General features: G+C 39.3%; 1 protein-coding gene and 1 non-coding gene across 4 annotated transcripts; both read right to left on the reverse strand.

Annotated features, from left to right (window-relative positions):
* Window positions 1-7,438: 7,438 nt before the first annotated feature.
* DDAH1 (dimethylarginine dimethylaminohydrolase 1) lies at window positions 7,439-171,712 on the reverse strand. 3 transcript variants are annotated; one of them, XM_066376696.1, is made up of 6 exons: window positions 171,689-171,712; window positions 50,979-51,078; window positions 40,969-41,042; window positions 40,081-40,200; window positions 11,441-11,584; window positions 7,439-9,146 (listed from the first exon to the last, which is right to left on the reverse strand). In XM_066376696.1, the coding sequence occupies exons 2-6, from the start codon at window positions 51,070-51,072 to the stop codon at window positions 9,030-9,032; spliced, it is 549 nt and encodes a 182-aa protein (XP_066232793.1). In that variant the 5' UTR covers window positions 51,073-51,078; window positions 171,689-171,712; the 3' UTR covers window positions 7,439-9,029. The 3 variants fall into 3 exon arrangements, with proteins under 3 accessions (XP_066232793.1, XP_066232791.1, XP_066232790.1); XM_066376694.1 differs by lacking the exon at window positions 171,689-171,712 and adding an exon at window positions 171,001-171,023; XM_066376693.1 differs by lacking the exon at window positions 171,689-171,712 and adding an exon at window positions 170,325-170,801.
* Window positions 149,249-149,324, reverse strand: TRNAI-GAU (transfer RNA isoleucine (anticodon GAU)). Its single transcript has one exon. It is a non-coding gene; the product is annotated as a tRNA-Ile (tRNA).
* Window positions 171,713-288,358: the final 116,646 nt, after the last annotated feature.

A 288,358-nucleotide genomic window follows, 5' to 3' on the forward strand; every position in this document is an offset into this window, starting at 1 on the left:
TACAAACGTCTAATCATAGAATTTCAGGGTGGTAGAGGATGTTAGATGTTACAGATTTTACTGGATAGAGCAATCTCTCTACAATTACTTTAAATGTGGCCCTTCAGTCTCTACTTGAACACTCCCAAGTATGAGTAACTCACTGCTATTAGTTTAGATTAAACATGATCTCCATGAACAATATAACTATCTAAAACCAAAACAGTATGTGCCTAACAAGGTCTGCTATATGTACAAACAAAAAGGAAAACAGAGAAAATAGGTTCTTTGGAATCCTGAACAACCTTATGTCACCAGCAGGTCATGGGCATGCTGTAAGAAGGCAACTCACTGTTTTTGGACATCAGGTGCCCAAGAGACTGCTCTAATTTTAGAATTAACATAGTGCTTACTAAAGAGGTCCAGGACTCATGGGTCTGGAATGTGATGTTCTTTCATCCTCAGGCTCATGGTCTATTGTTGATTCTGCTCCAACATGTTCAAATATCGAGAGGGAGAACCAGACCACATACTTAGGTACGTGCCTAAGGGGTTTACTAAAAGATATGACTTAAATGCCAACCTTGAAAGAAAGAGTTGGTGATGGCCACTCTTTGATGGGCTAAGAACTTGTTTTCATGGTGGCATTGTGCTGATGAGCCTCTACCCATTCCAGCTCCTTTCTCTGCCCTTCTCTGCCAGCTCTGGGACCCAGAAGGCTGAACCCAAAAGGGGACATCAGCTGGGCCCTGCCACTAACCAGCTCACAGTTGTGGTCGGTCAGTGGGGAGCATCAGCAGATCAGAGAGTAAGAAGAGAGAGGCTGAGGTACTGCTTCCTGGCTCTGGAACCTGGTCTCTGGCTGGAGCCGTGGCCCCCACTCTGTCCCAAATCTAGTAGCACAATTTCCTGTCCTTGTCTTGCTGGGCCTAGGAGTGCTGATGACAGCTGGTTTCTGCGTGTCTCACCATCTCTTAGTTTGTATCCTCAACACCCATACTTTTGAAACAGACCTTTACAGAAATCTCTATGTGATTCGAGTGGGGGTGAATTCTATTTCCTACCTGACAGATTCCTTGTTACCATCTTGCCGTGGTAATGATGTTCCTTCCATCTCCTCCATCTCTTCTAGCCTGGAAGGAAAGTAAGCCCCATGTTGCTCTCCTAGCGCTAACTCTAGGGGACCTCACGTGCTTATCTGGGTCTCAGGTAAACACAATAGATGACTGTTCATATCCCACTTTGGAATTTCAAGCCTCTGTGGATGCATGAATCTGTTTATTCCACAAAAGCTTCTTCCAAAGGTAGAAGAGCTAATGTTTCTATGTGGCTCAAATGTTACTTGGGCTCAGATCTTATTTGGTTCCCGAACTTTCCCTGCATTAGTGTAAAATATACATACAGTCTTAGTATCGTATGGAAGAGAGGGAAATTTCAACTCATAGCACATGGTATCCTAGTTTAATTTTGAGCAGTGTTCCTTGGAGTTCTGTCCCAAAATCTGACCTAATCAGTATGTGTCCTTATCCCTGAACAGGAACTTAAAATATTATTTTTAAAAAGTCTAAGCATAAGAAAAAGCAAACTGCTTGTAAGGGCTGTGTTAATTCACCCACGCTTGTTCTTTGTATTCTTAGCCAAATGACTAACCTTCTGATTATAAATAGAGGGGGCGTCCCAAGACCTAGGCACCCATCATATCACAAGTCAGCCCAGGCTATATTTTTACCAAGTGGTTCACTGGCATACTGGCTTGAATCTTTTATTTATTTATAGTGACAGTAGCATATTTGGTGCATACACAGTCTCCTAAAAGCCTGATAACCCTAGTTATCTTATGCTATAAGTGTCCCAGCTTTCGCTGTGTTAAAAATCAGTGTTTGGGGGTGAAGGGAGATGGGGCACATTCCGTTTTGCCAACAATTCCCTAGTGGAGAGTGTCTTCGGAGCAGCCCTGTCTGCTACCAAGGAAACCTGTGAATTCTCCGCGGAAGCTGTCAGGCCAGCTGAGAGGCATCAGGGATGAAAATCCTGAGTTATTTCTGGAGTAGGTGATTGATGTTTCAAATAGAAGCTGACATGTTGATGGGATCCAGGCTCGATGTGATAGGAGTTAATGAGGATAATGATGATGATAATGATATTTACATTATACCTTTCTTCCAAAGAACCTTTCAGTCCTTTTATCTCATTTGTGTTGAAAATGTCCTTTTGAAGGAGAGGAAGGTGTTATTGATCTGTTTTTCAGGTGAGAAAATATTGAGAGAGTTAATTGCCTCGCTTTTAGGTTTCATTTAGGTGGTAAGGAGAGATGTTTAAATGACACTTTAAACTTAGAGAAATTAAACTTAAGAAAAATGCCAGTCTCACTCCCCATTCATCCAATACAATGCTGTCATACTAAGCTCCAAGTAATACCCTTCCCTGATCCAAAAGTCTTCGGGGCATCCTCATGGACTGCCAAATTCAGTCTGCCTGAGCAGGCACGTCCCTGGACGTTCCCACCTACATGGTCTCATTGTACTCTTGTGCTTACCCAAGTTTCAGCCAAACAAATACACTTGCTTGCCCCTACCATCTGCTCTGAGTACCCTATTCTTCTTTCATAATGGTCATCACACTTGCAGTAACTTCATATATCTTCCAATTAGGATATAAATTCCAGGAAAGCAGGGATGTCACCATTGTATCCCCAGGGCCTAACAGACTTAACTGATACATAGTAGGGGCTTCTGAAGTGCACACCCACCCCTATGCCTTTGCTCATGCTGTTCCTTCAGCTTCCAATGCCCACACTCCCATCTCTGCCTGCTGAAGCCAGAGCTGCTGTTCCACACTCAAATCAAATCCAACTCCTCCTTGGAATCACCACAACACCACCGTTCTTTTTAGTTCTTACCTTACCTTTGGCTGTGTTATAATCTCTTTTTTTTTTCTTTTTCAAATGCAGGGAGGGGAGATAGAGAGACAGACTCCTGCATATATCCTGACCTGATCCACCGGGCAACCCTGGTCTGAGGCCATTCTCATAACTGAGCTATTTTTAGTGCCTGAGGTGGAGGTTCCATGGAGCCATCCTCAGCACCCAGGGCCGATATGCTTGAACCAATCAAACCATGGCTGTGGGAGGGGAAGAGAGAGAATGAGGGGAGGGGTGGAGAAGCAGATGGGTGCTTCTCCTGTGTGCCCTGACCGGGAACTGAGCCTGGGACATCCACACATCAGGCTGACACTCTACCACTGAGCCAAATGGCCAGGGTTTGTGTCATGCTCCTTCCCTGCCCCTCTTGGAGTGTCAGCTCTGGAAAGACAGGAGTTGTACCCAGAGCTTGGTACAGTGTGAGCATGTGAAACGTGTGCACTTATCTAAAGCTATTGCTGGTCAGCATTCTTCATTCAGAAAAAATTCCATTTCTAGAGTCTGTAGCTCGTCATAAAAGGTAATTTTTCTTGTCCTTATTTTCCTCCATACTTCCAGAAGGCTGGGAAGAAGGTCAGTTGGGAACCCTGCCAACTCTGCTTTAAAAAGGTGTCTCCATTCTCTTTGAGGAGCACCCTGACACTTAGGTAGATGGTGGCATTTTCTACAGGGGGCCCAGAGCAAGTTTGCAGGGGTAGCTGTTGGCACTTTTAAGTTTCATTGACCATTTCAATGACAACCTAAATATGGGAGAACTAACTAGTGCAACCTCTCCTGAGGAGGTGTGATGAAATCAGTGACTTCTCCAGGAATTTTAGTGCTGCTTCATGCTTCTGGGGGCCACTTGCACGTACTGTTCAGTTGTGATAAGAAGACACCAGATTGAATCAACTCTGGGCAATGTGAAACCTTATAAACAATACATTTTTTTTTTTGGCAGCTTGAAGACCCTCCCAGCTACCAGCAACATGGGCATACCAACACATCTGTGATGTAACACTCAATATAAATTAGAAATAGTTGCTTTAACAACCATATCATGGAATATGCAGGACTGTTAAAATTGATGATGTAGATCCATATTTATTGATATGGAAAGATGCCCACAACATATTGGTAAGTGAAAGAAGCAGTCTATAAAATAGCATAATTATGTAAAATTATTTCATATTTATATCCATATCTATTCATAGATGTGTGAATATTCTCCAAATGTTAATAGTAGCTATCTCTAGGTGATGAAATTTGGGTAGTTTTTTCTTTACTTTTGTTTTTATAGTTTGTTTGTATTATTTGAAATTTATTTTTACAGCGAGCAGTTATTTTTACAATCAGAAAAAGAAAACAAAGCTATTTTTAGCTAGAAAAAATTGTTGAAAATTAAAAAATCTTATTAAAAAAGTCTTCACATTTCCTTTTGATGTAGTCTCATTTGTTTATTTTTTCTCTTGTTTTTCTAGCCTGTGAAGATATATCAGAAAAAAATATTACTAAGAGAAATGTCAGAGATTTTACCACTTATGTTTTTTTCTCTGAGTTTTATGGTATTGATCTTACATATAAGTATTTAATTCATTTGAGTTTATTATTGTATATGGTGTAAGGTGAACTAGTTTTATTTTTTATCTATCTAGTTTTCCCAACATCATTTATTGAATAATCTTTTTTTTTTTTTTTTTTTTTTTTAGTGAGAGAGAGAGGGACAGCTAATGACAGACAGTCAGGAAGGGAGAGAGAAGAGAAGCGTCAATTCTCATGTGGTTCATTGATTGTTTTCTCATATGTGCCTTGACTGGGGAGGGGGAAGTGCTTCAGCTGAGCCAGCAACCTTGGGCTCAAGCCAGTGACCCTAGGCTTCAAACTAGCGACCATGGGGTCATGTCTATGATCCCACGCTCAGGCCAGTGACACCGCGCTCAAGCTGGTGAGCCCATGCTCAAGCCAGATGAGCCTGCACTCAAGCCAGTGACCTCAGGGTTTTGAACCTGGGTCCTCTGTGTTCTAGGCCAATGCTCTATCCCAGGGGTCCCCAAACTACGGCCCGCAGGCCACATGCGGCCCCCTGAGGCCATTTATCCGGCCCCCGCCGCACTTCCGGAAGGGGCACCTCTTTCATTGGTGGTCAGTGAGAGGAGCATAGTTCCCATTGAAATACTGGTCAGTTTGTTGATTTAAATTTACTTGTTCTTTATTTTAAATATTGTATTTGTTCCCGTTTTGTTTTTTTACTTTAAAATAAGATATGTGCAGTGTGCATAGGGATTTGTTCATAGTTTTTTTTTATAGTCTGGCCCTCCAACGGTCTGAAGGACAGTGAACTGGCCCCCTGTGTAAAAAGTTTGGGGACCCCTGTTCATCCACTGCACCATCATCTGATCAGGCAATTAGATAGTGTTTACCCTGTTGTATGTTCTTGCTTTCTTTGTCATTCCATCTAATTTTACTTATATGTGAAATATAAACAAAATAAATGAACAAACAAAATAGAAACAGACTCATAGACTCAGAGAACAGACTGATAGTTTGGGGGACTTGGTGAAAAAGATGAAGAGATTAAGTAGCAAAAATTGGTAGTTACAAAATTATCAAGAGAATGTAGAGTACAGCAGTGGAAATATAGCAAATAACACTGTATGTGTGCTAAGTGGGTACTGCAAATATCGGGGGGAAAACTTTGTAATATGATTGTCTAATTACTATGCTGTACTCCTGAAACTAATACAAAATAATGTTGAATGTAAACTATAACTGAAAAATAAAATTTAAATTAAAACAATTCAAATTTTCTAAAAAATGCTTACTGTAAATCAAACAAACAAAAACAAAAACCAAACTCTTCTATGAGAAAAGAAAAAATTGTTTAACTGCCTCAGAATAACTAAGTCATATTATGTGCTGACCACAGTGAGAAGTCAGGGAGGAGCACGTGTGAAACCAAGCTCTCCTGACCCAGCAGGGAGGAAACACACGCTTTCTAAGCACCTAAAGTATGCAGCATCTCTTCAAAAAGCATTGTAATTAAAGCTACTGATGGTGGTTGATTTACAGGTACAACATATATAATTCTGTACCTTATAATAGAAAATAGAAAATTTTCTATCTCTGATAGCAAAGAAGTGATGATTTAACTCAACAGAACTATTTCTGTTAAAAAAGGAGAGAGAGACATACGTTGTTGGTCACAATACAACTCACACTTTATTCCATTGTGATTGGTATATTGTAGGATCAGGACAGCAAGAGACTAAAATCAGTGCAGAACTTCTCTGGACTAAGGGGTCGTGAAAGGCGTCACTGGTTTTGGCACACGGAGTGGATAATCATATATTGGCTGGAACAAGATGGTCAGTAAAATAAAATGCACAGACCTAACGCCATGTAGGAAATTGTGTCTGAGTTCTACAGAATGTGAAAGAATAAATAATTACAAAGACTAACATGCAGCTCTACCTAAGTCACAGTATTCATCTACAGACTATTTTCTCCCCTTAGGGATGAAGAGATGACCTCAGTAATCTATCTGTTCACAGTAGCTTAAAAGAGGAATCAATACACATTAGTGAGATCTGCCTGTTGATTTCTATAGCAATCCATCATAATTGAAGAAATAATGCTAAATAACGTACTTTCTCTATATTGTCCTTACTAAACTGAATCTTACTGACCAAATAATTCAAACCTTGACTTACTTAAATATAAGTACTAATGTTAAAAAGCAGTTTTTGTGAGTTTTTCTATCCTTATAAATCACAATGGTCAAGAGGGGAAGCTATGCAACAGGTTACCTTTCTTCTTCAAAGGCAACATTATGCTGATGAGAACGTCAAAGGAGTAACACTACTGTGCTGCAAATGTTTTAGATTTTCACATCATCCTATCTCATGGGTAGTCCAAAGAAGCCAGCCTTGTTGGTGACATAGCTTTGCAGAAGAAGGTTCCGTAGAAGAGGCACACAGATCCTAAGTGATTTCTTGAGACCAAGTGAAGGAAAGAGGGAAAGAAGGAAAGGAAAGGAAAAGTGAAAACAGCCTTGGTTGGACAAAGTGTTAAAAAAATCATTCTGCTTAAAATGGACTGAACCCTAAAAGGACTAGTTCTTTCATTTGGAATGATATAGATAAAGATGTTGAAAATTATGTACCGGTTCGCTTTAATATTCAGCCTAAACCAGCTGATTGGGTTAGTTGTTCCATGATTGTTTTTGAGATGTTGACCTCTCCCAAGGGGATTTCTGCTTCTGTCAGCATAAGGCCATATTTAACCTCAAAGGGAACTGTAACTGCTGAGGATAATCTTTCTTTATTAACTTGGGCACAAGTTCATTCTCTCTTTGGTAAAAACATGTTATTCACTCATGATAAGACAGTTGGAAATATGACATTGACCAAGATAATTGTTTATCCATAGGATGTATATTATTAGATATTTGTATGTGAAATGAATTCTGAAGTTAAGCAACAAGGAGGTGGAGGAGGAGAAGGAATTTCTTGCAATTCTGGCAAAATAAATCATTAAATAAATGAAAAAGACACAGAGTGGTTAAAGATGTCTTGGTTATCTCAGAGGTTTATTACTGCCACTTACTAAGGGAAGATGAAATGAATGAAGGTAATTCTCTCTTGATCATCAAACATAAGAAATGTTTAATTACATACACAAAGGTAAGCAGAGCAAGACTTGAAGTCCTATTTCTTAATCTCCCTGATTCTTCCTGTTAAACAACAAGCCACAGGCAATTTAGGAAAGGTGGATATACTAGAAAACTCAAGAACGTGCCTGAGTCAGTCACCTTTCCTTGGAAAGTACCATTTCCCTGGCCTGCTGAAGGCTGATTCTTTCAGGTTTTAAGTAAAAGACAATAATCTCTCCCTTCTCTGTTGCATTGTTTTAGTAAGAAGTCCATGCCAGTTGAAGGTTGTATAATTTAAAGGCTAGAGAGGAAAGACATTTTAATGAAATTCCACAGTAAATATTCATGGATATTTCAAAGAAGTGCCCATTGTCAGCAGCTGGTTTCAGGCACCAAGCCAATCACTTTCTGAACATGCTTCATCTGGCTCAAGCTAGATCATTGATAACAGTTTGAGATGTGATGTCTCTTCTGAAAGAAATACCTCTGCCAGGCCAGGATAATTGCTGGGGGTAGAAGGCTGGTAATAGGGTGAGTCACAATGGGAGGAAATGGAAATGAACTGAAGAAAAAATAAGACTTTTTCCCAAGGTCTGTATATGGCCAGTAACAAAGCAAAAATTCATGGAATGTGACTTAAAGACTTTCTAGGATGTTGTACTCATGGAATGTGTCCAAGCTTCCTGATGTACGACTCCCTAGCAACCATCTGGTGCCAACCTGACCCTCCTAGGTGTGGTGCCCTGCTTCCTCTGGAATTCCGATTTCTGGGGAAACCCTGACAGGATGTACCTCGGTGCAGCTAACTGTCCCCTGAACAGCTGCTCTGCTTTTGTTCACAGTTCTGTGGAGGGACCCATTTGCCCTTCTGAGGGAGAGAGCGGGAGGTGGGAGATGTCGCCACGAGGCAGAGAAGACCGACGGCAGACAGGCTGACCTGGCAGGGAAGGATCTAGAAGGCAAGACCCCTGATCTCACCCAAGGTCAAAGTGACTGTGATAGAAGTGAGAAAAGCAAAAGAAAGTAACTGGAAAAAAGTTTTCAGAGTTTGCAAGAAAAAAAAAGAGGGAAAAAGGGAGAATCCATGGATCAGGGCATTTCGCAGGAAGCGAAGATGATGAATGACAAAGAAAACAAAGTTCCAGCTCATCTGACTGATCAAGAAGACATTCTTCAGCACATATTGTCAACTAAATAATTTTCTCACTAATAATTCAAACACTAACTGAGTGTTTCTTTACAATCATTAATCACACTTCAATAATTCATTAGCTCTATATTTTCTAGGCTGCTTACTTCATTTAGCAAATCCACAGTTTAGGTGCCACCATGAGGGGAGGGAGGGAAGGTGCAGAATGAGGCAATTAAACCTAAAATTAAACTTCTGTAAACCGGAGTTAGTAGCACAGTGGCACAGTAGATTGTCAATGGAAACGACAGGACTGGGGACAGTTGTCGGCCTTGTGGATGTGCATTGCGGCTGCAGGGAGGGACTGCCACTCAGGAGTCTACCTTCTTGTTAATAAAAACCGAGCAGCAGGTGAGCAGCCCATCCACCTTTTCCAGTTCCGAGAGGCCCACGGGGATCAGCATGTGGTCCTTCAGCTTTTCATACACCTACAGCAGGAACCAAGGAAAGGGAGAGAAGGGTTATGCTTCGGCTTCTGTCTCACCACCTGCTCTTCGCCTGGTGTAGAGAACTAATTTGGCTGTGAATTTGGGGTTTTCACCTATTTAACCCAAGATGTGCATGCAGTTTAGACCACACACATGCCCACAGCCGTACTCATAGAGCTAGGAGCACTGGTTAACCACTAGCTCTGGGCTTTAACCTCAAAGCCAGAGATGTGTCAGAATGTGGTTGGTACTGGAGATGTTGTCATTGCTAGAGTCAGTGATATAGGAAAGGCGGTGGCTGTGTTTTCAGTCTGAGTATTACTCTTTCCACACTTTAAAACCCTCCAAACTATACTTTACTCTTTCTTTCCTTACACCATTGGGAAAAACTGGAGAAAATATAATTTAAGTGAAGCATTTCAGGTCCAACTGCTTTTTAATTACAGGTGTGAATTTTATAACATGTTTTGACACTCATAGGAAGCATGTGTCAAAACTTCAAATTAACAGTCCATACGTTTTTCTCTGATGATCAAACAAAGCACATTTAAAAAAATCACTTGAAAACACACTACCGAAAAGCAATCTACCATGCTTGTTCAGGAAGCACTTTGTTTCTTAAAATTCCTTCAGTGGTTAAGAGCGCTGGAGCCAGATAGAGGTGGGTTCCAAATCCAGTTCTGTCAACCTACTGCCTAACCTGTGACTTCAGTCAGATGACATCCTCTCTGAGCCTTGGGTTACTTTCTGAAAGATTTGGATAAGAATAGCACCCTCATAGGACTATAAGTTAATGCAGGTAGCATGCCTGGCAATTGCCTGGCACAGGGGAAGCCCTCAGTAAATGTGGATGTTACCTTTTCTTGTGATGACAAAGGCTAAATTCAGAAGCAGTTAATAATGATCATCTGGCTGTCAGATGATCAACATGGCTGAAAAGGCACAAAGGATCCAGAGCTGCAAAATTCCAAGTGAATTATTGGATATGAGTGCTTGTTGATATCATAGATTGCAGGGTGGGGGTCTAGGAATCTGTTTTTAACAACCCTGCTGCACATTAAGCATGGGACCCATTATTCATCCAGAGCTGGTTAGGGCCAGTCTGGAGTCAGGAGTCGCACCTTTTTCTCAGGTTCACACTTCAGCCATGGAAATAGAGAAAAAATTGTTTATGATTCTCCCACCCTTATCTTTTTATCTGTTAAGAGGGGAGGGAGATGGATTATATATAAGCCTAGAAATTAAACAGTATTCATAGTTAAAAGGTGGCATAAAATTTCACCTAAAATTTGAAAGCTTAAGATATAAAAAAAAGTAAAATCAATGATTACTTAAGGTTCTTCTGCATGCTTAGTGTAACCAGCTTTTCTACTGGACAGACATGAAGATGCTGAATGCCTGAAAGATAGGGACACTTGACAGATCTGCAGATGAGCACTGTTTTATTCGCTTGGTAGGATTAAATGGAAATGACTAAAGTGTACAGCTGAGACTGGTGGTGTGCCCCCCAAACAAGGACGACCCCAGAATCCCCTACCCAGGTACCATTCCCTTGTTGGAACACACATGCACAGACTCTCAGAGGGGCAGTGGCTGGTTCCAAGTGCACTCTGCTCTGGCTTTCTGACAGAGTACTTTAATGCTCACTGGGCTACCTAGGACGAGTGGCCCCTTCTTTCTGCAGCCCTGACGATGAGCACCCACCTCTTTGGGTCATTCACACGCCTCTGCCTTTGAGAAACAAATGACCCTCTGATGAGGGCCAGCTCAGATTTGTCAGAAAACAGTGAGACAGTTGACCATCTATCTAATTGTAGGTCTCTCTGCTTACTGAGTATCTGAGTGTGGGGAAGTATATTTAGTATTTAGTCAGAGGGGAGCAGAGTGTCATAAATTTGTCATAATTAGGACAAATTTTAATATGAGAGTTTTTACAAAGTTTCTGTCTTTTCAAACGGACTGTTAGCTCCTTGAAGGAGGCTTAGGCATAGTGCAGTGAACAAAGCAGGGGCTTTGGAGTCAGAAAGGTCTGGGTCTGAAAAGCTCTGAATACCAGGCATGCTGATATCAATTACTGTGCGTCAGTTAGTGACTCATAACACGAATGAGAAGAGTGCATTTAATATACTTTCCTTGAGCCCTAAATTACATGATCCTTTCTGCTCTCCTATTAATACGGTATGTATAGAGGAAAAGGAAGATCCTGTTAATCTGTCACATGAAAAAAAATCCCCCCTAGGAAGATTGTCAGGGAAGCCTACCTAGCTGCAGTGGGCAGGAAGGATGGTTTTTACCTTCGCACTTTCTGGGTACTCTTCGGGGGTTCGGTGCAGCAAGACATGGCCTTTGCCAGGGATATTTAGGTATAAACAGTTTGCAGCCACGTCATCAGGCACGGTGAGTTTGTCATAGCGGTGGTCACTCATCTGTTGCATGATCTATAAAGAGAAACACAGCAGGCTTTAGCAGAGTGTCTCTCCACACTCTCAAGCAGAAGGAAGGCAGTGTAATGGGCGATAAGCTTGCAACAGAAGCCTGAGAACATTGCTCTGTGTGGAAGTTCCTGTCTACCACCTCCAGTCACTTAGAGCCGGGGGGAACCTGAGAAAGCTGTGCCTCTTTGCAGGGGTTCTTCTTCTTCTTGTTCTTTTAAAAGTGTGTGGTCTCTAATTTTTAAAAGGTTTTGTAACTGTCATAAGACCTATCAGTAAGACACAAAATGGCCACATGTATATGAGGCCCAGCTGGAGTTTTGATGTCATCCTTGGCTGAGTAAGCAGGGCTGACCTGGTCTGCAGGGGAAGAAGACTGCCACAGTCATCAGAATGGTCAGTGATCCGATTTAGCAGTAGCTACACACAGAGACACACAATTTGTCTCCTATGAACATTTAAATACACCTGTCTGTCAGCAGGTGTACGAAGGGCATACCTGCTAGTACAATTAGTATAAAAATCACCTGGGGAGAATGTGAAATTTGTATTCCTAGGCTTTATCTCCTGCCACCTGATTCTGGCTTAATAGACTTGATGTGAGCGTCAGAAATTTGCATTCTGAAAGCCCGCCAGGTAATTCTGAGACAGATCCAGGGACCACACTTGAATAAAAACTGTCATAACAGGTCTATTCATTGAATAATGGGTTTATTAGTATCTTAGTATAAAATAACTTTATAATAATTCAAAAAGAAGTCTGCACAAAATTTAAAATGTTAATACCCCATCATCACCTCCTCAACGCAATCAAAACAAGACTCCTCCAAACAACTCCCTCCCCAAACCACATACACAACAAAAATGTGCAAACATCAAAAGCAAAGCAAATATTACTTTGGGCCTTGCCACGTAGACTTTTTCCATTCTTTATCAATAACCTTATGTTTTAAGGAATCTGCCAAAATGTCATAATGAAGGTATTACCACGATCTTTTCCACAATCTTGCTCTAATATTTCTTACCAAACAGGCATCTTTCTACCCTTCAATATTTGTGTGAAAATGTGTTGCACGTTACTAGAGCCCAGAATCAGGCAGATTTGCCCCCGCGGTCATGGCAGCATTGGACGGTGAGGTTTATGGTACGGAAGTGTGGAAGAGACTGCATGTTCCCAGGAGAATGTGAGGAGCGGCATGTCGTAAGCCCTTCCTGACTCACCAATTAGGTGAACTATTCACTTCTCCTAGCGACATATGTCAAGAGCGAGAGAGGCCCGGAGTAATCTGATGATGGGACATCCTTTAGAGCAGGGGTCCCCAAACTTTTTACACAGGGGGCCAGTTCACCGTCCCTCAGACCGTTGGAGGGCCGGACTACAAAAAAAACTATGAACAAATCCCTATGCACACTGCACATATCTTATTTTAAAGTAAAAAAACAAAACGGGAAGAAATACAATATTTAAAATAACAAACAAGTAAATTTAAATCAACAAACTGACCAGTATTTCAATGGGAACTATGCTCCTCCACTGACCACCTATGAAAGAAGTGCCCCTTCCAGAAGTGCGGCGGGGGCCAGATAAATGGCCTCAGGGGGCCGCATGTGGCCTGCGGGCCGTAGTTTGGGGACCCCTGCTTTAGAGAGAAGGAAACATAAAGAATGGAATGAGCCTATGCACTATGTCAAAGGCTCAGACACAGAGATGAGCAGGACATAGACCCAGTCTTAGAAGATGTCACAGTCCAATGAAGGAGTCTGACAAATAGATAATTACATTACAGCGAGACCAAGCAGCGCACCATGCTAAATATTTTACATCTGTTATCTTTTTTTATTTTATTTTACTATTTTAACTTAATTTTTTAAAATTTATTTTTTATTTTTTCCGAAGTTAGAAGTAGGGAGGCAGTCAGACTCCCACATGCGCCCGACCAGGATCCACCTGGCATGCCCATCAGGGGGCGATTACATCTATTATCTTATTTCAAAATTCCTATTTTATTGATAAAGAAACTGGATTTTAAAAGCTTGAGGCCATCTAGGTGAAGTCAAGTCCAGATCTGTGCACCTCGAAGCCTTATTAATTAATTGTCTCACTCTGCTCTCCTTGACCTCCACAGCCGCTGCGATCTCTCTCTCCTACAGACTACCATCAACACCTGCATGTTTGTTGTTGTTACATTTGTTTAGTACTTATTATTTTTCTTGTGATACCATGCAATTCTTTTTCATATGCAATCCTATCTTTTATGGTACAGTACAGTTTGGTGTAGCTATAGAACTAGACTCAGCATCTCTCTTGCACTTTATAATTTAAACTGTTCTTTGAAACAACAGGTCCACAGAGTACACTAGTTGTAGGGTGGGCTCTTCTTTAGAGCATGGATTGAGAAATCTTAAATATATTCAAATATGTGGACAACTAAGAAGTTAACGACACTCTTAAAGATGAACTATTTTAAGCAAACTAATAACATTCAGTTTAGCCCTCTTTACAAAACAATATGCTCAAAAAAAATATGAAGTGGCTGGTATAAAAGAAAAAAAATCCAGACCTAAATAGTCCTCTTCTATTATGAACTGGCAGTTTTATGCAGATTTCCTTTTTGGCTACTTTCAAAACACAGTAATGGTGGTTTCCATTTATTATTGTGTGGAAGGGGTACATTAAAGCCCCAGCTGTGGAGTGAGAGCTGGGGTTGAGTCTCAGCTTTAACCTTCCTGAGCTATGTAAATTTAAGCTTTTTTTTTTTTTTTTTTTTACTTCTTGTTTCCTCACCTATAAAATTTGGATAATAACAGTCTTTTATACTTATTGTGAAAGTTAAGTAGAGATAATGTACATAATAAGACACAGTAACAAGCCCTTAAATAAGCCACTAGTATTTTATGACAGCATGACCAGTCAAAGTTCAAGTTTCTAGTCTGCAATCCCATCTCCTATTCTGGCAAGCTTTAACCTTTAACTTCACTCTTAAAATAGCTTGTTTTGGAGGTCTATCTTTATTCTTAAAACCCCATAGTACTATACCCGTCATATTCCTATGGTGTTTTCCCTAGTGTCCTGTGTTCTAAAGCCTACATAGGGAATCCAATGGTCTTGCGGGTTTAGTATCCCTTCTGCCTGGATCACCTAGAGAGAATTGCTGGAAAGTTCCCAGACTTTTCATAATTAGGACAAATTTTAATATGAAAGTTTTTACAAAGTTTGTTTTTTTTTCAAATGGACTGCTAGCTCCTTGAAGGAGGCTTAGGCATAGTGCAGTGAACAAAGCAGGGGCTTTGAAGTCAGAAAGGTCTGGGTCTGCAGTCTTGCTCTACAAAACACTAACTCTGTGACCCTGAGCAAGTTACTTAAACTCTCTGAGCTTCAATTCCTTCAGCTTTAAAATGGGATGGCAATGTCATACCCATTCCCCATTAGGCAACATTGAAGATTATTTTTTAAAACAGAACAGAACAAAACAGATCATGTATGTGGAGTGCGTAGCACAAGCCCCCAGCACATATTAGGTGTGTAATAAATGTGAGCATTCTTCCTTCTTTGTTGTTTACAAGTCACCTGTATATAGCAGATGATTGAAATATGTTTGTAGCTAATTGACTCATTTCTTCATTCCTTTCAAAGGATATAGGGGACCTCAGAAGCACACGAGAACGGACTGTGTGAGCAATTACATATGGGAACAACTGAATTTCCTCAGAAAAACAAGGCGTGATCTATGTCCAGAAATATAAATACAGTTCATTACATAAAGTAAACCAGGCTGAAATCAATGAGGCCAACGTTTGTCTTTTTCTTTCTGCTGTACAGAAGGACACAAGACTCTGTGATCCCAACCCAAATGACTCTGTGATCCCAACCCAAAGGACACAAGACAAGGACACCAGGAATGGTGGACCTGGGGTGAACTAGAGCATGCACAGCACCTAAAAGCATTAAAACAGAAGGAAAGAAAAACAATGTTGTGTATAGTGAAATGAACACAAATGCCTCTGTTGGTTTGTAACCCTTGGTTTAGTAAAATGGCTCCGGAACCAGAAGAGCAGATTGGTTTCTTCATGACATAAGTGGGGCTGTTTCTAATTGCAAGCTAGAACTTAGGCTTTGTGTGACTTTTCAGCAATTACTCTTGGTCTGTCTGACCAGCGTGCTTCTTTCCTGGTACAGGGAGTAGGATTACACTATGTCTGAATCTCTGCTTACTGTGTCCTGTTGAAGGAGGGCCAACATGGTCAGTCTGCTCATGTTTGCAGTTAGAACCAGACTGATCCTTCACAGGGTTTGGGCCTAACTGACCCCAGAAGTTCAGGATTTCTTCCAGACCAGTAAGGAGATAGTGCCCTGGGCCAGAGGTCTACTAAGTTGAACCCCAGTGATTCAAGGGTCTCACAAAGATCCTGAAAATGTGGTATGTACAGTCATTACCTGGTCAAGATTGGACACAAACTAACAGTCCCCCCACCCCCAAAATCTTGTATTTCCATTGATTTAATTTTCTAAGCAATTGGGAGGATTGTGGGTAGCATATTTTGGTCTATCACATTGAGCCTAGTTGGTCTCACCATTCACAAGCACTAGATAATTGCCAGTTGGTTTCCAGGTTAATTCATGGTCTATAGATGATTTGTTACACTCTTTGCTCATACACAAAGAAATAACCTATGTACAAGATGAGCTGGAAGAGAAATAAGCATGGCAAGACCACCCCTCACAGGCTGACTATACCTTCACTGGTCCTATAAGCAGCCTGGCCAAATTTCCTACCTCTCAGTCTGACTCATGCACATCCGGTGGTGGCTCTGAGGCAGAAACATGGAATGTTTTACATCCTAGAGGAAGTGTTACCAAGGATCCAAGGATTGTTATCAGGGCTGATTTCTTGTTTATCAGTAAGGGAGCAAACTAAAATTCCAAGGAGGTGCCCACCTCAGAGAGCGCCCAGTTTGTTTTGGAGTAACAGAGACTGTGCTTCCTTTCCCTGCTGTGCTTTATTAACTTGGGCTCCTGTGCTCTCCAAGCATGCCCCACTCCCACCCTCACCTCCTGAGTGAACAATCCTCCCATCTACCCAGTTCCTATGTGTTTGTCCTGTTCTTCAGTTAAAGACATTTATTTGACATTCTAATTGCTGCTTCTCCTCACTCTTTAGTGTTTCTCTGTTTTCTGGGTCTTATAATTTATAGCTTCTAGTGGGAGCATTCCTAAAATTATTGACATAATGGCCAGTAATCATTTAAAAAATCTGGTGTTGAAGAAGAGCTCGATGGATACCTGAACCATTAGAAAGATGAACAATTGGGTCCAAAAACAAATGAATCCGGAAACATCACTGGAGGCAAAAATGACAAAGCTGAAACTGTTTTACTTCAGGCACATCATGAGGAAGCAGGGTTCCTTGGGAAAGGAAAAATAGAAGGCAACAGGAAAATAGGAAGAACAAATCTGAGATGGGTTGATTCCATAGAAGAAGCCATAGGCGTGAGTCTACAAGCAGCCAGGCAGGGTGCTGGAGCCAGGACATTGCGCACATCACTCATCCATGGGGTTTCCAGGAGTTGGAACAAACTCAATAGCACATAACACACACACTTAACCTAGCACTGTGTCAGGATAGTTTAATTTTTTTCATTACTGTGAGGAATGATAATATCTTTAGTGAGGAAGTAATTTAATACTGGGAATATATAAAGTAATTCACTGCTAAGTTCTACTCAGAGTTACTCTTAAAATAAATGTCTTAAAACCACCAAAGTCACCTTAAAAAAAGTTTTTCAATTAATTTATCAAGGCCCCAGGGTTATCATTTTAAGACAGGTTAGAAAATGTGCCAAAAGAAGTGACTTTTAATAACAGAACAGGCCCCATTTGGAACAGTAAATGGTTCTGCTTAACTGTGGAAAGAAAATAACGGAAAAGCTATGTGAGGAATAGTCTTTCTAAATGAAAACGATTTAGGAAATGGTAACTATAGGTAATAAACAAAAAATATTTTTTAAATGTAAAAGCTAAAGGTGTTTATTTTATTTTACTTTTTTTGTTTTTAGTGAGAGAGACAGAGAGAGACAGAGAGAGGGACAGATAGGGACAGACAGACAGGAAGGGAGAGAGATGAGAAGCATCAATTCTTCATTGTGGCACCTTAATTGTTCATTGATTGCTTTCTTATGTGTGCCTTGAACAGGGGGCTCCAACTGAGCCAGTGACCCCTTGCTCAAGCCAGTGACCTTGGGCTCAAGTAAGTCAATGACCTTGAGCTTCAAGCCATTGACCTTTGGGCTTAAGCCAGAAACCCTGCACTCAAGCTGGTGAGCGCATGCTCAAGCCAGATGAGCCCGCGCTCAAGCTGGTGATCTCAGGGTTTCGAACCTTGGTCCTCTGCATCCTAGGTCAACACTCTATCCACTCTATCCATTGCCTGGTCATGCTATTTTACTTTATTTTTTATTAAATTTATTGGGGGTGACAGTGGTTAGTAAAATCGTATCGGTTTCAGGCGTAGAATTCTACAATATTTCATCTGTATATTGTATTGTGTGTTCACCACCCCAAGTCAAGTATCCTTCCATCACCATTTAAAGGTCTTTATTTTAAACACAAAGAATTTCTGTCTTTTTGGGACAAAGAACAGGTTTCTCTTTTCCTCTCACAGTGATTATTTTCCTTTCTCTTATGTTGTTATTGTCTGAATAAGACAGCTTGCCATTTATTTATAGCTGGGTTCAGGATATATATATATATATATATATATATATATATATATATATATATGCGCACACATGTGTGTGGTGTGTGTGTGTGTGTGTACACACATAATGCAGGGTGCTCGTCATTCAGAGGGGAACACACTCATAGAAACAGATTCAGGAGACTGTCTGTCTCTCTAACATCTTCCCCCGGTTGTGTTGAAATGGGCCCTGGAAGGAGGTACTTTCAGGCCCGCCTGGCAGGGCGGCACCTCTGAGAGCTCAGGCTCCTGAAGAGCCAGGGCGAAGGGGAGGAACAGGTTTTGTTTCTGCTTTGTGGATGCACAGAAGCCTTTTTCAGAGACGAGCATCATTTCAAATATCCCAAAAGGTGCTATAGCGCTGTTTAGTTCCATGTTTCAACATTTTTTCCCTAAAAATGGTGAAGGAGGTGTATTGCCCCAGACTCTATGGAAAATATTCTTTTAACCACAGGGACTGTTCTTCCGGCTTCACACGGTGACCCAAGACAGAACCGAAAGAAGAAAGTCCTAAACATTCCACAGCATTACAGATTCCCCAGAGCCCCCAGATTTTGGATAATACATAGGAGTTCTACAGGGCTATGGGGGGAGATTGGAGAAGTCAAGATGCCTTTAAACGCCTTTTCTGACTTTTGCCATTTCCCAAAGGAATTTTTCCATGTGCAAACGGAGTAATTATTATTGGGATTGGATATAATTGGTGTTTGGTTGATTTCAACAGTCTTTTGATAGGCACATAGTGGAGGGAGGTAGAAAAGGGAAAAAGATGCCAAGGTAATACAGTCACAGGCTCTGCCTTCTGGAGATGGTAATGTATAATTTAAGGTAGGACAGGCATATGCGAGCAGGAAATAGAAAGCCAACCTTACTTCTATCATAGGCTTCTCCTTAACAAAGAAGGCACACAATAGAGAGGAAATGGCTCTGAGCATCATCTTGGCCACATGTGGTCTGTTTCACAGCTGCTGGGTTGGAGGAATTGGCTGAGCTCCCCAGGGAGGAGCTGTCACAAAGCAGAGTGGGAAATGTCTGGCTTTCAGCCCAAGTGACTTTACATGGCTAGTGCATTAACAACTAGGCATTTCCGGCAGTTCCCAACATTTCTGGGAATTTTCTCATCCAAAGGACTGGAAGGCAGCTCTATTCTCCCACTTGTTTGTTACTCATGGTTTCTTTGTATTACATCAGTTATTTTAAAACAAATAATTCTTGGGCTATGTTGTGTCACAGAACAATTTAAGACTTATTGGTCAAATATGGAAGCAAAGGTGCATAGAGATAGAAGGTATTTAGAGATATTTAGGAAATCTTCAGAGCACATTTTTGGCTTGCTCTTGATTGATCTTTCTATGAAATATACATATACACCATCTCTCTCTCTCTTTTTAGAATATTTTAAAAAGATTTTATTTATTCAATTTAGAGAAAAGAGAGAGAACGGGTGGGGGGTGGGAGTAGGAAACATCAACTTCCATATGTGCCTTGACCAGTAAGCCCGGGGTTTCAAACTGACGACCTCAGGTCGATGCTTTATCCACTGCGCCACCACATGTCAGGCCCGTATACACCCACCTCAACATATCAAAACTGAGCCAATATTAAAAGCAGCTGATTATAGATTCTATTGAGATATACAATATATGATGCTCAATTATATTTTTCATTGTTATTAGATATCTAAAATCATTCATTCATTTATTCATGCATCAAGAATTAATTAGGAGTGACGTCACGGAAATGGCGCCATGAGCAGCACGTCCGACAGATCTCCCCAAAATCTCAACAAATTTATCAACTAGAAACAGAAAAATTTATCCTTGGAGCATTCCGGAGTTCCACACACACTCTGAAAGCGAAAGAACTGTTGCCGAGGAGGGAGTACGCCTGTGGTGAGTCAACCCACACGTGCAGCTGCCTGCCCACACTCGGGGAGCGGCAGCCGGTGTGCCCGGAGAAACCGCGCACGCGCGCGCCCCTTGCCACAGTCCGGAGAGTCCCGGCCACTGGCATGCACTGGGAAACCACGCGTGTGCCCCGTGCCGCGGTCCAGAGAGTCCTGGCCACCGGCGTGCACTGGGAAACCACGCGTGCGCCCCGTGCCGCGGTCCAGAGAGTCCCGGCCACCGGCGTGCACTGAGAAACCGCGTGCATGCCCCGCGCCGCGGTCCAGAGAATCCTGGCCACCGGCGCGCGCTATTCCGCGGTCCGGGAGGGGCGCCAAGCCTGTCTTTCCTAGTCAGGAGATTCTCTCCGTGGGCGGGGCACCTCACCCAGCCATTCAAGCTAACAATCAAGCGTTGGGGGGAGGGGCGCGCAGGCAGCCTGAAATACCTTCTGGAGCACAGCTGCAGATCCAATCACTGAAATTAGCTTAACCCACGAACTCTACGCACCCACGGGGCTCTTATTGATAAGATCTCTCCCAGTTCAGCGATCCAAGACAAGAGGCGTGATATTTTTCAGTGCCTTTCGCTAAAGGGGCGGGGGCAACTTCTGACTGACAGAGCCTCCATATTCAGGGATATACCTAACAAGAGGGACTTGGCAGATATTAAGATCTATACAGCAAGTAGCGACTAGTGCTTCTTCTTCCCAGCCAAAACAGGCTACAAAGTGTGGAAAGCCTGGGTTGAGTGGTCCAACTGAATGGTAGGCGCTGAACAGTCACCTTGACAACAATTGACTCCCAGCCCCACCTGATTACGCTGGAGGCTCTGACTGCCAGAGCCTTACCCAGAGCCTTGCGCTGAGTGAGGATAGAGTGGGGATTTCCCAGCTCTTTGAGCCTCTTACTCCCCAGACAGAGAAGCAGTGGCAGCCTCATAGCTGGATCACCAGGCTGCTAATTCAGGAAGGGGAGACTAGGAGAGAGACTCCAGGAAAGCAAACTCTCTCATTGTTGGATTCTGCAAACGCCAACAAGCCTTGACTACCAGCGAGACTAAAGCCAATTATATGACATTGCCATAGAATCCCATCAACTGCAAATCCCTACCTAAGCATGACACAGGGGCAGAACCTGGGGTACAGAGTCACCGACCAGGAAGAGTGAGAGAAAAGAAAAAGGAAGAAGTTAACCTCTCAAAATCAAGAAAAATCCACAGACTTTACAACTTGTTCCACTAACTCTTTGTTGTTGTTGTTTGTTTCTTCTTTCTTATTGCCTTTATTATTATTTGTATTTCCTCCACCTCGGTCCTTTTATTCTCTGCCCATCTTATGCTACCCTTTTCTTGAACTACACTACCCATGAGTGTTACATTTTATTTCTTTTCTTCATCCTTACTCTCCTTTAGGGTTACACTCCAAAACCCTTAACTCTCACTCTCTCCCCTTTTTTTTGTTTTGTTTTGTTTTTGTTTTTGTTTTTTTTCTTTCCTTTTTTTTCTTCCTTCGTTTCTCTCTTTTTCTTATTTTTTCCTTTCTATTTGTTTCTCCTTTTCTCCTTTTACTTTTCCTCCCATTCAATCCTCAATCATGAACAAATTATTTAATTTGGGACTCAAGTTTTTTTTTGTTGTTCTTTTTTTTTTTCCCCTGCTTTTGTTCTTTTGGCTTCTCTAAGACTGGTGGGGCCTTTGATTGTAGGAGAAATCAGAGAAGATTCTCCAGGTTGTGGAACAAGAAAATGTGTCAGGGCTTTGGGAGCTCTGTGTGTTTGCTCATCGGCTGGTGTGAGACTTTAATAAATGAAATGGCCTATCATTTTTTGGCTCCACTGTTTCTTTACTGTCTGCCTGAATCCAATGGGAACCTGCATGTGCATGGCCACACGGCCATGACTACTGGCCTTACAACATGCATATGTTTTTTAAAAGTTTGCATTTAGACAGAGAAGATCTTACCCCTGACGTCATCTGAGTTTGCTACTGGACTACACGGGTTGGTTTCCTCAAAGCTAACTATGATGTTCTTTTAAGTAGATGAGCAAAATCATTGGGAATGGAAAAAGACAGTGGGTGACAATGCATTATTTTTTCTTGAGCAGCAGAGGGGTAGGCTCCAAGGTGAGAGACAAGAAATGGGCAAACACACATACTTTACAGCCTTGTTCACTTTACAGCTCAGGACCAGCCCTGTTCACTCTGTCCTAACCAGTGGAAGCTCTCATAGATACAAGAGAAGATGATTGGGTTTCCCTTTTCACATTGACTGATTGGAAGTTTACCGTCTGAATGTCCTGTGGCTAAACATGGAAATGAGCAGATCAGATAGTTCTTTCCCCTTTACAACATCTTTTCCTTTCATTTCTGGTTGTTATTTTGCCATACTTGATGATTCTTTGTAAGTCACTATTACAACATCAAGTGAGGTATAATTATATCATTTCAAACAGTTCTTCTAAAAACATGCTTTTAAGTTATAAACAAAAATACAAATTATGAACAGAATCATAAGCATCATGTAAAAGATTCAAATATAAAAAGTTAAAGTTCTTACTGAACTTAATGCAACTCAGTGCTTTGGTCAAAATTCATTGAATCATAATTTAAAATTTGTAAATTTTATTATATAAAATTATATCTCAGTAAAGCTAATTTAAAAAAAGTTGAAGTTCTCTGTCTTCCCCACTCTGCCCCATTTCTCTCTTATCTCTTTCCCTTTCCCTATAGGTAGCAATAAGGAAAAAAAGAGTTTGATATGGGTTTTTCAGGTCTTTTTTATACATGTACACACCCAAGACAAAACTTGTTCACCCCTCCACTAAACTTGTTAGTGAAAGAGCCTGAACATCCCAATACAGAGTCCCCAAATTCCACCTCACTCAAAGGCTGGAACGAAAGCCTCTGGAGGCTTGCACCCCTGCGAGCAGTTACGTGTGGCTTTGTTACTCAATTTCTGTGCTTCTTTCCCAGTTATGAAAATTTTGCCCATGTATAAACTAAGTAGTTCTAATGTCTGAAAATAATGTTACACAAAAATCCAATAAATATTGGAACTGTATATAGATCTTGAATGCCCAGATAATGAAAAACACTCTTGATGGCCCAGGCTACTTGACTTTCTTTCTTTCTTTTTTTTTCCGGGCTACTTGATTTTCAAGAGCCATTGTTGTTTTTCAATGTATCAGGGAGAAGCACCTTACTCTAATATGCTCAGAAATAAAAATTTCTGTGAAACATGGTTGAGAGATCATTATATTTTTGGATAGGATTTCTTACCCTTAGCATTAATGACAGTTTGGGCTGATAAGTCTTTGTTTGGGGGGCTGTCCTGTGCATTGTAGTATATTTAGTAGCATCCCTGGTCTCTATCTACTACATATCAATAGCATCCATTCTTCCATCCCTCATGTTGTGACACTGACAAATGCCCCTGACAGACAAAGTTGAGAACCATTATTTTTAGGAGAAAGCCTACGAAATGTATTCATATTTTAAGAGAAGAGTAGATACTTATGGGAAATAGGAAGAAAAACAGAAAAAGAAAGAGAAAGAAATCAAACTTCCAAATAAGTATATTGTTTACTCTTCTTCCTCTGAATTAATAGATCCCTGAAAAAAAAGTAGATTGGTGATTAACAAAACAGCCGTTGTCCCCACATACTTTTTCACAAGAAACCCAAATCCCCTATAAATGACTGTCACTAAACCATGGTTAATGAAGAATGCAGCCATCCCCACCTTGCCTGCTCCTGTGTGCGAGTTCTGGAGCTCTGTGTGCTTCAGGTTTTATATTCCTGAAATAGGGAAGAGAAATCTTGGTTTCCGTCTGGATATCATCCTTGTTACTGTCATACATTTAACGTTGGTAAAGTACTCTGAGCACCAGGAAAATGATGCCATTTTATAGAAAATTAAGAATAACACATTTGAGAACTAGGCAGGAATTTGGAAATTATCAAGCCCACTTCTCTTTTACAGAAGCTCAGAGATGAAAAATTAAGTGAGTTACCTAAAATCACAGAAAGGCAGTGAAGTGCATAGTGAGGACTCATTCTACATCTCTTGACTCAGTCCGGGCCTTTTCATATTCTTTTATTTTTTTCTTTCTTCTTTTCCAAGTGAGAGGGGAGAGATAGAGAGACAGACTCTTACATGGGGCCGGACTGGGATCCACCTGGCAACCCCATCTGGAGCCGATTCTCTCCCCATCTGGGGCCATACTTCTAATCATGCTATTTTAGCACTTCAGGTGGAGGCTCCAAAGAGCCATTCTCAGTGCCCAAGGCCGATGTGCTTGAACCAATCAAGCCATGACTGTGGGAGGAAAAGAGAGAGCGAGAAACACAGAAGGTGGGAGGGGAAAGGGTACAGAGGCAGATGGTCACTTCTCCTGTGTGCCCTGACTGGGAATAAAACCTGGGACATCCACATGCCAGGCCTATGCTCTACCGCTGTGCCAAACAACCAAGGTGTCCAGGCCTTTTCTATTGGTCTCAGTTTGGAGGAAAGAATTTAAGGAATTTCTCTTCTAAAGATCAAATAAGACTGTCTTATACCTCTATTCCTTGATTTATGGAATGTCCTAGGCCAGTGGCTGTCAATCCTATTTACAAATTAGAATCATCTGGGGAGTTTTTAAAAATATATATAGATTTTTGAGCCACAACCATAGAGATTTTTGTATTTACTTGGTCCAGAGTAGGCCAAACATTAGTATTTCTTTTTAAATGTTCCCCTGAAATTATTTTAATATGTAGACAGGATTGAGAAGCACTATTCTGTGCCCTCTCCATAATTTCCACCAGTTTCCAGTACAGAAGGAAGAAGGAAAGCAGTTTATATTCTCATGTTATTGCTGGCATCAGCTTCCACTGAATTAGATCCATTTGGAGACAATTATTTTCCAGGTGCTATCTCTCCTTTAAATCATGTCAACATAAGTAGGGACCTCAGTCATTCTTTGATTGCTTCAAAAAAACAAGAAAACAAAAACAAAACCTATTCACACAGGGTAACAGACTTTTCTCATGTTTGGAAAATTGGAGTATTGCAGTTACATAAACACTTAGAATGCTAAACGCTGGTGTATTCAAAGACTTGACAACTCTGTTTCGTGGTCCAGACCTCTCCCCACTCCTATTTCTCCCCTCCTTCCCTATCTCCACATTCCTATTGCTTCTAACTAAGGATATTTTCTTTCTCTTCTGCTGTACTGTCCCCTGCTGACCCCAAGCCTTCAAGGGTCTTGCCTTAATCCTAAAGGACCTGTCTTTTCTTAGACAACAATACTTCTCCTAAGGGGAATTGAGGGTTTAGCTCTTCCAAGGATCTGGAGGACATTGTGGCTGCTTTCCCCACATTAAAGCCCTGCTTTCTCAATAACTACCCTGATTTTCATTTGTAAACCTACACCTCCCTGCGCAGCCCACATAACAGGAGAAGCTAAGTTTATCCCTAACTCCAGGATGGAGGATCTAGGACAGAGGTTCATTTCTTGATTCATAGCACCTGTGGTATCTCAGTAATATAGCCATGATGCCTCTAGGCCAAAGAATATCACCCTCAAAACAAAATAAACACCACAAGCCCCTCAAATCTAACACTTTTATTTATTAAGCAGTTAACTCCAAATGACTTAATAGCAGAATTGTGTGTAATATCTGACAGGTGTATATATAAATTTAACATACGTCATAGTGGTCCTGTGGGTTTGCTACAATGACCCAGCAGGCCTTAGTGCAGTCAGGGAACTGGAGCCCCTGGGTTAGAGTTAGTGGTTCAGGAATGGGCAGATGACCAATTTGGACTAAGAATGAATAAGATCTGAAAGAGGCTTCCTCACTTTTTGGAAGGACTGATGTCCCTTCCCCGAGTGTGGGTGAGGAAGCAGGGAGCCAGAATTGGCTAGCAGGCACTGTGCTCCCTGGACAGGAGCCAGCATTATAATGCAGCTCATCTGTGAAAGGAGGAGGCAAGAGATAAAAGGATCTAGTTCTTTGATGACATCATTGGGCAGATGGATCAACCTTAAGGTCTGCATTACCTCAGAACTATGTGGACCAATAAATCTCCTTTATTCTTTATGTTAGCTTGATTTGGGTTTTCTGTTAATGGCTAATTAAGACAGACAGCCTTTATCAAGCAGGGCTAAGTTGGGCTGTAACATAAATTCCCTGCCTCCCAAAGCGACTTATAAAAGATTGTTTTTCTCTCATGTGGATGTTTTGAGGTCATAGTGTAATGTAGTGGCCTGACAGTCATCAGGAGTCCAGGGTCCTTCTAGCTTTTTGCTCTGCCATACCCCCTGGATATAGCCCTTGCCCTCATAATGTAGAGTAGCTGTTGGTGTTCCAACCATCACATACTTTTTTCTCAGGCAGCAGGACTCAGGAAGGAGAGAAGGCACTATCTCTTTCAAATCCAGGCTTCCTGGATTTCATACCCAGTGCTTCTGCTTTCATTTCACTGAGCAATACTTAGCCTTACTCTCAGACCTAGTCCAAAGGAAGGGAGAAATGTGGACTTTATTCCAAGTGGCGATGTGCTCATTTAAAACTCAAGGTTCAAGTCATAAGGAAGGAATGGCAGAATGCAAGCTAGAGCAGTTCAGAGAGTAATAATATATACATATATATTTCTACATCACCACTATACATATTTTGACCTTTTCCCCTTTAGGCAATTATCATACTGTTTGCTTTCAACTGAGTCAAGGTATCCAAGTCATCCCAGAAGGACTGATAGTTACTGAAAAGCTTCCAGGGAGGCAGAGTCACATTGCTGGCCCTTTGTACAGTGCTTGGCAAGTGGTAGGCGCTCAATACATCTTTGTTGAATGTTAAATGAATGGATGATCTCTTAGCAGTGCATTTCAGCATTTTAATAACTCTTAAAATCGTCCTAAAACCTCCTGATGCAGTTTCCTGTAAGATTCACTCACTCAGAGCTCAACCTTCTTCAGTGAAGAGCAAAGAGGAGCTGTCACTCAGCACTGGTGGCACATCCTTCTGTGCCATCAACACCAGTCACTCGGCCTTGGACTTCAGCCGGCTCTGGTTGCTCTCAGGAGGCCCTTCTCAAATTCTCCCTAATGAGCTCCGGGATGAGACCAGACAAACTTCTTATCCAAAGAGAGATCTAGGGTTCTTTTCTCCTTCCACTATTCCTACTTGAAGAATTTGTTATCATGTTTGTTTTCAAGCCACAGGACTTCACAGCTGGGAAGGAATGCAAACTTTTCTGTGCAAATCTGGGGGCCTATGTGCCACAGGAGAATTAGGGCAATAAGCACTCACTGCAGATACATGGTATTTTCATATACAAATGCTATCAGCACAGAGTACTCTGTAAGCATTTCCCTAACAAGACACAGGGTTTTTGAGAAAAATGAGCTCTTCATGCGTATTTGTAGTTCAATAATCTAGAGGAGTCCTGTTTAGTTTTCTTCCACATGAGAACTATTTCTCTGAAGTGCTATTTTACTCAATATATTATGCTGAATGATATTAGGTTGCATTTTCTGTTCAAGGATATGACAATTTACTTTGGAAATGAATTTAATTCCCCTGATCTCGAAAGCTAGTGTAGGAATTGATGCCTTGTGAATTCCAGACAGAGCTAGTGTTTCTCACGGTGCGGTCTATGGGTTACTTGCTGCTGAATCATGCAGCACTTCCTGGGCTTTTCCCCAGTCTTGCTGATCAGAATTTCTCATGGTGAACCCAAGGAACATAATGTGCATTTCTTTTTTTTTTAATTCAGTGAGGGGAGGAAGCAGAGACAGACTCTCAGACTCCCCGCATACACCACGACTGGGATCCACCCGGCAGGCCCACGAGGGGGTGATGCTCTGCCCATATGGGCCATTGCTACATTGCTCAGCAACCAAGCTCTTCTTAGTGCCTGAGGCGGAGGCCATGGAGCCATCCTCTGTGCCCAAGGCCAACTCGCTCCAATTGAGCCATGGCTGCAGGAGGGGAGGAGAGAGACAGAGAGTGAGAGAAGCAAGAGGGGGAGGGGTGGAGAAACAGATGGGCACTTCTCCTGTGTGCCCTGACTGGGAATTGAACCCAGGACATCCTCATGCTGGACCAATTCTCTACCACTGAGCCAACCAGCCAGGGTGTCATGTGCATTTCAAATATGCACTCCATGCCATTCTTGAACACACTCAAGTTTGAATATCACTAACTCAGACTTTTCAAGTTAAATTAACATGATCTTTATACCTATAAGGTACCATTAATGCTATTGATTTTACAACTACTAGTAGCAAACCTATATCGAGTGCATCACTTGCCAAGGTGTGGATGAAAAGAAAGGAATGACTAGAAAATGCACAAAATGTAATTGATTTAACAACTTTTATCTAACTTCTAAATGTTTTTTTAAAAACTCTGTATCATGAGTCACCTCCAGATATGTGGTCACGGCTTTGAACTTGGTCCCACTTCAGAAAAAGATAAAAGGGAATGGCTGCTGTAATCTATCTTCGAAGCTGACTTTTACATTTGTAGACAGATAATGTTTGAGTAACACTGGGCACCAACCACAGTATCCAGTGACCACACAAAAATAATAGATTTGGAAATATTCTTAAAGGTTGCTGGACCCATATGACATTCTGAAAGATAAAAACAAGAAGAAAGAGTGAGTGTTTATTAAAATCATGGCCATATTAGTGGGATGGTTTTGCAGCAAAGTGGTGGCAAATTAACTTGTGTTTCTCTCGGATGTCATTATTTCTAAGGATGGCCCATATCCCAGATTGTATCAGGTAGTGCAGATGTTTTCCCTAGAGGCTGGAGAATAATTCATAGTTAAAATGTCACTCCTTATTTTGTGTCTATGTTTTACCATATGCTTTATTAACCTTCATCCAAGCAATTGGATACACATCGACACCTCAGGCATTTAATACATGTGATTTCCACAGAGAAACAGTAACCCAAACCTCAATCATCCTCCCTCCAGCTCAACTGACACATTTCCTAATCCCTTCAACATCATGGGTACTGGAGCTGGCACGGCTAAGAGTGTCACACAGGTCATCCTGCGATGTACAATTGCAGCTCATGAGGCAGAAATTATCTTGGCTTTTTTTCTTTTTGGTGGTTTTTAGTCAACTCAGTTCAGCCCAGAAACAGCGGGACACTGCTGGAGATGAAGGGCACACAAATGTTGCAGTGATTTTCTTTGGTGGGAGTAGATAAAGATAATAAAAAGTAAATGAAAAGGGGGAAAGGACAGAGACTCCAAATTCGGATGAGCCACGCTCCGCTGCCAATGGAAACTGAAATGGGAGCCAGCCTCATTAGTGTCGCACAGGCTTAGACATCGGATGTCTACCAGAGCTGCTGTCAGTTGGATGTGTCTGAGTACAGATCAGTTCCCAAAATGTGAATTGAGGTCAGTAAAATCCAGCTACATATGTGGGCCCATCAATTTTCTACGATGTAGTCTTGGGCAGATGAGGTGAAAGGGAGAGTTTGAACTCTTTTCCAAAAATTCCATCAATTGCACCACCTCTGGTAGTCATTTCTGAAGTCATTCTGTTCATCATTGTCCCCCAGGGCCTAGTACAGTGCCTGGTATACATGAGCTCTAGAAATATCTGTCAAAGTGTGTCTCTGCTCCATTTTTCTCCCTTGTGGCCTCACATCCATCAGTCACAGTGTTCTGTTACTTCTCCCATCAGACCTCACCTTCAGTGTGGCCTTTCCATTTTCACGGCTACCTTCCCAGTCCAGACCCCCCCTTGCGTTTATTTGTGAACTGTGTGATCTTTCTGAAGGACCATCAGCTTTTACACTTCTGCTAAAAACTCTGAGTGGTTCCCTGTGGCCTGCAAAGAAGACAACCCCAATTCCTTGGCCTTTGGACCAGGACCAACTTAAATCTTGGACCTTAACTCTCCTTATTTCCCCGCATACACCCTTTGTTTTAGCCATTGTTTTTTGATTATGGAATAGATAGATATTCTCCCAGTTGTCTTGTTTGTCATGATCTCTCCTACTCTGTGCCTCTCAGACTTTGATTCATGTCTCCTATGATCAATCCCTCCTCAGAACTCCCATCACCTTTACTAGGACCCTATATCTGTATTAGTCATTTACACTGTAACAGTATTTATCCTTCAATGTCCCATCCTGTTCATCCAGGTAAGCTGGATGGGCACTGAGGACAGAAACTGTTTCTCATCCATCTCCGTGTCCTCTGTGCTTAAAAACAGTATGTATTATTAACAGAGCTGTTGTTCAGTAAATACTGCTGTATTGTGCTGAGAAGGCCAAGCCTCAAGCTCAACTGGGATCTCTTTTAAATTGCCTTTTTTATTTATATATTTTTTTATTCAGTGAGACAGAAAGATAGACTCCCATAGGTGCCTGGACCAGGATCCACCTGGCAAGCCCAGTAGGGGGCAATGCTCTGCCCACCTGGGGTGTTGCTCCATTGCTCAGCAACTGAGCTCTTCTTAGCACCTGAGGCAGAGGCCAGGGAGCCATCCTCAGCATCCAGGAGCAACTTGCTCCAATTGAGCCATGGCTGCAGGAGGGAAGAGAAGCAGATGGTGCTTCTCCCGTGTGTCCTGACCGGGAATCGAACCCAGGACATCCACATATCAGGTCAATGGGACCACTGAGCCACCTGACCAGGGTCTTAAATTGCCTTTTTCAAAGTTTTTTTGCTGAAGAGACAGAAATAAAAGGTTTTGGAAACCTTACCTCTTCTTTTTTTTTAATGTATGAATTAGAAAATGATGTCATCTGTAAAATATTCAATTTAAGAGAGATATCTGTCCCTGAAGCCTCCTCAAAGAAAAATGGAACTACCTAGGTTGGAATCTTCTGTGAGTTTTTACCCTCAAACAGGCATGAAGATGCTCAGCTAAGTGCAAGTCTCCCATCACCCACAGCCACTGAGAGGATGATATTACAGTGGTCAAGATGCTACAGTGAACCCACTTTGGAACTGTCCTTACCATTGGTGCTTTACAATTAAATGGCTGCTATTTTTGCCAAGTGCTCACACACTCTCTCCTCCAAGTTCAAAACAGTCTTTTCACTTTGACTGCACGTCATGAAACTTCCAATGGGCAGAAATGAAACTCTCATTCCCTAGTCAGGCTAATTCAACTTTGTTTTTTCCTGACGAGTCTGAGAACAGGATAGAGGTGTCACACTGGAAGAACTGGAGGCCGAGCCAGAAAGGCAGCCTAGGAAGTTCTCAGCTTTGCTCTTTTAGCCATTTTGGCTCTGCTTTTTTTTTTTTTAAATTTTATTTATTCATTTTAGAAAGGAGAGAGAGAGGGAGAGAGAGAGAGAGAGAGAGAGAGAGAGAGAGAGAAGAGAGAGAGAGAGAGAGAGAAGGAGGAGGAGCAGGAAGCATCAACTCCCATATGTGCCTTGACCAGGCAAACCCAGGGTTTCGAACCGGCGACCTCAGCATTTCCAGGTCGACGCTTTATCCACTGTGCCACCACAGGTCAGGCATGCTTCTTTAGTAGAATCATCATATGACTACTTTTTAAAAATGAGTTCTTCTCTAGTATTAGTAATGGAATGCAGCTGAACCATTTCACCCTCTTGCACCAATATGCACACATTCAGATCAGGTCCTGTTAGATTTTTCTTTGCATGTGTGTGTGTTTGTGTTGGGGGAGGGGCATATGGAAACCCGAGTTAAAGACAAATTTCCTGTTCTCAGAAAATGAGACCTTAGCAATTTTTGGTAACTCAGAATATTTTAATAAGGGATTAGAGCATACCAAATTATTGAATGATGGCATCCAAGTTATTGCCCAGTTAGGTGTTATATTTTAAGTTTATACAATGTTGAATTCTAGGCAGCAAAAAGGTAAGGAGTATCTAGCTTTCTATGGCTTAATTTGGGTACTTCCTCTACTTTTACTACTACTCTGAATATGTTATTTTGTACCTGTGGATGAAAAAGGGTCCCCAATCTTAAATTTAACAAGCTCAGGAGAGGCCTCCATGGTGGGCCCTACAAACTCAGAGACATAAAGGAACCACATAGGATGGCCCGAACATAAAAATTCCTAACTAAAAGCGGGTCATGGCAGGTAGTCACATCCTAGGCCTGTAGCTTTTTTGACAAAGGTTCATCTTTACCGTAAGTGAGCCTGTCTGTTGTTTTTTTAAAGATAACATACCTTTGAAATATAACAATCTTTTCCAGACCCCTCAGCGCACACCTACACACCAGGGCACAAAACCATGGGACCTCCCATTGCTATCTTGCTCACAACATACCATCTCTGTGTGCTCCAAATGTCAATCAAGGACAATGTAAAAGAAGTACCATATTTCCCCATGTACAAGATGCACCCCTTTTTAAAAAATTTGGGGTCTAAAAACTGGGTGCGTCTTATATAGTGGTTGTGGCATTTCAAATGCCAGAGATGGAATTGAGGGCCAGGCAGTATATGAAGAGGATGCGTCATCAGACACAGATGAGGACAAGCTAATGGATGGGAGTTTTGACAGTGATGAGAAGTTGTATGAATTTTATGATGAATAAAACTTGAGTTCAATAACTTTATGTAATACATTTTTTTTTTTCAAATTTCAGGCCCCCAAATTAAGGTGTATCTTATACAGAGGAGCGTCTTATACACAGGGAAATACGGTATGTGCCTCTCTTTTTACCTTTTATCCTATCCCAGAGATTTCCCCACTTTGCTTTCTCCTGCTTCCTAATCTATCACCAAAGGAGTTCATGTAACCTTCCTTACATCTTCTGCTTTAGCTCGAATGTATAAAATAAGCTGCAAAACTGCCCCTCTCCAGGGCATTTTCTTAATCTGTTGAGATTTTGCTTCTGGGCAATTATTGTCAGTTTGGCTCAAATAAACTCATAAAAATACTCTTTAGGTTTGGACATTTCCCACGACACAACTATAGTACACAGTGGTTGGCTCCTCAAGATTATAAGCCAGGTAATTTCGGAAGTTGCAGGAATCCTTGAAGGCATTGCAGAAATCCTAGGTGGCTCTCAACTTAGCCTGTGCGCAGAGTCACCTGCGGAGCTTTTGCAAAATGAGAATGCCGGGACTCAACCCCAGACTCAGAACCTCAGAATTTTCTGAGACGGGCCCAGGGCAGTGTGTTTGCAGAAGTTCCTCATTGGAAACCACAAATTGAAGGTCACTTAGAGACTTTTCTTTCCTTTTGCAAGCAAGAGTCTTGGATCAAAAGGCTCCATAAAAAGCCATTTGCTCAACCATCCAACAGGGGCTTGAATTCCCCCTTCAACATCACATAAACCCTGTTGAATACTTTTTGAAGTCCCATCACATAATGGACAAAATAAACAGTACTTTAAAAATAAATAATTTCATCTTTTCTTTTTCTTCTGACATCTTTTCTTGTAAGCTCAAGGGAGAAAAAACAACAATAACATTATTATTTCCTTTCTCCTACTTGGCCAATTTTGCCTTCTTTCTGCCTTCAGACTAGAGCTGAAATTCAGCGTGGCTGTTTTGATCTCACCGCTTCGGATTATTTATTGCCCTCTTATGCCAACGCATTTTATTCTGGCCTCCTCGGTCTCGCTGGCACAGCTCTGGGAATAGTGTCAGATAAGGCTACGGCTGCCAGGAAAAGGAGCAGAGACAGTTGTTACAAGCTCAAAGGCTGTTTAGTTTTATGTTAATTTTTAAATTCAGACATGGGAGTTTTTTTCAAAATCACTGTTCTGAGGATCTGGCGAATACATCTGAAACAGACAGCCAGATAGTAAGACTGAAGTGAACCTGCAATGGGACAGTCAGTGTGCCTTTCATAACAGAGACCCAACGTGGGAAATCTTGTGGCTACACAGTATGATTCCCTGTGACAACAACTAAAAATTCAAAGTCTTTATTTTTCCACTTCATTCACCCTGTTGATACTAGTTAACTCACATTCCATCATTTGATTTTTGCTATTGCTGGGCCAGTAGTCATTAAATGAAATTCCAGGCAATAAAAAAACATACAAAATCAAAACACATTGAGGGTTTTTCCATTTTCATTTTTATATGACCATCTATAAAATAACATGGACATTTCTGGACATAAAACCAATGCTGAAGCTGAGTCAAAACGAGAGGAAATACTGTGTGAGTGACCTCTGTTATGTAGTCATTCAAAAGAAAAACACTCTGCGTGCTATGCAATTTAATAGTTGCAAGGCAGACCATGTCCTCATTTAAGGAATCTTGCAAATACAATTAATTATTTCAGGAAGTAGATAAGAAACCTAGAAGACATTTCCATCAGGATGCATTATGAGCATTTTAATTTAAAATTACAAGTCTGCTGGAATTCAACTTACTATATTTCAGCTCCATTTACATGACAAAGACAAAAAAAAATGGAGTGGTGATCCCATAATTTTTTTCTTGCCACATCCTTTTAAGTATTTCTATGAAAAGTATTTTAAAATAATCACTACTTGTGATACAAAAGAATAGGATTACTAATAAAACAGAGGCCCTTAAACAAAACTGCCAATGCCAAGAGGAGAAAAAAACTGGTCTCTTGCGTGGGGTTAGGAAGGTTAGGATGCACTTCTTGCTGCCTGGCCAGCAGAGGGCACAGCCCCCCAACTGGTCAGTACCACAGGCCCCGGAACTCCAACTCAGAGCTCTGGTAAATGGGCAGCCGTCTCATCTGATTAGCTTCAGGGCAGTTTTAGCTAAGGGTCGCTCTCCTCCTCGCTGACTTCCTTGTCTCCCTCCTTTTGTCCTTCCTTTCTCCCCTCTACCCCCATCAACTTACTGGAGGACTGAATACTATGAAAAAGATTGAGTTAAAAATCATTACTGTGTCCCTTTCAAGGGCAGGAATTACAATCGGTCCTCCTATGACAGAGAGCATGTAATTAATCCAGGTTCATGGACAGGAAGCCGACGTTGGAATGCATCTAGAAAAAGAACAGGTGAGATGTGGTGCAAATCTACTCCTTATTTACCATGTCAATTTTTTTTCTCTGACTTTATTGATGTATAAGTAACAATAAAAAACCGTATATATCTAAGGTGTACAAGGGCTGGGGGAGGGGAATGAGGGAGATGTTGGTCTAGGGATACAAAGTTTCAGTCTTTTTTATCTTAGATAAAAATAACAGGCTAGTCTGGAAAAGACAGGCATCCTGTAAAAGGTAAAGCAGAGGTTTGAGTTAGGACTTAGCTATTGAAACATTATTTCTGTAAGTTAATCATAACTCACTTCTAACAATATAATATATGTATTTTTTTCAATGGTTTAAAAATGAAAGGAGAACGTACAAAGGGGCCCTTCGAATCACGGCTCCCTCCATTCTTCTCGAAGTAACCACTATTCTGACTGCTAACAGCGTAGAATAGTTCTGTCTCTTACTTGAATTAAATGAATGAAATAATAGAATATGTGTTTTATTGAAGATTGACTTTTTTTGCTCAAATTATCTTTGTGAACAGCAGTTCCAGCTGTGCAGCAACTGGAGTTCTCATGTCTTTGGGAAGGCAAGCATTCCTTCTGCAAATACAAGCATGTCTATTGCTTGTGCATGAATTAATCTTAAGCTACACTTCTCACAAAAATAAGGGGGTATTTTATAGCTTTATATTAGTTTTGAAATACCCCTAATTTTTGTGGGCAGTATATTTTCTTTTAGAGCCAGAGATGCAGGATGAAAGTGGTAGTTTCCCAGGCACATAAAGGGAATGATGGAAAGTCTGGGAGAAAAACTAGAGAAAGGACAGATGCCTTTAAAGACTAATTTTGCTTAGATAATAGTATTTCTTTTCTTCTTCTTCTTCTTCTTCTTCTTCTTCTTCTTCATCATCATCATCATCATCATAATAGACCCCCACATATATCCCAACTGAGATCTGCCCAGTGACCCCCATCTGCCCATCTGGGGCCATGCTCGCAACAAGCTATTTTTAGCAGCTGAGGCTGAGGCTCCACAGAGCCATCTTCAGTGCCCAGGGCCAATGTGCTTGAATCAATTGAACTATGGCTGCAGGAGGGGAAGAGAGACAGAGAGAGAGAGAGAGAGAGAGAGAGAGAGAGAAGGGAGATAGGGAGGGGTGGAGAAGCAGATGGTCACTTTTTCTGTGTGCCCTGGCTGGGAATTGAATCTGGGACATCCACATGCCAGGCTGATGCTCTATCATTGAGCCAATTGGCCAGGGCCAGATCATAGTATTTCTAAGATAAGACCTGATGTCAAGTATCTTTAGGAATTTGTTCAATCAACCTATCCTCCAGTACCCTGGCTATATCAACAGTGAAAAACAGTAATAATATGTTCTCCTTTTTTCCTTCTTTGTCTTAAGTATAGTTTATGTTAAATGGCCATTAAATGTACCCTGTATTAAATGTGTTCTAGTTTTTTTTTTGTTGTTTTTTTTTTTAGCAAAGAGTTGCTAAAGTCTTCCTAGATAGATGATTTCATTGAAATATCCAGTGCATTTGCTATTAAATCTAGTACAACCTTAGACAGGTATGATGACTATCTCCGTAAAAACCTAGTTCATTAACCAAGAATAGATGGTAAAAATAGATTACAAAGTGTTTTAAATGCAGTAAGAAGTCCTTGGGCTCTCAACTTTGCATAAATATGTAAGAAGTGGTTTTTAGACTTTAGGAAGCAAGTACTCTGCACGCAGTGACAGCGTGGGAGCAGTCAAGCTTTCAGTGTGTGGTGCAAGAAGGCACAGTCACTTCTATTTAAATGCCTTGCCCTTCAGAGAGCTGCCCAAGTGGCCAGAGGCTTCTCTATAGAGGCAAGACAGAGATATCAAGACTTGCAAGGGAAACACAGATATCTGGGACCAAACACATCTTTCTTGAGACAGGTCAGACCCTGGATACAAGCAAAAAATGGGATGAGGGGACAGCTGGAAAGAGGGGAGGAGAAAGGGGAAGCTCAGCTAGAACAAATCTATGGGAAAATAACAGGAAAGGTTTTGAATAGAAAAAGAATGAGTGTTGTGTGGGGTGAGTAACTGGGGAGAGGAGAATCAGGATACAGGAAATTTGATTCTGAAACTGTTAAGTTCCTATTCAAGATGCTTTATTTCATCAGATCTCAGTATTTTCACTTGTGAAATGGAAAAATGCTTTCATTACTTGCAGATGATATCTGTCTGTATTCAACTGTCTTCTCACCTAACTACATAAGTTTTTCTATCTCTGGGTTAGTAGTAAGATTTAACCTACTATCAATTCCATTTGGTTGTTTTTATATAGGAGCCAAACTGTTCTCAAATAAATAAGCAGCTCAGTTCACCAAATCTGAATTTCGCCAACCCACCTCGTTCTGACCTGAGAACACACCCTCACACACATCTCGTTGTGAGTCTCCAGTTCGTTTTTCCTCCTGCTTTCATTACGAGGTAAGAGGATGGGTTTTGATGGTAGGAACATGGCAGGTGGGCATTGGCCAACCCCACAGGCCCATGGTTCAGGAAGCACATTTGCTGATAGAAAATATGATCTTCAAAGAATGCCTTTGTAGTCAGTGAGGATTATTTCTAGCTTTTGACACAGTAGGTTTCAAGTACAGAGCAAACATCATTAATTGAATGAATGTTACAGGAAAGAGAACAGGAAAGGTTTCGCTGTTTTTTTCTAGTTCTCCTTTCTGACCACAGGGTCTTTCTTTCTTTCTTTCTCTCTCTCTCTCTCTCTCTCTCTCTCTCTCTCTCTCTCTCTCTTCCCTCCCTCCCTCCCTCCCTCCCTCCCTCCCTCCCTCCCTCCCTCCCTCCCTCCTTCCTTCCTTCCTTTTTATTTCTTTTCTTTTTTTGCAAAAGAATGATTGTCCAACATCTCTTAAGCAATGCAGACCCTACTTCTCAGAGCCTGTGGGTCCCCAGACTCCTGCTTCATGGAGATAAACTTCTTCTTTCCCATACTTTTCGGTCCCTATCTCTTCAGACTTGCCCTGCCCCATCCAGCCATGTCTCCGGGAGCCCACTAGAAAGCACTGTATTAGTTGGACGGGTTTGCTTACATCTCATGTATGTACTTCGCTCAGGCTTTGTTTATACCATGTCCCCACCTGGGACAGCCTCTCACTGAACCCTACCCTGCCAATCCTCTAAGACACACAGCTACCCGTATTTCTCCATGAAGCTTTCTCTGAATATCTAGCCCTCAAGGTGCTCCCTTCTTTCCTCTGACTAGGACTATTTTATACCCTGTAGTGCTGGTTAATCACATTGCATTATCTCTTCATTTGTTATGTGTTATTTTTACCATACTATTTGGGTTAGAAACCTATTAAGTTAGAAACCTATTGAGTTAGGGACAAGCCTATTTGAATTAGGGACCAAGTCTACCCAGTATGGCAGATGGGGCTACTTTTTCTTATTTGTCTCCCAGAGAAGGTTCTTTCTGCTAATCTGCACAAAGGCACAATATAGGCCAGCTTTGTCCCTTTCCTTCCCTTGTAATCAATTTCAGACATGTGAAGATCAAACCAGCTGCTACGGATAGATAGCACAGATAGTCCCCAAAGAAAAAACTAATCTTCCTAGAGCCCTTTGAGTGATACTATTCACCAAATTCTCTCTTTCCAGACACTATCTTTTCTCTTATACCGAAAATTGACAAAGTCTTCCAGCTGAAACAGAACAAAAGGAAGCAAAGAAAAAGCCACCAAATTCAAATTCTGAGTCAGATGGTTTAGCAACAATTGTTAAAAAGTCCTAGAAATACAGTCAAAGGTACAGTTTGAGAAAAGGAAGGCAGAAAGGCCAGGTGAGCCGGCTGAAGAAACTGCAGATAACGCAGAGAGGAAACTCAGCAGCTGGGAGGCAACGACCGCTTCCCACACACACTGTCGTGAGCCCAGCACTGCCCTGCACGCTAGAAGAGAGAAGACCGGAAAGGGCAAAATAAAATAAAATGAAATAAAAAAAAATAAAATAAATTGTGTACCTTGGGGCACACAGATTTCTACTCTTTGCCTAAGAGGAGCTTCTGTCTTTGATCCTTTGTAAATCACGTTTGTTGTTGTGCAGGACCACCTGAGAGGAAGGGGTGGGAGTCCCAATCCACCATTTAGTATTAGCCTTGTTATCTGGGGTGAGTCACTGAATCTAGCTCTTCTTGCAAAATGGAGATACTAACACATCTCTCATTTATTTATTCATCCATTCATTCATCTATTCACCAAGTGTTCGTTATGGGCAAAGCACAAAGGACCACAATGGTGAGTAAAACGGACGTGGTCTTTGCCCTTAGGCAGAGTCCAGACAATCTCACCGGGTTGTTTCTGACAGAGAAGGGCAGTGTCTTTGAACTCGAAGGCACTGGGATGTGGAATGTCTTCATTATCAATGACTTCCAATAATCTATCTGTGTGATGTGGGCAGGTCATATTTTCCCTGGGCTTTCCTATTCTCAACTGAAATGCGAAAGTTCCTGTCCTAAAAGTTAAGTATTCCAAATGCCTATGAAGAAGTTCAGATTTTTAGGTACTTCTGAATTATGGGTCTCTAAAAGACTGTTATGAAACAGTTTAGATATACAGAAGGATAAGAATAATATAACGACCTCTTGTGTACTAAATTAAGAGAGAGCTCTGCTAGTGGCACCCTCCTTTCCCCCAGAGGAGATAAGTGTGATGTGTTTGATGTTTATTCTTCTGACTCGTAGCCTTTCTAGGAAACCTGGTATGTGAATAAGAATGGTTCATCACTTAGGTGATTCCTGGTTCCTGATGAATGAGAAGTCATGACAGTGTATGTCTGAAAATGCTCAAGTGCCAGCCTATTCTCTCCCTGCCACCCCTGCTTACAACCCACCCAGCAGACAGAATTAGAAAACCCATGAGGCTGGCATTACCTGATGCACTCAGAAGGTACCGAGTTTTGTATTTACCTTGAGGGCCTTCTGCGCAGGTTCACTGGATCCAATTGCTATTAGGTTAGGCCCAGCCATGCTGCAGAAACTCTTCAAATGCAAAGTATCACCCACTGGGACTGTAGAAACTGCATAGTCCTAGGCAAATAATAGAAACAAGCAGTTTGGAGTTGCAGAATCATTCTAAAATCTACGTAAATCTGCCTGAATCATGCTCACTCCTCTGGAGGCTACCAGGGGCCTGAATATCCGGAAGGAAAACTGGGGCCCACAGGTTTGTTACATGAAGACTGCTTCTGAGAAGATGTGTGTATCCCCAACTTCACTTGCTGATTTATGGAGTGGGCCACTCTGAAAGGATGTGCCTAAATATCCTGTGTGAACTAGAGCCTCATGTCTTCATGGGGAACAGAGCTTCATGGGAGTGCTCTCCCTTCCTAAGTAGTCTGTGAGTCAACCTATTAGTGATCAACAGAGTAAAAAGAAGCTGCGAGGATGTATGTGCAACACCTAGCACGGTTTTCAGCGCAGTAGCAGGTGCCCCCGTACAGGGGATCCTTGATTCCAATCTGAAAAACCCACATTTCAGGTTAGAGACAATTGGGTGTCCAGATTTCTTTTTAAGTCATTGATTGTGCGATAAACATTTGTGGTTGTAGGATTATATACTGGGAGAAAACAGATGTCTGTGATAACTGTATAGCTGCTGTGGTAGCTCAGTAAAGCCTATTTATTGAGAAATCTAAAATTGACAGCTTCTAAAACTTCTAACAAACATAACAATATTAGGAATTAGTTTGCAAAGCCATTGACATACAAATACCATTCTTCATGACCTTTTGATTCAGCCGGTCTATGAATATTTATTAATTACTCTGTGCCAGGTGTAAGTGATCTTTTACCTACCTTAAAAGTATCAGCCAAGATTTCAGCACCTCGTTGATTTGTCCTTTTGGAAAGACCCACAAAAAATTCTCTGCCTATAATAGATGTCATGGAAAATAATGAGTAGGTGGCACCAGTGACAGCACACAATTTTTTAAAATCTATAAATAATGACCTTAAAGTATCACATGGTTCTTTCTTACCACAGAGGCAGGTGTACTTATACTCTGACCTCTGCTCTTTTTACACAAATCTGATTTCAAATTATTGCCCTTAGAAATGAATGTTTTCTTGTTCATAGAGATGGAAAGTAGAATAGTGGTTACCAGAGAGTGGAGGAAAGGGGATCTGGGGCGTCAGTGTTCAATGGAATAAAGTTTCAGTTTGGGGAAGGGAAGAAATGCTGGAGGCAGATGGTGGTAATGGTTGCACAACCACATGAATGTACTTAATGTCTCTGAACTGTGCACTTAAAAATAGTGAAATGGTAAATTTTGTGTTACACATATTTTATCAAAATGAAAGAATTAAGATTTGCTTTATTTTGAATTAAACACATCAATAATCTGTAATCAGAAATTAAGTAACAGCAATGGCAATTTAGCCAATTTTTTCACAGAAAGAACAATTCTAGACATTCTTGATGAAGTTGGATTCCTTTTGTTTGTTTGTTTATTTTTTTTAGGTGAGAGGAAGGGAGATAGTGGCATGCATCCAAACTGGGATTCACCCAGCAACCCCATCTGGGGTCAATGCTCAAGTACTGAGCTATTTTTAGCACCTGAGGCAGATGTGCTTTCAGGGAGCTATCCTCAGTACCCCAGGCCACACTCGAACCAATGGAGCCACTGGCTGCTGGAGAAGAAGAGGGAAAGAAGGAGGGGTGGGGGAGAAGCAGATGGTCATTTTTCCTATATGTCCTCACTGGAAATTGAACCCAAGACTTCCATACGCCAGGCTGACACTCTATTCACTGAGCCACCAGCCAAGGCCTGGATTACTTTTCTTATAACAGTGAAGTAAGGGCTGAAGAAACCATCTGGGTATAACATGAGTTTAGTGTTGACCAATCTTCAGGTCTGACTCTAAGAGCTGTCTTTAAAACTATACAACTACTTATTTCAATACAAAATATCAAAGAACAAATACTAAAATTTAGGAGGCTAGAACTTCTTATTTGGCTTTTCTGAAATTTTCCAATTTTTTTCTCAGAAAACAAAACACTAAATTAAAATGGTCTCCTAGTTCTAGGCAAACAAACAATTACAGTAGATATAGTTAGGCAAATCATAAAAGTGGGGATTCTCATCCTCCCTTAATTCTTTGAAAAAATAATTCTACATGAAATGAGGAAAAAATATTCAAAGAGAAATCAGTATATTTTTGCCACAGGGCAAAGTATAAGAAGAGTAGCCATGTAGAAAAAACTACTTGATAGATTTCACAAATGTTATAACTTTAACCTTCATGATATCTTTATAAAAGGGGTAAATAATACAGGGCAAAGATGTTATGATAAATTTCAATGGCTTGTGCTTTGGCATGCACTTTTGGCAGAATTTTTAGTGGCCAATTGACATTTTTTGGGTAATGGCACGATTGTGTTTTTCCTTAAGAAAATTCACTACATACAAATCAAAACTTAAGTTAGGGAAAGGTGTTTTATGTGACAAAAGTATGACTCTATTAAAAAAAAGTTAGCTAAAATAAAAACAACATTACATTTCCTTAATTAAGATAAAGGTGATTTATAAATAAGACTTACATATAACTATTAAGAAAAACATTTAATGCATTGAACAAATTCAAACAAATTTATAAGAGGACTTGCACACTACTTCCATTTTCAAAGACTAAGGCAAGATAGAAAAGTACAAAGAAAAACAAACTGCTTATCTCTTTAAAAAGTAAGCTGGACTTCTGTTGCTTGCAGTATGGGAACTAGACCCCCTAAATGGTCTTCCTAGTAAAAAAGAACTGATAAAAAGTGCTGGAATTGAAATATTGAAAAAAATCTGTGTTGGTTGTATCCTTCTTATGTCATTTTCTTTTACACCAATTTACCCTCTTTTTCCCGGTTTTATAGGAGAAACCAGGTCATTTTTCCTATTGATTAGCCTACATTCTAGGTTGGCTGATTGCTTCCTTGTGTATATATCACCTAACATTAAATTGTTACTTTATGTTTTGTATTTTTGGTTAACTAATAGTTTCATGGAGATGCTTACTTAGGTTCTTATTCAATTTTTATTTATTTTTTTGGATAGAACTACTTCAGAGGTGGGACTGTGTTTTTACTGCATCACATCATGAAGCACATGACCGACTCGCACGTTTTCAGTGCTACTAGAATCATCGGGGTTGAGGTGGTATCAATCTGATTGTTTCATCAGGAAGCTCCCCATCAAGCTTTCACAGAAAGGTTTTAATATCCTCTGATGATCGCTGAACAGATCCATTATTTTATTAGGGATTTACATGTACTGGAAAGAAAAACTTTCCTCAGTCAAGTATTGGGTCTACTTAAAATAGAATTTATAAAGGAAAAATAGGCTACATGTTTGAGTCCGTCCCACAATTTAAATAACAACTAATATATTTTAAAAAACCCATTTTTAAAAAGTTGTTTTTAATTTATTTATTCATTTTAGAGAAGAGAGAGAGAGAGAGAGAGAAGGGGGGAGGAGCAGGAAGCATCAACTCCCATATGTGCCTTGACCAAGCAAACCCAGGGTTTTGAACCAGCAACCTCAACATTCCAGGTCAAGGCTTGATCCACTGCACCACCACAGGTCAGGCACTAAAAAACCCATTTTTATCCACTATGAGTCAAAGAATAAATCATAATATAAATTAAAAAAACCACTTAGAAGTAATGATAACAAAAACATTAATCTCAAAACATGAAGAATTTAGCTAAAGCAGCATTTGGAGAATGCTAAAGTTATATAGCTTTAAATGTTTTTTTATTAAAGAAAGGTTTAAATTACAGATAAAATTCCAACTTGAAATGTAAGAAAAAAAGAATAAAAAAAGAAATCTGAAGGAAGGAACTAAAGGTAAAAACAGGAAAAAGAAAGGAAACACACATGAGAGAGGGTTCAACAAAGCCAAAAGTTGGGTCTTTGAAATGATTTAAAGAATTGACATGGCCCTGGCCGGTTGGCTCAGTGGTAGAGCGTCGGCCTAGCGTGCGGAGGACCTGGGTTCGATTCCCGGCCAGGGCACACAGGAGAAGCGCCCATTTGCTTCTCCACCCCTCCGCCGCACCTTCCTCTCTGTCTCTCTCTTCCCCTCCCGCAGCCAAGGCTCCGTTGGAGCAAAGATGGCCCGGGTGCTGGGGATGGCTCTGTGGCCTCTGCCTCAGGCTCTAGAGTGGCTCTGGTCGCAACATGGCGACGCCCAGGATGGGCAGAGCATCGCCCCCTGGTGGGCAGAGCGTCGCCCCATGGTGGGCGTGCCGGGTGGATCCCGGTCGGGCGCATGCGGGAGTCTGTCTGACTGTCTTTCCCTGTTTCCAGCTTCAGAAAAATGCAAAAAAAAAAAAAAAAAAAAAAAGAATTGACAGGATTTAATTTTTTATCTCACAAGAAAAAAAGAGAAGGCATAAATAAAATAAACATGAATGAAAAGGAGACATGGCTATAGTTGTTCTGAAGCTTAAAACAGATATTTGGATTATATAAATAACTTTATACCCAACATTTGAAGTCTTAGATAAAAGAGATAAAGTCTTAGAAAACAGAATTCACCAAAACTTATTCAGAAAAACTTCAATAATCATGCAATCATTAAAGAAAAAAATAGGAGTTCAAAATTTCCCACAAAGAAAGCACTAAATCACAAGGCCTGTTTATAAGTAAGTTTGATCACAGTTTAAGGAATGCACAATTCAAGTAGTACTTAACTTTACAGAATAGAAACATAGGAAATATTAACTAATACATTTTATGAGGTTAACCAAAGACAGACAAGGATAACAAGAAAGAAAAATTATAGACCACAGAAACAAAAGTCTTAAATTAAATACTTGCAAACAAAATACACTAGTTAAAAATATCATGACCAGGCTTGTTTTCATCTCAGCGATGCAAGACTGGCCAAATATCAGAAAATCAATAGACTAAAGAAGAATATCATATAATCATCTCACTGAGGCAAAAAAAATAAAAAGTTTTCACCTGAAATTCCATTTCTAGCTTTTTAGTTTATTTAAAAATAAAAACATTTTTAATCATTTTTACTTTTCAATTAGTTGATATACATTATTATATTAGTGTTATGTGTACATCTTAGTGACTAATTATATAACTTAATAAGTGATCAACCTAATAAATCTCATACCCTCTGACCCCATACATAGTTATTAGAATATTATTGACTGTATTCTCTAGTCTGTACTTTCCATCCCCATGACTGTTCTGTAACAACCAATTTGTACTTCCTACTCCCTTCACCTTCTTCACCCATCCCCTAACCTCTCTCCCATCTGGCAACTGTCGAAATGTTCTCTGTATCTATGAGTTGTTTGTTCATTTATTTTTTTAGATTCAATTGCTGCTAGATCTGTATTTTTATTGTCATTTTATCACTCATATTTTAAATCCTTTTTTTCTCCTTCTTAAAGAAGACTCTTTAATATTTCATATAATACTGGGCTGGTGATGAACTCCTTTAGCTTTTTCTTGTCTGGGAAGCTCTTTATCTGGGAGCTCCCTTGTAGTCAACTAACTGCTTTTCTCTTGCTGCTTTTAAGACTCTCTCTTTGTCTTTAACCTTTTACATTTTAGTTATGATGTGACTTGGTGTGGGACTCTTTGGGTTCATCTTGTTTGGGCCTCTCTGTGCTTCCTGGACTTACTTGTATGACTATTTCCCTCATCAGATTAGAGAAGTTTTCTGTCATTTTTTCAAATACGTTTTCAACTTTTTGCTCACTTTCTTCTCCTTCTGACAGACTCCTGATGCAAATCTTGGTCTCCCTGAAGTTGTCCCAGAGGCTCCTTACACTATCCTCATTTTTTTTTGGATTTTTTTTTTCTTTTTGCTATTCTGATTGGGTGACTTTTACTTCCTTATATTCCAAATTGCTGACTTGATTCTTGGTTTTATCTACTCTACCATTGGTTATTCTTCTATACTATAAATTATTCTTCATTTCCGTTAGTGTATCTTTTATTTGTGACTAATCCTTTTTTATGCTGTTGAGGTTCTCACTAAGTTCATTGAGCATCCTTGTAACCAGTGCTTTGAACTCTGCATCTAGTAGGTTGCTTGTCTCCATTTTGTTTACTTCTTTTTCTGGAGTTTTGTTCTGTTTTTTCATTTGGGACATTTTTGTATGCTCAGTTTGGCACCCTCCCTTTATTTGTTTCTGTGTGTTAGGTAGAGCTGCTATGTCTCCCAGGCATGGTAGTGCCCTAATGCAGTGGGTGTTCTTTCCAGAGGCACAGCTTCCTGAATTGCCCAAGCAGGGCACTCGAGGCATGCATCCCCGGCCCCACTGTGCACCCTCCTGTTGTAGTTGAGCCTTGATTGACACTGGCGCATCAATGGGAAAGATTTATCCCAAGACTGATCAGCTATGCAGCGGCCCACCCCACAGAGCAGGAGTTATTTCAGCGGGGCTCTGGTGTCCCTTGAGTCTGCCCCTAAAATGTGTTGCTTGTGGAGGTAGTTAGGTGGTGATGCTTCAATAGCGTCTGAAGCTGTCCACTGGGTACACTGGTTCTGGGGCCTCCTGGGAGGTGCAGGACAAGATCAGTTGCCCCCTGTGCCCTGCCTGGGGCCACCCTGCACAAGCTACAAAGCTATCTGCAGGTGGCCACTATTTGTGCTGGGCTTGGAGGTATTCAGGAGAGGCCAAGCTGCAAACCAAAGCCAGCTGCTGCTAGTGCTGGGCCTGGGTCACTTAGCAAGAGGTACAAGGCACGCTGAGGCCAGATGCTACTTGTTTGAGAGATTTTAGGAAAACTTGAAGCATGAGCCAAGATAGGCGATTCATATGGCAAAGCCACTGGAAACAGCTTGGGTGGGCCAAAAGTTGGGTGGGGCAGGGTCTCAAGGAATCACCAAGGCAGAGTGAACAGTGTGAGCCAGGCTGATGGAATCTCAGATATGGGGCCCCTGCCAGCTGTGTAGGGGAAGGGCTTAACAAAGGAACAATGGCCTCTGCCAGCACTTCTGTCTGGAGAAAGCTGCCCCTCTGCCCCTTGCCGTGATTCTGGACAACTCAGTTGATCACTATATGTCCCTGGTGCCTTTCAAGCTGCTGTCCCAGCACTGGAGCTCAGAGGGAGTGAGTCTGACAAGTCTGCGCATGGGCCCTTTAAGAGGGCTGCTTGAGACTCCAGCTGCCTTTCCTTTCCCTCGGTCTCAATCCCTGCTGGTTTTTACAGCCAGAAGTTATGGGGACTTCTCTTCCTGGTACTGTAACCCTGGGCTGGGGCCTGGTGTGGACCTGGTACCCCTCTCGTCTCGGGGAGACCTCTGCAGCCGAGATAGCCCTCCCAATTTTTATCTGCCACATGTGATCACTGGGCTAGCCCATTCGCTAGTCCATTTCATGTTTCTGCCCCTCCTACCAGTCTCAACGAGGCTTTTTCTTTAAGACCCTAATGTAGAACTTCCATTCAGCGAGATCTCAGGTGGTTCTGAATGATGGTTGTTCTGCAGTTTAGTTGTAATTTGATGTGGTTGTGGGAGGAGGCGCGTACCGCATTTACTTACACCACCATCTTAAATGAACACGTATCACATTGGCTCGAAAACAGAAAAATCACACACGACTTCATACAGTATGATCCTAATCATCTAAAGCTATAAGACACACAAAACTAAACAACATACAGTTTAGGAATACACGTACTGAGGTGAGACTCAAAGAAAGACAGGTAACGCTTAATACAAAATTTAGGACAGTGGTTACCTCCGGCTGGGAGAAGAAAGAGGTTGGGACTGGGGCTCCCATGGTCCTGATAATGTTTGGTTTCTTAAGCCAGGTGGCAGGCACCCAGGTGTTCATTTTATTATTGGTCTTTAAATGGCACATAAAGATTTTATAACTCTTTTTATACGCTACTTATTTCACAAAAGTAAATAAAGGAAAGCAAAGGTAAATTGATGTTGTCTATTTAAGAGAAATAGGATTGAAACAGTTTCTGCCAGTAGCAGTCGGCCCGACTGGCAGAACTCCCCGTGGAACTGGGGTTGGAAAGTGGCTTTCCTTCTCTCAATGTTCTGATCAATTATTAATGCACTTCTGAGTTACAGAAGGAAGGGACGGAGAGCACATGGAAGTACCAAGCCTTTGCTTCTTATCCAACTCCATCTGATTCAAAAATGGCGTGGAAATGGTTGTACAATATTATGAATATAATTAATGCCACTTGAACTGTACACTTAAACATGGTTAAAATGGCAAATTTTATGTGATATATACTTTATCACAATTGAGAAGTAGGAATTGTGAATGAGGGGCCAAACAGATAAGGATTTTAATATCTCCTGCAATCTCAGTTTTGAATAATAAAATACCTGTTAAAATATTACGTACTGGCCCTGGCCGGTTGGCTCAGTGGTAGAGTGTCGGCCTGGTGTGCAGAAGTCCCAGGTTCGATTCCCGGCCAGGGCACCCAGGAGAGGCGCCCATCTGCTTCTCCACCCCTCCCCCTCTCCTTCCTCTCTGTCTCTCTCTTCCCCTCCCGCAGCCGAGGCTCCATTGGAGCAAAGATGGCCCAGGCGCTGGGGATGGCTCCTTGGCCTCTGCCCCGGGCGCTAGAGTGGCTCTGGTCGCAGCGGAGCGACGCCCCAGAGGGGCAGGGCGTCCCCCCTTGTGGGCGTGCCAGGTGGATCCCGGTGGGGCGCATGCGGGAGTCTGTCTGACTGTCTCTCCCCGTTTCCAGCTTCGGGAAAAATACAAAAATATATATATATTACGTACTGAATATTACAAAAATAATATACAGTTAGTGTCAATGGCAAGGCTCAATGCTTAGTACTTAATTAGAAATTGGGGCAAAAACATGAGGCTTGAGCTGCCGTGGAAAGCCCTGGGAGCGGAGGAGGTTTCTGGTCTGAGTTGTACCCTTACACTGATGAGCTTTCAGGGATTCGGTTTAGCCTAGCTGTTAAGATAACTAAATGGCTGTAAACACAGCGTGTGTTAAACTGTATTTCAAATATTATCAGTACCTGCTTACAAATTATGTATGATATTATATGTCTATGTTCCAGTAAAAAAAAAAAAGTTTTATGGTAAGGAAGTGTGATTTACATATCTCTTTTTCCACAAAAGCTTATTTTCTAAGAGAAACAGGCTGTTTGTTCTGTGCTGCCAAAAGGAATGAAAGTGCCATCAATGGGAGGCACAGAGAATGTGAGGGGAACTTACTAGGCAGAGTCAAAGAACGCCTGCGTCTGCTGGGACACATCCGGAGAGGAATGCAGCCTAGGCCTCCGACACAGGCCTCACGGACTCCTTGGTCAGCGGTCTTCTGGCTCAGTGGTTATGTACACCAAACCCAGGGGCAGGGCCACTGCCCATGACAGTGGTAGCACAGATTGTGCAGTGCACAGCACCAGGGATACTGTTCACAAACCTATGCTAAGAATGACGCCCCGTGGAGCTCGGCAACACAGTGATCTCACCTATCGGTATGTGATACCCAGCAAGGAACTACTCAAATGCACAGGATAAATATTCCTCCTCCTCCTCCTGGAACATTAATTATATCAAAACATAAGTAATACAAGATACTTTTATATTGAAATGAAGATGGCTATATTTTGTCTATATACGTGGGATTCAATATAAGATTGGTATCAGCTAAAATATTAGACTTCAAAAAGCTTCATGGTTTCAGTGGGCCACTTGGAGCTACATCCCAGATCTCTGAGAATCAGCTGCTGCTGCTAAAGCTACATCTGTGAAACATATAGAGGACAATAAACTCTCACTATAAATTAAAAATTACTCTGATTGTCATGTTTACCAGTATAGCTAGAATGAATCTGGGTATCCAAAGTTTATCACATGACTTTACAAAACTATATATAATATGATCATAAAGAGTTGCAAAGATTGAATGCTAAAATTACTTTCTTTAGTAGCTATTTTAAATTTACTGTAAAAACTGTTTCCAGTTAGATCAATAATAATATTAGGTATCTATATTTTGTTGAGCTCTGCTATTATGTATTTGGCATTATGCCAAGTCAATTTGCATTGATAATAATTTAAATTCATCTTGCTAACTGGGGAGAAAAGTATTTGTAAATAACACATCTTAAGAATCTTTTAAATACAAACCAGATATATTGTCATACAATGCAAAACCACAGAACCCATAAGCTCACGTTGTAGAACAACATAATAGCCAAAACTTACAAAATGATATGTATATACTGATAACAGTCTTGTAAAAAATGTGCAAACAGGCCCTGGCTGGTGGCTCAGTGAATAGAGCATTGGCCTGGTGTATGGAGGTCCTGGGTTCGATTACTGGTCAGGGCACACAGGAGAAGTGACCATCTGCTTCTCCCTCTTCCCCTTCTCTCCCCCTTCTCTCCCCCTTCCCCTCCCACAGCCAGTGGCTTGATTTGTTTGAGCATGGCCCTGGGTGCTGAAGATAACTTGGTTGGTCGAAGTGCATCAGCCTCAGGTGCTAAAAATAGCTCATTACTCTAGCATTGGCCCAAGACAGGGTGGGGGGAGGGTTTCTGGGTGGATACTGGTCGAGGCACATGCAGGAGTCTGCATCACTATCTCCCTTTCTGTCACCTTAAAAAATGCAAATACATGCATAAAAATGTACTAAAAGGACATATATCCAAGTATTGAAATGTTTATCTTTGAATGAAAGTTTATTTTTGTTTTTTTTTTCTCTTTTGTGTTTTTCTGTATTTTCCAAATTTCTTGCATTTAGCATGTTTTACTTTGGTAACTAAACAAACTATAATTAAACAAGTGAATATGAGCTAGGTATTAGAAATATTTTTGGATAGGAAAAAGTAAATATATATAATTATACCTGTGAATAAGACATCTCCACCATCTAAGGTTGCATTTTCATCTTTCATCTCTACTATATTCAGCTGAAGTTTTTCTAATGCTTCTTTCATCATGTCAACCTGTTGAAAATGATTTAGATTAATATCTTAACATTTTCTAAAAAGAAAACCCATCATTTAAAACTTCTGAACACTGAATCATCCTTCCATGTGCAAATACACACACACATGCATGTGTGCCCACACACACCCTTGTGAATATATGAATATAGGTAGTACAGTTTGGACCAGCCATGGTCATTTGCAAAGGAAGAAATTAACTATTAGAAACTGTCCATTTTGAGCCCTGGCCGGTTGGCTCAGCGGTAGAGCATCGGCCTGGCGTGTGGGGGACTCGGGTTCGATTCCCCGCCAGGGCACATAGGAGAAGCGCCCATTTGCCTCTCCACCCCCTCCCCCTCCTTCCTCTCTGTCTCTCTCTTCCCCTCCCGCAGCCAAGGCTCCATTGGAGCAAAGATGGCCCAGGCGCTGGGGATGGCTCCTTGGCCTCTGCCCCAGGCGCTAGAGTGGCTCTGGTCGCGGCAGAGCGACACCCCAGAGGGGCAGAGCATCGGCCCCTGGTGGGCAGAGCGTCGCCCCTGGTGGGCGTGCCGGGTGGATCCCGGTGGGGCACATGCGGGAGTCTGACTGTCTCTCCCCGTTTCCAGCTTCAGAAAATTACAAAAAAAAAAAAGAAGAAAGAAACTGTCCATTTTGGCCCCTTCTAGATTCAGCTCAAGTGACTATTATAGTCCCTTCTGTTGGAAGGTTAACTAGTTAGGACACTATTGCAATAGTGACTAGTTAGGATACATCAGCCATGAAAGGTGGGAGGAAGAACAGCCAAACCTACCCTTACCAGAAAGCCAAGATTTAATTTTAAATGTTAAGAAAGTCAGTAAAATTTGCACAGACATACAGAGTAGTGTGTGGAAAGACTAAAAACAACAATAACCAGTACCTTGAAATCTTGGCTCATAGGACAGTTAATATTTTCTATTCAATTATTTTCTAACAATGTCAGAACATCTGAGGCTTCTTTGTAAATCTGAACTGTTATTTAAATTTAACCTACGTTGCTAGAGGTAATTAAATATAATAATTGCAATCAAACCAAAGAATCCTTGAAAATAAATTTTAGGAACTTCTGTAATCCCAGACTGTATGTAGACTCAAGTGCAGAGATACCCTGGGCTAAATTAGGGAATACTTTTAGTCAGGTTTACTTTAGTACAAGAAGGCATTTTAAGACATAAGAAATGCCTTTTGAAGTTCACAATTTAATTCAAGTCCTAGTGGCTCAACAAAGAAAATTTAAAAATATTTCTGAAGGTCTGTATAACCTTTAACATAGTAAAGACATACATGGAGAAGACATGAATAAGGGAAAAACAAGAGATCATGTGACATTGGGAAAAGCAGGTAGTTCTGCCAATACACATGACCGATTCACATAGTGAACTGTCAATGAAGAGTTTAGGTGACATAAATGTAGCAGAGCAACCTCTAAAGTAATAAAAATATGGAAATACTTTGAGAACAAGCTTGACATTCATGCAGTTAAAAAAAATGAAAAAGGATACAAAATAAAATAAATATATCATCTCATCCTTGTCTTGGAACTCATGTAAAAATTCCACAAACCAGAGTGACTCAGAACAATAAAAAATTATTTCCATGGATGAAATGGTCTTAACGTTGTAATAAATACATCTAGTGATCTCTTTCAACAGAGGAATAGGTTTTGCTATGTAACAGGAAGTGGAAATCATTGCTATAGCATAAAAAAGCAATATTTACCATGGCTTATTGGGCTGCAGTGAACCCAGAAAAACACTAAACTGTTTCCTCCTGGCATCTGCCTCTGTGTCTAAGGAAAATTCATTCAGCTTAGAGAGATCATGAGAACTGAGCTACTGTTACCTTTTGTTTTTACTATGAATGCTACTGCTTCTGTTATAACTTAACATTTCAAAGATTACTAGGAATTCAGCAGTAACATATTTTGGTGTGAAAAGTTTACATGTAACATTTCAACTCAGGAACTATTCAACTCTAAGAATTTAAAGAGAACAGAAGAATGGTATCTAATATACCAGTTTCAGAAACATTTTATCTCTTTAAAAGTCCTATGTCTTTCACATTAAAGTTTAGAGGATAAAATGCTTGTGGTTTCTTAAAAGTTAAAACAGCTGCACTGACATTAAAAAACTGGCTTTTGTGCAAGGGCAGTACTGGTTGTTGTTTTTTTTGTTGTTGTTTTTTAATATTCAGTAAAATCTATATAAACAAAGTCACCAGCATAGCTATACCACAAACACTGATGATACTGTTGTATATCACTTTCAGAGTTAAATTGTAAAGGGTCAAGAAAACAGTTTTGAGATCTGCAGGACCATATGGCATCAAACCAGCAATGCTAACTCCCGGGAGAACTCTGGAGAAGAAACGAGAAGCCGAACCAGAGGCTCTCCATTGAGAATGCAGGCTCTTGGCACAGGAATTCCATGAAGCAGACAAGCTCGGCTGCAAACAAAGCCCAGCACTGCCCTGACACAGGGACCCATAGCAGGCCAGCTACCCTGGCAGTTAAAACAGTAAATATAACTATAGAAAAGGGAATTTTTGCAGGAAAAGATCCAAAGCATGAGCCTTCAAGAAACTGCCCATTCTGTGGTTACTTAGCCATGGTTAATGTTGACTTAACTTTCAAGAGAAAAAAAGAAGACCAAATAACACACCCACCTTTCACTGAGACACTAACCTTACAGAGTAAAATTCAGCGTTACTCAGGGTGGGGAAAATTGTCAGAACAAACAGTATTAATCCCAGCGGCTGGGTTGAATGGGTCAGTTTAGCCCATGAAATTAGAAATAAAAAGGGTAATTTACAGAAATGACCAAAATTAACTAAAAAATTAGCCCTATGATTTTCATATTATTCTAAAGATTTAAGACATTTCTTCCTTCCCTTTTCACTGGATATGCCTTATTTCATATTTTTACTTTATATTTTGTATCCCCCCCCATCTTTTCTCCTCCCATCCTTTGCTCCAGATTCCTTTCCTGGCCACAGGGGGTTCAGACCAATCTGCTACTTCCATTCACCCAACTCACACATCTTCCAAGAGCTGATACTAGTTTTGAGGTAATTGTCTTTACCTGTTCTTTTTTCCTGTCTCCCACCTTTTTTTTTTTTCTGGAGTACTAATGTTAAAAAATGTAGAGTTATTGGTTACACGCTCAGTCCTTCCACTGGGAATACATGTATGGTGCAGTGTTATGATCAAGGGCCTGGGACTCAAGTCACAGCTCAGTTACATACTAACCAAGTGACCTTAGGCTGTTGAAATTTCTGAAACTCAGTTTTCTTGTTAAAATGGGTTGGTACCATTTCATAATGGTACCAACTCCTAGGCTCCTCATGACCATCAAATACTTGTGAAGCATTTACATAGTAATTACTCAGTAAACATTAGATATGACCTGAACAGGCGGTGGCACAGTGGATAGAGCATCGACCTGGGACACTGAGGACCCAGGTTCAAAACCCCAAGGTTGCAGGCTTGAGTGTAGGCTCACCAGCTTGGGCACAGGATCACCAGCTTGAGTGTGGGATCACAGACATGATCCCATGGTCACTGGTTTGAGCCCCACTGGTCAAGGCACAAATGAGAAAGCAATCAATGAACAGCTAAGGTGACTCAACTATGAGTTGATGCTTCTCATCTCTCTTCTTCCTGTCTGTCTCTCTCTAAATGAACAAACAAAAAACCCTCAGTATATATACTGCTCACAAAAATTAGGGATGTTTCATTGCTTCATATTCATTTTGAAATATCCCCTAATTTTGTGAGTAGCATATATCTTTTATTATTTTGATGAATACTAGCTTGTGTGCACCCAGTGACAAATACTTGTACTATGAGACTGACCCACAAGAGAAAACTGTTTTTTTTTGTTTGTTTGTTTGTTTTACATTTGGACAAGTTTCTTATGTTTTACCACCCCATGATAGACCCCATCTGCTTTCCAGTGAATTAAAATTACAGTCTTTTCTGCAAAGCCAATGTAAAGTTAGAGCACAAATGCTGCGGACACATTTAAATTTAAATCATTCCAATTTGATTTCCTTCTAGCACTCGGAAGCCGTCAGGCTAGATGGTTGATTTCTTGTATATCTCTGCTTTGAAATAGCCGCCAGAGGTACTCCATAAGGTGGGAAGTGGGCCCATCTGGTAAGATGTCCCATAGGGCTCCAAAGAGCCTAGGCCAAGATGATATGCAATGATTATAGAGACTGCAGCAGGCATTACCACTCTAAAGGACTTGGTCCGAAGAATCCCCCCTCTTTCCTAATGCCTCGCCTCCATCTCTTATCTTCTCTGTTCTACTCTCTTCTTACCTTCTTTATGGCTTTCACTTTTGTTCCTTATTTGTCTTCTCATGCTTACATCACCATCCTGTCTTCTCATTTCACCTCTTTGGGTTCTCATGGTGAGCAGAAAGAACTGGGATTTGAATACAGGTTCTATTATTTATTAGGTATGTGACTTGGGATTAGTTAACCTCTTTGTGCCTCGTTTTCCTAATCCCAAAATGGGATAATGTTTTCTTTCTAACAGAGGTTATGTGAGAAGCAAATATGCTAATACATGAAAAGGACCTAGTTTAGTACCTGGCACATTACGATCAAAACCAATAGTTGTTAAAAACAAACAAACGAACAAAACAGTAGTTGCTGGTATCATTATTATTTTGCCCTAAATTAACTCAGTGCTTTGTTTGGATGAATGTTTAAAAATAAATAAAAGATAAAAACATACCATTTGCAGCATTAAATGAAACATCTTTTGATCCCAACACCCCTGTTCTTATTTCAAAATATACCCCCAAAACAAAGTACCAAAACAAATATAAAACCTTATACACTTAACTGACTAGTAGTGGTACAGCCGGTAGACTGTCGGCCTGGGACGCTGAGGTCCCAGGTTCAAAGTCCCTAGGTGGCTGGCTTGAGTGCGGGCTCATCAGTTTGACAATGGGATCACTGGCTTGAGTGTGGGATTATCAGCATAATTCCATGGTCACTGGTTTGAGCCCAAGGTCTCTGGCTTGAGCAAGGGGTCACTGGCACAGCTTGAGCCCCCCGGTCAAGGCATGTATGAGAAGCAATCAGTGAACAACTAAGGTGCTACAACTATAAGTTTATGCTTCTCATCTCTCTCTTCTCTTTCTCTAAAAAAAATTAAATTAAATTAATAAAATTAAAAAAAAGAAGACAAATAACCCTTATATACTTTTTATAATAGCTTATAATAGCCCCATAATTAGTTTAATACACCATTTAGATGCCAGCAGTGTCCAGTTGGCCCTGTCCACAGTTGACTTTGCTGCATTTTGTAAACAATGTCCATTCTGAATGTTTCACAGCTTCATTTTGGACGTTCTCATGAGGCCTATGGAACAGTTTGTGCTGAGGTTGCATTAAGAACCTGCACCAACCTGTTTGTCAAGTTGCTTTCCTTTAGCTGATTTTGCTCAATTAGCTGCCAGATGTTATGATTCCAGATGAGGCCCTGGGCATTGGCCTGTCTGCTGCTGATGTGTCTCCAGTCACCTGCAGTTCTGCCGGTGCTGGGAGCTATGCTATCACCATCACACTAGGTTGTCAATGCTATTTAAATGTTTTGAGTCCCTCTTCAACCATCATATTATAAGAGCTTTAGAATTACACTGTCATCTTATTTCTATTCTTATTTAGCTCTGAAGACATGAACAGCAGCAACACTGCTTTGTTGGTAGTGAGGTGGTTTCATTTTCTCAGCTGTTGATTTTGTTCTGCCTTTAGTGTCCAGTGTGACATGTAGATAACACTGAGGGTGCCACTTGAGAAGCTGGGGTGATATCTCCAGAATGTCAAAGGGAAGCTGGCATGGAACTTGGTGCATCAAAGTTACACTGTGTTGTCCTGGTCATACTCCAAAGGCCACGTGTCATCTGTTTATGCCACCTTCATGTTCTTTGTTAACCAGCAGCACATCTTTGCTCCTCTGGCCACTTAGTCTAGTGCATTTGGCTTTGGCTGATTTTATAATAATACCTAATGCCCATATCATGCTTCCATATCTATTTTCTCATTTGATTAACAGTTAAGTTCAACAAACATTTAGTGGATGCCAACATTTTTTTTAACCAGGCTACAAAGATACACATACAGACACATACACATACACATACACACACCTTCCTGACCAGTGGTAGCTCAGCAAAGTGAGCTCACCCAGATCACTGAGGTGGCTGGTTGGAAGCCCCGAGGTCGCTGGTTCTGAGCTTGGGGCTTGTCAGTGCAGGGTCACTGGCTTTCGCAGGGGGATCATTGACATGATTCCAAAACCCCAGAAGACACGTATGAGAAGCAATCAATGCACAACTAAAGCGAAAGTAACCACTCACCCTCTCTCTCCCTTTCTGTCTCCTTCTCTCTCAAAGAAACAAACAATCACCAAAACTAACAAATCTATAAAACCATAGTTCCTGTCCCTGGGAAGTTAACAATCTAGCAGGGTAGAAAAACCTTATGAACATATAATGGCCATCAAATGAAATATTTGTTGTAATGCTCACAATAACTTCCAAAGGTAGGAAGGGTAGGCATTAGCACAACCATTTTACATGGGTGAACTGAGACTAAGGGAGGTTGACTGACTTGCCGAGTCAAGTCCCCTGAGCCCACACCCATGTTCATTTTCACTGCACTTATGATTCTCCGGAGGCCTCAGCACAATTGGAGCTCATGTCTTCTGTTTTCCAACTCTGTATATTTAAATCCACTGGGTATTGCAAGATGCTATGCCAATTCTGGATTCCATGATATTGCCATACAGAGATGGATGACATTGCTGTATATGAGGATCTTAGGATGCTAAGGTACAGTGTGACTAAAATGCTAAGTAATATGAACAGAATGTACAAATCACATTAGGAATGTTCACTACGGACGGTCTGCGTATTAATCACCAGCCTTCAACTGTGGGATGCTTTAGGTTCATGTTCAAGGAATATTCAGTGGTTCATTCCTAATTTCCCCTCATGTGCTAATTAAGTTACTAAAACTAACCAAAACCACCACCACAAAAAAAAAAAAGGATCAAAAAGAGGTTTAATATAGTAAATGACTCAGTCTTAAAAATTCCTAATTAAAAACATATTGGAATCCTCTTCTAAGCTCTAATTTTAGGACAAAGCTTGGGAAGAATTTAGTTAGCGATATTACAGCAAGCATTAAGATAATCTTCCTATATTCCAGACACTCTACTAAGAACTCATATTTAACTTATCTAATCTTCATAACCTTATGAAATAAATACAAACATTTTTGTTTTACAGCTAGGCAAACTGGCAGGGTAGTTGACTTGCTCAAGTTTTATAGTAGCAGAGCTGAGATTTGAACTTAGAGAGTTGTGCTCTGAAGTTTGTTCTTCTGTTCTGTTACAATTTGTCACTACCAAAAAGGCAGTTTAGATGACCACTATGCAGTCAAATGAAAATGAATGTTAAAATGATGACTGTGAGGATCTACAATATCTCTTAATTTATTTGTTTGAACAAAATGTGGACTCAAACATTCTGGAGGAATGAAGGGATGGGGCTGCAAGTCTCTGCCTTGTGAACTTAGGTTTGTTCCTAAAGATTCTCAGTTTTGTTTTCCCAAGAATACACACACTAAGGTTAATGAATTTGGGGGAGCCACTACTTCATCTTTCCAATATTTGGATCAGATTATAAGATGGAATTCTTTATGGAAAACTCTGCAAACAGTTTGGCAATATATTTTAATTACAGTGAGATTACAAGAGCATATGGACGTGTAGCACACTTCAAACCAAGACACCACACACACCGCAAACCAGTCCAATTCACCTGAAAAGATGAGGAAGTTCGTTACCACATTGTTGTGTGCAAATCTCTCCCTTTGAGTGTAGGAAAACCTGTAAATATGATATCACTCCTGTAATTAGGTTACATTTCATGGCACAAGTGAGATATTTTGCAGATGTAATTAAGGTTTCTAGATGGCTGACGAATTCATCAAAAGGGAGGTTATCTTGGGTGGGCCTGACCTAATCAGTAGAGCCTTTTAAAGAGTGTTTAATGGTCAGAGGTGGAGAAAGAGAAATGTTCTACTGCTATAAAGAAAAGTAAGCAATCATGTTAGGAACTGACTATGGAGGGGACTACAGAGCAGCCTCTAGGCACTGAGAGTAACTCCCTATTGATAGCCAGCAAAACAAACAAACAACAACAAACCCCTGATGTTAGTCCTACATTCATAAGAAACTGAATTCTGTCAACAACGTGAATGAGCTTGGAAGAGGACCTAAATTCCAGATGAAAACACGACCCAGGTAACAACCATTTACACAGCCCAGGTAAAAATAAATGGGTGTTTTTTAGAAGTTGTGCTTATGGTAAGTTGTTACATTGCAACAGAAAACCAATACAGAAAGCCCAAATTTAAACAAAAAAATTTTAAAGCGTATTTATAAAGGTCTTTTGTCAGAAGCAAAAAAGTTGCACTAAACACTCATTTCCAAGTTATTTGTTCAAAATACTGCTCAACGATTCTTAGAATGTTCCTAAGAAACTACCAAAAATACAGTTTTAAATAAGTTTGGGATACCAGGCCGACAACTTCCTTGATCTGTTAGTTATTAAAATGTTGTACAGTTATATTTTAAAATGCCAAAAACAAGTTGCAATATTTTTTTCAATATTTTTGGGCTACAAATCCAATACATGCTCATAAAAATTAAGATGACAAAAATGTATATGTAAATAGTAATACAAAGCAAAAATGGCCTTGGGTCATCTCTATCTTATTCTTATCTTTATTCATTTGGTAAATATTGAATGTCTGCTGAGAGCTACGCAACATGGTAGACAGAGGTCAGGGACCATAAAAAAGTAGGCCTCTGCTGTACCGTGTCCTTAGGATGACAGACATCAAAAAGTCACACAAGTCAATGCACAGTTATACAGTATGAGAAGGGCTTTGAAGGAAAACAATAGTGTGCTTTGAGAAATAAGGGGTACATTTTTCAGGGGGTCAAAGAAGGTCACTTTGAGGAAGTAACATCTAAGCTAAGAATCAAAATGTTAATAGTAGTTATCTATTCCTGTTGGTGGGTCATTTGGAATACTCAAATCATAAATGACTCACCTTAGCTTATTAGAAAATGCAGTGAAGAGCTTCTCTATTAGAAAAATGGTCACTAGAACTGAAAATTATTTAATACATTAAAATCTTCAAAAGTGATCAGAGTCAAGTAAATGTCATGAATTCTGTAATCATTCTGGGAACTCACAATATTTATAGGATGATTAACATGTATGAAAGTTTTATAACTGCCCACCCCATTTTCCTCGTTTTGAACTTTTGTGAATAATAACTGTTACATGAATAAGATCTCTTGAAACACTTCCCATAGACTATTAAATATCCATTGCATTTTTTCCTATTGATTTCTTGGATTTCTAAACTTACTAGTTTATTTCTAGTGACAAGTTCTAAAAATTAAGCAAGATATTTAGCATCTTGGTTTTTGTATTTGTACAATGAGGGGGCAGAGCTTAAAATGAGGTCATTTCCAGCTCTCAATTTCCGAGAGTTGTAGTCCCAAAACAGTTTTGGCATTCATAAATGTGAATCTAACTGTAATTCTATCTCTCTCCCATAGTTTACTTAAAACATCTGAGATGATTATTTATGAGTAAAGTGTTCTGGTGTTCAACCAGATTCAATCAGAAGCAATGAGGCTGGGTGGGTGAATGGGGGGGGGGTGGATAGGGGAAACCCAAAAGTGGATCAAAAATAAATCTGAGAAGGATGGAAATTCTCAGAGGTGAACACAAGGATTCTGCTGCAGTTGGGAAAAACTGCATCTAGAAAACAAAGGGTGTGAGTGTCAACTTAATGCTAATTTATGATACTTGTGTTTTATTTTTATTTTTTTAAGTAGCCCAAGATGCTTCTAATTACCTGCCAACAGTGGCAATAATTGTATTATACAGAGCTCCCAAAATGCCTATCATATGAGAAGACAGATGTCAGTCCTTGCTTTGTTGCTAACCTCTGCATACTTTCTCATATCCATATACAGTATAGTGGGGTTCATAAACTTTGGGCTCATCCTTACCAGTTCTCCACATCAACTGTGACCTGGAAGAGGGATCTAACAAGCTCCAGGCTGATGCTCTAGGATTCAATTCTAAGTCATTCTTTATGCTTTGCCCTAGGCACTACTATGGTTGTTTTCACTGGAGTCCTGTTCTTATCATTCATCCCAGTATCTTTCTATGAGGAGGGTGCTTCTCTGTGCTCTCCCTAAGGATTTGAGCATTGTTCCTACGACCCGGATCCCACACTGTAGAAGAGCTTTCCAGGTGCCTACTATATGCAATGACCCTAGTCGTCTCTGTCCATCTCCTCAACACAGAATCAGTATCACCAAGATCTGATAATCTACCTCTTAACATCATAACTCTGGCCCTCTTTTACAATTTTAATTACATAGACTTAACTTATCATTAATATTAAGTAAAATGTAGTAAGTTCTTCCTAAAATCCACACATTGTGCTGAGTAATTTTGCACTGATTATCCCTTCAGGTACCTCCTAGGCTAAATCAGCCATGGCATGTCTATCCTTCTTACAAGGAACTGGTGCAAATGACAAAATTTTGGCCACTGACAGGAAGTCTGTTGAGAGGTTTCTGAAAGGCACAGAAGTTCTTTTGGACATTGTCCAGTCTAAATATGGTGCTTGGAACTGGGTCTGGTCTGAGAACACAGCCATCATCAAAGATGGCAGGGCAGAGAGATGGGAAAAAACCTGGGATCTTGATGACATTGTTGACCTGATGAATCAACCAATCCCCGAGCCTTGGAGCTCCTAACATAGGGCGAGGCTAAAGTAGGTTTACAGTTGTGAGTATATGTGAAACAGAGTTTATTCTTGTATTATTATTTATTATTGTATTATTCTTCATACAAACAACTACAAACCTACTTTTGCCCCACGCTGCATATGAAAATTTTATTTCCTTAACTATCTTTAGCTGAGTTTTCTGTTAGTTGCAGCTAAAAGCAACTCATTTACTTATATAACCGAATTGATAAGCAATATCCAAAGAGTCCATAACAATAGACTATATTACTAAAACTTATTAAATTCTGATGTGGAAACAACTATTCAAAGAGGATTTTTATTTCTTTAGCAACACACTATGACTTATCATTTCACAAACTATATAATATGTTAGATGTGATTTAAAAAGAAATTTTTTTAAGTGAGAATTGGGGAGGCATATAGGCTCCTACATGCACTCTGATTGGGATCCACCTGGCAAGTCCCCTACTGGGCAATGCTCTATTCATCTGGGGCCATTGCTAATTGCTTGGCAACCAAGCTATTTTAACGCCTAAGGTGAGACCATGGAGCCATTCTCAGCATCCAGGTCCGACTTGCTCCAAATTAGTCATGGCTATGGGAAGGCAAGAGAGAGACAAAAAGAGATAAGGGAAAGGGGGAGGAATGGAGAAGCAGATGAGCACGTCTCCTGTGTGCCCTGACTGGGAATTGAACCTGGTACTTCCACATGCCAGGCCAATGCTCTACTATTGAGCAAACCATTCAGGGCCTGTAAGATATGATTTTAACTATAATACCTCCTATCTTGGCTGATAAGAATGTTGCTCAAATGCCACTTATAACACTAAGACAACCCTGCTTACAGAAAACAGCAGATTATAACTAATAATTTATAAAGTCAAATGTACCCCGAGAAGTATCATATTCCCCAATTCTGTAGATCAAACACAATTTTGGTAGCTTCACATGTCAGAGTTGGAAGTTGACATCGCCAACACTCATCTCTGAACCAGGGCTCAGATCTGGAGGACATGTGATTAGAAAAGTTAGACAGAAATGCAACAGGGAAACCAATGCGACTAGAGTACAAGGAGAAATACAAACAGTTCTGAAAGAAACTGGGAAAGATCCCTCTCACCCGAGGGGACCCAACAACAAAGTTCTAGATGTTCCAAGGCCCCTCCATACGGATATGGCAGCAAGACAGTTTCCTGGAGGAAGGCTGAAAGCCATGCTGAGCTTTTTAAATGAAAAACAAGGCAGGACCTCTGCTGGTCCATTTCCTCATTGATGATAATGATACGACACTTCCATTGAGTGTCTAAGAGCAACGAACATTCTGTCTCCAGAGAACAAATAAAAATATGATTTATCACCAAATACCAAATGAAAATAAGTGTCAGCTGCCAAAAGGCCTGCAAAACTTAATATGTTGAGAACCAGTGACAAATTTTAAACTAATTTTCCCGAAAGTCAAAAAGTATAAAAATTTGCTGTGTGTGTCATCCAACATAAGCACCAGAGAGCTGGAAGTGCCCATAATTTCCTGTGAATTTGGAGAAGTTGCATGCTGCCATTTATGAAGGTGAACAGCCTTAAAGTATGAGCAACATTTTGTATGTTCAGTACGCGATTAATACATTGTAGGCATTCAGCGGCCCCAGAAGCCTTCCAACACACCTGTCTCCACTCCAACTCCAGACCCTGACTGGGTTAGATATATCTTTTCTGTGCTCCCATGGCTCCCAGGGTATTCAACTAACTAAAATTCTGACCCCAGTAGATTCTTTATGTGTACTGAATGAACAGCTGGACAACTTTGCAAGTTAAACATAATTTCTAGAAATGTAATAACATACTTATGCATAAGGCAAAACTATCCACTTTGCTTAGCCAAAGCATAGTAACTAAATGGGATGACCTCTTCTAGACAAATCTTATGATATTCCAAGGGTGAGATGGCTCATCTTTATTTCTAAAGACCTCCAAGTGAGAAAACCACCCTGTGTCTGTTCATCACAATAATCACTAACTGCTTTTCTTTTCTTCACCTTCTCTAATAATTGCATACATTTACCTAGTCCAGTGGTTCTCAAAGTGTGCGCCAGGACACACTGGTGCGCCCTAGTAGATTTCCAGGTGCACCCTATAGTATTCCAGAGAAATATGTGCCTGTTGTGGACCAAAAAACCAACAGGGTTTGGAGTTTAGATTTTTGGGGGACAGAGGTGTGGGGAATTGGCTGTAAGATCACAGTCTGCCCAACCCCCCACCTCATTTGCCTGATAGGTTGCAAAAGGCTGTTAAGCTGTGGTGCTGGACTGTTTACACTACCCCCCCCCCCCACCATGTTTCCTGGAAAGACTGGAGGCAAGTTTCTTCTATTCTTTGTTTGGTGTAAAGTTAATATGATATGTATGGTGGGAGTTTTCTGCACTCAACACAATTAAGAGTAAAAAGAGAGGAATTCTTCAATGTATTGATGAGGAAATGAGAGTTTGCCTTTCAAATATATGCCCAAACATTGAAGAAATCGCTAGGACACATCAGGCTCATGTTTTTCATAAACACAAAAATGAAAAAACTTAACACATTTGCGCTGGGACCTGCCGAATTTACTAAATCTTATTAAGAATGTATCTATATATATAAAAAAATAACTTTAAAAAAATTTTTAACCCCTCTTTTTTATGAATTCTAAAAAAGCATAACTAAAAAATGTAACATAAAAATGTTTTTTAATGTCAGAATAAATTTAATTTTGTAGTATTTATTTCATTTAATTACCATAAAAGCATGCTTGGACTTTAGATTTTTTTCTTTAATATTTGACTTAATTATTATAACATATTTCTCAGAAATTTGTATATAGTGCACCTACAATTATTTGTAGGATTTTAAATGTGCCCCAACTTCAAAAAGTTTGAGAACCACTGACCTAGTCATTTGACAAACATCTATTCAGTATTTTTTTTTTTTTTTTTTTACAGGGATAGAGAGAGAGTCAGATAGAGGGATAGACAGGGACAGACAAGAACAAAGAGAGATGAGAAGCATCAATCATCAGTTTTTCGTTGCAAGACCTTAGTTGTTCATTGATTGCTTTCTCATATGTGCCTTGACCATGGGCCTTCAGCAGACTGAGTAACCCCTTGCTCAAGCCAGCGACCTTGGGTCAAAGTGAGTTTTTGCTCAAACCAGATGAGCCCACGCTTAAGCTGGTAACCTCGGGGTCTCGAACCCAGGTCCTCTGCATCCCAGTCCGATGCTCTATCCACTGCACCACCGCCTGGTCAGGCTATTCAGTATTTTTAATGTATCTGGCACTACTCTAGGCCATGGGAATACATCAGAGAAGAGAAGATTCCTTTTTGTATGCTGGTGGGGATATAGACAAGAAATAATAAACAGAAAATGTATTTGGTATATTAGATAGCTATATTAGATGGTAGGTCCTATGCAGAGATTTAATTCAGGGTATGTGATATAAAAGGAGGGAGTGGTTACCATAGATGAGGGAGTCAGGAAGAGCCTTTCTGAAAATGTAACATTTGTCCTGAGACTAAAGGTTCCAACAAGAGCCAGTGCAACAGTTCTAAGGTGGGAATAAGTTTATTTAGCCCTTATGGGTCTTAAATAAAGAGGGCAAGTGCTCTGGGCTGAAATAATCCCCTCCCCACCCCAATTTATATGTTAAAGCCCTAACCTCCTTTACTTCAGAATGTGACTGTATTTGAAGATAAGGCCAGTAAAGAGGTAATTAGGTTAAAATGAGGTGACTAGCATGGGCCCTAATCCAATCTAACTGGTGTCCTTATAAGAAGAGGAGATTAAGAAACAGACAGACACAGAGGGAAGAGCATGTGAAGACACAGGGAGGAGGCAGCCATTTACAAGCCAAGGAGAGAGGTCTCAGGAGAAACTAACACTATCAACACCTTGGTCTCGGACTTCTACCCTCTGGAATTGTGGAAAAAGAAATTTCTATTGTTTAAGCCACCCAGTCTGGGTACTTTGTTATGTCTGGTCTAGAATACTAACACAACAAAGTATCAGACAAAGCTGGTGATTTAGGAGAGGACAAATCACACAGAATTTATTAAGCTAGCATAAGGGATTGGAATTTTAAGTGTTATCAAAGCCTCTGGACGTTTGAAGGAGGGGAGTGACACAGTCTAATTTACAAAGACAATTCTGGCTAGCTGCATGGTGACAATGGACTGGAAGGCAAGAATGGAAGCAGGGAAATTAGTTAAGAGGCAGTTGCAGCAGTCCAAATGAAAGATAATGGTGGCTTGGACAAGAGCGGTGACAATGGAGACAAAAAATAGTGGCTGTACTTGGGATGTGTTTTGAAGGAGAGCTGACAGCTCTTGGTGATGGATTAGATATGGAGATGAAGAAAAGAAAGGAATCAAGAATGACTCCCATTTTTGTCTTGAACAATTGGGTGGATGGTGGACCAGTCTCTGATATAGATGAGGCAGAGGAAAGGAGCAAATCTGGGGAGAAAATTCAAGAGTTCTGTTTTGACCATGTTGAGTTTAAAATGCCTCCTAGATATTCAAATGGAGAGGTCAACCCATTTGAATATATTAATCTAGACTTCTGGAGAGTAGTCAAGACTGGAAATAAGATCTGGGAGTCAATGACATAAGAGCCATATATAAAACTTAGGGACATTTAATAGAACTATCTCAAACTGTGGCCCACAGGAAGTGATGTGAAAAATCTGGCCTTGACAATTCCTCTTAACAGTATTCCAAGAAAGAGACACAAGAATACATTTTTGGTCCACTGTTATTGCAAGGTATGGGAGCTGCTTGAAGCAATGAATGGAAAAATCCCCCTTTGACAGGAAAGAACTGCTTAATCCACATTCACTGTGGCTGTACAGATAAAGGCCAGGAAACACAGAAATGAACTGTAAGACATTTTCCAGGTTTTTTTTTTTGTATTTTTCTGAAGCTGGAAACGGGAGAGACAGTCAGACAGACTCCCGCATGCGCCCAACCGGGATCTACCCGGCACGCCCACCAGGGGCAACGCTCTGCCCACCAGGGGGCGATGCTCTGCCCCTCCGGGGCATCGCTCTACCGCGACCAGAGCCACTCTAGCGGCTGGGGCAGAGGCCAAGGAGCCATCCCCAGCTCCCGGGCCATCCCCGCTCCAATGGAGCCTCGGCTGCGGGAGGGGAAGAGAGAGACAGAGGAAGGAGGGTGGGGGGTGGAGAAGCAAATGGGCTTCTCCTATGTGCCCTGGCCGGGAATCGAACCCGGGTCCCCCGCACGCCAAGCTGACGCTCTACCACTGAGCCAACCGGCCAGGGCCCATTTTCCAGTTTTAATAGGCATGTGAATGGTTCAGGTGCCACCTCTTGCCTTTATCCGTACATTTTCATCCTACATTTTGTTTTGTGGAAGTTATCAAACATATCAGTAGTATAAGATTTTATTCTTTCAGAAACCATTAACTTTGAAATTGTGATCACTTGCATAGGAGACAAGGTGAAGTTCATTAAGTGATTAAATAGAGTAAGAAAGGCTAGAGTAAGAACAACTATGAAACACCTTTTAGATCAGTCAGTCCAGAAATACATTCATACTCAGCACTGTAGGACTGAATGAATGATTGCTGTGCTAATTAAAACACAATCTTTTTCCTTATGCCAAGAGGTCCCCTAAAGATCCTGGCTTAGACATCCTTCAATAGTTTATCCTCAATATCTGCTGTACATGCTAAACATGAGTCAGGCTGTGCTTCTTTTTAAAAAAGTATACTTATTAATTTTTTACCAATTGAAACATGCTTTCTTCATAACTGATGCAAGCTGGTTTTTTGACTGCACCACAGTGCCCAGTGTTTCAACACAATACTCAGAATGGTTTTTAGAATGCTGAGATTATTTTTTTTGGAATCCTGGTTTTTATTTTTTCCTTTCTTGTCCTGGGTTTGTTGTGTGTTGTGATTAAAGACTTCTTTAGGGATGGTTGTGACAGGCTCCAGTCAGGGTTAGCAGAGCACATTGTAATTCACTCTGAGAGGCTGCCTTCTGATGCCAGGCTGAAACATGGTGAATGATTTTGTAAATATTCATCCTTTGTCATATGTGCAAATATTTGCTTCTCTTTGAGCTCATTTTTAAACAGTTAATGAAAAACCACCAGTTGAATATTTGTATGTTTATGGATATTAAGTAAAGGCTTATTTCCAACCCTAGTTATACAAAGTGGTTAGTTTTAAAAAACTGTTCTTGTTTTGACAGTTGTCCACATTCTAACATGGCAGTAACAAAAATAGTGAGTAATTTCTCTTGTCTGTTATCAAATCTGAGCCTGCTCAGCTGGGCTGAGCCTGGAACAGTTTGGTCATATTTTCCTAATAGAAACAATTCAACGTTTTACCAAGGAAAACTAATTATCATCTAACTAATGAGTTTTGCCTTTCCCAAATTACTTTAGAAAAATAACAGTAACCTTCTTGCCCATATGGTTTTTCCTCCTTAAAAAAAAACATTTCCAATTATCACTAAGTAGTAACTAATTTATAAATGAAACATTCATGTGAACAATAGCTATCAGAGATATAACACGGAAGGGACTTCATAACTGGTTTTGAGTAATTGTCAAAGTAAAATAACCTTAATGGCATCTAGATTCTCTTCTTATGAGGCAGAGCATGATGAAATTAGATTCTCATAAATGTCATTGGCCCTATTTATTGTCTTTTTCCTTGAACCAGGCTGAGCTGGCTAAGATCCATTGTCTCTCAACCAGATTTATTATGGATCAGATGCATTCTATTTCATAACAGGAATGTGTTCACTATAAAACGTACAAAGCTTAGAGTACAGCAAAGCACACAATCTGTTGGCAAAAGACCCGCTCTGTTTAATAGTGAGTATAGTTTGAAAGTTTTCAGATGTATCTGAACTAACTTTAATATCACAAAAGTTGACACTCAAATATTGAAATAAATCCCTGATGAACACAGTAATGTTTATGCTGTCAAAACTAAAAGAAATTTAGTATTATGCAAATACACTCTGGAAGTATTTCTTACTGACATTATATTCTTAGCCAGATTTTCTTGTTTCTTCGGTTTTATAACTCTGGAATTGAAGAATAGATGAACTCTTTCAGGCCTTCAGAATACAATGTAACATACTACCTCTTTAGAGATTATTGTCATTTTGTATTTGTGCCACAAACTGAAGAGTATCTTTACAAACACCAGGGAGAAACTAAGAGATATCTCTAAGAGCAAGAAGAATGTGGATAAATTTAGTAGTAAGCCTATGCAAAAAACAAACAAAAAACCCCCCAAAACAAAACAAAAAAAACTAAATAATAACAAGTTTTAAAAGCATGACTGTAAATAAAAGAGAAATGTGCAAAAATGAATAACACTGGGTTAGTTGGTAGATAATGGTGGTTGTGTCACTGGTGGGAAGAAGTTGAGAAATACCTGAACACATAAAACTTCACCTACTACCTACACTAACTACAGTAACTACTGGGCAGTAGTTACTTCTGCCTTCCAAGGTGGATCTATGCACACAGGATGTGGCTTGTCTATGCGTCCTTTCTATTATTCTAAACATCCACATATTAATGTGACTCTAGGGAAAGAAGAATGGATCACTTATAGCTGTGTTGCAGATCTTTTTCACTTGGGCTATCAGCCTCTGGTTCATCTATGTTTCACTCTTACTATTGGGGCCCCCTGGCCTCGCTGGGCTCTCACTTGTACTGGACTTGAAACAGACCCAGCCCACATTTTGCTCCTGCATGACCTATTTCTAGCCCATGCAAACACTTCTAAAAACTCTGGCAGTGCAGTCACACTCTTTGGCTCCCATCTAAATAGTCATTCAGTTTCTTGCCCTCAGAATCTCCTAGACTCCTCATGGTGTTTTCCAACTGCAGAAAATATATATCAACTTTTTGGGGGGCTCCTTTTAAAGCCCAATCTCTCCTGACATCTTATCCCACACAATGTAGTAAAATTTGAAACTACTGATAAGTAAAAATAAAACCATTAAAAATATCTATAATCCCAAGGCAAGGGAAGTAAAGGCAAAGATAAAGGAATGGGACTACATCAGAATAAGAAGCTTCTGCACAGCAAAAGAAACTGACAATAAAATAAACAGACAGTCAACTAAATGGGAGATGATATTTTCAAACAACAGCTCAGATAAGGGCCTAATATCCAAAATATTCAAAGAATTTACAAAACTCAACAACAAACAAGCAAACAATCCAATAAAAAAAATGGGAAAAGGACATGAACAGATACTTCTCCCAAGAAGAAATACAAATGACCAACAGATATATGAAAAGATGCTCATCTTCACTAGCTATTAGAGAAATGCAAATCAAAACTACAATGAGATACCACCTCACACCTGTTAGATTAACTGTTATCAACATGAAAGGTAATAGCAAGTGTTGGAGAGGCTGTGGAGAAAAAGGAACTCTCATTCACTATTGGTGGGAATGTGTAGTAGTACAACCATTATGGAAGAAAGTATGGTGGTTCCTCAAAAAATTAAGAATAGAACTACCATATGACCCAGCAATCCCTCTACTGAGTTTATACCCCCAAAACTCGAAAACATGGCTATGTAAAGACACATGCACCTCCATGTTCATCGCAGTATTGTTCATGGTGGCCAAGACATGAAAACAATCAAAAAGCCCTTCAATAGAGGATTGGATAAAGAAGATATGGTATATATATATAATGGAATACTACTCAGCCATAAGAAATGATGACATAGGATCATTTACAACAACATGGATGGACCTTGATAACATTATACTGAGTTAAATAAGTAAATCAGAAAAAACTAAGAACTGTATGATTCCATACATAGGTGAGATACAAAATTGAGACTCATGGACATAGATAAGAGTGCAGTGTTACCAGGGGATGGAAGGGAGAAGAAGGGAGGCATGGGGGGAGGGGAGGGGCATAAAGAAAACCAAATAAAAGTTGATGGAGGATGATTTGGCTTTGGGTGATGGGTATACAACATAATCGAATGTCAAAATGATCTGGAGATGTTTTCTCTAGATCTATGTATTGCAGTTGACCAATGTCACTCTGTTAAAATTAATTGTCTAAATAAAATTTAAAAAAACCTTTTTAATCCCAACACCATGTATAGATAGATACTGCTACTAATGATCAGTTACATATGCTTCCAAAATTTTCTATTAATTATCTTTATGAAAACATTTTTTGCTTATACTATTATAAAATTATACTGTAAGTCCACACATTCCATATCTAATAAAACATGGGACATTATTATGTGGTAATGTAAAAATAAATTCCTATGTTAAATTGAGATAGATTTAAAGTGGGCTTCCTGAAAAATTATCTTCTGAAATAGTCTTTCATTGTTAGTTAATTCCAAACACAGGTAAGTGAAGCTCTTTGTGTTGAATTTCAGAATACTTTAAGATTTCACCCTAAACACAGATTCAGATTTTCATGGTGGTAAGAGAATATTGGAACAACTTTTTAAAACATTGAAATAATTGAAGAAATATGTTAAGATCAATTTGGGACATGTGTTAAATTTTGAGTATACAAATCTATGTCATAATTCATGGAGGGCTTTCTTCTCTGAATATACATGAATCAGATAAGAGAAAGAAGAAAATAGAAATATTTAGCTATCAAAAATAATTTTTTTCTGAGACATTAGTAAAGATTTTTTTCTGTGATGACATAAAGTTGAAATCTTGAACCAAATGCTGGGAAAGTAAGTTTATGACTGCAAAATGATTGATTATTAAATGGTGGGCAGAGAGAGGCCCTCTGTTCTTGTGGATTTGCAGAGCAAGCCAAGAATGCACCTGGTGCATCCAGGTCCTCATTACTTTGAAGATACCTGATAGCCCATTACACCCGGCGAGGCTGCCAATTCCTTGTCCACAATGACTACATGCCATGTACCCCATTTTCTGACTAAAAAGGATTTAAAATTCATGAAGCTTGTTGAAAGATCAACTGTCACATTTGACTCATTCCAAAGTGTATGGGAACAAGAGCAGAGCAGACATTTCAACTGAAGCTATTATTGTGCTTGAATAACTATATTCCATTAAATTGCTAATAACCTACTAGACGATGTTGATCACATCAGCTATACAGTTGCATTCCTTTCCTTTATACCAACTTGCCCAGTCTCATTCTATGCGTATACTCTTTCTGTGCCCTTTATTCCAAGGTTTCCCAGAATTCAAAGCACTTATTCAGTAAGTTTTAATTCAATTTAGTATGCTATTAACAGAATTCTTTAGAGAAGATCATGGAAAAAGAAAATCAAACTTATTTTGGGTCAATGACCAATTTTAAAGGAAACACATACTAAACCAGTTTCAAGGGAAAGGTCAGAATCCATGAGATACTAAAGGAAAAAAAAGAAAAAACATTAATTTCCACAATTTTCCAACACTCCTTAAAAATAAAAACAAGCTTAAGTATGGAATGGCAAGGTCCTGGTTGCCCTGTGCTAATGGTGGTGAACAATACTGCCATTCATAGGAAGTTAGAAAGCGAGGGTTTTTCCTCAACACCAGGAAAGTTTTGGCTTCCTTTCCCTTCATTTATTTTGGGGTTCAAAAATTGAACATTATAAATCTTGAGTTAGTCTCTCAGAACAAATAATAATATACAATGAATTAAATGCTTTAAAGTTTGCTTTTCCCTAGCACAACTGTCTTTTCATTATACATGGTATATTAAGTCTCGTTGTGTGAGAGTGTTAAATACTGAAAGTACATAAAACTTAATACATACCCTATGGAATTGGGCATTTTAAAAAAGAAGTAATATGCTACATACACTGTCTACCTGATAACTAATTTAGTGAGTTTACCTCTCATTAAAAATAATTAATTGAAAATGTATGATGAAAATGATACATTAAAGTTAAGGAAACAAATGTTTTAATTCAATTTTTTTTTTTTATCACATAGAAAGCAATTATTTTTCTATCATTTTTTTCTATTTGGTATATCCATTGAAGAGCCATAGAAGAATGGATAGGGCTCCACAAGCTCAAGGCACCAAGTGTTTGTCTCTTTCCAGACTGTTTTCCAGTGGGTAGAGTTGGGGTAGCATTTCTTTCCATAGAGCAACTGGTTTGGTTTGGAATAACCTGCCAATGCAGTCAAGTTTTTCTTTCCACCAGCAAAGTCAAGCTGAATAAAAGTAAAATTCATTTTCTGGATTATTTTATGATTATGAAAATATTTGTGTCTATCTTTTTAGAGTGACCAAGATTAGGTGTAGTGAAAGAATTTTTCCTCTTTGAAACACCTTAGTGAGAACACATAAAAACCAACTCTAAATCATGCACAAAGTCATCGTAGAGAGAGAGCAAATGTTAAAGCAACAATAACATGATTCAACAAAAATAAAAATGAGTAATAGCCCAATATAAAATGCTGGGAAATTACACTAATTTCACAATCCATCAGAAACAGCAAAACACACCACTACTTTAACAAATATTTATTGATCACCTAATAGATGTCAAAGGTAGATGAAGATATATGTGTGGTAAATTTTTGGACTGAAGAATTAAGTGAAAAGAAATTAGCACAGGGTATATAACTCACAAATTCATGAAACATTAAAACCAGAAGAAATCTTAGTAGTCATACAGAGCAGGGGACCAAGTGCCATCAGGTTTAAGACTCTCCCCAGTCATGGGAGCAGAAGCAGGACTAGAACTAAGTCCCCTTACTAAAAGTATAATAAGATTCCTGGCTCAGTAGAAATGTTTTGAGACAAAAATTCAAGGTTAAGTCTACTTAAAAAGTTTGAGATGAACATATTATTAATTATATACATATAAATTTAAATTGTCTTCTTAAACTGAAGTATAAATGACCAGGTTTTACTTAAGGTTTTCATATTGGCTGGGATTTCACCTTTCATGGCATCAAATAAGGAAGCTTCTGCCATCGGACAAAACCAAAGACCTCAGAACGCATGTGGCTTGGCATTGGAGGACAAGAGTGAGGATTCCTCTTCTGTGACATTTTTAGAGGTTTCCATACAATGCAGTTAATGGTTCAATGTTTTTCATCTGTTAACTTTTTTTAAAAATTGAAGCTATTTATAATATCCTCCAGATTTTCCTTAACAAGTTAATTTCTTAAAAATAAATAAATAAATAAATAAATAAATAAATAAATAAATAAATTTATTTTTAGGTGAGAGTAGGGGAGACAGTGAGGCAGATTCTTGCATGCATCTTACTGGTATCCACCCACCAACCCCCATCTTAAGCTGATGCTCGTGTACCAAGCTATTTTTAGTGCTTGACACTGATGAGCTCAGACCAACTGACCCGTCCTCAGCATCTGCAGCCATGCTCAAATTAATTGAGCCCCTGGCTGTGGGAGGGGAAGAAAGAGAGAAGTGTGAGAAAAACAGATGGTCACTTCTCCTTCTTCTGTGTGCCCTAACCAGAAATTGAACCTGGGATGTCCATATGCCAGGGAAATGCTCTACCCACTGAGAAAACAGCCAGGGCCCCTGACATGTTCTTTCATGAAACAAAAATCTGTCTCTGTTTCTCTCTTTTACACACACACACACACACACACACACACACACACACACACACCACACACACACTATACACCAGCGGTTCTCAACCTGTGGGTTGCGACCTCGGCGGGGTCGCCTAAAGCCATCGGAAAATACATAATGCATATCAGGTATTTACATTCCGAATCATAACTGTAGCAAAATTACAGTTATGAAGTAGCTACCAAAATTATTTTTTGGTTTGGGGTCACCGCAACATGAAGAACTGTATTGCGGGGTCACGGCATTAGAAAAGTTGAGAACCACTGCTATACACACACATTCAGTAAGACTTTTGAATGATCTGAGGTTTAAAGATTTGGCTTCTCAAGTAAATTGACAACCTCTCCTCTTCTTCATTAATATTTGAAGCCTGCCTACATGAAAAATCAGAAAATATGTAGTATAAACTGTGACACAGTTTTTGTGTTTGGTTTCTAATTTCTGATAGCCAAACATTTTGAAAATATATCTAAAGTGAATACAAATATGTCATATGAAAGAAGTTGTCAGCATGAATCTGAGGCAATCAAGTAATTAGATTTTTATAGGCGATTTACTGGATTCCATTTGATTATTTCTTTTCTTTTCTTTTCTTTCTTTTTTTTTTTTTTTTTTGTATTTTTCAGAAGCTGGAAACGGGGAGAGACAGTCAGACAGACTCCCGCATGCGCCCGACCGGGATCCACCCGGCATGCCCACCAGGGGCGATGCTCTGCCCACCAGGGGGCGATGCTCTGCCCCTCCGGGGCGTCGCTCTGCCGCGACCAGAGCCACTCCAGCGCCTGGGGCAGAGGCCAAGGAGCCATCCCCAGGGCCCGGGCCATCTTTGCTCCAATGGAGCCTTGGCTGCGGGAGGGGAAGAGAGAGACAGAGAGGAAGGAGGGGGCGGAGGTGGAGAAGCAAATGGGCGCCTCTCCTATGTGCCCTGGCCGGGAATTGAACCCGGGTCCCCCGCACGCCAGGCCGACGCTCTACCGCTGAGCCAACCGGCCAGGGCCATTTGATTATTTCAGCTGCATTCTGCATATTCCAATTTCCAAAGTAAAGAATAGTCTTGTTTTATATATATGAGTGGGCGATTTTTTTTTTTTTTTTGGATTTTTCTGAAGCTGGAAACCGGGAGAGACGGTCAGACAGACTCCCGCATGCCCACCAGGGGCGACGCTTTGCCCACCAGGGGGCGATGCTCTGCCCCTCCGGGGCGTCGCTCTGCCGCGACCAGAGCCACTATGAGTGGGCGATTTTAATAGTCAAAATTTGATAACCAGAAGGGATAAAAGGCATTAATGAGAGTGAATCAAATCTCCCCTATTAAAGGCAAAGTGACAGAGCAGGTGTAAACCATTAAGAAGGAGTGCCTTTGTACTTTCTCCTTCAAAGCCGTTTCCTCATAAGCTTTCCCCCAAGCATAACAAATGCATATAAACTTTGTTTATGGGCTTAGCAGCTTCCTATTAATAAAAACTTCTAGAAACCCAATGGGAAGAAGGTTGCACTCTACTTGCAAAAGTTTATCAAAAAATAGTAAATTAGTACTCTTTGGAACCTGGAATTCTTTTTAACAAGTGAAAATTCTGGCAAGTGAAATACCCTATTCTTGCAAATGAAATAAACATTCAGACAGATGTTTTGTGACATCACTAAGCCAAGTACAACAGAAGTCTTCCACCATTTATCAGAACCCTGCAGAAAATTTATAGTGACAGGTAGACAGAAAGAACAACTAGAATATGGCACAGTTGAAATTATAAATTTAAAAAATCTCCAGAGGTGAATTTCAAAAATCGTTTTTACCTTTACCATGTATAAATTTCTTAGTGTGTTTTAAATGAAAAAATGTGTCTTAGGCTAGACACAGGTACTAAAATGTATTGAATGTCATTGATTGCTCCACTATCTGTAAATAAAATTTTTTTCCATAATGGCTTAACTATAGCAAAGTTTTCTTTTAGCCTCAACACAATCAAACCATGGTATAAGAGCTCTAAAGGACCTCACAGACAATCACCTAACCCCTTGTTTTCACAGATGATCAAACTGAGGTCCAGCTGAATCTCTCATTCCAAGTCACCAGCTATTGTAGTTCAGAGCTGTATCTTCTGTCGCCCAGAGCATTGACCAGTTTTCTTTCCATCATTCCTTAGGACCATCTTCTCACCACCAACAATAGCTGAATCACTACATAGAGTGACGGTGCCTTTCTATGCACTCCATCTGAATGACTTTCTATTCAAGTTTCATAAAAATCCATGGAATATATACTGTTTTCACCACCATTCTACAGAAAGGAAACTGAGGCACTGAGAGCTTAAGTAACTTTTGGGAGCATCTGCCTCCAGAGCTACACCATGCCCTCACTCTGAACTATTATACTTCTGCGGACTTTTCTTCTTCTTCTTTGTACCTGATATTCAATGTGCTCTAATGAACTCATCTTTCCCACAAACCTGCTGGCACCCTTAATTTCCAGTTAATGTCATCAATGTTCTTAGTCACCAAACTTGGAACCTTAGAGTCGTCTCTGACTCCTCCTGGATTCCTCACCCTGCTTCACATATCCAGCACCAGAGGGGCTCTTCAAACCATGTGCACTGCAATTTCCTAAATATGACCTCATTTCCCATTGGCTGAACAACTAAAAAGCCTCCTGGAAACTGATCTCTTCCTAACAGCCTTCCCTTCTCCAATTCATTATATACACTGTAGCCAGAGTAACACTAAAATTTAGTTATAAAACTTAGTAATTTTAGTAATAATAAAAGTTAGTAATTTTCTAAAACAACAGAAATCTCATTGGTTGAAAAAACCTAAGCTTAATTAACATTCACTCACATTTGAAACTTTCTTATAAATGTATAAAGTATTTTCTTCCACAAATTACTCCTTGAAATCTTATATAATTGTAAAGTTGGTCTTATTTTCCCTATTTCAAAGGTGATGAATCAGGCTCCATGACATTAAGTACTACATATATGTAGTAGATAATTTTAAAAACCACAATTCTGTTAAATAAAAGTGTAACTTTATTTTCTTTAAACCAATTCTATTGACAGAAAACAATCCAGGTAAATGCAGTCAAATCCAGTAATTTCATTATCATTTAAAACAAACTCAGTCAAACTTAGGACCTTCCCCTTCCTTCCTATTTCTTTTTTTCTAGGTGACATTCATACAGAGCATGTATACAGAATCTTGTGCTAGTATCTTCCAGGATATATACCCATCCCACCATCATCCTAGGTTCTTGCTTACTGTCTTAGCTGAAACAAATGGTCATATTCTCATTGGTTTCTGGCTACATTGTCTGTGCTGCCTTCTCTAGCCAAATGTGCTGGCCCCATCTCTAAGATCCCTTTCCATTACTGGCTCTCTTTCTCTCTTTCTCCATGACACACACACAGTCTTATTTGTTTACTCATGGTGAAGGAAAAGTAGGCTAGTGATGGTTATATGAACATCAAGACTACAAGAGTGTGTGTCACAATGCTGCAACACCAAGTCCAGGATAGTATACGAATTATTTCTACTCTACAAAAGACTTCCTGTGTCAGCCTCTGGATTCTGTAAAGTTTGAAGTCTCTCTGGGCTTTGCAAAATGGAGCCCTTGGGTTACATGATGGCACTGAATGGTGTTTTGATAAGAGGAGGCTAGAGGATCCTGACGGTTTTCTCAGTCATCTAAAAAAGTGGGCAGGGGTTCCTCATGCTTAGAAATGATTCAATCACTTACTTAATCTCAGCTTCCACTTGGGTAAAACTTAGAGAAAAAGCAGGTACAACACCTAGAAAAGTGACTAGCACAAAAATCTCTTATCTGCAATTATGAAATACCAAACTTATAAAAATCAAGAGTCTTATTGTTTATTTGGTAGTAAAATCTGACCTCAACTGATAAAAAGGTCTTTATAGACTTATTTATCTCATGCATATTCTGGTTTCAGGGGTTTCAAAGAAGGAATTATGGACCTGAAAGATAGTTCTTTAGATATAGAATTTTAGGTTGACATTTTTCTTTTTTACTAACTTAAAGATTGTTATATTATCTTTGTTCCTCCATATGTGATGCACTTTTCTTTCCCTCTGACTGCTTTTAAGATTTTCTCACTGGTTTTCAGCAATTTGAATATAATGTGTCTTAGTAGGCTTTCTTTGTTTCTTCTGCTTGGGATTAATTCAGCATTTTTTCAGTGGGCTTATTGTATTTATCATCTTTGAAAAATGCTCAGCCATTATTTCTCCAAGTTATTTTGCTATGCTATCCCCACTTCCAATTGTTCATTTTTTTCTTGTCTTTTTTTCTTTCTGTGTTTCATTCTGAAAAGAAGTTTCTATAACAGTGTCTTTAAGCTCACTGATCTTTTCTTCTATAGTGTCTAACCTGTTGTTAATTCCATCTTGCATTTTTCCATTTAAGATACTTTTTTTAACTTCTGGAAATTTCATTTGAGTCTTTAAAAATGTATCTTGAATGTCTTACTGAGTTTTTTTTCCCCCATCCTTAAGTATATTTATGAGATTTTATTATAGCTGTTTTCAGGTTTTTCCTTGCCACTTCCATCATTTATATCATTTTTAGGCCTCTTTCTATTGAATTGATTTTTTCTCTTGAGTATGAGATTTTTTCTCTTTGTATAACTGTTAGTTTTTTTATTAGATTCTGTACATTGTAAACTATTACATTATTGTATGATTTCTTTAAAGAGTGTTAGCTTTCATCTTGACATATAATTAAACAACTTTCAAATCTGTTTAATCCTTTTGAGGATTACTTTTATGCTTTGTTACAGTGCCTTCAGAGCAATCTTTACTTGAATATTGATTTTCCCTCACTACAAAGGCATTACTCTTCTGAGGCTCTATGTAGTGCCTTTATATTTTGAAATCTCTCCATTGTGACTGGTAGGAAGTTCATATTTCCATCTGTGTGAAAGTTCTATACATTATGTGCCTATTCTTTGTTCTTTCTCCAGTTTTAGGTAGTTCCTCTTACATATACATAAACCAGTGCTCAGCCAAAGACTGAAGGAACAATTTTGCAGATCTTTAGAATGCTCTCTCTATGAATCTCCAGTACTCTGTCCTGATAATTCTACCATATTGGTCTCTCTAAATTGTGATCTTTGTCCTCTCAACTCATCAAGACCACCAGGCTCTATTCTGATCACCCACCCTCTTCTGTGGCTGGAAACTGCCTCCGGACAGTAAGTTGGGACAACTGTAGATATCACTTCATTTGTTCTTCTTTCATCAGGGATCACAGTCTTATACTTCTTGTCATACAGTATCTAAAGACCATTATTTTATATAAGCAGTTCAGCTTCCTAATTATTTACAGCAAAAAAGGAAATTTCTATTGGCTTACATAGATAGGAGTGGAAGGTACAAATTTGTACACTTGAATAGTGTTACTTTGCTTCCCTGACAACTTCTGCGCCAACATTATATCAGTTCTTATATCTCAAATGACTTCTTTCTCATTAAAATAATGAGGACCAACATTTCCCCCTTTAATAAATAAATATGTAGTCTAGAAATTTCTTCTGTAAGAACAAGTATAGTAAGTCTTGATGACATTGGTGATGTTGGCCTGAGAGAGAATGGACAGTGTATTTATTTAAATGTTACTTAAAGTGCTTTGTTCTAATATAACTGCCAACACTAACAGAGTTTGGTAACTAATTAAGGAGGCCATTTGTACCTATACAGCAGTCTGGGCCTATAGCAAAGTGACTAATAAGGAAACTTAACCAATGTATTAAAATTAACAGAGACCCAGAGCACAGTTAATAACTGCTGCTGACTCCTTTCCTCTTCTCCTCTGTAACATCTACTCAAGCTCCTGAATAAGACAGCCCTGGCAACCAGAATACCTTTGCTGAAGGAGTCAACTCACTGACACAGAGCAAAGCAGCTGGAAACACGGAACTGTAGCTATACCCAGGGAGCTTTTCTAACTTAAAGCAAAGACAAACTCAGAATGACTTGGTAAAAAAAAGACACAACACATTCAATTTTAGTCTTGGTGAAGAAAACCAGGAGCATCTTAGAAGAAAATAAAGGATTAGTAAAATAGGTACTAAATGTTATCTTTTTTTTTTTAATGTTATCTTAATGACTGTGTTCTTTAATAATGTATTTTCAGGAGAGCCATCTCATTTCAAAACACACTTTAAAAGAATATGATCAAATTGGAAAATGTACCAGTCTCTTCCTCAAATCATTTTGCCACTAGGAAACCTGTATTTTTGGACCACAAGACCCTACATAATTGCAGTTTAGTTTCAGTCAGACCAGCCTTGCACAGGGGCCATCTTGGAGAGTAACTGAGTTCATGGACAATGGAATCAGCCAGACTGCACTTTGAGTAGTTGTGTGAACTTGCAATATTAGTCTACCCCTCCAACTTCTAGCTCCTTGACCTGGAGCTATTCTCCAACTTTTGAGTGCTTGTTTTAAAAGTGGAAATTATAATAGTGAGTATTTTTGTGAGTATTAAATGAAGTAATGCATGTAAAAGCCTTAGAATAATGCCTGCCACATAGAAAACTCAATTTTGGCTACTGTTACTATTACTGCTATTGTTAAGGGAAAAAATACTGACCCCTGAACACTAACTTCATAAATTCAAGTTATATAAATAGACAGTAAACATTATAAACTATGAGATTATAGAAATAATGTAAGTGGTTGAAAGAAATGTACTTATATAAAAATAATTTAACCATGTCCATTGTTTTCCTTTAGAAAAGCTGGAAGCAACATATTTCACTTGCCTCAGTTTCTTGCCACTACCCCCCAACACTTGTTCCATTTATAAATGCATTGTACAGAATCATTAGGTCCCTTAGTAAAGTATAATTATAACATATTTAAAAATATTTATATTTAAAAATTCATAACAATTTCATTATCAGAATCCATTGGCATCTGTTCTTTAACTTATCCAGATGTAACACCCAGGAAAATCCCAGGAGGTACTACCATTCTAGGACAATCAGTGGCTCTCTGAAAAAATGACAAAAGGAATCACCTTCACTGCATTCCTGATGAAGATATTTTTATCTACTTTCAATATAGAATATTTGGTTTCCTGATTGATGGATAGCTTCTTTGTTAAGGTCCTACTGGCCCAGGATTCACTAAAAGGAATTCAAATAGACAACTCCCGGAGTCTGTGCAGCAAAGTGCTTACATTCACAAGCCTTGGAATTGAACAACTTGGTTCAAATACTTGTTCTGATAGTTGCTCATTGATTGGGCAAGTTACTTATACTCTGAGCTTCAGTTTCCACATCTGTAAAATGGACATTAAGAGCTGTATTTACCTAAGAGGGTTGTTGTAATATGTAAAGTGGTGTATATAAAGCAGTAGTTGTGGTGCCCTACCCAGGGCAAATATTCATTAACTGTTATTTACTTACTATCTATTAAATTTTAGTCTGGGAATCCACACACTCCACATGAAAAACTTAGAACACCATCTATGTGCAGCCTCCATCACTGCTGATTTATTCACCCTTCGAACAGATGTGTGTGGAGTAGCTGATGCTATCAGGCCCATGCTCAATGCTTTAGTTACTCAGTTTAGATCCTTACTCATGAGGTCTTCACCCTAGACTATGAGCCCTGTGAAGATAGTACCTCTGCTCTCAAGCTGATGGTTGCATCACCATGGGCCTGACATGGTGCCTACTGGACAACATATGGTAACAAAATAATGGTGTTTTTAGAATGGATAAATAAGTGAGGAGTGAATGACTGATATGATACAAGGATGACTAAGATGAACTTCTTGACCTCAGGGAAAACATGTTCTAGCTGGAGTTGGAATTAGGCCCCCAAAAGGGGAATGGAAGCAGGGAAGATAAGAAGCGAATTTCAGGCAGTGGGATCACCATGAGTAAGACACCAAAACTTTCTATTACCATTATGCTAATACAGTACAGTGAAGATAGGAAAAGAATGTGTGATTGAACTTTGACATTTTTAACAACAACAATAACAACAACAACCCAGAGATATCTTTATTACTTACCACAGAAAAAAGCAACTTTAGTCAATTTTATACCTGAAATCAGAGGACAGAAAGGAATATACTGTCTTCTATGCCAAGTCATATTCAATCCTGCCCAGTGGCCCTAGTCCCCTAGTCCCCAATCACCACCACCTTCCTCTTCGCTACCCTATGACTATTTAGAAAATGATACAGGAAAATGGGGATCAGGTATGGGCTCTATTCAGGGTCCACTGCTAACGACCCAACTGGCAAACTGGCAAGGTCTCCTACTTTCCAGTCAGAACTGAACAGCCTGATCGGCCAGCAGGGTGAATCTGATTTAAAAACCCAACTGAACCACCCTCCACCCCACCCAGCTGTCCCAAGACATTCCACAAGGAAATAGGAAACAGAGGTACAGGGCATGCTTTGCTGAGCAAGGAGAAAAAGGCTGTTTCCTACTATTGAAGCAAAGAGACCTGCAAATCCACTCAAAAATTTGGCTGATCGAGGGGATTAACCACTTCCTGGTATGGGTCAAAGGACCCAAATGGTTTGCTACAGTGGTTTTCTTTAAGGAAACACGAGGAAAAGAAATAAAAGTCCCTGCCTCTTGTACTCCACTCCACTTTTTATTTAGGAGAGAGAAGATCCTATATTGTTTTTAGATAAAAGAGATGCTCGTTCTTCTGCTATAGATAGCAGAAAGCCATGCATTCTGATTTGATTTATTCTACCCCCTAACCAAGAATAGCCTGATAAGACAAACTTACTACTAACAAAGTAATAATCAAAACAAGGGGCCACAACTCAAATATTCTAAAACTGAAGTCACTTTATTGTATATCTGCCTTATAAATAGCAATCTGGGAGAGATGAAATTATTTAGTTGCCTGGCTATGCATTCTCAAATAGCTCACCTCAAAGACAACACAAGGAGACAATATTGTCCGCATTCTATGCATGTTTTATTGATATTTTATCTTGGTCAGGAGGAGTCCAGATATAGAACCTTCCAGCATTCTGAGACTGTGTCTATGTCAGCCTTGTGAAAGAAACAGAACTGTGGGGTCATGAAAGCCTCCCCACATTTTTTTTTGGTCTATGTACCTGAGTAGACCCAAAGATTTTTCTTTCTCTTTGGAAAAATCTTGGCCTTGTTCTGCTGTAACGCAGCCACTTTTTTATAATAAAATTTTGGGCTCATTGGCACTATGTACCAAAAACAATCAGGGAGGATTGACTGAAGAAAACAACCTACTCCCAGAAATTTCTAAAAGGTACATTTGAATTCAGTTTTATGTGGATTCTAATGAATAAAAGAAACTAACAAACAAAATAGAAACAGACTCATAGACAGGGAGAACAGACTGACAGTTCTCAGAGGGGAGAAGGGTGTGGGGAGCTAGGTGAAAAAGGTGAAGAAATTAAGCAAAATAAAAACAAAAACAAAAAAACCCTCATAGGCATAGACAACAGTCTGGTGATTACCAGAGGGACATGGGAGGTGGGGGAGATAGAAGAGGGTAAAAGGGGGATAAATAGTGACAAAGGGAGACTTGATTGGGGTGTTAAACACATAATATGCTACACAGATGGTGTGTTATAGAATTGTATACCTGAAACTTACATAACTGTTAACCAATGCCACCCCAATAAATTCAATAAAAAGAGTTCACCTACTGTAATACTGCATTCAGTGAGATGCATGTACTCTAGAATTATGATAGATGATGCTATTTATTTCATCACACACTGCCTGCATGGAGTCCCCAAAAGTGAGTTCCTTTCTGAGAATACTTTCATTTCTCCTCAGTAATGGATTCTTCTCTGTCCTTGGGTCTCTGCAACCTGAAATACCTACCAGGCCCACCTCTTAATGCAAGTGGTTAGAAAGTTTAGAGTGGAATTTATGACCCATCTGTAACAGTGTGTAGATCACGCATATCATTAAATGCATTCTTGGCTCTACCTGATGGTAATTATTCTTATTTTCTCCTTTATCCATATTTTGATTAATTCTACCTTGTATTTTACATACCCTTTTAAACTGTTTTATATCTGTGCAGCATGGTGATACATAAATGAAAAACATGAAGATATAAGCAGAGAGCTGATTCACACCCACAATATGATTACGCTTTTCAAAGTTGTGGTAGGCAGATGCCTGGGGTTCCTAAAGCTTCTTTTTTTTTTTTTTTTTTTTTCCATTTTTCTGAAGCTGGAAACAGGGAGAGACAGTCAGACAGACTCCCGCATGCGCCTGACCGGGATCCACCCGGCACGCCCACCATGGGGCGACGCTCTGCCCACCAGGGGGCGATGCTCTGCCCATCCTGGGCATCGCCATGTTGCGACCAGAGCCACTCTAGCGCCTGGGGCAGAGGCCAAGGAGCCATCCCCAGCGCCTGGGCCAACTTTGCTCCAATGGAGCCTTGGCTGCAGGAGGGGAAGAGAGAGACAGAGAGGAAAGCGCGGCGGAGGGGTGGAGAAGCAAATGGGCGCTTCTCCTGTGTGCCCTGGCCGGGAATCGAACCCAGGTCCTCCGCATGCTAGGCCGATGCTCTACCGCTGAGCCAACCGGCCAGGGCTCCTAAAGCTTCTTTTATACAATGTTAGAACACTGGGCTGAAAAGTGTATGCTTCCGCGTACACTAAACTGATGCACCCTTTCATCAGTAAATTTTGGTGCTGTGTGGAAACTGCCTTTGAGTATTTAAAAATAACTATGATAATATACTGTGTTGACATAGTCTAACAATAAAATGATGACAGAAATATTTCCTTTTTCCAAGAGCCTAGAGATCCAAAGAGAGAAGGGAGACTACTATGCAAACCTGAAAAAAATGAAGTCTTTGATTATTGACACCTACTTAACTGGATTTACTTACTTTCTGGGACCACAAGTGAATTACTAAATAAACCAGAAATACTAAAGACAGTTCTAATAGCATATACAGAATAGCATGGTTGATGTGTACTTTGAGGAAAAAAGGTTGTGATGGGGCTACAATATAATTTTACTTTGAATTTTAAGGGAAGCAGTTTTCGAGCTATTTTGAAATTTCTATCATTGAACTGTACAATGAGATATTGCTATCCGTGAGTTTTAACAACAAAATACTATTACATACTATCTTATTTAAAAGAAACCATTTTCATAAACTGTTCCGCATTTAGTTCTTTTTCAATGTTGTCAGTCTAGTCTTTTAAAAGTTTACCTCTTATTTCTCTCTTCCAGAATCTAAATGTAAAAAAAATTCCATAATCAGCCTTACCCAATAACAAATGAGACTACTTCCCAAATTGTTTTATTGACAAAATATTTTTGAAAGACAGTAGCCACAAATTTCCCTCAATATTTTAGGCTCAGATTAATGTGATAATTTCTTTTGAAATCTATAATATCAATAACAAATACTAAGTGCTTCGTAGATTTTCTGGTAACTACAGGTTGCCTAAAGTTTCATTTCTAGAAAGCACAGTTAACCAATAAAAAAATCTTCTCAGAATTCTTGTTTTTGTTCCATAAATATTAGTTTAACCTCCACAGATACCTGCTCTCTAGAGAGCTGTGTGTGTGTCCATGAAGGAGTGTGTTTCGCGTGATAAGAAGGGACCTGTGTGTGTTGGCAGTGGGCTGGGGCCCCCCGAGGGTTTGATCTGGAGACTAATGATATTATGTTTGAGGGAATTTTCCCCTTGCACATGTAAAATTCCAGGTTTATCAAACAGAATTATGGAAAAGAAGTAAAAACAAAATAGAAAAGTTACATCCAAGGAAAATCTGAGAAGAACCAGTCAAAACGTGCGAGGCACACTATACTTCAAATGCACTTGAAGTTCATTTCTGTTAGGGCAGTCTAACCATCCCCTAGCTCTTCTACTTTGGAATCTTATTTCCAGGCACAGCATCCTGGAGCATTTGCAATTTTTCAATTGGAACTCTCAGCGTTTTTCTTTAAAAATAGCCTAAGTCAGAAACCAAAATACTGATCTATTTTTCAACCCCCAAGTTGCTCCTTAGTCAACCCAATATTGAACATTTCTGAACAAAGGGATTCTTAAGCCTGACTATGGTTCAGGCACGTCCTAAACTTACTAAAGGTAAAATAAGTTATTCACAAAATAAGAATATTATGCCTCTCCTCAGTTGGAAGAAGATGTATTTCCCCCCCTAATGCTGACTTGTCTATTAAATCAGCTCAAATTTTATTTTGCATCATTGATCTGTCATTTAACATAATTGTTAAAAAATAGAAGTTTTGCTCTATTTTATGTCAACTTGTTTATTAGAAAAATAATGCAAAGGGTAGCACCATAAAATATAGTCCCCTCTGTGTGATCGCGTGCCAGTGGAACATGTACTCTTGGCAAAATTCACATACACTACATTTGAACAATGTAATTGCTGACAATAAAACACTTGAGTCAATACAAAACAATTTCAATATCTTAAATCATAACTATACCCCTCCTGCTACTTTAATAAGATTTAAAAAACCTTTCTATAACTAGTTTTAACAGTAAATTTCTAGAACATTTTAAAGCCCACATGAGAGAAAAAAAAGGTTTATGGAATTTTCCTTTAAGAACTGCCTATTGTTTTTCACAAATAAAGCTAATCAAAAAATGCAGAGCAAAGTTACAGTTCATAAGTATTAAGAATTCAATGACCTCCATTTCTAGGACCCCTTCTTAGAAGATGCCACTGGGACATAAAGACACATTATACATGAAACTTCTACCTATAGGATTGCAGGTGACAAACCCCGCAAGTCCACATTCTAGAAGGCACTTCTAAGCTTCATTTGTCCTTACCATAGCTGACTGCCATCAAACTGCCATCCAAAATTGCTTTAGGGAAGCAGTTCCTCCGCAATCTTTTCAACAGATTCCCTGTTTTACCATCCACCTGTCTGACTGCAGAACAGTCTGACCCGGATTGAGCCACAGAGCAAATAATAACACTAACTGCAACTCCAGACAGAAAAAAATAGAAGTTAATTTTCCAGACTCTTGTGGGAATACGGAGCATGTCTGCTGAAACTGACTCCAAGAGTTCAATGATACTGTAGACTCAAGTATTTCTTTATATTCCACATAATGGCTTTTCCGTTCTTGGTGTTTTATAACACAGCACTGGGCCGTGATTTAGAAAGTGAAGCCAGTTCTCTTTCTCCCTCCCTCTCGCTCTCTCAAGTTGAAATATACATAATTTTTCATTTGCAAAGAGAAATTTTAACAGAAAGTCGCAAGAGTTGCTCCATTTAGTGCTCTTATTGAACACCGTCACTGAAATGTAAGCCGGTTTATGCCAGTTTTCTTCATTTGGGGGGAACATCATTTTTTTCAGCATCAAGACTCTGTTTCTTTTCTTTGGGTTTTGTTTTGCTTCATTTTTTCCAAAGAATGAGTGGCTCTGCAGCCTTGCTCCGGACAGCCGATACCGCATGCTCGCTGTCATTTTCAGCTGTTTTATCTCCTGTTGACGAGGACACACATGTTCTTTTTTGCTGGTGCCACTGTTGAGCTACACGGGCCGCTTTCTTTTTTATGCTGGTGCTACCAGATTATCTATCAGCTTCATACAGCTGCCACTTCAGGTTTTTCTGAGAGCAGAGATTTTGGCAATTCTCTTCAGTTTAGTTCAGTGGCGAGGCCAAATGGGTTTGCTTCCATGTGGTCTGCAATCTAGCATAACAAAGCTTACTTAAAAGAAATGGGGTTTAAACTATATCTAAGATTACAGAGGGAAATAGTCAAACATCTGAGGAATAGACGCTGTTTTTCCCTGACATTACACGTCTTACTGTGAAAACAATGTTCTGGGTTCTAAAATGGGAGTATGTCATCTAACTATTAGTACAGACATGGAAGTATTTCCTCTAAACAAACACAGGTGTCAGGAAGCTTAATCATATAAACAGGGTCACTCCTTTTCAGTAAGTTTGCTTTACAGTCTTAACAAGTAATGTACTGGATCAACTGAACAGGGCTGATACTGAGGTGTGGTTCATTCTCTGACGCACCCTTGGCTGGGGAAATACCTGATCTTTGGCTGAAATGAACATGACCTCAATGCAGTCCTACTTTTTGGCAGTGAATACTAAACTGGAGCTGGCATATTGGAATAGAGGTCTTAAAGGAAGCTGGGGTCCATGACAAGAAAGAGAAGAGCTCATTGAGAAATGAAGCAAGAAGCCAAGGATCACAAATGTTTGTTTCTCTTCAAGGAAGAAGGCTAGGACACAAGACTCTTCCATGTGCTCTGATCCCAAGTTCCCCAACATGAGAGGAATGATCTCCACCATGTACCTAAATTCATTTATGTTGAAATAAGAAGTAAAACAAACAATCATGTTGCCAACTTAAAAACAAAAAGGGTTTGTTGTGAGCATTTAAGAGCATACTGATATTAGCCTCCAACAGTTTTAAAGAAGCTGAGCACTGACATTTACCCAGGACCCACTGTGGGCCAGGGCTACCATGTTCCCTCATACTAATCCCACAGCAACCTAGTGTGGTGTGCCTTATTATGTCATGGATGTGGAAGCTGGGGCCCAAAGACAGTGAGTAACTTGCTCAAGTTTATACCATCTAGAACAGGCATATGGCCCGTGGGCCAGCCCGTGTAATGAGTTTATGCGGCTTGCAATTAAATTTTTAATATTTTCCACTACTTTAAAATCTCAGCTACTTAGAAGTGGAAGCATCTTTGATTATTGGAAATCGAGGTATTTAAGAAGATAGTGATACATGGAAAAAAATTCCACATGTGACTAATCTAGGGTTAACTTCCAATAATTGGTTGAATGGATTCACGATACTTCTTTTTTTAAAAAATTCCATTATAAAGATGTGAAGCCAGTATACAAGGCCACCATCATAGCAGCCTTGCCCATGCAGGTTCGCATTGGATTTGGACAGTTGGTAAAGAAACAACGGAGCCAAAAACTGGTGGGCCATCATCTTTAATCTTAGCTTGCACTGGGCGGGCAAGTAAAAACACACACTGGGCTCCAAAACCCACTCACATTCAGTGCTCACAAAGCTACTGACTTATCCGAGTTTCCTAGAATCAAAGGTTTCTAGCTCACCAGACTTATTCACCTCTGTTCCCCATCTCCTTCCTTCTCCCTGTACAAATTCTGCAGAAACTGGCTTCTCACTCAACACTCCGCCATCTTGGCTGCTTCTCCTGGCCTCCTCCACGTGGCCTTTCTCTGCTCTCCTCTTTGCTCTCTCCTCTAATGATAATCTCAGGAACCAAGAACAAGCTTCCATTCTGCCCCCATTTTATAGTGTAGAAATCAAAACCTTTAATCCAATATACAAAATAGGGAAATCTCTAATACAAAGTCACTTATCTGAGGCATGATGGGATTGCACCACCTCACATCAAAAAGAGTGGGAAAGGCTTAGTCCTAAAACCAAGCCCCAGGCTACAAGGGTCCTGCCTGCCCATAGCCCACCCCCAACACACATTAATATCACCTGGGCAATAGGCTTCCATGTGGGCAATGCCATCTTTAACAAAGTGAGCATAATATATTTTATCTGCCCAACAAAAGATTTACAACTTTTGTACTCATCTATACTCAAAATGAACTGTTTGACGTTTAATGGCGATGTGAAACCCACATTCTTTTAGGCGGAGTTTGCCAGTGCGCACCCAAGGTCCAAGCTGTTTGTAAAATGAAATAATTATTTTATTTGCGATAAAACCCCTTCAAGCTCATTCTATTAATTAAATATTGTTTTGATTTATTGCAATACAGTTTGGATATTTATATGGTATGTAATTATATTTTTATTAAAACATATTTTTATTAAAATAATATTGCATAATAAATTTTTTCACTCACATTTATTCATAAACAAATTACATAATGAAATTTTGTTTACTTAAACAAATCGTTTTTGTATTTAACATATTTTAATTTTAACATTTCGTCCGGCCCATGAAAAAAGTTTTCTTTCTAATCTGGCCCGGGGGCAAAAACTGTTGGCCACGCCTGATCTAGAACATGAAACAGCCAGGATCTTAACTCAGGCAGGCCTCTCAAATGTCAAAACCCACATCCTATCACAAAAGCTTCATCTTTATGAAAGAGTTATGGAATAAATTTTATCCTGGGAAACTATGAAATAGACCTAAGTCCAATAAAACATCTTAACAAGTCTTTTTTAAAAACTTGTTAAGATATATTATGCTCTCTTTTTCTTTTTAATATTTATAGTCTAATTAGCCCTTTCCTTTCATCAAAATGAAAGATTAACCTCTATAATAAATTAGGGGATACCCAGTAATGTGAAATTATCACCAAGTCAAAAAAGAACAAAAATAAAAAACACTATTATATATTTTGAAATATTCAGGAATGCTGTACAGGGGGTCGTTGGGTTACGACAGTCTCAACATATAACACTTAAGAAAATTGAAATGTGAGTGGTTTGGCTTATGCCGTTGGCGTTGTACTTACGAACTATGTGGACAAACTAGTTTGAAGAGAAGTCCTCAACCTTCCAGACTATCCTGGAACAATTCTTTAAGAGGTAGAGAGGCCTGCAAGAGATCCTGTACCCTCTACATCAGCTGCTTTTCGAGATGAAACACCTGCAGTACAGGTAGAATCATCTCCAGCATTTCCTGCATGTTCCTTAGCCAGTCTTGATTCACCTGACTCAGTATCTCCAGCATCTTCCGCAGGTTCTCCTGCCTCTCCAGCTTCCTCCTCCCGACAGGTCACTCTCTCCCAACAGCCATGACCCTTCCAGTGTGCAAGCCAACCACAGGAATAAAGATAAGGGTTTTTTTACACTCCTTTTTTGACATTTTTTATGTTACTACAGTACAGTGTACAGTACAATATATTTATGTCCTTTTTCTTTTTCTGTGGCTTAGTTATGTTTTTATGTTTTAGATTATGTTTTTACAACTGTGTTAGGATAGGTAAGTGACCTTAGGCTAGGGTGTGTTTTGACTTACACCAAAATTCATGTTACATCACTTTCATAGGAACAGAACAGTGTCATAACCTGAGAACCCCTGTATATAGAACATAATATACACATTCATAAATTACAAGCTAAAAGTTACATTCCATTCTTTTAGATTAGTTTTTATTTTTATATTTAAAAAACTATGTCAGAGTTTTAAAATAACACGTTAAATTACAAAGAAAGTCTTTATGACTCAAAGAGAAATGATGAAAATTAGAATGTACTTTATAAAAATTAAAGAAAACTTTGATTTGAAGAACACATTATATTTCTCTAAGAGTTTAACCCTTCCTAGTTGAGCTTTTGTTTTTGGTATCTGTGTCCACTTTTTAAATGTTTCTATTTCCTCTGCAAACACATATTTCTTAACAGTTATGAACAGAAAGTTTCCTCTGTAGTTTCTCAAGTAGAAAGTCTTCCCACTGCCCCAATATTAAAGATTTGGGCAAAGTTTTAATTACTAATTTAGGGAAGAATAGACATTTTAAAATTTAATACATTTTGTCCTTTTCATAGACCATGTAGAACGAAGCCTCAGTAGGCTTGAAAAATCTCTTAGCAACTGAGATTGCAGCTGGCCAACACTGCATGATTCATTGATTTAGCTTGAGTGTGCAGAAATGTCTGCCAAAGGTCTGAAAAAACTCACATTGCTAGATACTATGGTAAAATGTACCTTGACCTCTTTTAAAACTATCAGAGCAGAAAGTCAAACTTACAGCTTTCCAGAAATTCACTGGGATCTGGAAATACACTTGAATTATAATATCTAGCTTTTAAAATTATCGATAGACTTTCTTAGATTATCATTTTCACCTAATTAGATAATAGATGCTACTAATTGAGGACTTCCAAGTGGACAATGCCACTGTGTTTTTAAGCACTAAAAAATAATGGTTGCCCATTCAATTTAAATCTGAAAGGAGGCTTTTAGAAATCTAAACTGAAAGAACTGATTGTAAGTTTTTGCAATATTAACTCAAGAATTCTGCAAGATTACTCTAAAAAACAATTTGCACATTTAAAATGGATAAATATTATGCAACTGATAACACCCAGTGTCTGTTAGCTGATGCTTATATGTAGAGTTTGTACCAGAACATCCTAGCTTATGTTTACATAAAATTAACAAGAGTTCAGTTCTTTTGCTTACATCTGTCATTTGTCTCAACATCCTTTTTAGGAGTAAGTATGATTTCTCCTGATTTAAAGCTGGATGACAATGCACATGAAATTTATATTGTTTGCTTGAGCTCCCAAGTATTCAAAGGCAGGTCCAGTTTACAACAAAGATTTTCTATTTAAGATTAGGAAATAAATCCATTGCACTACGTCTCCAACCACAACTTCAGCAGCAATATTAAAAATAATCAATGAAACCAAATCCTTTCTTCTCAGTGTTGGACAAAGACATACTTTCTTTTGCTCTTAATAAACATCCATTATCCTCCCTTTTTCCTCCTCCTCACCCTCCTTTTGTTCTTTCTCTCTGTCTTTTTTTTTTACATTGTATTTTGGTAAAATATTCAAACAGTAAAGATTAACCGAAAGACCCCCTTCCATTTCTGGTCTTTTCCTCAGAGGTAACCACTGTTACCAATTTGGAGTGTTCTCTTTCCTACATAATTCTAGAAATAGGTGTAAAATATATCATTTAGACTTTTTCCTCTAATACATTGTCACATATTGTCCTACAAATTAGTTTTTTCAAAAAATATTGTTTGGAAATCTTTCCATATTTATACATATAAATCTACTTCACTTAAAAAATGCTTAAAAATATTTCATAGTATGTACCTTATTTTCTGAAAATGGGGCAAATTACACACATCCACTAAAAATGTAGCTTTTCTTTCAGCATAAGCTAGATGGACAAGCAGAATAAAACAGAAATGTATGAAGAAGTATAGATGAGTAAGGATATTTAGTTTTTACCTCCTTCACTGATAACAATTCTATGCATCTGACAGCAGTAGATCTATAAATAAAAATTACAGCGAATGATTTGGACCAACCAAACTGAGTATTATTAAAAAAATATTTAGTTTTTAGAGAGCTAGGAAGGGAGAGAGAGACAGGAACATCGATCTGTTCCTGTATGTGCCCTGACCAGGGATCAAATCCACAACTTTTACATGTCAGGATGACACTCTAACCAACTGAGCTATCCAGCCAGAACTAAACTGAGTATTAAAGTAATAAGAATGGGAACCTTGCAAGAAAGGGGACATGTAAACTGGGGGATCACAACAGGTATAGAGTGCTTTGTGCAACAAAGCTGAATAAATCATGATGGTCCCTGCCACCATGGAGCTGACAGCCCAGCTCTAAACCCGCTTCATCTTCATCTCTCCCTCTTTACTCCACAGTCACTGTTAGTCCAGACTGTCCGTGTTTCTAGCATAGATTATTGCAGGAACTCCTAAGTCTTTTTCCTGAGTCTAGTATTTGACCTTCTAATCCATGGCAGAGATATTCCCGAACAGCAAGTTTTCTGATCATGTCCTACGACTAACAAAACAAAACACCTTCATTATTTTCCCTTAAACTAAAATACAGGACAAAGCTTAACTATCTCAGAATGGCATTCATAGTCAAATCTCTCAATTATTCTCTTGTTGCTTTAAGTTCTAGTCACCTCAAACTTCCTCCTGCTCTATAGAGATTCTCTGTCACACACCTGCCAAAAATAGCCTTCACCTTTCTCCACCTGGAACTCTTACTCGTCATCCTAGATCAAGCTCCAACACAGCCTCTTCCATGAGGGACCTGAACTCCCACAGCAGATGTTTAGCAGTCTGCCTGGCATTTCATGGCATTTCGGTATTATTTGCAATGCATATATGAGTTTTCAATGCTGCATACAGGAAATGCTACTTATTTGTTAAAACCAATTTTGAGGGTCCTATGCTAAAGTTTTCATCAAAACTTACGCTACCGAACACAACTCCTTATTCCGCTAGTCTTCATTTCTAATTCAGATGTTGGGTTAAAAGTTAACTGGGCAGATCCAATGCCTATTGTAATCATAAAAATTCTCTCATAGGGTTGCACTCCAAAACCCTTAACTCTCTCTCTCCTTTCTTTTTTCTTCTTTTAGTGGTTCCCTCTTTTTTTCTCTCTCTCTCTTTCTTTTCTCCTTCTATATTAGTTTCTTCCTTTCTCCTTTACATCTTCTCTCATTCAAACCTCAATAACAAACAAATTATCTTATCTGGGACTCAAACTTATGTTTGTGGCATTTTGGGGGGTTTTTACTTCACCTTTTTAACTCACTAGCAGTGCTCCCATCCCTGGCTCTCCATTTTATCTAGTTCTTGTTCCACTAAATACAATAGTAATTTTTTAATTTGTCCCCCCATTTTTCCGTTTTCCTCATATTCCTCTCATCATAACTCTTAGACAACCAACACCTAAAAGCAAATCATTTTATTCTTGACCCAAATTTTTTCCTTATTTGCTTTTTGTGGGTCCATACGCTCTTTTTTTTTTTCTTTTTTCTTTTTTTTTCCTTTTTTTTTTTTTTTTTTTTTGCCCCTTTATTACTTTTCCCCAATTCAGGCCCTCCATCACAGGCATTGTTTGTTATAATTCACAGTTCACCACAAGATTTTCTCAAGAAAGAGGGGAGAGGAGAGGAGAGGAAAAAAGGAGGGGGGGAATAATTTCCTTTTTTAAAAATTTTTATTTTATTTTATTTTTCTTTATTTCATTATTAATTTTTTTTTAAAAAAAACTCTTCGATTTTTTATTTTTTTTATTATTTTTTTAACTTTTTATTCTTTATTAAATCTCATTAATACTATCAACAAAACCACCCTCAGATGCCATTAAGGAAGAGAAAATCGAATATCATGGATACAAAAGAAAGAGAGGTAACACAGCTAGATGAGGAAAAATCTATGGAGAAAAAATTTAATATATTGGAAACCTTGGAGCTAAATGACAGAGAATTCGAGATAGAAATCCTAAAAATCCTCCGAGATATACAAGAAAACACAGAAAGGCAATTTAGGGAGCTCAGAAAACAACTCAATGAACACAAAGAATATATGTCCAAGGAAATTGAAACTATAAAAACAAATCAAACAGAGATGAAAAACTCAATTCACGAGCTGAAAAACGAAGTAACAAGCTTAGCTAATAGAACAGGTCAGATAGAAGAGAGGATTAGTGAAATAGAAGACAAGCAACTTGAGGCACAACAGAGAGAAGAAGAAAGAGACTCAAAAATTAAAAAAAAATGAGATAGCCCTACAAGAATTATCTGACTCCATCAAAAAGAATAACATAAGAATAATAGGTATATCAGAGGGAGAAGAGAGAGAAAATGGAATGGAGAACATACTCAAACAAATAATAGATGAGAACTTCCCAAGCCTGTGGAAAGAACTAAAGCCTCAAGTTCAAGAAGCAAACAGAACTCCGAGTTTTCTTAACCCCAACAAACCTACTCCAAGGCATATCATAATGAAATTGACACAAACCAACAGCAAAGAAAAAATTCTCAAGGCAGCCAGGGAAAAGAAGAATACAACATATAAAGGAAAGCTCATTAGATTATCATCAGATTTCTCAGCAGAAACTCTACAAGCTAGAAGAGAGTGGACCCCAATATTTAAAGTCCTGAAAGAGAGGAACTTTCAACCACGAATACTATACCCATCAAAGCTATCCTTCAAATATGAAGGAGAAATAAAAACATTCACAGATACAGAAAAGATGAGGGATTTATCATCAGAAAACCCCCACTCCAGGAATTACTAAAGGGGGTTCTCCAATCAGATGCAAAAAACAAAAAAAAAACAGAGCCACAAGTAAAAGCTCCAAGAAGAACACAATAAAACCAAATTTAAACTGTGACAACAACAAAAAGAAAGAGGGGGAGAAGATGGAGATTAACAGTAGCAAAGGACGATGGAGTGCAAAAGTACTCTCAAAACAGTTCGCTACAATGAACAGGGTAGGGACCCTTTTCATTACTCAAAGGTAACCACCATTGAAAAAACCACCACAGAAGCACATGAGATAAAAAAGATAGCAACAGAGGAAAGATGTATGGAATACAACCAAATAAAAACAAAAGATAGAAAAACGAAAGAGAAGGATCAAACAAGACACAAAACTAACAGAAAGCAAGATATAAAATGGCAATAGGGAACTCACAAGTATCAATAATTACACTAAATGTAAACGGATTAAACTCACCAATAAAAAGGAACAGAGTAGCAGAATGGATTAAAAAAGAAAATCCAACTGTATGCTGCCTACAGGAAACTCATCTAAGTAACAAGGATAAAAACAAATTCAAAGTGAAAGGCTGGAAAACAATACTCCAAGCAAATAACATCCAAAAAAAAGCAGGTGTAGCAATACTCATATCGGATAATGCTGACTACAAGACAGGAAAAGTACTCAGAGACAAAAATGGCCATTTCATAATGGCTAAGGGGACACTGAATCAAGAAGACATAACAATTCTTAATATATATGCACCAAACCAAGGAGCACCAAAATATATAAGACAGCTACTTATTGATCTTAAAACAAAAACTGACAAAAACACAATCATACTTGGAGACCTCAATACACCGCTGACAGCTCTAGATCGGTCATCCAAACAGAGAATCAACAAAGACATAGTGGCCTTAAACAAAACACTAGAGCACCTGGATATGATAGACATCTACAGGACTTTCATCCCAAAGTGACTGAGTATACATTTTTCTCCAGTGTACATGGATCATTCTCAAGAATTGACCATATGTTGGGCCACAAAAACAACATCAGCAAATTCAGAAAAATTGAAGTTGTACCAAGCATATTTTCTGATCATAAAGCCTTGAAACTAGAATTCAACTGCAAAAAAGAGGAAAAAAAATCCCACAAAAATGTGGAAACTAAACAACATACTTTTAAAAAATGAATGGGTCAGAGAAGAAATAAGTGCAGAGATCAAAAGATATATACAGACTAATGAAAATGACAATACGACATATCAGAATCTATGGGATGCAGCAAAAGCAGTGATAAGAGGGAAGTTCATATCACTTCAGGCATATATGAACAAACAAGAGAGAGCCCAAGTGAACCACTTAACTTCCCACCTTAAGGAACTAGAAAAAGAAGAAAAAAGACAACCCAAAACCAGCCGAAGAAAGGAGATAATAAAAATCAGAGCAGAAATAAATGAATTAGAGAACAGAAAAACTATAGAAAAAATTAATAGAACAAGGAGCTGGTTCTTTGAAAAGATCCACAAAATTGACAAACCCTTGGCAAGACTTACCAAGGAAAAAAAAGAAAGAACTCATATAAACAAAATCCAAAATGAAAGAGGAGAAATCACCACGGACACCGTAGATATACAAAGAATTATTGTAGAATACTATGAAAAACTTTATGCCACTAAATTCAACAACCTAGAAGAAATGGATAAATTCCTAGAACAATACAACCTTCCTAGACTGAGTCAAGAAGAAGCAGAAAGCCTAAACAGACCTATCAGTAAAGAAGAAATAGAAAAAACCATTAAAAACCTCCCCAAAAATAAAAGTCCAGGCCCTGACGGCTATACCAGCGAATTTTATCAAACATTCAAAGAAGACTTGGTTCCTATTCTACTCAAAGTCTTCCAAAAAATTGAAGAAGAAGCAATACTTCCAAACATATTTTATGAGGCCAACATAACCCTCATACCAAAACCAGGCAAGGATGGCACAAAAAAAGAAAACTACAGACCAATATCTCTAATGAATACAGATGCTAAAATACTAAACAAAATACTAGCAAATCGAATACAACAACATATTAAAAAAATAATACATCATGATCAAGTGGGATTCATCCCAGAATCTCAAGGATGGTTCAACATACGTAAAACGGTTAACGTAATACACCATATCAACAAAACAAAGAACAAAAACCACATGATCTTATCAATAGACGCAGAAAAGGCTTTCGATAAAATACAACACAATTTTATGTTTAAGACTCTCAACAAAATGGGTATACAAGGAAAATATCTCAACATGATAAAAGCCATATATGATAAACCATCAGCTAACATCATATTAAATGGCACTAAACTGAAGGCTTTCCCCCTTAAATCAGGAACAAGACAGGGTTGTCCACTCTCTCCACTCTTATTTAATGTGGTACTAGAGGTTCTAGCCAGAGCAATCAGACAAGACAAAGAAATAAAAGGCATCCATATCGGAAAAGAAGAAGTAAAGGTATCACTTTTTGCAGATGATATGATCCTATACATCGAAAACCCCAAAGAATCCACAAAAAGACTACTAGAAACAATAAGCCAATACAGTAAGGTTGCAGGATACAAAATTAACATACAGAAGTCAATAGCCTTTCTATATGCCAACAATGAAACAACTGAGAAGGAACTCAAAAGAATAATCCCCTTCACGATTGCAACAAAAAAAATAAAATACTTAGTAATAAACATAACAAAGAATGTAAAGGTCTTATATAATGAAAACTATAAACCATTGTTAAGGGAAATCGAAAAAGATATAATGAGATGGAAGAATATACCTTGTTCTTGGCTAGGAAGAATAAATATAATCAAGATGGCTATATTACCCAAAGCAATATACAAATTTAATGCAATTCCCATCAAACTTCCAATGACGTTTTTTAAAGAAATAGAGCAAAAAATCATCAGATTTATATGGAACTATAAAAAACCCCGAATAGCCAAAGCAATCCTAAAGAAAAAGAATGAAGCTGGGGGCATTACAATACCTGACTTCAAACTATATTATAGGGCCACGACAATCAAAACAGCATGGTATTGGCAGAAAAATAGACACTCAGACCAATGGAACAGAATAGAAAGTCCAGAAATAAAACCACATATATATAGTCAAATAATTTTTGATAAAGGGGCCAACAACACACAATGGAGAAAAGAAAGCCTCTTCAATAAATGGTGCTGGGAAAACTGGAAAGCCACATGCAAAAGAATGAAACTGGACTACAGTCTCTCCCCCTGTACAAAAATTAACTCAAAATGGATCAAAGATCTAAACATAAGACCTGAAACAATTAAGTACATAGAAGAAGACATAGGTACTCAACTCATGGACCTGGGTTTTAAAGAGCATTTTATGAATTTGACTCCAATGGCAAGAGAAATGAAGGCAAAAATTAATGAATGGGACTACATCAGACTAAGAAGTTTTTGCTCAGCAAGAGAAACTGATAACAAAATAAACAGACAGCCAACTAAATGGGAAATGATATTTTCAAACAACAGCTCAGATAAGGGCCTAATATCCAAAATATACAAAGAACTCATAAAACTCAACAACAAACAAACAAACAATCCAATAAAAAAATGGGAAGAGGATATGAATAGACACTTCTCCCAGGAAGAAATACAAATGGCCAACAGATATATGAAAAGATGCTCATCTTCTTTAGCTATTAGAGAAATGCAAATCAAAACGGCAATGAGATACCACCTCACACCTGTTCGATTAGCTGTTATTAGCAAGACAAATGTTGGAGAGGCTGTGGAGAAAAAGGAACCCTCATACACTGTTGGTGGGAATGTAAAGTAGTACAACCATTATGGAAGAAAGTATGGTGGTTCCTCAAAAAACTGAAAATAGAACTACCTTATGACCCAGCAATCCCTCTACTGGTCATATATCCCCAAAACTCAGAAACATTGATACGTAAAGACACATGCAGCCCCATGTTTATTGCAGCATTGTTCACAGTGGCCAGGACATGGAAACAACCAAAAAGCCCATCAATAGATGACTGGATAAAGAAGATGTGGCACATATACACTATGGAATACTACTCAGCCATAAGAAATGATGACATCGGAACATTTACAGCAAAATGGTGGGATCTTGATAACATGATACGAAGCGAAATAAGTAAATCAGAAAAAAACAGGAACTGTATTATTCCATACGTAGGTGGGACATAATAGTGAAACTAAGAGACATTGATAAGAGTGTGGTGGTTATGGGGGGGGGGGATGGGAGAGGGAAAGGGGGTGGGGAGAGGCACAAAGAAAACAAGATAGAAGGTGACAGAGGACAATCTGACTTTGGGTGGTGGGTATGCAACATAATTGAACGACAAGATAACCTGGACTTGTTATCTTTGAATATATGTATCCTGATTTATTGATGTCACCCCATTAAAAAAATAAAATTATTAAAAAAAAAATTCTCTCATATATCTACCAACAGAAAGTATAAAAAATAAATCTAAATAAATTCTTTGAAATTAATGTTTGTCTCCTCTTGAGAAAGGGGAAAATGAGATTAATGTGGAATATTTTTAGGTCTAGGTACTACTGACTGTGATTTAGCTTAGAATGTTTAATTTGAATACATTTTAAAAGAAAATTTTGCCTAGTCACAGGAATATTTTGATCCTCAATTTTACTTAACTTTACCACATAAATTATTTATTCTTTGCTCCTCTCATGGAACACCAAAGCAAATTAAGCAATGAGAAAAAACAACTACCTTACTTCTGATATAACAACCTTGGGGAATATGGACCAACAAGGCTCTGACGAGGGAGAGAACGGATAACCATAGTCACCATCAAAGAGGGGCTGGGCTGGGTAGACAGTATTGTTCATCCACGGGGCTGAGATGATGTCTTAAGACCCAATTCTATCCAACTATAGTCTCCAGAGTTCCTCTAACTGAGTACCTGGCAATTCTGGTCTAGCCCACAAATAATCACAGCATCACAAAAACCACTGTGGAGCATGTGAAAATATTCAGTGACTGTCATCCATGAAACAGATCGGTAACAGTCTGACAGAGAGGCAGGAGTCTAAGACATAGCAATAGATTGTTATGAATTGCCCAAATGAAATGTTCACACAGCTTTTTAGAAAATAATAAATACCCTAAGAAAGTAGGCTTGAGGGTGTTTTGTTTTTGCATGGTTTTAAAACTAATTACCTTCATAAAGTAGTTAGAGGAGCTAGAACAACGAATTATAAATCAAACATCTGAAACAATTGCAATAAGCAGCTTTGAGTAAGATTTTTATAGCAAATTGCAAGTGTTAATGCCAAGTAGGGCAAAAAGAAGACTTCATATATCAATAGCTGGAAAAACAATTAAAAGGATAAGGGACCTGCCTGAAGCAGGACGCTCCTTTGCCTGACAAAATCAGTGTCGACCCTGATTGGGGAACTTGAAGCTGTGCTGATCATCACACTGTGCTGTCATGGCGTCCGTCTTTCATTTCTGGGTCCCAGCCCTTATCACAATGACTGCTGAGTGTGCATCTGTCTGATGCTGGGACAGCGGATGATTACTTCTAGAAGGCCCTAAATATAAAGACTGTGGAAAAGGCACCTGTAGTTTCTGATAGCTGCCATGATGACAACTGCTGAGCCATCTGAGGATAAACTGCGGGGCTCACTATCATTCTGAGGCTCCCCATGAAGACTGCTGCTGAGGAATCCTTAGAAGTGTCCTGGTTGTGCTGGCTTCAGCTCTGAAAGGGATGAATCTTAAAGAACCAGAGAAAGATTGCTGACACATCTGCTTCAGCACTGGGGAGGCCACTCTGTAGCTGGAAAAGGAATCTGAGGAGATGAAAGCTGAGTCTTGATCCACCCAGGCCTGGAGGAATGTTCTGCACTGACCTCATCAGGGCTTCCTTCTCAATTATCCTGCCAATGTAAAATGTGCTTGTAGAATTTAGAAAGAGGCATCGGACTGGTTCTTTCATGTACCAAATCCCAGGAATACTATTAGTGGTGGGAAAATGAACTTCCTAGAAATTAATTTTAAAACATTTTGTTTTAAGGCCTGGAATAGTCTCTCATTTACTATAAATTGTCTTTATCATTCAACTCTATCTGACAACAAGAATTTATTGAGTGTGCGTGCTACCATCCGTGCTGGATGTTCTAATGCTATTTTTTAAATGACATAAATGAGCAGAAAAATAGTCTGCTGTTGGAACACACTGAATTTCACCTTTTAGGATCTTCTACCAGTTGTTCTCCTCTTGACAAACCTCAATGTCCCCTTCACTTAAGGGAAGACTGCCTTCCTATGATGACAGTCTCTTAGTCATTATTTCCTCTTTGCATTTTGCTTAGTCACCCCCTATCTAAAGGTCTTCCCTTCCTCTTCACTATTAATGGATAAGATGTAACCTAAAGTCCCCTTCTGGTCCTTTCCTTATCCATTCTCTTCCCACTTTCATCATTTGGAGGGCATCTGTTGATGATCCCTCTGCCATCAGCTGGAGGGAGATGAGTGGATGGGTAGAACATTCTCCCTCTTCTTAGAAAAGTACAAAATCGATTCCCTAGGAAATCATGAAGCCTCTCAAGAAAAACAGAAATAGTAAATATATAAAAAATAATTTGAGGAAAAGTTACTTTGTTGACATATTCTGAAATGTACATCTGGAGTAAAATGTAAAATAATTTCAACACTGTGTATACATGTGAAGAATTAATAAAATTAAAGAATTTGTTAAAAGTCTATATTACTTAGAACCTATATATCACCTTGCTACATGACTACTACCATTATCAAGCTATAATTAATTCTGATGGAATCAAGAAAATTCAGTGCCTGATAATCAGGAAGTAAATGCAGTTTACTTATTGTTTTACCATATAAGGACACACTGGATCCCAATCCTGTGAACCTGTGCCTTCACACATACTTTTTGCAGCTGCTGACATGCTTCAGAGCCAAAGTTGAGCTTTGAAAGTTTGGATTCCTGCATGTTGTGATAATCAGCTGGGGTTTGGAAATGCCTTCAAAAATCTAATGCTCTGGCACTTTAACAAGGCTTCTGAAAAAACTAACATCTGGAATCAAGTATTTTGTGGAAGTCCAAGACCAACAGAGTAAAGAACATTTCTTTCAGTAGTAGTTAAACTATGGCACTTCCCTCTCCTTCATCAAATGAATGGGTTTATTTTAGAAAGATTCCGAGGTGGTATATAATAAGTAAAATAAAATGAAAGCATAGTGTAGAAAACTGGATGCTCCAGATATTTACCACTGAAAGTCTTTTCTGAAGATACTTCTTTATTCTTTCATGTAATGCAGTGGTAGTCAACCTGGTCCCTACCGCTTACTAGTGGGCGTTCCAGCTTTCATGGTGGGCAGTAGCAGAGCAACCAAAGTATAAATAAAAAGATAGATTTAACTATAGTAAGTTGTTTTATAAAGATTTATTCTGCCAAACTTAGCAAAAATCTGGCATAAAGTACTTGGTAAGTAATTATTATTATATGCTTTAACTTGCTGTAACTCTGCTTTGTAAATTTTATAAAGTAAAGTTACTTCCCTACTTTATAAATGACCATTACTGTGGAACCAGTGGGCGGTTAGAAAATTGTACTACTAACAGAGATACAAAAGTGGGCGGTAGGTATAAAAAGGTTGACTACCCCTGATGTAATGTCTCTTCCAAAACTCAATTCTGAAAAAGAAACAAACTACCAAAGTCAAGTCCCCTTCATTCAGCTTTTCTTAGATACTGCAGATTGAGGATGAGCAAAGAAGCTATAGAGTTCACCCTCCACTTTTTCTACATGCTTCAGAAAAAGCAAAGACAATGACTGTGCATGTATATTTCTTAAGTCTGATCAGATCAAATGCAAAAAGAAGTGGTTATTTCTACTGACTGCTCACTATTCTCTATAGAGTTTTAGATATTATTTAAAACAACATATTAAAATGTGTTCCCTACTAAAAAAATAATAAATGACATCCATAGAGTGCTTAACATGTATCTGGCACTGTGCATTTAACTTCCAAAATAGTTATCTTTTTCTTTGTATGATGAGTGATTAATGCAGTGGTGCAGTGGAACTGTCATACAGAAGCACAAATAGAACAATGAGATAGAAGGGAGTTCCCAGAAACAGATCCTCACATACATATAGGGACATGACTCATGGCAAAAAGATCATTGTAGATTAGTGGGTAAAGGACAGACCATCCAATAATGATGCCAGAAAAGTTCTCCGTATGAGGAAAAAAGAAAGAAATTGGATCCTTTTCTCATATGATATATAAGAATACATTTCAGCCTGACCGGTGGTGGTGCAGTGGACAGAGCATCAAGCTAGGATGCTGAGGTCCCATGTTCAAAACTCTGAGGTCATTAGCTTGAGTGTGGGAGTATTGACATGACCTCATGGTTGCTGGCTTGAGCCCAAAGATCGCTAGCTTGAAGCCAAGGTTGTTGGCTTGAGCCTAAGATTGCTGGCTTGATCGAGGGGTCACTGGCTCAGCTGGAAGCCACCCCCACCACCAGCCCTGTCAAGGCACGTATGAGAAGCAATCAATGAAATAACATGCCGCAACTACGAGTTGATGCTTCTCATCTCCCTCCCTCTCTCTCTTTCTCTCTCTCTCTCTCCTGTGCAAGCACAAAAAAAAAAAAAATGACAAAAAAAAGACACTTCAAGTGGAAGTAAAGTCTTAAATTGAAAAGTAAAATTCTAAAGCTTTTAAAAGACAATATAAATAAGAAAAAGAATCTAACTACGTTTAAAATTAGGAGCTTCTGTTCATCAAAAAATCCCAGGGAGTAAGAGGCAAGCCAAAAACTTGGAAAGAATATTTGCAAAACATATAACCAACAAAGGATGCTTCCAGAACATATAAAGAAGTCCTTTGAAAAAGGAAAACAATCCAATAGAAAAAATGGTAATCAATATGCACCGATTAAAGAAGTGGAAAAGCTCCAAACAGTGCCTGGCACATGAGAGGTACTCAAACAGTAATTATTGAATGAATGAAAACACAAATGGCCCACAAACATATGAAAATATATCCAACCTTACTAGTAATCAGAGAAATAAAAATGAAAATCACAATGGGATACCATTTCGTATGCACTACACTGGAAAAAGCTAAAATGAAATAATATCAAATGTTGGAGGGGATGTGATGCAATGGACACTTTCATCCATTGCTTGTGGGAACATAAATAGGGCCAATCATGTTGGAAAATATTTTGAGATTACTTAGTCTAGCTGAAAATATATATACTTTATAACCTAGAAGATGCAGTCCTAGGTATCAATTTGAGAGAATTCTTGCATATGTGGCTAGGAGACATGTTTAAGACTATTAACTGCAGTACTGCTTATAATAGCAAGCTGGAAAGAGCTCAAATGTTAATCAGCAGTAAATTGGATGAATACATTGTATATATTCAAACACTGGAATAAAATAAACAGTAATGTTAAGTTAAAGAAGTCAAACAAAAAATATAAAGTATGATTCTTTTTATGTAAATAAAGGTCATAAACAGACAAAACTAAACACTACCATATTTGGGAGGAAAATACAAAGGTGATTAAATTATAAAGAATAAAAAAGGACTAGGTTAACATAAAATTCAGATGAGTAGTTACTTCTGTGGGGAAGATTGTCATTGAGAAGGGACATACAAGGGTCTTCTCCCATCCAAGTATTAACCAGGCTCGACCCTGCTTAGCTTCCGAGATCAGACAAGATCGGGCGCATTCAGGGTGGTATGGCCGTAGACTACAAAGATCTAAGTTTTGATTTCTTAATCTGTATAATAAATATGCAATTGTTCATTTTACTATTTTTCTTCAAGCTGTTCAGTTATATTTTATAACACTTCAGAATGTACAATGTATTTTTCTTTTTTTTAACAAAATTTTTTTAATTCAAAAACTTTTTTCAATTAAACTTTATATTCAATATTGTGTTAGTATCAGGTGTACAGCATAGTGGTTAGAAAATCTTACTCTTTATAAAATGTTCCCCCCGATATTTGCATACCCAAATGGCACTATACACAGTTATCACAACATTACTGACTATATTCCCCATGCTGTACTTTCCATCCCCATGACTGTTCTGTAACTGCCAACCTGTACTCCTCAATCCCTTCACCTTCCTCACCCAGCCCCCAATCTGCCTCCCATCTGCCAGTCATCATACAGTCTGCTCACCGTGTCTATGAATCTGTTCCATTTTGTTTGTTCCTTTATATTGTTTTATATTCCACATATAAGTAAAATCATATGACTTATTCTCTGAATGACTTATTTCACTTAGCCTATTTTAATAATTAAAAAATGATATGTGAGTTTCTTTTAAAAATAAATTCTACCTGAATCATTACTAGCTAGAAGCAGCGGTCATTGGGACTTGGACATGAGCTGCAAAGTGTAGAATGGTGACAACAATTCCAGTGCCATGAGGACTTTTCCTGGATGTGGACTTTTCCTGGACTCCTGCTCCCTGTGACAGCTCCTAACAGACTGAACTGTGGTTGGGTTGCATTTTTCAGGAATTTGGCATGGTGATGGGGCCAACTTGGACTTGGTGAACATGTTAAGGACACTACTCTTTTATGGATTCTTGCTATATTGGCCAAGAGTTTGCTTAAAGGCTTTTAATCACTGTAAAAAAAAATAGAAGACTGGATAAAGAAGATGGGGCACATATACACCAGGGTATACTATTCAGCCATAAGAAAGGATGACATAGGATCACTTACAGCAGAATGGTGGAATCTTGATAACATTATGCGGAATGAAATAAGTGAATCAGAAAAAAACAAGAACTGCAGGATTCCATACATTGGTGGGACATAAAAATGAGACTAAGAGACATGGACAGGCGTGGGGTGGTTACGGGGGTGGGGGGAGGGAAGGAGGGAGAGGGAGAGGGGGAGGGGTACAAAGAAAACTGGATAGAGGGTGACGGAGGACGATCTCTCTTTGGGTGATGGGTATGCAACAGAACTAAATGACAAGATAACCTGGAAATGTTTTCTTTGAATATATGTACCCTGATTTATTGATGTCACCTCATTAAAATAAAAATTTATTTATAAAAAATAAATAAATTCTACATGAATCCTAGCATAGGAATGACCTATTTCCATAAATTATATCATGATAGTCTCAGTAAAGCAAATAAAATAATTTTATGATTTATCTATGTTGATGTTCATACTTTTGAGTTTGCTTATACATAGGGCATATTTACATAAAATTTACTTCAAGGAATTGAAAAAAAACAATAGATCTTTTTTTGAAATTTTTTTACTTTAAGAAAGTCACTCATGTTATAGTTTTTGTTTTGGGATTAGTTCGATTATCTGCAGGGAAATGCTCACAAAGTTCATAATACGTTCCTGCATGTTATTTTTTTAAAAACCATTATCTCTAATTTCTAAAAGAAAGCATTTAGAATGGTGTGGTTAGATCTGGAGTGGATCAGACAATTGAACTGGTGTTTTCAACAACGGTTTGTTCTCTCAGTAGCTATTACTGGGTAATATCCCAACATGTAACACCATGCAAGATAATATTGGATTATATTTTATTTTCTAGAAGACAATTTTTGTGGCTGAAACTCGCCAATTGAGAAATAATCAAGTTATCAGATGAAAAATATCTGAGTTTAGTGAAGGGACTCTAGTACTTGGAGATGAAATCTGAGGCCTCCATGGCCAAGTGGGCTGGGCTGGAAGGCTGCGAGGAGCACAGCGTGCAGCCAGCTGCTGGCCCGGGCCAAGGACAGCTGCCTCCTGGCAGGGCCGGCACAGCCCTCTGCTGGGTGAGTGGGAGGGGAGAGGAGGGAAGCCAGGGCCGTGGTCAAGAGCCCCGTTCACAGGGAGGCAGTGGGTTCAACATGCTTGCCTTCTAGGAATTTTGGTCTCCATCCCTCCAGTCAGGCCAGTCTCATTCCCATCATCACCGCCCCCAGACCCTCCCATTGTTGACAGGTCCTCTCCTAAGGGCTGGGCTCCTGACTGTTCTTAGAATTTAGTAAACTGAAAAGTCTACTCATATTTTCTGAGAATTTAAGCAAAGAGGGAGAGTCCTTTGAAGAAAACCAAGGTTAAACTGAATTCTATTGCATTCCAGGGAAATCTCAAAGCCTTACAAATATTCCTCTTCATCAATCCCTCATATACACAACTCTTGCTATAATTTGTAGCATCTTCTTGCAGAATTATCCAACGCAAAAAATAAAACCATCTCAACTATCATCTATATCCCCCCAAATGGCATCCATTTAACTTATTTGCACTATAAAAGCCATATTGCTACTGAATTAAAAGCAAATTTAGGAAGTCAACTGCAAAATAACTGAGAAAAACTCTGATTTGATAACTAGAAATAAAAAACTCATGTCAAGCTGAGATTTTTAAAAAGATAGTCTTGAACAATGTCTTAGAAATGTAACTATTAACTATATTTATACACCACATACCATTCTACTAATGATTACAAATAACGGGCACTTCGTGGAAGGGCTGTAGGAAATGGTGGCCCAAGATAAGCTTTCAAAGAGTTTGATTAGGATGGGCAGACTGAGCCAATCTGCGGAGGCCTTTGAAAACAGCAGGGTAAGAAACCGAAACAGCGGCTTCGTCTCTTTGAACCTCATTTGTTATTAAGCTTGCTGCTGCTGCAGGCAGATAAGATCCAGGACAAAATACAAAAACATACATTTGATTCAGCAAGAGGCTTATCTCAGCAACTGGACCTAGTCTGTTAAAAAAAAAATTGGCCCGCGGAAAGCATTTTTCCTTTTGAGTCCTGACAATTCAGGATCCCCCTTCAGTGTGAAAAAAAGTGAAAACATGAAAGGTTCCATTTTTCTTCAGTCCCATTAAAATAAAACCAATAAAGCTCCATAAAACAAAAAATTTATGAAGTTCCTTCAAAAACAAATTCCTTTTTATATGGTTTTCATTACATAATTTGACACATCTGGAGTTTATAATTTACAGGAACAAAAAGTGAAAGAGCATTAGTTTGGTCTGGAATGAGGGAACTTTATGATCTCAAATCTACTGGAACATAATTTATGGACCAAATATCAGGAGGAGGTCTCGCATTTCATGGGGATTTAATATTTCATTTACAAGTTTCAGTTAAATGCCCACATTTTCAGAGTGGTCAACAGAAGTTCTTATCTTTCAGGTTCTCACTCAAGCAGGCTAGAAAATGTATTTCTTCAGATGTTGGAAATGTCCTGCTCCGTGTTCCAAAATGTCGCTGCTGACACTTTCAGTTCCCACATTCTCTGGGCTTTCTCGGTCCATTTGATTTGGTTCCTGGTTCAGAAGTTTGAAGCACCAGGATTGCCTTTGTGCCACACTGTGATTCCTACCCTGTGACTGAGGTCGGGGGAGTGGGTAGAGGTCGGGAGTACAGATTGTGGGGAGGCCTGGGCAGGTCAGATCTCCCTAACTCGGCTCCAGGCTCCAACTTTGGTCTCTGCACATATATAGTTGGGTTGCTGATGCCTGTTTGACAAGAGGAAGAGTGTACTTCCTACCTCTTTCTGAAAAGAGTTAGTCACTGATCCAGCCCAGCCTTCCCTCCTGAGGAAACCAGTGAAGTAGGATCTAACTCAACTGATGAAAAGTTACACTGGGAAGACATTAACTGTCGCATGGCAAATGCCATCACTGCTCTTAGGAAAAAGCCACAGAAGTTGGAGAAGTACTGCATGCAGCCTTGAACAACTCCAGGAGATACCATTCACACTGGATTTTGTAAGCCTGATGCTTCCTGGAGGTGTGTAGTGCGGCGATCCTTAGGACAGCAGCCACAGTTAAATTTGGGTACCATTTTAAAAAAAGAAATTGTGTAGGTCAGTTTTAGATTTATAGAAAAACTGTGAAGCTAATACACAGTCCCCATATATCTCTGCCATTAGTTTCTTCTGTAATTAACATGCTAAGTGAGCATGGTACATTTGTTATCATACATCAATACATTGTTAATGAACTGATAGAGTGTTATTAACTGAAGTGCGTACTTTAGTCAGATTGCATTAGTTTTAACCTAATGTCAGGATCCCATACAGGACACTACATTGCATTTAGTCATCATGTCTTCTAGGCTCTTCTTGGCTGTAACAATTTTTCAGACTTTCCTGTTTTTGATGACAGTTTTGAGGCTGGCTAGTCAGATATTTTGTAGAGTGTCCCTCATTTTGGATTTGCTTGATGTTTTTCTCATGATTAGACTGGGTTTGTGGTTTTGCGGGACAAAGACCACAGAAGTAAAGTGCCATTTTTATCACATTATATCAAGAGCACCTACTGTCAACATGACTTATCATTATTGATGTTGACCTTGATCACCTGGACATGACAGTGTTTGTCAGGTTTCTCCCCTGTAAGGTTACTTTCTGTGACCCTGTTCTATACTGTACCTTTGGGAAGAAGTTACTAAGTGCAAGATCACACTTAAGGTGTGGGGACTTTTTGCTCTATCTCCTTGAAGGCAGAGTATTCACATAAATTATGTACTGTTCTCCTGCATGGGGGATTTGTCTTTATGCCCACATGTATTTATTTATGCAGTCATTTATTTATACCAGTCTGGAGTCAAGTATATTTACTTTATACTTTGGGTTATAATCCAATAGTACTTTATTGACTTTATTGCTCAGATTGTTCCATCAGTAGCTATTGGGAACTCTCTTAATTGGCTCCTGTCTCTCTTTGACATATACCATCACTGTGTGAGTTCTATTTTAATTTAAATTTAATTTTTTGTGCCTCCATATCCTGTATTCCTTAAACTAAGAGTCAGATTAGAGGTTTGATTAGATTTGCATTTTCCCTCTGGGAGTCATGGTAAAGATGGTGACCATCTGACCTCTCTCTTATAAACTTACTTGTTTCCCATTTCACTTAGGCCATGAATGTCCTATTCCTCAAAATCCTTTTATCTAGTAGCTTTAGTACCCACTGATCATACTCACTGGAATCCATTACAACATTGGGGACTATAAAATGGTGATTTTAAAATTTGATCATTTTTTTCACATTTTATTAGTTGACATTTTTCCCTGAAAAAGAATCTTAAACCCTGGCTGGATAGCTCAGTTGGTTAGAGCATCGTCCAGATGCTCAGAGGTTGCTGGTTCATTCCCTGGTCAGGGCGTATACAGGAACAGATCAGTATTCCTGACTCTCTCTCTCTCTCTCTCTCTCTCATCCTTCTTTTCTCTCGCTAACATCAATAAATAAAAAATTTTTAAAAAGAATCTTGCTCTGTTTGTTTTGTTTCTCCTTCCTCTATAACTTGATGATTATTTTAAATTTAATCCTCATATCTTCTCTAATGTAAATAATATCATCTCTATTTTATAAGTGAAAACTAAAACACAAAAGATTTTCATAACTTGCTCAGTGTGGCTAGTCAGTGGCAGAAACAGACATGGAATTCAGATCACTGACTCATATTTCTGCATAGTAGCCAACATATTATACACATAATATACAGCCTGAGCTGATATGAAGCATCTGTATGACCCCTCGCTCACCGATGGTCATTCTCCTGAAGCACCTCCACTGTGAAACTGTGACTAAGCCTCCCCTTAGAAAATTCCAAGAACCAGTATCTAAATGTTCCCAGTATAAGCTGTACGGTTGAGGCTATTATAAATGAAAAATAGAAAATGGGTAATATGTCAGCCAGGAATTGGGATGACATTTCTCACTGCACACTGCAGTAACTAAAAACCACACTAAAAAAAATCTAGGAAGCTCTTAGGGAGGGGAAAATGGGCTGTTGACTCATCCACAGTTTTTAGATCAAGTCCCCTGCAATCAGCAGTTACACAATTTCTAGATAATTCTCTTATTGGTATTGACCTTCTCAACGTTTGGCTGGGGAAAAGACAATTTTTCCACATAAAGCTAATTTTGTTCTATTGTAATGAAAACTACAAATGTTAGATATGCTTGCACCTGGGAAACCTGTACAGTCTCTATCTACCTATTTCCTCCCCCTCCTTTTCTCTGCCTATTATTTTTCATCTGTAAGATCATTATTAATAAGAGCATGAAAGGTTATATAAGATAGTACAGACAATAGTTTCCACATAGCATGCTGGCACTGTTCCTCTTGACTTCAATTTCTTTTCTTATTTTCTCTTCTTTCTCACCCGATTGCTACTATTCCTTCCTAGAAAGAAGCAAAAACTTTGGCCACTTAACTTACAAAGAAAAAAAGTGATTTAATTTATTCTTTAATAAAAAAGCATTTCATACTAACTCTGTATGATTAGATAGGTATGGTGCAAGATCTCTTAGAGACAAATAGTAAAAATTTCCCTAGAAAGTGCCAGAGGAAGCACTGTGTGTGCTTTTAAAGGTACTTCCTAACTTCCTGGCACTAGAAGTTGCTCTAGACCAGCGATTTTCAATCGGTGTGCCATGGCATACTGGTGTGCCACAAGAATTTTTAAAACATGCAATCAATACCTGACTATTTAGTCAGGGGCACGGACCTCTTCTCTCTTAGATTATCAAATAAAAAGATGACAACAGCCAACACAACAATAGTCATCTGGTGTGAATGAATAAAATTATACCTATTTTTTTTGTCAGATTAGCAAAGAATATATTTTTTGGTGTGCTGCAGAATTTTAATAATTACTTTATGTGTCTGTGAGATGAAAAGGGTTGAGAATCGCTGTTCTAGGCTCCTCTTGTATATTTCCTGATCTAGTCCTAGAATCAGCTATTTTTCCAAGAATTCCTGGTTCCTTTTACTTGAGAATGGTATAAGAAACCAAGATCTGAGTGTTAGGTATGATCATCACAGCCAGGGTGCTTTTACTCTAGGTCCTCTCAGCTGATAGAGAAAGAAATACATTTGCATTTTTTTTTTTTTTTTTTTTTTTTTTAGAGAGGGGAGAAAGAGAGAGAGAGAGAGGAAGGGAGGAGCAGGAAGCATCAACTCCCATATGTGCCTTGACCAGACAAGTGCAGGGTTTTGAACCGGCGACCTCAGTGTTCCCAGGTCGACGCTTTATCCACTGCGCCACCAGAGGTCAGGCCATTTGCATTTATTAACCCAGGTATATACACATATCTATAACTATTTCCCTATATAACCATCTGTATTTATTTTAAGCTAAACATGAATTCATACTGATATCTCTAACTCTATCATCATAGGAATCATTCTAACTTGCTTATCGGCAGACTCTTACTCCAAAAGTGAAAAACCTAGCTTCCACCACCTGTCATCTATTTACTTAATTGTTCAGTTCCAGTATTTATGTATGGAAATATCAGAATTGTTAACCTGTATTTCCAAAGGCAACAATTTTGTCAACTACAGTGCTTATGCACTGTTTCTTTTGCTTCTAATCTTACAGATTCCTTTTACTTCTAAAGTTACTTAGGTCATCAGCTCTCTCTCCCACCCCCTTCAGTGAGGTGGTTTCATACCTTGTAATAGTTAGATTAAAAAAAACAACAACACATTTTGCTTTCCATGCTGGGACTCCCAACCTCCTAAATGTTTTTTTTTAAGCTTATATACATTGGAATTTACTATTTATATTGCAATGTACTACGGGTTTTGACAAACTCATGGTGTCCTGTATCTATAATTACAGTATCATACAGAGCAGTTCTCCTGCCCCACAAGACCCCCTGTGCTTCATGTATTCCTTCTCTCTCCCTGTACCCTGGGCGACCAATAATCTTCACTATCACCAGACTTTTGTTTAATTCAGAATGTCATGTAATTGGAATAAAATAATCTGTAGCCTTTTCAGACCGGCTTCTTTCACTTAACCAATATGCATTTAAGAGTCATCCATGTCTTTTCATGACTTTATAGTTCATTTTTTCTTATTGTTGATTAATATTCCCTTATGTGAATGTACCATATAAAGAGGTCCATTCACCTACAGAAGCATATCCTTGATGCTTCCAGTTTGGGTAATTATGAATTAAGGTGCTATAAATAATCATGCCAGGGTTCTGAGAGAAAGTTTTAAAGTCAGCTGGGTAAATACGTTTTTTTGCTGGATTGTTATGTTTAGCTTCGAAAGAAAGTGCAAAGAAGCTGTGCCATTTTTAACACCTATTAGCATTGACTGAGAGTTGCTATTGTTCTATAACCCTGTCAACACTTGGTACTGTCATTTTTTTCATCTTCACCACTATAATAGGTGGATAGTGTTATTGCATTTTAATTTGCAAGTCAATAACAAATGCTATTGAGCATCTTTTCATACTTCTTTGCCAACTGTATATCTTCTTTGGTGAAAAGTCTGTTCTGACCATTTGTCCACTATTTAATACAGTTGTTTTCTTATTGTTGAATATTAAGAGTTCTTTGTATATTTGAACATTCTTTATCAGATATGCATTTTGAAAATATTTTCTCCCATCTGTACTTGTCTTTCATTCTCTTAACAGAGTATTTCACAGAGCAAAAGTTTCTAATTGTAATAAAATGCATTTATCACACTTTTTTCATGGATCATGCATTTGGTATTGTATCAAAAAACTTGTTGCCAACCCTGAGGTCACCTATATTTTCTCCTATGTTCTCTCCAAGAAGTTTTATAGTTTTGCATTTTACATTAGGGTCTACGATTCATGCACATGGATTGCTATAGCTTTATATAGTAAGTTTTTAAATCAGGAGTTGTGAGTCCTCCAACTTTTTTTTCTTATTCAATATTGTGTTGGATATTCTACGTTTCTTGCCTTTCATATATTTCATAGAATTAGTTTTTTGATATCTACAAAATAACTTGGTGGAATTTTGATTGGGAATGCATTAAATATACAGCTCAATTAGAGAATAATTAATATTTTAATACTGAGTCTTTCAATCCATGAACATAAAATCTCTCATTTAGGTCTTTTTAAATTTCTTTCACCAGAATTTTGTAGTTTTCCACATATAAATCCTGTACATATTTTGTTAGATTTATATCAAGGTTTGTCTTCCTGTCTTTCTTTCTTCCTTTCATTTTTTAAAAATTTCAAATTAAAATTGTTCATTGCTTGTATATAGGTAATTTACTTTGTGTATTAACATTGTGCCCTGAGATTTGTTTTTTATTTTTGGTCAATTCTTTGGGATTTTTCCTGTGTAGACAATTATGTCATTTGCAAACAAAGGATAGTCTTATTTTTTCCTTTCCTTTCTGTATATCTTTTATTTCCTTTTCTCATCTTATTACATTAGCTAGAACTTGAGGATAATGTTGAATTGCAGTGATAAGAGAGAACACCTTTTTGTTCCTGAACTTAGGGGAAAACATCTAGTTTGTCACTGTTAAGTAGGTGTTTGCTGTAGGTATTTTGTAGATCTTTATTAAGTTGAGAAAGTTCCTTTGTATTCTTAGTTGGTTAGATTTTTTTTTTTTTTTTCTTTTCATTTTTCTGAAGCTGGAAACAGGGAGAGACAGTCAGACAGACTCCCGCATGTGCCCGACCGGGATCCACCCGGCACGCCCACCAGGGGCGACGCTCTGCCCATCCTGGGCGTCGCCATGTTGCGACCAGAGCCACTCTAGCGCCTGGGGCAGAGGCCAAGGAGCCATCCCCAGCGCCTGGGCCATCCTTGCTCCAATGGAGCCTCGGCTGCGGGAGGGGAAGAGAGAGACAGAGAGGAAAGCGCGGCGGAGGGGTGGAGAAGCAAATGGGCGCCTCTCCCGTGTGCCCTGGCCGGGAATTGAACCCGGGTCCTCCGCATGCTAGGCCGACGCTCTACCGCTGAGCCAACCAGCCAGGGCCGATTTTTTTTTATTATAAACTAGTGTTGGATTTTTTCAAATGTTTCGTTTTGTGTCTATTGATATGATTATGTGATATTTCTTCCTTAGCCTGCTCATGTGGTAGATTACACTAACTAACTTTCAAATGATGTATCAGCCTTCCACACTTGAAATAAATACTACTTGGTCAAAGTGTGTAATTTTTTTACACATTGTTGAATTCAATTTTCTAATATTTTATCAAATTTTTGAAATCTACACTCATGAGAGATATTGGCCTTTAGTTTTCTTGTAGTGTCTTTACCTGGTTTTATTTTCATGGTATTATTGGTTTCATTCTATGGAAGTTAGGAATGAGTTTTTGGAAGAGATTATGGAGAACTGGTGTCATTTCTTCCTTAAATGTTGGAGAGAATTAACCAATGAAACCAGCTGGGCCTGGTGCTTTTCTTTTGAAGGTTATTAATTACATTGGGACCATCTTTATTTTGCATTTTTTCTAATTATAAAACTAATAAACTCATACTCATTAGAGAAAATATGAAAAATATAGAAAAATGAGTCTAATCTTTGGCTTTTCTTTCTGGTTTATCAATGTAAAACAAGAAGTATAAACATATAGAAAGGAGGTAAGAATTGAATTGGTTACACAAACAACAAGGAAAATTATTCAGGTCACAGGCTGTTTGTCAGAGAGTGCATACTTTTTACTGAGACATTTACTTATGTTTTGCTAAGAAGCCTTCAATGTTTCAATTATTGAAGTTATGTAATATCATTTTAAGTTACTCATTTCTTTACAGTTCATTTCCAGGTGAGCTGTCATGTCATATTAACTACTGGCTGATTAGGTGCTACATTTCACAACATTCTTTTATGTTGAAACCAAAATCTCACTTTGAGATGGTATGTTTTAGATTTGTACTTTTCAAAGGCAATCTATCATTTCCTTTCTTGTTTTATTTTTCTTTCTAGATTTTCACTGGTTCAACTTTCGAAATGAGCAACTTTCAGATGACTCAGTTTTTCTTGAGTATTTTATTTTGACTGACCTGCATTTGCATTCATCTCTCTCCATCCCCACCTCCAGCTTCTATGGCTAGTCACACCATCCTCAGACATTTATATTTCTATCATGGATAAATTAGAGCTAGACTTTCCTAGTTTGTGATAAGCATGTGAGCCAACATAAGCATAAAACATCAGATACTTAATCAGAGCATACATTTTTAAGCAAAAATACCAGAATACTCTTAAACAACTGTTTTCCAAGCCTGATCTTTATCAATACATAAGGATTCTATACCACATCTGGAATTTTACATTAATTAGATGTTTCCTTGCAAGAACCTAAATCTAAAGAACAGTTATGATTTTCCAAGGTAGTTTAAAACTTCTTGTAAAACCACACTTAGTTTGGTTCCTGACTTGTTTTGTTTTAATATAAAGGTAGTTAAAAGAATTCTGGATTAAACTGTCTAAATTCAAATTTTGCATCCACTTTATATTAGCTAGGTGATCTTAGGCAAGAACAGTAACTTAATTATCCTGTACCTTAGTTTCTCTATCTGAAAAACAGATATTCATTAACTCAAAAAATGTTTACGGAGCACCTATTTTGTGTTAGGCATTATTATAACTGCTGAGGATGAAGCAGTGAATAAGACAGGTAAAAAATGCTGCTCCAGTGGAGCTTACATCACTCTCATCTCTAGTAAGGGTAATATGAGTGCCTCCCTCACAGGACTGTTGTGAGAATTACATTAGTTCATACATATGAAACACTTAGAACAGGGCCTGGTTCTAATGAGAGTCATGAGAACACAATGAGAGTCATGAAACATTAGCCGGCATTGTCATCATCTTCATCATCAGAGGATGTTTAATTTTCATAAAAAGTTTTCCTGTCATGTTTTCCCCAGCCCTTGTCTCCTTGGAACCCAGAAATAATGGATTGAAAGTAGTGTTCTATATACATCTCTGAGTCTCAATGCCCTCATCTGTGAAATGGAGATACAGTAATACCTGCCCTCTCTACTCCACCATGTTAATACAAAAATCAAATGACATGCTGGAGTGGGCAAAAGCAGGTTTGCAGTTGTACTGTGACATTCTTTTGAGTTAATAATGCAATTGTAATAGTCATAACCTGCATGTTTTTTTCCATTTGAACTATAAGCCTACTTTTGCCCTCCCCTGTAACTCATATCAGTAAGTGATATATAAACTATGAAGTGCTACACAGATTAAAGATGTCATTATGCAGCACCTGGCATAAATCTTTGACTCAGTAAGTCTCTCAATACATGTTTACTGAGTGGAATGTTTATTTACTGCCTAAGCAATTACATAGCCACTGTTCAAGCAGTCCCAACAATACTTAAGACCCAACATACCATCTTATAAGTATATAATAAGCTACCAGGTTACTCAAAAAATTTTTGCTAATTTAATATTGGCTAACAATAAATTACCTGAGATCTCAAAGGTGTTGAAAAATCATTACTTTTTTTGGTACAACCACTTGGTCTAAAGCTTCTAAGCCTCCTTCTATCTTCTGGATGCTCTTAGCCAAGTGCCTTATATACAGCTGAGGCAAATAAGGCTCAGAGGATTTAAGTAACTGCCTCAGGATCACAGCCAGTCAGTGCCAGTTTCCATTTAATACTTGACCGAGGATAAGTATATACTGGATGCATTCACATATAAAATTGAATATGTGTTTCCAATTCTCGTTTAAACCCTAATCAGTGTGGAAATAGCTCACTATTCTTGTTGTGGTCTAAGTTTTATCACCCCCCCACCCCTTAAAAAAAAGAGGCAATGGAAAATGAGCTAGAGAGAGTTGTCTATATTATGACATGTCAAAAAAGCTGTTCATTTTCTGAAATTTTTTAATGTGAAGCTTCAGATTTCTAGCTGTCAAGAAGTCTACTCAGAAGGAACAAACTAGTTATGGAACTTTGTTTGGGTTTTTTATTCCAACTGGTTCATATGGTAACTTGGATATAAGCAAGACTTTTACAGCTGTGAGACCTCTATATAGAAATGGCATGTGCAGAATGCTTGAGTCATGTCAGTCCATGCAGAGCCAGCTAGAACAGACAGACCAGAATAGTCATCTATCTTCTTACATGATCGTTAAACTGGTTGTGTTTACCTGTCTGTTGTCAACTGCTCTTGGAAAACAAACAGATAAACACGGTGTAAATATTATGACAGAAGACAGAAAAAGTGGAAGAAAGGTCACAACAGGGGCCCCTGATATTTGAGCACATTTTTTTCTCTTTGCACCCTTCCCATTTCATATGATGTGTTTTCTAATGCACTGTGCCCCAAATATACTAGGTGAGGGAGGGTGGAGGAAGGGCTGTGGTCCTTCAAGGGCAAATGTCTCCTCCAGCACTGATATCTGAATACGGAGGCCGAACTCTATTCATGGCACCATCCCACAACCCAGTTTTCCTGGTTACGGAAGATTACAGACTGCTGTGGCAGTCAGGTGTTAGCCGGCCCAGTCCCCACTAACTGCTACAAAGTTGTCTATCCGTGTTAAGAACCTGAGTAGTTTGTGTCACCCAGATCCTTCAAATTATCCATCTGCTTTCCAGACTTCTTAGAATCAAGGATCAGAAAAGGGATTTTATTGCATGTGCAGAGGTTTGCCTGGATACAAATGCTACTCAAGAAGGGCGAGGCTGTCACCAGGTCAGTGTCCAGATACCTGAGAAGGCAGTGGGAACAGTCTGTTCCTCACCAACTTCCTGTAGCAAACTCAAGACAAGTAACGCCAGACAACACCAACAGCCAGCAGCTTGCCTGTTCACTCCTGCTTGCCTGGACAGCCAAGAAAGAGTGCTTTACTCAGCATGATCAAGCATTTCAATCTCAGTGTGGCAGGGCCCTGTTGGGCCACAATTTTCTAGTGAAAGCTTCTCCTACTGATTATGTGTGATAAAGGATGAGAATTTGTGGCCATGTGGCTAGAGAGAGAAACATGAAGAAGCGAAATAGGCAAGGAAGACAACTGCTGAGATAGGGAGCTATAAACAAGAAGGCTGGGAAACAGGGGTGGGGGAGAGATAAAAAATTTCTGAATTCTGCTCAGGATACTTAGGAAACCTATTCAAAGCAGAGCCCAGAGCAAATGCCTCGCCTTCCTCGTGTGACAGCGAGAAGACAGAAGTTCTTGAGACTGAATTGGCTGAGGTTATTCCTTAGGCTAGAATCCTCCTCCTGTGGCTACTAAGCAGGAAAACTTTCCTCCCTCCTTCCCTCCTTTTTTTTTTTTTTTTGTTAAAATTCTGTGACAGTGTTTAAGAACACTTCTGAATGTCTTCCCTTGTACAGAACATATATTACCCTCTTAGGCATCTCTAGATCTGTTACTGGGTGAGCGGCACCTCCATCTTGCCAAAGCTGATGCTTGGAGGCATAAGCAATCTTCCCTACTTGATCCATTTGCAGCCTCATAAAAGAGCAGAAAAGTCAAACTAGGTGAGGTAAATGGTCTCAAAGTGCGCCTTCATTTCTCACCCAGGAGGTTGCTTTTGGAATCAATATAAGAGGCAGGGCCCTCAGAGGATGATACACTTTCCCACAACCTCAGGCGCTTGATTTGAGCTGATATCCCCGGTGGGTACTATCTGGGTAACTCAAACGTTGTAAGTTTTGTAGTCCAATATTTTGTTCAGCCCTGAGTACAATAAAAGGTAGTTCTGAAAGAGCCTCAAGAAGTGTGAGGTGACTTTGCAGAGTTAGAAAATTTTGAAAGGACGGCTATATTCCCATGGTTTAGTTTCATGTCTTTTACAACCTCTCCTAGATGGTGAGCTCCTTGAGGGCAGGGGTCTAACTAACCCTGTTTGGTAGTCCTGGAGTGGAATAAATAAGGCTCAAGATAGCTAGGCATGGGCTAACACAATATATGGTATTAAGTAAACACACAGAGAACCTATGCAAAATCAGTGAAAGGATTTCCCTATGTCCCTCCCAAGGCTATGATTCTGAGATGTCCATGCAACACTACTACACAGAGATAATGCAAATTCCGTTGCTACTGATGCTTCTGAATACAGATAAATCTACTTTACTTTTTTATGAATTATTCATGGACAATTTTTATTCCCACTGGATTCCATCTTGCCCGGAATGATGAAAGAACATCACATCCTTTAATGTCACAATTGAATTGTACTCAGGAAATGTGGTTATTTTAATATTATTGTAAACCAAACATAATTAAGAATGTGACTCTTCCCAGGAAAATATCACATGACATACTCCAGAAACAAATATAAATGAATTATAGTTTACTTGATGATTTGGTTTATCTAATCCATGTCTTATCAGTTAATTCAAATATTAGTATTTAAGGCATCTACAAAACCGACAGAAATTTTCACTTTTAATTCTGGTGTTTTAGTATCTTGAAGGCATAGTGTGGTGAAAGCAAATTAGGGGCATGAGCTGATCAAGACTTGGAGTGACTTGTATAAACCCAAACCAACAAAACATAACAATACTCTAGATCAGTGGTTCTCAAACTTTTTGAAGTCGGGGCGCATTTAAAATCCTACAAATAATTGTAGGCGCACTACACTGGGGAACAATTCTTTTTCCATTTTCTGTTGCATGAGGTTTTAGAACTATTTCTATATATTTCTGCATCACTGATTCTAAATCTGAAATCTGTTTTTTGGTGCATGATCTAGTTTTTATGTAATTTTAATTTCTTTTTGTTACAGTTAATGGCATGCATTGGTTTTTAAATTGGAGTAAAAGGGCAACGACTCTTGGATTGAACATAACCACAAGGCAATTAATGTTTTACAAACATCACTTTTACATAATTGTAGTTGTTTTTAAATGTAAAAAATTATTATCTGATAAAAACACCCTCTTATTTTGTTTTAAGATTGAATCATGGCTTCTTCGAGTAGGCATAAATGTAAGAATAGTCCTGACACCTTCTGTTATATATGTGGCTGTTACACACTTCAATGTCAAAGGCGCAATATTTCATCATTTGTGACACGTGCATATATTACCTATTTCCAAGTTCCCCTTGGTGATCAAGACAAGAATTGGGCTTCTCATATTGTGTGTCATAATTGTGAGAAAATGCTTCGTGACTAGACAAAAGGAAAATGCAAAGGAATGCCTTTTGGTATTTCCATGGTTTGGCGTGAACCTAAGGACCACAGCAGTGACTGTTATTTCTGCCTGATCCATACAAAGGGCATCCGCAAGAAAAAACGGCATATGATCGCACATTCTAATATTCCTTCAGCAATATGACCTATCCCATACTTTGAGACACTCCTGGTTCCAGTTTTCAAAGGTTTTATTTCTAAGGATGAAGAAAGTGAACATGGTGATCAAGTGTATTTTGATAAGATGCAGGAGGAAATGGTTGTAGAATCTGAAGGGTCTTCTTCTGATGCCAAGCAGTCATTAACCCCTCAGCAGTTTAGCCAACCCGAATTGAATGACTTAGTAAGAATGACATAAAAATTGTCCTCAACTTTCTGAAGTATGAGGAGCATAACTGGATCATTTGTGTGGATCTTAAAATGGTAAATTTCCTGCTACGACAACAGAGAGGTTTCATGAAGTATCCTTGCTTTCTGTGTTTGTGGGACAGCCGAGCTCGGGAGAAACACTGGACACAGAAGGAGTGGCTGAAACGTGAAGCTCTGGAAGTAGGGATGCAAAATATTGTGAATGAACCTCTATTCAATTGAGACAGGATCATTTTCCCCCCGCTTCACATCAAACTTGGCTTAATGAAGCAGTTTGTTCAGGCTTTGAATAGAGAAAGTGAATGCTTTCAACATATTATTTCTGCTTTTCCTGCCTTGTCTTTCAAGAAGATAAAAGCAGGTGTTTCAATGGACCTCAAATTCGAATCCTAATACCTGATGAAGAATTTGCCAGGAAGATGAATAAAGAGGAGAAAGCAGCATGGCAGTCTTTTGTGGCAGTTACAAAGAACTTCCTTGGATATAAAAAAGCAGAAAACTATGAACTTCTGGTTCAAAGGATGCTGTTGGCTTTCCAGGACATTGGATGTAACATGAGCGTTAAGATTCACTTCCTGAACAGTCACCTTGATAAGTTTCCTAAAAATCTTGGAGCTGTTAGTGATGAGCAGACTACTGCTGGAGCATCAAACAAGATTGTCCTCAACAAGTACACAAACACAAGAGCTACAAATGCAAATTTTTGCCTGAATAGAATTTAAATAAGTTTTGCACAAATTTTATGATTAAAATAAGTGTTTTAATATGTTCTGTTTCAAATTGTAGACAAATTCTGATGCAATCATATCTTTTAGTGTATTAGTGTATTTACTGCATTATATAAATTATTATATTTTCACAAAGATTATGCCCAAGAAGACATTCTACTTCATTATGTTAAACTAAATGTTGAAAATTTTACAATAAGATGAAAATATAAAATCTTGAATTGCAAAAAAAATTGTAGCTTACAGAGAAAAACTAATGTCAGATTTAAGATTAGCACACTCGAATTAGGTAAGAACAAGTGTTTTTGTGGATGCAACAAAAATTTTGTTCCTCAGTGATATACAAATTTTTAAGAAATATGTTATAATAAGTCAAATATTAAAGAAAAAATATAAAGTCCAAATGTGCTTTTATGATAATTAAATGAAATAAATACAACAAAATTAAATTTATCTGACACTAAAAAACATTTTTATGTTACATTTTTTGAGTTATGCTTTTTAGAATTCATAAAAAAGAGGGGTTAAAAATAAGAAAATGACAAAAAGTGATCTTTTTATATATATAGATACATTCTTAGTAAGATTTAGTAAATTCGGCAGGTCCCAGTGCAAATGTGTTAAGTTTTTTTATTCTTATGTTTATGAGAAACATGAGCCCGATGTGTCCTAGAGATATCTTCAATGTTTGGGCATATATTTGAAAGGCAAACTCTCATTTCCTCATCAATACATTGAAGAATTTCTCTCTTTTATTCTTAATTGTGTTGAGGGTAGAAAATCCTAATTCACATAAATAGGATGTTGAAAATTGTAGTGAAATGTTTTTTAGATATTACCACATATTCTTGTTTCATAGAAATTCAATAGGCTTCAAGAGACAATTCCTTATGTTTAATCATCAATCAGTGGATATAGCTGCCAGTTCTTCTTCTGTTAATGTTAAACCAAAATCACTTGAAGCTTCCATGAATGGATTTCTAATCCAATCGTATTGTTCAGTGTTAAGTGATGAAAAATGTTATAAATTAAATTCTGCCCGTCTGCCTTCAAGTCTTATTTTATTTACACTTAACTTTTGCTCACTTCCAGAATCGGATTCTTCAATATCATGCTTCTTTTTGAGAAATCTATCCATTTTATTTGGGTGTATTTATCTAAAAATAATATAATGATGTGTTAATAATAAATATAATAATGATGTATTAACAAAAACAGCGGTATTTCTGTAACTTTACACCAAACAAAGGATAGAAGACCTTGCCTCCAGTCTTTCCAGGGAACATGGGGGGTAGTGTAAACAATCCAGCACCACAGCTTAACAGCCATTTGCAACCTAATCGGGCAAGTGAGGTGGGGGGTTGGGTAGACTGTCAGCTTACAGCCAATTCCCCACAACTCTGTTTTCCAAAAATCTAAACTCCAAAAACCCTTTTGGTTTTTTGGTCCCAAACAGGCACATATTTCTCTGGAATACCATAAGGAGCACCTGGAAATCTTCTAGGGCACACCAGTGTGCCCTGGCACACACTTTGAGAACCACTGTTCTAGACCTTATAATTCTCCATTTAATTTTGGCTTAAACTTACTGGTTCAGAGAAGATGACTCCATCTATGGAATCCACTCTATGACACAGATATTTATACTGTGTGATACCAATCCATATAAAAAAACTGGTTTTGGGCAAGGATGTTCACACACATATTATTCTTTTCTTTTTTCCTGCTTTTAAGGTCCTATATATGCCACTTAGTGATTTTTTATGGAAAGGCTGAGGTGCCAAGAAGAATTATAATTATGAGGTGGAACATCAAGGACATGGCAAGGGACCTGAGTTGGCAGACCCGAGGAAGGGAGCAGCTGGACAGTATTGTGGGTTTGAGCTTGGCTGGGAGCAGGGTTGGGGTGGTGGTGAGGGGGATTTTCTGTTTTGCCTCTGCATATAACATCTATTTCCCCTCAATGACTTCTAGAAAATGCATCATGTATTTGTAGACATTTGTAGAGATTTCTGTCCTTAATTTCACATAACAATACAAGTGCAAAAATATACATCTACCACAGAGTCTGAGAACATCATTGGAATTTTCTGGAGAAGGCTAATTAATACACAAAATTGTAAGGAATTTCACAGGTATTACTGTTAATCTGACAATGAGGCAAAAAAGTATTATACATAAAATTTTTACTGAATTCTTAAGCTGAAAAAAAAACTGAGCAAATTTTTTAAATCTCATGCTTCCAAATTTAATACCACTCTTTCATAAAAATATCATTAAAAGTATCCATGTTCTTTCATAAAAATAACCACGTCAACAAGCTAACAACCACGCAGTGCAACCTAGGTGTATTATTTGTAGCCTAAGCTACATTAATTATGGAGGGAAGTACTAGGGAAACTTTAAATTAAAGATAAAAATATTTTTTTATTTCTGATTTATTTAATATGAAATCCATATGTCAGATGTTTTTGGTATTTGATTTTGTAGAAAGTAAAACACATATAAACCCCAAATATTTATTTCAGATGTTTAAAGTAAATGTAGGGCTAAAATATAACAATTCAACATTTTAATATACCATATGTGTTAATTAAAAACCTTTTTTTTTTTTTTTTTTTTTTCATTTTTCTGAAGCTGGAAACAGGGAGAGACAGTCAGACAGACTCCCGCATGCGCCCGACCGGGATCCACCCGGCACGCCCACCAGGGGCGAAGCTCTGCCCACCAGGGGGCGATGCTCTGCCCATCCTGGGCGTCGCCATGTTGCGACCAGAGCCACTCCAGCGCCTGAGGCAGAGGCCACAGAGCCATCCCCAGCTCCCGGGCTATCTTTGCTCCAATGGAGCCTTGGCTGCGGGAGGGGAAGAAAGAGACAGAGAGGAAAGTGCGGCGGAGGGGTGGAGAGGCAAATGGGCGCCTCTCCTATGTGCCCTGGCCGGGAATCGAACCCGGGTCCTCCGCACGCTAGGCCGACGCTCTACCGCTGAGCCAACCGGCCAGGGCTAAAAACCATTTTAAGAGATGCTAGGGTGTAAAATGTAGTCAAGATGATTGATTTTTTTTGTGATACTTTCCTTGTTATACATTTACCTGGTTCCCTCCACCCCATTCTGATAGCACATAAACATGACTTCTTTTTTTTTGTATTTTTCTGAAGTGAGAAGCAGGCAGGCAGAGAGACAGACTCCCACATGCGCCGACCAGGATCCACTTGGCAAGCCCACTAGGGGGTGATGCTCTGCTCATCTGGGTTGTTGCGCCATTGCAACCAGAGCCATTCGAGTGCCTGAGGCGGAGGCCATGGAGCTATCCTCAGCGCCCGGGGCCAACTTTGCTCCTGTGGAGCCTTGGCTGGGGGAGGGGAAGAGAGAGATAGAGAGAAAGAAGAGGGGGAAGGGTGGAGAAGCAGATAGGCACTTCTCCTGTGTGCCCTGGCCAGAAATCGAACCTGGAACTTACACATGCCAGGCTGACACTCTATCACTGAGCCAATCTCTTTTTCCTTACTGGATTACTTTTTAGGTTTGACATTTAATATACTGCTCACAAAAATTAGGGGATATTTCAAAATCAATATGAAGTGATAAAAAAAGCATTTGATTTTTTTATTAAACAAAAACATCAGAAAAGTAAACAACGAGTCAAAGGTGTTTGATTATGCAAATGAGATGCAAAACCAACTTTTATTTCACTGGTGAAAATGTACTATACAAAAAGCTGAAAGTATTGGAGTATCTGCATATTCTCTGGCCCCCTAATTTTTGTGAGCAGTGTATTTTGAACCATATAGAATTTACTTTGTGTCACATGATAACCAATTTAAAAAGATGATCAGTTGCCTAGCCCACTGATTTGTGATGCTTTTTATCAATCATATTTGTTCATTTTCTTTTTTTATTAAGTGAGAGGCAGGGAGGCAGAGAGACAGACTTCCGTATATGTGAAATCCACCCAGCAAGCCCCCCACAGTGTGATGATGCTCTGCCCATCTGGGGGGCCACTGCTCTGTTGCTTGGCAACCAAACTATTTCAGCACCAGAGGCAAGGCCATGGAGCCATCTTCAGCGCTGGGGCCAAACTGCTGGAACCTTTTGAGCCATGGCTGTGGGAGGGGAGGAGAGAGAAAAAGAAGGGAAGAGGATGGGGTGCAGAAGCAGATGGTCGCTTCTCTTGGGTACCCTGACTGGGAATCAAACCTAGGACTTCTACCATTGAGCCAACCAGCCAGAGCCTATTAATTCCTATGTACATTTGAGTCTGGTTCTTGACTATCTAGTATGTTTCATTAGTTTTTATGTCTGTTCTTGCACCAGTACCACTTGAAGAATTACTGTATAACATTACGCTTTAATATCTTTTTAAAATTAATTTTGAATTTATTGTGTTTACATGGATTCAAGTGTCCCACTGAATATAACTCCTTACCCCCCAACCCTGTGTCCTTTTTTATACTCCCTTTGCCCCCTTCCCCCTAACTTCATACCCCCTTCCCTCTAGGATTTGCTGTCCTGTTATCTATATCTCTGTGTTATGTATACATAGTTTTACTAATCCCTTTACTTTCTCTGATCCCATCCCCTCATCCCCCTTCCCTCTGACAGCTGTTTCTCTGCTCCCTATGACCCCACTTCTGCCTCTATTCTGTTTTTCAGTTCACTTTGTTCATTAGATTCCACATATATGTGAGATCATATGATATTTTTCTTTCTCTGCCTGGCTTATTTCACTTAGCATAATAATCTCCAAGTCCATCCATGCTGTCACAAAAGGTAAGATCTCCTTCTTTTTCACAGCCACGTAGTATTCCATTGTGTATATGTACCACTGCTTTTTAATCCACTCATCCACTGACGGACACGTGGGCTGTTTCCAGATCTTGGCTATTGTAAACAATGCTGCCATATACATGGGGGTGCATATCTTCTTTTGAATCAGTGATTTGGTATTCTTAGGATATATTACTAATAGTGGGATAGTTGGGTCAAAAGGCAGTTCCATTTTTAATTTTTTGAGGAAACTCCATACTGTTTTCCACAGTGGCTGCACAAGTCTGCATTCCTACCAGGAGTGCAGGAAGGTTCCCTTTTCTTCACACCCTCATCAGCACTTACTGTGTGTTGATTTGTTAATAAGCACCATTCTGACAGGTGGTATCTCATTGTGGTTTTAATTTGCATTTCTATGATGATTAGTGACATTAACCATTTGCCTGTTGACCATTTGTATGCCCTCTTTGGAGTAGTGTCTTTTGAGTTCTTTTGCCCATTATTTAATTGGATTGTTTACCTTACTGGTGTTGAGTTTTAGAAGTTCTTTATAAATTTTGATTATTAACCCCTTAGCAGATGCATTGGAAAATATGTTCTCTCATTTTGTAGGTTGTCTTTTTATTTTGTTCATGGTGTCTTTTGCTAAGCAAAAGCTTTTCAGTTTGATATAGTTCCATTTGTTCATCCTGTCCTTTATTTCACTTGCCTGTGGAGAAAAATAAGCAAAAATATTGCTATGAGGGATATTGGAGAGTTTACTGCCTGTTTTCTTCTAAGGTGTTTATGGTTTTCATGACTTACATTTAAGTCTTTTATCCATTTAGTTTATTTTTGTGAACGGTGTAAGTTGGTGATCTAGTTTTATTTTTTTGCATGTATCTGTCCAATTATCCCAACACCATTTATTAAAGAGACTATTTTTACTCCATTGTATGCTCTTACCTCCTTTGTCAAATATCAATTGACCATAAAGGTGTGGGTTTATTTCTGGGTTCTCTGTTCTGTTCCATTGATCTATATGCCTATTCTTATGCCAGTACCAAGCTGTTTTGAGTACAATGGCCTTGTAGTATATAACTTGACATCAGGAAGTGTGATACCTCCCACTTTATTCTTCATTTTCAAGATTGCTGAGGCTATTTATGTTCTTTTTTGGTTTCATATAAATTTTTGGAACATTTGTTCTATATCTTTGAAGTATGCCATTGGTATTTTAATAGGAATTGCATTGAATTTATAGATTGCTTTGGGTAATATCAACATTTTAATGATGTTTATTCATCCTATCCATGAACACAGTATATGCTTCCACTATTTGTATCTTCTTTGATTTCTCTTATCAATGTTTTATAATTTTCTGAGTACGAGTACTTTACTTCCTTCATTAAATTTACTCCTAGGTACTTTAATTTTTTTTGTTGCAATAGTGAAGGGGATTGTTTCCTTAATTTCTCTTTTAGACAGTTTATTGTTGGTGTATAAAACTGCCACTGATTTCTGAATATTAATTTTATATCCTGCCACCTTGCTGAATTCATTTATCAGGTCTAGTGGTTTTCTGACTGAGACTTTAGGGTTTTCTATGTACAGTATCATGTCATCAGCAAATAACGACAGTTTTACTTCTTCTTTTCCAATTTGGATGCCTTTTATTTCTTCTTCTTGTCTGATTGCGGTGGCTAGGACTTCCAGGACTATGTTGAATAAGAGTGGTGAAAGGGGGCACCCCTGTCTTGTTTCTGATCTTAAGGGGATTGCTTTTCATTTTTGCCCATTGAGTATGATATTGGGTTGTGTGTTTGTCATAGATGGCCTTTATCATGTTGAGGTAAGTTCTCTGTATTCTCACTGTGCTGAGAGTTTTGATCATAAATGGGTGCTGGATTTTATCAAATGCTTTTTCTGTATCTACTGATATTATCATGTGATTTTTATTCTTCCTTTTGGTTATGTAATGAATCACATTGATTGATTTGCAAATATTGTATCAGCCTTGCCTCCCCAGAATAAATCCCACTTGATCCTGATGTATGATTTTTTTTATGTATTGCTGGATCTAGTTTGCTATTTTTTGTTCAGAATTTTAGCATATAAATTCATCACGGATATTGGCCTGTAGTTTTCTTTCTTTGTAGTGTCTTTACCTGATTTTGGAATGAAGACTATGCTTGCCTCATAAAAAAAGCTTGGAAGTCTTCCCTCCTCTTGAATTTTTTGAACTAGCTCAAGAAGGATAGGTGTTAGTTCTTCTTTGAATATTTGGTAAAATTTGCCTGTGAAGCCATCAGGCCCAGGACTCTTGTTTACTGGGAGTTTTTTTGATAACTGTTTCAATTTCATTTGTTGTAGTCAGTCTATTTAGGTTTTCTGATTCTTCCAGATTGAGTTTTGGAAGATTATATGTTTCTAGGATTTATCCATTTCACCTAGGTTGTTCAATTTTTTGGCATACAGATCTTCATAGTATTTTCTTACAATCCTTTGTATTTCTGTGGTGTCAGTTGTTACTTCAATAGTTTCATTTCTAATTCTTTTGAGTTCTCTCTCTTTTTTTCTTGATGAGTCTGGTTAAAGGTTCATCAATCTTGTTTACCTTTTCAAAAAACCAGCTCTTAGTTTCATCGATCTTCTGTATCATTTTTTTAGCCTCTATGTCATTTATTTCCACTCTGATCTTTATTGTTTCCTTCCTTCTACTTCCTCTGGGCTTTATTTGTTGTTCTTTTTCTAGTTCTTTTAGATACAGGGTTATGTTGTTTATTTGAGCTTTTTCTTGCTTCTTAAGCTATGCTTGTAATGCTATGAACTTCCCTATCAGAACAGCTTTTGTTGTGTCCCATAAATTTTGAGTTGTTGTATGTTCATTTTCATTTGTTTCGAGGAAAATTTTGATTTCTTCCTTAATCTCGTTGTTAACCCAATTGTTACTTAATAACATGTTATTTAATCTCCAAGTGTTTGAATGTTTTTCAGTTTTGCTATTGTAGTTGATTTCTAGTTTCATGCCATTGTGATCAGAGAAAATGCTTGATATGATTTCAATATTCTTAAATTTATTGAGACTTGTTTTGTATACTAACATGTGGTCTATCCTAGAGAATGTACCATGCACACTTGAAAAGATATATTCTGCTGCGTTGGGGTGAAAGGTTCTGAAGATATCTATTAAATCCAGTTGATCTAGAGTGTCATTTAAGGCTGCTGTTTCTTTGTTAATTTTCACAGGGACCCACACTTTAAATGTCCATGCTCCAAGCCTCTCTTCCTTCCCCCTGTGGAATCTAGCCTAGCTGGACAGAATATCCAGTGTCCAGGTTGGCTGACTGTGAAGCTCCACCCTATCTAATGCACATGAGTCGCTGTGCCAGTGCTGAGCACAGAAAGTGGAACTTGCCTCAGCTGGCCCGGTGTGAGGAGCTTTTCCTTAGGATATCACTCTAATAAGGGTTGTTAGGTCCTGAGCCAATGCTTTCTGCAGCTGGCCCCTGGATGTGCCTGCCCTCGGCCTCCCAAGCAGGAACCCGGCACAGACCAGTGGGAGACACTGCCTGTGACTGGCCCTCAGCAACCATTTGGAGCTACAAGCAATCTAGAGTTTGTTGCTGCCTCTGCTGGGCCCAGGTGTACATGGAAATACCAAGCTGCACTCCTAGGCTGGCTTTTACCCACTCTGGTGCTGGGGGAAAGTCCGCTCAAATGGCCAATTTACCTGAGTCTTGCCTCCTACAGCCTGTCTGCTGGCTGCTTGTTGGGCTCAGCTGCTGAAAAAACCTCTGCTAGAGTCTAGAGCCTGAAGCAATTCAGCATTAGGAAGGGTGGTGGGTGTGGCTCTGCCCCTTGGCCCCAGGTGTCAGTCTGTCCAGACTTTTTTCACAGACCTCAGGATGGTGGCCCCATGAGTCCAGGCAGTGTGGCCTCTGAGACCCAGAGGTGTGGTCTGCCCATGCACAATTTCAACTGAGTTTCTTGCGAGGTGGAAGAACCAGTCATAAACTCAGGAGAGTGTGTGTGGAGGGGGAGCTCTGATCTCAACACCAGAAAACTGAGTCACTGACCCTCTGCTTCCTGGTGTCGCCATGACTGGGGTATGAGGACTCCCAAGGACGGAGCAGCTGCTTTTCCCCAGGCTGATGCCACTCAGAGGGGATTGCTCCTCCCAAGAAAGATGGTGACTGCAGTACTGGAGAATGGACTCAGCACAGGGGTTCCGGTGGCCATCCCCCAGTGTCTCTCCTTGGGTCTCCAGCTTTACACTCTCCTTCTATAATCCCAGTCCTCTCAACGCTCCCCCTCCAGAGCTCCGGGCACGTGGCTGTGAAGAAGGATTTTTGCGATGGCGGAAACCCAGCTCTTTTCACAGGTAAATGCTGTCTGGGCACCTCTTCTAGGCTCTATAGCTCTAGGCTGGGGCTCTGAGCCTGGGGCTGAGGACCCACACCTCTCAGGGCCACCCACTCTGCCATGAGAGTCCCTCTGGGCCGCCACTGGCTCCTGGGAGCGTGGCAGCCCTTCCCATGTCTCTGCCCTTCCTACCAGTCTCAGCGTGGCTTCTTTGGTGATCCTTGGTTATAGACGCCTCTTAGTTTAGTCCAAAGTTGCTTATTCAAGATGATTGTTCTTAAATTAAGTTGTAATCCAATTTGGTCCTGGGAGGGGACAGTTGGAATGTCTGTCTACTCCATTGCCATCTTTCTTCCCATGATTGTGAAGATGGGCAATTTCAAATTAGCCATGCTTAATATCTTATAATAATAAGAATTCTCTGATTAAACACCATTTTTCCTTCTTTAAAAGTGTTCTTGGTTATTTTTACCCACTTATTCTTAAATTTAGACTTTTAAACTTTAACTCATCTGTGAAGACAAAAAAAATCCTGTTGGGATTTGACTGAAATAATATTAGATATATAATATTAAATAACAGCCCTGGCCGGTTGGCTCAGCGGTAGAGCGTCGGCCTAGCGTGCGGAGGACCCGGGTTCGATTCCCGGCCAGGGCACACAGGAGAAGCGCCCATTTGCTTCTCCACCCCTCCGCCGCACTTTCCTCTCTGTCTCTCTCTTCCCCTCTCGCAGCCGAGGCTCCATTGGAGCAAAGATAGCCCGGGCGCTGGGCATGGCTCTGTGGCCTCTGCCTCAGGCGCTAGAGTGGCTCTGGTCGCAACATGGCGACGCCCAGGATGGGCAGAGCATCACCCCCTGGTGGGCAGAGCATCGCCCTTGGTGGGCGTGCCGGGTGGATCCCGGTCGGGCGCATGCGGGAGTCTGTCTGACTGTCTCTCCCTGTTTCCAGCTTCAGGAAAATGAAAAAGAAAAAAATAAAATAAAATAAAAATAAAATAAAAAAATAAATAAATAACAAACATTAAAGATTATTAAATAGTAAATAATTTAGAAAAATAGAAATCCTCACACTATTTTAGTGAGCATCCAAAAATACATCCTTTTATCTTGTTCTTGTTTTATGTCTCTAAGTAAAGTTTTGCAATTTCCTTATGTGGGTCCTATAAACTTTTTAATAAAAATTTTCCCAGGCAGTCTGACTAGGTGGTGGTGCAATGGGTAGAGCGTTGGACTGGGATGTGGAAGATCTAGGTTCAAAACCCCATGTCACTGGCTTGAGCACGGGCTCATCTGGTTTGAGCCAGGCTCAACAGCTTGAGCGTAAGGTAGTTGGCTTGAGCGTGGGATAATAGACATGACCTCATGGTTGCTGGCTTGAGCCCAAAGGCCACTGGCTTGAAGCCCTAGATCCCTGGCTTGAGCCCAAGGTTGCTGGCTTGACAAGGGGTCAGTCACTCTGTTGTAGCCCCCCTAGTCAAGGTACATATGAGAAGCAGTCGATGAACAATTAAGGTGCCACAACAAAGAATTGATGCTTCTCATCTCTCTCCCTTCCTGTCTGTCTGTCCCTATCTATCCCTCTCTCTGCCACACACACACCAAAAAAACATCCCAGGCATTTTATTTTACAGAAGATTTAAAAAAATATTTCTTAATAGATTATTGATACTGTATGAATAATAACTGGTCTTTCTACCTAATTTGTTTATTAGTTTTAATAGCTCTCTACGCGATTGCTTTGGAATTTCTAACTAGACAATTTAGCCAGGTAAATAATCATTTGGTCTCTTCCTTTCCAATGACTATGCATTCATTCAATACACATTTACTGAGCAAAGACTATACTATGCATAATACTAGGCAATGGGAACACATGTGTGAGTAATATATAGAAAAAGCCCTACCCTAGTAGGGCTTACGTTCTAGTGGGGGATAAAAGCAATAAATAAACACAATAAATTAATATAGAATGTGAGGTGATAAATTTTCTGGAAAACCAGAGCAGGGTAAGGGAGACAAGAAAAATGCAAGAGGTGGAATGAGTTGCAATTTTAAATAAGTGGTCTGAGCAGACTTCCCTGAGCAGCTCAATGAAGTGAGGGAGGGAGCCATACCTACATATGAGAGAGAAGTATTCAAGGCAGACAGAACAAGCTGTGAAAAGCCCTAAGGATGAAGTGTTTCCTGGGCAGTGGCCAGATGGGACTGACTATAGGACATAAAAGTAAGTGAAGTAATGACATGTCTGATGGTGCTGGGCCTCTGATTATTGTTTTCTATTTTATAGATTAGTTAGAAATTTAAGAAAAATATTAAATAAAGGTGAAAATAGGTCTCTATAACTTGTAATAATTTTACTAGGAATACTTTTATGCTTTATGTTGCTCATTGATTTAAAGTAATTTATTATATATATTTTAAAAATTATGTCAATTCACCATATTAATAGAATAAAGAAAACCAGATGATTAATTCAATGGCTGTGGAAAAGCCAGATGAAAACATTTAATACCTAATCATGATATCATAAAAACTCTCAATAAACTAGAAATAGAAGGACTCCTTCTCAATCTGACAAAGAGCATCTGTGAAAAACTTACAGTTAACATCATACTTAATGGTGAAAAACTGAATGCTTTTCCCCTAAGTGTGGAACTAGGCGAGCATGTTCACCCTCACAACTTCTTTCAACGCTGTATTAAAGGTCCTAGTTAAAGCAATAAGTCAGAGGGGGGAGAGAGAGAGAGAAGAAAGAAAGAAGAGAGAGAGGGGAATAAGAAGAAGAAGGAGGAAGAGGGGGTTGGGAGGAGGAGGAAAAGAAAAGGAGGGGAAAAAAGAAAGGAGTAAAGGTGTATTATTCAAAGAAGGAGTAAAATTGATTTTTTTTCATACGACATGATCACGCACATAGAAAATCTTACAAAGTCCACACACACACAAAATACCAGAACTATTGAATAATAAGTGAATTTAGCAAGGTTGCAGATACTTTAAAAGTGCTCTTGGCTATTTTTACCCACTTATTCTTAAATTTAGACTTTAACTTTTAAACTTTAACTCATCTATGAAGGCAAAAAAATCCTGTTGGGATTTGACTGAAATAATATTAGATATATAATATTAAGTTAAAAATATTAAAGACACACAATTTAATCAATTTCATTTCTATACACTAGTAAAGAACAACTGAAAGAGAAAGTAAATTTAAAGAAATTAATAAAATTTATAATAGCTCCAAAAATATCAATTAGATAAGGAAGTTACAAAAGTACAAAACATTGTAGGGAAACATTAAATATTTGAGTCTCCTCTGTATGATTCCATATTGTTAAGATGTCATTTCTCTCAAAATTGATCTACAAATTCAATATAATAAGTAAACATATGGGTAAAGGGTGAATGAAAAAAGTTGTGGAATTTTTTTTATAGGTACTTAGGAATACTATGCTTCTAAGGGATTGTTACTTAGAAATAAAAAACAAACAACCTACTGATACTGGCAATGACATAAAGGAATTTTCAAAAAGTTATGTTGAGAAAAAGAAGCCAGATACAAACACACCTCACCTGGCAGAATGAAGCAGTGCCCTTATCTCTCCCTTGCCAGAATCATGTCAAAGGGAGCCAGCTAAAACAGAAGGTTTAAATAAGATTCACTGTCTCATGATATAATACCTAAAATGTTCAATTTTCAATGGAAAACCATGCATCATCTCAAGAACCAGGAAAACCACAATTAAAATAAAAAAAAAGACAACAGATACTAACACTGAGATGACAGAAATGTTAAAATTATATAACCAAGATTTTAAAGCAGCATTATAGAAAATACTTCAATGAGCAATTACAGACATACTTGAAACTAATGAAAAAATAGAAAGTTGCAGCAAGGAAATAGAAGATATAAAGAAGCAAATGAACTTAGGGCCTATAACACAAGTTCTAATATTCATGTCATTAGAATCCTAGAAGTGGAGATGAAAAAAGGTGAGGCTGAAGAAGTACTCAAAGATATAATGGTTGAAAACTTCCCAAAGTTGGCAAAAGGCACAAAGCTATAGAATCAAATGGTTGAACAAATTTCAAACAGGATAAACTAAAAAAAAAAAAAAAAAATCCTCATCAAGACACATCATGGTCAAACTTCTGAAAACTAAAGATCCCCCCCCCCCAAAAAAAAAAAACTACTTTGCAAGTAGCAAGAGAGAAATGACAACTTATCTCTATAGAGGAAAAACAATTCAAATAAAAGTGGATTTTTAATTGGAAGTTATGGAGGCTAGAAAAAAATGACACATTTTTCAAATACTTAAAAAATTTTGTCAGTCACATCCTATATACATGAAAATGCCCCCCATTAAAGAAAGGAAAATAAGACATTCTCAGATGAATGAAAACTAAGAGAATTATTATCAGCAGGCCTACTGGAAAAAAAGTCTAAAGGAACTTCTTTAAACAGAAAGGGAATAATAAAAGAAGGAATCTTGGAACATTAGAAAAGAAAAAGTAGCATTAGAAAATATAAATATGAGTAAATTCAATAATGACATCTGATGTGATTCCAAATGTATGTAGAAGAAACATTTAAGACAATTATATTATAAATGAAGAAAGGTAAAAGGAAGTAGAGGAAGGAAAGGTTTTGATACTTCACTCAAACTGATAATATGTCAAAACCAGTAGACTGTTATGTATATGTAATATAATACCTACAGCAATCACTAAGAAAGCTATGCAAAATGATACACCCCAAAACAGTATAAATATAAATGGCATTCTATAAATTGTTTAACCCACAGGAAGGCAGGGAAAGTGCAGAGATATAAAAAAAGGAACAAACAGAAAACAAAAAATAAAATGGCTGACCTAGCTCTAAAATATCAATGCAAATAGTCTGAATGTAGCAAAAGTCCACTGACAAAGTGGATTTAAAAACCTAACACAGCTATATACTGTTCACAAAAAGTCACTTCAAACATAAGGATGTAGGAAGGTTGAAAACAAAAGAATGAGATAAAGATATATCATGCAAACCTTACTCAAAAGATAGCAGAATAAAGTAGATCTCAGAGTAAAGAAAAACTACCAGAGACAAAGACATTGCAAAATGCTAAAAGAATTCAATCCATCAAGAAGACAGCAATTCTAAATGGTTATGCAGCAAACCATAGAGATGCAAAATATGTGATGCAAAACGAATAGAACAGAAAAGGGAAATTGACAAATCAAAAATTATAGTTGGAGACTTCAACACTCCTCTCTCAGTAATTAGTAGAACTAGACATAAATCAGGAAGGATACAGAAGAACTCAACAACAGCAACCAAAAAGAATCTAACTGACATTTATAGAACACCCAACTACAGGAGAATACACATTCTTTTCAAGATATGTCTAACTTAGTATATCCTGGGCCATAAGACAAACCTCATCAAATTAAAAAAAATTGATATTATACAGTGTGCTCTGTAACCCCAATGAAATCAAACCTGAAATAACATGAAGATAACAATTTCAATACTTGAAACAAACAACACACTTCTAAACAGTCAGTGGGTCAAAAAGGAAGACTTAGGGGAGATTAAGGAACATATTGAAATGAGTGACAATGAAAATACTAAGTATCAATATTTGTGAGACAGAGCTAAAGCAGTGCTAAGAAGAAAAATTGTAGCACTAATGGCTTAGATTGTAAAAGAAGAAAAGTCTCAAGTCAATAATTCAAACTTTCACCTCAAGAAGATAGAATAAGAGTAGCAAAAACCCCCTGAGATAGAAGCCAGCAGGAAAAAAATACTAAACATAAGAATAGTAATCAATGACATTGAAGAAAGAAAAATAGAGAAAAACAACGTCACAAAAAGTTGGTTCTTTAAAACAAAATCAGTAAAGTTAACAATCCTCTAGCAAGACTGACAAAGAAAAAGAAGACACAAATGACCAATATCAATATTACCAGAGAGAAAATGGGGGGAGGTAGAAGAGGAGAAAGGGAGGATAAATGGTGATGGAAGGAGACTTGACTTTAGGTGGTAAACACAATATACAGATGATGTGTTATAGAATTATACACCTGAAACCTATACAATTTTTTTTTTTTTGTATTTTTCCGAAGCTGGAAATGGGGAGGCAGTCAGACAGACTCCCGCATGCGCCCGACCAGGATCCACCCAGTATGCCCACCAGGGGGGGATGCTCTGCCCATCTGGTGCATTACTCTGCTGAAACCAGAGCCACTCTAGCACCTGAGGCAGAGGCCACGGAGTCATCCTCAGCGTCCGGGCCAACCTTGCTCCAATGGAGCCCTGGCTGCGGGAGAGGAAGAGAAAGACAGGGAGGAAGGGGGGGTGGGGGGTGGAGAAGCAGATGGGCGCCTCTCCTGTGTGCCCTGGCCGGGAAGCGAACCCGCGACTCCTGCACGCCAGGCCGACGCTCTACCACTGAGCCAACCGGCCAGGGCTCTGAAACCTATAGAATTTTATTAACCATTGTCACCACAATAAATTCAATAAAAATTAAATTAAAAAGGAAATAGGGTATATTGCTACAATTCTGAAGACATAAAGAAAAATAAGGGAATACTACAAAGAACTCTATACCTATAAATTCAACAACTTAGATAAAATGAACCAATCCTTAAAAAACATGAACTACTACAACTCAATCAAGATGAAATCAATCATTTGAATAGTACTACACTATTAGGGAAATTTAATTGATAATTTTAAAACTTCAAAAAAGAACTCTCCCAGCCCAGTTGGTTTCATTGAAGAATTCTGTCAAATGTTTAAAGATTTTACATCAATTTTATCTAATTTCTTCCAGAAAACAGAAGAAACATTTTCCAATTTATTTTATAAAGCTTGTATTATCTTTATACCAAAACGAGACAAAGACAGCACTCACACAGAGAGATACACACAACTACAGACCAATATCCCTCATAGGCCCTGGCGGCTTGTCTCAGTGGTAGAGCATCGGCCTGGCGTGTGGGGGACCCGGGTTCGATTCCCGGCCAGGGCACATAGGAGAAGCGCCCATTTGCTTCTCCACCCCCGCCCCCTCCTTCCTCTCTGTCTCTCTCTTCCCCTCCCGCAGCCAAGGCTCCATTGGAGCAAAGATGGCTCGGGCGCTGGGGATGGCTCCTTGGCCTCTGCCCCAGGCGCTAGAGTGGCTCTGGTCACGGCAGAGCGACACCCCGGAGGGGCAGAGCATCGCCCCCTGGTGGGCAGAGCATCACCCCCTGGTGGGCAGAGCATCGCCCCTGGTGGGCGTGCTGGGTGGATCCCGGTCGGGCGCATGCGGGAGTCTGTCTGACTGTCGCTCCCCGTTTCCAGCTTCAGAAAAATACAAAAAAAAATATATATCCCTCATAAACATAGACATAAAAATTCCATAATGAAATATTAGCAAATAGAATTCAGAAATATAAAAAAAGAATTATATACCATAACCAAGTTGGCTGATTCAATATCCCAATAATAAATCAACATAATCTACCATATTAACAAATTAAAGAAGAAAAATCATATGACCATATAAATAGATGCAGAAAAGCATTTTAAAAAATTGAACATTCACTCATGATAACAACACTCAAAAACATAAGAATCATAATAGAGGTGAACTCCCTCAACTTGATAAGATTTTAGAAATCTGTAACAGTTGTCTGGTTATTTTTCTTCCTACCCCAATAGACTATGGTTTAGTTGCCTAGCACAGTGATCTCATGCAGGTCTTTTATTGTAAAAACTGGCTGCACGACACAAGCTAAAGTCTAAAGGCAATTGCCATCAGAACTTTTGTGAAGCAAACTCATCACATTGCCACTGCCGTTGGAGTTAGCTGACTAGGCTTTGAATCCTGATCTTTGCTGCCTCTATGTGGGTACCAATCTGGGAGTCTCTGCTCTCTCCTTTCTTTCTTCAGCCTTTGGGTGAGGTGGAAGAAGCACCTTTCACTGACCAAGCTCTTAAGTTGCAAAGGCAATTCAGTGTTATTCATTTTACTAGAGTTGCTCTTTCAGTTTCTCCTAGTTTATTATCTCACTGAACTTTGCACAAGTCTCCCACAGGCTCACTCATAAAATTGTCCAATTAACACAGAGCAGTGGTAAGCAGCTTGGGTCCTTCCTTCTTCTTTCACAGTCTCATGCAGGGCTAACTACCAATTTCAAAGCTTCCCATGAGTTCAAGTCAATTATAAAAACATTCATTATGTGGCAACACAGTGTCACTGAGCCCTCTGAGGTTTGTTTGGCCATCAAGCAAACAGAAAATCTTCAGTCTCTCAGACTTCTGTTTGGATTCTCTTCTGACCCTACATATGACCTCAGGGTGCATGAAAGAAAGAATTTATCTCACAGCAATACCACTGCAAAGAAAGAGCATCATCTAGCAACTGGAAGTTTTTTGCATTATGATGAGGTAGTGGGAAGGAAGTAAAAGGATGAAGAACTAGTAATCACTCTACTAGTGGTTATTATAGAGTATTAGGCTAAAAACAATGGGTAGGGAGTCAAAAATCCCCATTTTGAATAAAGTTTTCACCATGAAGTAGTGGGCAATCTTTGGCAATTCATTTAATCTCCCTGGACCTTGGTTTTGCTGCTTGTAAAATATAGATATTAACACCTATCTCAGAAGATTAAATAAGATAAAACATTTCAAGTCCCTGACACACAATAATCACTCCCTAAGTGGCCACTAGTGATGGTCATAGTCAGTTGAGTCTGAACTTAGCCTTATCACCTAGCATTAAGGTAACACATGAAACAGTAGTCCCTATTATTTCTCAAAGCCCTAAGATGGTTTAGTATTTAATTTTTTTTCCTAAAAATGTATCTTCACAACCTTGAAAACAACATATAGCAAGATTTATGAAAGTACTGAGGTGCTGTATTTTATTTTCTAGCACACTGAAATTATCAGGGGAGCCAAAGAATAAAAATTCTGCTTTGTCCCTGCAACCACAGTATACTTCCTAGAGATGCTAACCCACTCTTTTCTATGCCATCGAACAGGTGTTTGCTAGACTAGGGTTAATACCTTCTATCAATGCCAATCATGTTGACGTAATATTTCAGGGAACATGAGAGGGTAGTGAACTAAAGTGGACAGTGATGGTTTTGGTAGAAACTTCCTTGGAAAGCTGTGGATTATCATTAATACAAATGAAGAGAAAGCAATAGTGTTGATGAAAACGTCTGCTGTCGGGGAGGCTCAGGCACCAGGTGGTGCTGATGCGGCAGGAGTCTGCTGACTGCACTGGTAATGGCGCCTAGCATCTCTCTGGGCTTCACTGTCTCGAGTGAGTTAATCATCTGGAAAGTATTATGGTGAAGATGAGGAGAGGTGTGGGGTGAGTGAGCTGGAAAGTTCTGAGCTTGGGAGAGCAGAGAAGCTCTATGGCCACACAGGACCATTACTGGTGGAAAGAGACATCCTAAAAGGAGGTGAGGGCCATACTATGCAGCGATGGATGCTTTTGACAATATGCATTTCTTCCACATCACCCAAAGTTGAGGTGAGAGGAACTACTCAGGCAAGGTTCATGGTACCACAGTGGTTTTAAAACAAGTTCACAAGTTCTTTGGCATTCTTCCAGCAAAATATAAGGACTAATTTCCTTTCCCTTGAACATGGGTTGGCCTTTGTGGCTTGCTACTAATGAAAACAAAACAAAACTGTGATGGTGAATAATTTCTGAGACTAGGTTAGAAAAAGCAATATACAGCATCCACCTGTCTGTCTCCCCCTACTCTGTCCCTTGGATGTCCTGAGCCACACATAGGAAGCCCGGCAACTCTGATGCCACCAATCTGGAGAGAACACATGGCAAATTCACACAAAGATGGAGAGGCTGGCAGAGCCTCAGCTGCCGTGCCAGCCTCCAGCTGTTTTGAGTCTTTCCATTATCAACAGCCAGAAACATAAACAATTATTCTTTTTCTCTTTGAGCCATCTTGCTGACATCAAGCAAAGCAGAAACAAGCTGTCCCCACTAAGTCCTGCCCAAATTTTAGATTCATGAGCCAATTAAATTCTGTCATTGCTTTAAGCCACTAACTTTAGGATAATTTCTTATGCAGTATTAAATAACCAGAACAAGGATCAAGATGATGATGGGGGCAGGTCTATTTTCAAAGGGCCCTTAGCTTTTGAGATAAGATACACAGATACCCGGAGAGCTCTGCTGAGCAGTCTAGGGTAGGCCAAAATATAACTTCTTATGAGAAACTCATGGGGAAGGTGAGTAAGAGTTTCTATAACAGGATGATAATTAAGAGGATGGTTTTGGACCCAAGACAAACCAATTTGAATCTGAATAACTTCAGTCTTTATTAAGTTTGTGATCCTAGTCAAAGAACTTAACTTCTTTGAACTTCAATTTGCATATCTGGAAAACTGTGATCATAATACCAGATTTATAGAGGTGCTGGAAGGCTTAAGTGAGCTGATAGTGCTTAATTAATGACTGTTATTACCCTTAATTAGTGGTGGCTTTTTATTGTTACTTCTGTAGTTTTCCCATTGTTGCATTCTACCATAATTAGCAGCGGTGGAATACTAATGGTCTAGCTCATGCCGGTTTCCAAAGCATTCTTTTATACAGACAATTCACCAATGAATCAAAAATTTCCCACTGTATCTTCTACAATTCTTGGCATTGTGCTAGAACTGCAGAAACTACAGAAGAATGTAGGCTGTCACCCTGGGAAGCCAGCAATCTAAACATCCCAAACTGAGGTGGCATGTTGAGCAAATGAATTCAGCTTCCCAAGTGTTTGGTGCAATTCTAATCTCCAAGTCTTCCTGCCAAAGGGCTACAACTCTGTGGAAAAGGCTTTCACCACAATCCTTGCCTGCTATGAACAGTTCTGCATATTACACACATCATGAGTATTTAGCAATCAATACATTAGACATTATACTTTTCTCTATTTTCTAATACCTAAAGTCAAATATTTCTGAAACTATCTGGTTTTTAAAACAAATTTTAATTGTCTAGCTACTACACATTTTAAGTGCTTTCTGGAACTCTCTCTCTCTCTCTCTCTCTCTCTCTCTCTGGAGCACGCCAGCACCTTCCCTCTCTTCTCCTTTCAGGGCATATACTTTTTGCTCTCTCTCTCTCTCCTACACTCCAAGGGCAAGGGCCCTTCTTAAAATAAAAAATAAAAATAAAAGTCCCTTCCACATCAGATTAGAAGCAACTTAACATAAAGTTTAACTCATACCCGAGTGCCTAGTAGGACCAAAGTATAATTTGGTGAAAACTATTAAACTGCAATGTAAGTCTAGTAGAATAACTTAGGATCTGATAAGAAAAGCAAGACAATTCCTTGGTAATGAATGAAGTTGGATGATTAATTTTCCTATTTTAAGAGATATTAATAAAATGTTTTAAAAAGAATAACAGAACAGTAAAGTTTAATTCATAATACTATAAGATCACAGCACTTTAAATGCTCAGATAGCAGCCTTTGACATGTCTCATAGAGGTTTTTTTTTAATTGATTTTAATAGAACACCTGGATAATTAACACAAGTCAAAACAAAAGCTATCATGTGCTTTAAAAACCTTTAGATCCACATAAATTTTGCTTAGCTTATTAAGATTTTTATTTTTTCATCATTAGCCACAATAACTTTTGTGTCTCTGATGTTTATGAGCATTAACCTAAAAAGAAACTCAAAATACTGTGGTATAATTGAGGCATTTAAAATAGTTTATTATACTTTTTTCTAAGCAAGAGCACACTTTTTTATTTAAGACAAAGTCTGATTTTTTTTTATTCCTGAGTAAAATCTTCAATCTTCTCTACAGTTCTAAACAATTTCATCTTTTTCAGCTATTAGCCTCTCTCCTCTCCAACTTTCCAATATCCCCTTGAAACTGATGTGTAATAGCCAAATTACATTGTGAGTTTATAGGGTCTAATCAGTGGTGAGTAGCCAGGAAGGATCACTATATAGTTCTATGAACTGGTTCTTGAAACTTGGAAGTTTATTTCTCATCTCTGGCCCTTCACAGTAATACTCTCAATAATTCTTGTCTTTGAAGGAGCTGGAGAATGTTATGTAAAAGTATTCAAACTCTAACTTTTTACAGGTCAGAAATACCCAGGGGCTTTGGTTTTTAATGTAACTTCCTTAGATAAAAACCAGTTTCCGTTTTCCAATCCGGGAAGTGGATGTCTGTAATACAACATAAATTACAGTTTCTGATTTTACTGTCTAGACACCATCAACCCCCTTAACACTACCTTCTCTGTCGAAAGTCTGGGCATAGCCCAAAAATAACTGATGTCCAGCTAAACTCGGAAATATATTCCTTCCAACTAAAACTGGCAGGACTCTGGTGAGCACATATGAAGCCAACAAAAAGCAGGATTGGAAAATTAAGCATGGTTTAAAAAAAAAAAAAGAAAGATAGAGTACAAAACCCTTTGACAAATTAACAGGGCTCAATGGCACCAAGTACTTGAAAGGTTGGTATCTCCACCTCAATTTCTAAATAAAGTAGCTTATCAGCCTTGCAGATAAATACAGAGATTTTTACAGCCTCACCATTTTCAGTAGAGGGCCCTCTGTCCAGCAGACACAGATAAGAAGAGAATTAGGTGCATTTTTGAGAAAATAGCAGCACTCTCCTGGACTTCCACATCTGCCCCCTCTGCACTCAGTCATCCTCACCGCACACAAGCGGAGATTCAAGATGGAGAAAGAAGACAAGACAATGGCTTGTTCAGGAATAGAGGGTTACAGAACTATAAAAGGGTTGAAGATTTGCTACTCTTATAAGATCACCCAACTGACTTCCTTGGAGTCAGCTGAGAAAATGCAACATTACCTGAATGATAATGGTGACTGACAACAGCAGTGGCAGCTCTCACTCATTGAAAGCCTATGCATCTGCCAGGCATTGTACCAATGTTTTGTTTTTATTGTTCTCACAAGAGCATAGCTTTCAACCCTATGATATACTTGCTATGGAGCAGGATTCGGCAAAAAGAAAGGTCTGTCTTGAATCACACATCTAAGGAAGATTATTTTCTGAAATTCTAAAAGAATGATTTTGATGCTTCCTTGCTTATATATAGCACTTTAACATTTCACAGACTTTTCACAATTTTTCTTCCTTATCATCTTCACAGAAGCCTTGAACAGCAGGAATCATCATTCCTATTTTACATATGAGAAAACTGAAGCTAAGGGAGACTGTGAACAAAGCCACACATATTTATGAGGAACAAGGCCCAGTCTGGAACACAGGTGTCCTGACTCCAACTCTTTGCTCTTCCCACTACACCAAAGTTACCACCTACAAGAATGGGCCCTGAGAACACTGTGAATGCCAAACATTATTGAATAAACATAGTGCATTCAATTCAACTAACAGTCATCAACTGCCGAGTGTTTACCGTTCACTGTGCTCAGTGTGGGAGGCTCAGAAGTGAACAAGTCATAGGTGATGCAGGAAAGAAGTTCATGGATTACTGAGAGAGACTGCCATGCAAATAAATAACTATAATACAGAACGGCATGTGCTCACCAAAGGACAGGGACACAAGAACTCTAGCAATCTGTGAAAACATCAAGGAGGTTGGACGTCTAAGCTAGGTTTAATAGAATGAATTCAGGAGTTCAGCAAGCAGACTCTGTTTTACTTGTCAGGAAAGAAGGATGAAAGACTAGTGATTTGTGCAACATAAGCTCCGTGCCCAAGACCAAATATTTAGGAACCTGACATATGTGGCTTTGCACACCAGACCCTGGATATCAAATTGGAAGAAATGGCTGTTAGAAGCAAGTAAAAATAAAAGAATAAAGTGATCCTTCTCTCCTCTCCTTCCTAAAGGGTATATGCTCAGTGAAAATATCATGCTATGTTTTAAGCCAAATGAACTTATCCCAACAGTTAAATGCCATCTGCAGCTCTGACCATTCATTAAAAGGGCAAACCAAAATATTACAGCCCAGTACAGATGTCTGAAATATCCAAATGCTTTGTTTTCGGGTGTATCTCTAAGTGGGGCTGGTTAGAAGTTGAGACGCTTATGCCCCAAAGATTGCTGCTCATGAACTTGTCTACAGGAATGAATGCTTTCGGGAAGAGGGAAAGCTAAAAGCCAGACCAGCTCTTGTCCATCTCCCTTTCAAGTCTGCCTTTGGTCCTATCCTTTGGCAATGTTATTTCAAAGGCATCAGGTGAAATTCCCACCTTCTGAGGTCCACTATCCCAAATCTTCTCCTTCATGTTCTTTCCCCCTGGTTTTAGCCCCCTCCCTCTTGCTCTCCTCAGTCCTCCTATTACCACCCTCAATCATCTAATCTATGACTTAGCATCATGGAGATGTATCAAGTTTCTGGGTGGAAATTGAGGATCTTATTTTCAGTCAGTTCGCCACCATTCTTCTTCTCTCTTCCCACTTGTCCTTTTTCTTCTCAGCCTCCACTCTCCTTGCAGCCTTTTATATTATGTCTTAATTTTCACTTGGAAAGAAGTGTCTTCACTAAAAGGATAGAAGACAGGCAGGGCCCTTTAAACAGGAGAGAAAAAAGGTCATCATCACTAAATTTCAAAACTCAAAGGGAAGCCGATAAGACTGTGTTATCCAGGGCATATTTTCTTTCACTGGGGTTCAGTGTTCAGATTCAGTGAATGGCAGGAGGAAGCCAGCTATACATGAGACACCACCACTGCCTGTCTATATGCAGGAACCTGCCCCGCTGTCCACAGACTCTGTTGCTCTAAGCCAGCGGTTTAAAATATGTATTTCCGATGGCTTTAGGCGACCCCTGTGTTTTGGTCGTTCGACCCCCGCCGGGGTCGCGACCCACAGGTTGAGAACCGCTGCTCTAAGCAATCTTACTCTGGCCCTTGACCATGAAGCACAGATGACTGAACACTGGGTTCCTGACACAAATCCAGTTTGTTCTTTAGGCTGGCCAACTACCTATGACTTGGTTGCCTGGCTCAAAAAATTAGCATGGGCCCATGAGACTCTGGATTTGGGAATCTGAAGTGAAGAAACTGGAAGTCTTGAGTCAGACTTATATGAAAGCTAAGTTAAAGGGAAATTAGGTAAATTCTGGACCACAAAGAAGACGAAGTTATGAGGAAACAGAACAGAATGAAGCAGATCCACAGAGAGAAGGGAGAGCGTGAGAAAAAAGAGAAACTCCATGTTCCTAATGATTTTGTGGTTTCAATTTGAGTATATCCTTGCATTTTTCCTCCTTTTTATTGAAGTAGATGTGGATGGGTTTCTGTTCATTGCTATAACCCTAAAAAAAATGACTAGAATATAAAATCATTGACCCAATAATATGATTGCTAGTTTTAGCTTGGAGGTAGATCTGATAACTCCTTATCATGTTAGTTTCAAAGCTTGCTAAAGATTCAAATTGAGTTACTAGAAATTGTAGGTTTAGTCAGTCTGAATTATGCAAAATGTTTACCAAAGGTTACACTGGCCTTTGCTCTCTGAATTTTCTCATCAACAGGCTAATTCTCAATGGAAACACTAGAAAGATTTCTCCTTTGCAATATTACCTTCTTTCTTCACACTCAGTCATTAAAATAAGCTGGCTGTGCCCCTGTATTCATCACTAATAATCACCCTGAGGAAGATATGGAGACCTAGTACAGTGCTATGTACTCAGCAGTAAATATTAACCAATTATGACCAGGAGCCAGAATTTTCAACATCCTTTTGTGTGAGAACATCAAGGTCTATTAGTCTGAAGTTGCTATCCTTAAACACCTATCACAGTGCATATTTTTATTATTGCTAATCCTGCCCTTTAATCACCTCTGTTCTAGAAGACAAAGAATGGCAGGCATTGAGTGAGAGGTTCTGAGAATCGGGTTATTTTAGCATTCTATGAAGGATTCATTTCCTCTTCACACCACCTGCCTTTGTTTATAAGTGAATGTCTCTCTATTGCTCTCCTTCAGTGCAAAGATTCATATGCAAAACATCTGCATAAACGAGTAGTGACAAAATCTGAAGAAATGTGCTGTGCAACAACAGCAGCTCTAAGTCCCACAATGGTGCAGGACGCTCTAATGACTCAAATGACCTTTCTGCTAACCGATTTGCATCACTTCCTTTGTTCTAGTTTTGAACTATATGGAATTACAATAATGTGAATAATTTTTCTTCTACAAAATAAACAACACAAAACACAGGAAATCTATAAAGAGTTTTGACAATTGAAACACTTTTTAATTTGTTTAAACACAGTAAGATTACTTTTCTACGAGCAAATGCAAATTTACTAAACTGTTAGTTTAGTGAGAATTCCAAGAATAAATTTATGAAAGTGAGTCAGAAAAGTAGTATTTAGTTGATAGCTAATTATTACAGGAGGTGGGGGAGAAGAAGAAAATTAAAGGGTATGTGGTCAAGTCACCTTACCCCAAACTTTCTTTTTTTTTTATTTTTATTTTTTTCTGTATTTTTCTGAAGCCGGAAACGGGGAGAGACAGTCAGACAGACTCCCGCATGCGCCCGACCGGGATCCACCCAGCACGCCCACCAGGGGGCGACGCTCTGCCCACCAGGGGGAGATACTCTGCCCCTCCAGGGCGTCGCTCTGTTGCGACCAGAGCCACTCTAGCGCCTGGGGCAGAGGCCGAGGAGCCATCCCCAGCGCCCGGGCCATCTTTGCTCCAGTGGAGCCTTGGCTGTGGGAGGGGAAGAGAGAGACAGAGAGGAAGGAGAGGGGGAGGGGTGGAGAAGCAGATGGGTGCTTCTCCTGTGTGTCCTGGCCGGGAATCGAACCCGGGACTTCTGCACATCAGGCCGACGCTCTATCACTGAGCCAACTGGCCAGGGCCACCCCAAACTTTCTAATAGGTTGCACCTAACAAATACTTTAAAACGTATGAGCATGTGTTGGATCTGAGTTCTAGTCTGACTGGTCCTCCAGGGCAAGGCCAGTGACCAGGGATGGTTCCAAGTGCAGGCAGAAGGAAGAAGAGTCAGAGTGCCAATGGCATCAAAGGCCTCTAAAAAAGGGGCCAGACTGCTAAAGCAGGCTAGCAGTTAGCCTGACACATTTACCAAGCAGATAAATGAAGGGCTGGCACAACATGGCAGCAGACATCTTGGCAGTAAGTTTCAGGGATTCTCTCACACAAGGACTAGAGATCATCATTGAGGTCTTTTGTGGGGGGATTTAGGCAAATATCAGCAAAGGGGGTCAAGACATAAACCAGTTAACAGGACCAACTTTAAGATATAAAATGAACAAGGGTTCTATCACAGCAAAGCCAACAGCAGAAATTATCAGGCTAACTAATGACCAAGGGGTCCTTTAATTTCCTCTGCTAATAGGCTGCTCCAAGAGTATGGAACAGGACCAAGACAACAGGTGAGAAAGATGGATTTAAAGTGCTGATGCACAATAAATACATGATAAATGAAATTATTAGTTATTGTGGGTGAAATAACTGAGAGAAAGTGGTCCTGAAGGTGAAATCTAGACCTAGGCACACAGAGAAACATGGTTGGTGGGCAGAAGTCCAAGCAGGTGGGGCAGGCTCCGGAACTCAAAGCTATCCAGTGGCAGGTCCCCATGGGGCTGGAGTACCAGGGCAGGACTCTAGTCCTCTACAGAGGGGAGAGAGAATATTCATAAGAACAAAACCATAGCTGCACAAACAGGAACAATGGCATGGGTAGTGCATTGATTTCTCTTCAATATGGGTAACATTGACCCCCAGAGCAAGATTGAAGAGAGAAGCAGGGTAAGAAGCTAGGGCTTATCCAACCATCACCACTTAGTTGTGGGTTTAAGGGATGCTGGGAACCAAAGCTAGGCTTGCTCTCCTATCTTCCCTGCTCTGAGATACAGGGAGAACATCTGGGTGTATATCTGTGCATCCCCAACCCAAATGCAGGTGAATAGGAATTAGACAAGTTGCAGCTTGCCTGTGCTTTTTCGTAGTACTGTGACTTGTATTATTGTTTGTCTTGTTCACTTGGGGGTCTATGTTACCAACTGAGAAACACACAGAGTTAGGGTAACATCTGTTTCCAGAATAGTGACAATATGTGTCATATCTCTTGTATTTTTCATGTAATTTTCCCTTTGATTCTACTATGGAGAGATTGAGCAAGACTTGGTGTAAGTGTACAGACAGAATTCTTGTTTTTTACTCTAAAAAGCCAGAGAGCAATGGCATGTTGAGCTGGGGCCATTCCCAGGATTCCTGTTCAGACTTACTCAGCATGCTCTCTGGAGTATACAAGTTAAGGTCAAGGTTCTACACCGGTTGCTTAATTATTTGGCAAGGAACCCTGCCAACAAATATCAAGCCCAGACTAAGCACATTGCTGAGGACACTGGCCAGCCCTTCTGGGGTTCTCTGGGGTGGGAAAGGTTTCTAGTCTTGCCTCATGGATGAGAGGTAGAGAGATGAGTAGTTGCTGAGCTGAAACCCTATCTGGAGAAAGAAAAGCCTTTGTCTCCCATTCTTCTTGTTGTCTTCACTTATAGGATAGCTGTCCCTTGATGGCATCAAGCCTGTGGCTGTGGTATTCATATCACTAACCCAAATTCTCTAATGATTGTCATGGCAGTTCGTGCCTTCTCTGTGGTATCGTGGTGAATGTCTGGGTTTTGGGAGCAGAAAGACCTGGCTCACCATCTCAGCTTCACTACTTCACAACTATATGACCGTAAGTCATGTCCCCTCTCCTCAGTATCCCCGTCTATGAAATTGGGGTGGGGGAATTATACAGAAGTTGGGTAAACAAAGCAGTATGCATAGCACACAGTTAGGTGGTCATCATGTGTGTTCTTGGAGCCAACCTAGCTCCCAGACTCTACTTCTAGAGTGCATATTCTGATATGAATAGTCTCCTATGTCTCACAGAGCTACTGGTCTTTCTCCCAGGAGTCCTATAAACTAGCTAATCCCTCGACATGGGAAAAAAGCCAGGCATACTCTGTGCCACTTCTGTAGGTCCTGCTGTCAAAGTTCTGAGAGCCATCTGAGGCAGGCTGGGGGTCTCTGAGGCCCAGTTTTAAGGCTTCTACAGAGAACTGTGGGTCCAAGGACCCATCTTTAGGTGTTGTGGCAGGATGGTCTGTGGCCCAGTTCCTATGGGTGCTGAGTTTATTGGTCAGAGGCAGCCACTACATAATACCCACAACCATGATTCTTATTGAGGAGCCACTGCATCACCTCACCTGCAGGTGTTGTAAGGTACCAAAAGCTACAGAATCAATATTAATGTTTTAAGAGGCTTAAAGAACATTTTATTAATTTGGGTTAAGGTGTGCAGAGAAATTGTGAGAAATAGTCTCTGTATTGTGTGATTGGCATAACCAGGATGGCCCTTGGCATTGTATTGTAAATGCAAAGGGGAGGAAAACATGGATTCCCAGACATTCCACCACCCCTGTGGGGAAAGGGGTGAATGGCTAGCCAGGTGCAGGGAGAAAAAAGCCAAAATAAACCTTTTCTTATAGTAATGAGCCATTTGCGGGCATTTGTCCCCATGAAACTACCTCTCCTATGTAAATGCATATGGTTAATACATGTGACTCTGGACAGAGAGATGGCGGATAAACACTAGAAAATATAGGAATGCCTTTTAATATGTAAAGAGACATCTTTCTACCATTGTGTTGACTTGTAAATTTTGTTTTCTCCAAAATGATGTATGGCTTGCAAATTGAACATGGTCCTATCATGTTAAGGACATATGACTATAACCAATAGTGGTAAAGGGCTCCTAATTACAAATTTTGCTTCTGTACTTCCCATTTACAATACTATAAAAACTAGGTAGAACAAAGGGCCAGCGTGCTCTTCCTCAGATTTCTGTCGGAGTTGCCGCCGCTTGGCCAAGTTAAGACAATAAAGTTTTGATGTGTAATCGATGGACTTTGTTCGTGTCTTCCATGTTTTGGGTCCCTCCGGATTAGGTTTAACACTTATAGGGTGCTTTCACCTTTGTTTTTTCATTTAAACATCATCATAACAGAGGCTGAATGAAAGCTGCATTATTCCCACTTTATAGATGGGAACCCTGAAGCACACAGCAATCACCTACTAGCCCTCAGCTACACAGCTTTTAAGTAGAGGTTTTAAGATGTCTAGTCCAGGCCTTGCTCAATGCCAACCTACCTCTTCACTGCCGGAGGAAGGCTCTCTGTTGGCACCATATTAGGTAAGTTATTTATCATTTGACCAACAAACATTTATTGCTTACTGGTTAATAAGAGTTCTTATTTAAGAACTGATACTCAGGCCCTTTCTAGCTAAGATCTCATTAACTTTTTACAATCTTCTGAGGTAAGTCATCTTTTCCCTTTGCAGCACTTACCACTGGTTTTATGTATACATATATTTGTGATTATTTTCTGTTTTTCTTCCCAATTACACGAGAGGTTCCATTAGGGCAGGTAGCATATTTGTTTATTTTATTGGTTTTAAATGTAGCAGATACTCAACAATAACTACTTGTTGAATGAATAAAAGTCATGTTATCCTTTCTTTCAGATGACAAAACTGTACCCAAAGGTTATTTGCCCAAGTTCTCCTTCAGAAGTAACTGAAACTTTCTAAGATTAGCCTCATTCTACCAGGGTCCCTCTCAAAGGGATTTTAGAGTTTAGCAATCATGGTGTCAGCAACCCTGGTCAAACCTAGTCAGTCAAAAATATCAAGAATAAGCTGGTTACCGCCAGTCCATAAATAACAATGTTATGACTCTATTATGTACTATCTACCATTTATCATAATAATGTTATTGGTGTGATTATATTTGTATAGGGCATCAAGACATAGAAACAACCAAAAAGCCCGTCAATAGATGACTGGATAAAGAAGATGTGGCACATATACACTATGGAATACTACTCAGCCATAAGAAATGATGACATCGGATCATTTACAGCAAAATGGTGGGATCTTGATAACATGATACGAAGTGAAATAAGTAAATCAGAAAAAACCAGGAACTGCATTATTCCATACGTAGGTGGGACATAAAAGTGAAACTAAGAGACATTGATAAGAGTGTGGTGGTTACGGGGGGAGGGGGGAAAGGGAGAGGGAAAGGGGGAGGGGGGGCACAAAGAAAACTAGATAGAAGGTGACAGAGGACAATCTGACTTTGGGTGATGGGTATGCAACATAAGTGAACGACAAGATAACCTGGAGTTGTTATCTTTGAATATATGTATCCTGATTTATTGATGTCGCCCCATTAAAAATAAAATTGTATTTGTATAGGGCATCACAGTATTCAGAACATTTTGACCTTCAACATCCTGAGGGAACAGAGGGAAAGATATTTTACTGGGAACTGAGACCTGAGAATTACCCAAGATGATGTAACTGAGAAGTGGAACCAAGACACAACACCAGATGGAATTTCAATGTAAGGAGAAATTTTAAAGTTCTTAAACATGGAAAGCATATGAAATGGGTAAAGAATTTGGAAATGTGAATTCAAATCTATACACTCATATACAACCTGTTCAAGATCAAATGGTGGTCCTGGCTCAGTCATAGAGCGTCAGCCCAGTGTATAGATATCCTGGGTTTGAGTTCTGATCGGGCACACAGGGGAAGTGGTCATCTGCTTCTCGAGCCCTCCCCCTCCCCCTTCTCGCTTTCTCTTCTTCTCTTCCTGCAGCCATGGCTCCACTGGTTTGAGTGCAATGGCCCCTGGCATTGAGGATGGCTCTGAGAATCTTCCGCTTCAGGTGCTAAAAACAAAGCTCATTTGCGAGCATTGCCCAGATGGGCAGAGGCCTAGATGGGATTTGCCTGGTGGATCCTGATCTGGGTGTATGCGGGAGTCTGTCTCTATTTCCCCTCCTCTCACTTGGAAAAAGAAAGGAAAAAAAGATCAAATGGTAAGTTTAAAGGCAGAGATTCTTTAAGTATTCATTCACTTAGAAAACTGGAAGCATGAAGAGAAATTATAGAAAATGTAGCATCTTTTTTTTTTAATAGGTATGTAATTATTGTCATTTTATTTATATATATATTTTTGTAATTCTTTTTTTTTAATTATAATTTTATTTTTTTAATGGGGCGACATCAATAAATCAGGTTACATATATTCAAAGATCAACAAGTCCAGGTTATCTTGTCTTTCAATTATGTTGCATACCCATCACCCAAAGTCAGATTGTCCTCTGTCACCTTCTATCTAGTTTTCTTTGTGCCCCTCCCCCTCCCCCCTTTCCCTCTCCTTTTCCCCCCTCCCCCCGTAACCACCACATTCTTATCAATGTCTCTTAGTTTCACTTTTATGTCCCACCTACGTATGGAATAATGCAGTTCCTGGTTTTTTCTGATTTACTTATTTCACTTCGTATCATGTTATCAAGATCCCACCATTTTGCTGTAAATGATCCGATGTCATCATTTCTTATGACTGAGTAGTATTCCATAGTGTATATGTGCCACATCTTCTTTATCCAGTCGTCTATTGATGGGCTTTTTGGTTGTTTCCATGTCCTGGCCACTGTGAACAATGTGTAGCATCTTTTGATTCAGTTTAGTATGATGACTTACTCCTAAAAAGATGAGGTAGAGAGAGGGCACTGCCCACATTAGATCTGCCTTTAGGGCAGCACAGATGCTGGGGGACTGGCCCAGCTGCCCACTGAGGATCAAGCGGATTGTTTGAATGGTCTTCCCAAGCTCCTAGCACGTTTCTCATAGAGTCAGCACAGGAGCCCAGAATATAAGAGCCTCCCCAACTGCTAGGCAGAGTATCAATGTCTGAGCAGGCCACAAGCAGCAAGGCCACAAGCAAAGGTAAAGAGATCTCCAGTTTCCAGAGAGAAGTGCAAGAAAAAAGCACAACCTCAATCCTTAAAGATTTGAATGATTACTCTCTAGAAAAACAGAAAGCAGGTACTAGTAGAATGAGGAGGGCTGACCACCAATAGAAGAGCTACTCTTGCATGGAATGTAACATATTTAATGCATCCAATAACCATAATAAAGGAATAGGGTAGTCAGAACCACATCAATTTTTACAGATGATGAAACTGAAGCTCAAGACCACACAGGTAATAAGCAGTGGAACCACAACTTGAATCCACAGTTGTCCTCTTCCATCCTTTAGTCACATAGAGGAGGAGAAAGTACAGCTCAAGGGGTGTAAGAACAGGAGTTGGCCTGACCTGTGGTGGCGCAGTGGATAAAGCGTCGACCTGGACTGCTGAGGTCGCCGGTTCGAAGCCCTGGGCTTGCCCGGTCAAGGCACATTCGGGAGTTGATGCTTCCTGCTCCTCCCCCCGTCTCTCTCTCTCTCTCTCTCTCTCTCTCTTTCTCTCTCTCTCCTCTAAAATGAATAAATAAATAAAATAATTTAAACCTATAAATAAAAAAATTAAAAAACAAAACAAAACAGGAGTTGGTCTGCTTCCTGAGTCAGTCTAGACTAGAGGCATGTGTCTCTAGATACCAGGCTCTGTGAGAGAGGTAGGCATGCTGGGGATGATGATGGTTGAAATACCCAATATAATGGGGTACCTCCAGTGACTGTGGATTTGGAAAATGCAGCAAGCTGAATTGGATGCAGGTTGGTAGACAATGGGGAGCAGCGGAAAGCAGAATCAATAGAAATGAGGCTGGGGTCAACAAAACATGAAAATGTTCTAGGCTCTTTTAATAAGAAAAAAATGAAAATGTGGCCCTTTTAATAAGAGGTGTGCTTTCTGAACACCTGTCATCCTGGGCTGTAATAATACATCATAATTTGATTTACAAAGGAAGATACCACTTCTATGTAACATAACTACTCTATAGCATTTATGTGAGGGTGTCCTTGATATTTGAAAATGCCTATTCACTGAGAAGAGCCTAAGACTTTCCACTTATTTTTCACTACCTTTGCACTGTTTGCTTTTCTTCTCTTCCTCTCCACTTCCTGAATTTTGCTGCATTTATTTGAGAGGCTTTACCTTCCTACTAGGTAAGAAGAGGAGTGCCTGAGACCGAAATGTCCATTTGCTCAATGAAAGTCAAGTGCCTCTGACACACACCAAAATTGAACTGTTGCTGCAAACAGCCATGATTGTAAACAAAAGCTAAAATAATAGCATTTATTTAAGTTTTGTCTTTGTCTCCTAGATAAGAAGATTTCAAAGGTAGTGACCCACTTTGCATTAGAATCTACAATACACAAGGGAATATGAATATGCATGCATGTGTATAAATAAGACAGAGGTTACATGAAAATAAAACCTGGCTGTCTTATAGGTAATGCATGCATTCTTCAATTTGATTCTAGTTCATCTACAAAACAACAAAAAGTGGAATGACCCACCAGGCTGACTTTATGATTCACTATTGAGCTGAAAGATATAATTTGACTGTCACAATCCAGACCCAGAATATGAGGACAAATTCACAGTGTTACAGAAACACTGGACAAGAGAGAAGTCAAGCTCCAGCAACTGCATATGCTCTCTCTCCTTCATTGTCAATTCCAGAGAAAGCTGAAAGGAAAAGGGAGGGAGGGCTGCATGGAGGTGATCACAGACTGAAGGAGCCAGTGAATAAGGAGAATTCCCTTAGAAATATATTTCTCCTGGCTAGCGGTCCACCAAAATAATGTAACTCAAAAATCCCTCTAACCATTTTTGATGACCATGTTATTTACAAGGAAGGTTTTGTGAGAAAACTGATTTTATCCAAACCTGAATGAGTATAAATTCTGTGTGTGTGTGTGTGTGTGTGTGTGTGTGTGTGTGTGTGGTGTGTAAAACAGGCCAAGGGATACTAGCTGTTACATTTGCAGAACTCCAGTCATTAGGCTGATCCAGGGCAGGAGAGTGTTTCAGGGAGCATATACCGAATTGTAATGGAGTGTTCAGCCACGCAGAGGCCAGTGAGCTATATTTTGTATGTTTCCCTGCATTTACTTTCAAGAAAATATTCCAGTTCAAATCCCTACTCCTCTTCCCCCTCCTCAAGGAGCTTCTCTCCAGAGTCCAGTTCAGAAGCAACACTAATCCTCACTTTTCTGGCAGGCCATTCAGAGGCTTCAGGTATCCAGCTCAGTGCTCACAAAGAAAATGCAGACATAAACATGACCACAGCACTACCCATTCTTTCCTCCAAGATGTACAATTCCAAGCCCTTTTCCTACAAACACACAATTTCTCCAGGCACAGCCACACGTCTGCCTCTATAATTATTGTCTCTTATCAAGCACTCCTTTAGCGGGGGGACAAAAAAGCATGTGTGAGGGAGTACACTCCCCTCTCAGTAGTGGGCTGCTCAGCTGAGAGAGGGAGGGTTTACCATTGAAAGTCGGATGCTCTGTTTCCCTGTCGTCACAGACCCACTCATTACTAACCAGTGTCAGAATGAGCCACAACTTGTGCATCAGTCCAAATGCCTCTAGTTAGTGAGCACCATCACCATCAAACATTTGCTGAAATAGGTTACCTGGGGAAGAAAATGAAATTGCCTTTGGACATTCTTTCATAAAGGCTTAAAGGTGGGTTTTCACCTATTTAGTTTTCACCTATTGGAGAAGTGTGAAGCAAAATTGGTAAAAACAGTGTTTTCAAAGTCTCTTCCTTTAGGCAGTGGTCGTAAAATGACATGAACGTTATAATTGTGTTAGCACATTCTGTGTTTTGGCACATGCTGGGATTCTTTGGACAACAACAAAAAACATGTTCTGCGTTTCCATCCCTATTCCAAGAGTGTTCACAGCCAAATTCTGACTTCGGATCTTGAGCTGCTGGTAGGAAGATATGAGCACAATCCCTCCTAACACTAGGGATTTAGGGTGTGCTGCCACCACTGGATCTACTCACAAACAAACAAGATACAAGTTCAGATGAAAACCATGCTTTCCTGTTTTAACCAATGTAACTTTCCTTTAACTGGTCTAGAATGTCATCAAAGAAGAAGAGGTAGAATCTTCTAGCAAATGGTGAAGTCCACAATCTTCCTTCTCATTTATTTATTTATTTATTTATTTATTTTTGCTGGATGGACAAGGGTCTAAACAGCCAGGACATCATCACTGTAAGAGTAGAATTCAAGTGTGAGTTGATATGCATAAAGAAACATTTGCAATTCTGGCCAAGATTCCCAGAATGCCCTGGGAAACAGGCATGGCACCCTAGAATTTCTACAAAGAGTCTGAGTGACAATCTGTTTAAAAGGAGATACAGTGGATTTTCACAGTTCTTTTTCTTTCTTTTTTTCTTCTCTTGAGAGAAAGAGACAAGAAAGGAGAGAGACGAGAAGCATCAATTTACACTTGCGTCACTTTAGTTGTTCACTGGTTGCTTCTCATATGTACCTTAACCGGGGGGCTCCAGCTGAGTCAGTGGCCCCTTGCTCAAGCTGGCAACCTTGGGCTTAAGCCAGTGACCTTGGGAACATGTTGATGATCCTGTGCTCAAGCTGGTGACCTTGTGCTCAAGCTGGCAAATCCATGCCCAAGCCGGAGGAGCCCATTCCCAAACCAGCAACCTCGGGGTTTTGAATCTGGGACCTCAGCACATCTCAGGGCAACACTCCATCCACTATGCCACCACCAATAAGGCCAGTTATTTTCTTAACCAGGAGTAAGAAACATTTTTATATACCTAATCAGTACATATACAAACTCAAGTTGTACAATTAAAAAAAAATTTTATGAAACAATACTGACCCAACTATGTTGCCTTATATTCAGACATTTTCTATTGATTCTATTACAATAAATGAAGCGGTAGAGCGTCGGCCTGGCGTGCGGGGGACCCGGGTTCGATTCCCGGCCAGGGCACATAGGAGAAGCGCCCATTTGCTTCTCCACCCCCCACTCCCCCCTCCTTCCTCTCTGTCTCTCTCTTCCCCTCCCGCAGCCAAGGCTCCATTGGAGCAAAGACGGCCCGGGCGCTGGGAATGGCTCCTTGGCCTCTGCCCCAGGCGCTAGAGTGGCTCTGGTCGCAATAGAGCGACGCCCCCGGAGGGGCAGAGCATCGCCCCTGGTGGGCGTGCCGGGTGGATCCCGGTCGGGCGCATGCGGGAGTCTGTCTGACTGTCTCTCCCCGTTTCCAGCTTCAGAAAAATACAAAAAAAAAAAAAAAAAAGTAAATGAGCCCCTGGCCGGTTGGCTCAGCGGTAGAGCATCAGCCTGGCGTGCAGGAGTCCCAAGTTCGATTCCCGGCCAGGGCACACAGGAGAAGCGCCCATCTGCTTCTCCACCCCTCCCCCTCTCCTTCCTCTCTGTCTCTCTCTTCCCCTCCCGCAGCCGAGGCTCCATTGGAGCAAAGATGGCCTGGGCGCTGGGGATGGCTCTGTGGCCTCTGCCTCAGGCGCTAGAATGGCTTTGGATGCAGCAGATAGATGCCCCAGAGGGGCAGAACATCGCCTCCTGGTGGGCGTGCCGGGTAGATCCCGGTGGGGCACATGCGGGAGTCTGTCTGCCTGCCTCCCCGTTTCCAGCTTCGGAAAAATGAAAAAAAAAAAAAAGTAAATGAGCTAGTGAGCCACTATATTGATATTGTGACCTCATTATAGTGGACAACCTGAAAACACACAGAGACACACAACTGTACAAAAAGCTTTGTCTTAAAGCTGTGCTCTATCTAGTTACACTGCTTACATATTTGGGACGGCTTGCGAAGCTTGGAGATTAGTGGAGATTTAATTTGAGAGTAATATGGGAAACAAAAAAATTTTTAAATCAGTACTTTTTTTAGAGTAGGGCCCCTCTTTCTCTCACCACTTTTTCAGAAAAAGGGAAGCTGGAAAGTCAGGACCCCTGAGGAAAGTGAAGATGGCACACAGAAAGTTACAAGAATACCAAAAGCAAGAGCAAAAATGGCTTGAGTATCTCAAAATAAAGCACTAGGTTTAAATTTCTCCACAAAAACTCTTGAAATGGAAAATATGTTTATATCACAAATGGCTTAAAATATGACCCAAAGCCAAATTATAGTTGTATTATTCTTTCTTCATAAAATGATGGTTACTTTATGACTAAAAGACATAACTAAGAGAATAAAATGGATGTGTTTTTTTCCCTATTATTATCTTGGTATTGTACCAAGATTATTTAATTAACTAATTCCAGGTTTTCTTAATCATTTCAGGCTAAAATGTCTATGTTTACCACAAGCATATCTTCAAGTTTTTTTTTTGTTGTTTGGTTTTTTTTGCATTTTTCTGAAGCGGGAAACAGGGAGAGACAGTCAGACAGACTCCCGCATGCGCCCGACCGGGATCCACCCGGCTCGCCCACCAGGGGCGATGCTCTGCCCACCAGGGGGCGATGCTCTGCCCGTCGCCATGTTGCGACCAGAGCCACTCTAGCGCCTGAGGCAGAGGCCACAGAGCCATCCCCAGCGCCAGGCCGTCTTTGCTCCAATGGAGCCTTGGCTGCGGGAGGGGAAGAGAGAGACAGAGAGGAAGGCGCGGCGGAGGGGTGGAGAAGCAAATGGGCGCTTCTCCTGTGTGCCCTGGCCGGGAACCGAACCCCGGGTCCTCTGCACGCTAGGCCGACGCTCTACCGCTGAGCCAACCGGCCAGGGCCGCATATCTTCAAGTTTTAAAAGGTAATTACAGTATATCAAAATCTTACAGTGTTCACAGTCTTAATCTGTACACAGCTTAGTATAGAAAGGTTACATTTAAATAGGTGTCTTTTAATTTTGTGTGTTTATTCAGAAACACAACTTTATGGAGTTTTGGAAGACTAAAGTCAAAGTATTTGACCTTTGAAAATAAAACTCAATTTTAGCAACAGGAATTGAAATCAGCAGATATGTATGGAAACTTCATAAGAAAGTACAGCCTGGGCAAGTCAAGACTTTTAGTTAGAACAGAAAACACAACTTACAGCACATATCTCGTATGCACTTGCTCAGTTTCTCCGAGCCATTGATTCACATTTACCACAGAAACATCAAATAGTAGACACTGATGAAAGTGATGGATGATGGTAGAAATTATGTGAGTCTAGGAATAATGCTTTATCAATAGCTTTTATTTAAAGTTTTCTATTGGAAAAATTATTTATCAAATGTTCTATAATTGGTTGAGTAAGTAGAGCTTTTGACACAAAGTTAGCAAATTCAACTTCATTTCATAATGGATTATCATTAGCAAAGCACAGTTTATATGACTAGTTAATGAAGTAGAACAAGTATAATATCTTAGGTTGAATAAAATTCAATATTTTTTATTCACTAAATCATAATCCCACATCATGAATGTGTGTTATCATTTCCCCTTCTATTAACCCCCATTTCTTATTTTTCTTCCCCATCCTCCACACCCACCGCAACACACTCTGAATTCCAAAAAGAAAGTACAGCATCGCCAAGCTGGAAAGGATGTCATGTCACATCACATCAGTACAAGAATCAAAACCAGTGTTCCCTAAGTCCCAGAACAGTGTTGTATCCCTACCACGCTGCCTTCTGCAGCATGTATAGAATGCAACCCACCAATACAGATTCACACTCAGTGTAGGCTGCACTTGATTTATACAGATGTGAGATTCAATAGTGTCTACTGACAAAATGGAGATTTGTGAAGAAAAACACATTTCAACATCAAATACAATAGAAAATAGTTTTCCCTTACTTGCCATTGAGAGGCCATTGACAAGATAATGTTATATAGAGTTGACTCTTGAACAACATGGGTTTGAACTGTGCAGGCCAATTTATATGTGGATATTTTTCCCCAATAAATATAGAGTTGGCACTCTGTATTCCCAGGTTTCTCATCCATCGAATTCAACCAACCACAGACCAATATTTTCCACCCATGGTTTGGAATATGCACTTGTGGAGGGCCAATTATATGCATTGTTCTATGCCTTTTATATAAGGACTGAAGGATCTGTGGATTTTGGTACCCATGGGTTCCCTAGAACCAACCTCTTGCAGATACTGAGGGATGACTGGGTTTGGGGAGAGTCCAGAATTACACGTGGATTTTAGACCACTCAGGAGTCAGTTCCCCTAACCCCCATGTAGTTTACAGGTCAACTGTATACCTACATATTATAGATGCCAGATATATCTGACACAAATTTTAAGTGAAGGGAAAATATTATTGCCCAGTCAAATGACATTCTACAATCTTAAGAAATGAGTCTTGAACTTGGAGTCCACTCCAGGGTTGGTCACACAGTTCCCAAACTGTGCTAGTGAAGAATCCTGGAAGGTGTTCCAGACCCTTATGGAGCATGTGATAGGAGGAAAGATGGGATACAGTCAGAAATGGGGTGTGCTAGGCCCCAAATCCCTCTGGGTCCAGAACAAGAAACACCGTTAAGGATGTGGTTCTCTTGGTGAACTTGGAACTGGGAACCAATACTCTGAGAGACCTGAGAGGGTACAGGAGGACTTTCTTCAATCCTACATCCTTCCTACCATAATGAAACTAATTCTTCATCCTTTCTCATAACACTATCTTTAAAGGCTGCCCCTCTCTGCCTTCCCTTCTGAGAAGTTCTGGTGTGGGTCAGACACACCTCCTAGAGTTTCCACAGCAGCAGACAGAACTCTGTCATAAAACCAGTCCCCTTGCTCTGTGTCTACCACCAGTCTGCCTCCCTGACTGTGAGTCCTTGTGGGCAACAGTGCAATCTAATTCATTTACATCTCCCCGGCACCAAACACTGCGTCTGGCAGGTAGTAGACAGTTGCTGAATGCACTAACATGTATGAGTGATATAACTATTACTCCTTCACCTTCAAAAAGCACATCCAAATTTAATGCAATCATGGCACTCACAGAAAATTAGAAAACAGTAATATTTCTTAAACAAAATAAGAACAAAGGAATCAAGGCAAAGTCTTTTTAATGAAAGCAAAGGTTTAATTACTGACACATATTCAAATCAAGCAAATATTGATATATTCATCTTCACTGGAATGACAACTTATCGCTATATGCCTGCTCATCCAGCTGCAAAACAAAGTATGCTTGAAAGTTAGTTGTATTCCTTTAATTTGTTAAGCCAAACTAAGTCATGTTTGCCCACATGAATTTGCTGGCAACCTTATAAACCCACCTTGTAATAGTTTGTACTTATATCTTCATACTCTGCTGTGCTGATTTCTCTGGTCATATTTGCTTGGTGATCTAGACATTTAGAAACAGGAGTCTAAAGTCTGGTGATTTACTCAGCACTCAGCTTCAGGAAGACAATGTACCTCTTCAAATATTAAATTATTTGACAAAGACAAAATGAAGTAGGATGGCATTACATGCATGCATTTTCTAATGAAATTTGTTGTTTGAGATTACTGCTGCTTATCCATTTCAATGAAAAGTGCCTGCTTATGAAATGAGCCTAAGGACTCTGACAGATATAATACCTAATACTAGTTTGGGAAAGTAATGAAAGCCAACTTCAAAGGTCAAGGGAGCATTTTGATGGAACACCAGGGATTTAGTTATGGTAAATAAATATTTATTGACTACTTGGAGTGAACAATGAATGCACTGTGACTGCGTTCTGTATAAGAATATATGTGAAACCTTTGTCTCTGCTTTTAGACTTGTTATTTTATCTTTCATTATGATACCTCTTGATTAGGGGAACCAACTCTAACACATATCTAGCTCTCCAATCAGAAAACTAGGCTTTCTGAAGTGGTCACAGATTTTAATATCAAATGCCATAAAGTAAATAATAACCAGCACTCACTTTTTAAACATGCATCTTCAAATTCATAATGAGGTTCATAAGAGGCCATGAATAATTTACTTATGATGCAAAGACAGTGGAAAATAAATCTGTTTGTTCAAAAATCTTAAGTAGATTTTTTGGTGTTGTGGTTTATATTCCTGGATGAATACCTACCATTACAATAAAACTAATTTTGAAGAAATCAGAGCATATTAAGAATTCAAAAACACACAAAAGCAGTTTTCTAGCATATCTGACTTATAAGGGATCCGTCCCTGCCTTCTTAGTCTTATAATGATTCTCTAATGATTCTAGGAATCTCTGCAGAAAGCTCATTTTCACTAATAGTATCTAATAGAAGTCACTCCCTACTCATCATGTTCTTTATTTCAAGGCTTTTAAGATCAACTGCATGAGAATAGATTACATTACTGGATGCATCCCAGTTTCTAAAACACATCAATTTCCAAATGGTTATCGCCAAGGCCATGTAGAAGAGCTGAAAAAGAAATCGAAAGGGAGCAGTTGTTCTAACCAGTTGGAGGTGACAATTTATCAAGAACCGTTAATCTGCTGCCACAAGAAGTGCCTCCAGCACATTCACTTTCCATCCTGGTGAGAAAGTAATTCCTAATTATGGTTTACAGTGGTTTTCTCACCTTCAGTAAAACAGAAGTTTGAAGAAATATGTGCATTTTTTAAAGCAGCCATCCAGTCTGCTAGTAAGACACAACTATGCACAACTGTGCCTACACAATTGGGGGCATTCATGTAAATGACTGAATTATTATTTCTAACTAAAATGAATACAACTTACTCTAGTTTATGAGAGAAGGGAAATAAAATAATTCACTTAGTTAATATCCAAGTTAGATGACGTATTCTTAGTGTGTGAAATGGGATTCAGTTAGTTACTATGTATTGACTTAGCATTCTGTTATGATTAACCACAACTGGGAACAAGCACTTGAAGCAAAAATGACCTTGACATTCTCCTGAAAACCTCAGTTTTGCCACTTATTAACTATGTGTGACCTTGGAAAAGTTACTTAACTTTAGTTACCTGACTCTCAGTTTCCGTATCTTTTAAATAGATCTAATAATAATACTACCTTTTGGGATTCACACACACACACACACACACACACACACACACACACACAATGTGGTACATGTTAATTAGTCAATAAACATGATCTTGATGCTTACCTTGCTCCTGGGATCAGCATAATTATGCTTTCTAACCGAAGAACAAACCCAGGACTAAAATATGTAGGTCTGAATAGTTAAGTGCCCCAATAGGAGAATTTTTTATGTAAATATGTGTTACTCACCCCTTCCATTTATCCCCTCTGCATCCCTCCATGTCTAATTCTACTTTGAGGATTAATTACCTACTACTAAGCATTGCTTTCTTCTTAAAGTGGGCCCTAACAATGCAAATGCTCTGGGAAAGAATAATTAAACCCACTACCACTTTGTGAGAATGAGTTTGTATAATATTTTCCTAGACATACTATCCGACACTCTAACTTTTGGTATGTGGGAGTGGATAAGAGGGTTGCGAAAGAAGGGCGAAGGGGCATGGGATATATTTCACAATTTTGCTTGAGTAAGCTTTGTGAGCTAATCATTTATTAGGCACTAAAAACCTTTTAGAAGGAAAAAAAGTGGTATTAGTAGTTGCCTCTACAGAAGGGCACTGGGTAGTCAGGTACAAGAGCAGAATTAGGAGGGCGAGATACACTTTCAATGCATAGCCTCACTTTTTGGATGTCGTGCTTCAGGCTGGTACGATCAATCCCAATTCTTAGTTAAAAGATAACCCAATCCTCACATCCTGTCACTTACCTTACTTCAGCATTTACATATTTGTTTACAGGACTTCAACATTTAGAAGTTGACTTTTTTTCCCTCTAAAATGTTGAATTCATTTAAAATATGATTGCCTTATCAAGGCAAATGTGTTTGTTTCCAAGTACTAAACATACTAAAATATTCATATTTCTGAAGATACAGTTATTAGACAATGAACACTTGCTGACTTTCTGTATAGATAGTTTCTTCACTAAGATTTAAGCTTCCTGCAGACAGGGTCTGTGTTTCATTAAGCACAAGAGGCCTCACTGGGGCAAGCACAGAGCTTTTACAGGAGGATTACTTTCTTGAGTTCTGTTCGCAGTCCTCTCTTCCAAGGAAGACAAGTCATTAAATATAACATGTTTTGATTAAGAAGGGACTTTTCAGGAATTTTATAAAAACAAACAAAAACAACAACAAGAGTCAGAGACAGGGAAAGGGAGAGAAAATCCTATACTTGTAATGAAATTTTTGGGACCCTACTGACTGGGGATGTTTGCAAAGCACCAATAGGTCATAATATGGTGAGCGAAAAAAGTAAACCAGAAAAAACTAAGAACTATATGATTCCATACATAGGTGGGACATAAAAATGAGACTCAGAGACATGGACAAGAGTGTGGGGGTTACGGGGTGGGGGGAGGAGTGGGAGGGGGTTGGGGGAGGGGAGGGGCACAAAGAAAACCAGTTAGAAGGTGACGGAAGACAATTGGACTTTGAGTGATGGGAATGCAGCATAATCAAATGTTAAAATAACCTAGAGATGTCTTTTCTGAACATATGTACCCTGATTTATCAATGTCACCCCATTAAAATTAATAAAAAATAAAAATAAAATAAAATCATAAACACTTTTGTTCAAAAACATATTTGTTGCACAACTAGTGTGTGCAAGGCTTTGTGGATAAAATGTTGAACAATACAGATATGACCCCTGCCCTAAAAATTTTCATAATAGTGGGGGGATATAGAAAGGTAAACAGTCAATTACCATGTGGTATAATAAGTACCACAAAAGGGAGAACAGAGGGTTATAGTTGCCCATAAAAGGAGAGCAAATCCTATCTTTGGGAAAGTGATGTCTAATATTACAGTGGTTGGGACTAGAGCTTTTAGAGTCCTGCAAACCTGATTCAAATCCTAGTTTCAATCTATAACCTTGGCCAATTTATTAAATCTCTTTAACCCTCAGTTTCATCAACTTTAAAATAGGGATACTGCTACATTGAGCTTAAAGGGTTGATGTGAGCATTCATTGAAATACATGTCATAAATCTGGCAGGATGTCTGGCAAATGGCAAGCATCCAGTAAAGATTAGTTAATAATATTAAAGGTAAAGTAAGCTGAGACCTGAAGCATGAGTACAACCAGGTAAACTGGAGGACAGGAAGGAGGAAGAGAGTCCCAGGCAAAGGAGAAATGCATACCCAGGAAAGCAATACCGTGGTGAGCTTGAGGATCCTGGGGTGGGGTCAGAGGAGCAGCTGGAGCTAGAAAGCTTAATGAGTTTGTCAAGTTCATTCCAGGCCCTCAAGACTTTTAATCATAGGAGGGACAGGATCACATTTGAGTTCTAGAAAGACCAGCTTGGCCACATTGTGGAGAATGGAATGGACAGTGAGGAGACATGAAGCAAGGGGATCCATGATAATAATTTTAAAATAATATCTTGGCTGTGGAACTTCATGTTTAGGGAGGCTGGTCACATGCACACACATACAAACACACACAAAACAATTCAAGACAGACCTTAAAGTAATTATTATCAGTTTGTTGGTATAAACTAATTAGTTTTTCATTCATTCGTTTATTCATTCACTCAACAAGCATTTATTAACATCAACTAGGACAGAGACTGGTGCTCTGAGAGATTTCAGAGAGCTAGTTGCTCTGTATGGTTTGCTTTCCAGAAGCACCCCACCCAAAATGACCTGGCTAGAGGTCTGTTACTCTGGTGATCCAGAGCCTGTGCAATCGCAAATGCATTGTAGGGAGAGACTTCACACCAGCAGGAAACTCAGCTGGGTGGCAGTGCTACATAGCAGATTTCGATGGAACCTAAGGCATGAAAATGACTCCCCTTCACCCTGGGGAGGGGAAATGTCACAAAATTACATCAGTGTAACTTAGACATCTTACTGCTCAAGAAGGAGTAAAATCTTCCATGACCCCCTATCTGAATAATAACCAACATTCATGAAATGTCCTGTTTTATAAATTTCAGGTGGATTAATAAATTCGTTACAACAACTTTATGAAATGGGTACTATTATGTCCACTTACAGGTGAGAAAACTGAGACAGGAGACACTCCCCCAAGGTAAAAAAATTAGATACAGCCTGATTTTCTGACCCACTACACTATGTGGCCTCTTGAAGTGGACCACCAGGCTGATACAAGAGTAAACTCAGCCTGACCAGGAGGTGGCGCAGTGGATAGAGCATCGGACTAGGATGCGGAAGACCCAGGTTCGAGACCCCGAGGTTGCCAAGCTTGAGTGCGGACTCATCTGGCTTAAGCAGAAGCCCACCAGCTTGAGCCCAAGGTTGCTGGCTCCAACAAGGGGTTAGTCAGTCTGCTGAAGGCCCGCGGTCAAGGCACATATGAGAAAAGCAGTCAATGAACAACTAAGGTGTTGCAACATGCAATGAAAAACTAATGATTGATGCTTCTCATCTCTCCGTTCCTGTCTGTCTGTCCCTGTTTATCCCTCTCTCTGACTCACTGTCTCTGTAAAAAATAAATAAAATTTTTTTAAAAAAGAGTAAACTCAATTTAAAATGTGTGCCTCAGAAATGTGACAGGGAAGAAAGATTACTGCCCACTTTTGTATCAGGAAGCCAACAATTTGGAAGGTTTTATTATAGGTATAAAATGAAATGAATGGTTAAATATGTGACAGTCTCTTAATAAGAAACTGGACCACTATGCTACTACACTCACCATTTTGGAAGGGTTTTTGAAATCTATTGTATTTTACTCTTTTAAGTATAAATGACAGCTCTTCCATATGGGTTAGGACACGTTAGAAAGTATTCAAATAGAGTTCCATGCTTATCACGTTAAAATAGAGTGGGTCCATCTCACAGACTCAAAGATGGAGGGGTGTGGCAGAGGTGGTAAATGAGCTAAGAGAATGAGATCTGTTACTCCTTCGGTTTTCTGCTAAGGTAGAGTGAAAAAAAAGCTGATTATCTCATTGGGAAATAAATGGAATATGCTTATTCTCTCAGAACATGTAAGGTTCTAATGACCAAGTAGGGGAGCACGTGTAGAATAAGCTCTATGAGGCATTTGCAAGATGAATTGAATAAAGATAAAATAGAAAAAAAATCCTTAAACCTCCAGATACGAAAGAAACTACCAGCTTTGTGCAATGCCACTTGATGCCAACAGCAACACAGTCTTGAGCCTGGGCTCTCAGAGGGAAACGAGAAGAATCCCAGGCCAGATGGCATTTAAAAATCCAATTTCACTCTGTTTATCTCTTCCTACAAGACTACCTTGTGTTTAAAGCAATCACAGCCATTTTCTCTAGCTGCAGTATTTTAAAGTAGTCCCTATCCCTTGAGAATGCAAAAAGCTCTAATTGTTACAAATTCAAAAATATTGAGAATAAATTTATGGAATATGTGAAACAACCATTTCTAATTAAACACACACAGAGACCTGCACACACATCGAAAGCTAGGTACAGCTTTTCAACCTACCAATTTCAATCTCACATTTGACCCCAGCTCACCAACAAACCCCTCTCCTTTCATTCATGCACTTGCCAGACGCTTTCTGCGGACCCCTCTTCACCACTGAAAAGTAACTTGGGACGCCCGAGGTCTGTGGGCACCGACACCAGGTTAGTTGATCTGGCCCGCGCTATTCCCAGCTCCAGGCAGGACTTGGAGGGTCCGGTGTCACCCACCCGCACCGCCCCCCGGAGTCGTCGCCCAGCCTCCACCCGCCCGCCGGGAGAAGCATCCCTGCCCTCGCTTGCTGAGAAACACTTTGAGTTGTATTGTCTTTGCTGCTTTGTAATCTTTACAAATAAAAATGCTTGTGAAATGGATTCCCCAGCCCACCCACCTGCCCCAGTCCGCACACCACGCTCATTCGGGTCCCCTCCAAGGCACCGAAGCCGCGCCGACAGCAGGGAGGCGTGAACAATGAACTTCCCTCTCTCTGACTCGCTCACACACACCCTCGCCCCCAATGAGAAGTTGTGAACTATCCCGGGGGCCGATGCCGCGCTGCCCCGGGCAACTCCGGCTCCGGCGGCGGGGGAGGGCCCCGCGCCCCCGGCCGCGCCCCTCGCGTCGCCCGGCTGGCAGTTACCTCCTTCCTCCGGCTCGGCGCCCCGGGTCGAGTGATGAGGGCCGTCTCCTCGCACACCACGGCCACGTCCTCCACGAACACGCAGTCCGGGAGGCTCTCGTCGGCCGGCAGCGTCACCACCTGCAGCCCCAGCTTACTGCCCAGCACGCCCACGTAGAGCTGGTGCTGCCGCTCCGCGCGGGCGAAATCCACCTCGTCGCCCTTGGCGCGCCGGAGCGCGTGCTGGCAGAGGGACTCGGGCAGCGCCCGCACCACGGCGTGGCTGGCCCGGCCGAAGGCGGCGGGGTGGCCGAGCGCGGCCATGGCTCCGAGCGGGGGCGAGGCGGCGGCCGGCGGGGGCGGCGGGGGCGGCGGCAGGTCCTCCGGCGGCCGGGGCGCTCCGAGCTGCTAGCGCCCGGCGGCTCCCTTGGCAGCCGATGAATGTGGTGCGGGAGCCCGCTCGCGCCCGGAGCCCTGCCCGCGCGACTGAGCATGCCCAGAGCTCCGGGCGCCGGCCCGCGCGGCCCGCGCGCCCACCCGGCACTCCCGGGGTTGCGGCGGCGAGGGGCTGCGGGGGCGGCGAGCGCCGCACGGGACGCGGGGCCGGGGGAGGCGACCGTGGGAGCGCTACGCGTGAGAGGGGGCCGCAGGGAGGGGCACCGCGGCGAACAGTCCACGGAGCCGGTCCTGACGTTACCTGTATTCCGCCGCAGGTGCACACCTCACATCTCTAGGCGAACTTGGAGAGGGCAGTGATCTTGCCAAAGCAACCGGAGGGCTTCCTGGTGGTCAGGCGGCAAATGGTGGAATCATTCTCTTGGGGATAAATACTTTGAAACTACTTGGAACTCTACTGTTTTCGGGTTGCCCAGCTCGTGGTCACCCCTCCCTACCACGTTCTTAGGGTGAGAATCTGTCTTTTCACTTAAGTCCACATTACTTTGAATTTCATTGCAAATGACCCTTTACCCCACTTGAGAATCAAGATTTTTTTTTTAAGATTTTATTTATTCATTATAGAGAGGGGGAGGAGAGAGAGAGAGAGAAGGGGGGAGGAGTAGGAAGCATCAACTCCCATATGTGCCTTGACCAGGCAAGCCCAGGGTTTTGAACCGGCAACCTCAGCGTTTCCAGGTTGACGCTTTATCCACTGCGCCACCACAGGTCAGGCGAGAATCGAGATTTTTAAAAATTGTATTTCTTCACATCCTTGAGAAAGAAGAGTCCAAGAAACACAAAGAGAAAAAGAGACATAGAAACGCAACAGTATTTCAAGGACAATCACCTCTCACAAACAGTATGATCCTGGCATGTTTGTCTGCCGGGCCACCGAGGCAGCAAGGCGAAGACCAACTGTGCTTTCCCCACAAAAGGCATGTACTCACCTTGTGCAGTGTCAGACACGTAGCATCACAATTCCTTGTTACTGAGTGAGAGCGTTTCCTTCCCCTTCCCTAACCTTCCCCTCACACCTGTGCAACTCTAGAATTCCTGTGGTGTCTGCTGAACATTTTTTTTTTTTTTTACCATACCCCACAGGGAGTGCCTTTCCCTTCCTCTTTTTTTTTTTGTTATTAAATTTTTGGCAGAGACAGAGAGAGAGTCAGAGAGAGGGACAGATAGGGACAGACAGAAAGGGAGAGAGATGAGAAGCATCAATTCTTCTTTTCGGCACCTTGTTACTCACTGATTGCTTTCTCATATGTGCCTTGACCAGGGGGCTACAGCAGAATGAGTGACCTCTTGCTCAAGCCAGCGACCTTGGGCTCAAGCTAGCGACCATGGGGTCATGTCTGTGATCCCACGCTCAAGCTGGTGAGCCCGTGCTCAACCGGGATGACCTCGCACTCAAGCCAACAATCTCAGGGTTTCGAACCTGGGTCCTCCTCATCCTAGTCCAACGCTCTATCCTCTGCGCCACCACCTGGTCAGGCTCCTTTCTTAATGGTACTAAACTTCTATTTACCCCTCTCATATATTGCAGATTAAATAACCCATGGGTTCTGCATTTTGGGGGGTGAGGGGGAGGGATACCACTTCAAAAACCAGGTTGTAACTACAAAATACACTCAGTTAATAAGCTTTCCTTACACTTTGCAGTACATTTCTAATTTAAAGAGTAATTAGATCATAGAACATTAGATTTGAATGAGACCTCAGAAACCCTCTCATCTCACTTCCCACACAATGTTCTTGGAGTAGAACTAAAGCATCTTTGACAGTTATTGGATTCTTACTTAAACATTTAAAATCTTACTTAGAAAATATATTACACTTGTGAAGAGCAATATGGTTAAAAACGTCTTCATTTTGAGCTTATACCGCACTGGTTCGGGTTCTGCCTCCTGTCGTTACCTAACAGACTAGTAGTCTTTCACAAGCTAACATTCACATGTCTGAAGACAGGTCTGATATCCTGCCTGATACTCTCCTCCCACCCACCATCCTGACACCTTCCAGGACTTGAGCCTGAGCCACCAAGAAGTAACTAGTGATTTGGGTTCTAAGTCCCTTCAATATTCTGGTCATCTTCCCTTTGAAACATACGAGTAAAGTTTTTAATTCATGGTATCCAGAAAAGAAACAATTCTTCCTGTATGGTCTGACTCTGCACAGACTACAGCAGAACTTTTGTTCCGGATGCTAGGCTTCTGTTAACACTGACAAATATTGTATTTGCTTTCTTCGTGGTCTGGTGCCAAGGACCAGGTCATAGAATTCTTGCTAGAACTCTGATCACAGTTTTGGGGAAATAAGGGCTTCTAGGAACAGATGTATCCAAGGACAGTGGAACAGTTGTCCCAGCTGAGCCCAGAGAAGATATGATTTGCTTTCTCTCTCCTCTTTCAGCAGTAAAACTTAAATTTACCCAGATAATGTGGCATTTCTCACCTTCAAAAATTACAGATCTTAAGTGAAGGACAGCTCTGATCCTGACACTGGAGAATGGGACCAAAAGGAAAATAACAAACCTTTCTACTGAAACAAAACTTAAGGGCACCTGGGCTGCCCTATTTGCACCAGCTTATCGTCAGAAGTCACTGCGTGGGATCATCAGACAATGCATTCCGATCAATGCTGCAGGTTGAAGTTGACCTATGTGCTAAACTTGTCCAGATTAAAATATGGAACATTATTGATTTTTTTTACCCAAAATTGAGGCTCTATCCAACTTCATTTGGCCTCTACCTAGCAACCTTAATTCATGCCTGTGCTTGTTAGAGCCTGAATGCTTTGCCTGACACCCACTGCCCTGAGCCTAACTATGAACAGAGTCCACAGAGAAAGAATAAATAACTTACATTATTTTCGTTTTATTTATATTTAAGTCTGAACAATGTTTTATTTTTTAAAAATGACCAGATTCTTTCTGTTACATCCATCTAAGACTCACTCTTGATGCTTGTCTCATAAGTTCGACAATTATATTTAAAAATACCACAGTTTCTATGTCGGTCACATAATTTTATTTTGTGCATTTATCTGTCCCACCCTAAAGGCCGGTCCATGAAAATATTTTCTGACATTAAACCGGTCCGTGGCCCAAAAAAGGTTGGGGACCACTGCTGTATACCATTTTGGGCTCATGTCAGCCTTGTAACCAATTAAAATCTGAATTTTTTTCCTAAAAATTGATGTTAACCATATTAAATTGGGCTGCTAATAAAGTCTAAATTTGTACTTATTCCTACTAAATATTATCTGCTTCATTTCAACTTGTCTAGGTTTGATTCTGTCATCTTGTGCATTATTTATTCTCTCATTCTGTGTCATCTGAAATATGATAACCATGCCTTCTGTCTCCTCTAAGCAGTTGTCAGAAAGTGTTAGAATATGTACATTGGTGAATAGAATAATAAAAGCACCAACTTCAGCAAATTATAGTTTATATGCCTTCCTGTTTGAGCAATGAAGGACTGTTTAGGAAAATGAATTTTACTGAGTTTAATATACTTATAAATTCACTTTCCCCACAATTATTTATTGAAAATTCCTAACACATAATACCATGTTATGCTCTTTAGAATCATACAAAAAGCATAAAAACATGATCCTTGACCTTAAAGAACTCACAATCTACTGGGAAAATGAGACATCCAAAATTGGAGCTATGATAGAGTACAATAAGAGGTAGAAGCAACAAAATGCTACAGGAAGTTGAGGGAAAGAGATATCACTGTGGCTGATGGGAACAGAAGCACGCTGCTTAAAGGCAGTTTTACCAGCCCTGGCCGGTAAAGCGTTGGCCTGGCGTGCAGGAGTCCCGGGTTCGATTCCCGGCCAGGGTACACAGGAGAAGCACCCATCTGCTTCTCCACCCCTCCCCCTCTCCTTCCTCTCTGTCTCTCTCTTCCCCTCCCGCAGCTGAGGCTCCACTGGAGCAAAATTGGCCTGGGCGCTGAGGATGGCTCCAAGGCCGCTGCCTCAGGTGCTAGAATGGCTCTGGTTGTAACAGAGCAACACCCCAGATGGGCAGAGTATCGCTCCCTGGTGGGTATGCCGGGTGGATCCCGGTCGGGCGCATGCGGGAGTCTGTCTGACTGCCTCCCTGTTTCCAACTTCAAAAAAATACCAAAAAAAAGAAAAAATAAATAAAATTCTTATCTTTCAAAAAAAAAAGGCAGTTTTACTTTATTTAGGTATCAAATAATTTTTAGGGTGTGAATAATTGATAATTCTGATGAAAAGTGTGTGCTAAAGCCAGACACATTGCTCAAGGAACAATAGATAGAACAGTTCAACTCACATATGTATCAGTTAAGGTAACTCTAGCTACTATAACAAAATATCTCTAACATATATAATGGTGCAAACTTGATAAAAATATATCTCTTGTTCACTTAAAGTTTAATATACATGTTCCTGATTGGTTCCCGACTATTCTCCAATCATCATTTGGGAATCCAGCCTTCTATTCTGTTGCTCCAACTCTTCAAAACTTGGCATCAAGTTCACCATGCTCACTTTCTTCAAGCTGAAAGAATGGGAAAAAAGAGCACCATGTGTGAGACTTAATGGGCCGGGCCAGGAAGTGATGCACATCACCTCTGCTCACAGTCCTCTGGCTAGAACTCGGTGATATATCTACAACCACCACCGGGAAATTCTGGAAAATATATCCTCTGTGGGCCCAGAAAGATGAAAGAGGTTGGGGAAATTGTTAGCTAGTTTCTTCCCCAGAGTACAATGGGGAAAATGGGAAATAAAAGTAGATAGGTGGGCTTAGCTTTCATTACTTGAGCGATGGAGAGACATTTGGTATAGAGAATGAGTGTAGCTTCTGGGGCCAGACTTTGTGGATAGAAGCTTGGCTTTCCTAGTTTATTATTGTATTACCTTAGAATGTTACTTAAAAGCTCTGCCTCAGTTTCATCTTCATCTATTAAATGGGAAACAATAAACCCATTATATAGTTTAAATCAGTAATTCCAAATGCTTATAAAAGTGTTTATAATAGTACCTAGCACCTAGTAGGTGCTCAATAAGTATTATCCCATTACAGGTTGTTGTTTTTTAAAATAGCTTCTTTTTTTCTTTTTAAGATTTTATTTATTCATTTTAGAGAGGAGAGAGAGAGAGAGAGAGAGAGAGAGAGAGAGAGAGAGAGATGAGAGAGAAGCAGGACGCATCAGCTCCCATATGTGCCTTGACCAGGCAAGCCCAGGGTTTTGAACCAGTGACCTCAGCATTCCAGGTCGATACTTTAGTCATTGTACCACCACAGGGTAGACCCCATTACAGATTTGATCAGATTTCCCACCAAAGGGCAAAAACACATTCCACATCTATTGAATTATAAGAATCATACAGGTATCTGAATGCTTTCCAAATAGAACCAATGGTCCTCCTAGATTGATAGACTAAATCTCACCCATATATTTAATCACAGATTCAAGACATATTTTTTGAATCCTTGCTACATACAAGGTACTGTCCCTAGGCACGGGATGTAATTGTGAATGATAATATGAGGCTTGTGGTCAAATTGCTCCTTTTTCTCTTGCACACAGTTTCAGATCTTTGTTACTAATTCCCTGTTTAAATTCTCTCTCTATGAAATAACTAGATCTAATTGATAGGTACTTTTTTTTCCATTAAAAGTATTGCTGGTGCCTGCATTTGAAGTCAATTTTAGATAACAATTATTTTAGGATTTAGCATAAATTCCTGCCTTATTCTTTTCTTATTACATTTCTAGCAAATACAAGATTTACTTTTACTGGTGATGGGTGTTTTGATGGGAATTCTGAAAGAAATGGACTCCTCAAGGGTGTCCTCATCCATCCCAAAGGATAGAAGTACTGGATCAAGTGAGCACAGTAAGTCTGCAATCTGACACTAAGTCCTGAGTCCTGAGTGTTCTCACATGACAGTCATTAAATTTGGCACAAAAACTTTTACTTTGACAGAAACCCATTGCTGCAGACTTCCTTTGACATCCAAGAAGTGAGTGGCATTTCGTTTAATGGGTAAGTATTGGGTTACAGACTAGGAGGTGGTTGGTTTCAAGGTAGCCAGGGCTCTGGTTCCTAAAGTCAAGAACTAACTTCAGTTTCTTTAACTTTCATCTGGGAACTTATTTATTAAACAAATAATTACCAAGCATTTAAAATGCGTATGGTATATAAATACATAAAGGCAGTGAATAGGGCGCCATGTACCTGACTTTGACTCCTGGCCTCCCTGCATTCTAGCTGTGTAAACTTAGTGTGCCCCCGGCCCATGCTTCACCATTTTCTGTCTTGCTGACCTTCATGGACTTTATCACCTGGGATCCCATTATTGTTGGTTTTAGCCAATGAGAGACTTTTACAAAAGACTGGAGGGCAAAAGCAGAGCAAGGTCAACATATTAATTCCTCTCATTTTCTTTTTGCTTTTTCATGAGTGTAACAACTGCATCCTTCAGTAACCACAGCTTCTATTTGATGGCCCCTGTTTGGTGATTCCAGCTCCTGCTGTGTTCTGACAACCCCATGTAACTACCAAGGAATCAGTAGCATATATCTCAAAGCTCACTTTTTTGTTTGTTTGTTTGTTTTCTTTTTTTTTTTAATAATTTTATTTTTTTAATGGGGTGACATCAATAAATCAGGATACATATATTCAAAGATAACAAGTCCAGGTTATCTTGTCGTTCAATTATGTTGCATACCCATTACCCAAAGTCATATTGTCCTCTGTCACCTTCTATCTAGTTTTCTTTGTGCCCCTCCCCCTCCCCCTTTCCCTCTCCCTTTCCCCCCTCCCCCCCATAACCACCACACTTTATCAATGTCTCTTAGTTTCACTTTCATGTCCCACCTATGTATGGAATAATGCAGTTCCTGGTTTTTTCTGATTTACTTATTTCACTTTGTATCATGTTATCAAGATCCCACCATTTTGCTGTAAATGATCCGATGTCATCATTTCTTATGGCTGAGTAGTATTCCATAGTGTATATGTGCCACATCTTCTTTATCCAGTCATCTATTGATGGGCTTTTTGGTTGTTTCCATGTCCTGGCCACTGTGAACAATGCTGCAATAAACATGGGGCTGCATGTGTCTTTACATATCAATGTTTCTGAGTTTTGGGGGTATATACGCAGTAGAGGGATTACTGGGTCATAAGGTAGTTCTATTTTCAGTTTTTTGAGGAACCACCATACTTTCTTCCATAATGGTTGTACTACTGTACATTCCCATCAACAGTGGATGAGGGTTCCTTTTTCTCCACAGCCTCTCCAACATTGCTATTACCTGTCTTGCTAATAATAGCTAATCGAACAGGTGTGAGGTGGTATCTCATTGCAGTTTTGATTTGCATTTCTCTAATAGCTAAAGAAGATGAGCATCTTTTCATATGTCTGTTGGCCATTTGTATTTCTTCCTGGGAGAAGTGTCTGTTCATGTCCTCTTCCCATTTTTTTATTGGATTGTTTGTTTGTTTGTTGTTGAATTTTATGAGTTCTTTGTATATTTTGGATATTAGGCCCTTATCTGAGCTGTTGTTTGAAAATATCATTTCCCATTTAGTTGGCTTTCTGTTTATTTTGTTATCAGTTTCTCTTGCTGAGCAAAAACTTCTTAGTCTGATGTAGTCCCATTCATTAATTTTTGCCTTCACTTCTCTTGCCTGTGGAGTCAAATTCATTAAATGCTCTTTAAAACCCAGGTCCATGAGTTGAGTACCTATGTCTTCTTCTATGTACTTAATTGTTTCAGGTCTTATGTTTAGATCTTTGATCCATTTTGAGTTAATTTTAGTACAGGGGGACAAACTGTAGTCCAGTTTCATTCTTTTGCATGTGGCTTTCCAGTTTTCCCAGTACCATTTATTGAAGAGGCTTTCTTTTCTCCATTGTGTGTTGTTGGCCCCTTTATCAAAAATTATTTGACTATATATATGTGGTTTTATTTCTGGATTTCTATCCTGTTCCATTGATCTGAGTGTCTATTTTTCTGCCAATACCATGCTGTTTTGATTGTCGTGGCCCTATAATAGAGTTTGAAGTCAGGTATTGTAATGCCCCAAGCTTCATTCTTTTTCTTTAGGATTGCTTTAGCTATTCGGGGTTTTTTATAGTTCCATATAAATCTGATGATCTTTTGCTCTATTTCTTTAAAAAACGTCATTGGAAGTTTGATGGGAATTGCATTAAATTTGTATATTGCTTTGGGTAATATAGCCATCTTGATAATATTTATTCATCCTAGCCAAGAACAAGGTATATTCTTCCATCTCATTATTCTTTTTCGATTTCCCTTAACAATGGTTTATAGTTTTCATTATATAAGTCCTTTACATTCTTTGTTATGTTTATTCCTAAGTATTTTTTTTGTTGCAATCGTGAAGGGGATTATTCTTTTGAGTTCATTCTCAATTGTTTCATTGTTGGCATATAGAAAGGCTATTGACTTCTGTATGTTAATTTTGTATCCTGCGACCTTACTGTATTGGCTTATTGTTTCTAGTAGTCTTTTTGTGGATTCTTTGGGGTTTTCGATGTATAGGATCATATCATCTGCAAAAAGTGATACCTTTACTTCTTCTTTTCCGATATGGATGCTTTTTATTTCTTTGTCTTGTCTGATTGCTCTGGCTAGAACTTCTAGTACCACATTAAATAAGAGTGGAGAGAGTGGACAACCCTGTCTTGTTCCTGATTTAAGGGGGAAAGCCTTCAGTTTAGTGCCATTTAATATGATGTTAGCTGATGGTTTATCATATATGGCCTTTATCATGTTGAGATATTTTCCTTGTATACCCATTTTGTTGAGAGTCTTAAACATAAAATTGTGTTGTATTTTATCGAAAGCCTTTTCTGCATCTATTGATAAGATCATGTGGTTTTTGTTCTTTGTTTTGTTGATATGGTGTATTACGTTAACCGTTTTACGTATGTTGAACCATCCTTGAGATTCTGGGATGAATCCCACTTGATCATGATGTATTATTTTTTTAATATATTGTTGTATTCGATTTGCTAGTATTTTGTTTAGTATTTTAGCATCTGTATTCATTAGAGATATTGGTCTGTAGTTTTCTTTTTTTGTGCCATCCTTGCCAGGTTTTGGTATGAGGGTTATGTTGGCCTCATAAAATGTGTTTGGAAGTATTGCATCTTCTTCAATTTTTTGGAAGACTTTGAGTAGAATAGGAACCAAGTCTTCTTTGAATGTTTGATAAAATTCGCTGGTATAGCCGTCAGGGCCTGGAGTTTTATTTTTGGGGAGGTTTTTAATGTTTTTTTCTATTTCTTCTCTACTAATAGGTCTGTTTAGGCTTTCTGCTTCTTCTTGACTCAGTCTAGGAAAGTTGTATTGTTCTAGGAATTTATCCATTTCTTCTAGGTTGTTGAATTTAGTGGCATAAAGTTTTTCATAGTATTCTACAATAATTCTTTGTATATTTATGATGTCTGTGGTGATTTCTCCTCTTTCATTTTGGATTTTGTTTATATGAGTTTTTTCTCTTTTTTCCTTGATGAGTCTTGCCAAGGGTTTGTCAATTTTGTTGATCTTTTCAAAGAACCAGCTCCTTGTTCTATTAATTTTTTCTATAGTTTTTCGGTTCTCTATTTCATTTATTTCTGCTCTGATTTTTATTATATCCTTTCTTCGGCTGGTTTTGGGTTGTCTTTGTTCTTCTTTTTCTAGTTCCTTAAGGTGTGAAGTTAAGTGGTTCACTTGGGCTCTCTCTTGTTTGTTCATATAGGCCTGAAGTGATATGAACTTCCCTCTTATTACTGCTTTTGCTGCATCTCATAGATTCTGATATGTCGTATTGTCATTTTCATTAGTCTGTATATATCTTTTGATCTCTGCACTTATTTCTTCTTTGACCCATTCATTTTTTAAAAGTATGTTGTTTAGTTTCCACATTTTTGTGGGATTTTTTTCCTCTTTTTTGCAGTTGAATTCTAGTTTCAAGGCTTTATGATCAGAAAATATGCTTGGTACAACTTCGATTTTTCTGAATTTGCTGATGTTGTTTTTGTGGCCCAACATATGGTCAATTCTTGAGGATGATCCATGTACACTGGAGAAAAATGCATACTCAGTCACTTTGAGATGAAATGTCCTGTAGATGTCTATCATATCCAGGTGCTCTAGTGTTTTGTTTAAGGCCACTATGTCTTTGTTGATTCTCTGTTTGGATGACCGATCTAGAGCCGTCAGCGGTGTATTGAGGTCTCCAAGTATGATTGTATTTTTGTCAGTTTTTGTTTTAAGGTCAATAAGTAGCTGTCTTATATATTTTGGTGCTCCTTGGTTTGGTGCATATATATTAAGAATTGTTATGTCTTCTTGATTCAGTGTCCCCTTAGCCATTATGAAATGGCCATTTTTGTCTCTGAGTACTTTTGCTGTCTTGCAGTCAGCATTATCAGATATGAGTATTGCTACGCCTGCTTTTTTGGGGGTGTTATTTGCTTGGAGTGTTGTTTTCCAGCCTTTCACTTTGAATTTGTTTTTATCCTTGTTACTTAGATGAGGTTCCTGTAGGCAGCATACAGTTGGATTTTCTTTTTTAATCCATTCTGCTACTCTGTGCCTTTTTATTGGTGAGTTTAATCCGTTTACATTTAGTGTAATTATTGACACTTGTGAGTTCCCTATTGCCATTTTGTATCTTGCTTTCTGTTAGTTTTGTGTCTTGTTTGATCCTTCTCTTTCGTTTTTCTATCTTTTGTTTTTATTTGGTTGTATTCCATACATCTTTCCTCTGTTGCTATCTTTTTTATCTCATGTGCTTCTGTGGTGGTTTTTTCAATGGTGGTTACCTTTGAGTAATGAAAAGGGTTCCTACCCTGTTCATTGTAGCGAACTATTTTGTGAGTATTTTTGCACTCCATTGTCCTTTGCTACTGTTAATCTCCATCTTCTCCCCGTCTTTCTTTTTGTTGTTGTCACAGTTTAAATTTGGTTTTATTGTGTTCTTCTTGGAGCTTTTACTTGTGGCTCTGTTTTTTTTTGTTGTTGTTGTTCTTTGTATCTAATTGGAGAACCCCCTTTAGTAATTCCTGGAGTGGGCATTTTCTGATGATAAATTCCCTCATCTTTTTTGTATCTGTGAATGTTTTTATTTCTCCTTCATATTTGAAGGATAGCTTTGATGGGTATAGTATTTGTGGCTGAAAGTTCCTCTCTTTCAGGACTTTAAATATTGGGGTTCACTCTTTCTAGCTTGTAGAGTTTCTGCTGAGAAATCTGATGATAATCTAATGGGCCTTCCTTTATATGTTGTATTCTTCTTTTCCCTGGCTGCCTTGAGAATTTTTTCTTTGCTGTTGGTTTGTGCCAATTTCATTATGATATGCCTTGGAGTAGGTTTGTTGGGGTTAAGAAAACTCGGAGTTCTGTTTGCTTCTTGAACTTGAGGCTTTAGTTCTTTCCACAGGCTTGGGAAGTTCTCATCTATTATTTGTTTGAGTATGTTCTCCATTCCATTTTCTCTCTCTTCTCCCTCTGTTATACCTATTATTCTTATGTTATTCTTTTTGATGGAGTCAGATAATTCTCGTAGGGCTATCTCATTTTTTTTTAATTTTTGAGTCTCTTTCTTCTTCTCTCTGTTGTGCCTCAAGTTGCTTGTCTTCTATCTCACTAATCCTCTCTTCTATCTGACCTGTTCTATTAGCTAAGCTTGTTACTTCGTTTTTCAGCTCATGAATTGAGTTTTTCATCTCTGTTTGATTTGTTTTTATAGTTTCAATTTCCTTGGACATATATTCTTTGTGTTCATTGAGTTGTTTTCTGAGCTCCCTAAATTGCCTTTCTGTGTTTTCTTGTATATCTCGGAGGATTTTTAGGATTTCTATCTTGAATTCTCTGTCATTTAGCTCCAAGGTTTCCAATATATTAAATTTTTTCTCCATAGATTTTTCCTCATCTAGCTGTGTTACCTCTCTTTCTTTTGTATCCATGATATTCGATTTTCTCTTCCTTAATGGCATCTGAGGGTGGTTTTGTTGATAGTATTAATGAGATTTAATAAAGAATAAAAAGTTAAAAAAGAAAAAATCAAAGAGTTTTTTTTAAAAAAATTAATAATGAAATAAAGAAAAATAAAATAAAATAAAAATTTAAAAAAAAGGAAATTATTCCCCCCCTCCTTTTTTTCTCTCCTCTCCTCTCCCCTCTTTCTTGAGAAAATCTTGTGGTGAACTGTGAATTATAACAAACAATGCTTGTAATGGAGGGCCTGAATTTGGGAAAAGTAATAAAAGGGCAAAAAAAAAAAAAAAAAAAAAAAAGAAGGGGGTATGGACCCACAAAAAGCAAATAAGGAAAAAATTTGGGTCAAGAATAAAATGATTTGCTTTTAGGTGTTGGTTGACTAAGAGTTATGATGAGTGGAATAAGAGGGAAACAGAAAAATGGGGGGACAAATTAAAAAATTACTATTGTATTTAGTGGAACAAGAACTAGATAAAATGGAGAGCCAGGGATGGGAGCACTGCTAGTGAGTTAAAAAGGTGAAGTAAAAACCCCCCAAAATGCCACAAACATAAGTTTGAGTCCCAGATAAGATAATTTGTTTGTTATTGAGGTTTGAATGAGAGGAGATGTAAAGGAGAAAGGAAGAAACTAATATAGAGGGAGAAAAGAGAGAGAGAGAAAAAAAGAGGGAACCACTAAAAGAAGAAAAAAGAAAGGAGAGAGAGAGAGAGAGTTAAGGGTTTTGGAGTGCAACCCTCATAGAGAGAAAGGAAGAGGAAAGAAAAGATAATGGGAGATGTAACACTTATGAGTAGTGTAGTTCAAGGAGAGAAGAGAATAAGACCGGCAGAGAGTTAATCGGCCAAATTGGAGGAGGAAAAAAAATATCAAGAATGAAGATAAGAGAAACAAACGAACAAATATAATAAAATGGGATAGGTTATAAAGTCTGCAGATTATTCTTGATTTTGAGAGGTTATCTTCTTGCTTTTTCTTTTCTCTCCCTCTTCCTGGTCGGTGACTCTGTACCCCGGGTTCTGCCCCTTTGGCACGCTCAGGTAGAGGTTTGCAGTTGATAAGTCTCTATGGCGATGCCATGTATTGTGCTTTAGTCTCGTTGGCAGTTGAGGCTCATTAGCATTTATAGGCTTCGACAGTGAGAGAGTCCGTGTTCCTGGAGCCTTTCTCCTAGTCTTTCCTTCCTCAATTAGTAGCCTGATAATCCAGCTATGGGGTTGCTGCTGCCTCTGCCTGGATAGTAAGAGGCTCAAAGAGCTGGCAACTCCCCACTCTATTTCCACTCAGCACAGGGCTCTGGGTAAGGCTCAGTCAGTCAGAGCTGCTAGCATAATCGGGCGAGGTTTCCGCCCACTCAAAGACCTCTGGCTCTGTCTGCCACTCTGTCCGGTAACACAGGCGGGCGCCCACTTCCGGGGCGCTTGGAGGAAACTCTCACTCACTGGCTGCACGCTCAGACCAGGATATCCGGCCAGCAGTCTCACGCTCTGAGTGAAACCCCCAACCGCATGGAAAAGTTCCAGCGTTGGAATTGGCTCTCGCTCCGTCCCTATGTGCGGCTTTTGCAAGGCGCTGTGGCGGCCTGAGATTCCGCTTTGCCCTACACAAAGGCCCCTGATTCTGCCCCTCTGTGCGATAACACGGGCGCGCACTTCTGAGGCACTCGGAGGAATCTCTCGCTATCTGCGTGCGCAGACCAGGATATCAGGCTGGCCGCATTTCCCTCTGAGTGAATCCCCTACCAGCACGGAAAAGTTCCACCGTTGGAATTAGTTCTTGCTCCCTCCCGTGCGCGGTTTTCCCAGGGCACTGGGGCTGCCCAGAGATTCTGCTTTCGGCCCACACAAAGGCCTCTGACTCTGCCTCTCTGTGGGGTAACACGGGCACCCACTCCCGGGGCTTTGGAAGAAATTCTCGCCCACTATCTGCGCGCGCCGACCAGGAGATCGGGTAAAATGGCTGCCCCGCTTGTCTTTCTTTGTCTGGGTTTGGCGCGAGTGTTAGCTTGTATTGCCCGGGTTGCCACAGGATCAGTTTTTCCTCGGCTTGGATCTCCGTGCCACAGCCTGGTTCGGCCGTTTGTGCCGTGGCCTGGATCTATTCACGCCCTTTGCCTGCCTCAGTTTCTATATTCACAGTTCCCAGAGAAAGCCGCCCTGTTTAGGTTAATGAGGAAGGCGGAGCATTTCTTACTCCCTATTTCCTTCGAGGTTTGGTTATATATTTAGCCAATTTTTCACTCGACCATACCTTCGGGTGTATTGTGAAACATCTGGAGGCTCCAAGGATAGGTTTTTCTGTTTCTGGTTGAAGATCTTGTTGAGTTTTGGGGGAGATTTATCGGTATCGCTTCCTACCCCGCCATTACTCTGACATCATCCTTCAAAGCTCACTTTTAAACACATAGCATACATGAATATATTTTAAAAGATGCAAAAAAGGCAACTCAGCATTTTTAGATAAAAATATTTGGCAATATTTAGTTCATAAGGACACCGTGCATTGGGCCATCCACTCTCTCTATCTTCTGCAAATGCTGCCATTCCTAATGTTGATCAGAGTAGCTGCAGAAGTGATCAATGGATCTGGCATAACCATCAAGGACATGTTCGATGGAAAGATGTTGGTAAAAGCAGCGATGTTAGAATTCCCAAATTCCATGCTCAGGAAAGAAGCGGCCAATTTATTACATCTTGGCTTGAACTGTGGGATGGCGTTCCTTGAATTATTTACATCTAAGGGTGATAATGGCTTCCTGTTTTTGCTAGTCCCTGGGTGTCTCAGCATCCCTTGTTTGTTTTCTTTATCCTGTCTATACCTCTAAAATCATATCCTTTCTTAAACATTCTCTTCCAAATTCTCAGCTGAGCATGCTATTTGTATTTTACCAGGTGAGTCACTGGTAATTTATGTGTAAAATAGGTGTGACAATACCTTGCTCTCTGAGTTGTTTTGAGGCTGAAATGTGACAGCTTGTAAAAAAGGTCTTGGCATTGCAATCAGCACCAAGAAGTATTCAATTAATGATAACATGACTATTAATAGCTATTGTGTGTTTAGTGCCAGGCACTATGATGAATACCAGCTGCCTCTGTGTAAAATGCCCCTTTCTATCACTTGAAGCATACCCTGAGTTTTTCAAATGAGAAAACATATAGGTGCCTTCCTTAGTAACGGGCACACTGTAATAATAAGCACTCAATTAGTACTCTCAGCTCTTCAAAGCTCAGCCTTCTCTACTCCCTACACCTCCCACAGAAGCAACATTTCTCTCTTCTGAATTTCTGTAGCCCTTTCTATCCTCTTCCTCTCATATGCTGCTTGCTACTTTCTGTTAGCAGTAATAACCCATTGATGCCAGTCATCTATTTCATTACAACCATATTAGGGACTAATGAGATCATCAAAGTATTCTGGAAAGTACAAAGTACTTTTTAAATGTAATTCAGTTTGAATGACAAGTTTGTGATTATGCTACTATGCAGTGGTTAGTGTAGCCCTGAACTTTTAGAATTCTTTTCATTTTTTTTTTTTTTTTTTGCATTTTCTCAGAGCTTTTTGCAACATTACTTTCCGGAAGTACTTTTAAATGATTTACTTTTTCCAGAAGTACTTTTGAATGTTTGTGGGGGAAGAAATAGGTTAAGGAAAAAACCCTTTCAAATTTTAAGTATGAAGAAAAACATTCTTTATAGTTGAAACTGGCACACGCACGCGCGCACACACACACACACAAACTGCACACATTCCAGGGCTCTGATTAACCCCTTTCATTTTCTTATGAAATAAAGTTGCCTCATTTCCTTATGAAACACAATGAAATGTCAGGTTTGCGATACCAGGGAACTGTCATGTTTGCTCTTGTGGTGTCAACCCACAGCTATTTTAACATAGCGTTAGAACACACGTACCGGGCATTCTCCCTCCTGCCTTCCTCTTTCGCATCAGTGACACTGCTCTCTCTTGCCTTCTTCCATTCTCTCTCTCTCCTTCTGTTCCATTGCTTTTATTTTATTTTATTTTTATTTATTTTAGTGAAGAGAGAGAGAGAGACAAAGAGAGATAAAGAGGGAGGAGCAGGAAGCATCAACACCCATATGTGCCTTGACCAGGCAAGCCCAGGGTTTTGAACCAGCTACCTCAGAGTTCCAGGTCAATGCTTTATTGACTGTGCTACCACAGGTCAGGCTCTATTGCTTTTGAATGTTGGTGTTTTCCAGAATTCCCTGGCTTCATTTTCCCTTCTTCCAGCATTGCATGCTCCCTCCTTTGGGTGAATTGATCTAGGCCCACAACATCAAATACCACGTCAGTCCTAACAATGCTCAAATCATTTCTGGCCCTGTGTTCTTTCCAGAGTTTCAGGACAGCCTAGAAGACATTCCTGTTTCACTGTCCCACAGGAACTTCAAAGTCAACATGCACAAAGCTGAATTCATTGTGTTCTGCCCAGAACTGCTTCTTCTCCTTTTCTATTCTCTCTTCTAGTCACAGGGAGAATTGCTCAAGCCAGGAATCTGAGTGGTATCCTTAATTTCATTTTCTCCTTTGCCTCCACATTTAATCAATTATCACGTTCTGACAGATTAATTTCCTTAAAATGACTCAAATCCCTGCATGTACCTTCACCTACTCTTCTACCACGGAGTCTGGAGTATAATTATTGGTCTCCTGGATTATCGCAACAGTCCTCCTATTGAGACTATTTTATTTTTTTAAGATTTTATTTTTATTGATTTTAAAGTGAAGAGAGAGAGAGATAGAGAGAGAAAGGGGAAGGGAAAGCAGGAAGCATCAATTCATAGTAGTTGCTTAGTTCCTTGACTGAACAAGCCCAGGGTTTTGAACCAGAAACCTCAGCATTGTGGGTTGATGCTCTGTCCACTGCACCACCACAAGTCAGGTGCCAGACTGGTCTTTTTAAACTGCAAATATGACCATGTCACTTTCTTGCTAAATCCTCCAATGGCTCCCCAGTACCTTCAGAATGAAGTCCAAATAACTTACCACGGCCTATAAGACTTCCTTCCCATCCTCATTCTCATCACTTGCCCATTCTTTCTCTTACCTGGGCCTCTGCACATGCTGTCCTATCACCTGGAATGTGGTTGACCCATCCCTGCATAGGTAACTCCTAATCTTCTTTTAAGACTCAGTGAAGGCATCATTTCTTCCAAGAAGCCTTCCCCGGACCCCTCAGCATGGATGTGATACGCCTGTATCCCTGTTTATCTCCCATCACACAGTACTATATTATTTGCTAGTCTGAAGGGCAGATAAACACATCTTTTTATTGCTGAATCTTCAGTCCAGGTATTTGGAGAATGGCTTAAAGCAATGGATGGCATTCACCTTTCCCTAATTTCATCAGTTCACCTTCATAAGAATGGATTTCAGTTCTTACAAAATAAGAGAATTATACCAAGCTCCCTTCCAGCTCTAAGAATCTATAATGTGCTTTTTCCAAATGTCTGCTAATTGCCCTAGGGTAGCAGAGAGTTCACAGCCTGGACTTGAACCCTAGCCCTGCCACAGCTGTGTGACAGTCAATTTGCATAACCTTTCTGAGCCTTGGGTCTTTGTATGTAAAACAGGAATAATAATACCAATCTTAAATGAATATGAAGAGGATAAAATAAAACTAAAATTAAACAGCATATAAAACATGATTTCTCTATCCTTCTCACTGGTTAAGATAGTCAGTATTCAGATATACTTTTGTTCAAATGCTGGCACCATCACTTATTCCTATATAAGCCTGGTCCATCAGTTTGGTACACAGAGCTTTGAATTTCTTCATTTGTAAAATAAAGATGACACCTACCTTATGGTGTTACAAAGATGAATGAGATGATCCGTGTAAAACTCTGCAGCATGTGAATAGAACAAGCACTCAACTAATGGTATTGGATTCTGTGATGGTGATAATGAACAAAGAGCAGAGGAAGAAAATATGCAAAGTTAGACAATAATTGGCTCTCAATGAAAGTGACTCCTTTTTCTCTTTCCCATTTCACTCATGGTTGTGTACAGCTTCATTTATCCATTCTCAAGTCAAATCTCATTACAATAAAATTGTTGCCCAACATCCCCTGATGAATGGGAACTTTCTTGTATTGCATACTGGTGAAAATTTACCAAACTTTAAATAATTTAGGTTATTTATATGCCATCTAGTTGACAAAAAATAGATGTAATTCTTAGAAATATAGGTCATGTAAAAAATGATGTCAGATTATTTCCCATAATTTTTTTTTCTTGCCAGCTCTATTACAAAATTATAGCAGGGGTCTTAAAATTAGGACCTGAATCGTGCATAAAAAGGGAATTTACAAGTTTTTAGTGGTTTTATGGAAGGAGCCTTATCATTCTCATGAAGTGATTGTCACACATTATTCTATTTCACTCTTCACCTATTTTCTCTGCTGAATTTTCTTTCCTCATTATGAATTTACTTTTCTCACTCTTTGTTCCAGTTACCTATTGTTGCATAATAAACTATCTCAAAACTTAGTGGCTTAAATCAACCATTTTATTTTGTTGATGATTTGTGGGTCAGGAATTAGGGAAGGGCTTGTCTAGAGGGTTCATCTCTGATCCGTAGAAACTTGGTTGGGGCAGCTGAAGCTGGACTACTCATTCCCATGATGGCTTCCTCATCACATCCCTTCTGCCTCAGTATTCCCTGGCCTCTCTCTCTCCACATAAGTCTCTTCTTCCAGGGCCTCTCATAACATGTTGGTCTCAGAGTAGTTACACTTTGTGATTGGTGGTTGGTTTCCTAGAGATGAGGTGTGGAAGCTGGCGGGACATTTAAGGGTTACACACTCACTAGCATGGCTTCGTTGCTGCCATCCTGCATTGGTGAAAGCAGTCCTTGGCCTGTCCACATGCAAAGAGAGAGGAAACAGAAAACATCTCATGATGAAAGAAGTGCCCTTCATTAGTTAGCCACATTCTTCCTCTCCACATTCTGTTATGATTCCAGTACAGCAGTTATATAAATCCTTCAGAGAATTTGCTTTCCATTTCCTGAGGTTTTGCTAACATTTTATGAGTTAAATCAGGATCCATTCATACAGATTTATTTACACAACTAGCCCTATTTACTGACCAGTGTTGGACACTAGTATTGTCTAGCAGGGAAGAGAGCTATAAAATGATCATGTAATTAAATACTTCTAAATGAAGTGCTGTAGAGGAAAAGAACTGGGTACCCTGAGCATGTATAATCACAAAAATTCCATCAATTTGGTAGATCATGAAGGCTTTCCCAAGGAGGTAACTTTTGAGCTGAGGCTTAAAGAATAAGTAACTATTAACTAAAATTGGAGAGAATATTCCAAACTGAGAGAACATATAAGCAAAGGTAAAGGGTAAGAGGGAGCTCAACATGTATGAGGAAATAAAAGACAAATTCATATGCTACAGCTGAATCTGGGTGATATTGTTAACCTTGTTTTAAAAGTGAGGAAACTGAGGGTCAGAGCCCAGCCAAGAGCCTGGTGCAAGGTCAGGGTTCCAACAGCCTTGCTTCCCCAATGATGAGGGGTTTGCTCATGATGAGCAACCACCCTCGGGCCTCTTCCACAGCTTTTCACAATAGAACAGCACCCACTACAAACCTAATGCCTGATGTGAGAGTTATCTAGACTTAGAGAAATCACCCTAAAGAATCATTATCTGAAATAAGATGTGGTACATATATACAATGGAATGCTACTCAGCCATAAGAAATGATGACATAGTGCCATTTATGACAACATGGATGGATATTGAGAACATTATACTCAGTGAAATAAGTAGATCAGAAAAAGCTAAGAACTGTATGATTTCACACATAGGTGGGATATACAGCTGAGACTCATGGACACAGATAAAATTGAAGTGGTTACCAGGGGGAGGGGAATGTGGGAGAGAGAGACAGATATAAGGTGACAAAATGATTTGACTTTGAGTGACAGGTATACAACTAATTAACAGTTCAAATGATACAGAAACGTTTACCTGAATCCTATGTACTCTTATTGATCAATGTCACCCTGTCAAATTTAATTGTCTAGATAAAATTTAAAAAGTCATTATCTGCAGAAAATATAACACAGTATGGTGGTATTATAGATAAACATGTAGTTTAAATGTAAATCAAAATTATCTCATGCCAAGATATGGAACTCTTTAAAAATGACATATGATTCACACTACTATTTCCATTATATATATTGCAACTTTTGTATGACAACTACAGGAAATGATCATTTATGTTCATGTAGATCACATAAGAGCTACTTACTAAATTTTTCAGAATTTATTTAATGGCCCTGGCTGGTTGGCTTAGTGGTAAAGTGTCAGCCTGTTGTGTGGAAGTCCAGGGTTCAATTCCTGGTCAGGGCACACAGAAGAAGCAACCATCTGCTTCTCCATCCCTCCCCTTTCCCCTTTTCTTTCTCTCTCTTTTCCCCTCCTGCAGCCATGGTTTGAATGGTTGGAGCAAAGTTGACCCCAGGCACTGAAGATGGCTCCACAGCCTCGCCTCAGACATTAAAATAGCTTGGTTGCTGTGCAATGGAGCAGCACCCCAACTGGGCAGAACACCACCTGGTTGGGGCTTGCCAGATGAATCCTCATTGGGGTGCATGTGGAAGTCTGTCTCACTGCCTCTTGCCTCACACTTAAAAAAAAAAGAATTTATTTAATCACCCAGCAAATCAGTATATATATTAATGTAAAATGCTGCATTATTTATCATTTATGTATAGATTATCTATCATTTACTGGTCTAGGATATTTTATGCTTTTAAACCTAATAGTATATGGACTTAGTTTCTGCTCAGTTCTTAGGTTATTTTTAATGTACTTATTATAATTGAAAAAAATTAATTAGCTATGCCATCTGCCAACTCAAAAGTGAAAAAAAAGTAGGCCTGACCTGTGGTGGCGCAGTGGATAAAGCATCGACCTGGAAATGCTGAGGTCGCCGGTTCGAAACCCTGGGCTTGCCTGGTCAAGGCACATATGGGAGTTGATGCTTCCAGCTCCTCCCCCCTTCTTTCTCTCTGTCTCTCCTCTCTCTCTCTCTCTCTCTCTCTCTCTCTCTGTCTCTCCCTCTCCTCTCTAAAATGAATAAAAAAAAAAAAGTGAAAAAAAAGTAAAAATTTTTAAAGAAAGACTTTTTAAAACTATAGAAATTAAAAAAAAAGATTGTTTGACAAACAATTTTTTTCCTGTGGGAATGCTGTGATAGATATATCATTTTAGAAGGAAGAGGACATGAGTATTATAAAGTAGGTCTCCCTTGCCCATATCCTCAATTTCACTTTCCATGGTTTTAGTTAACAGAGGTCAACAACAGTCCAACAAGTTAAATGAAAATTAAATAAAATTCATGAGTTGTAAATTGTTAGTTGTTCTGAGTAGTGTGAAAGCTTGCACCACCCAGGTTTGTCCTGCCCAGGATGTGAACCGTCCCTTTGCCTAGTGTATCCACACTGCATATAGGCTACCACGTGTTAGTCATTTAGTAGCCATCTTGATTATCAGAGAGAGAGAGAGAGAAACTACATTCACATAACTATTATTACAGTATATTGTTATAATTGTTGCATTGTATTATTGTTGGTTGTTCATCTATTACTATGCCTACTCTGTAAATAAAACTTTTTCATGAGTATATTTTGTATAAGGAAAAACAGTATATGTAGAGCTCAGTATTATCCACAATTTCATGCATCCCCTGGGGGTCTTAGAACGTACCCCCCACATATAAAAAGGGACTACTCTATAGAAAAATCAGAATTTCACTTTTATGAAAAACCCGAGTTCCCACAAAAAACCATATGATGCATCTTTAAGAAAAAAGAAAAGAGGTTTCTACTTTAATTTGCTTTTTGTCTAGAACTCTTCTTGACATCTAATTAAAATTAAAGATTACCCTTTTGAGTGCATCCTTACTTTTGTGACTTAATTAATATTCTTGAGCTTTTACAAAATTGTCTGCTTCATGGCAATATCATCTGATCCTAATCAGAACTTGTCATTGACTGGTATGATGGAGATCAGGGAAGAAGCTGTGGATTTTTGGGGAAGACTGATGAATGTCCATTGATGAAGAACGGGCTATTGGCATTTTGGGGAATAGTTGTCAGGACCTCATCTGACTCTATAATATTGCATTTTATATCATTTTATATGACTTTATTATATTTAGTCTAAAAAAAATGGTGAAACTAATATACCCTGTAAAAGGAATTGTTTTTATTGTTTTTTGAAAGTTTAAAAATAATTTTTGTTTACTTTAATTTGCATTTTGCTTTTAAAAGATCTATGGTTTGCTATATCCCGAGAGGCAGTGACTGAAAAACTTAAAGTAGTTAGTAACCTGAGATTATTTTTATCCCCTCATTTCTCTTTTATAAAAAAACACCATAAGGAAATTAAATGCTTAATTATATTAAATTAGCTAAATACTAATATAACCATGACCAGTGTTTGCATTACTAATTATTTTGAGTATTATTATAATGTTCACACAGTCTAAAAGTAGAGTAAGTTTGGCCACAACTCAAAACAGGCAGTGTTAGTGCCTTGGCTGGGTTGCTCAATGCATAGAACGTCCTCCTAGTGCACCGAGATTACAGGTTCCATCTCCAATCAGGGCACGTATGAGAACCAACCAATGAGTGCACAACTAAATGGAACAACTAAGTGAAATAATTTGCTTCGCTCTCTCCTTCCCCTCTGTCAAATCAATGGGAAAAAAATAAACAACAAAAAGCAAACAACAAAAGAACCAGGCAATGTTAGCTCCACATGGAATGGGAACAGGCGTTCTGGAGGTGGTGTCCATGTGAGTATCAGCGAAATGCCAGACAATGAAATATTGCTGGTTCAGTTTGCTGAGTCTTGTCTTAATCCCTTGGGGGTGAAAATAGTTCTTCCAGCTTCCATCTGGTTGGGGGAGAGTCCTGTTGGTTAGGCCTAATCACATTTCCTGGAAGAGTTCACATAGATCTAATTTGGGAATTTCCAGAAACAAATATACTCATCTTAACACATACTGGAATCTTGAGAAGATAATATTTTTTTGTCACATTGTTCTAATGCAGACATTCAACTAAATTCAAAGAGCACATGTCTGCAAACAGAAAAGAGAGAGAAAACAGAACACGTGACAAAACAGCTACTTCAGAAGAGTGAAGAAAGCATGAAACTATTGTGTAGTTCAACACTTCTATCAGTAGGTCAAACAGTGGCACAGTCAAAATTCATATTAGAACTTCTTCAATGCCCCCTTCCCAACCCTCACAGTGTAAGCAACTCCCATCCCTGCGTTGCCCCTACCAGCCTTGGCTTAAACTGCTTTCTTGTATAACCAAGATGTACTGCTCTGGGGTTCGTTCTTTCAGATTCCTGCTAAGTGTCTAATTAAACCTAATAAACCTATTTGGGCTAGGATCTTAGTGGATGAAAATAACTTTAATCACTTCAATACATTTTATTGAGTGGCTAAGTACACTTGGCACTGTGGTTAATGATCTGCTTAGAAACAGTTTCTCTAGTTAATAAATTGAGAACAACTAGGAAGCCCCACAACAAGGGAGTAGTTAAATAAGTCATGGTACATCCAAACCTGCGGGACACTGGAGCCACTAAAATAACGCTTTTGAAAATAATGTTTCCATCCATTATGGATATTAACTAAACTTATGGCGGTAATCATTTCTTTTTATTTTATTATTTTTTTTATAATAATTTTATTTTTTTAATGGGGTGACATCAATAAATCAGGATACATATATTCAAAGATAACAAGTCCAGGTTATCTTGTCGTTCAATTATGTTGCATACCCACCACCCAAAGTCAGATTGTCCTCTGTCACCTTCTATCTTGTTTTCTTTGTGCCCCTCCCCACCCCCTTTCCCTCTCCCATTCCCCCCTCCCCCCCGTAACCACCACACTCTTATCAATGTCTCTTAGTTTCACTATTATGTCCCACCTACGTATGGAATAATACAGGTCCTGTTTTTTTCTGATTTACTTATTTCGCTTCGTATCATGTTATCAAGATCCCACCATTTTGCTGTAAATGTTCCGATGTCATCATTTCTTATGGCTGAGTAGTATTCCATAGTGTATATGTGCCACATCTTCTTTATCCAGTCATCTATTGATGGGCTTTTTGGTTGTTTCCATGTCCTGGCCACTGTGAACAATGCTGCAATAAACATGGGGCTGCATGTGTCTTTACGTATCAATGTTTCTGAGTTTTTGGGATATATACCCAGTAGAGGGATTGCTGGGTCATAAGGTAATTCTATTTTCAGTTTTTTGAGGAACCACCATACTTTCTTCCATAATGGTTGTACTACTTTACATTCCCACCAACAGTGTATGAGGGTTCCTTTTTCTCCACAGCCTCTCCAACATTTGCTATTACCTGTCTTGCTAATAACAGCTAATCGAACAGGTGTGAGGTGATATCTCATTGCCGTTTTGATTTGCATTTCTCTAATAGCTAAAGAAGATGAGCATCTTTTCATATATCTGTTGGCCATTTGTATTTCTTCCTGGGAGAAGTGTCTATTCATATCCTCTTCCCATTTTTTTATTGGATTGTTTGTTTGTTGTTGAGTTTTATGAGTTCTTTGTATATTTTGGATATTAGGCCCTTATCTGAGCTGTTGTTTGAAAATATCATTTCCCATTTAGTTGGCTTTCTGTTTATTTTGTTAACAGTTTCTCTTGCTGAGCAAAAACTTCTTAGTCTGATGTAGTCCCATTCATTAATTTTTGCCTTCACTTCTCTTGCCATTGGAGTCAAATTCATAAAATGCTCTTTAAAACCCAGGTCCATGAGTTGAGTACCTATGTCTTCTTCTATGTACTTAATTGTTTCAGGTCTTATGTTTAGATCTTTGATCCATTTTGAGTTAATTTTTGTACAGGGGGAGAGACTGTAGTCCAGTTTCATTCTTTTGCATGTGGCTTTCCAGTTTTCCCAGCACCATTTATTGAAGAGGCTTTCTTTTCTCCATTGTGTGTTGTTGGCCCCTTTATCAAAAATTATTTGACTATATATATGTGGTTTTATTTCTGGACTTTCTATTCTGTTCCATTGGTCTGAGTGTCTATTTTTCTGCCAATACCATGCTGTTTTGATTGTCGTGGCCCTATAATATAGTTTGAAGTCAGGTATTGTAATGCCCCCAGCTTCATTCTTTTTCTTTAGGATTGCTTTGGCTATTCGGGGTTTTTTATAGTTCCATATAAATCTGATGATTTTTTGCTCTATTTCTTTAAAAAACGTCATTGGAAGTTTGATGGGAATTGCATTAAATTTGTATATTGCTTTGGGTAATATAGCCATCTTGATTATATTTATTCTTCCTAGCCAAGAACAAGGTATATTCTTCCATCTCATTATATCTTTTTCGATTTCCCTTAACAATGGTTTATAGTTTTCATTATATAAGTCCTTTACATTCTTTGTTATGTTTATTCCTAAGTATTTTATTTTTTTTGTTGCAATCGTGAAGGGGATTATTCTTTTGAGTTCCTTCTCAGTTGTTTCATTGTTGGCATATAGAAAGGCTATTGACTTCTGTATGTTAATTTTGTATCCTGCGACCTTACTGTATTGGCTTATTGTTTCTAGTAGTCTTTTTGTGGATTCTTTGGGGTTTTCGATGTATAGGATCATATCATCTGCAAAAAGTGATACCTTTACTTCTTCTTTTCCGATATGGATGCCTTTTATTTCTTTGTCTTGTCTGATTGCTCTGGCTAGAACTTCTAGTACCACATTAAATAAGAGTGGAGAGAGTGGACAACCCTGTCTTGTTCCTGATTTAAGGGGGAAAGCCTTCAGTTTAGTGCCATTTAATATGATGTTAGCTGATGGTTTATCATATATGGCCTTTATCATGTTGAGATATTTTCCTTGTATACCCATTTTGTTGAGAGTCTTAAACATAAAATTGTGTTGTATTTTATCGAAAGCCTTTTCTGCATCTATTGATAAGATCATGTGGTTTTTGTTCTTTGTTTTGTTGATATGGTGTATTACGTTAACCGTTTTACGTATGTTGAACCATCCTTGAGATTCTGGGATGAATCCCACTTGATCATGATGTATTATTTTTTTAATATGTTGTTGTATTCGATTTGCTAGTATTTTGTTTAGTATTTTAGCATCTGTATTCATTAGAGATATTGGTCTGTAGTTTTCTTTTTTTGTGCCATCCTTGCCAGGTTTTGGTATGAGGGTTATGTTGGCCTCATAAAATGTGTTTGGAAGTATTGCTTCTTCTTCAATTTTTTGGAAGACTTTGAGTAGAATAGGAACCAAGTCTTCTTTGAATGTTTGATAAAATTCGCTTGTATAGCCGTCAGGGCCTGGACTTTTATTTTTGGGGAGGTTTTTAATGGTTTTTTCTATTTCTTCTTTACTGATAGGTCTGTTTAGGTTTTCTGCTTCTTCTTGACTCAGTCTAGGAAGGTTGTATTGTTCTAGGAATTTATCCATTTCTTCTAGGTTGTTGAATTTAGTGGCATAAAGTTTTTCATAGTATTCTACAATAATTCTTTGTATATCTACGGTGTCCGTGGTGATTTCTCCTCTTTCATTTTGGATTTTGTTTATATGAGTTCTTTCTCTTTTTTCCTTGGTAAGTCTTGCCAAGGGTTTGTCAATTTTGTTGATCTTTTCAAAGAACCAGCTCCTTGTTCTATTAATTTTTTCTATAGTTTTTCTGTTCTCTAATTCATTTATTTCTGCTCTGATTTTTATTATCTCCTTTCTTCGGCTGATTTTGGGTTGTCTTTGTTCTTCTTTTTCTAGTTCCTTAAGGTGGGAAGTTAAGTGGTTCACTTGGGCTCTCTCTTGTTTGTTCATATACGCCTGAAGTGATATGAACTTCCCTCTTATTACTGCTTTTGCTGCATCCCATAGATTCTGATATGTCGTATTGTCATTTTCATTAGTCTGTATATATCTTTTGATCTCTGCACTTATTTCTTCTTTGACCCATTCATTTTTTAAAAGTATGTTGTTTAGTTTCCACATTTTTGTGGGATATTTGTCCTTTTTTTTGCAGTTGAATTCTAGTTTCAAGGCTTTCTGATCAGAAAATATGCTTGGTACAACTTCAATTTTTCTGAATTTGCTGATGTTGTTTTTGTGGCCCAACATATGGTCAATTCTTGAGGATGATCCATGTACACTGGAGAAAAATGTATACTCATTCACTTTGGGATGAAATGTCCTGTAGATGTCTATCATATCCAGGTGCTCTAGTGTTTTGTTTAAGGCCACTATGTCTTTGTTGATTCTCTGTTTGGATGACCGATCTAGAGCCGTCAGCGGTGTATTGAGGTCTCCAAGTATGATTGTGTTTTTGTCAGTTTTTGTTTTAAGATCAATAAGTAGCTGTCTTATATATTTTGGTGCTCCTTGGTTTGGTGCATATATATTAAGAATTGTTATGTCTTCTTGATTCAGTGTCCCCTTAGCCATTATGAAATGGCCATTTTTGTCTCTGATACTTTTCCTGTCTTGTAGTCAGCATTATCCGATATGAGTATTGCTACACCTGCTTTTTTTTGGATGTTATTTGCTTGGAGTATTGTTTTCCAGCCTTTCACTTTGAATTTGTTTTTATCCTTGTTACTTAGATGAGTTTCCTGTAGGCAGCATACAGTTGGATTTTCTTTTTTAATCCATTCTGCTACTCTGTGCCTTTTTATTGGTGAGTTTAATCCATTTACATTTAGTGTAATTATTGATACTTGTGAGTTCCCTATTGCCATTTTATATCTTGCTTTCTGTTAGTTTTGTGTCTTGTTTGATCCTTCTCTTTCGTTTTTCTATCTTTTGTTTTTATTTGGTTGTATTCCATACATCTTTCCTCTGTTGCTATCTTTTTTATCTCATGTGCTTCTGTGGTGGTTTTTTCAATGGTGGTTACCTTTGAGTAATGAAAAGGGTCCCTACCCTGTTGATTGTAGCGAACTATTTTGTGAGTACTTTTGCACTCCATCGTCCTTTGCTACTGTTAATCTCCATCTTCTCCCCGTCTTTCTTTTTGTTGTTGTCACAGTTTAAATTTGGTTTTATTGTGTTCTTCTTGGAGCTTTTACTTGTGGCTCTGTTTTTTTTTGTTCTTTGTATCTGATTGGAGAACCCCCTTTAGTAATTCCTGGAGTGGGGGTTTTCTGATGATAAATTCCCTCATCTTTTCTGTATCTGTGAATGTTTTTATTTCTCCTTCATATTTAAAGGATAGCTTTGATGGGTATAGTATTCGTGGCTGAAAGTTCCTCTCTTTCAGGACTTTAAATATTGGGGTCCACTCTCTTCTAGCTTGTAGAGTTTCTGCTGAGAAATCTGATGATAATCTAATGGGCCTTCCTTTATATGTTGTATTCTTCTTTTCCCTGGCTGCCTTGAGAATTTTTTCTTTGCTGTTGGTTTGTGTCAATTTCATTATGATATGCCTTGGAGTAGGTTTGTTGGGGTTAAGAAAACTCGGAGTTCTGTTTGCTTCTTGAACTTGAGGCTTTAGTTCTTTCCACAGGCTTGGGAAGTTCTCATCTATTATTTGTTTGAGTATGTTCTCCATTCCATTTTCTCTCTCTTCTCCCTCTGTTATACCTATTATTCTTATGTTATTCTTTTTGATGGAGTCAGATAATTCTTGTAGGGCTATCTCATTTTTTTTAATTTTTGAGTCTCTTTCTTCTTCTCTCTGCTGTGCCTCAAGTTGCTTGTCTTCTATTTCACTAATCCTCTCTTCTATCTGACCTGTTCTATTAGCTAAGCTTGTTACTTCGTTTTTCAGCTCGTGAATTGAGTTTTTCATCTCTGTTTGATTTGTTTTTATAGTTTCAATTTCCTTGGACATATATTCTTTGTGTTCATTGAGTTGTTTTCTGAGCTCCCTAAATTGTCTTTCTGTGTTTTCTTGTATATCTCGGAGGATTTTTAGGATTTCTATCTTGAATTCTCTGTCATTTAGCTGCAAGGTTTCCAATATATTAAATTTTTTCTCCATTGATTTTTCCTCATCTAGCTGTGTTACCTCTCTTTCTTTTGTATCCATGATATTCGATTTTCTCTTCCTTAATGGCATCTGAGGGTGGTTTTGTTGATAGTATTAATGAGATTTAATAAAGAATAAAAAGTTAAAAAAAATAATAAAAAAAAATAAAAAATCGAAAATAGTTTTTTTTTTAAAAAAAAATTAATAATGAAATAAAGAAAAATAAAATAAAATAAAAATTTTTTAAAAAAGAAAATTATTCCCCCCCTCCTTTTTTCCTCTCCTCTCCTCTCCCTTCTTTCTTGAGAAAATCTTGTGGTGAACTGTGAATTATAACAAACAATGCCTGTGATGGAGGGCCTGAATTGGGGAAAAGTAATAAAAGGGAAAAAAAAAAAAAAGAAAGAAAAATGAGAAAAAGAAAAAAAAGAAAAAAAAAGAAAAAAAAAAGAGCGTATGGACCCACAAAAAGCAAATAAGGAAAAAATTTGGGTCAAGAATAAATGATTTGCTTTTAGGTGTTGGTTGTCTAAGAGTTATGATGAGATGAATAAGAGGAAAACGGAAAAATGGGGAGACAAATTAAAAAATTACTATTGTATTTAGTGGAACAAGAACTAGATAAAATGGAGAGCCAGGGATGGGAGCACTGCTAGTGAGTTAAAAAGGTGAAGTAAAAATCCCCCAAAATGCCACAAACATAAGTTTGAGTCCCAGATAAGATAATTTGTTTGTTATTGAGGTTTGAATGAGAGGAGATGTAAAGGAGAAAGGAAGAAACTAATATAGAGGGAGAAAAGAAAGAGAGAGAGAGAAAAAAAGAGGGAACCACTAAAAGAAGAAAAAAGAAAGGAGAGAGAGAGAGAGTTAAGGGTTTTGGAGTGCAACCCTCATAGAGAGAAAGGAAGAGAAGAGAAAGGATAATGGGAGATGTAACACTTATGGTTAGTGTAGTTCAAGGAGAGGAGAGAGTAAGACCGGCAGAGAGTTAATCGGCCAAATTGGAGGAGGAAAAAAAGTATCAAGAATGAAGATAAGAGAAACAAACGAACAAATATAATAAAATGGGATAGGTTATAAAGTCTGTGGATTATTCTTGATTTTGAGAGATTATCTTCTTGCTTTTTCTTTTCTCTCCTTCTTCCTGGTCGGTGACTGTGTACCCCGGGTTCTGCCCCTTTGGCACGCTCAGGTAGAGGTTTGCAGTTGATAAGTCTCTATGGCGATGTCATGTATTGTGCTTTAGTCTCATTGGCAGTCGAGGCTATTAGCATTTATAGGCTCCGACAGTGAGAGAGTCCGTGTTCCTGGAGCCTTTCTCCTAGTCTTTCCTTCCTCAATTAGTAGCCTGATAATCCAGCTATGGGGTTGCTGCTGCCTCTGCCTGGATAGTAAGAGGCTCAAAGAGCTGGCAACTCCCCACTCTATTTCCACTCAGCACAGGGCTCTGGGTAAGGCTCAGTCAGTTAGAGCTGCTAGCTTAATCAGGCGGGTTTTCCGCCCACTCAAAGACCTCTGGCTCTGTCTGCCACTCTTTCCGGTAACACAGGCGGGCGCCCACTTCCGGGGCGCTTGGAGGAAACTCTCACTCACTGGCTGCTTGCGCAGACCAGGATATCCGGCCAGCAGTCTCACGCTCTGAGTGAAACCCCCAACCGCTGGGAAAAGTTGCAGCGTTGGAATTGAGTCTCGCTCCGTCCCCGTGTGCGGCTTTTGCAAGGCGCTGGGGCGGCCCGAGATTCCGCTTTGGCCCACACAAAGGCCCCTGACTCTGCCCCTCTGTGCGATAACACAGGCGCGCACTGCCGAGGCACTCAGAGGAATCTCTCATTCACTATCTGCGCGCGCAAACCCGGATATGAGGCCGGCCGCGTTTCCCTCTGAGTGAAACCCCCAGCAGCACGGAAAATTTCCACCATTGGAATTAGTTCTCACTCCCTCCCATGCGTGGCTTTCCCAGGGCGCTGGGGCTGCCCAGAGACTCTGCCCTCGGCCCACAGAAAGGCCTCTGACCCTGCCTCTCTGTGGGGCAACACGGGCACCCACTCTCGGGGCCTAGGAAGAAATCTCTCGCCCACTAACTGCGCACCAACCAGGAGACCGGGTAAAATGGCCGCCCCGCTTGTCTTTCTTTATTTGGGTTTGGCGCGAGTGTTAGCTTGTATTGCCCAGGTTGCCACAGGATCAGTTTTTCCTCGGCTTGGATCTCCTGCCACAGCCTGGTTCAGCCGTTTGTGCCGTGGCCTGAATCTATTCACCCCCTTTGCCCGGCTCAGTTTCTATATTCACAGTTACCAGAGAAAGCCGCCCTGTTTAGGTTAGTGAGGAAGGCGGAGCATTTCTTACTCCCTATTTCCTTCGGGGTTTGGTTATATATTTAGCCAATTTTTCACTCGACCATACCTTTGGGTGTATTGCGAAGCATCTGGAGGCTCCAAGGATAGGTTTTTCTGTTTCTGGTTGAAGATCTTGTTGAGTTTTGGGGGAGATTTATCGGAATCACTTCCTACCCCGCCATTACTCTGACGTCATCTGGTAATCATTTCTTAATGTTGATATATATGTATGGCAAGTCTTTATGCTGTACACCTGAAACAATGCAGTGTAGTATGTCAATTATATCAATAAAACTGGGGGGAAGACAATAATGCTTTAATATTTATGATACCAGTTGTATTTTTAAATTATGCTTAGGAAAAAACCTATGAAATATAATAGTAACTTTGGTTATCATTATGAAGTGGAATTAAATATGATTATTATTTTCTTCTCAGTTTTATATACTGTCCAATTTTTTTCAAGGAGCATATACTTGGGTTATAATCAGAACATAAAGAATAAATATCATTTCTAGAGACAATTTTTCTCTGGAAGAGTTGTCAATCTAGCCCAGAAGAAAGTTTGAAAACAAACTATTAGTATGTTACACTAAGTGATATAATGTAGTTTTGTACAAGGTGTTATGAGAACAACTAACTGCCTCATATAGGTGATGAAAGATTTAATATGCTACTGCTCCCCCAATTTTTTTTAAGTCTTTAGTATTATAAGGAAAGGTACAGTTCACAATTCCTTACTTAAAATCTTTGGTGCCATATGTGTTTCGAAACTTAGACTTTTTGGGTTTTAGAAAGGTAATATGGTGAGTATATGTATCTATACAATACTATGGTGAGTATATGTAATCACTCAACACACCTCATTGGGTCTGGGGCAGCACCTCATAATTCAACATATTACATTTAGTGAGATGGGCCTATTAGAATAAGGATTACAAAGTTTCTCATCAGTTAGGTCCCCAAATTTGTTGCTGAATGTCTTGCTTTTTAGAGCCCTTTGGATGTGGGGACTCAGTAGATGAGCCTGTGCAAGGCGCTCTTTCTTCTCTATTTCTCAGCTCCTGGTCATGAAGCCTGACATTTGCTGTGATTGCAAGAGTCATAACACTGATGTTGATCACATTAGAGTGTGTGACTGCATTTCATCATACTGCAGGAGTAAAAATGCTCTAATTCTGTCTTGAAGACATGAGTACTTAAGGGGTCTGGGGTTGTTTTAAAAGAAAGAAATGTTATCATAAACACACTTTATAAATATTTTATAAAGGTCAAGAGATGTGTAAGTAGAAGTAATATTAATAGACTTGGAAAAATGCATTTCTTATTTCTTTTTAAAAACTCTTCTATTAAATTTATAAGGGTGACATTGGTTAATGAAATTACATAGTTTCAGGTATACAATTCTATAACACATCACCTGTATATTGTATCGTGTGTTCACCACCCCAAGTCAAGTCTCCTTCTATCACCATTTATCTTAGTACTTTTAAAATATTGTCTCTAAGCCAAACATTTCCTAATCTCTCTTAGAAGAATACTGGAAGCTAAGTGACCAAAGGCTGTGGTTTCAGATCTTAACGAAAAAACTGCTGAATTTATTGATACATAGCCAGTTTAGGACAAACATTATTTATTTATTTATCATACATATTATAGATAATGTGCTTTTTTCAACATCTGTGGTTTACAATGAATTGTGTGCAATGTCTGAGCCAATATTGCATACCACTGAGGACCAGTAGCAATTCTCAAGAAGTGACAGATAAGTCTTTTTAGGGGGGGAAATACCCAGTATGATACATTTGAGATCAACCTAGACAGTTTTCCTGCTGACAAGGCTGAAAGAAGAAAGGACCAAGACCAAAGTTAAGTTCTTCAGTTATAGGACACTGCTTTGCCTTTAAGGCTGGCTCCTCTGAGTTCTGCTCGTCCTTTGAGATGAACTATTTAAATTTCTCCTGTGGATGCAGTCAGGTATACCATACTGAGCTTTTGACAGAAAAAGGAATTTTTCCCTGGTTCTACAAACCATGCATTCTATGAATGCTAATTTGTTAATACAAATTGACCATCGAGATTTAAATTCCGCAACAACCTCTCAAAATAATGATTTAGTAATCATTACCAGCTGCTCTTTGAATAACCTCATTATGAGAACTATCAGTATTAAGAACATTGATTGATTGGACCTTCTGCATGTTTTGTCAGCCTCTGGCCAAGCAGAAACATGGTCCTAGGGCAAAAGCAGGCGAGCAACGTAAGGGACACATACATGTACTTTATGAGCCATTGGGAGTTGGCTATTTTGAACATTTTTACCATTGCTTTTACCAAAACTCCTCTTTGCAACTGATACAGCACAACTAGAGGCTCAATAAGTTTCTTTTTCTCCTGTTAAATTCACATCCTATCAGCCTCATATAGACTCCTGTCTTTATCATCATCACAGTAAAAATAATTATTACCTATTTAATGTTGTGTATGCTCCATAGAAAATGGAGCTCAGATATTGTTTTCTGGGACTTTACAATTTTAAACAGATGACACTAAACAGAAACACTTAAGTGATACAGTAAAGCATGAATTAAATAAGTAAAACATTCTATTGAGAAACAAGACAGTTAGGTAGACCTTTAGTGAAGAGGCAATTATAGAAGCAACCCACAGGGAACTGTGGGTTTTTTAAAAGGGCTTAATTAATTATTTAATGAAGACACTATTTTCTGCAGGAGAACATATCTGGAAATTTTGCAGATTGGCAATGGCAAAATAACTGAAGTTCTGGAGTGGAAGAAATATTCCAGGATGCCTATTATTTTTATCTCTGATGCATTTCTGATGCAAGAAATGCCATCAGAACTAAGGTTCAGCAAATTCTGTTGGTTTTAAGTCTTGCCTTCAGTCACAGTCACTAAGAGCAAATGTATAATTTATATTGAGAAAAGTGTAAGGGTTGTGCTCAAATGTGTATTAAACTCAAGCTGTGACAATGCTTATTAAGGTGAACGCAAATAATACATTTCTATGAAAAAAATAGCCCTGGCTGTTTGGCTCAGTGGTAGAGCACCAGCCTGGCACGTGGAAGTCCTGGGTTCAATTCCCCCCTCTCTCTCTTCCCTTCCTGCAGCCTTGGCTTGATTGGCTTGAGCAAGTTGGCCTCAGGTGCTGAGGTGGCACCATGGGTTCCACCTCAGGCACTAAAAGAACAGCTCAGTTGTTAGGCAATAAAGCAAAGGCCCCAGCTAGGCAGAGCATCACCTCCTAGTGGGCTTGCCAGGTGGATCCCATTCGGGGCACACACAGGAGTCTGTCTCTCTGCCTCCCCTCCTCTCGCTAAAATAATAATAATAATAATAATAACTAAAAAAACCATAACCTCAAAAAAAACCATATACCTAGTGGGGTTGTTTTATATACTGCTCACAAAAATGAATATAAAGTGATAAAATATCCCCTAATTTTTGTGAGAAGTATATTTTTGCAAAATAGAAGACAGCTGATTCTCATATATCCATCTGATTTCAACTTATTGGAAATCTGTTTTTTTAAATAACAATTGTATATATTTAAGAAGCAAAACATGACATTTTAATATCCATATATATAGTAAAATTATTACCACAATCAAACTAATTAACAAATCCACCTCCTAACACATTTTCCACTTTATTTTTATTTTTTTTAAATTTATAAATAAATTTCTATTTTAATGGGGTGACATCAATAAATCAGGGTACATATATTTAAAGAAAACATGTCCAGGTTATCCCATCATTCAATTCTGTTGCATACCCATCGCCCAAAGTCAGACCATCCTCTGTCACCTTCCATCCAGTTTTCTTTGTGCCCCTCCCCCACCCCTCCCCCTCTCCTTCCTTCCCTCCCCCCCACCCCCTGTAACCACCAAACCCCCGTCCATGTCTCTTAGTCTCATTTTTATGTCCCACCAATGTATGGAATCCTGCAGATCTTGTTTTTTTCTGATTTACTTATTTCACTCTGTACAATGTTATCAAGATCCCACCATTTTGTTGTAAGTGATCCGATGTCATCATTTCTTATGGCTGAATAGTATACCATAGTGTATATGTGCCACATCTTCTTTATCCAGTCTTCTATTTTTTTTTACAGTGATTAAAGCCTTTAAGCAAACTCTTGGCCAATACAGCAAGAATCCATAAAAGAGTAGTGTCCTTAACATGTTCACCAAGTCCAAGTTGGCCCCAACACCATGCCAAATCCCTGAAAAATGCAACACAACCCCAGTTCAGTCTGTTAGGAGCTGTCACAAAGAGTAGGAGTCCAGGAAAAGTCCACATCCAGGAAAAGTTCGCATGGCACTGGAATTCTTGTCACAATTCTATACTTTGCAGCTCACGTCCAAGTCCCAATGACCGCTGCTTCTAGCTGGTAATGATTCAGGTAGACTGGAAAAGCCATCTGCACCATGTGTGGAGATGGAGCTTCTGTTCTCCTCTGCCTGGAGAGATGAGATTAGATTGCTTTTCCCTGGAGCTCTGTGACTGTGGCTTGGTAAAGAGAACCTTGGGATACACTAAGCTGGGTGGCAAAGGTAGATTCATAATACAAGTTGGCAAAAGGGGAAAAGAGAGCTCTAAATTAGGAGGGTCCCAGCCTGAAATATGAGTGGAGCATTGAGGTAGGAGGAATAAAGGAAACACTATATATTAAACAAAGCAGCAGAAAATAGGACTATCACCACCCACAACAGAGATCTTCGAGGGAAGAATAAAAAACCTGACTATTCAGGCAAGATATAGTTAAATGGTCCTTGTGAAAATGAGATCAGTTTACCTGCTTCTTGGAAGAAATACCCTAGGCTCGTCCACAGTGTCATAGATGGGGCCAACAGCCCTGGGCACCTTCAGCCTTCAGTGGCAAACCCCAGCATTATGGGCAAGGTTAGGTCATAGTTGGCTGGAGCAGGGCTGGAAGAGACTGAACCCTCCCTTAGAGGAGCGAGTGAGAAGCCTACCTTCCAGTGTCCCTGTTTCCTCACAGCAGAGGCATGTAAATCTGGCAGGCTTAAGCTCAATGACCTTCCTTTACACTATTGAAGCAGGACCCAGATGGATTCCTATGAGACCCCTTTGGGGTGTTGGAGCCTTTAAGGGCATATCCTAAAAGCTGGTAGTTCCCCTGATCTCTATTGGGCTTTTTCTGCCTCTTGGTATCTTAAAGGCCATGCTCAGAAGATCTCGCTGAGGGGTTTGAGGATCCCCAACCGCCTATATAAATCTTTTCCATATATCTGGAGCTATTTGGAAAAAGACAAAACAGTGTTATTAGCTGGATCAAATAAAGAAGGTAGTAGTTTGCAGGAGAAAAAGATTTGGCACCTCCTGTTCATTAAAAGAAATTTAAAATTTTTTTTAAGTAAAAAGCATGATATGGTAGACCTGTAGGAGTTCCAGGATATGACTCCCCCCTTTAAAATTTTTTTTTAAATCAACCTTAAAATATTTGCTGGGTACACTTTAATAATATCTTGACTTTAAAGATTGTAAGAATGACAAAATACAGTAAATGCTTTTGCTCCATATGCAGGAGCATTGTAAGTTTAACCAGTTTAGGAAATCCAATAATAGAACAGTGCATACAGACAATGAGCTATAACATGCTTAGCAGCCTCTCCTGTTCTGACAGAGGTTACTATAAATCCAGAATATGTATCCACTGTAACGTGGACATAGGACTGTTTGCCAAATGAAGGTATATGAGTAACATCCATTTGTCAAAGTTGTCCTGGTATGGGTCCTTGAGGGTTAACTCCAAATGAAGGGGCAGATTGTAGTATAGGACCCCTTGGACAGGATTTACCAATCTGCCATGCTGCTTCCCGAGAAAGTTGAAACTGTTTACACAGGGCTGCAGCATTCTGGTGATGAATAGTATGAGACTGAATTGCTCGATCTGTCATGGTTGCTCCAAATAATTTTCTTTTGGGTAGCTTGATCAACAAGGGCATTCCTAGGCCCTGGCCGGTTGGCTCAGTGGTAGAACATCGGCCTGGTGTGCAGCAGTCCCAGGTTCGATTCCCGGCCAGGGCACACAGGAGAAGCACCCATCTGCTTCTATACTCCTCCTCCTCTCCCTCCCCTCTGTCTCTCTCCTCCCCTCCTGCAGCCAAGGCTCCATTGGAGCAAAGTTGGCCCAGGCGCTGAGGATGGCTCTGCGGCCTCTGCCTCAGGCGCTAAAATGGCTCTGATTGCAACAGAGCAATACCCCAGATAGGCAGAGCATCCCCCTCTGGTAGACGTGCCAGGTGGGTCCCAGTCGGGCGAATGCAGGGAGTCTGTCTGACTGCCTCCCGGTTTCCAACTTCAGAAAAAAAAAAAAAGTAATACAAAAAAAAGGGCATTCCCTTGTGCTAAAGCTCCAGGGAGCATGGAGTGAGCTCGAGTATGTCCTATAACACATGGAGCTTCTATGTTGACATACAAGTCTTTGAAGGAGGAACTGCTGAAATAGTTCATCAGCATTTCTCCCTAAGACAGCAGTCTTTATAGTGGAAACACCATAAATAAATATTTGCTGTCTGTATATAGATTAAAGGGGGAATATGGCAATGCTGAAAAGCCATGATCATGGCATATAATTCTAGACTTTGAGCTGATTTTAAGCTGACAGTTTCAGTATAAAGTTGTCCATTGATTTGCAAGAGCAAATTGCCATTTAGTGGAAGTTTCCCAGAGCCATTGTTGTTGATCCTTTGAAAAAAGGAACAACAATAATTTTGAGGCTCAAAACCTATAAACTGTAAGGGTCGCCTATGCCCCTTGATAATCCAGGAGGCAACAAGATCAAAATATGGAAGTGTATTCCATGGGCTATTAGATGGTTCAATGTGCCCAAGCTTTAGCTGCTCTTGTACCAATTGAGCAGCTGCCCTAAGTTTCTCCTGAGAAAGGGGCCATTGGTCTACCCATACAGGATTATCTGATTTCCAAGTAATTGGGTCTGCACAATGCATTATTGAGATAGCAGGAGCTACCAAGGCCCCTATGCTAAATTTTGATATACTAATCCACACCGAAAGCTAGAACTTTGTTAAGGGGATTTACTCTGCCCTATACCTTGTAATTCTGTGGCTCCTACAATAGTGGGCCAGGAAGGAGGCCAATGTAGCTTAGCAATAACAGATATATCAACTCCAGTATCTAAAAGTCCTTTACATTTATGCTCATGTATTGTTAGTTCCATTTCAGGGCGTTCCTGACCTATTTTTTTTAATCCAATTGGCAAAATCAGAGGAGCCAAATCTCCAATTTGCTTGTGGCCCCTTTTGCAGGATGTGGCCTGAGAAGCAGAATTAGCATCCTTATACTATTCTTCTAACTGCCTAAATTAGCCATGAGACACATTCTTTTTTTTTTTTTTAATTTTGATGGGGTGACATTGATAAAATTGTCTTCTGTCACCTTCTAACTGGTTTTTTTTTGTGCCCTTCCCTCCCCCAACCCCCTCCTTCTCCTCCCCCCCCCACCCTGTAACCCAACACTGTTGTCCATGTCTCTGAGTCTCATTTTTATGTCCCACCTATGTATGGAATCATATAGTTCTTAGTTTTTTCTGATTTACTTATTTCGCTCAGTATAATGTTATCAAGGTCCATCCATGTTGTTGTAAAACATCCGATGTCATCATTTCTTATGGCTGAGTAGTATTCCATAGTATATATATACCAAAGCTTTTTAATCCACTCATCCTCTGATGGATACTTGGGCTGCTTCCAGATCTTTGCTATTGTGAACAATGCTGCCATAAACATGGGGGTGCATTTTTTCTTTTCAAACAGTGCTATGGTGTTCTTGAGGTATATACCTAACAGTGGTATAGCTGGATCAAAAGGCAGTTTGATTTTTAATTTCTTGAGGAATCTCCATACTGTTTTCCACAGTGGCTGCACCAGTCTGGATTCCCACCAGCAGTGCAGGAGGGTTCCCTTTTCTCCACATCCTTGCCAGCACTTATTCTGTGTTGTTTTGTTGATGAGCGCCATTCTGACTGGTGTGAGGTGATATCAAATTGTGGTTTTAATTTGCATTTCTCTAATAATTTGTGATGTTGAGCATTTTTTCATATGCCTATTGGCCATCTGTGTGTCCTCTTTGGAGAAGTGTCTATTCATTTCTTTTGCCCATTTTTGAATTGGATTGTTTGTCTTCCTGGTATTAAGTTTTACAAGTTCTTTATAAATTTTGGTTATTAACCTCTTATCAGATGCATTGTCAAATATATTCTCCCATTGTGTAGTTTGTCTTTTTATTCTGTTCTTATTGTCTTTAGCTGTGCAGAAGCTTTTTAGTTTGATAAAGTCCCATTTGTTTATCCTGTCTTTTATTTCACTTGCCTGTGGAGACAAATCAGCAAATATATTGCTGCGAGAGATGTCAGAGACCTTATTGCCTATGTTTTCTTCTAAGATGGTTATAGTTTCATGGCTTACATTTAAGTCTTTTATCCATTTTGAATTTATTTTTGTGAATGGTGTAAGTTGGTGGTCTAGTTTCATTTTTTTGCAGGTAGCTGTCCAATTTTCCCAACAACATTTGTTGAAGAGGCTGTCTTTACTCCAGTGTATGCTCTTACCTCCTTTGTCAAATATCAGTTGTTGATAAAAGTGTGGGTTTATTTCTGGGTTCTCAGTTCTGTTCCATTGATCTATATGCCTGTTCTTATGCCAGTACCAGGCTGTTTTGAGTACAATGGCCTTATAATATAACTTGATATCCAGAAGTTTGATACCTCCCACTTTATTCTTCCTTTTCAAGATTGCTGAGGCTATTTGTGTTCTCTTTTGGTTCCATATAAATTTTTGGAATATGTGTTCTATATCTTTGAAGTAAGTCATTGGTATTTTAATCGGTATTGCATTGCATTTATAAATTGCTTTGGGTAATATAGACATTTTAATGAAGTTTATTCTTCCTAACCATGAGCATGGAATATGCCTCCACTTGTTTGTATCTTCCCTGATTTCTTTTATCAATGTTTTATAATGTTCCGAGTACAAGTCTTTAATCTCCCTGGTTAAATTTATTCCTAGGTACTTTATTTTTTTGGTTGCAATGGTAAAGGAGATTGATTCCTTAATTTCTCTTTCTGACAGTTCATTGTTAGTGTATAAAAATGCCTCTTATTTCTGAGTATTGATTTTATATCCTGCCACCTTGCTGAATTCATTTATCAGGTCTAGTAGTTTTTTGACTGCGACTTTAGGGTTTTCTATATACAATATCATATCATCTGCAAATAATGATAGTTTTACTTCTTCTTTTCCAATTTGGATGCCTTTTATTTCTTCTTCTTGTCTGACTGCTGTGGCTAGGACTTCTAGAACTATGTTGAATAAGAGTGGTGAAAGGGGGCACCCCTGCCTTGTTCTTGATCTTAAGGGGACTGTTTTTAATTTTTGCCCATTGAGTATGATATTGGCTGTGGGTTTGTCATAGATAGCCTTTATCATGTTGAGGTATGTTTCCTGTATTACCACTTTGCTGAGAGTTTTGATCATGAATGGGTACTGGATTTTATCAAACGCTTTTTCTGCATCTATTGAAATTATCATGTGGTTTTTCTCCTTCTTTTTGTTTATGTGTTGAATCACATTGATTGATTTGCGAATATTGTACCAGCCTTGCCTCCCAGAATAAATCCCACTTGATCATGGTGTATGATTTTTTTCATATATTGCTGGATCCGGTTTGCTAATATTTTGTTGAGGATTTTAGCATCTAAATTAATCAGAGATATTGGCCTATAATTTTCTTTTTTTGTATTGTCTTTGCCTGGTTTTGGAATCAGAATTATGCTCACCTCATAAAAGGAGCTAGGAAGTCTTTCTTCCTCTTAAATTTTTTGAAATAGCTTGAGAAGGATAGGAGTTAGTTCTTCTTTGAATATTTGGTAGAATTCACTTGTGAAGCCATCAGGCCCAGGACTTTTCTTTGTTGGCAGTTTTTTGATAGCTGTTTCAATCTCATTTGTTGTAATTGGTCTGTTTAGGTTTTCTGATTCTTCCAGATTAATTTTTGGAAGATTATATGTTTCAAGGAATTTGTCCATTTCATCTAGGTTGTCTAGTGTTTTGGTGTACAGTTCTTCATAGTATTTTCTTACAATATTTTGTATTTCTGTTGTGTCAGTTGTTATTTCTCCACTCTCGTTTCTAATTTTATTTATTTGAGTCATCTCTCTTTTTTTCTTGGTGAGTCTGTTTATAGGTTCATCGATCTTGTTTACATTTTCAAAGAACCAGCTTCTGGTTTCATTGATCCTCTGTATTGTTTCTTTAGCCTCTATGTCATTTATTTTTGCTCTGATCTTTATTATTTCCTTCCTTCTACTAGCTCTGGGCTTTACTTGCTGTTCTTTTTCTAGTTCTTTTAGATGTAGGGTCAAGTTGTTTATTTGAGCTGTTTCTAGCTTCTTGAGGTATGCCTGTAATGCTATAAACTTCCCTTTCAAGACTGCTTTTGCTTTGTCCCATAAATTTTGAGTTGATGTATGCTCATTATCATTTGTTTCTGGAATTTTTAAATTTCTTTTTTGATCTCATTGCCCATTCGTTATTTAATAACATGCTATTTAGTTTCCAAGTGTTTGAGTGTTTGAGTGTTTTTCTGTTGTGGTTGATTTCTAGTTTAATGCCATTGTGATCAGAGAAGGTGCTCGATATGATTTCAATCTTCTTAAATTTGTTGAGACTGCTTTTGTGCCCTAACATGTGGTCTATTCTAGAGAATGTACCATGAGCACTTGAAAAGAATGTATATTCTGCTGTTTTAGGGTGAAAGGTTCTGAAGATATCTATTAAATCAAGTTGATCTAATATGTCCTTTAAGTCTGCTGTTTCTTTGTTAATTTTCTTTCTTGAGGATCTATCTAATGATGTTAATGGGGTACTGAAATCCCCTACTATTATAGTATTGCTGTTGATCTCGCCCTTTAAATCCATCAAAGTCTGCTTTATATATTTAGGTGCTCCTATATTAGGTGCGAAGATATTTATAACAGTTATATCTTCCTTTTGGATTGCTCCCTTTATGTAGTGACCTTCTTTATCTCTAACTATAGTCTTTGTTTTAAAGTACATTTTATCTGATATAAGTATTGCTACCCCAGCTTTTTTTTCATTTTCATTTGTGTGAAATATTTTTTTCCATCCTTTTACCTTCAGTCTATGTGCATCTTTTTTTTTTTTTTTGTATTTTTCTGAAGCTAGAAACGGGGAGAGACAGTCAGACAGACTCCCTCATGAGCCTGACCGGGATCCACCTGGCACGCCCACCAGGGGTGACGCTCTGCCCACCAGGGGGCGATGCTCTGCCCCTCTGGGGCGTCGCTCTGCCGCAACCAGAGCCACTCTAGCACCTGGGGCAGAGGCCAAGGAGCCATCCCCAGTGCCCGGGCCATCTTTGCTCCAATGGAGCCTTGGCTGCGGGAGGGGAAGAGAGAGACAGAGAGGAAGGAGGGGGGGGGGGTGGAGAAGCAAATGGGCGCTTCTCCTATGTGCCCTGGCCGGGAATCGAACCCGGGTCCCCCGCATGCCAGGCCGACGCTCTACCGCTGAGCCAACCGGCCAGGGCCTATGTGCATCTTTTGATTTAAGGTGTGTCTCTTGTAGACAGCATATGTATGGGTCCTGTTTTCTTATCCACGCAGCTACCCTATGTCTTTTGATCGGATCATTTAATCCATTTACATTTGAGGTTATTATTGATATGTAATTGTTTATTGCCATTTTATTCTTTAAAACTGTATTCCTCTTTTGCTATATTCTTTTTTTTCCTTTGATCTGTTTACAACAGATCCCTTAGCATTTCTTGCAGTCTTGGTTTGGTTGTAGTGAATTCTTTGAGTTTTTTTATTGTCTGTAAACCTTTTTATTTCTCCTTCAATTTTAAACAATAGCCTTGCTGGATAAAGTAGTCTTGGTTGTAGGCTTTTGTTCTGCATTACTTTGAATATTTCTTGCCATTCCCTTCTGGCCTCAAGTGTTTCTGTTGAGAAGTCAGAAGATATCCTTATGGGGGCTCCTTTGTAGGTGATAGTATTTTTTTCTCTAGCAGCTTTTAATATTTTCTCTTTATCATTTAGCTTTGGTATTTTAATTATGATGTGTCTTAGTGTTGATTTCTTTGGGTTTCTCCTTAATGGAGTTTTCTGTGCTTCCTGAACATGTGAGATGTTTTCCTGCCTTAATTGAGGGAAGTTTTCAGCTATGATATGCTTGAACAAAGTCTCTATCCCTTGTTCTTTCTCTTCTTCTTCAGGAACCCCTATGATGCAGATGTTATTTCTCTTCATATTGTCACAGAGCTCTCTAAGAGTTTCCTCAGACTTTTTGAGTCTCTTTTCTTTTTTATGCTCTGTTTCCATGCCTTTATTTATCGCGTCCTCTAACTCGCTGATTTGATTCTCTGCTTCATCCGTCCTGCTTTTAATTCCTTCCATTGTGTTCTTTATTTTAGATATTGTATTTGTCATTTCTGACTGATTCTTTTTTATTATTTCAATGTCCTTTTTTATATTTCTATCTCTTTATTTAGGTTTTCATAATGACCATCTATTGTTGTTCTAATATCTTTGAGCATCCTAACAATTGTTATTTTAAACTCTGCTTCTGGTAATTTGGTTATATCTGATTCATTTAGGTCCTTTTCTGGGGATTTCTCTTGGTTCATTTGTGTTGCATTTCTCTGCCTCCGCATTTTCTCTGTGTAAAGGAAGTGTTTGGCCCCTGGAGCCCACTGGGTATGGCCTCTATTCCCTAGGTATGGTCTGTCTGCAGGCCCACCACCCCCTCTTCTGTTGCTGCCTAGGGCTTTTAGGTTTGGGTGTTGCCGGTGCCTGCCCACTGAGGCTGTTGCTGTGGTTTCCACCTCTCCTTCATGGGAGTGGCTGTGATCACGTGTTTGGGTGCACAAACCTTGGTGGCCTTGGCCTTTGCTCCGCCCCCGTGGGTGGCATTATGCTCGGTCCTGAGGGCACTGGGGAGCACCTTTGCTCAGCTGCAGGTCTCCTCCTGTTTCTGGGCTTTCTCCCCACCCTTGCAGGAGGAGCCTGGTCATGGAACGGCTGCTAGCCTTGGCTCTAATGGCCGGGCAGGACTACATGGCCATGCTCAGCTCAGTAGCAGAACTCCGACTGTTCTAGTCTTTTGGCTCCACCCTCGCAGGAGGAGCTGGCTCCCAAGTCAGGCCACAAGCCTTGATTCACGGGCGGGGCAAGGCTGTGCTCCTGCGCCCTTGCTCAAGGGCTGGTCTCCACCTCTTCCTGGGTTCCTGCCCTTCTCCTGCAGGCTGGATTACAGGCTGCTGGCAGCTGGGCTTGACCGCTTGTGCACGCCTACTCCTCCCCAGCCATGCAAGACTGAACTCACACGTGAGCCCAGTGGTGGACAGCAAGCTTCTGCCCCTGCCGACAGAACCGCCTCTCTGCATCCTGCCACTGCCCACCCTCCAGCGAACCCTCAGCCGTGTGGGTGTGGGTGCTGCAGTTCAGACCCTAACACTCAATACTGTAACCCTGAAAGCTCCCTCCTTCTAAGCGACTCTGCTCTGAGTGCCGTGGGAGAGCTTGTTTGGCTGCTCTCCTGCTTCCCTTTGCTGATATTGCTGTTTCCGGGGAAAATATTCACTTCAGATTTGGGGATTGACTCGACCCAGGGGTTTAAGCTGTCTCCCAAAATGTTTCTCCCTGTGCCTCCTAGATTACACTCTCTTCCTGCTACTCTGGTATTCTTCTCTTTCCCCATTCCCCAGAGCCTCAAATGAGTGGTTGTGAGAGAGGTTTTCTGTGCGGTCCCTTTAAGAAGAATCCTGGGTCTGAGAAATCAGTTTCTTTCTCACAAACAGTATCCTGTCTTGTTTCCAGCTAAATACTGTCCTTACACCTCTTCTGGGCTCTGAGGCTGCAGGCTGGGGCTTTTTTCCTGGGGCTCAGGACCCTCCCCTCTCTGCTAAACTCACTTCCCGCCACGCGAGTCTCTCCCGGCTGCCGTTCGCTCCAGGGAGCTGGGCAGCCCTCTCCACGTATCCGCTTTTCCTACCAGTCTTGATGTGGCTTCTTCAGTGTTCCTTGGTTGAAGGGTCCTCTTAGTTTAGTCCAAAGTTGGTTTTTCCAGATGATAGTTCTTAAAATTAGTTTGTAATCCACTTTGGTTCTTGGAGGTGGATGTTGGTACGTCCGCTTACTCCAGCGCCATCTTGTCTCTCTTACCACTTTATTTTTGTGGCAAGAACTCCTGAAATCTTTTCTTAGCAAATTACCAGTATACAAAACACTATTTTTCACTACAGTCTTCATGCTGTACGTTAGCTCAAAAGATCCTATGGAAAAAATGAATATTAGCATATTAGATATATCAATGGACATAATACAGCAGCACCAGTAGGACAATTAAATCAATGAACTCCAAAAACAAAATATTATGAGGCCATATTTATATAAGCATGGCTGAGTAGCTGGAGTTCATGTATTTTATCTAGTTTGTTCAGGGTAAAATGAGTTAAAAGATAATGAGTTTAATTCTAAAATCCATCTTACTGTGCCATATTCACATAGCTCAAATCCTCCAAAAATCAGCCATTTTCATTTGGAAAGTGAATTCTTTCAGCTAGAAAATATTAATGACTTGTTTTCTGACAATTTCACAGCATGTTAAGAGAACATGTTTGAGAAAGATGCATGAGAAAGAGATTTAACTACAGAGTGGTAGAGATTACCCCCTGTCACTCTTGCTCTCTGGCAAGCCAACACGGATCTGACATACTACCCAAAGGCTCACTTCTACAAGGTGATTTCTTCAGACATGTAACTTTACCACATAGCTTAAGGAATGTGGTTTTCAGGAAATAAGGATGAAAATCCACCGGATTGAGAGCTGTCTTCTGTGCTTTAAAATGTACAAAATAAAATGCTCTTTCAGGTTCTTGAGATCTTTATCTTGAGATCCTCAAAGAGATGCCTAAGTATGGGATATCCAGAAGTTTTTAAATCACACACATACAAATCTACAAAAGAGAAAGCTTTTCAAAGAATCTAAAGGCGGAGGGTGTGGAAGAAGCTAACTACTGCACGGACGTTCATTCAAGCCAAGGAGGGAGTACGCCTGTGTGCTATCAACAAGACCACCCTCAGATGCCAATAAGAAAAAGGAAATCAAATATTATGGATACAAAAGATAGAGAGGTAACACAAATAGATGTGGAAAAACCTATGGAGAAAATATTTAACATATTGGAAACCTTGGAGCTAAATGACAAAGAATTTAAAATAGAAATCCTAAAAATACTCAGAGATATACAAGAAAACAAAGAACGGCAATTTAGGGAGCTCAGAAAACAACTCAATGATCACAAAGAATATATAACCAAGGAAATTGAAACTATAAAAAGAAATCAAACAGAGATGAAAAACTCAATTCACGAGCTGAAAAACGAGGTAACAAGCTTAGCTAATAGAACAGCCCAGATAGAAGATAGGATTAGTGAAATAGAAGACAAGCAACTTGAGGCACAACAGAGAGAAGAAGAAAGAGACTCAAAAATAATAAAAAACGAGAAAGCCCTACAAGAATTGTCTGACTCCATCAGAAAGAATAACATAAGAATAATAGGTATATCAGAGGGAGAAGAGAAAGAAAATGGAATGGAGAATATACTCAAACAAATAATAGACGAGAACTTCCCAAGCCTGTGGAAAGAACTAAAGCCTCAAATTCAAGAAGCAAACAGAACACCGAGTTTTCTTAACCCCAACAAAACCACTCCAAGGCACATCATAATGAAGATGACACAAACCAATGACAAAGAAAACATTCTCAAGGCAGCCAGGGAAAACAAGAGTACAACATATAAAGGAAGGCCTATTAGATTATCATCAGATCTCTCAGCAGAAACTCTACAAGCTAGAAGAGAGTGGACCCCAATATTTAAAGCCCTGAAAGAGAAGAACTTTCAGCCAAGAATACTATACCCATCAAAGCTATCCTTCAAGTACGAAGGAGATATAAAAACATTCACAAATACAGAAAAGATGAGAGAATTTATCATCAGAAAGCCCCCACTCCAGGAAATACTAAAGGGGTTTTTCCAACCAGATTCAAAGAACAAAACCAAACCAAACCACAGTAACAGCTCCACCAAGAACACAATAAAACCAAATTTATACTGTGACAACAAAAGAAAAAAAGGGGGGAGAGGATGGATATTAATAGTAGCAAAGGACAAGGACGCGCAGAAATACTCATAAGATAGGGTACTACAATGAAGATGGTAGGTACCCTTTTCATTACTTAATGGTAACCACCCTTGAAAAAACCACCACAAAAACACTTGACTTAAAAAAGGTAGCAACAGAGGAAAGAAGTATGGAATACAAACAAACAAAAACAAATGATAGAAAAACAAAAGAGAAGAATCAAACAATATACAAAACTAACAGAAAGCAATCTATAAAATGGCAATAGGGAACCCACAAGTGTCAAAAATTACACTAAATGTAAATGGGTTAAACTCACCAAAAAAAAGGCACAGAGTAGCAGAATGGATTAAAAAAGAAAATCCAACTGTATGCTGCTTACAAGAAACACATCTAAGCAACAAGGATAAAAACAAATTCAGAGTGAAAGGCTGGAAAACAATACTCCAAGCAAACAACACCCAAAAAAAAGCAGGTGTAGCAATACTCATATCTAATAATGCTGACTACAAGACAGAAAAAGTACTCAGAGACAAAAATGGTCATTTCATAATAATTAAGGGGGCACTGAATCAAGAAGACATAACAATCCTTAATATATATGCACCAAACCAAGGAGCACCAAAATATATAAGACAGCTACTTATTGATCTTAAAACAAAAACTGAAAAAAATACAATCATACTTGGAGACCTCAATACACCACTGACGGCTCTAGATCGGTCATCCAAACAGAGAATCAATAATGATATATTGGCCTTAAATGAAATACTAGAACACCTGGATATGATAGACATCTACAGGACACTTCATCCCAAAGCGACTGAGTATACATTTTTCTCCAGTGTACATGGAACATTCTCAAGAATTGACCGTATGTTGAGCCACAAAGACAATATCAGCAAATTTAGAAAAATTGAAATTGTACCAAGCATATTCTCTGATCATAAAGCCTTGAAACTAGAATTCAACTGCAAAAAAGAGGGGGAAAAACCCACAAAAATGTGGAAACTAAACAACATACTTCTAAAAAATGAATGGGTCAAAGAAGAAATAAGCGCAGAGATCAAAAGATATATACAGACAAATGAAAATGACAATAGGACATATCAGAATCTCTGGGATGCAGCAAAATCTGTAATAAGAGGAAAGTTCATATCACTTCAGGCCTATATGAACAAAAAGAGAGAGCCCAAGTAAACCACTTAACTTCCCACCTTAAGGAACTAGAAAAAGAAGAACAAAGACAACCCAAAACCAGCCGAAGAAAGGAGATAATAAAAATCAGAGCAGAAATAAATGAAATAGAGAACAGAAAAAGTATAGAAAAAATCAATAAAACAAGGAGCTGGTTCTTTGAAAAGATCAACAAAATTGACAAACCCTTGGCAAGACTCACCAAGGAAAAAAGGCACAGGACTCAAATAAATAAAATCCAAAATGAAAGAGGAGAAATCACCACAGACATCATAGATATGCAAAGAATTATTGTAGAATACTATGAAAAATATATGCTACCAAATACAACAATCTAGAAGAAATGGATAAATTCCTAGAACAATACAACCTTCCTAGACTGAGTCATGAAGAAGCAGAAAGCCTAAACAGACCAATCAGCAGGGAGGAAATAGAAAAAACTATTAAAAACCTCCCCAAAAATAAAAGTCCAGGCCCAGACGGTTATACTAGTGAATTCTATCAAACATTCAAAGAAGACCTGGTTCCTATTCTACTCTAAGTCTTTCAAAAAATTGAAGAAGAAGCAATACTTCCAAACACATTTTATGAGGCCAACATAACCCTCATACCAAAACCTGGCAAGGATGGCACAAAGAAAGAAAACTACAGACCAATATCTCTAATGAATACAGATGCTAAAATACTAAACAAAATACTGGCAAATCGAATACAAGAACATATTAAAAAAATAATACATCATGATCAAGTGGTATTCATCCCAGAATCTCAAGGATGGTTCAACATACGTAAAACGGTTAACGTAATACACCATATCAACAAAACAAAGAACAAAAACCACATGATCTTATCAATAGATGCAGAAAAGGCTTTTGATAAAATACAACACAATTTTATGTTTAAGACTCTCAACAAAATGGGTATACAAGGAAAATATCTCAACATGATAAAGGCCATATATGATAAACCATCAGCCAACATCATATCAAATGGCATAAAATTGAGGACTTTCCACCTTAAATCAGGAACAAGACAGGGTTGTCCACTCTCTCCACTCTTATTTAACATGGTGTTAGAAGTTCTAGCCAGAGCAATCAGACAAGACAAAGAAATAAAAGGCATCCATATCGGAAAAGAAGAAGTAAAGGTATCACTTTTTGCTGATGATATGATCCTATACATCGAAAACCCGAAGGACTCCACAAAAAGATTATTAGAAACAATAAACCAATACAGTAAGGTCGCAGGATACAAAATTAACATACAAAAGTCCATAGCCTTTCTATATGCCAACAATAAAACACTTGAGAACGAACTCAAAAAACAATAATCCCCTTCAGGATTGCAACAAAAAAAATAAAATACCTAGGAATAAACATAACAAAGAATGTAAAGGACCTGTATAACAAAAATTACAAGGCATTGTTAAGAGAAATAGAAAAAGACACAATGAGATGGAAAAATATTCCTTGTTCATGGATAGGAAGAATAAATATAATTAAAATGGCCATATTACCCAAAGCAATATATAAATTTAATGCAATTCCCATCAAAATTCCTATGAGATTTTTTAAAGAAATGGAACAAAAAATCATCAGATTTATATGGAACTATAAAAAACTTCGAATAGCAAAGCAATCCTAAGGAAAAAGAATGAAGCTGGGGGCATTACAATACCTGACTTTAAACTATATTATAGGGCCACAATAATCAAAACAGCATGGTATTGGCAGAAAAATAGACAGACCAATGGAATAGAATAGAAAGCCCAGAAATAAAACCACATATATATGGTCAAATAATCTTTGATAAAGGGGCCAACAACACACAATGGAGAAAAGAAAGCCTCTTCAACAAATGGTGTTGGGAAAACTGGAAAGCCACATGCAAAAGAATGAAACTCGACTACAGCTTGTCCCCGTGTACTAAAATTAATTCAAAATGGATAAAAGACCTAAATATAAGACCTGAAACAATAAAGTACATAGAAGAAGACATAGGTACTAAACTCATGGACCTCAGTTTTAAAGAACATTTTATGAACTTGACTCCAATGGCAAGAGAAGTGAAGGCAAGGATAAATGAATGGGACTACATCAGAATAAAAAGTTTTTGCTCAGCAAGAGAAACTGATATCAAAATAAACAGACAGCCAACTAAATGGGAAATGTTATTTTCAAACAACAGCTCAGATAAGGGCCTAATATCCAAAATTTACAAAGAACTCATAAAACTCAACAACAAACAAACAAACAATCCAATAAAAAAATGGGAAGAGGACATGAACAGACACTTCTCCCAGGAAGAAATACAAATGGCCAACAGATATATGAAAAGATGCTCAGCTTCATTAGTTATTAGAGAAATGCAAATCAAAACTACAATGAGGTACAACCTCACCCCTGTTAGATTAGCTATTATCAACAAGACGGGTAATAGCAAATGTTGGAGAGGCTGCAGAGAAAAGGGAACTTTCATTCACTGTTAGTGGGACTGTAAAGTAGTACAACCATTATGGAGGAAAGTATGGTGGTTCCTCAAAAAACTGAAAATAGAACTACCTTATGACCCAGCAATCCCTCTACTGGGTATATACCCCAAAACCTCAGAAACATTGGTACGTAAAGACACATGTAGCCCCATGTTCGTTGCAGCACTGTTCACAGTGGCCAAGACATGGAAACAACCAAAAAGCCCTTCAATAGAAGACTGGATAAAGAAAATGTGGCACATATACACTATGGAATACTACTCAGCCATAAGAAATGATGACATCAGATCATTTACAGCAAAATGGTGGGATCTTGATAACATTATACAGAGTGAAATAAATAAATCAGAAAAAAACAAGAACTACATGATTCCATACATTGGTGGAACATAAAAACGAGACTAAGAGTAATGGACAAAAGTGTGGTGGTTACCAGGGGTGGGTGGAGGGAGGACGCAGGAGGGAAGGAGGGAGAGAGTTAGAGGGAGGGGGAGGAGCACAGAGAAAACTAGATAGAGGGTGACGGAGGACAATCTGACTCTGGGCGAGGGGTATGCAACATAATTTAATGACAAGATAACCTAGACATGTTTTCTTTGAATATATGTACCCTGATTTATTAATGTCATCCCATTAACATTAATAAAAATTTATTAAAAAAAAAAAAAAGAATCTAAAGGCTCATGGCAAATTGTCCCAACAGCATTCAGTTCGTACAAGTCAATCAGGTGCTGAATGACACATTACAACTCGGAGAGTTAGAATCCTCCCATGAAGCATTTCCCATAAGCATTCGTTAGGATTTTCTGATAGGGTAGAAAATGATATTTTTGTCTTTAACACATCAGCCAGACTGTATATTTATTCATTTATTTAACCATCAAGTGCCTACTGAATGCCAGCACTGGGGATGCAAAAGGAATATGCTATGGCCCCTGAACTTCTTGAATCTGATGGGAAAGAACAAGTACAGAAAAAAATTTTGAACGTGTTCAATAAATAGGAGAGTGATGTCAGGGAAAACACTTACTTCCACTTGGGGGAGCTTCATCAGAAGGAACAAATGAAAGAAGGCTCAGACAATGGAAGTGGCATTTAAGAAGGCATGGGACAGAAAAAAAAAAAAAGTACTTTGGATCATAGCAAAATCACTCACAATGAGTAGATGAGAGTAGAGAGTTCGGCAGAGGCCAGATGGCCAACAAATAAGAAATCTTTGATAGATGTTAAACAGAAATAAAATAATGAGAATTACATTTAAGGACAATGCTCTGGGTAGTATGATACAATGTTCCTAAAACCAAATGTCTAATTGGCCAAAGTAAGTTTTAAAAAATGTTACATCTTTGCCCACAGAATAGGCATTGGCTTTTGTCAAATGAATGAGTAGGTCTTTTTTTCAACAGTTGCTGTCCTTGAATATAGAACCACCAACTGAGGAGAGTTGAAGGAGAAGGCTTTACTCTTAGAGACCATACTGACATCACTGAGAGAGTAGTTGCAAACCAGTGGCCATTATTTTTCAATCAAATGTATGTCACGTGGGTACTTCAGCTCTGATGGCCGTAACCCAGGGGTAGTCAACCTTTTTATACCTACTGCCCACTTTTGTATCTCTGTTAGTAGTAAAATTTTCTAACCGCCCACCAGTTCCACAGTAATGGTGATTTATAAAGTAAGGAAATAACTTTATAAAATTTATAAAGCAGAGTTACAGCAAGTTAAAGCATAAAATAATAATTACTTACCAAGTACTTTATGTCGGATTTTTGCAAGTTTGGCAGAATAAGTCTTTATAAAACAACTTTCTATAGTTAAATCTATCTTTTTATTTATACTTTGCTTGCTTCGCTACCACCTACCATGAAAGCTGAAATGCCCACTAGCGGGCAGTAGGGACCAGGTTGACTATCACTGCCGTAACCAATGCAGATCCAAGGAAAGGGCAGGAGACAATAAGAACTGTCTACATTGTCCTGGATTATTAAAAAACTGACTGAGAAAGCAATTTAATACAACACTCATATTCTTTTATCTTCTGCAAATTGTTCCTGCACCAAATGTCAATTTATGCTGTAGGTAGTTTGTTAATCATAAGTCTTCTTTCAATATAATCAATTATTTCAATATAATCTTCTATATGATAATGTTTTTATTTTAATTTCTTGAAGTGGTAGCACATTCACATAGTTCAAGCATCATAAAGTGTAAGATGAATTTGGGAGGGGAGAACATACAATGCAGTGTACAAAAATGTGTTGTAGAGTTGGGCATCTGAAACCTATATAATTTTGTTAACGAGTGCCACCCCAGTAAATTCAATGTAAAAAAAAAGTATAAGAAGATACACAGCAATACCTCTCTTCTATTTCTGTCTTCAATCTACCAAGTTCCTACCCCCCAAAACAGATAACCAAAAATTTTAAATATTCTTAGTTTCTAATTTACTTCCCAGGACTTTAAAAATGTATATACAAGCAAATACAAGTATAAATGATAAGTTTTCTCTCTTTTTTTTCATTCTAAGAGTACACTATTTTGACACCCTTTTCACTCTGCCTAAAATGTTTTTAGAGATTGTATTAGTCAGCTCTGGCTACCATGACAAAATTCCATAGATTGGGTGGCTTAAACAACAGAATTTTATTTTTCCAAAGTTCTGGAGACTGAAAATCTGAGATCAGAGTGCAGCCTGTTTGGGCTCCGGTGAGAGCCATCTTCCTTGCTCACAGACAGCTACCTTCAAACTGTGTCCTCACTTGGCAAGGAGATAGCAAGGTTTCCAGTGTCTTTTATTATAAGAATACTAATCCCACCATCAGGGCTCCACTTCATGACCTCACCTAACCCTAATTGCCTCCCAAAAGCCACATTTCCAAATGCCTCACTTTGGGGGGGTAGAGCTTCAACATAGAAATTGGGGGTTGGGTGCCTGACCAGGCAGTGGAGCAGTGGATAGAGCGTCAGACTGGGACACAGGTTCGAAACCCCGAGATTGCTGGCTTGAGCGCGGGCTCATCTTGTTTGAGCACAGTTCACCAGCTTGAGCCCAAGGTCACTGGCTTGAACAAGGGGTCACTTGGACTGCTGTAGTCAAGGCACATATGAGAAAGCAATCAATGAACAACTAAGGTGCTGCAATGAAGAACTGATGCTTCTCATCTCACTCCCTTCCAGTTTGTCTGTTCCTATCTGTCCCTCTCTCTGTGTCTCTCTCTGTCTCTGTCACACACACACACACACACACACACACACACACACACACACACACACACACACACACACACACAAGAAACTTGGGGGTTGAGCACTTTCAGTTCATAACACAGATCTTTCCATATAAACACATAAAGAGCTTTTCTATTCTTTATACTTTTTTGAGCTGCACAGTGTGCTATTGTAACATTGTACATATTTAATGTTGAAATTGGTAAAACTGAAGCTGTCCTTAATCATTCCTTGTTAATAGAATTTGCAGAAGTAAAGTAAGAGGACATGAGCCCTAGAGATGTAAAGGTGATGTTTCTGATGAGGTTACACATAGCTGGAATTATATTGTGCTCTAATGATTGCTGGAAATGTATCAGAGCTCAAACAATATGTTTAGTGTACATTCATTAGCCTATCATTAGATCCTCAAAAATTCAGCTAAGTCAAATATAGTTGAAATGTCTTAATATGAAGAAACTGACTACTCAAAGATGTAAATTATATTAATAAAACATATAAAGTATATTTTAAAATATCATTGCTTATAAACAATGGTCAGTTTACAACTATTTTTTACTGGACACACTATAGAGACCATTCTAAACACATTAGTGTATGTTTAGGTTCTGAAAAGGGTAGTTGTGTAGAAGACTTAGTGATCTCTATAAATAGAATTCAAATGTTATTCAGCCCAGAAAAGGGAAGGAACCAAGAATGAGAAAAAGAAGAAAGGTATGGTCACAAAATATTTCTGAACAGCTTCAGTGAATGCAAAATAATATGTATGCTATTCCAGCAGCCTGAACTATCATTGCCTGAAAGAAGAGAAGGCAGAGGGGAGAGAGAAAATGAAAGCAGGTGAATAAAACCATGTTCCTAAAATATGGCATAAGTTGGATTCAGGGATAAGGGAGAGAGGAATCAAAGATGGAACCAAGGTTTCAAGCCTAGGTGACTGGAGATAAAAGTACATAACACTATTGACCAAGATAGGGTGAAAGATATGTAGGATAGGGTAAGAGTTTATTTTTATATACATTATCTTTGGGGACTAGTGAGATATGTGGGTTAAAATTATAAGCATACATTTAATAGGCTGAATGGAAGAGAGAAATCTGAGAATTGTTTCAAGAAGTATTTATGAGCACAAGACTGAGGGGGGTTATAGAAGAAGATGCAAGAATAAAATGATGGAGATCACACACATTCAGAGGTAGAAGGAAGAAGGTAAGTATTAAAGGAGAGAGAAGAGTAGCCAGAGAGAGAGAAGGTGAACCAAGTTAGTGAGGCTATAGAAATGAAAAGAGGAGGGCAGTCAACTGTGTCACAAGCTGGGAGAAAGATAATCAAAGATATGGACCCTCAAAACAGTACATTAGAAGACAGATTTTAAAGACATTATGTACTTAGTTGAATAGTGAAGAAGTAAAATCAAGAAATACTTTATAGTCACCATTTTTTTCAGACGATTGTAAAGAAGAAAAACAGGATAACAATGGTGTTCCATAGTTATATTCCACTTTAGAGTAACAGAATACAGTGGTCCCTTGTTTATCATGGCGGTTAGTTCCAGAACAACCTAATATTTATCTTATTATTTATATATATTTAAGGCTTTATAAACTATCCTTACACTCTTATAAACCTTTCCCACACTCTTATAAACCTTTCCCACACTTATTTTGCTTATTTTACTGCAAAAATAATTAAAATAATAAATATAGAAAAATACCTATGTACTGCAAAGTCCCACGATATGGCGAAAAATCCGTGACACAAAATTAGATATATATACAGTAATTTAAAAATCTGTGATACAGTGAGACTGCCAAAAATACACTGTGATATGACAAGGGACGGCTATACCATATTTTCCCATGTATAAGATGCTCCTATATATAATATAAGACACACCTTAATTTTGGGGCCCGAAATTTGAAAAAAAAAAAGTATTACATAAAGTTATTGAACTCAAGTTTTACTCATCATAAAATTCATACAATTCCTCATCACTGTCAAAACTCTCATCCATTAGCTTGTCCTCATTTGTGTCTGATGATGAATCACTGTCTTCAACAAGGAGCGCAAAAACAAGCGTGGAAAAGTGAGAAATGCAAATAAAAAAATCTACAACCTCTGTATAAGACACACCCAGTTTTTAGACCCCAAATTTTTCGGAAAATGGTGCGTGTTATACATGGGGGAAACATGGTACTTCTGCTTACATTATCTCCTTTGATAATATTTTAAGGGAATAATAGTCTTATAGGTAGGTGAGTAGAGAAAGACATAGTAGAGAGGGATAACTGAAGATCCAAATAGAAGGTGAAGTAATGGATGGAGTTATATCCTAAGGAGGTGAAAGAGGGAAGAATTTAGTGCTGGGAAATAGTAAGGATACCTCTAATTTTGAAACAAGAAAAAAATGAGTTGGTGAAAAGACAACCTTTAAAAACTTTTCTTTCAAAATTTTATTTTTCAAGTATAGTTTACATTCAATTTTATTTTGTATTAGTTCCAGGTGTACATCATAGTGGTTAGACAATTATACTTTACAAAACCATCATGAAGAGATAAGGTAAAACATAGGAATTACAATCAATAATATTATACTAACTATTATTGGTGCCTGGTGGGTCCTGGAAATATCAGGGGGAACGTTTGTAAAGACATAAATATTTTGAGGTAAAACATAGTTTAGAAAGATTTATGACCTAAAAGTAATCAAGGTAACCTTGAGTTGAGGGCCCAACTGGCAGGAGAAATTTGAAACAAGTGGGGAAATGCTGGTGTTGGTAAAAATTTCAAAACCCTGACTCTTCACTCTGTCACGAGTTCTCCAGATCTCTCTAATACAATAGTTCTGCTACTGATGTAATGGTAAGTGAACACAGAACTACTGGAGCCAAGAGCAAACAGTTCAATGTCTTAAATATCCCTAGCAAAGACTTAAAGAAAAGTTCATTTACTATATAATTCAATTTATAAGGCTGCTGGGAGCTCCCATCCCCAGGACACTCCACAGGAAGGAAAAGCATTAAGCAAACTGTTCCACTAATATACAGTATTCCCACAGTACAAAACATCCTGTAGCTTTTCAAACAACCAGAATGTCAGTCTGTGGTCCAGCCTTCAATCACCCTCTGTAGAGAGTTCTGCTTTCTCTGGGACAGTACCCAAGTGTTTATAACTCTTTCCATTAAAACTTACGTATATTAAGATATAAATTTAAGTTTGTATTTTTGAGCTAACATATTGGGAGACAAAAGTATGACAGGCTTCCCTTCTTGGCTGGAAAGTCCACATGACACATCCACTTGTGCCTGGTGGTACCTTAACCAGACATTTTGAGATTCTAGTCTTTTGACTCTTTAAACTCAATCACCACAAAAATATTAATTTTTTTATTATGTCTCATAGAAGATAAAAATCTTTGCTCAATTCACCTCCCTCCATTAAAAAAATTCTAAGGACAATGGTGGACATGGCTCTTGATTGGACCTATCATATTACCCATCTTTCTGGCATGGTGATTGGTTTGGGAAGAAGTATGTTACCTAAGTTTATGCAATGCAAGTAACTCTTGGGATTGTTTTCCTGCTGAAGAAATCCTCTTTCATTGCTGTTAGAATTGATGCTAGGATGAGATGAATGGACAAGGTTACTGGGAGTCGTGTTCCCATGGCATAGAGAAAGCCATCTACAACAAGAACCGAAACACTAGTCAAAAATAGAGTGTGTGAGCCCTAAAAGTATTCCTGCAACTGAGTACAGACATTTTCGGACCTGTTCCCTGTATCCTGTGTTTAGGTTATAGCACCCAACAAGTTTTCCTTTTTGCGGGGGCATGTTGGGATTCTGTCATCTGCAACCCAAAGTGGCTCAACTTGTGCACACAATCCCTTATATTTACAAAGTGCTCAATAAATATATATTGATTATCCGGTGCTCAATAAATATATATTGATTATCTGGTGCTCAATAAATATATGTCAATTATGTCAGTGTTTTTTCTGTATCCTTGGCCTCTATATTTTGTGTCCTACAACCTCATTTGCAATAAGACTTGATCAAAAGTAAGGCTGTAATTTTTCAGTAATAACTGGGTGTCTTAACCCCTTGATGCTGGCCACGTCATTTAACATATTTGTGTCTCAGTTTTCTAATTGGGACAGTATAACATGTAATAATAGCTTCTATCTATTTTGCATCTACTGTATTTCAGTAGAATAACATACATTATTCTATTTCCTACAGCAACTTTGTAACACATGCATAATAATCCTTATTTTATAGATGAGAAAGCTGAGATGCACTGAGGCTCAATGAATTGACCAAGGTCATACAGCTTGACTCACAGAATTCTGATTTACACCCTGATTTGTCTGAGCCTTCGCTTTTTCCAATGTCCTATAATGCCTTCCTCATTCAAAAAGTGTTTTTGTGTGTAATAAGACAATGCAGGTAAATTTGCTCTAAAAATCAAAAATGATCAAAAATCATTCTCTAATTGACAACTGAAAAATATGGAAGTGAGCCCAAACAATAACAAGGTTTAGATTATGAAGAACATTCCAAATCCATCAATTATGACATTAGAAACAGTAACTGAGGCCCTGGCCGGTTGGCTCAGCAGTAGAGCGTCGGCCTGGCATGCGGGGGACCCGGGTTCGATTCCCGGCCAGGGCACATAGGAGAAGTGCCCATTTGCTTCTCACCCCCTCCTTCCTCTCTGTCTCTCTCTTCCCCTCCCACAGCCAAGGCTCCATTGGAGCAAAGATGGCCCGGGCGCTGGGGATGGCTCCTTGGCCTCTGCCCCAGGCGCTAGAGTGGCTCTGGTCGCAGCAGAGCAATGCCCCAGAGGGGCAGAGCATCGCCCCCTGGTGGGCAGAACATCGCCCCCTGGTGGGCGTGCCGGGTGGATCCTGGTCGGGCGCATGTGGGAGTCTGTCTGACTGTCTCTCCCCGTTTCCAGCTTCAGAAAAATTAAAAAAAGAAAAGAAAAAGAAACAGTAACTGAAAAAAAAAAGCCAAATCTCATGTAAATGAAAAATTTTATGAAGACAGAAAGTGCAGCCAAGATTCTGTTTCATTTCTGAAGCCTCAATAAAACTCAGAAGGACGTCTGCAACCTCAATTCTTGTTTTCCTCATTGGGTCATCGATACCTAAGACCTGCCATTTCCTTTGTGGCCTGTTGGTAAAATGTATTTCTAAACCCATGGATCTGGATGACAATATCAGCAGTGTTTGAAATGAACCAATATGTAATCATGCTGTGTACCATTAAAACACATGTGAGCCTGACCAAGCGGTGGCTCAGTGGATAGAGCATCACACTGGGATGCAGAGGACCCAGGTTTGAAACCCTGAGGTCACCAGCTTGAGCACGGGCTCATCTGGTTTGAGCAAGGTTCACCAGCTTGAGATCAAGGTCGCTGGCTTGAGCAAGGGGTCACTCAGTCTGCTGTAGCCCCCTAGTCAAGGCACATATGAGAAAGCAATCAATGAACAACTAAGGTGTCACAACCAAGAATTAATGCTTCTCTGTGGACTTTTTTTTTTTTAATTTATTCATTTTTAGAGAGGAGAGAGAGGCAGAGAGAGAGAAGGAGGGAGGAGCTGGAAGCATCAACTCCCATATGTGCCTTGACCAGGTAAGCCCAGGGTTTTGAACCAGCGACCTCAGCATTTCCAGGTCAACACTTGATCCACTGTACCACCACAGGTAGGCTATTAATGCTTCTCATCTCTCTCCTTTTCTGTCTGTCTGTTCCTCTCTCTGATTGTCTCTGTCACACAAAAACAAACAAACAAACAAAAAAACACATGCAAACCTTATTCTTGTATAAGTTGTAACTGAAAGAAGGATACAACCAGGTGTTAAAGACATTTTGTAGTAAAACTCTTATGTTCTTCAAGTTATAAATTCTATTTCAAACAACTTTAAGAAAACCACATTATGAATTATAGGTCTACTTTCTTCATTAGACTGAGTGCTTTGGACATAGAAATTGTATCTTGTCAGTTTTTAAAATATAAAATCTAGTATAGTGAAATTTGACATGAGTTGCATTGTGATTTTAGTGAGTCTTGGGAACTTTAGACTTAATGGACTTCTTCTTCAATAAAACAATTAAAATTATATTTTATGATCATGTTGGTATAAAGATGAATATATTAGTATTATATATTTAAACATTTTCTTTTACCTAAAATCTCATTTTTTATTCTGATTTAAAAAACACATAAAACATTGGCACAGGCCCTTAAATGTTATCTTGCCTATGGATAAGTCAGTCCTGAAATGTGTTAAATACAATTTTTTGAATGCATGAAAGAAATAAATGATTTAAAATTAGCATTTATCTGGTGGTAGTGATTCTTAAAGCTTCTAACTTGAAGTAATTTTTATTTTAAAATGTTTTTCAAAAGCAAATAATTAATAAAATCATCACAAAGTACTAATATTCATTTAATCTGTAGCCAACTATTGAAATACACCACTGTGAACAAAATTAAAACCTAAGAGTAGTTAGAAGTCTGTCAAAGTGGCAAAATAAATATTTAAAAATAATATCATAGGTTGCTGTAATTTTTAACAAATACAGCACACCTCTTAAATAGGGAAATTTAAATATTTTCTCTTTAAAACTCTGGCATTCCAAGAGAGTCAGTTCATGAGGTAGACATATAAAAAAAAATGTGGGCTTATAGTTGGAACCGCCAAGTTAGTTACACATGTGCCCAGAACACTAGACCTGCTGCCTTTCACAACATTGCTTTTGAAACTCAACATTACATTTCTCCACTGTTTTTTCCCAAGACATCTTTTTTTAAATGAAAAGTTGATTGATGAAATTCTGGCAAGAATAAATGCTAATGCATATACTAAATTAAAATGCTATCATTTTATAAGAAATGTCTGTTGGCTGGGTTATTCCTTCGAGTAATTCAAAATCTAGTGTTTAACTTACAAAATGAAATGAGGAAATCAATTATTCTATCCATAGTATGGTAAATTTATTTCCAAAATTATGTTTTCAGAGGCAACCAGATTGACTTAAAATGTATAGTGTCATCTTTGGGCTGTTTTTTTTCCCACATCAGAATGTATTGTACAGTGCCCAATCTATGAGGCAGCGTTTTTTGCATTGTCTAGATAGGGTTGTGTACAAATTAATACGTGGTTAATAATTCCAATTCACTATTCCTAAAAGGATATTCTACATGTAAAGTAGTTCTAGTATTTACAAGTTGGACAGTTACTAGAATAGCTCTTAAAGGCTACATAATAAAAGTGCATTAAAGCTGTCTAAATTAACCATAGATACTGAAATGGATTCAACTAATGGATTCCGACTCCCCAGAGAGTACCCTCTTTTAATAACAAAAAAAAAGGCCAAAAAAAAAATGTTTTCCTCCCTTTTTTTCATAACATCCAGCCACCTGACCAAGAGTGGGAGGCGGACTGTCCACACCAGCCCTGAGCCAGCAGGAGGGAGAGAGAGGTCATCTAGTGATCAGACACTCTTGCTTCTCTCTCCCAGGGAAAACGGGCGCCTCGGCAGCTGTCACATCCTGCAGCCCTTGGAAACAGGAAACCAGTCTAGAGTTTCAAACTTATCTCCTGCATTGCATTACCAAATTGGCTGTCTTGCCAGATCCTTGTAAATGCCTGTTATAGACGAAGGAGGTGAAGGCTTGGGGGGCTGGTGCACAGGGAGAGGCCATTTGTGTTAGGGAAGGCGCACTGCCTGCCTGGCTCAGCCAGCTGTCCTGTACTGGACAGTTCTGTCCTCTACTAGCCCAGAAGAAGAGCTCATCTGGTCTATCTCTTGTCAGTAGGCAGAATCACATCCTCATGCATGGCTGAAACAAAAAGGGGCCTTGTGGTGAGGCTGTTAGTAATCCAAAGCACATAATGATGAAGAGCTTCAAACATCCATATTGTGGACTCAAAAATCAGTTATTCAACTAGCTTTTCAATAAGACAAGCCCCATATTTTCCCACTTTCCCCCTCTGATGTTTTGCTTCGACTGTCTTTTTGCTCATTAGCAGCTCCAGCAGGGGGCAGGCAGGGGAAAGGAGAGGAGTTACACATTACAGCAGATGATCTAGAGCCCTCTGGACATGTTAAGGCAAATTTTCCAGATTACGAAGAGCAACAGAGGTCTCTCTGTCCAAATGTCTTTTCTTTTTTTTCTGTCTGTTTCTCTGTATAAGGTGATACCAGTTTTCAGTGTCTCTCCTCTCAAGGAATTTAAAGTCTGGTTTAAGAAGGCAAAAGGAAGACACATGAAATGGGGAGGAAGTGTCCTTAAAGCCATCCAGAGCCACCCCAAGTGAAGTCATGGGTTTCGAGAGAAGGAAGAGATAGGTCCTTGTGTGCTGAATTTGGTGATATCACTTAGAGATCACAAGTATACACTGAGGTAACTAATTAGTGCAGAGTAGTGAGAGTCAATATTTGAACAAATGCATTGCTAAAAATTCTCTGAACAGGCTTGGTTGACAGTCTCACAGAGAGAACTCACAGGCTTCCTGTTAGAATTCAGTTTATGTAGAACAGGTCTCATCGGGGTCTCAGTACCAGGCCTCTGTGGTGATCAGCCAGGGGGAAGGGGATGGTAAATCAGAATTGGTTGGCATTTCAGGAGGAAAAATACTCAGTATCTTTCCATATCATTCATTGAGGTCTGTGTGACAATGTCACGAGCAACTCACTTTGGGGAGGTCTTCATCAGATAAACAGGGCTGCAAAATTCATAGCCAAGGAATGCGGGCTGGAGAGGCACTCCCAGCCACAGCTGCCACCTGAACACCCAGTGCTGGCTGGCAACCAAGGAGACATGCTGAAACCAGGAGCCGCAGAGACGAGTGGCAGTGTTAAAGCTGCTTAATCCTGAAATGAAAAGTAATTGCTTCTGGCTTAAAGAATAAAGGAAAAACAAGATCAGCCTTGGCTGAATTGTCTTTTTTTTTTTTTTTTTTCCAAAAACAACCATGCTGTAGACCAAGTTATAAAACCCACTCGGTACTTTAAAATGTGAGGAAATGAATGTTTTCTGTCAATATAATTTAAATCTATCTAGAAGTACTGAGACGTACTTGCATGCAAATACATTTTGATCAACATGATTAAATTAAATGTTTACTTTTAGTTATAAAGAATGACATCTAAAACTTAATTTACCTGAATATAATTTTAGATAGCGGTCTTCAAAATAACTGACGCGGCCCAGGCCGGCGGCTCAGCGGTAGAGCGTCGGCCTGGCGTGCGGGGGACCCGGGTTCGATTCCCGGCCAGGGCACATAAGAGAGGCGCCCATTTGCTTCTCCACCCCCCCCACCCCCCCACCCCTCTTTCTTCTCTGTCTCTCTCTTCCCCTCCTGCAGCCAAGGCTCCATTGGAGCAAATATGGCCTGGGCGTTGGGGAAGGCTCCTTGGCCTCTGCCCCAGGCGCTAGAGTGGCTCTGGTCGTGGCAGAGCGACGCCCCGGAGGGGCAGAGCATCGCCCCCTGGTGGGCGTGCCGGATGGATCCCGGTCGGGCGCATGCGGGAGTCTGTCTGACTGTCTCTCCCCCGTTTCCAGCTTCAGAGAAAATACAAAAGAAAAACAAAAAACAATATTAAAATAACTGACGCTTTTTTTTTAAGCATTTCTTACTGAAAAGTCTCGGCAGAAGTCACCAGAGCTTCTTTTCTGTTGCAATTGTAGATATATGGAAAAGGAAGAGGAGGGAAGCATTTCAATTTCTAATCTGGTCCTATGGTGGAATTGTGTTCTCTATAGACAAAAGAATTCATAAAAATTCATAAAGGAACAGCTGTAAGTTTAAATTATTGCTACAAGGATCTAAAGATGATTTTAACACACAAGTTAGTAAATAACATTTGCATTTTCACTTGTTTACCTCAGAGAGGCTACAGAATGGCGAATGTCAGTTGTCCTGATTATAGAGTCTCCATTTCCTTGACTGTAAAGGAACGATAACAGTAAAAAACAGAGCAAGAATGAGAGCAAACAAATCTTGCCTTTCAAATTCCAATTTTTAAATTACATTTATTACCTTAAAATATTTGTGTCAGGCTCACAAATGATGTAGAGAGAATTAAAATATATCTTGACTCCTAGAGCCATATAAAATTGCCTACACAAAGAGCAATATCAAATGGTTTATCATAAGCCCTCACAGGATTATTATCAACCAATTATAATTTACAAGGAACAAAGCCTAGTTTATCTTCCTGCCATCATTCTGTATAAACATTAATATCATAAAACTAATACGACACATGGTATCTTCTTACAGGTGCTAATATTGAGGACAGTCCTCATAAAAGAAGATCCAAGGTTACTTACAACATTACTCATGACTTGTATTTCTGTTTCATTAATTCAAAACAGACAAAAATAATCTTTATACCAGAAGGTTTTGGGATACTACCAGTTTTCTTGTATTTAGCCTGATAGCACCATGACATTGACAACTGAGCCCGCTTTCTCAGGAGCTTGGGCCAGCGGACAGCTGGAAGGCCAACCACAGACCCAATAACTGAACACACAGTAATCCCAACACAGAGGCTTTTTTAAATGAAAGGTGTCATGCAGCCCATGAGGTAGAGAAGTAACCATGAACACCGCTAAGAATGCAACGAATGTCCACAGCTGATGAACTGCACTCTCTGCTGGTATATGACACAAAGCCAGTGAAAGCCACAATATTTCCAAAGATGAGGAACTATGGTCCTTACTAACAGCTTGAGTATTTTTTTTTAAAAGTAACCCTTTTCACACCAATACTCGATCATTCCATACTAAGGAGGGGGTACTGAGTGTTGAAATGGCCCCAATTTTCTTTTTTACACTGAGCATGATTCAAATGTTAGCAAGGTTTCCATTCTTATTATTGAGAAGCCTTAGAGAAGTTTTCTATTCTTATGAAATATGAGAGTGTCCCCCACAAAGTAGATTTAACTATAAAGTTAACATATTTTAATGGAGATATACAGTGATTGCAAACATTTAGATAATTAGGAAATGGATAGTATGTTGTTGAAGGCAATTTTAACCCAAATATGTCACTAGCAGTGACACTTCAAGGCAAGCTCAGTTTTCTATGTAAACACAAGCAAACAAAAAACCTTAAGATTACAGAAACATAATCTCTCACATCAAATATTATCTTTTTTAAATCATCAATGAAACCTGTTTTTTTCAAACATCTGTATTCCCAATACCAGAAAATCTTGAGAAAGCAAAGGTCTTTCTTTGCCCAGAGATTTCAAGTAAAGACTCATTCTTTAGCACTTGCATTTTGCTTTTTGGAGCTAGAACCAGAATTACCGACAATTCAAATATAATTATCAGCCCATCCCTAGGTGAGCTAACCCTTAAGTGCCTTACAACTCACTTTCTAAAAATAAATGTATCTTTACAAATTATACCTGATAAAAAGTGAAGCTTAATGAGATTTTAAAACACAGACTTAAAAGGATTTCATCTTCCCCACCCCTTTGCCAGTATTGACCCTCCTCTCTGAGCATCCCATTCTACTCTTCTCCTAGTGGGAATCTGGAAGAGATCCTGAGGATAGCCATTGGGACAGCAGTTGTGACTTCCCAGAAGGATTGCTTCGCCCAGCCCAGCAGGTAGAAGCTGTAAAGGACTTCACAAGCTACACTGAAAAAACACAGCAAGCACCTCATTTGTCAAATTTTTGAAAACCAAGGATCAAAGAGAAAAATCTTAATAGCAGCCAGACAAAAAGACTCATTCTGCCCAAGATGTAGGGGAATAATAATACTGACTTCTCAACAAGACAGAAAACAATGGAATAACATCTTTAAAGTACGGAAAGATATAAAACCTATTAACCTAGAATTAGAAACCTAGCAAAAAGGTCCTTCAAAAATGAGAGAAAGAGAGATTGCTAAATTAAGCAAAAGCCAAATGAATCTGTCAACAATAAGAAATGTTGAAGAAAGTTCTTTAGGCTGAAGAAAATGATATCAGATGGTAATTCAGACCAAAAGAGAGTAGTTCTTGGAAAATGAAGAGTACTGGAAATGGTAAATATGTGGGTAGATAGAAGTTACTCTTTTTTTCTTAAGTATAGAGCTGAGTTTTTGATAGACAGGAATGCTTCATATCTTCTCTCATTGTTACATATTTAATAATTATTTCCTTTTATCACTGCACCTCAAAAGGGCTATATACCCATTGTTTCTCAAATTTTATGAACACGTGAATCACCTGAGGATCTTGTTAAATTCAACTACAATAATAAAGTTATTATGCTATTGGTAAAAGAATAGACAAATAGAGCAATGGAATAGAACAGAAATATATCTTTTTTATTCCCTATTACATCTAACTTGTTGTGTCTTTATGTTTATATCATAGTTTATCATTAAAGCATTTCTCTTATAAATTGTATAGAGCTGGTCCTTGTTCAGTTTTATAATCTATGCTTTTAATTGGAGTGTTTAGTCTAATTACATTTAATACAATTATTGATGTTGAGTTTATATGTAACATCTTGCTATTTGTTTGCTCCCATCTGTTTCTTTTTGTTGTTGTTGTTACTGTTTCTTCTATCCTTCCTTTTTTTGGATTTGTTGAGAATTTTTAAGTATTCTGTTCTTTATTAGCTAATCCTTTATTAGCTTAAAAAATATACCTCCTTATTTTATTTTTTAATGGCTGACCTAAGGATTGAAATGTGCACCCTTAATTTAGCAGTCTACTATGATTTCATATTATATCACCACATGTATAGTATTAAAAAAGTATACTTCCTGTTCCCTAACTTGCCCTTTGTGCTAATGTTTTCATACAGCATATTTCTACAAATGTTAAAAGCTCCACAATCAGTTGTTACTATTTTTGCTTTAAATAGTCAATTATCCTTTAAAGAAATTAAGTCAATATTTGAGCCATCCTGGAAATCTTTCTAAGTTTACTCTCTGTTTGCTTTTCTTTTTTAATCCTTAAACACATTTACAAGAGTTGTTATAAGGTCCTTGCATGCTAATCTAACATCTCTGTCATCTTTAGGTATGTTCAGTTCTTACAAATAACCCAAATAATAACAAAACCAATAACTCAGACTGAGATCACACATACTCTACTACTGAAATGTCAGGTCCCTGAATCTCTTCGTGTCCCCTGGGAGCATGTGAGGGGTCAAATACCACCCGTTCTGCCACTTCTTTGCCACTGCAGTCCCTGCCTCCTTGCCAAGTCCCTGTGTCTTGAGCATGGTGAGAGGCTGCTTCACGTGCAGTACCTCCTGAGATGTCATTCTTGTGGCACCACCATTGTTACCACCACCACTGCTGCTCTCCTTCAGCAGGGCTGCAGCACTGGCCCAGGGCTACTCCAGGCCAGGCAGCTTCTTGCTGCAGCCCGGGCCAGTACTAAAGAGAGTCTCCCCCTCCTTCTCCTCCGGGTGCTCCAGAGAGCCCTGCCCCTCCTGCTTCCTACTGTCTTTCTCAGCAGAACTGCAGGGAAGCCCCAGAGGAGCCGTGCTGCCAGCACAAGTGCCTGTCATCTGCTCTTGTTCCCTGGGGTTAGATCTACTTCTCCTCCAGCCAGATTTCCTTACTGTCCACAGCCAGTGGTCAGAGGATTAATTCCCCCTGGTGGTAGCTCTTGTTGAACAAGGGCTCATTAAATGGCTAAGTATTCACTAAGAAATTTTTTTTATGTGTATAGAGTCCTATTGTAAAGAAATAAGGAAAAAGTAAACAAATATACAAACTAATAATGTAAAACCAAATACCATATTTGATAAGAGAGTCCGTTGTTTTTAAAAAGTTTAAATCTACTGGAGTCTACAGCTGTTCTTTATTTGTAAAGCTCACTCATCAATTTGATAAATATATGCTGAGCAAAGGAAATGTACCAGGTTCTGTCCAAATTCTGGGAATACAGGTAGACAAGATGCTGTTCTCATGGATCTTTCAATAAAAAATAAGCTAATACCAGTTAGCACCAAAATCTGGCTTCAAGGTGTGCTTATTGTTAAAGGGATATCATTGCTTCTATGTTTTTTAACTGGACAGAGCTAGGATAGTCAGATAGATAGATAGATAGATAGATAGATAGATAGATAGATAGATAGATGATAGATACACAGAGATAAACACACCTGTACCTATTTTTATTCAGAGTTTATGTCAATATTTCTAATTCAAATTTAATATTATAGTTTAAAACGGTAAGTCTTTTACTATTAGATGTTTTTAAGGAAGGATGAACAGGTAATGAGTGAAATATAAGACAGTGGTAAGTGATCAGAAGAACATAAGCAGAGTAGAAGCTAATGGGAGGAAAACACTGGATGGGAAGGTGAAGAAAAATCTCTGAGAAGGTGACATCTGGGTTGAATATATGAAGACCTAGGAAAAAGAAAGACCATTTGGGGGAACAGCAAAGTTATGAGAATGTAATAATTCAGGAAGTGAATGACATAAGATGATGTCAGAGAAATCAGCCCAGACCATCAGCTTACAAAACTATGGCAAGAAGTTTGGACTCGATTTTAAATATAGTGAGAAGCACTGGAAGATTTCAAATGGTAATGATATTCTGTGACTACATTATTAAAAGATGTTTGTATGTGTGTGTATTTTGAAAGTTGTAGAAACCATGACTAGTTAAACCTAAATATTCATACCGTAAAACCCATCTCCTAGAAATAAAATCTCTCTTTTATATCACCACAATGTCATTATCATATCTAGAAAAGCTAACATTACTTTTTTAATATAATATCACAGCATTTAATATACAAGTTCATATTAAACTTCTCAACTGTCCCCCAATTTTTTTTTTATCAAGCCAAGGCCCAATCAAGGTTCATATATTTGGTGTTCTATCTCTTTGGTCTCTTTTAAAATAAATCCGTTCCCCCTACTCTTTCTGTTGTAGATGATCTTTGGGAATTTTTTTTTAAATTGTCTTACAGAATATTTCATATTTGGGATTCTTCTGTAGGTTTTCTTATAATTTTTTTTTTTTTTTGTATTTTTCTGAAGCTGGAAACGGGGAGAGACAGTCAGACAGACTCCTGCATGCGCCCGACCGGGATCCACCTGGCACGCCCACCAGGGGCGATGCTCTGCCCCTCCGGGGCGTCGCTCTATTGCGACCAGAGCCACTCTAGCGCCTGGGGCAGAGGCCAAGGAGCCATCCCCAGCGCCCGGGCCATCTTTGCTCCAATGGAGCCTTGGCTGCGGGAGGGGAAGAGAGAGACAGAGAGGAAGGAGAGGGGGAGGGGTGGAGAAGCAGATGGGCGCTTCTCCTGTGTGCCCTGGCCAGGAATCGAACCTGGGACTTCTACACGCCAGGCCGATGCTCTACCACTGAGCCAACCGGCCAGGGCCAGGTTTTCTTATAATTTGATTGTTCTTTGATTCCCTGTAATTCCTATATTTTTGAAGTCAGGTCTAAAGATTTAATTAGATTCAGGTTAAATTTTTTATTTTTTTTATTTTTCCGAAGTTAGAAGCAGGGAGGCAGTTAGACTCCCTCATGCACCCAACTGGGATCCATCTGGCATGCCCACCAGGGGGCGATGCTCTGCTTATCTGGGGTGTTGCTCCGCTGCAGCTGGAGCCATTATAGTGCTTGAAGCGGAGGCCATGGAGTCATCCTCAGCGCCCGGGGCCAACTTTGCTTCAGTGGAGCCTTGGCTTCAGGAGGGGAAGAGAGAGATAAAGAGGAAGGAGAAGGGGAAGGGTAGAGCAGCAGATGGGCTTTTCCTGTGTGCCCTGGCCTGGGATCGAACCTGGGACTTCCACATGCTGGGCGGAAGCTCTACTGCTGAGCCAACTGGCCAGGACCCAGGTTACATATTTTTGGCAAGAATAGTTCATAAATGATTCTGTGAATTTTATCAGCATCATATCAGAAGGAACACAATATAAGAACTTCATATTATCAATGCTAACAACTATCACTTGGTCAAATTACTAACTACCAGAGCTCTCCTTTGTGCCCTTTGCAATTAGTAAATAACCTGTGTGGTAATGCTGTGTCACTGTGGGAATATTCAGTTCTGCAATAATTTTTCACCATTGATAATCCTTGCCTGAATCAATTGTTTCATTGGGGGTTATAAAATAGCAACTTTCACATACTATTGTTCCTTCTTTGGCATTCTTTTCTAAAGATGAGTTTTACCTCATCAACTAGGATGATATATACTTCCTCCTAGACAGGCTAGGTAAATGTTTAGTTATTTCCCTTTTACTACCAATTTCAGAGTAAGAATTTATTGAATAGTCATCTCCAATGATGAAAATGAGTTCTTCTTTTCATTTTTTTTTTTTTTTTTGGTATCACTATGAACTCATGTATTTTTATGCATTCAGTTTTTTATAATCAATTATAGTCATCTTCAAATTACCCACAATTTGACTAATGGGAGCTTTTTATTTTTATTTTTTTTATTTTTTATTTTTTTGTATTTTTCTGAAGCTAGAAACCGGGAGAGACAGTCAGACAGACTCCCGCATGCACCCGACTGGGATCCACCCGGCACTCCCACCAGGGGGCGACGCTCTTCCCACGAGGGGGCGATGCTCTGCCCCTCCGGGGCGTTGCTCTGCTGCGACCAGAGCCACTCTAGCGCCTGGGGCAGAGGCCAAGGAGCCATCCCCAGCGCCCGGGCCATCTTTGCTCCAATGGAGCCTCAGCTGCGGGAGGGGAAGAGAGAGACAGAGAGGAAGGAGAGGGGGAGGGGTGGAGAAGCAAATGGGCGCTTCTCCTGTGTGCCCTGGCCAGGAATCGAACCCGGGACTTCTACACTCCAGGCCGACGCTCTACCACTGAGCCAACCGGCCAGAGCCAATGGGAGCTTTTTCAAACTAGCTCCTAGGTCCTTCTCACATGCCCTCATAAATTACTAAACACTTCCGTGGTTTCTGGAATAGGATAGACACACCTATATCTGTTTTTATTCATGAGTCTATGCCAATATTTCCAATTCAAATTTAATACTATAGTTTAAAATGATGTCTTTTACCATTAGGTATTTTAAAGGAAGGATGAACAAAGTGGGTAATGAGTTGGATGTTGGCAAGGAAAAGAAAAGATCAAGAATGACTCCTTCAGTTCCTAGCTTGAGAACCTGAACCGAATGGCTGCTGCCATTGCTATTTTATCAAGATGGGAAGTAAGAAACAGGATAAGAATTATTGGGTTGGAGGTCAGAGGTGAGAAATCAATTAAATATAGTCCATTGTTTTATTTTATTAGTTATAAAATTAAATGATTTATTCAATAACTGACACACACAGATGAGTCAGTGACAAGACAAAGATTTTACATTGGTGTCAAAATGTAAGCTATATTCAAGTACCTATCAAGATTTATCTAACACTGGGTACCCTACGACCACCAATAATGAAATCACTTTATTCCTATAACTGGATGGAGCCTGGGACCAGTGTATGACTTACCAGGGCAAGAATATTTAGCTCAAACAAAGGAGGAAAGAAAAAAAATGAATGTGAAGATCTTTTGTGAAGTAAAGGAGAAATCTTAAAACAACCTTGGATTTAAAACATGGTTTGGTAGTTGGTAGGGCTGCCAAGACAAACTACCACAGATTTGCGTGCCTTAAATAACAGAATTTTATTTTCTCACAGTTCTGGAGGCTAGTAGTCCAAGATCAAGGTGTTCAAAGGTTTGTTTTCTCCTTTCCTTGGCTTGCTGATGGCCACCTTCTCCTGGTTCCTTACATTGTTGTCCCTCCATCTGTGTTTCTGTGTCCTAAGCTTCTCTTCTTACAAAGACACCAGTCAGACTGAATTAGGACCACCAACATGACTTCATTTTACCTTAATTGCCTTTTCAAAGGCTCTCTTTCCAAATATAGTCACATTCTAAAGTACTAGGGAGTTAGAACTTCAACATATGAGTTTTGGGAGAACACAATTCAGCACATAACACATGGAATTATTTTTAAGCTATGTGATAGAATGAAGATGCATGTTTGAAAAGTTAACAAGTCTCAATGCTGGGTCTCATTTATGACTGGACAAAGACAGCTGAGTAGCATTATTACTCCACCATGGCTTGTGCAAGTTTGAGATGATGATTAAATGATGAACCACACATTTATCCACATGTCTATGGTCAACGATGAATATACACAGAGAAAATTAGAGACAGAAGAATATATCCACTCTGTTTCCGCCAAGATTTTCTAGGCTTTGAACTTGAGTAATTATGCTTAGCTTGCTTTCTGCCAGGGGGTTGGCATTTTAATCATTGCTTTTTCCTTTTTCTTTCAGGACAAGTAGCCCTGTGCCAACTGACTCATCTGATACTAGGCTTAACTGTCACAAGTGATATGGGAGCGGCAGGTTTCATCTGCTTAGTATAGGAAAAATTAAAGAGGAAATCAAGTTTTTTAAAGGATGCTAGAAGATTGGCACTTTTCGAATGGGAGAAACAAAGGCCAAAGGCACGGCTGTTAAAAGGACTTGCCTGGGGACTTGGGGACTTGCTCAGCTAGTTAAGGACACAGTGAGGCTCTCTCTTTTGGCTCTCATCCAGTGTTCTTTCTACTTCACCACAGCTAAGTAGCTCTGGGTTTAATTTTTTTTTCTGTTTAAAACCATTCTTGGAAGTATTGCTTATAAATGATTTAAAATGCCAAAGGACATTCTGGTATAGTGGTTAAGAGTACAGACTGGTCAAAAACGTCTGCATTTGAATCTCAGTTTTATCATTTACTGCTATATAGCTTTGAGCAGGTTGTCTAATTTCTTAAAGCCTTGATTTCCTCAGTGGTGAAATGGGGGTAATAGTAGCATCTACCTCACCAAATGGCCCTGAGGTCTTTAAGTTAAATTTTTAAAAAAAGTGCCAGGCACATTGTAAATATTCAATAAATAGAAGGTGTTATTATTATTCATTATACTACCCTAAAACTTATCAAAATTCAAATTTTTCATTCTGTTTTTTTAGGTAAACAGAATAAAAATGAAATGAGTCAGTAAACAAAGGAACAAACATCATTGATCAGATGTCTTTCCTCTTCACAGCTAAGAGAATGTTTACTACAGTTTTACTACAATGTCTCAGGGCATATCAGTAGGGAACAAAGGCAAAATCAAGCACAACAATTGAAAAAAAGTTTTCACAACTCTAAAGATGGAAAAACACAGACTCAGGAGAAAACCAAAATTTCTGAGACAGCGGAGTAAGAGGAAAGGAAATTCTGCAACAAAGAACAAACCTGGGAAAAGAGAAAGTATACTTAGATCTACAAGCTCAACAAATGCATTGGTGCTTGCTTGGAGAGGGACCACTTTGCAGATAAAAGAATGGTATTAAAATGCCCAAAGAAAGTAAAAGTTATTTCCAGCAAGAAAGACTCCTTGTCTTTCAGAGCCTGGGATCCCTTAATGTGAAGAGGTTTGTTTTGATGTAGTCACATGAGGAATTGGTCATTAAATCCTGATGGGGACTGCTTCGGTGACTCCCATAAAAAGCCAGGTAGTCACAGGGCCCATTCACTTGAGTTGGTTGCTATGTTAATTTTTTTTAATCAGTGATTTCTTCCAAGAGCTGGGTTTCAGGGCCCTGCTGGAAAGCCTATCATTCAAGATTAATGAAATGCTATTAGTATTTTAAAGTACCTAATTGTGAATATGGGAAACTTCAGCTTCAGTTAAATAGAGCATTTTAGAATGCATGTGTAGTACAAGGAATACTTACTAAAACAGCTATTTCTTTTTGTCAGTCTTTAGTGCCTCAAAGTCCAAGAAGCAAGACCGAGAAGTAAAAGCACAAACTAAATTCATCCACAAAGTACACAGAGACGACAGAAGCAGAGGGCTCTTCTGGAACAGACATCTGCAGTTAACCCAGTTGAAGCGAAAGGCACTTTCAGTTATGTGGTCACTTCAGTTCTTTGCTTTTCTAAAATGGTCACAAATCAGCCAGATCCAGTCATATTTTTTTTTATCTCTTCCTGCTGATTTTAATTCTTGTCTCAGAGCTGCACTGGGGACATTTTACGAGGCAGTTTGGCAGTTCTTATAAAAATGTTTACTGTGCCTGACCAGGTGGTGGCGCAGTGGATAGAGCATCAGACTGGGATCTGGAGGACCCAGGTTCGAGACCTCAAGGTCACCAGCTTGAGCACAGGCTCATCTGGTTTGAGCAAAAGCTCACCAGCTTGGACCCAAGGTCGCTGGCTCAAGCAAGGAATTACTCGGTCTGAAGAAGGCCCACAGTCAAGGCGCATATGAGAAAGCAATCAATGAACAACTAAGGTGTCGCAACGAAAAACTGATCATTGATGCTTCTCATCTCTCTCCGTTCCTGTCCGTCTGTCCCTATCTCTCTCTCTCTCTGACTCTCTCTCTGTCTCTGTAAAAAAAAAAAAAAGACTGAAATCTAAAAAAAAAAATGTTTATTGTGATTAACCTTTGACCCAATAATTATATTTTTAGAAAACTTTCCTATAGAAATTCTATCTAAAGCATTTATTTGAAGATAGAGATATGAGAAAATTCCATGATCTAAAATATTGTAAACTGAAAACAATCTACATGTCTATCAAAATGGACTGGTTAAAGAAATCATGATTTAGTGCCCTAGCCTGTTAGCTCTGTGGATAGAGTGTTGGCCTGGCATATGGATGCCCTGGGTTCAATTCCCAGTTGGGGCACACAAGAAAAGTGACCACCTTGTCCTTGCCCCTTCCCTCTCCCCCTTCTCTTGCTCTTCCTTTCCTGCAGCCAGTGGCTTGATTGGTTCGAGCATTGGCCCCAGGTGTTGAGGACAGCTCAGTTTAACTGAGTGCATCAGCCTCAGGTGCTAAAAATAGCTTGGTGATTACAACATTGGCCCCAGATGGGGGTCGCTCAGTGGATCCCAATTGGGGTGCATGCAGGAGTCTGTCTCACTATCTCCCCTCCTCTCACTTAAAAAAAAATCATGACTTAGCCATACACCTGGCCTGAAGTGAGACCCCTGAGATTGAGTTCTCATTTCACTACAACTTGGCTGCTTATAGTTGTCTTTTATCCCTGCCATACAAATTACCACAATTTTAGAGCCATAAAACAACACAGATTTTTTTATCTTACAGGTCAGTAGGTTAGAGGCCCCAAATGGGTCTTACTGGGCTAACATCAATGTGTTGGCAGGGTTGAGGTCCTTCTTATGGAGTTCAGGAGAGAATCACTTTCCTTGCTCATTTGTGTGTTGGCAGAATGCAGTTCCATGTGGTTGTAGGACTGAGGTTTCTCTTTCCTTGCTGGTTGTTAGCTGAGGGTTGCCCTTAGCTCCTAGTCCTTGCACCTAGACCCCCTAGGTCTCAAAACCAGCAAGGGGGCACTGAATCCTTTTCACTCTGCTGTCTCTCTGACCCTTCTTTCACCATCATAACTCTCTAACCCAGCTGGGAAATGTTCCACGTTTAAAGACTCAAGTGCAAGGTAATCTCCCCATTTCAAGGTCTACCCATCTGCAAAGTCTCTTTTGCCATGTAAGATAATGCATTCACAGGTTTCAGGGATTTGGATATACACGTCTCTGGAGGTCATTGTTTTACCTATTGCTCTTCTCCAAGCCTTAGATTCCTCATCTCCAAAATGGGTTTCTTTTTTCCACATGTGGTTCCTCTAAACTGTAGATGAAATAAACTCTTGGCACACAGTAATTACTCTGTAAATGCGAGATATCATCATCATTGCTGTGTAGGCATTAAAAAATTGAAACAGAACCATATTACTGACATAGAGAGATGTTCAAAAGATATGTTTAAGCAAAGTAAGCTATAGAAGAGTGTTTATTATAACCATTTTTTTTGTAAAAGAATGAAGAGGGGAGAAAATAGATATTTATATTTGCATAGGGAAAAAATATTGGGTGGATACCAAGAGATTAAGATTGAGAATGTGAGTACAGACTTGGAATGTTTTTAATAACGTGTATTTTTAATTTTAAACTGGTAAGCACATTAGGAAGATAACTAGTGTTTATTGTCCAAATCGGTGTGGAAACAAAGAGCAAATAAAAAAATGACTACTTATGAGATGACTAGAAAGAAGCAAAAAGCATTGAAAAATGTTGGCAAATAAAAAATTCTAAGTAGAATGCTACAAACAATCCCAAATGTGTCAATAATCACAATAAGTATAAATGGATTATGTCTGTTTATTAAAATATAGAGATTCTCAGATTGGAGAAAATAACAAAATCTAGATATATGACAATATCATTCAGGTAAAATTTTAAAACACAAATATTAATAAATATATTGATTATGGACAGATACATGTCTAGTAAAAGTACAGGAACAGAGATGGGAAGTAAATGCCAATTTCAGGCATGTGGTCGCTTCTAGGAAGAAAAGAAGAAAAACAGTGTGAGAGAGGGATCTCAACTATGTCTGCAATACTTTCTTTCTACAAAAATAAAGTATCTGAAACATATACGACAAAATATTTGCCTTTTAAAACTCTAGTTTCTTACATAAAATATTTTAAAACATTTTTAAAGAACAGTACTGAGAAGTTTGAAATAGGGATGATGTCCTGATGCGTTTTGGGTTCCAGAAAACAGTTCTAACATTTTAAAGTTAAACATGAAATTAAAGCAGACAGACAAAACTGTATTTTCACTCTGTTCATCAGTTAAGGTTACCATATATTGAACACTCAAAGTAGGTGAAGCATATACGGTTTGAAAATGCCCAAAATATGGACACGAAAATGCTGAGAGTGCAACAGAAACATGTATGCAAATCTCATAAGATCTTTAAATGCTGTCAAAAAACAAAGGAGCAATTGGAATAATGAGTACATTCTTCAGAGAAATTTAATTTTGAGCCACATTCTGAAGGAGAAAAGGCTCAGGGATTTCTAAGAGGGAGCAACTCAGATAGGACAATGGGCTGTGCTGAGGCACAGCAGAGACCCCATCAACAGAATGCAGGGGACACCAGTAGATGAAAGTGGTTGGAGCAAACTCCCTTCTTGAAATTCTAAAAAGTTGTGAAAACAGATGCAGGTATATTACATGGACATAAGCACAAAAAACAAAAATGCTGATAACCAATTAAATAGAAAATTAAATAGAAAATTTAGGCTACCCGGAAAATAGACTCACATTGACTGTGACCATCCCCATCTCCCCTGTCCATTTGCTAGCGTCAACAGTGCCACAGGGGAAAGTTATAGCAAAATGGTGGGATCTTGACAACATTATACGGAGTGAAATAAGTAAATCAGAAAAAACCAGGAACTGCATTATTCCATACGTAGATGGGACATAAAAGTGAGACCAAGAGACATTGATAAGAGTGTGGTGGTTACGGGGGGAGGGGGGAGAGGGAGAGGGAAGGGGGAGGGGGAGGGGCACAAAGAGAACTAGATAGAGGGTGACAGGACAATTTGACTTTGGGTGATGGGTATGCAACATAATTGAACGACAAGATAACCTGGACATGTTATCTTTGAATATATGTATCTTGATTTACTGATGTCACCCCATTAAAAATAAATAAAATAAAATAAAATAAATAAATAAATAAATAAATAAATAAAAGCACAAAGCCCGTGTTTATGAGTGGCTTTGAAAGAGAGAAGGGGAATACTGATGAAGAACTGTGAGGGAGCCTTGGTTCATTCTCTGTCGGAAGTGTCAGAATTACCTCTCTCAGGCTAGATATGATTTAATAGGTTAACACAGATAGATACCCTTCCTCCAAAAGGAAAATCTATTTGGAAACATCCCATTTAATGCCATCAAAATAGTCTAATATTTAGCTAAATTCACCTTTCTGCCTTCACATTAATTTGAACCAAAGGCTCAACCTAATTTTGTCAGGGGGGAGGTAGGTGGCCATGACCACTAACGGGAAATCTGAGTTAGTCCAGATGTGTGGTTTACAGCGCAGAGGACTCCATATGTGCCCCCTGGACAAGCGCCAGGCCCTGCCCCTCTGCCTCCTCATCCCTCATATCCTGGCTCCCGCTTCTGTTTTCCGGGTCTGGCCTCATATCATTTTGCCGGAACACTGAGTCAGCCACGCTGACACACTCTTCTATAGCTTACTTTTCTTAAACGTATCTTTTGAACATCTCTCTATGTCAGTAATATGGTTCTGTTTCAATTTTTTAATGCCTACACAGCAATGATGATGATATCTTGATTTACAAAGTGATTACTGTGTGCCAAGAGTTTATCTCATCTACAGGAACCACATGCGGAAGGAAGCTGGTGGTTAGGTCTCCTACCATACTGACCGCCAGAGTGCTCTTTCTGTCTCTCTGTCTCTGTCTGTCTCTCTCCAATCTGAACAGACCCCTGCCATGCTTAAAGCCTATCACAGTGGGCCTCACAGTGGGATTGCTTCACACTGCGTGTCTCTGTGAGTTGTGAGGTGTGTCATAAGACATGTTTTACTGATAATAAAGCCCCCAAATTCCAATGACATGCTTTTCCCAGCCCTGTGTCTCGAATGCCTTCCCCCATCGCTCAGCCACTGGCTCAGCTGCCTGGCCAGCCCTGGCTGGATCCTGCACATCTCAGCTCTGACGCTTTCTGCCTGTGAGTCCTCACCCCTGACTTCCCGGCTGGCGCTCTCTGTCTGCTGTGGGCTTGCTGCACTTGCTATGGACTCCCGGGTAAGATTTGCCTGGTTGGGTTGCAACACCATCTCCCACTCTATTGTAAGCTCTTCAAGGACAGAGACCATGTCTTACTTTTTACATTGCCAGTAAACAGCCGCTTCTGGTACATTCTAGGCACACAGCGAACACTAACGGATGTTGAGTGAACAAATCAGTGCTACCACTGATATAGGGTAAAGAGATTGCCTGGTTAATTAGATCAACAACTCCCCCCATTCCTGTGATATGTGGCAGCAGGGGAAAACCTTTCTCCTAATTATATCACATAACATAGTCCCAGAGAGTCTCTGCATTTTGAGAGGAAAGGCTGAAGGAAATTCTTTTCCTTTATAAAATTAAAGACCTTGATTATTGGCATGGAAAGGATAGTAGATTCATTGGAAGAGAGAGCGGCCTAGCAGGCTTTTCTATGCGCCTGTAACTAATTACAGAAGAGTAATTAAAAAAAAATTAGTATCCATAAAAATCGACCACAAGCCAATAAGGACGATGAGTTGAATCATAAAAATTCCATGCTATTTATATTTTCCCACACACACTCAGTGCATTTATTCTAAATGGAAAAGTACAAATATTGGGATAAAAACATTTAAACTACAGAAACAAGAAACTCTAAATGCCAAGCCTGCCTAAAGGGCAGAATTTAATTCTGTGCTAAACTACTGGATGTGGGATTAAGAGGCATGGTTAACCAAACATTTGAGAACAAGTAATTACACTGAATCTCTCTATCACATATTTGTCTCACACATAATTTATACAACAAGCCCACAAAAGGGAAAAATAAAATGCTCTTTGAAACATTTTTTTTTTTTTAGCCACAAATTATTTAGGCTTACTTCTTTTTTCCTCCTTGAAAATTATTTACTCCTATGGTCTTGGGTTGGATAGCAGTGGGATATATTTTCTCTGATATGTAGGGACAAAAAAATAACATATCTAACCTGTTATTCTTGGTTGTGTCTTTCCAGCCCTTCTTGGGCATCTAAATGTGGAGGTATACAGCCCCTGTGGTTAGTTGATGTGATACTTTTAGAGTGGAATGGACATATGAGGGAACACTTTTCATTTATCCATTCAATCAACATTTATAAAACACTGTCTATGTGCCCAGAACTGTGCTGATGGGTTCCCAGGAGACCAGTGAATAAGACAGTGTACCCACACTTAATGAGCTCAGAGTCTAGTAGCAGAGACAATTAAACCAATAATTACAATGACAGACAGATACACAGGGAGTTGTAGGGATCTGACACACCTGTCAGATAGTCAGGGAAGGCTACCAGGAAGAAGTACTATCTAAGCAGCATCTTCAATGACCTGCAGGGGCCCAGAAGGAGGGTGGGAAAGAGAAAAATTCAAAGCTGAGGGAAGAGCTGGTAGAGATCAGAGTAAGAGAGGGAAAATGGGAATAGATGAGGCCAAACAAGGCTTCTTTTTTTTTTTTTTTTTTATATAATTTTATTTTTTTAATGGGGTGACATCAATAAATCAGGATACATATATTCAAAGATAACAAGTCCAGGTTATCTTGTCGTTCAATTATGTTGCATACCCACCACCCAAAGTCAGATTGTCCTCTGTCACCTTCTATCTTGTTTTCTTTGTGCCCCTCCCCATCCCCTATCCCTCTCCCATTCCCCCCTCCCCCCCGTAACCACCACACTCTTATCAATGTCTCTTAGTTTCACTATTATGTCCCACCTACGTATGGAATAATACAGTTCCTGTTTTTTTCTGATTTACTTATTTCGCTTCGTATCATGTTATCAAGATCCCACCATTTTGCTGTAAATGTTCCGATGTCATCATTTCTTATGGCTGAGTAGTATTCCATAGTGTATATGTGCCACATCTTCTTTATCCAGTCATCTATTGATGGGATTTTTGGTTGTTTCCATGTCCTGGCCACTGTGAACAATGCTGCAATAAACATGGGGCTGCATGTGTCTTTACGTATCAATGTTTCTGAGTTTTTGGGATATATACCCAGTAGAGGGATAGCTGGGTCATAAGGTAGTTCTATTTTCAGTTTTTTGAGGAACCACCATACTTTCTTCCATAATGGTTGTACTACTTTACATTCCCACCAACAGTGTATGAGGGTTCCTTTTTCTCCACAGCCTCTCCAACATTTGCTGTTACCTGACTTGCTAATAACAGCTAATCGAACAGGTGTGAGGTGGTATCTCATTGCCGTTTTCATTTGCATTTCTCTAATAGCTAAAGAAGATGAGCATCTTTTCATATATCTGTTGGCCATTTGTATTTCTTCCTGGGAGAAGTGTCTATTCATATCCTCTTCCCATTTTTTTATTGGATTGTTTGTTTGTTTGTTGTTGAGTTTTATGAGTTCTTTGTATATTTTGGATATTAGGCCCTTATCTGAGCTATCGTTTGAAAAAATCATTTCCCATTTAGTTGGCTTTCTGTTTATTTTGTTATCAGTTTCTCTTGCTGAGCAAAAACTTCTTAGTCTGATGTAGTCCCATTCATTATTTTTTGCCTTCACTTCTCTTGCCATTGGAGTCAAATTCATAAAATGCTCTTTAAAACCCAGGTCCCTGAGTTGAGTACCTATGTCTTCTTCTATGTACTTAATTGTTTCAGGTCTTATGTTTAGATCTTTGATCCATTTTGAGTTAATTTTTGTACAGGGGGAGAGACTGTAGTCCAGTTTCATTCTTTTGCATGTGGCTTTCCAGTTTTCCCAGCACCATTTATTGAAGAGGCTTTCTTTTCTCCATTGTGTGTTGTTGGCCCCTTTATCAAAAATTATTTGACTATATATATGTGGTTTTATTTCTGGACTTTCTATTCTGTTCCATTGGTCTGAGTGTCTATTTTTCTGCCAATACCATGCTGTTTTGATTGTCGTGGCCCTATAATAGAGTTTGAAGTCAGGTATTGAAATGCCCCCAGCTTCATTCTTTTTCTTTAGGATTGCTTTGGCTATTCGGGGTTTTTTATAGTTCCATATAAATCTGATGATTTTTTGCTCTATTTCTTTAAAAAATGTCATTGGAAGTTTGATGGGAATTGCATTAAATTTGTATATTGCTTTGGGTAATATAGCCATCTTGATTATATTTATTCTTCCTAGCCAAGAACAAGGTATATTCTTCCATCTCATTATATCTTTTTCGATTTCCCTTAACAATGGTTTATAGTTTTCATTATATAAGTCCTTTACATTCTTTGTTATGTTTATTCCTAAGTATTTTATTTTTTTTGTTGCAATCGTGAAGGGGATTATTCTTTTGAGTTCCTTCTCAGTTGTTTCATTGTTGGCATATAGAAAGGCTATTGACTTCTGTATGTTAATTTTGTATCCTGCGACCTTACTGTATTGGCTTATTGTTTCTAGTAGTCTTTTTGTGGATTCTTTGGGGTTTTCGATGTATAGTATCATATCATCTGCAAAAAGTGATACCTTTACTTCTTCTTTTCTGATATGGATGCCTTTTATTTCTTTGTCTTGTCTGATTGCTATGGCTAGAACCTCTAGTACCACATTAAATAAGAGTGGAGAGAGTGGACAACCCTGTCTTGTTCCTGATTTAAGGGGGAAAGCCTTCAGTTTAGTGCCATTTAATATGATGTTAGCTGATGGTTTATCATATATGGCCTTTATCATGTTGAGATATTTTACTTGTATACCCATTTTGTTGAGAGTCTTAAACATAAAATTGTGTTGTATTTTATCGAAAGCCTTTTCTGCGTCTATTGATAAGATCATGTGGTTTTTGTTCTTTGTTTTGTTGATATGGTGTATTACATTAACCGTTTTACGTATGTTGAACCATCCTTGAGATTCTGGGATGAATCCCACTTGATCATGATGTATTATTTTTTTAATATGTTGTTGTATTCGATTTGCTAGTATTTTGTTTAGTATTTTAGCATCTGTATTCATTAGAGATATTGGTCTGTAGTTTTCTTTTTTTGCGCCATCCTTGCCTGGTTTTGGTATGAGGGTTATGTTGGCTTCGTAAAATGTGTTTGGAAGTATTGCTTCTTCTTCAATTTTTTGGAAGACTTTGAGTAGAATAGGAACCAAGTCTTCTTTGAATGTTTGATAAAATTCGCTGGTATAGCCGTCAGGGCCTGGACTTTTATTTTTGGGGAGGTTTTTAATGGTTTTTTGTATTTCTTCTCTACTGATAGGTCTGTTTAGGCTTTCTGCTTCTTCTTGACTAAGTCTAGGAAGGTTGTATTTTTCTAGGAATTTATCCATTTCTTCTAGGTTGTTGAATTTAGTGGCATAAAGTTTTTCATAGTATTCTACAATAATTCTTTGTATATCTATGGTGTCCGTGGTGATTTCTCCTCTTTCATTTTGGATTTTGTTTATATGAGTTCTTTCTCTTTTTTCCTTGGTAAGTCTTGCCAAGGGTTTGTCAATTTTGTTGATCTTTTCAAAGAACCAGCTCCTTGTCCTATTAATTTTTTCTATAGTTTTTCTGTTCTCTAATTCATTTATTTCTGCTCTGATTTTTATTATCTCCTTTCTTCGGCTGGTTTTGGGTTGTCTTTGTTCTTCTTTTTCTAGTTCCTTAAGGTGGGAAGTTAAGTGGTTCACTTGGGCTCTCTCTTGTTTGTTCATATATGCCTGAAGTGATATGAACTTCCCTCTTATCACTGCTTTTGCTGCATCCCATAGATTCTGATATGTTGTATTGTCATTTTCATTAGTCTGTATATATCTTTTGATCTCTGCACTTATTTCTTCTTTGACCCATTCATTTTTTAAAAGTATGTTGTTTAGTTTCCACATTTTTGTGGGATTTTTTTCCTCTTTTTTGCAGTTGAATTCTAGTTTCAAGGCTTTATGATCAGAAAATATGCTTGGTACAACTTCGATTTTTCTGAATTTGCTGATGTTGTTTTTGTGGCCCAACATATGGTCAATTCTTGAGAATGATCCATGTACACTGGAGAAAAATGTATACTCAGTCACTTTGGGATGAAATGTCCTGTAGATGTCTATCATATCCAGGTGCTCTAGTGTTTTGTTTAAGGCCACTATGTCTTTGTTGATTCTCTGTTTGGATGACCGATCTAGAGCCATCAGCGGTGTATTGAGGTCTCCAAGTATGATTGTATTTTTGTCAGTTTTTGTTTTAAGATCAATAAGTAGCTGTCTTATATATTTTGGTGCTCCTTGGTTTCGTGCATATATATTAAGAATTGTTATGTCTTCTTGATTCAGTGTCCCCTTAGCCATTATGAAATGGCCATTTTTGTCTCTGAGTACTTTTCCTGTCTTGTAGTCAGCATTATCCGATATGAGTATTGCTACACCTGCTTTTTTTTGGATGTTATTTGCTTGGAGTATTGTTTTCCAGCCTTTCACTTTGAATTTGTTTTTATCCTTGTTACTTAGATGAGTTTCCTGTAGGCAGCATACAGTTGGATTTTCTTTTTTAATCCATTCTGCTACTCTGTTCCTTTTTATTGGTGAGTTTAATCCGTTTACATTTAGTGTAATTATTGATACTTGTGAGTTCCCTATTGCCATTTTATATCTTGCTTTCTGTTAGTTTTGTGTCTTGTTTGATCCTTCTTTTTCGTTTTTCTATCTTTTGTTTTTATTTGGTTGTATTCCATACATCTTTCCACTGTTGCTATCTTTTTTATCTCATGTGCTTCTGTGGTGGTTTTTTCAATGGTGGTTACCTTTGAGTAATGAAAAGGGTCCCTACCCTGTTCATTGTAGCGAACTATGTTGTGAGTACTTTTGCACTCCATCGTCCTTTGCTACTGTTAATCTCCATCTTCTCCCCCTCTTTCTTTTTGTTGTTGTCACAGTTTAAATTTGATTTTATTGTGTTCTTCTTGGAGCTTTTACTTGTGGCTCTGTTTTTTTTTTTGTTCTTTGTATCTGATTGGAGAACCCCCTTTAGTAATTCCTGGAGTGGGGGTTTTCTGATATAAATTCCCTCATCTTTTCTGTGTCTGTGAATGTTTTTATTTCTCCTTCATATTTGAAGGATAGCTTTGATGGGTATAGTATTCGTGGCTGAAAGTTCCTCTCTTTCAGGACTTTAAATATTGGGGTCCACTCTCTTCTAGCTTGTAGAGTTTCTGCTGAGAAATCTGATGATAATCTACTGGGCCATCCTTTATATGTTGTATTCTTCTTTTCCCTGGCTGCCTTGAGAATTTTTTCTTTGCTGTTGGTTTGTGTCAATTTCATTATGATATGCCTTGGAGTAGGTTTGTTGGGGTTAAGAAAACTTGGAGTTCTGTTTGCTTCTTGAACTTGAGGCTTTAGTTCTTTCCACAGGCTTGGGAAGTTCTCATCTATTATTTGTTTGAGTATGTTCTCCATTCCATTTTCTCTCTCTTCTCCCTCTGATATACCTATTATTCTTATGTTATTCTTTTTGATGGAGTCAGATAATTCTTGTAGGGCTATCTCATTTTTTTTAATTTTTGAGTCTCTTTCTTCTTCTCTCTGTTGTGCCTCAAGTTGCTTGTCTTCTATTTCACTAATCCTCTCTTCTATCTGACCTGTTCTATTAGCTAAGCTTGTTACTTCGTTTTTCAGCTCGTGAATTGAGTTTTTCATCTCTGTTTGATTTGTTTTTATAGTTTCAATTTCCTTGGACATATATTCTTTGTGTTCATTGAGTTGTTTTCTGATCTCCCTAAATTGCCTTTCTGTGTTTTCTTGTATATCTCGGAGGATTTTTAGGATTTCTATCTTGAATTCTCTGTCATTTAGCTCCAAGGTTTCCAATATATTAAATTTTTTCTCCATAGATTTTTCCTCATCTAGCTGTGTTACCTCTCTTTCTTTTGTATCCATGATATTCGATTTTCTCTTCCTTAATGGCATCTGAGGGTGGTTTTGTTGATAGTATTAATGAGATTTAATAAAGAATAAAAAGTTTAAAAAAATAATAAAAAAAAATCGAAAAGAGTTGTTTTTTTAAAAAAAAAATTAATAATGAAATAAAGAAAAATAAAATAAAATAAAAATTAAAAAAAAAAAAAAAAAAAGGAAATTATTCCCCCCCTCCTTTTTTCCTCTCCTCTCCTCTCCCCTCTTTCTTGATAAAATCTTGTGGTGGACTGTGAATTATAACAAACAATGCCTGTAATGGAGGGCCTGAATTGGGGAAAAGTAATAAAGGGGCAAAAAAAAAAAAAAAAAAAAAAAAAAAAGAAAGAAAGAAAAAAGAAGAAAAAAAAAAGACCGTATGGACCCACAAAAAGCAAATAAGGAAAAAATTTGGGTCAAGAATAAAATGATTTGCTTTTAGGTGTTGGTTGTCTAAGAGTTATGATGAGAGGATTAAGAGGAAAACGGAAAAATGGGGGGACAAATTAAAAAATTACTATTGTATTTAGTGGAACAAGAACTAGATAATATGGAGAGCCAGGGATGGGAGCACTGCTAGTGAGTTAAAAAGGTGAAGTAAAAACCCCCCAAAATGCCACAAACATAAGTTTGAGTCCCAGATAAGATAATTTGTTTGTTATTGAGGTTTTAATGAGAGGAGATGTAAAGGAGAAAGGAAGAAACTAATATAGAGGGAGAAAAGAAAGAGAGAGAGAGAAAAAAAAAGAGGGAACCACTAAAAGAAGATAAAAGAGAGGAGAGAGAGAGAGAGAGAGAGAGTTAAGGGTTTTGGAGTGCAACCCTCATAGAGAGAAAGGAAAAGAAGAGAAAAGATAATGGGAGATGTAACACTTATGGGTAGTGTAGTTCAAGGAGAGGAGAGAGTAAGACCGGTAGAGAGTTAATCGGCCAAATTGGAGGAGGAAAAAAAAAGTATCAAGAATGAAGATAAGAGAAACAAACGAACAAATATAATAAAATGGGATAGGTTATAAAGTCTGCAGATTATTCTTGATTTTGAGAGGTTATCTTCTTGCTTTTTCTTTTCTCTCCCTCTTCCTGGTCGGTGACTCTGTACCCTGGGTTTTGCCCCTTTGCCACGCTCAGGTGGAGGTTTGCAGTTGATAAGTCTCTATGGCAATGTCATGTATTGTGCTTTAGTCTCGTTGGCAGTCGAGGCTATTAGCATTTATAGGCTCCGACAGTGAGAGAGTCCGTGTTCCTGGAGCCTTTCTCCTAGTCTTTCCTTCCTCAATTAGTAGCCTGATAATCCAGCTATGGGGTTGCTGCTGCCTCTGCCTGGATAGTAAGAGGCTCAAAGAGCTGGCAACTCCCCACTCTATTTCCACTCAGCACAGGGCTCTGGGTAAGGCTCAGTCAGTCAGAGCTGCTAGCATAATCAGGCGGGCTTTCCGGCCATTCAAAGACCTCTGGCTCTGCCACTCTGTCCGGTAACACAAGCGGACGCCCACTTCCGGGGCGCTTGGAGGAAATTCTCACTCACTGGCTGCGCGCGCAGACCAGGATATCCGGCCAGCAGTCTCACGCTCTGAGTGAAACCCCCAACCGCAGGGAAAAGTTGCAGCGTTGGAATTGAGTCTCGCTCCGTCCCCGTGCGCGGCTTTTGCAAGGCGCTGGGGCGGCCCGAGATTCCGTTTTGGCCCACACAAAGGCCCCTGACTCTGCCCCTCTGTGCGATAACACGGGCGGGCGCGCACTGCCGAGGCACTCGGAGGAATCGCTCACTCCTTATCTGCGCGCGCAAACCCGGATATGAGGCCGGCTGCATTTCCCTCTGAGTGAAACACCCTCCAGTACGGAAAATCTCCACCGTTGGAATTAGTTCTCACTCCCTCCCGTGCGTGGCTTTCCCAGGGCGCTGGGGCTGCCCAGAGACTCTGCCCTCGGCCCACAGAAAGGCCTCTGACCCTGCCTCTCCGTGGGGCAACACGGGCACCCACTTCCGGGGCTTAGGAAGAAATCTCTCGCCCACTAACTGCGCACCAACCAGGAGACCGGGTAAAATGTCCGCGCCGCTAAAACAAGGCTTCTTGATGGAGCAGACAGGTATTTACAAAGATACAGTGTTTAAGAGTCTTGGGGAAATTTCCTGTGCTCAGACCTCAGGTAACACTTCTCCGGTCTTCCTTCCCCTGCCTACCAGGGACACCTATGATAATGAGAAAAGCTGAGAGCTCAAGAAGATTTAAACCTTTGTGCAGCCACATCTCAGCTGGACTGATTCTGGCACTTGCTCTCCTTTTAGCATTTTGCACGAAGCAGGGAGATAAGTGCCATCAAACTGTAACTCACCTGCAACTCCAGCCCAGCTGTGGCTGTATGTAATTCAGCATCTGGCCAGAGCCTGACCTGGGGCAAGGGATTTCACCTCATTGTGCCACAGTATCTCATCGTGAGAACAAACTGCAGTGAGAATTAAATGAGTGACAGTATATAAAGTGCTCAGAACAGAGCCTGGCACAAAGCACATGCCCCTAAAGTAGAACCATTATTATTTTACTCCATGTATAGAAAGTTCCGATGAAGCTTGTGGGCCAGTTATTTAAATAACCAGCACATCATTTATAGGAACTGGGCTCAAGAGTAAAGCATTGTTGTTTAACATCTTTGGCACTAATATGAGATTAAGTTAACCCTGCGAATATAACGGCTGAACTTTGGGTGGCCTTTCAAAAGGGTTACAATGGAATTTTTTTGTTTATATCCTCTCATCAAATATTCATTATCCCCACATTTATTGAGTGTCTGCTGACTGTTGGGCCTCAGGGTTCAAAGATACCTGAGTAGGACTGAAAAATCTATTATTCATACAATACAGGTTTAGCAAGTGATTGGTGAGGGTAAAAGATGCACAACCCTCCAGCAGAAGATGAGACATGCTACATGGAGGCAGGGACGATGATCACAAATTTGCAAAATGCTTTCTTTATGCTGGGCTCTGTGCTTGGTGCCTCACCTGGATTATCTCCAAGTGCTGTGGGAGTAGAGAGGATGAAGACATGATGCCAAACGGGAGCAATCGGAAAAGCTTCATGGAGGTGGGGGCATTAAAACAGTGTCTTAGAAAATACTTTGCTTCAGAGCATCATGCTCAGGTCTGGTTTTATAACCTAATGGGTCCAAGAGCTTTTTCTAAAGTTACTTTTTGATACAAAGGTTATTTTAAATGAAATGTCCACTGAAATGGGATAGTTTCTACTAAAACCTTTCATCTGACAACAAAATAGAATTATTACCAACCTAAGTAAGAGCCCGGCTGTTGCTTAAAAATGAACAGCCTGCCATCCTATTCTCAAGGCTGACGGCCATGTGCCGGCTTCACAGTTACAATTTTATTTCTCCCTGAATATGCCTTCTTTTCCACACGCCGCTGGGAGCATGTTTGCAACACACTCTGCAATCCTGTTCCCAATTATTGGTTGTGTAATTTATTGATAAAGCAAAGCCAAATATGAGTAAGAAGGAAAGTCTAATTAGAAATAAAGCACTGTGTCCCAATAAAGAAAATTCTTGGGCTTCAAAAATAGAAAACCAGTGATGCATAGTTTAAAGGTTTTTTCACTGAAGAAATAATCCCCGTATTTAATAAACCAGAAAATGGGTTTAACAGATGGGGTGAAGTTATCAGTGGCAGAGGATGGGACCTACAGAGAAATCAAATGATTTAGATTCAGAATGACTGGCACACATGAAGGAGTATCGGTTTGTGTACTGAAATGAATGTTATAGAAAATCTGTGTGAAAAGGAATATAAAATCAGCCATAGAGAGAGAACAGAACAGGTTATGGGCTGATATAGAAATGCTGAGCCTGACCTGTGGTGGCGCAGTGGATAAAGTGTCGACCTGGAACACCAAGGTCGCCGGTTCAAAACCCTGGGCTTGCCTAGTCAAGGCACATTTGGGAGTTGATGCTTCCTGCTCCTCCCCCTTCTCTCTCTGTCTCTCTCTGTCTCACTTCTCTAAAATGAATAAATAAATAAAAATAATTCAAAAAAATGCTGGAACCCTTTTTATTTTGATTAATTAGCCAATCTAGTTGAATAATTGTATGACTTTCTTTCTTTACTGAATTGACTAAAGTGAATCAACCTACACAGTAACTTTTAGTGGAATGTACATACTGCTTTATTCTGATAAACTTGCCCTTAAATATACAGAAAAGCTTATTTTTGCAACAGGGTAACCACCTCAACAGCACATGTATCTACATATTCTTCTCAGCCTTCTCCTATCTGAACATGTTTCTAATTAGTTGACCATCTACACTTAGGTCACCTCATAAGACATATATTTTTGCCTTCTAGGATAAACAGCAATGGCTCAGTATGTTTAAAAGTCTTTGGAAATTATAGGACCAAAAATTTAGTTTTGAGTGTCAGTGAATTGCTGGATGATCTTTCCTAGATCACTTAGCTTCTATGTTTTCGAATTATTGTATTGCACAAGGAAGAGAATGATATTCACACACACACACACACACACACACACACACACACACACACACACACACACTCCTCATACTCTTGAGCTCCAAGAAACAATAGTCTGATTAGGATGCCCTTATAACTGAAAGAAAGAAAGAATAGAAACAAGTGAAAACACAGTTTCTAAGTGATGACATCACAAGTTGCTATTTATAGCCCATCTTACATCTGCTGTTGTGAAGTAGGGGTCTTTCCTTTGCCAGAGAATAACTTTAGGGAATGAGCTTCCTGGTGAGCTCACAGCTTAACACTGCTTGTATCACCATCTTGAGTCAGCAGTGGATAATGCTGCACAGAATAAGCTAATTTTAGTCATCTGTGGGCTCCGTGTAAACACTCCATAGTGACTCTTTTAGAACTCCGTGTGAACTTGCTATCTGTGCTTCATTTCCTGCTCCCAATAATCCACTAGAGGTATTTTTAGGTGATGACCTCTTATAGGACTTGACTAGGTGAGTTTCTCTGTTTCAGAGCTGGCATTTAAAATTTCTGCCACAGATGCCTAAGTCAGAAGGCCTTCTGGTTCCATGAACTAGAAAAGTGACTAACAAGTATGGCAACAAGGAACATGAACTTGTGAGCATCTGTCCATGCTGTAGGAAAAAGCAGGGCCCACCTCACTTTTATTTTAGCAACATTTTCAGAGAGCCCCAGCCCACAGCTGCATGGAGGGAGAGATGAGGCGAGAACAAGGCTTGTTTGTGCCTGAAGCTAACAGCATTTCCTCCGGCTACCTGTTACCTACTGTATGTCTGGGTGGAAATGACCCATCTGCTTCTTAATCATCTTGTTCGGGGAGGCATCCCTGGGCTCTGAGTCACATTTCATTGGCAATCACATGCCGAATATAGAGCACTTCTAATTTGTCCAGTATCTCATGGGTCACTGAGAAAAAATAGGGCCTGAGGACAAATGCCACTGGTCAGATCGCCCAGATCCAGCTGTGTTAGCACAGCCTGTACCATTTGGTCAGAAATTCAGATTTCATGGAGTGAGAATTTTGTGTTTCTGAGGGAGATGCCGGGGTTTGGCTGTATTTATCAAGGAACGTGGAAACCAAGAGGAGGGGCTGAGTAAGGAAGAGGTGGTCAGGAAGCTTCTACGCAAACCAAACCCATGAGGTTGTCAGTGGATCACCCATCATCCGGAAGGGATGTGAAGGGACCCAGTCAGACATGAAAGAAGTTTTTTGGTTTTTCTCTTCTCCTTCTTGAAAACCTACACCCCTGGAATGTTGTCTTGGTCTAGGAAGAGAACAGAGAATATAAATGAAGTGTATGAAAGCCAAGGGAGGAAAGATGGAGAGCAGGAAGGAGGAAAGCTGCAGAATTGGAAACCTTAATATGGGAAAAAAGAGGAAAACAGTGTGTCCTGTCATTATTTTTATAAGAAAGGCAGCAAATAAGAGGTCAAGTGTAGAATTTCTATTCTTGAATTCATCAAGAGCTAACTTTGAGACTTTGGAATTTGGGGGGCGAAGACTTTGCTATAGAAAAATTTGTTTAAATGCCTCTTTCCAAGGAAAACACACATCCCACCAATATATACAATCTCTGTGTGGCTTTGCTGTGCTGCTGGAAACTCGGCTCCACTGATTGATTCTTCTTTACCAAAAACCCCAGTGTCCTTATTTACCCCTCTCAAAGGGAGTTTGATGGACTCCCGGGTGAGTAAAGCAAGCCTTTCAGAGAGGAGAGGCAGCGGCTGCTGTCTGGCCCAGCTGCTAATGAGAGGCATGCAGCGGTCTCTGTGAACCATGTAGGCGCTGTTCCGGCAGGAGCTAAGAAACCAGCCTTTTGAGGAACGTTGTGTTAAGGAATGTCTGGAATGTTTTTAGTCCTGAGAGTTCCCGGGAAGCCTATATGATCCATGATGAAGAAAAGGCAAAGCAGTATTACAGAGTTCAGCAAGACGAATTCAGATCAGAGAGAGCTCAGGGGATCCAAAATCATTATGACGAGAGATAAGATGATCTCTTCTCAACCATTAAATGTTCAGAATTTCTTTGGGATCCCAACTGCGTCACCAGACCATCCACTATCCTCCTAGCCTAATGAGAGAGAGGGTAGGAGTTAAATAGTTTTCAAATTTAAAAAGTAGCAGCTACCTGCAATTTTTTTTTATACTGGCCTTTAGCTTAGTATATCAATGAGTGAACACTGTTAAAATATCAGCATAACTGCACCTTTGATTTTACATTATTAACAATGGTTATTCATGGAATCAGGAAATTCTATTTCTAATTATATTTTAAAGGCTTTAAATATATTTAAAGGTTTTAAAAATTCTATTTATAGGTAGGTGTCTGTATGCATATATATATGAATACATTTGGCCTGAATGCCTCTTTTGTTTATTATGACTGTAAATTGCTAAGGCTGAAGACATTGCTGTAATAAAAACATTTAGTATTTAAAATCATATTTAGTGTGTAGAGTGACATGGTCAATGTATTTTTTACATTGTGTTGTGAATATTCTCTATCTTAGAATTTCTCAAACTTTTTATTTCACAGCACAAAATACATTTAAAAATTTTAAGTTTTGATTCAGTATGCTCACATGTGTATGTTTATATGCTATTTACATACACATATAGTATTGTGAATGTGCGTATATTAAACAAATGTGTGTATATATATATTCAAAATTTCATGAGACTAAAACCTACCCTTACAAAGTTTGACACACTCTGGGATTTTTTATTCTATTTTATTTCTTCATCTGTATAAAATATTAATCATGATAATTTCCCTGCTCACTAATGGATGTTGGCCTAGAGTCTAAGAAACACTATTTTATAACCCTATATAAAAAATAAAATGGGCCCTGGCCAGTTAGCTAAGTGGTAGGGCGTCAGTCTGGCGTGCAGGAGTCCTGGGTTCGATTCTCGGCCAGGGCACACAGGAGAAGCACCCATCTGCTTCTCTACCCCTCCCCCTCTCCTTCCTCTCTGTCTCTCTTCCCCTCCCGCAACCAAGGCTCCATTGGAGCAAAGATGGCCTGCGCACTGAGGATGGCTCTGTGGCCTCTGCCTCAGGTGCTAGAATGGCTCTGATTGCAGCAGAGCGATGGGCAGAGCATCGGCCCCTGGTGGGCGTGCCGGGTGGATCCTGGTCGGATGCATGCGGGAGTCTGTCTGACTGCCTCCCCGTTTCCAACTTCGGAAAAAGACATAAATAAATAAATAAATAAAATAAAATGTTACAATACAATAATATTGGTACTCATTTGAAATTATTCAAAGAAATAAATTAGTGCTAATAAAAGGACCCTGTATCTTAGGCTAACTAATGATCATCATTATTATCATATTCTGGAGAATATTAATTTTTTAAAAATGAGAATAGTAATGTAAACTATTTCTTCTTTTAAAAATGACACTTTTCACAACCTTTCAAACTTAAAAATTAAGCTACCTCTTTTCTTTAGGCTTCCCGCCCCATTTTTTCTTGAAGAGAAGATAATGGTATTTATTAGAATACAAAATTTAAAGTAAAAGTCTGGATTTTTACCACAATTGATTTCTTCTAGCTCACTTTAGAATTACAAAGAACCAGGCCCTGGCCAGTGGCCCAGTGGATAGAGTGTCAGTCAGCCTGGTGTATGGATGTCCTGGATTCAATTCCCAGTAAGGGCACACAGGAGAAGCTACCGTCTGCTTCTCCCTCCTCCTTCTCCCCTTTCTCTCCTTCTTCCCCTCCTATAGCCAGTGGCTTAGTTGGTTCAAGCATGGCCTTGGGCTCTGAGGATAGCTCTGTTGGAGTACATCAGCTTTAGGCACTAAAAATAGCTCAGTACTCAAGCATCAGTCCCAGATGGGGTTGCCAGGTGGATCCTGGTCAGGGCACATGTGGGAATCTGCCTCACTATCTCCCCTCCTCTCACCTAAACATAAAAACAAAACAAAACAAAAAATTATAAAAAACCATATGCATGCAGCATAAGGGATGAGGGTAAATGTAGGCTCAGGCTTTGCGTACTTGGTGCCTTCGAATTGATCTATAAATTTAACTTTTGAAAATAAGATCAGACATTAATTACCAAAAAGGGTAATTATTAAAGAAACATTGTAGTGATGCCATCTGTGAAAATGAAGAATCACGGTCCTGGCCGGATGGCTCAGTGGTAGAGCATCAGCCTGGCGTGCAGGAGTCCCTGGTTCGATTCCCAGCCAGGGCACACAGGAGAAGCGCCCATCTGCTTCTCCACCCCCTCTCCTTCCTCTCTGTCTCTCTCTTCCCCTCCCGCAGCCAAGGCTCCATTGGAGCAAAGTTGGCCCGGGCGCTGAGGATGGCTCTATGGTCTGCCTCAGGTGCTAGAATGGCTCTGGTTGCAACAGAGCAACACCCCAGATGGGCAGAGCATCGCCCCCTGGTGGGCATGCCGGGTGGATCCCGGTCGGGCGCATGCGGGAGTCTGTGTGACTGCCTCCCCGTTTCCAACTTCAGAAAAATACAAAAAATAAATAAAATTTTTTAAAAAATGAAGAATCATTCTGTAGTGTGAATAGTGATTCTCTAACATAGAAGTCTTCAGGTAGATAAATTTGATGGGCTGGTCAGAACCCAGTATGCCTAACACATTGAGAAGACTAATCTTGAAATAGACTGTGTCTTCTACTTTAACATATCTGGTTTGTAAACTTGTTTTTGCATATTGAGTAAATTAAAATGGGCCCTTCTTATACTTTTTCTTGATGTTCCTATAGAGCCCACAAATTGGTATTGAGAGAGGTATTTTAAAATGCTAAATACCACAACATAACGTGGATTCTCTGGACAGCAAGACAGACTCTTTTGATAAGAGTGACCCTTTGAGAATTGTCTTACTGGACTGGACTCCTCCTTTGGCAGGTGGGGTAGAAACCCTGTGCACACTTCTTTCCCACCCAGAACAGGAATCTTGACTGCACAACTCTCAACAAGTCCTTCTGGCTCCCACCCCCACCTGGCTTTCTTCACACAGCCTCCCCTGACTCACCCACCATGGTGCTCACCACACCAAACTGTTAGTGACTCTTGTTTTTTGCCTTTCTATCTAGACTATACATTGCAGAGAACAGGCAGGCAGGGTGTCTATCTTGTCCACTGTTGCATCCCCAAACTAGCACAGTGAACTGGGCACATTTTGGGACCACTTCATGACATGCTAAGGGAAAGAATAGATGAGTGAATGTATTTTATTTTTTTTTAATTAAAAAATTAAAAAAAGAGTTTTTTTTCTTTTCCAAGTGAGAGGAGAAGAGATAGAGAGACAGATTCCTGCATGTGCCCTGACCAGGATTTACCTGGCAACCCCCATCTGTAGCCAATGCTCTGTCCATCTGGAGGCACGCTCACAACCGAGCTATTTTTAGCACCTGAGATAGAGGTTCCACAAAGCTATCCTTAGTGCCTGGGGCCAATGCCCTCAAACCAGTCAGGAGCCATGGCTGTGGGAGAAGGAGAGAGGGAAAGAGTGAGAGAGAGAGAGAGAGAGAGAGAAAGGGGAGGGGAAGGTAGAGAAGCAGATAGTCACTTCTCCTGTGTGCCGTGACCGGGAATCAAACCCAGACCTCCACCAAGCCAATGCTCTGCCACTGAGCCAACCGGCCAGACTCATGAAAGAATTTTAAATTAATTACTCACTTTAATCTGTAGTGCCTTTGGAGAGTCAGCCTCTTCTGTATATCTGGCCCATAATGAAGCAAGCACCAAGCACCATTCAGGGAAGTCCACCACATCCTTATTCCAAAAAAGCCATGAGGGAGCTCACTTCCATGGCCTCCAGCTGGCATGAGATTCCAGTGCCAGCTCCATGGGAGCAACCCTGGGAATCTCAGACTGGGTGCAGACTGCAGATCTCAGCATCTGGAAAATTCAGAAGCATTAGAGGTGGTGGCACCCAGGGTCTGAAAGAAGAATTCAGATGCCATTTATTTTTATTTTTTTATTATAATTTTATTTTTTTTAATGGGGCAACATCAATAAATCAGGATACATATATTCAAAGATCAACAAGTCCAGGTTATCTTGTCTTTCAATTATGTTGCATACCCATCACCCAAAGTCAGATTGTCCTCTGTCACCTCTATCTAGTTTTCTTTGTGCCCCTCCCCCTCCCCCTTTCCCTCTCCCTTTCCCCCCTCCCCCCGTAACCACCACATTCTTATCAATGTCTCTTAGTTTCACTTTTATGTCCCACCTACATATGGAATAATGCAGTTCCTGTTTTTTCTGATTTACTTATTTCACTTCGTATAATGTTATCAAGATCCCACCATTTTGCTGTAAATGATCCGATGTCATCATTTCTTATGGCTGAGTAGTATTCCATAGTGTATATGTGCCACATTTTCTTTATCCAGTCATCTATTGACGGGCTTTTTGGTTGTTTCCATGTCCTGGCCACTGTGAACAACGCCGCAATGAACATGGGGCTGCATGTGTCTTTACGTATCAATGTTTCTGAGTTTTGGGGGGTATATACCCAGTAGAGGGATTGCTGGGTCATAAGGTAGTTCTATTTTCAGTTTTTTGAGGAACCACCATACTTTCTTCCATAATGGTTGTACTACTTTACATTCCCACCAACAGTGGATGAGGGTTCCTTTTTCTCCACAGCCTCTCCAACATTTGCTATTACCTGTCTTGTTAATAATAGCTTATCTAACAGGTGTGAGGTGGTATCTCATTGCAGTTTTGATTTGCATTTCTCTAATAACTAAAGAAGATGAGCATCTTTTCATATATCTGTTGGCCATTTGTACTTCCTCCTGGGAGAAGTGTCTGTTCATGTCCTCTTCCCATTTTTTTTATTGGATTGTTTGTTTGTTTGTTGTTGAGTTTTATGAGTTCTTTGTATATTTTGGATATTAGGCCCTTATCTGAGCAGTTGTTTGAAAATATCATTTCCCATTTAGTTGGCTGTCTGTTTATTTTGTTACCAGTTTCTCTTGCTGAGCAAAAACTTCTTAGTCTGATGTAGGCCCATTCATTAATTTTTGCCTTCACTTCTCTTGCCTGTGGAGTCAAATTCATAAAATGCTCTTTAAAACCCAGGTCCATGAGTTTAGTACCTATGTCTTCCTCTATGTACTTTATTGTTTCAGGTCTTATGTTTAGATCTTTGATCCATTTTGAGTTAATTTTAGTACAGGGGGACAAACTGTAGTCCAGGTTCATTCTTTTGTATGTGGCTTTCCAGTTTTCCCAGCACCATTTATTGAAGAGGCTTTCTTTTCTCCATTGTGTGTTGTTGGCCCCTTTATCAAAAATTATTTGACTATATATATGTGGTTTTATTTCTCAGATGCCATTTTTTGGCCTTATCTTCCTCCAAACATTTTGTAGCTAAAATGAGTGGAAGGAAGGTAATGTTCTACAGGTAAATTGCTATGGGTAGCAATGTCCGAGGTATATAATAAGCTTTCCATAAATACTGTTCAATGAAGTTACAAAGTGGGAGAATCTACTCACTGCTGCCCATGAATTGCCCTCCTTCTGATGTTAAGAGGAAGCTCCTGAACCATGTGGACATAAATGGCATTTATAGTCACTGTCCTATTAGATTGAGCCATATGGAACTCATTTTAGTAGGTAAAAACTGGTCAAATAGCAGCAATGCCAAAGAGTTCAATCAAAGGTTTAAATGTATTGCCTTGTTGCTAGGAACAAGTTAAGGCTGAATCCTGCTGAGAATAAGAAAGCCTGAATGGCATTAGCAGGCCACTAGCAGCCTTTTGGGAGAACTAAGGACCGAATGGTAGAATGCACAATTGCCTTAGGTCAGTTCTTCCAAAGTGTATTCTAAGGCATTCTAGTTCCGCAAGACTTTTTATTAGAAAAGAAAAAAATGACTCATTTAGGAAATGCTGCAAACAATATCCCTTTACTAAAATTTCCAAATCAATATTGAAGTATCACATTAGTATATCAAAGAACTTGAATGGTTCTACAATAAGAAAGTCACTTAACCATGTTTATGTCCAGGACATTCCAAATTTATTTGACTAGTGAAGCCTTATTTGAAGGCTTCTAGATGCCTACTATCACAGTTGACAGTTTGGGACTAGCAGGAGTTATTATGTCCCACAATCCAGGTCTCTCCCACTCCCTGACTCCTGAGGCCTGAATTTACTATATGTCCTACCCTGTGGGAGATACAAAGGCCCCTGACAGAGGTCCATTTCAACTTTTCCTCACTGTTTCCAACAATGGAAAAAGGATCCAACAATGGAGAAGCTCAGGATCCTCTACATGTCAGTATACAAGTTGCTTTCTACTGAATTTGTATTCAGAGTGTGCATGCCTCATAATGCCATCAACCCAGCATTTCGGTAGTTTACTGAGTAATATTAATAGAGACTTGGGAATAATAATACCTGCCCTTTATAGTATATCTATGGTGTACTTTTCACACTACTCTGTGCTTTTATATTTTCAACATCTCTAGTGTGCATTATATTGCTCATGATGAGCTGAGAATTTGATATTTTTATAGACAATCTTCAGTGCCTTGGAGATGTTAAGTTTTTTGGCCCCAAGTCCACAGCTGGGATTTAATGATACCAGTTCTTATGCTCCTTCCACCACATTAGTAAGAGTTACACTTATTTAGCACTTACTCTGAGTCTGGCACCAAGTTTTAACTTATTCAACTCCTAATAAGCCAATAAAGGTACTATTACTATCTCTATTTTACAAATGGGGAAACCAGCTGAAGGAGTTCACTGATCTGCCTAAAGTCACACAGCTAGAAAAAGAGAGGACTGGAATTCAGACTAAGGCTTACTATTGATTGGCTCTACAATAAGGAGAGCTATTTAAGCACATTTAATCCAAAACTTTCCGAACTTGTTTTGTAGATCATAACCATTATTACAGTTAACACTTTGGGAGAACACAGTTTGGGAATCACTGGACCAACTCCCTCCTTGGCCCACGTACCTCAAGCCTCTCCCAATCTAGGGCCCGTGCCCTCCACCACTGTGCCCTCCTGCCTCTGCGAGACCTTGTGCTCTCTATTGGTTCATCTCAGTCACCAAGCCTCCCAGCTGCAGAAACTGGAAGTCAAACACTGTCCATTTGTACTCTTAATTCTTTCTAAAAGCCTTATAATGTGACCAAATCAATATAGCATATTTGTAATGGTTATTATAAAATAAATTACTTTAGAATATAAAGTGACTTTTACCTCCAATGTCCATATAGAGAAAAACAATCTTTTATGCTTTGAGTAACTAGAAATACTAAAAACTCTCAAGGTCCTTAAGGGCTCTGAAGCCACAAATTACAGTGTGAGTATCAAATATTTCCAGAAAGGTCAGATAAAAGAACGAAGTTCAACATATCATGTATAATTTCACCACTGTTGGAACAGACAAAACCTAACATTGATTGGGTGTTTATTATAGGCCTGGCACGCTGCCATATGCTTTCTGGAGCTGCCATATTATTTAACAACAAATTTATGAAGTATTTATTTCCATTTTATAGAAGCAAAACACAAGGAACCAAAAATTTAAGTAACCTTCCCACCACAGCTATCTAGCAAGTGGTGGAGCCAAGATATGAAGGGGAGAGCCTGGTTTTTAAATGTCTCCAGCCATGTTCAATGCTAACTCTGGGGTGCACAAAGCAAAGGCAAGTATGAGCCCCCAGGTTCTTACAAAGTGATCATTTGCTTTTTGCAAGCCCTACATTAAAAGGTACATGACATCTACTAAATAGTTACCCTTGGGGAACCTTCAAAATCTGTCAACTGGAAATAAGATTCCAGATGGGGAAACCCTAAAACCTTTAATTGCTCCAAGATGATATGTTGGTTTGGCAGATCTGGCTCATCTTAAAACGAAGTTTTTTTAGAAGATATAACTGAATAATATGACATTAAAGAAACATGATTCGAGTTCTCAAGCTTATAAAATCATAGTTGTCATTTCTAAGTTTCCCGAAGAGTATTTTGCAATCTTTTGCTAAGTTGGAGAAAACCAATACTGTACATACTTAGGTACATTCTGCACTTTTCTTCCCGAAAGGACCTCATAGGGTTTCAGTATTTTTAGTTACTCAAACCACTCCAAGAAGAGGATTGTTTTCCCCTGTAGGGACATTAGAGGGAAAAGTCACTTTATATGCTAAAATAATTTATTTCACATTAACCTTCACAAATGTGGCACATTGATTTGGTTACTTTACAAAGCATCAAGAGAGAATTAAGACTGCATTAAGAGGGTGTTGAAAATCTAAAAAACTGGAAACTCAAAGCATTTATTGTTTTCTTAAAAATGGGAGATGGATTTTTCAAGGAAGTAAGAGATGGAAACAGATAAAAATGATATTTCTTGAGGCATAGATGTGACCTTGAGAATTTGTATCTAAAGAAAGTCTCTAAGTCATAAAGCCGTAGAATAAATAATCATGGGAGGCAGCAGAGCAAGCAAGGGGTTAAGAAAAAGGCTAGTGTTCGCAGCCTGGTTCATTCACTGTTATGTGATCTTGTATAAGACACCTATCCTCCCTGTCCTCATTTCCTTTCTATTTAAATGAGAGAGTTAACAAGACCTACCTCATAGGGTTGCTTGCTGTGAAAATAAAATAAAATAACTTATAAAAAGTCCTTAGGACAATGTCTGGTAAGCGATCAATAAACGTTAGCTATTAGAAGCAGAAAATGTCATCATTGTAGCACACGTGAATGGGTGTGGAGAAAGTAAGTTAAACAAAGATAAGTTAAAGCAAAATAAGGATAATTATAGGTCTACTGCTGAGATCTAAATGACAGCATTGACACATTGTAGGTGTTTAGTAAATACTGAATGAATGACTCAATCAATCAACGGAGTCACAGAAAGAAAAGCTTACTTTCTGAAAAGCTAAATTCTTAGCCTTCTGCAGGCTCCTTTATCCCCTCTAATCTTTCCATAAAACAGAAGTTAGCCTGACCAGGCTGTGGTGCAGTGGATGGAGCATTGGACTGGGATGTGGAAGGACCCAGGTTCAAGATCCCGAGGTCGCCAGCTTGAACACGGGCTCATCTGGTTTGAGCAAAAGCTCACCAGCTTGGACCCAAGGTCGCTGGCTTGAGCAAGGGGTTACTCGGTCTGCTGAAGGCCCGTGGTCAAGGCACATATGAGAAAGCAATCAATGAACAACTAAGGTGTCGCAACAAAAAACTGATGATTAATGCTTCTCATCTCTCTCTGTTTCTGTCTGTCTGTTCCTATCTATTCCTCTCTGACTCTCTCTCTGTCCCTGTAAAAACAAAACAAAACAAAACAAAACAAAAAACCCCAGAAGTTATCCATCATAATAAGTCAGAATCGTCTTTCTCTTTATCATGCAGCATTTCAATTCAGGGTAGTAATTTTAGACTTTTCCCCAAACTAGACTCAAATATGCACAAGGACACAACAAACTTACAAACAAAAACCTGTGACTTTATTAAGTGACCTCAACATCATGACACGAGAAAAAAATACTAAAAAAAATAAAGCAATATTAAACAGATAGTTCTGTCTAAATAGTGTGATTTAAAACGTATAAATGTCCTCTGTGTGTGGCTAAAGGATAACTGTAAAAGAAAAGGAAGCGTGCTGAGGGGCCGGGAAGAGAAAGCAGGGATATAGGTTATTTCTGCCACTTATTCTACGTTCCTTCAACTCAGTTACGTACCTTTAGAAATTACTTTCGGCTTCTTTCCAATCTGAACCATGAACAAAATCACAAACACATTCGACAACAATATGTTCTTCTTGCGTAAATGTCTCTTCTAGGCCACATACATAATTAAAATCCTGTTGACTCAGGAATAATGTCTCAGAACTGAATGTCCAAACTCTGTAACTTGCTTCCTTTTCTAACCAGACAGCACAGCTGCCAAGAGCTCTGGGCCCTCTGCCTCTTTTCTCCGTGTATGATTATTCTACATTATGGAGCATACTCTTGATTTGCCCAAGCCTGCCAGGAAAGTTTCCTGTGACTACTTATTTGAGCTTTGTTGTGTACACATGTGACCAAAAACACAGTGCACCAAATCAAAGCAAAAGGGAAAAGGAGGTGGGGTGGGATGTGCTTAACAATTCTTTTCTTTCCATGGAAATGAGATAAAAGGGAGAAGGCAAAATGATATAGAACTATTGTTCTGTAAAGTAAAACTCACTAAAGCTGAAAGAATATTTTAAAAATTAATGATGGCATATTATAACACAAATCCTTGGTTTCCAATATGTAAAATGAAGAAATAGACTTTAGAAGGCCTTCAAAATATACATGAGGCAGAAAAGCAAGCGCTCTGGCTTTCCTTTATCTTTGGGTAGCACCAGATCTAAACCAGACATGAAAATCTATCCTATTTTTAAAGACCTCTAGAGAAAGAAGTCATGCAATTTTTCTTAGGAAGTTGCCAAATAACATCATGAGGATATTCCTAGTGTTGTGAATTTTCTTTTTTTCAGCATTGGAACTTAAACACACAGCCTGCAGTTGCCCGGATCTCCTCTATTCCTTAAATAAATAAATAAATAAATAAATAAAATTTAGATGTGATATTGGCTCTTTTGCAGTTATCTGAAGGTTCCCCACTCTTCCGTAAATTTTCAGAGTACAGTCCATCTTTTTTTTTTTTTGTATTTTTCTGAAGCTGGAAACGGGGAGAGACAGTCAGACAGACTCCCGCATGCGCCCGACCGGGATCCACCCGGCACGCCCACCAGGGGCGAAGCTCTGCCCACCAGGGGGCGATGCTCTGCCCCTTCGGGGCATCGCTCTGCCGCAACCAGAGCCACTCTAGCGCCTGGGGCAGAGGCCAAGGAGCCATCCCCAGCGCCCGGGCCATCTTTGCTCCAATGGAGCCTTGGCTGCGGGAGGGGAAGAGAGAGACCGAGAGGAAGGGGGGGGTGGAGAAGCAAATGGGCACTTCTCCTATGTGCCCTGGCCGGAAATCGAACCCAGGTCCCCCGCACGCCAGGCCGACGCTCTACCGCTGAGCCAACCGGCCAGGGCCAGTGCAGTCCATCTTTTAAAGGCTTTACTCCATGATTGCAGTTCATACCTATAAGCTACAAGTAATTGCAAATTTTAATATATCAAGTTAATTAAAATTATGTTTAAAGTTGCCTAATTATGCTCAATTTTTTGTTCAACTTATTCTAAAACTTATTTCAGAAAAACAGTGATCATTAGATTTTGGTGTACATTAGAAAATTACTAAGGGCATTTTTAAAGAAGTAATCAAGCCTATTATTAAAAATAGAAACAGGTTTTGGCCAGTTGGCTCAGCGGTAGAGCATCTGCCTGGCATGTGGAAATTTCAGGTTCAATTGCCGTTAAGGGCACACAGGAGAAGCGCCCATTTGCTTCTCCACCCTTCCCCCTTCTCTTTCTCTCCTCCCCTCCTGCAGCCAAGGCTCCATTGGAGCAAAGTTGGCCCATGTGCCAAGGACGGCTCCATGGCCTCCACCTCAGGGGCTAGAATGGCTCCAGCCACAATGTAGCAATGCCCTGGATGAGCAGAGCATTGCCCCCTGGTGGACATGCCTGGTGGATCCCGGTAGGGCGCATGCAGGAGTCTGTCTGACTATCCCCCTTCTTCTAACTTTGAAAAACTACAAAATAAATAAATAAATAAATATAGAAACAAAAACAGACCAACAAAAGAACACTAAAGAAACATACATGCTCTTTTTCTCTTTGTTGAAGTCAATTCTGCTTTTGCACTTGAAACTGACATGTTAACAGAGTCAAGTACTTGGTGCTGTACTGAGTGTAGAAATCACATCCACCATTGCAGGAAAATCAAAACCAAACCTATTCCATGTCTACAAATTTCCCACACTAGAATTAAATGCACTGCCAACAGGCCATTGATGTATATAATACATTATCACATGAAAATATGATTATGATAAATACAAGACTACCTTGGTCTGCAAGTATGTAATGAATTCAAAATAAGTCACATAGTGACTCTTTCAAAATTCAGTGGATATGAGCTCATTTAAAGGATCCTGAATCTCAAGGTAAAAAAAAAAGAAGAAGAACCAATTACTGTATAAATTGATATGGAAATAAAAACATCAACATAGTGGGAAGAGTTAAGGAGGAGTTGGATGATTCCATATGAGAGGGAAGAACATGCTTTTCAGGAAATTTGAAAGCAAATCAGGGTGGGTCTGTGCTTAGACCCTAAACCATATGATAGTATGATATTATTATTAGTACTGGACTGCCATCAAAGGAGGATATCTTTAATTTCTCAGGTGGGCTTGGTTTCACTGCTTTCTCGGACGCTTCTAAGCGCCAGTGTTGGACTACTTGAAGGGGCTGCCTTAGATAGTCTGTGCTCTGCATTTTCCCATAAGCAAACAGGGTGGAGGGAAAACAAAACAAAACAAAACACTCAAACTTACTAAAGCAACCACAGAAGTGCAGGTCAAAATGAAAGGGTTTGGGAATTGCTGTGAAAGGAAAAAGTGAAAGCAGCAGAATATCAGCTAAAAGCCAAGAGATGTTCAAGGACAAATCAGGTGTGCACAGAAGAGGTATTTCTGGTAATATCTTTTAATAGAACTTTGAAGATCTATTCTTTTAGCAACTTTCAAATATACAATACAGTAATATTAACAATAGTATTAACAATAGTATTAACAATTAACCAGCAGCCCTGGCTGGTTGGCTCAGTGGTAGAGCACTGGCCCGGCACGTGAAAGTCCCAGGTTTGATTCCCGGCCAAGGCACACAGGAGAAGCACCTATCTGCTTCTCTACCCTTCCTCTTCTCCTTTCTCTCCATCTCTATCTTCCCCTCCTGCATCTAAGGCTCCATTGGAGCAAAGCTGGCCCACACGCTGAGGACAGCTCCATGGCCTCTGCCTCAGACACTAGAACAGCTCTAGCCACAGTGGAGCAACGCCCCAGATGGGCAGAGCATCGCTCCCTAGTGGGCTTGCTGGGTGGATCCCAGTCGGGTGCATGTGGGAGTCTGTCTCTGCCTCCCCACTTCTCACTTCAGAAAAAATATATAATAGCCACCATGCCATATATTATATATGCAAATATCAAATCAGTATGCTGCACATCTGAAACTAATATGTTCTATGTCAATTATATCTCAAATAAGAAAAATAGGTAGGTATTTATATGCATTTGTCCATGTGTGCCTGTGGGATCTATTATACTTAGCACTGTCAACTAGCTTTTCTTTTCTTTTTGGATTTAGGATCATGATCCTTTTCTGTTTCTTCTCCAAATTTTTATTTTTGTGGTATTTTCTTTGTTTTCTTTTCAATGAATTGTCTATATGTTGGTTTTCTCTAGAGTTTGCATTCTTAATTTTCTTCTCTTTTCCCTCTAACTACCTTTGTTTAGAAATCTTATCTGCATCTGTGACTTCAACTATCACGTAAGTGAAAATGACTCTAAAGTTATATCTTTAGCCTTATCTCTTGCCTAAAATGAAATTATGGACTTCTAAATACCTCTTAACATCTCCATCTGGAATTGGATTTGATGCATCTCAAATCAAACAGCAGTTTTGCTTCTATACCTGCTGCTTCTCCTGTAAAATTTCCTGATCACCACTTCCAGCAAAAGTGTAGGGTTTTTCTCCATACCACTAAGCAATTCTTAGGAAGCCTGCTGGTGATCCACAATTCAACTCAATTATGATGTAATCTACCAAGAGTTATCACCAGATTCTACAGGTTCAGGTTCAGTCCTACAAGACCGACTCATCCCAACTGCCTGCAGATGACAGTCAGATGCCAAGGTTATTACCCATGCTTCTTACTGGCCACCTATAGAAGGGAGGTTCCCACGACCTCCTCCTTAAGTTCAATTAATTTACTAGAGTGGCTTATAGAACTCAAAGGAACATTTTACTAGTAGAGTACTGGTTTATTATAAAAGGATACAATTTAGAAACAGCCAAATGAAAGAAATGCATAGTGCAAGATATGGAGAACAGCACAGAACTTCTATGCCTCTTCTGGTGTGCCACTCTCCCCATACCCCATGTGCTCACCCACCTGGAAGCTCTCTGCATCCTATCCTGTTGGGTTTTTGGGGGTTTTTTTTGTATTTTTCTGAAGTTGGAAACGGAGAGGCAGTCAGACAGACTCCTGCATGCGCCCGACCAGGATCCACCCGGCATGCCCACCAGGGGGCGATGCTCTGCCCATCTGGGGCATTGCTCTGCTGCAACCAGAGCCATTCCAGTGCCTGAGGCAGAGGCCATGGAGCCATCCTCAGTGCCCAGGCCAACTTTTTGCTCCAGTGGAGCCTTGGCTGTGGGAAGGGAAGAGAGAGACAGAGAGGAAGGAGAGGGGGAGGGATGGAGAAGCAGATGGGTGCTTCTCCTGTGTGCTCTGGCCGGGAATCGAACCCGGGAGTCCTTCATGCCAGGCCAACGCTCTACCACTGAGCCAACCGGCCAGGGCCCTATCCTGTAGGGTTTCTATGGAGGGTTCATTACATAGGCATGACTGATTACATCATTGGCCACTGGTGATTGATTCAGCCTTCAGGCCCACTCCTCTGCCAGAGGTCAGAAATGGGATTGAAACTTCTAACCCTCTAATCACATGATTGGTTCTCCTGGCAAACAGCTCCCATCCTTAAGTGAAGTTCAAAAGTCTCCTTCCTCTCTGTCTCTTTCTTCCCCTCCCGCAGCCAAGACTCCATTGGAGCAAAATTGGCCCAGGCGCTGAGGACGGCTCTGTCTCAGGTGCTAGAATGGCTCTGGCAGAGATGGAGCAACGCCCCAGATGGGCAGAGCATCACCCCCTGGTGGGCAGACCGGGTGGATCCCGGTCGGGCACATGAGGGAGTCTGTCTGACTGCCTCCCCACTTCTAGCTTCAGAAAAATACAAAAATAAAAATAAAAAAATAAAATCCTCCTACATTTCTCCATTGACATCAAACTTAGTTCAACTCTATTTTTATAAAATGAGTAAGTTTACTGAACACACTATGTGACTAGTGCTTTATATCTACTATTTCACTTATTTCTTCAAAAAACTTATAAAGTGGGTGTTTGTGATCAAAATAGATAATTACAATTATGAAATATTAAGATATTTCCCCCAAGTGTGGAAAGACTATTCACTCAATAATCTCTTTTTAGACAATAAAGAAATATTACACTAAATATACAAATTGGCTGTAAGATTTTTCTTGATTTCAAAAACACTAAAATCAGGGGGGAAAAGGTGACTCTTTTCCAAGGAAATACATTATCACCCCATTTTATACCAAGTTAATTCTCTTTCCAATATGTTCTCTTTTCCTTTGGCTTAGTGTGCAACTTAAAAGTTCAATTTAACAGTTCAACTTCAAAGTTTTCTTTTCTTCTCTTCATGTTCCTTACCTTTACCCTCTCCTGTACCTCGACCTTGATTTCTCCTATTCCAGAAACGTGCATTCCCTCTCATTCCATATGTCAAGGACAGCTACACTGCAATGCCTGTCTCTTGCACCCCCCCACTCCATTGTTAACACTTTCTGACTGCCCAGTGGAAAGAAACTCTTATTCCTCTGAACCATCATGCATTTGCATTCTTGGATGAAATGACTGCTTATCTTGTGAGAGAATTACATATACTTTATCTCTCCACTAGTGTGTAAGTCTCTTTGTTTTCAAATATGACACCATTCATGAAAGAGTCTAACATACATATTCATACAACTATCCCAATGCCTTCCTCCAGTCCCCATTATAAAGCCTAGCAACTCTATAAATAAAATAGATTCTTAAACAATATGTATCAATCGGATAACTAATTAGAACACATTCAGTGACTTTCCTTTTAATCATTAGTATCAAATGAATACTGATGGTCCCCAAGCATTCTGCCACTACTCGGCCAAGAATCAAAGTATAGTACTTCAAGAAAAATAAATTCTCTTGCCACAATCAAGTCACAACATAATTGTGCCTACACAGCTTCACTTTTCTAATTGATAGCCTTTTTATTTCTCTAAGATTACAGCTTTTGTTAAAAGGACTTTTTTTAGAACTTAGCCGAAACGAACCTTCCATTCATAAAAACTTCCTGACCTAAGCAACAAAGAGAAGAAATGCCCTTTGTGCTAACATGGAAATTTTTTGTCATTTTTTTCTTGCATTGCCTGGAGGGGAAGTTGTTGTAGGAAATCTAACTATTTCTTGGCCTTGGCCCTTGACAAAATATTTCATAGGAAAGTGTTATATTAACAAAGAAAAGTATTTCCCAGTCCTTTGTATTCCTCCTTATTACAGTCTCAGACACTAGTAAATGATGTTGCACAGATTGTGTTTGTTCCTTTGTTTGTATATTTTATAAAAGATAGCAAAATCCTGTGATCCACTACTGAAACTCTTCTTTTGGTGGTAGAGCCTACAAAAAATTTTAAACACATATTCTTATTTAGTTCTTAAAACAATTATTTGATGTAAGATTAATATACATACTTTATAATTGAATCCTCAGAGGTTCAGAATTGTTAGATTCTTTTTACCTAAATCACTTCAGAGGTTGGGTATGAATCCAGATCTCCTTATTCTGTGGCCTCAAAATTGTCCATAGTTCTACGGGAGGCCATAGGAGAAACTGGTGTTTTAAAATACTACATCATTTGGGGAAGAGTCTGACAAACTGCTGTTATGTCCTGACCTTTGAAAAGATACCAAGAGTGAATAATGCTAAAAGCTCACAGCTTGGACATACAAGAATCTATGTGATTTTAAAAGGTGTTTCCTCAGCCCATTATGGCTTCAATTCTGAGGAAATAAGAATTCTCTACCTTCTCAAGCTCTCCTATTTCCAACTGTCAAGCTTGGAATTCCTGTCACATCATATCTCAATTTCCAAAAATCCTCCAACATCACAAATCCCGATAATGGTGATAAGATGTGAGGATCTGAGAACTAGATTAATGGTTTTCCAGTCTTTTAAAGAAAACAGCCCTCTGTCTATCCATACCCTCAGCCAACATACTGATCTATGAAAATCACTCACAAACAGGGAGAATGTGATGGCACCCACACTCAGGTCTACCTTGTCTAACCCCAAACACACTTACATACATACACCTCCAGCCATCCTCCACTCCCTTTCCACCACGGTTAGTATTATTTTAAGGTGACCAATCATCCTCATTAGGGAGGACAGTCCTTCTTTTGTAAGTTCCATCGTCCCTCGAAAAGTGTCCTCCTACATGTCTTCCTTGTCGATACTGGAAAACTAATCTGTAAATGTCTGTACTCGATTGATGCAGAGTTGATCCATTGCATGTGATGTGACATATTTGTATTTGACATGACAATTCGTCAAGGATCAGTACAGTGCGGCAAGACACAATTATGAGATGCATGAGCTCCACACAGGAGACCTTGAGAGAGTGCGCAATATACCGAGAGCGCAAATGGCTTTGTGTACTTCTTACTGAAACACGACATGGCACACACAACATTGTAAACTTATGGTTATTTCTTTCTCAGTGAATATTCAATCATAGACAGGTAAGCACAATTCATGTTTTATTAATTCATTATCTATTTAATAATTTTCAAACACGTATAATTTTATTTACAAGTATTTTCCCAAATTTGAGTTTTAAAGTGCAAATCTAACCTCAAACCATATCTATTAATAATGCATTCTGATTAAATAATTGCATAAAACAGATGTTTTTTAATTAGAAAATGATAAATATACCCAAATATCATTCCAAATTAGTGGTTTTGTTTGATATTTAGTTTTGCTAATTTAGCTTCTGGAAAACTTGCCTACCATGATGTAACATTTCAGTTCCTGATGTGCTTGCATAGTTCGTGCAGCTCTATATTTTATTTTTAATTTTAAATTTCATTTAAAGGATAGAAAATAAAAAAAGAGAAAATGCCATTTCAATGATAAATTGAAAAAGGAATTTCCATTCTTCATATCAAAGAAAGATGCCATTGTTTTCTGCAATATTTGCAGCAGAGAATTTTGTATTGCAGTTGGGGGCATAGCAGTGATAACAAAACACTTGACCACCAACAAACATAAGCAATCATTAGGTGCATCAGCTTCCAGTTGTAAAGTTACAAGTTTTTTAAAACTTCAAATTATTCTGAAGATGAAAAAGAGTTGGCTGCAATGGAGGGAACATTTGCATATCATACCATAATTCACAATCAAGGTTTTTGTAGTATGGATTGCACAACTAAATTATTAAAAAGGTTTTTAAAGTTTAGACAAATGTCCTAAAATTCTGGAATTTTTTTTCAATAATAAAATATCTGAGCTATTTATGTATTCTGTACATAATCAAGCATTTATTTTCACAAAATGATTCAAAAGATTGAAGGTGAACACATTTCAGCTACGGCAGTTAGTCTTACTTTGAATGACTTTATCCTTCAATAAAAATCTCGTTTTGAAGAAAATTTTCTTCCTTTAATTATAAAAAGAAAATTGTCAGACATAGAGGAATCAAATCCAGGCATAACAGAAGAGTTTATCAAAGTGCAGAATTTTTACCAGACATGTTTTCAATAGTTTTGAAGAATGGTCTGAAACAAACATCATGGGAAATAACAGTTTTCAGTGGTGTTTTTTTTGTTTTTGTATTTTTCTGAAGCTGGAAACGGGGAGAGACAGTCAGACAGACTCCCGCATGCGCCCGACCGGGATCAACCCGGCACGCCCACCAGAGGCGAAGCTCTGCCCACCAGGGGGCGATGCTCTGCCCCTCCGGGGCGTCGCTCTGCCGCGGCCAGAGCCACTCTAGCGCCTGGGGCAGAGGCCAAGGAGCCATCCCCAGCGCCCGGGCCATCTTTGCTCCAATGGAGCCTTGGCTGCGGGAGGGGAAGAGAGAGACAGAGAGGAAGGGGGGGGTGGAGAAGCAAATGGGCGCTTCTCCTATGTGCCCTGGCCGGGAATCGAACCCGGGCCCCCCGCACGCCAGGCCGACGCTCTACCGCTGAGCCAACCGGCCAGGGCCTCAGTGGTGTTTTTTACTTCATTGCAAGTATATTGGACAGATACTGAATCTTGTCTTGAGTTTTTATCTAAAGAAATGCCAGACATCAAAACAGATGACAATTGTCTCTTTGATGAAATTAGAAGTCTGAATGTATATTTAAATTCTGAAAAATTAATACAATGAGAAAATGAACACGTCAAAATTGATTAAAGATGGGTGAAAATATTCAGCTATTTAAAAAATGAACATATTTCATATGAAAATGTATTTATTCTTGTTCAATTTACATTGTGCTGCCCTGGAACTAATGCAGCAGTTGAAAGAGTTTTTTCAATTGCTAATGATTTTTGGACAAGTGAGAAATCGAGATTGAATGTTGATACTCTAGCTGCAGCACTTGCAGTAAAATTCAATATAAAGGATATTTCCTGTTTAGATATTTCCAATATATTGTTACAAGATGATACAGTGACAAAAAATATTCATTCAATGGAATAAATTCTTATAATTATTATTAAAAATTAATAGGCATATAAGCATAATTACAATATAAAGTATTACTAATGTTTTTATTATGCATTTATCATATTATAGTGTATTACTGTTGCAATGAAAAAAATGTTTCTCTTATTTATGATATTGTTTTCTTCAATTTATTTTTGTCCTCCTTTTCGTTGTAAAAAAATTGGTCACCTTAATTATTTGGCCAATAATCGTTAACAAGGTAAAATGGGAAAACACAGGTTTTCAGGCTGCACAAGGAGATCACTGAGACAAACACATGTTGGTTGGCAAACACTGAATGATTTCACAAAAATTTATAAAATGCATGTTTAATTTTTATAATGACCTTTAGAGATGGGTGTAATTACTCCCATTTTTAAAAAATGAGGATGCTGAGGCTCAGCAAGGGTAAGTAACCAAAGATCATACAGCCAGAAAGTGGCAGAGTTGGGATCCAACTGTCTTCTTTCAAAGTCTATGCTAGTAATGATTCTACTACACTGCTTCTCAGATTCACTTTTACATACTATTAAAATGTAGATGAGGCCCTGGCTGGTTTGCTCAGGGATAGAGAGTCAGCTCAGTGTGTGGATGTCCCAGGTTTGATTCCCAGTCAGGGCACATAGGAGAAGCAACCACCTGCTTCTCCCCCACCCATTTCCCCCCGCAGCCATGGCTTGAATGGTTTGAGTGCATTGGCTTCAGGTACTGAGAATGGCTATGGAGCCTCCACCTCAGACACCAAAAATAGCTCGGTTGCAAGAATAGCCCCAGATGGGCAGAGCATTGGCCCCAGACAGGGGTCACCAGGTGGATCCTGGTCAGGGCACATGTGGAGGGAGTCTGTCTCTCAATCTCCCCTCCTCTCTCTTGGAAAAGAAGAAAAAGAAAAAGATAAAAGATGGAGGTGAAGGCCAATATAATATATCACAAGAAGTCAGTAAATGTGGTAACAGAAGACAAAGAATGATTCAGACCTCCTATTGGTTTCCATTTTCTCTCTTCTCCTCAGAATTACTCTTAAATTTTTACTCACAACTATCTACATACATATTTAACACACTGAGCCTTAAACAACAACAACATTCTCATGTTTTGAAGGAACCAACTACAATATATGCAGGATACTCTAAGAGCGGTCGGGATGACAGGCTTCTCCCAGACTTGCTTAGGAAGCACCCAGGAAGCAAGCAGCTGCATCTACACCTGTCTTTCACCAGTTCCTGTGGCTCTGGACCTTTGACCAATGACATAAATTTGATCACTTCAAGAAAACATACCCACAACAGCATGCAGTCCTGGTATCTGGTAATTCCTTGGATGGTTTGAGCAGGTTGTGAGAACTCTAAAGAAAGGAGAAATATAACACTTAACTTGGTCATGGTGAAACTGGATAATTGGCAGGTACAGTTGTTCTGCTCAGACAGCATGGTGCCATCTTTGTAGAAGACTACTTGTTTAATTATTTGAATATTTTGATGGGTTTCATCCATATACATCTACAAAAATGGGGCTGAAAAATGGCAAAAAAACCATATTACTATTATTGATAAGAAGGGTAATTCTCATAAACTTAAGTCAGTTGAAATGAAGATGGAAAACAGTAGCCAAGCCAAAATCGGAGAAACCTTTGCCTTGGATGGTGGTTGGACTTCAGCCAGTATACCATGTGTCCAGTGGTAAAGGGAAAGAATTAAAGAGCACAAACCAAATGCTAGAAGCATGTCATAAAAGACTATTTCTAAAAACAAGAAGTATTTAGGGATTATATAGCACTTTAGTTCTCTGGTAATAGAATCCTATTTACAACAGGCAAACCTCTTATTGCAGTCTTGCAGATTTGTTCATATTTCCAGGAATGCACTATGTACAGATGTACATAGAGGAGGACTGCTTGTACTTAGCTGTTTTGTCTCCCCACCTATTCACCTATTCGGTTAAGCTAAACAAACCAACTGGATGTCAGGGAGGTGAAGAATGCAAAATAAGCATAAGAAAAGTAAAACAATTGCAGATCCAGGAGCTGGGGTGAGCATCCAAATTTCTACAACGGGAAGAGCTGAGGTTAATGCAGCTGCTAACCAACACCCAACAGAGGCTCAGGCTCATGCAGAAGGCCCTGCTTGATGGACAGAAAGCCTTCTGGGTTGCTGCCTTCTTTCTGATGTTGTGGGAGAAAGAAACTAGATACATGAATTACATTCAAGTTCTAAAGAACAGCTAAATAAACAACCTCAGAGCACAATGTCCTACACCAAGCCCAGAAATTTCTTGAGCTGAGATGAATGCCTGTCAGTGAGTGCTGAATTCTGTCTCCAATTTGCAGTCACAGTTTTCTTCTTCACTCAGACACCTGTGGTTTTATCTGCTAGCTCTCTTTGTCCTTGTCAGAGGGCCTTCTCTCATGCTGAATAAAGTGGAGAGAAAATTTCCACCCACCCACTCAGCCACATATTAGGGACTACAAGACTCAACTCACACTCTGCAAACCTCAGGATGGATGGAACATGAATCCTTTTAACTACCTGGACACAGTAGCTGCCTATCAGGAAGCAGCCTGTGGCTCCTGCACATTGCCGCACTATTGACACAGCTGATGGAAGTTTGCCCGGGTGCAGGAATTTGGCTCTGGAGGATTCCCTTAGCATTCCCAAAGGGTCCATTCACCCTGTCACACCCGCACAGATGCCTGTGGGATGGGAACAGTGGGGTTCATTTTCTAACTTTCTCTGCATGCATATTTAAAAGTGGGGGGTGGAGAAGAACCGGGGAGCAAAATTTACATTATGTGAGATATTTGCAAAAAATATTTTACCTAAAGTCAACAACCCCCTTCCCCTGCCACTCAGACATTCCTTGGCTTCATTCAGTAGCCTAAACACTTGCCATTCATGTCCCTAAGCATGAAACAGGGCTGGGAGGAGACTCCCAACAGAAAAAGAACCTCTCTAAGGCAGAGAGAGGAAAGCTTAAAACCATCAACCAACTCTCAAAGCAGAGAGGCAAGAAGCAGCCTTAACATTCTTCCCCTTTAATAATTTAAAGCCTTGCTATTGGCAGGGCAAAGAAAACATGATTTTATCATGACAGTAAGACACAGCAGAGGTAATAAGACAGAGGGAGGAATCTTTAAAGCTTCTTTAAAAATAAGGATCAATTTTTATTCTGTCAATTATTAAAATATGTTAGAAACAACAGTAAGCTATTAATTTCCCCAGCTCTCACTACTAGCTGCAGCTGCAGCGCAGGTCAAATCCTGCCTATGGTGGGTGTGCTTTTCCTAGCTGTGAATAAGCTCTTTCACTAAGAAAATTGTCAGGAAACAACCCTCCATTTGGGAAAGAGGTGTTCAGATGTAAATGTATATCCAGAATGTTCCCTTTCTTAATAACCTTCCCTGGCTGCTCATTTTCTCCTAGCCTAAATAATCTTCCTATGCTACTCAGAACTCCACCTAAATCAGCTCGACCCGGAAAAGATGACGGTGATGAGCATAATGATGTGATGATGAGAAGGAGGAGGAGGAGAAGAAGGGAGGGGGAGGGGAGGAGGAGGCAGGGGAGGAGCAGGAGCTGAAGCGGGAGGAAAAGACGAACCCTCCCACATATGTCCCGCTTCTTTCCTTTGGAGGAGGCAAATGTATAGGCTTAGGTTGTGGTGCCAAACTCTCTGAATTTGACTCTTGACTCTGCTAGGTGACTGTGCAACTTTGAACAGATTACTTTCATTGCAATTTTCTTATTTGTAATATGTGAACAATAGCAATTTCTAACTTCTGCGCTGGTTGTGAGGATTAAACATAACACATTTTGAATGGTACCTGAAACACAGCGAGCACTCAGTAGACCTTTGGGATTACAATGATTGACTCTTCATCTCTAAACAATCAGACGCCAGCAGACCACACAAGGACAGAGGGCAAACAACACTGATTAGAAATAGAGAAAGATCACATTTAGAAGAGTTCTGAACTCTTAGTGGAGTAGAAGCAAATGAAAGTCAATGTAGTCATCCTTTAATGAAACATCAAAACATAATATACTGGTGATGAGTTACAGGCTAATGATTTGAAAAAGGTGGGAAGAAAATGGTTTTTCTGTATACATGATAATAGGCAGAGTTTTATTTGAAAATTAAGGAGAATTTAGAAAAAAGGCAATTTTAAAATGACCCAAGAATTAAAAAAAGAAAAAAATGCTTAAAAAAGAAAAGTTTAATGAATAAGCAACAAACTAACTTCCTGTTCAGCTGATCTCCATAACAGTACTGGTGTTTGGGGACAGAAATAACCTCATATTATAGGCTTTGCACTATAAATTATCATGTACTCTGGGGATCGAGTTAGAGCCACAGTGTAACCTGATCTCTGTCCTCACCCATCTCAGAAGGCCCAGCTTAAACCTTTCCCATCCCCTCAAAGGAGAAATCTGGCCTTGTGATTAAGAAAAAAGAGGCCAGAGTGGGGAAACCCGGGAGGGAGGACTGTGTGGTTACATAACCTGGCCAAGCCTCAGTGTTCTCATCTGAAAAATGGAGCTCTACCAGAGCATTCAATGTGAAAATGCAGGTTCGGGATAACGGTCTCCCACCATAAGGGGCAGCAGACAGGCCCTAATCAGACTGTTCACTTTACAGATAAGTCAACTAAGATCTAGAGAAGTTAAAGTCTAGCCCAAGGTCACACTGTGAGTTTGTTTCAAAGCCTGGCTTAGAATTTAAATACTGACTCCTAATTCAGTATTTTTGCACTACACATCCATCCTCCTATATGGAGCTTTGCAAATATTCTCCCACGTTGATATTGTCTTTTTCTGAATATCAATTGCATTTTCAACCAGTGCCATCAGTATAGCCTTTGGATACTCTCAAATGATAAATCTGCCCCCTTGACTACATTATAAATTCCTTCAAGTGACAGAAGAGGTTTCAAATGTCTTTTAGCTATCCAAAGTTGTTTGCGCAAACTCTGGGCACACAATATCGTTAACTGATGGATCAAGTAGTTTAGGAAGAGGCTTTAGTCCGAATAAAACATATCTGTGAGGAAGATGCTGACCGGCTATTCAGGTGTGCAGAAGATTAGATTAAAGGAAATGGGTTTACTACATGCCCAAAGAAACACATAAAAAAATTAACTGCAAGGGAATTTAAACACAAGGACAAAACAGGCTGAATGAAGGTTCTCTCCTGGTGTAAATGTTTTTTAAATTAGTCTACTTTTAGACAAAAAATGGGTTGACACATGCCATTGGTTCCTATCCTAACCTGTAGTCTGCAAACCCAAATGTTGAATTACTGCAAAAGATCTGCAAATTGGTTTGCACATCAAACATTGTAGAATGAATAAATAATAGCACAGTGCTATGTTATAGAGATTATTTTGTTTACCTTTTTTAGCACCCAGAAAGCAGATAGAATTGTTATTCTGATTTACACAGAAGAGACTGAGATTTGTGGAGTTTAAGTAAGTCACCCTATGGTTTCACTGGTAATAAATAGAGCTGGACTCTGACTTGAAAGCTTGTGGTGTTACCCTTGGTAGGCCACCCTTCTGACAAGTGTAAAGTATTTTACATAATTTCATCCATGTATAAGTGTGTAGGAGGTAGGTATTTGACCATGAAATTTGAT

The sequence above is a fragment of the Saccopteryx leptura genome, chromosome 3, assembly GCF_036850995.1.
Source record: "Saccopteryx leptura isolate mSacLep1 chromosome 3, mSacLep1_pri_phased_curated, whole genome shotgun sequence".
Classification (NCBI taxonomy): domain Eukaryota; kingdom Metazoa; phylum Chordata; class Mammalia; order Chiroptera; family Emballonuridae; genus Saccopteryx; species Saccopteryx leptura.

Excerpts from the sequence above, each read along its gene's own strand:
- DDAH1 (XM_066376693.1), bottom strand. The coding sequence starts at position 170,627 with ATGGCCGCGCTCGGCCACCCCGCCGCCTTCGGCCGGGCCAGCCACGCC. Across the intron at positions 51,079-170,324 it reads CGCCGAGCCGGAGGAAGGAG|GTTGACATGATGAAAGAAGC; the intron begins GTAACTGCCAGC and ends CATTTTCAACAG. Across the intron at positions 11,585-40,080 it reads CTGCGCAGAAGGCCCTCAAG|ATCATGCAACAGATGAGTGA; the intron begins GTAAATACAAAA and ends TTCTCTTTATAG.